The sequence below is a fragment of the Osmerus eperlanus genome, chromosome 18 (assembly GCF_963692335.1).
Source record: "Osmerus eperlanus chromosome 18, fOsmEpe2.1, whole genome shotgun sequence".
Taxonomy (NCBI): Eukaryota; Metazoa; Chordata; class Actinopteri; order Osmeriformes; family Osmeridae; genus Osmerus; species Osmerus eperlanus.
Genome location: NC_085035.1, coordinates 10735859 through 11012772, shown reverse-complemented (window position 1 = coordinate 11012772; position 276914 = coordinate 10735859). Strand labels below are relative to the sequence as shown.

The 276914-nt window shown below is 41.4% G+C and overlaps 5 protein-coding genes and 1 long non-coding RNA gene across 9 annotated transcripts; 2 read left to right on the top strand and 4 right to left on the bottom strand.

The window, feature by feature from the left end:
* Positions 1-37367: 37367 nt before the first annotated feature.
* ak1 (adenylate kinase 1) lies at positions 37368-49629 on the bottom strand. 2 transcript variants are annotated; one of them, XM_062484735.1, is made up of 8 exons: positions 49593-49629; positions 45738-45880; positions 42826-42852; positions 41350-41385; positions 39185-39348; positions 38196-38312; positions 37921-38112; positions 37368-37832 (listed from the first exon to the last, which is right to left on the bottom strand). In XM_062484735.1, exons 2-8 carry the CDS (start codon positions 45877-45879, stop codon positions 37764-37766), a joined length of 747 nt encoding a protein of 248 aa, XP_062340719.1. In that variant the 5' UTR covers position 45880; positions 49593-49629; the 3' UTR covers positions 37368-37763. The 2 variants fall into 2 exon arrangements, with proteins under 2 accessions (XP_062340719.1, XP_062340721.1); XM_062484737.1 differs by lacking the exon at positions 49593-49629 and adding an exon at positions 44647-44687 and having other exon boundaries at positions 45738-45802.
* An 863-nt stretch (positions 49630-50492) lies between these two features.
* Positions 50493-203140, bottom strand: gpsm1b (G protein signaling modulator 1b). Of its 2 annotated transcripts, none has more exons than XM_062484704.1 (13): positions 202868-203140; positions 141293-141514; positions 138390-138525; positions 138139-138281; positions 137367-137490; positions 136958-137073; positions 136585-136740; positions 136328-136436; positions 134495-134609; positions 124467-124537; positions 78731-78899; positions 78266-78471; positions 50493-51832 (listed from the first exon to the last, which is right to left on the bottom strand). In XM_062484704.1, exons 1-13 carry the CDS (start codon positions 202924-202926, stop codon positions 51632-51634), a joined length of 1827 nt encoding a protein of 608 aa, XP_062340688.1. In that variant the 5' UTR covers positions 202927-203140; the 3' UTR covers positions 50493-51631. The 2 variants fall into 2 exon arrangements, with proteins under 2 accessions (XP_062340688.1, XP_062340687.1); XM_062484703.1 differs by lacking the exon at positions 202868-203140 and adding an exon at positions 156066-156635.
* LOC134039011 (uncharacterized) lies at positions 69326-70885 on the bottom strand. 2 transcript variants are annotated; one of them, XR_009932733.1, is made up of 2 exons: positions 69853-70885; positions 69326-69491 (listed from the first exon to the last, which is right to left on the bottom strand). It is a non-coding gene; the product is annotated as an uncharacterized LOC134039011 (long non-coding RNA). The 2 variants fall into 2 exon arrangements; XR_009932734.1 differs by lacking the exon at positions 69853-70885 and adding an exon at positions 69656-69832.
* A 17609-nt stretch (positions 203141-220749) lies between the features above and the next one.
* On the top strand, positions 220750-251980 carry ppp2cb (protein phosphatase 2, catalytic subunit, beta isozyme). Its single transcript, XM_062484732.1, has 7 exons — positions 220750-221245; positions 222152-222361; positions 248550-248723; positions 249159-249248; positions 249652-249813; positions 250416-250534; positions 251651-251980. The coding sequence occupies exons 1-7, from the start codon at positions 221144-221146 to the stop codon at positions 251721-251723; spliced, it is 930 nt and encodes a 309-aa protein (XP_062340716.1). The 5' UTR covers positions 220750-221143; the 3' UTR covers positions 251724-251980.
* LOC134039033 (uncharacterized) lies at positions 233466-234778 on the top strand. The gene is made up of 2 exons (XM_062484781.1): positions 233466-233505; positions 233589-234778. The coding sequence occupies exons 1-2, from the start codon at positions 233466-233468 to the stop codon at positions 234776-234778; spliced, it is 1230 nt and encodes a 409-aa protein (XP_062340765.1).
* Positions 251981-252292: 312 nt separating the features above from the next.
* Positions 252293-256037, bottom strand: ubxn8 (UBX domain protein 8). Its single transcript, XM_062484734.1, has 8 exons — positions 255876-256037; positions 255547-255672; positions 255288-255361; positions 255037-255159; positions 253268-253402; positions 253023-253064; positions 252782-252856; positions 252293-252644 (listed from the first exon to the last, which is right to left on the bottom strand). The coding sequence occupies exons 1-8, from the start codon at positions 255958-255960 to the stop codon at positions 252474-252476; spliced, it is 831 nt and encodes a 276-aa protein (XP_062340718.1). The 5' UTR covers positions 255961-256037; the 3' UTR covers positions 252293-252473.
* Positions 256038-276914: the final 20877 nt, after the last annotated feature.

The window sequence follows — 276914 nt, the reverse complement described above, 5'->3', positions numbered from 1 at the left end:
GCTAACGGAAAATATGCCCCCCAAAACGTAAATAAGCTTGACATTTATTTAGTGGAAAATCGCTCATTCATAAAAAGCTCACTGGTAGCGATCATTGTCAGTAACAACGCAAAATGCGATATAGCCCTGTGTGGAGAAGCTGCCCCGGTAAATTGTACTACTACGGCACAGTACTAGACTACTGCTGTGTTCGTCTTGGTAGCGATTGCGTTGGTTGAATTGGATTTAACGCTCCGTTGTACGGTTTAAGCTGAAATTAATTATTTTCATGAACAGATTGACAACGTTTAGGCTGTGGCAATGAAGTTCAGGTTAGTAGTTAGATAGACTTTTGATTTAAGTAAGGGGAGTGCCGAACATGTTCTGTCGCCGTTTGACTTCCTAAACAGCTGTGTAGTGTAGATGTTTTTGTAGTGTGTCTCACGTAAGCTACAGCGTTGCAGTGAGCTACACTGGTTTGAAACCACAGGTAATGGTAATTTCACCAACAAATCGTTTACTAATGTCAGAATAAATCCTACAACGAAAATGTATATGTGAGGAATGTTTATTTTAACGATTGAAAACAGATAACGCTACATCATAGACCACTGTAGTATGTGTTGCCCGGGCAACACAGGCTAATGTCATGATGCTAATACTTCAGTGAAATAGACTACTGTTTCCGAAAGTATTTGTACTTCCTTAATAATATCAGCTTATACTGTACATTACACATGACAATTGTGTGTCATATCACAAAGTAAAATGAGTAAATAGTTATCACCCTGGCCTCTTTGCTTGTGGCGTTTCTGCAGCTGCCTTGCAGTAAAGCTATAGTTAGCCTAGCTATCCCCCAAGTTAACAGATGCGAAACGAATGTTCTGCCAAAGGTAGTCACGCGTGTTTTCGTGACGTTAGTGACGTTAGTAACGTCAGTGACTGTGGCTAGCAAATTAGCCACCGTTAGCTTCACTTTTCGCCACAAAAACTTAACTTCAGCCTAAACCATGCAACGGAACGTAAATTCCAATAGAAGCAACTCAATCGCTACCAAGACGAAACTTTTGACACCTACGTTGTCTATGTAGGCCAAATATTGACTGAGTTTTAGGGGGGCAAAAAGAATAATAATAATATATGTGAGAGAACAAAGGTTGGCTGAACCAGGAAAGGATATCCCTAGTCTGCCAACGCTATCAGGCTCAGAAAGAGGGAGGGGATAGATAAAAACGCAGAGTTTGGCATGGAAAACCTTCTAACGAGCAGGTTAGTTTCACGGAGTAAGTTACCATGGAAACTTAGCAAAAGGTTTCGTTACCTCTCTTTCTGGAACGGAAACCTCGGAGTAAGCCTCTTTTCAGGGTTAAACAACTCAAAGTATTCACTAAACCTGCTACCTGGAATACCCCCCAGGTCCAAGCTCCTTGATTTTGAGCTTCTCTTGAAAATGTCTTTTTTCAAAGGACGTATTGTTTAGCGACTTGACTGAACTGCAAGTTTCCATCATGACGTTAGTTAGCTAGCTAGCTTTATAACGTTAGAGCTAGATCGGTAGCTACAAGTTCAGTTCTGAGAGAACACCATGACAACGTAAATAAACAACTTCTTAAATGTGTTGAGTGATGTGATTGGATGTGACAGACATAACAGGCCCTATCATAATGTATTTGACAGGCCCTCTAGTAAATCAGCAGTTTGGGGCGCAGGTGTTTTCCCCCCCGGCGAGGTCCTAGAGAAAAGAACTGCAAGGACAACGATTATAAAGACAACGTATGGAGAGGAATAGCACAGGAGATTCAGTGTGACGATGGTGTGTGTATATCAAGCTTCAAATGTAAAACGTATTTGTTTAAACTTCCAACTACTGTACGCTATAGCTAGCTCGAGCTAACTATAACCATCTTTTTTAATCCCCAAAAAGTGTCAGTTGGAAAATTATTTTCAGATTCGGACAAGAAATTAGATCTTGCTTGATAACGTTTCCAAACAAACTAGCTATTATACAATGAGCTGTATTGTGCTCATTTAATCCCTGTAGTCAGTGTAGTCAGGTTGGTGTTGTTTACTGTGTTTAACCATTACAGAATAACTTTACTACTTTATAGTTGAAGAACTAAAGAAGTTGTGGAAAAATTTGAGGGACAGAAAGAAGAGGGAGATGTGAAGAGTGGCCAGGCAGGTAACAGGCAGAAGAAGAGATGGAAGTATATGGAGGCAATGTCTTTCCTAGACAAGTCCACTTCATTTAGAAGGAAGGCTCAATTCGAAAACATGGTATCTACACAGGGCCTGAATATTATATTTAAGTATGACTCCTATACAGTACACTTGTCATTATCTGAATAGTACACAGAGAAATCTAGATGCTGAGGAAGAACAGGAAGAGAATGCAGGGCCAGCAGAGCAGGTGTGTGACCAAGAGGAAAGTGAGCGAGAGGGTAGTGCTGTAGCTCCCAGGCCAGCCAAGGCAAAGAGGAAGAGTAGTGACAGCATGCTGGAGGATTACCTGAAGAAGAAAGAAGCCAGAGAAGCAGAGAGAGAAATAGAGAGCACTAGAGAGAGATGGGGTCACTCAGTTTCTTTTAACCCTCGTGCTGCCTTCGGGTCACATGACCCAAAGGTTCATAACGAACCATTGTTGTGTTTACCCAATTTTACCCAATACAAAAACAAATAAAAATAATTTTCTTTTAACCTTTGCAATGTGGGGGGTCTGAGACAGCCCAACGGTTAAAAGAAAATGCTTCACTTTGTTTTTGTATGAGGTAAATTTGTCGCAATGCGACGGTGGGTCACAATGACTGATGGGTCAGAATGACCCGAAGATAACACAAGGGTTAAGCTTAGCCCCTGCAATGAGGCGTCTGTCCCCAGAAAGGCAATCCTGGGTTAGGTTCAAGATGCAGGAGGTGTGTCATGAGGCAGAGTTTGGAGCTGTTTATTCTCGTCCATACAAAAATGTTACTTCCTTGTAACGGTGCTGCTATATTTTTCATATTTAAGTTATATTCATGTTATTGTTGAATTTGTTCAATAAAATCTTATTGTAACAAGAAATTGTTTTGCATAGTCTAAAAAACATGTGGTAAAGCAAGTTCAAGAAACATGGCTTGTACAAAAAGCAGTTAACATTTAAAAGTCTACATAGGCTATTTATCAGAGAAATCTTTAGCATAAGGTTTTGATTTGTATGCTCTACTGCAGCGATTGCCAACCTGGGGGTCGCGACCCCCACTAGGGGTCACTTAAGATTTCGCCAAGCTCACTAGTTCGAGAGTGTAAAGAGGAAGAAATAATACACAAATAAAAACTGTTAAACATCACAAATAAAATAAAAAAATATTGCAAGTATAATAATAGTGTGTAAGCTATATGAAAAGAAACGTTTTTATTAACATCAAGATTTTTTGGTTATTGCTGTGCATAGAGAGTGGAAATCAGAGAAGCGGCTAAAAAAGACGCGGCAAAATTCAAACGGTTATCTAGCAAAGATAGAAGCACTGAAGCAACTACAAGTGCTATACTCTTTGGTTCTAATGCAACGCTCAAGACAACATAGCGACTATAGTAAAACAAATTATTATGGCAAAGCGCCAGGGAGAAGAGAAAGATGTAGGCCTATGCGCAAAAAAAAACTAGGATTTATTTGGAGAGTGATCTTGAATTTGGTTTTATTGAAGCCTTGGATAAAGTGAAAATCGAGTGTGTAATATGTGGTGAGAAGCTAGCGAATTAAAGCATGAAGCCCTCGAACTGAAGAGGCACCAAACACCCACAGACAATCGGTAAACCCAGGGAATTTTTCCTTAGGAAAAAAGAACTGGTTACATCAAACAGGCCCAGAACATCAGATGCTTTTACTAAAGCTGGAAATGAAAACAGACAGGCAACTGTTGCGTCTTTTGAGTGCGCTCTCCTATTTGCCAAAATCAAAAAGCCACACACCATCGGGGAAACTCTGACTAAACCCGCTTGTATAAAGATGGTAGAAATAATGTGCGGCTTCCAAACTTAAAACTGTACCTTTATCAAATAATACAGTAAAAGACAGAATCAACAGAATGGCAGATGATGTTGAGAAGACGTTAGTTGAAAAGTTAAAGATGTACCCATTTTCTATCCAACTTGATGAAACTTCTACTGTGGCAGATGAAGCAGTACTCATTGCATATGTACAGTACATTGAAGACGCAGAAATAAAGCAGGACATTCTTCTGTCTACTAATTTGTCAACAACGACGCGGGGAGCAGATATTTTCAATGCGATTGATACGTACTTTACCAAGCAAAACTGTCATGCCCCTGGCTGTTTTCTGTTTTCTGTTTCTCTTTTCCTTTGTGTTCTCCTCCCTCCCTTTCCCTGTGTGTGCATGGGCGGAGTCTCCCGGGACAGACAACCATCCTCACCTGTGGCAGATCAGCAATCAACAATCTATGTGGACCCTGCTCACCATCCAGACTCTGCCAGATTGTTAACTCCGCTAGAAAATAGAACATTAAAGACTACCTTTTGAAACTTTTTGCCTCACAAGTCCGTTTTTAAGGTCCGACCATTGCTGTACCGTAACAGAACAATCTGGCCAAATGGACCAAACGGAAGAACACGCACTTCGGACGGCCCTGGCCACACAAAGAACCCGAGTGGGCCAGCATGAACAGGTTTTACGGGAGTTGTTGGAGAAGCTCAACGGGCTCACCACTGACGTTACTCAGCTTGGCAGCCAGATGATCTACCTCACCGCTCAGGTGTCCACGCTGGCTGCACCACCATCGCCTTCCAGGGATCAACCTGAGGTCCCTGCACGGTCTTCGGACCAGCCCCTCACCGCAGGCGCTCGAGAGCCTCACATCCCGACTCCAGAGCGCTATGCGGGTGATCCCGGAGCCTGTGGCCGGTTTCTCCTCCAGTGCTCCCTCGTGTTTGACCAACAACCCAACACCTATCATGCAGATAAGTCCCGTATTGCCTTTTTGTTAAGCTTACTCGCTGGCAGAGCAGCGCAATGGGCTACAGCAGTTTGGGAGAGTAACTCTCCTGTGTGTGACTCCTATGCTGTTTTCACTTTGGAAATGAGGAAGATATTTGACCACCCTCTTAAGGGCAAGGAAGCAGCTAAGAGGCTACTGTCACTCACTCAAGGCTCGTCTCCCGTTGCACAATATGCCATAGACTTTCGTATCTTAGCTGCTGAGAGTGGTTGGGATGACACCGCTTTGCAAGACGTTTTCATGAGAGGGCTATCTGACAATGTGAAGGACGAGCTAGCTGCCAGAGATGAGACAGACTCACTTGAGGATCTTATCTCCCTAGCCACCCGCCTTGACAACAGGCTTAGAGAAAGGAGAAGGGAGAGAGCTATGCGACAGCCTACGTCTCGTGTTCTCGACTCCCCACCGTTCCTTCCCTCTCTTTCAGCTGCACCTTCTCCTGTGCCTTCCAGTTCTCCTGGACCATCTGCCGGAGAGGAACCTATGCAGCTTGGTTGGGCTTACACCTGCCGAACGCCAACGTTGGCAAAGGTCCGGGCTGTGTCTTTACTGTGGACAAGCCGGACATTACACCAACACGTGCCCCCTGCTGCCAAAAGAGAGGGTTCACCAGTAAGCGGAGAGGTTCTGGTGAGCCACACTTTCTCTCTCCAGTCTTCACCCCCCCAAAGGCTCCAACTCCAGTGCACCCTACTATGGTCACGTGAGTCCATTCCTCTTCTCGCATTAGTCGATTCAGGAGCAGATGACAACTTTATTGACTCCAGCATCGCCTCTCGGGCTAACATCCCTATGGAGCCCTTGGATCGCCCTCAGGATGTCAATGCTCTGAATGGAGAGAGATTAGCCAGAATCACTCACCTCACTGTTCCGCTGACTCTGGTGGTGTCTGGAAACCACAGGGAGGTCACCAAGTTCTTGGTCATTTCTTCACCACATGCCCCAGTGGTTTTGGGGCTTCCCTGGTTAGAGACACAACCCACACATTGACTGGACAGCCAACAAGATTGTCAGCTGGAGCGAGTTCTGCCACTCCAGCTGTCTTCGGTCGGCCGTGATCTCCAGCAAACAAGCAGACACCCCGCCACCTAGACCTCCTGATCTATCTGCTGTGCCCCCTGAATACCATGGTCTCGGTGAGGTGTTCAACAAGCAGAGGGCGCTGTCCCTGCCTCCTCACCGCCCTTATGATTGCGCCATAGAACTGTTTCCTGGTGCCCCGTTGCCTACTAGCCGACTGTACAAGATTTCCCGTCCTGAGAGAGAGGCAATGGAAGGTTACATTAAGGACTCCTTAGCAGCGGGGTTGATTCGTCCTTCCTCCTCACCTGTAGGGGCAGGATTCTTTTTTGTGGAGAAGAAAGACAGGACACTGCGGCCCTGCATAGACTATCGAGGGTTAAACGAGATCACTGTGAAGAACAAGTACCCTCTTCCCCTCATTGATTCCGCTTTTGAACCTCTCCCTCAAGCCCCCATATTCACAAAACTGGATTTGAGGAATGCGTACCACCTGGTGCGCATCAGACAGGGCGATGAATGGAAGACTGCATTCAATACTCCACTAGGACATTTTGAGTACTTGGTGATGCCTTTTGGCCTTACAAATGCGCCTGCTGTGTTCCAAGCCCTCGTAATTGAAGTTCTCCGGGACATGCTGAACAAGTTTGTTTTCGTTTACTTGGATGACATACTTATTTTTTCCAGGACTCTTCAAGATCACATACGGCATGTGACGTTAGTACTGCAGCGCCTCCTAGAGAACAAGCTTTTTGTCAAAGCCGAGAAGTGTGTTTTTCATACCGTTTGTGTTCACTTTCTGGGTTTTGTAATCGAACAGGGGCAAGTGAAGGCAGATCCCGACAAGGTAAAAGCTGTGGCAGAATGGCCAAGGCCCGAAACCCGAAGACAGCTTCAGAGTTTCCTTGGGTTCGCCAACTTTTACAGGAGGTTTATCAAAGACTACAGCCGAAGGGCTGCCCCACTGACTCGCCTCACCTCCACCCTCCTTCCCTTTAAGTGGTCCAGAGAGGCCGAAGAGGCTTTTTCCATCCTAAAGGGACTGTTTACTTCTGCACCTGTGCTCTCTCACCCTAACCTTTCCAGGCAGTTTGTCGTCGAGGCCGATGCTTCAGACTCCGGTGTGGGAGCAGTCCTGTCCCAGTGTTCACCTGAGGATCAGAAGCTACATCCGTGCGCCTTTTTCTCACGGCGGCTCTCTCCCGCTGAGGTAAACTATGATATAGGCAATCGTGAACTTCTAGCGGTGGTACTGGCCTTGCAGGAATGGAGACACTGGCTTGAAGGAGCAGAGCATCAGTTCATCGTCTGGACAGACCATAAGAACCTCTCCTACCTCAAATCAGCAAAGAGGTTGAACTCTCGACAGGCTAGATGGGCGCTGTTTCTGGGAAGGTTCAACTTCACCCTAACCTATCGCCCTGGATCCCGGAACGTTAAGCCGGACGCCTTGTTACGCCAATCCAAGCCTGATGACCCAGAGTCCCAGCCTGGTTCCATTCTGTACGCCACTTGTGTGGTTGACGACCCGGACGAGTCAAACGCCCTGTCCAAGAATGCCCCATCACCTTACCTGGTCGGTGCAGTACACTGGGAGATCGAGAGAGAGGTCCGCGAGGCTCAACTCAACCAACCCGACCCAGGTAGTGGTCCGCCTAATCGTTTGTCCCAGACTCAGTTCGAGCTCAGGTCCTACAGTGGGGGCATAGTTCCAAACTTACCTGCCATCCTGGGTCCCACCGGACCCTTGTTTTCCTCAAGCAGAGATTCTGGTGGCCCTCTATGAGCCAAGATACTCGTTCTTTTGTTGCTGCCTGTTCTATCTGTGCCCGTAGCAAGTCCAGCCATCAAGCTCCAGCGGGCCTCCTCAACCCTTTGCCTATCCCCAGCAGACCGTGGTCCCATGTTGCTGTGGATTTTGTGACCGGGCTCCCGGTATCAGAGGGTAATACAACCATACTAACTGTTGTGGATCGTTTTTCAAAAGCTGTTTATTTCATTCCCCTTCCCAAATTACCTACATCCAGCGAAACCGCCAAACTCTTGGTCCTTCATGTGTACAGGCTCCATGGCATTCCCACAGACATTGTGTCAGACAGAATACCTCAGTTCACCTCACAAGTTTGGAAAGCTTTTTGTCAAGCCCTGGGAACCTCGGTCAGCCTCATCTGGTTACCACCCTCAATCCAATGGTCAAACAGAGGACCTGGGATCTGCTCTACGTTGCATCACGGCCCGCAACCCCTCTACGTGGAGCTCCTGTTTACCCTGGATTGAGTACGCCCACAACTCTCTGGTTTCCTCTGCCACAGGTATGTCACCATTCATGGTGTCTTTGGGTTTTCAACCTCCCCTTTTCCCTGAACAAGAAGGAGACGTGGCTGTCCCATCAGTCCAGGCGCACTTGAGACGCTGTCGACGAGTGTGGAGAGCTGCTCGTGCCGCCCTCAAGCGCACAGCAGCCCGTAACCAGCAAATGGCAGACAGACATCGCAGGCCGTCCCTAGCTTACCAGCCTGGACAAAGGGTTTGGCTGTCGTCACGTGACCTTCCCCTTCAAGTGGACTCGAAGAAGCTGGCACCTAAGTTTGTTGGCCCTTTTGTTGTTGATAGGGTCATAAACCCCTCTGTTGTTCACCTCAAGTTACCTGCCTCCCTGAAGGTCCACCCGTCTTTTCACGTTTCCCTCCTCAAGCCGGTTTCATCCAGTCCTCTCAGCCCTCCGGCCGATCCCCCTCCTCTCGCCCGTGTCATTGATGACCACCCGGCATTCACAGTGAACCGCATTCTGGATGTTCGCCGCCGTGGCAGGGGCTACCAATATCTGGTCGACTGGGAGGGATACGGCCCGGAGGAGCGCTCCTGGGTTCCTCGTTCTTCTGTCCTGGATGCATCCCTCCTCCGGGATTTCTATAGGTCCTTCCCTGATAAGCCTGGTAGGACGTCCGGAGACGTCCACTAGGGGGAGGGTGCTGTCATGCCCCTGGCTGTGACGCTGTTTTCTGTTTCTCTTTTCCTTTGTGTTCTCCTCCCTCCCTTTCCCTGTGTGTGCATGGGCGGAGTCTCCCGGGACAGACAACCATCCTCACCTGTGGCAGATCAGCAATCAACAATCTATGTGGACCCTGCTCACCATCCAGACTCTGCCAGATTGTTAACTCCGCTAGAACATAGAACATTAAAGACTACCTTTTGAAACTTTTTGCCTCACAAGTCAGTTTTTAAGGTCCGACCATTGCTGTACCGTAACACAAAACATTCCCTATAATAATTTAGTTGCGTGCTGCACAGATGGAGCTGCTTCAATGATGGGGAAAAATAAGGGCTTTAATGCACGAGTAAAGGAAAAGGCTCCTCAATGTCTTGTGTTTCACTGTATGATACACCGTCAAGCCCTGGCCAGCAAACACCTCTCTGATGAGCTGAATGAAACGCTCAATACCGTTGTTAAAATAGTCAACTTTATTTAACTTTTATCTATCAAGGGGCCAAGTATTGGTTCGTTTTATTGAACTGAAAGAAAAAATAAAGGAATTCCTGAAACTGAACAACCAGAAACTGCATGACCTGTGAATTTCTTACTAGAACGTCATACCTGGCTGACATATTCAGCCTATACAATAAAACAAACAAGCGCATGCAGGGCGCAGATGCAAACATCCTGGAATGCAAGGAAATCCTTGATGCGTTCATGCAGAAAGTGGAATTCAGAAAGAATAAACTGCTGAAACATGACCTACAACACTTTCCATCACTTCTCAAACATACTGATGGAAAGTTGCCGGAATCCTGTAGCAAAGAGTTCACACGTCACATGGAACTGCTACAAGAGGAGACGAAGTCACGATTCTCGGATATCAATGAACATGTGGCCAAATGCACATGGGTAATGGATCCATTCACTGCAAAAGAGGAGGACGTGGAGTATCTAGAAGCGGAGGATGAAACGGAGGATGAAACGAGACAAATTCTCTTATGAAGAGATTCTTTACCGAATACGGGTACAAACGGTTCTGGCTCGTGAAAGGACCCGACTTTGCGCCGAAGCTTGCACACCATGCCACCACCAGACTCCTCCTGCCATTTGCCACAACGTATCTGTCGGAGACTGCTTTCAGCTCTTTGGTAACCATCAAAACGAAGGCTGAGTTAGAAGTGCACAATGACTTTCGTTTGGCTGTAACGAAAATCGCACCTGACATCCAATCTCTAGCTCAAGAAATGCAGGCCCAGAGCTCACATTAAATAGCCTTATTACACTTTTAAACCTAATTAAAGGAAATGATAGGCTACAAGGAATTAACCCTCGTGCTGCCTTCGGGTCACATGACCCAAAGGTTCATAACGAACCATCGTTGTGTTTACCCAATTTTACCCAATACAAAAACAAATTAAAATAATTTTCTTTTAACCTTTGCAATGTGGGGGGTCTGAGACAGCCCAACGGTTAAAAGAAAATGCTTCACTTTGTCTTTGTATGCGGTAAATCTGTCGCAATACGACGGTGGGTCACAATGACTGATGGGTCAGAATGACCCGAAGATAACACAAGGGTTAAAGGAAAACAATACAAGACATGACAAAATATCAAAATACGTTTTTTTTGTATATAGGCCTATGGATGAAAATTCAATTGCTACATTTGTTTCGTAAGTGATTTCTCTGATTAACTGAACATGAGTAGATTCTTATTTTCTCCTATTATTATTTTATTATTATAATTATTATGAGTGGAGTGGAGCCTGATGCTGCAAGAAAAAAAGTATCCTTCTGAATCGTTGCGTTTTGTGTTTATTATTCTGCTGTTGTTGCATTTATTAAAAACTTGAGAACAGATTATGTTATTCCTGTCTGATTAACTAATAGTAAAGGTAGGAGGGGGGGGGGGTCGTTAAGGATTTTGAATGTTAAATTAGGGGTCTCCCGGGAAAAAGGTTGGGCACACTTGCAGTCTTCGACAGTAGACCCTCCAGCGTTGCATGAGGATGCCGAAACAGTTTTCCACTATACAGCGTGCTCTTGAGAGCCGGTAATTGAAGACTCTCATGTCCTCTTGAAGGTGTCGCCCTGGATAAGGCCGGAGGAGGTAGGGCTTCATTGGGAATGCCTCGTCAGTGATGATGAAAGTGTTTTGTCCGTCTCTTCATAAACGGAGTGACTAAGTTCAATTGAGTTCTGGATTTTAATACGTATTTATCAATCTGCAGATTGGGAGAGAAAACCAGACCTCTGACAATAAATGACAACACAACACCAGGCTTAGGTCTCAATCATGTCTCCGTTGGGAAAGCCGGAGGACCATCTTTTATAGGGCACAAGAATGTAAACATAGTGACAGTCAGGCAGTAATGACGTTACAACAGTCTCAGAGAAAGAGATTCACTGCTCCCAACTCATGACAACTCTCAGACTAGAGAGTTCATAGTTGGAGCTCTCCTTGTAGTCATGACAAGGGACGTTTAGCCAGTACTTTCTCCTGACCCCGAACATCTATTAACCTGACACATAGACACAATATACTCTTATTAATAGCAAGCTTACATGAGAACGTACTAACTAGTATCCAATGACTAGTTCTATTGATTAGTGAATAATGTCAGCACACAGGAAATCCCAATTTCTTCCACATCAGCCACCACCACATATGGCACATGTCCCAACTCTGGTGCAGAAGGTAAGAGAGCTGGTGGGGGGACATCAAGGTCACCTGCCTGGAGGGCTTTGCCAAGTTGAGAGTTGGCAAAGGTGCCTCCGTCGCTGTTGCTGCCAAAACCTCCAACATCAACAGACAGAAATCGGTAATCTGCATCTACCAGGGAAAGCAAGACCACTGAGAAGGTGCCCTTATAATTATGGAATTGTGATCCTGAGTTGGGAGGTGCCTGGATTACAATGTGCTTCCCATCCAGTGCACCTATGCAATGTGGGAAGTTCCATCGCTCTTCAAATCTCCTCGCAGTATTCATCCACAGATCCTTATTTGGACATGGCATGTAGTCTTCTTTCAGGACTTCCCAGATGGCATTGCAGGTTCCCCTCACTATTTATGCCACTGTTGAGCTACCTAAGCAAAAACTTGCTGCAATTGTGGTGTACCTATCACCAGTGCTTAGAAATCTGCAAAGAAATGGAAAAAAAGTATTTCATTTTCTGAATTGCTAAATACTTGACTTCAAACAAAACGAAAACCATCATGTTGCAGTTTGCTGCATTCTTCAGAGCGCACAAAATGACTATACAACAGAAATGGGTGTTTATTGACCAAGCAAAGTGTCTAATGGGTGCATATGTTAACTCAAGACGAGAGATCAGATGTTTTTAATTATTTTTTACTGCGCTACAGGCTACCCAAGAATGGGATGGACCAAATGCGCATTACGCACAGCACAACTGTTTAGCCTACTCACAAACGGGACTTTCCTACAATTAAATAGAAAAAAAGATCATCTTACCTCAGACATACGGCTAGCCGCTGCTCTGGGTCAATTGGCTTTCTGAAATTAGTCGTCTGCTTCTTCAAGCTTGCTGCCAGCTGTTGCAGCAGTGTTTCAAATTTTCCTGAAGTACGCTTTGAAGCGGCTGTGGTACAGTTTAACCCTTGTGTTATCTTCGTGTCATTCTGACCTATCAGTCATTGTGACCCACCGTCGTATTGCGACAACTTTACCGCATACAAAAACAAAGTGAAGCATTTTCTTTTAACCGTTGGGCTGTCTCAGACCCCCCACATTGCGAAGGTTAAAAGAAAATTATTTGTATTTGTTTTTGTATTGGGTAAAATTGGGTAAACACAACGATGGTTCGTTATGAACCTTTGGGTCATGTGACCCGAAGGCAGCACAAGGGTTAAAGGATCTTTTGGGTCATCCACGTGAATGTTAAAGTCACCCATAATTAAGATGTTATCAGTGTACATCACAAGATCAGCACTAAAATCAGCAAATTCCTCTAGGAAGAGGGAATACGGGCCAGAGGGCCGGTATAGATACAATGTGAGGGGGGCGGCGGGGGGGGACAGGAGTAGTAACACACACACTTTAGCAGTCGTAGACTGACTAAACAAAAACGTTTTTAACCTAATTTTGAATGTTGAAACGGTATCAGCCTCCGTAATTGAGACAGGTAATTTGTTCCAGAGAAGAGGTGCTCTTTATGAGAACGCCCTGCCTCCAGCCGTTTTTTAACCCTCGTGCTGCCTTCGGGTCACATGACCCAAAGGTTCATAATGAACCATCGTTGTGTTTACCCAATTTTACCCAATACAAAAACAAATACAAATAATTTTATTTTAACCTTTGCAATGTGGGGGGTCTGAGACAGCCCAACGGTTAAAAGAAAATGCTTCACTTTGTTTTTGTATGCGGTAAAGTTGTCGCAATACGACGGTGGGTCACAATGACTGATGGGTCAGAATGACCCGAAGAGAACACAAGGGTTAAATTAATTTCGGAAACCACCAGATAGCCGGCATCTTAGGATCTTAGTGACCTTACGGGGTGATAGGGTGCAAGAAGACCAGAGAGGTATAGTGGTGCCAATCCATGCAGAGTCTGAACAATAGGTTCCCTCCTATCAGAGGAACCCTAAATATAGCTGCAAGCAGCAATAGCGGATTCCTCCAAAACATGGCAAACCATATAAAAATGTATATTCTTCACAAATTGTCACTGTATACAAAAATCCATGCTGCAGACATCATGAGTTCCATAGACTTTTTTGTTCCCCATGAGTAATAAGGCGTGCAGACAACGTGCAGACATTTTGGTCTTATGGGATGAAAATCACTTTTAAAATGTAAAATTTTTGCGTGGCCTGTAAGGCTATGTATGGGCCATGGTCTGCCATTTGTGGTGTTACGTGTGGCCTATAGTTTCACTGTGCTAAAATAAATGTGGACAACTTTTTACCAATGGGATAAAGTTGAGTGAGGGCCCACCCTTTCCAGAAAGCCTTGGATGTGTGCATCTTTGTATGTTTGTGCTTCAGGGCGTGGCCTGTAGCGCCACCTATGGGCAATGGTGGGCCATTTGTGGTGTGGTCGTTACTCATGACCTATACTTTTAATGTTTCAGAATGTGGAGAACTTTTTACCATTGTATACAAAATCGGAAATGCAATACCACCAAGGTCCACCAGGGTTTTTGCTTCAAGAGTGAGGGGTGTGGGCTTGGTCAGCCCAGAGCCATATAAAAAGAGAGTTGCGACACTTCCATAGACTCCCATTGTAATCGAAGAATGAGGAAGTAAAGCGTGTCTTGTGCGACCTATAGTTCCAAACGTTGTATATTCAACGTTCAACCCCATTCATTTTCAGTGTTTACGAAGCAAGTTAGCTGGTAAATGGATCAAATTACTGCATTTTTTCATATTTCAACACATAAGTGGACCTCTTACCAGATATCAGTTGGTTTATAGTCTGTCAAATTAGTTCTAGTTATTGGTGTTTGTTGGCATACAAAGTTAGTCTTCTCTTATTAGCCTAGTTAGTACATCTGATTATAGCTAGCAACAATAAATTGCAGATTAAGGGTCCAAGCTAGCTCTCGACGCTCGTCAGGAATTTCAGGTCCACTCACTAAAAACAAACTTGACCCTCTCACTGAACATATTGTATTATAAAATGTTTTATTGAATGCAATTGGTTGCCTTGTATATTGTGTTTTATTTACCAAACTCCTTTCTTGTCTTAAATTGAGCAGTTGCTGGTGTGATTGCTATATAGATTAGATTCAACTTGCATCAAGTACTACAACCAAAGTGTTGTTAATGCGGTAAATTTGTAAGTGGGCTGATGAATAAAAAAACTTGTTTAACAAGTCCCAATTACAACAGTTGAAGGTTAAATGTTAAGTATAACAATAGTCCTCATTAGGCTACAGTATGGTAGCTAGCATAGCCATTTCTAACTCTGCTTCACAATATCGCTGCCAAGTGTTATAAGTTAATGTAATACATCAATGTTAATAAAGTATCAGACATATACATGATACAACACATCAGTAACCAATTGATATTACATGTTAATATACCGAAAATGTCAGTAAATCGAGATGGTGTTGCTGTCTGTCCCGGCGAAAACCATTCAAACAGGTTGACAGCAGTGGGTTTTTGGAACTACAGCGAGCTACTTGAACCACGTGATCACGTGTCGGCGAGATCAAAGAGTGTCGTAACTCTCTTTTTATATGGCTCTGGGTCAGCCCACCCTTTCCAGTAAACCTTGGATGTGTGTGCGTCAGGGTGTGGCCTGTAGCGCCACCTATGGGCAATGGTGGACCATTTGTGGTAATTACTCATGGCCTATACCAAGGGTGTCCAAACTACGGCCCACGGACCAACTGCGGCCCGAGGTCCATTTTTTATTGGCCCGCAGTAAATTATAAAAATATAATGGAATATGGCCCGCGCATGAAACTTGCACTTGACTGAGTTGTAATTTCACCACTAGTGGAGCCATCCGTATTCGTTGAAAGACTCACCAATGTTGCAAGAGATGACCAAAAATGGCGGAATCAAAGAAATGCAAGATAGAAAGTGACTGCAGAAAACATCAGACATGGTGGGAAAATGAATAGTTCTTTGTCAAAGTCAAGTTTTGTAATGATACTGTTGCAGTGATTAAAGAGTAAAATGTACGTTGGCACTATGAAACAAAACTTCAGACCTACAGTTCCTACACCGGTGCAGAGTGGGACCCACTTTGTAGGGCTACGTATTTGTTTGGCTGCTATCCTTGAACCTAATAGCAGCAGCTTCATTGGCCCTTTTTGAATGAACTTTGACCTTGTTACCCTTTGTTTGTCATAACGGCAAGCTTTTTGATTCCCCTCTGACTTTAAGTTAACACCTTTTTGTAAGAAGCAGTCCCTATTTTTGTTTCAGAGTACAATGATTAAACATTGGTCAGTGAACTTGTTAGTATTATCGTATGTGACTCACTGTTTATTCATTCTTTTAAGGGTGGGGGTGTTACGGCTACATGTGTTGTGTTCTTTGTTTGTCACCTCCCTTCCCTTTTCTGTAGTTCTGCCCAGGTTGTGTTACCCATGATTGCCAGATGAGATGCACCTGGCCAGGTGATCAAGCAGCAGATAAAGACTCCAGTTTCCTGCTGCAGGAGAGGCTTCTAGCTTGGGGACTGCTGGTCTTGCTGCCTCTTAGCCTGGGAGTTTGTTGCTCTGCTATGTTTGTCTAATAGTTGTGAAATGATGTTGTATTAATAAATCCCATGGATTTGGTACTTTTAAAGGTGTTCTTAGTAGTTGTTTTGGGTCAGTGGCGGAATTTTTGTTCGCCCCATAGGGCCACTAAAGTTGGGGCGTAACACGGACATAGCAACATCATCTCATCACTTCCTGTAAACATATCAACATCAAAAACATATTCTAGTTAGTTCATCAATGCATGCAGGCAATCTAGAAACTGCTCCAGCTAGTATCAGCACTAGCATTTTCCCTGTGGAATAATCATCATTGTTAGAGTGAGCCCCACTTTTGCATAGAGCAAGTTGTGTCCCAGATGAAACTAAGAAACTTCCTGTTTCCATACCTTTCCCAAAATCATATGTAACACCAATGATGTATTTTACTATCAGTAAATATCTTAACTCTTTTCCCTTTTATGAATTAACAAGCTTACACTGAAGCAACCAACTTTTGAACCAATTTGTATAAAATAAAACTATTTTAGAAAACAACCAAATTACGAATAACCTTTAGGAACAGTTCAAATGAATACCTTTATATTTCAGATTCCCTATTATTTTTTGGTATTTAAATTCACCAAATCAAATCTCTCTTTTTTTCCAAGACATGAGGAAAACTAACATCACTACCCTAAACCAGAATTTAATCTGTATGATTTCAAAATGAAACATAGACCATAAAATATTCTTAATGTAACCATTAGCCAAACTTATACCCCATCTATATTTCTATATAGGTTAGATAGGTAGAACTTCATAACTTGCTTTGGCTGCAGTCCAGAACAAGCTACTTAGTTCCAACCATCACAACCACAATTTATCAGACTTAATGAGTCTTCCCAAATTATTTCAAAACCAAGTTATAATAACCCTCTTTATGAACCAATACCATAATGAAACAACCTCATCACAGCCTAACTGTTTATCCCAAAACATTGTACCATGCCCTGATAAAACTCTCAAAGAAAACTTAAAATCAAATTACAGTCAAACTCCAAACAAAAGTACATTGTAATCATTTTCTCTTATTTCACATTTCATAACCACATTGCATCTAATACCTTTATCAAAACTCTTAAAAACCTCTAGATTTTACTATTTTGATTTAAAACGTTTGAATTTTGCTAAAGTATAAATATTCCAATCCAATTAGAACTAATTTATGAACCAGGGGTCTAATTTCTGCATTTTTATGGATACCATCACACATCACAGATTTTCCGCTCGTAAATACAAGTTCTGGTCTGAAAGGCTTCTACCTCCCTGTTTGGCTAGGAATTAGAACAAATGTTAATCAAACATTTGTTAACCACCAAACTTCGAATTCATCTAAACGGACACATCTTTCACCATTAATACTCACATAATTATGCAGAATTACACCCTCTGGGATCACCTTTGTAAAACTTAACGTAACGGGACTCTTTTTTAGCCCCCACCTTTCCTCTGAATTTCTGAAACTCATTTAAAATGTCCTCAAACAAACAAAAACCTTGTTAGCAAATGTCTCAAAATACTCATCACCCAACATATTTCAAAAATAACCAAATTCATATGTAAAATTCTCTCCAAATTGATTTATTTCTCTAAATTTGCGTCTTAGTCAATTTCTCAATTTCCATCTGCGCATGCGTCATGCGGTTACTCATCCTGGATCTCAAATATCAAGCTGCAATTCCTTTACTAGCCTGTACCCCGCCGCCATCGCTGTTGAGTCTGTTAGTTTGTTAGCTAATGTCATTGCCATAGTTGCAAATTAAACTTCCTGGACTCTCCTTTGTCTCAGGACAGAGCAGAATGCACTTCCTCCACGTTTTCACCATTAGCCATTAGCCAACAAAGTCACAGCCTGGATTTTTTCCTCAGATCCCAGCAATCCTAGCAATTTGTAAAAGACTTGGTTCACAGACTGGCAAATTCGCTAGAATCATGTCAGCCTTCGGATTTCTTTCTAGGGACAATTCTACCCTCTTACAACATAACCAATTACCCATAGTTATATTTACAACAGAACCTTTACAATTTTCTCTACCATTAGTACTATTTTAATTTCAACATAAAAATTAGGCTCCGAAATCTACATATGCACCTAATATCACTCGTCAGAGAATGACAGTTTACCCATGTATTAGCATTCTGGTTGGACAATGCTTCAACTTCAAGTCCATTTAAATAGGTAAATATGAATACCACCAAACCCAACACATTTCAACAAATCATCTCAGCAGCAATGAACACACATATGTAGCACCTTTGCCCTTAACAACAATCGCAATTCAGTCTCTCGAACTAGTTCCCCTTGTATTCACTTCAGTCCGGACTGGCTCAATATTTCTAATCACTTCTTCATAACCCTTTACATATTTCTTTAAACAACAGTAACATCTGTGAACTCCCACAAAATAAAAAATAAAAACCATCGAACATTTCCAGACATAAACAAAAATATTCCTTAAACAACATAACATTTCCGTTTGAACACATAACTTTCTATAAAAGTTTCAATAACCCCGGGATTGTAATTCTTCAAATGAATACCGCTTTTGTTGCCAAAACTGGCCTTTTACCAATTATCCTACCCAAAAAACGAAATTTCCAGCGCATTATTCAATATCGAATCAAGCTCATAATATAGAAAATCGGTCTGTACTTAATTTTCAAATCAAGAGTATGGCAACTCACAATATTTTCTTAAGTTTGACAAAGAAACAGAAACAACCAATACATTTCTCAATTCAACATCAAATTCTCTCTGAAATGAGTGTTTTGTTTTTTTTGCACTCATGACGGGTGTGGGCCACTGCACGCAGAATGAGCTTCAATGAAAGAATCAACTTCCGCTAGGCTCAAGCGCATGCGCCTCTTTTCAAGTGGAGAATTCAGTCAAAGAATTAACATTAGCATTTTCAAAACAGAATGTCTCCGTCTTCAAAAACAAATGCCTTCTGGCGGTAATCAGACCGATGTAAAGTCTAACATCAAATATATAACGGTTAACACAAAGTTGTAAAACAATATAACAAGTCAATCGTCTCTCCTCTACCAACAGTGTCATAACCGATAAACATTGTACGTCACCAGTTCGGAACTCAACTTCCGGTCACAAACCCCTCTGATTTGCGAGAGTTCGCCCCCAATTTCCAGAAAACTTTCAACAGTGATGACACATCTCCGGACATTCACGTACATTCTGCTCAAATTCCCACAATTAAAGCACGCATTTTGGATTGACCATACCTAGCAATTCGTGCTGGCCTACATGTTTTTCAACAGCATGTCAACACGCTCTGCATTAGCTTTGACCAACATAGCCCACAACATTTTTTTATTCCAAACACAACAGGGACTCAAACCCTTTGTACCGGAGAGCCACAGATCGTTCGCAAGAGTGATGAAGAACAACCCTAAAACCCTGCCTTATATAAACTTTAGTTCAAATGGTTCTTCTGATGGTCAATCCATCAATGTAGCAAACTCTGTGATTGGTCAGCACTGCTCAGTGACAGTTTGACTCCATACCAAGTGTCCCACAGTTCTTTGATGTGGCATCTCTCCCCAAACCAGTAGATAGTAAAGCCACAGGAGTTCACCAGTCAAATGGTCAACTGTCCTTTGTGTGGACATCTTCAAAAAGTATTTAATTAACACCACCCATGCAACAGGAAGGGTCAGAGCAGCTTGATCAGTTCATCTATCTTAAACTGCTCCCTCAGATCACAATAACAATACAATTCATAATTCTGCTCTGGTTCAGTCAGTGCTCTTGATGCATAGGCTATTGGGTGTCCATCTTGAAGCAGACACGCTCCCAGCCCATCCTTAGATTCATCATCTTGTTCCTTCTGCTTTCTCTGAGAAATTTGTCACTAGATTAGCATTGGTCTCTATGGAGTGAGAGTTGGACTTTGTCTCACTTTCGTGGGGCTCTGAACAAATGTGTAAGTCTGTTGGATTCCACAGACAACTGTCTACGACCAGCACAAAATTAGCTATCTATTGATCCAAAAATGAAGCATGAAGAGTGAAAATTGTGGCAATGCTGGCAAACTAGAAATACTTTTTTAAACTGATTTCGAAGCTCCCCTCCACTCTAAGAGTTTCAGTCAGCACTCTAGGCTCTCCCATACACACCCATGTAAATCTCAGAAACGGTTTGAAAAACTCATGAAACATAATCAGTGATATTAAAAAAAGTTGAATAGATATCAAAAAGCTGAATTTAAAAAAAAATGGACTCAACATCAAGCGATGATGAGTTGGTGCTTCTTTTAATTAATAATAGAACAAAATACCTGGGTACAGACGTTATTAACACGGAGAGGAGCACTTGGGGAGTTCCACTGCCTGGTTCAGGAGCTTAACCCTTGTGCTGCCTTAGGGTCACATGACCCAAAGGTTCATAACGAACCATCGTTGTGTTTACCCAATTTTACCCAATACAAAAACAAATAAAAATATAGCTGCAAGCAACGATGCGGGTTCCTCCACAAAATGGCAAAATATTATAAACATGTACACTGTTGAAGATGGAGAGTTGGACAACAAGAGAGCAAAACTACTTCATGTTTGGCCAACAACAATAGGCTTCATGTGGATTTGAACTCATGAGCATAAGGTCACAAGTCAGTCTCTCTATCCTCTCTGCTACACACCAACTGATGAGGTTGTTTGAGTAGAAAGGGCAGAGTATGAGCTTTGGTCAGCTTTGGGGCAAAGGTTAAGAAACGGTTGACATTTCAAGGTAAAATTGCATAAAATTGCGCATGGTACTAAAGAATATATTGTGCTTATTAAAGTTATGAACTTAGAAGTGTGCTCAGGCTTAAACATTGGGTCTCACACTGGGTGTGGGAAGCGGGCTGTTCTTGGGTCTCTATCTCTTCATTTTCAGAAACAACCTTGAAACCGGGTGGAGACGGCACCCGAGCAGGTGGGACGCGTAGGCAAGAACAACTCCCTGACGCACGAGAGAACAAGCTCAACCCTTTTTTGATACTTGTGTTTTCAATTGCATTGTATATGATATGCTGGGGCAGGGAAAGATAGCCAGTTGGACTTCGTGAACCAGCCCAAACTCTGTTGCGGGTAGGGAAACGTAGACAACCCCAGAGCTCTGTACTTGTTGATTTCCAACTGCAGCATTAAAGCTGATATTATCGGACCTCTGCGACTCCAGACCACTCTTTCTAGAACACAGATTTGTGTCATTGAATACCATCATTACATATTGGAATAGACACACAGACTTTAAATCCTTCAGTACATCAGAATGATGTCACCTTGAAGCCAATAAGGTTTGAAAAACCATCAGTCAAAATTATATTTGATTTATTGACACAAAGATACTGAGGCAATGTGGACACTTACATAAATACACCCCTTTCAGACATTTTGTTTGCATTTCTCATTCCATTTCACCCTATATAAAGACACATTTGCCCGCACACTATCCCCATTCATGATGTTTCCCTCTCTCCCAGCGCAGGTCATGCCAAAGCAGAAATGCTGCAGCAGCCACATGAGGTTTAGATGTAGTCCAAACCTTTCCTCCAAACCTTTCCTCCCACAATCAATACATTCAAGCTTTCTCAAAGATGGCTTGAAAACCACAGACATTCACTTTCTTCTTGAGTAGATCTCAAGTATAGCCTCATAGGCAACTGGCTAGGGTACAGCCCACATCCAGTTATTTGCGAGTGTAGCCTCTGATAGTAAAAGAGCCGACTCTCTTTTCCCATTAAACTACACGACATGCACACTCAGGGTGACCAACAAGATTATATTAATTTACAAACAATAACATTACAAACATCTAACTGAACGAACACAACAACTGAAATCCCTCGCATGGCCGTTGTAACCAAACTATTTTGCGTTTTTTTGACATGCCGCACTGCATGCTGGGTACTCAAGAGCGCTGACAGCTGATTATCTAGCTGTGCGCCGACTGCGTGATATGACGAGATGCTAGTGAGGTGCTAAGGTCTATGAGTCTCCTGCATTAACAAGTTCTGCTCGATTATCAAGCTATTTTTACTAATGTTTTGTTAGCTATTGAATGGTAATGCAAGGTTCTCCAATTGGGCCTCGATACAATGTCATTCTGCTCATTCTGCACAGTTTTTGGGGACTTTCCACACCAGCACCCTTTGCCCAGTCCCTCTATTCTGCCCTACTACATGTGTTTTCCAACACCAGTTACAATCAACACTGGGCAGGGACGGCGCCAGAGAATTTTTAATACAGGTGCTGAGGAGGTGCTAGATCATTGACAGGGGGAGCTGCGCAATTATATATACATAAATACTATTAATAAAGAAGCAGTACTTCTCTTGAGTGGTTTTTATTCAGATGAATAATCATTGGATTCAGGTCAAAAGTCTATCACTTGAACTGGTTTCATCACTTTAACCCTTGTGTTATCTTCGGGTCATTCTGACCCATCAGTCATTGTGACCCACCGTCGTATTGCGACAGATTTACCGCATACAAAGACAAAGTGAAGCATTTTCTTTTAACAGCTAGGCTGTCTCAGACCCCCCACATTGCAAAGGTTAAAAGAAAATTATTTTAATTTGTTTTTGTATTGGGTAAAATTGGGTAAACACAACGATGGTTCGTTATGAACCTTTGGGTCATGTGACCCGAAGGCAGCACGAGGGTTAAGACACTCAAAGTCAGCAGCTTGGCATACTGGGACATGGGAAGGATTAAACATTTAGACTTTCATCAAAGTAAAAAATGCTGGTTTGTCCTTTTTCATCAATGTCCTCAAAAAAGCAGGCTGCAGAGCTACTGTGTCTGTGGGGTGACTGTCTCTGGAAGGCTGGCAGGCAGGGGCAAGTAGGGCCTGCAGGCAGACAGGCAGGGCAGGCCAGCTGAATGAAGCTGTCCAGCTAGAGAGGGATAGTCCAGCAAGGGGTCTGTAATGCTCTCAGCAGTCTCTGTTGTTAATCTCAGCATCCTCTATTGAACTCTGTTGAGCAGGCCTCTGCATGACCCTCCAGACCTGTAAAAGTGAAGAAAGGATCCATGTCAGTTCAGTTGTGAAAAACGAAGCTTTTTCCATCTACACTTGACATAAACTACAGTTTTGACTGTGAAATGCAGTGGCATTACTTGAGCTTGAATCCAAATGTGTTGACCCGATGGAGACCCATGCAAAGTCACTCAAAACACGGGTTCGATTCCAGGCTCTGGCAAGAGTATTTAGCTGTAAACTGGTCAATATATACACATCTGACAAAAGACCAGCTCGACCTTTGCCTGTAAACAGTGATTCTGACTGTCAGAGACCTTTAAATAGCCTGACTTACTGAAATTGGCAAAACTAGCCTGGCTAACGTAGGTCGCTTTCTCAGGGCATATGACGAATGAAACAGGCTCGCCTTGAAAAATCTGATATACTGGCTATCTTTAGCAGGCGCTTGTCTACAAAAAGCAGTCCTCCCTGACGTTTTTGGAGTAGAATTGAGTGAAATACAAAATTGTTTACACACTGCAAGTGGGCGAGCCGAGTCTGACTCTGAGGCTAACGTCAAAACAATGTACCCACAGGACGCAGTATCACTCCAATTTCAAGTCCACAAATCACAAAAATAATCGGAGCATCTGGCTAAAAGCACAATTCCCACATCTCCTAAAGGCTGCCCTCCTCGACCTTTTTCGTGTAGACCTAACTGTAAAATGGTGAACTTATGAAAATGACGTGACCAAAACATGGCTGCCGCCTAAGCCTATGCGGTCTCCATGGCGCATAGGCTTATTACAAAGACTTTCACGCCCCAAATCAAAATCCTGAGCCGACAGGTCTGTGGAGAATTGCTTTTCTCCTAAAAGCTGCCCTCCTCGACCTTTTTGATGAACAATTCGCCGAGATGCAAAATGACTCACTAATTAAAAACACAGAGGAAAAAAGCTAGAGCTACAGTAGCTACTTTTCGAGTTCGGTTTTCCGTCACTTCAGACTCACGATCTAAAGGTCTAAAAGTGCTAAAACCTTCACCATAATTCAAGAGTAGTGTACTTTCACGAACCCAATCATTGATTCTAGCTTAAAATGTGTAAAAATAGGTGATATTACTTACCGAACGTGGCTGCCTCCAACACTATCAGGTGATTCCAGTTGAAAACAACAATGGCCGCCGAAAAATAATTTATATTCGTAACTGCAAGCTGCGATTGGAAGCGAAATGAAACAGGAGCTAAAAACAGAGGGTGGGGGCTTGGTCAGCACACAATTTCCAGAAAGGATGTGTGTGTGTCTCGCCAAGCTTGCGCGTCTGTCAAGTAGGGTGACCACCTGTCTCGCTTCGCGCTGTATCGCACAGCATTTTCAATATGGGACGTGCGGGACAAGGGGTGAAAATGCTGTGCGACTCAACGCAAAGCGAGACAGGTGGTCACCCTAGTGTCAAGGGGCAGGAGGAGTCTGAGAATTTGGAGCACGCGCGCTGTGGAGCAATTCAATTGAATTCAATCATATATTGACATATCAAGGTGAAATTGCGTATGGTACTTCAGAATGATGTCATCTTGAAGGCACAAAGGTTTGAAAAACCATCAGTCAAAATTATATTTGATTAACACAATGATATTGTGGCAATGTGTACATTTACATAAATACACTTCTTTCAGCCATTTTGTATTGCATTCCTTATTCAATTTCACCCTATAGAAAGACATGTATTCTACAAATCTGTAACAATTTTCAAGTTGATTGGATCTATGGTTCATGAGGAGAAGGGTTTTGAAGGTTGTACCAAATTTGGACAGTACAGCAAAATCTATCATGGCGAACCTTATGGGTTCTTGAGGCTTTTTTGTTCCCCATGAGAAATAAGGCATGTATACCAATTTTCAGGCATTTTGGAATAATGGGGCGCTGGGAATATCACGTAGACTCTGGCCGTGGCTTATAGCGCCACCTATGGGTGTACATGGGCCATTAGCGGTCTGGGAGTAGTGAGTGACCTGGTGTATCATTGGGCCAAATTTGAAAAAATCGGGTCAAGGACTTTTTGAGCTATTGAGCCATTTAGCGGAGAAGAGGAAAAATAATAAGAATACTAACAAAAACAATAGGTTTCCTCCTACCGGAGGAACCCTAAATAATTTCCTTTTAACCGTCGCAATGTGGGGGGTCTGAGACAGCCCAACGGTTAAAAGAAAATGCTTCACTTTGTTTTTGTATGCGGTATAGTTGTCGCAATACGAAGGTGGGTCACAATGACTGATGGGTCAGAATGACCCGAAGATAACACAAGGGTTAATTAAGGCCTTCACTGCTCTGATTCCACAGGTCTCACACAGGTGGTTTACAAACCTACCCATCTTCATTCGCATACATTAGATTTAGTTCTTAAATGGGGAACCCCACAATCCTATATTATCAGATCATTGCCTGGTTACCTTCAAAATGGACCTATGCCAGAGCCTTAAAGGCAGTCAGAAAATGTCTACTAGCCGTTACATATCCCCAATACCACCCAATACCACCCATGCTTAGTATTATTAATGAAATCTGTCGTAACTACATTTACATTTAGTCATTTAGCAGACGCTCTTATCCAGAGCGACTTACAGTAAGTACAGGGACCTTCCCCCCCGAAGCAAGTAGGGTGAAGTGCCTTGCCCAAGGACACAACGTCTTTTTGGCACGGCTGGGAATCAAACTGGCAACCTTCAGATTACTAGCCCGACTCCCTCACCGCTCAGCCACCTGACTCCCTAACTAGCCAAGTCCCTTAAAATTTTAAACAAGCAATTATTAAGCCCCTACTTAAAAAAACAAACCTGGATCCCGGTTGTCTTTAGCCTGGTCCTAACCAGACTCTCGTACATTTCATTTGTACAGAGTATGGGCTCGCTGAATTGACAAGCGTTAACTTCCTTGAAGACGGGTACTCTGTTGAAGTTTAAAACTATTGGATCTGCCCAGAGCCACTCTGGATCTGCCATAACCAATCGCTAGCGTTCGCCTTAGCCAACTCCTTCACGACTAACGGAGCTAGCTGGAAAATCAAACGAACCCCGTGGGGATTAAAGATTGTTCTTGCTCCGGCTTCAACTTCTGGATATTCGGCAGCGTTGCCACAACGGACCGAATGGCTTCGCTCGCATCTTTCTCCGCCGCCATTACGGAACTACAACTCAAACTAGCACACAACATCATTGTCATTGTTCTCAGCCACTCCCTCTGTTAGCTGATTGGACAGGTAGAAAATTAACCGGAGACATCTGACTTACGTACCTCATGCCCAGACCTAGTACAGAAGCAAAATCAAAATTGAGCGGAAGTACGTAGGAGGGCAGACCCAGGCTAGGTTGTCTTAGCATCTACAGGCCAATTTCAAATTTGCCATTTCTCTCAAAAACTCATAAAAATGTGTAGTACAACGGCTCACTGAGCACCTTTCCTCAAATCAGCTTTATGAACCTCTCCAGTCTGGATTTCATCTTCACCACAGCACTGAAACTGCATTAGCCAAGGTAGTCAATGATCTACTATTAGCCTCTGACGCAGGCTCTATCTCTGTCCTGGTTCTCCTAGACCTAAGTGCAGCTTTTGACACTGTGGATCATGAAATTCACATTGCTACTTGCAGCTATATTGGTGGTATTATTATTATGTTGGTGCTATTATGTTTTATTATTATGTTGGCATGTTGAAACTGCAGAGCATTAGTAACTACCATACCAAACATGGCCCACATGAGACAATAGGTGGCGCTACAGGCCATGCCCCAATACAGTTAGGTCCATAAATATTTGGACATTGACACAATTTTCATCATTTTGGCTCTGTATACCACCACAATGGATTTGAAATGAAACAATCAAGACGTGCTTTAAGTGCAGACTTTCAGCTTTAATTTCAGGGTATTTACATCCAAATCAGGTGAACGGTGTAGGAATTACAACACATTTTATATGTGGCCCCCCCCCTTTTTAAGGGACCAAAAATAATTGGACAAACTAACATAATCATAAATCTAATTGTCACTTTTAATACTTGGTTGCAAATCCTTTGCAGTCAATGACAGCCTGAAGTCTGGAACCCATAGACATCACCAGACGCTGGGTTTCGTCCCTGGTGATGCTCTGCCAGGCCTCTACTGCAACTGTCTTCAGTTCCTGCTTGTTCTTGGGGCATTTTCCCTTCAGTTTTGTCTTTAGCAAGTGAAATGCATGCTCAATTGGATTTAGGTCAGGTGATTGACTTGGCCATTGCAGAACATTCCACTTCTTTGCCTTAAAAAACTCTTTGGTTGCTTTCGCAGTATGCTTCGGGTCATTGTCCATCTGCACTGTGAAGCGCCGTCCTATGAGTTCTGAAGCATTTGGCTGAATCTGAGCAGATAATATTGCCAGAAACACTTCAGAATTCATCCTACTGCTTTTGTCAGCAGTCACATCATCGATAAATACAAGGGAACCAGTTCCATTGGCAGCCATACATGCCCACGCCATAACACTACCTCCACCATGCTTCACTGATGAGGTGGTATGCTTTGGATCATGAGCAGTTCCTTCCCTTCTCCATACTCTTCTCTTCCCATCATTCTGGTACAAGTTGATCTTGGTCTCATCTGTCCATAGGATGTTGTTCCAGAACTGTACAGGGTCTTTTAGATGTTTTTTGGCAAACTCTAATCTGGTCTTCCTGTTTTTGAGACTCAACAATGGTTTACATCTTGTGGTGAACCCTCTGTATTTACTCTGGTGAAGTCTTCTCTTAATTTTTGACTTTGACACAGATACGCCTACCTCCTGGAGAGTGTTCTTGATCTGGCCAACTGTTGTGAAGGGGTTTTTCTTCACCAGGGAAAGAATTCTTCTGTCATCCACCACAGTTGTTTTCCGTGGTCTTCCGGGTCTTTTGGTGTTGCTGAGCTCACCAGTGCGTTCTTTCTTTTTAAGAATGTACCAAACAGTTGATTGAGCCACACCTAATGTTTTTGCTATCTCTCTGATAGGTTTGTTTTGATTTTTCAGCCTAACGATGGCTTGCTTCACTGATGGTGACAGCTCTTTGGACTTCATATTGAGAGTTGACAGCAACAGATTCCAAACACAAGTACCATACTTGAAATGAACTCTAGACCTTTTATCTGCTCCTTGTCAATGAAATAACGAACTCCCATGAGGGAATAACATACACCTGGCCATGGAACAGCTGAGCAGCCAATTGTCCAATTACTTTTGGTCCCTTAAAAAGGGGGGGGGCACATATAAAATGTATTGTAATTCCTACACCGTTCATCTGATTTGGATGTAAATACCCTGAAATTAAAGCTGAAAGTCTGCACTTAAAGCACATCTTGATTGTTTCATTTCAAATCCATTGTGGTGGTATACAGAGCCAAAATGATGAAAATTGTGTCAATGTCCAAATATTTATGGACCTAACTGTATGTCAATTTTCAAAGTGATGCCCTTTGCAGGCCATAAGTCCCCAAATTCTGAAATTGAGTACATATGCCTTACTCCTCATGAGGAACAAAAAAGCCTCAAGAACCTATAACGGCCACCATATTGGATTTTTCTGTACAATAAAAATGTGTCCAAAACGACACAAATCTTCTCCACATGAACCGTAGGTCCGATTGACTTGAAATACGAAACTGATTTGTAAGACAAATTATTTACATAAGGGTAAAGTTTCACCTGTGGCACATATTTAATGTGTCCATAACATAAATAAGTGCCACATCGACCTAGATACTAGATCTCTTCCACACACGAGGACGACACTACAAAATGTTACCATGTGCGAAGGCAACTTCATATCTCCAAAAATGATTGAATTAAAGGAAATCAAATGTATCGCTAACGCTAAAATAATGCTTTACACATCCACCGGTCAAAAACTGATACCCTGATTCAATCACAAGTTCATATGAAGACTCTTGACAATGTTTAGTACACAGATCTGAGAAATAGTTGAAAATAAGATGAAAAGTAGATTTATTGTGAATATTTGAAATATGCATGCTTGGCTAATTGCTAGGGCTTCTTCCTATGAACTGTCTAACTTGCTCCACAGAGCGCGCTCCAAATTCTCAAAGACACATCCTGGCCCCTGACACACACACAAGCTTAGTGAGACGCACACACATCCAAGGTTTTTTGAAAAGGGTGGGCTGACCAAGCCCCCACCCTCACTCCTTGTTTTTTCCCAAAGGCCCTTGTGGATCTTGATGTTATTGCATTTCCGATTTTGTATGGAATGGTAAAAAGTTCTCCAAATCCTGAAACATTTATAGTATAGGCCATGAGTAACGACCACACCACAAATGGCCCACCATTGCCCATAGGTGGCGCTACAGCCCACGCCCCAATTGTCCATTTTCAAAATGTGTCATTTCTACCCCATGAGTCTAAAATGTCTGAAACTTGCTATACATGTCTTATTTATCATGTGAAACATACAGTGGTGACCCATACAGTCCGCCATGTACGGTGAACATTTAGAAAAACGTACAAATATCTTCTCATGACTCAAATGGACTTTTTTGTTTTTCAATGATACCTAAACATATAGTGATAATACTAAGCTTCTTAAATGTTTTATGACAGAAACACTTCTGTCTCCAAACTGTGATTTCTTAAATGTCAGTCCTGGATAACAGACATTGATGACCATTTGGACCATAATGCAATCTGAAATGTCATGTGAAATCATATTGAATCTAAAAGAAGACCCGGAGGAGCCCCAAAACGTGCCAAAGTAACAAAGTGTCTCTTCACATGTTGATTTTTTTTAACCTTTTCAGTCACTGGTGCACTTTGTAGCATAGCAAGTGTCCTTTTGGATAACACTTACAAAACATAATGTTTTGTAAGTGTTACATGTTTTTGTATTAAAAAATTAGATCTATTTGATCTAAAAGATTACCTCAAAGTGATGATAGCTAAATAGTGATTTTCCATAGGTGGTTAAGTTAGTGCCTGATTATAAAGAAAAAATTGTAATTCCTGGATAACAGCTTGTCATTCCTGGATAACCAAAAAACTCTGTTAGCCAGGACATGGCATTCGTTATCTAGAATGACATATGTATAACAATCTAGTTTTTATTAGTATTTGTACACTTTTATGCATAGTTATATTAACATATTAAAATTATTTACATATTTGTATGTTTTCATCCCATATTATTTCCATAATTAATCTTGATTTCATATGATTCCATTGGACACTTGGGTCATCATCATTTATTTGAATGTTGTAATGTTATCAGTGAAACATGAATAATTTAATCATTTATTAATGTAGCAACATTTGATTAAAGCCTTAGTATAGATTCTGATATTTTAAGGTCAATTCTGTCCTTCCGGATACGTCTGTCTAATAAAGAGAGGCAAAGACAGTTCAGAGCCAGGAAAAATGCCGATGCAGAAGCTAGGGCTGAGTATCTTGAGAAAAAGAGAGCAAGGTGATGAACAAGTGAAGTGATTGTAACAAGAATGTATGTAACAAGCAAACTTGAAATATTCTTAAAACTAGGTTCACATTAATTTGCAATAAGCCTTTGTTTTAGTTTAATGTGTCAGACTAAACCCGTGGCCATTGTTTATGAAGCAATATTGTTTTACAGATTTACTGTCATATTTTGAAAATAAGATTGTAGTGAAATTGGTGTGATTACAATCTAATACTTTTATTATTATTACTGTGTGTAGCTACTACAAATCAAGACCAGTCGCCAAAACGCTTGTATGGCTGATGAGCCCTTCAGCTGCAAAGAAGAAAAGGGAGCAGTGGAGGGTCAACCAGAGGAATCGGAGGGAAAGATTAAAGCAAGTCAACTGAACTAATGAACAACACTCCAGTCTCAATGAATGGGTATACTCTTGGAGAACCCCAACCCAGACCACCAGATGTACCTCAGCTACACCCACCCAGAGAGCCACAAGAGGATGTCCAGCCACTTGCTTCGTCTACCCCAGAAAGAAAGGATGGCAACATGCCAATAAAAAGCCCAAACAACAAACTAAAGAATGAAATAGTCAAACTTAAAAGGCAAATTGCTCTGTCCCAAAATAAATCGGAGAAACTAAGAAAACATCTGCAAAGGGTTAACAAAACAAGTGCTGCACGCGTCAGTGAGAAACACAAGCCACGTGGAGCCAAGAAACTCTCTGCAGTAAAGAAAGCAGAGGTTACTCGCTGCCTGTGTAGGGATGAAAATAGTAGACTTTTACCTGAAAAAGAAAAACAGTGAAAAAAACAAGAGAAAGTTCAAAGAAGAGTCCTACAAGAAACCATGAATGAACCGAGTCAAATTAATCAATTAACATTTTAACCCTTGTGTTATCTTCGGGTCATTCTGACCCATCAGTCATTGTGACCCACTGTCGTATTGCGACAACTTTACCGCATACAAAAACAAAGTGAAGCATTTTCTTTTAACCGTTGGGCTGTCTCAGACCCCCCACATTGCAAAGGTTAAAAGAAAATTATTTTTATTTGTTTTTGTATTGGGTAAAATTGGGTAAACACAATGATGGTTCGTTATGAACCTTTGGGTCATGTGACCTGAAGGCAGCACATATTAAAATCATTACAAACTTTAATATTTGTCTTATTTTCTTTCAAGTTTGTGTGTTGGTAAGAAAAATGATACAAAAGATGGTTTTTATGGTAATCCTTAAAAGTGTTGCAGAATGTCCTTCTGTCTAACACAGTGTTTCTCAAACTTTTTCAGACCAAGGACCACTTAGCCGATAAATAAAAACTCGCAAACTACCATCTAACTAAATAGTATATCCCCGGAACAACAGGCCTCCTACCCAGACCTGGCGCCATACAATTGTTAGCGGAACATGATTTTCTAAGGGATATTGTATTTTGCTAATTATGATTTCCGCTAAGAAAAAAATTAAGGTTTTGAGACTGCTTAACGATCCGAGTGTTAATCAGGCACGGAGCCAGACGTTGTAAACATTCGAGCACAAACCTAGGACGTATGGGTTTGATGTGATGCAAGATAGGGATTTCCACACTTAATGCGAACATTTTTGGCCATTATTTGAGCGCAGAATAGTTTTTTGAGCTTTAAGTAAAATAAACAGCAGTTTTTCAATTGGTAAAACCTTGGTAAAAAAATCTAGTGATGCCATCACTCCGGCCCTGCTCCCATCCATCCTCCCTGACGCGTATCGTTACGGTAGGGCCGCCTGGCCCAGCTATCGGTAGCCTATCTGAGAAAAGGTTTTGGAAAAGACGGGTTATGGACCCAACCAACTCTATTTGGGAGGGGAGAACTCCCTCACATGGTACAACCCGTGCAGAGGCTGCGGTGTCAGAATGCGGAACATGTGTAGCCTTTCGACTCAGCTCCTTCTTCACCACGACGGACCGATGCAGAGCCCGCATCACTGCGGACGCCGCACCGATCCGCCTGTCGATCTCACGCTCTATCCTTCCCTCTCTCGTGAACAAGACCCCGAGATACTTGAACTCCTCCGCTTGGGACAAGATCTCCTCCCCGACCCAGAGATTGCACACCACCCTTTTACGGTCGATAACCATGGCCTCAGATTTGGAGGTGCTGATTCCCATCCCAGCCGCTTCGCATTTGGTTGCGAACCGCTCCAGTGAGAGCTGAAGGTCACGGCCCGATGAAGTCAACAGGACCACATCATCTGCAAAAAGCAGCGACCCGATCCTGCCGTCCTGTAATTTTTAAGAAATTATCATTCTGGATAAAATAGCAGGTGGTGTACATGCAGCGGTTGCCATGGTTACACCAACAGAGAAATAGAAAGGCCACAATATGACATCAAGGACAACACCAAATTAATTTTTTTAGAGGGTAGTGTTTCTTTCATGGACGTGCTGAAGTCCCTGAAGTGCATTCTTTACCTAACTTTGTCCTTTGCATTAACAGACATCCCAAGTCTCCCGGAAGTTCCGGGAGTGTCCTGCATTTCAATAGTGGCTCCCTGACGCCCGCAAATGCTAGAAAATCTCCCGGAAATCAGGGATTTTGTATTTAGAGCAAGCGAGAGACTGTCCAATGGTCATTTCTCATAGAGAAAGGTGCAAATCGCGCGTTCTGATTGCGTCTTGGGGGGGGGGGGGGGTTGTACGTGTTGGTTGAGGGGGTACATCATGCGTCTAGATTGCGTCACGGGGGGGGGGAGGGGGGGGGAGAAGCCACCTCCCTGAATTGACATAAAATCCAAATGGCGGGTTGAGGCAGATCCCCCTTTAATGCTTTTTGACATAAAAATATCTCATGTTAGTTTCACAAAACAACTCTATGTTTCATAAATCAAATATAGTCAAATAAATACACTTTAGCTGCCTCTCCTGGTGGTAACAGTAACTTGCTGAGTTAAGCTAGTCAAACGTTTGGCTGCTAGTATTAGCAGTGATTTTATTAAACATTGAGTCGCGCTACTACAGATTCGGCTCAACACTTTACACAATAACATTGCAAACAGGTGAACTAAAAATACTCGTGGCACAAACGAACATATTTACAACTTAATGAATGTTTTAGTGTTACGGTGCTCTGGGACTCAGCCTACCAGCCAGAGGGTCAAAAAGGCGGCTTACTACGGCAAGCCCAAAAGGCCAAGGAGAAAAGGGCACCATCTGCTGGCCAATATATAACACTCCCTTATAATCACATAAATAAACATGAATAATATCACATCCTTTGCTGTTAAAATGCACACAGTACTCACTTGTTGTCACCACTTTACTGTATGTGTAATCAGAGATTATGTTAGCAACAAAAATCTGGCCCTATGGCAGGGGCGTCGCTAGACCCTTTTTACTTGGGCACATGCCCCAGTATAAATCTGCTGTGCCCCAGTAAAAAAACTAGTTTGCGTTTACTTTATTAGTTAGTGCACTTGTTTAGATGGATAAACCTGGGAAAAGAAATGCATTAACTCAGTCAACGCTTGTAAAATCAACGCAGTTTAACCAAAAACCCAAACTGATGCGTGCCCGCAGAATTCCATGTCCGCGCGCTCCTCTGGTGCTTGCTATAATAGCCACTGCAGCACACACACATAAGTCCAAGTCAGAATTGAGGTAGGCTATGAAAAATTATGTTAATTAAGTTTCTAAATAATAGGCCTAATGATCATCTTATTTTGACTCAAACTTAATAACAACATGAGTCCAATGTATTATATTACAAAACTGTGTTCAAGCTCAAGTTATTGCGGAAAAATTTGGTGCACACTCACATTAACCATAGATGTCCCTACCAAAGCTGATCAAACTAACGCCCCTGAACTGTAGGTATAATGAGTAGGGGCCAGTGTCCCAGTAGAGTTTGATGTCTAGCAACGCGCCTGCCCTACAGCATGTAGGCCTACACCTCTACTTTCAAAGTGTGTCTCGTTCTCAAAGAAAGCTTCCCCTCAGCAGGCCTCTCTGTGTGTGAATATAGTAGGAGAAGGACAAGTAGACAAGACTCTGGGGACTTTGGGATAATGTGTGATAAACACATTTATACATACCAACAGATATAGAAAGTACATTCATATGCCAACACACATCCCCACACACAAAGTCAGACACAGGCCATCACCCCTTTCCTTTCTCTCACTTCTTGACATTTCTCTTTACCTCTACATTAGGTAAAACAACATTCCACAGATGCAAGTAAATTCCCTGCTTTTTCAAAAGTGCTTACTTTTTAAAGTGACTCCTTTCTTGGCAGCCTGATTGACTTTCCAAAAGACATCCTCTCCCCATCTACTCACTTTTCCTCTTCCTCATCTCTGAACTGAGTCATCAGCAGAGAAGTCCATAGAGGATATTCCGGATACCTGTTGGAAAGTGTTTGTGAGGCCATGTAGGGCCTGTGTGTGAGGTGCAGGAAACAACTTGGTTGATCAGTGACGGTAAAATCAGACGGAAGGTTCCAAAAACTAGTTAGATAGCTGTTTAATGTGTCTTTACTTCCTATTGTGTCTATAGATAGGCTTTCAAGCACTCTGATCCTGTTTTTATATTTGATAAAGATTGTCTTTCACCCCCTTTAAAGTAAAAAGCACATGACAGCCCGTCTGGAGTTTGCCAAAAGGCACCTGAAGGACTCTCAGACCCTGACAAAATGATCTGTTCTGATTAAACAAAGATCAAAGTATTTGGCCTGAATGCCAAGCGTCATGTCTGGAGGAAACCGCTAATCACCTGGCCAATATCATCCCTACAGTGAAGCATGGTGGTAGCAGCATCATGCTGTCAGGGAGTCAGGTGGCTCAGTGGTTAGGGAATCAGGCTAGTAATCAGAAGGTTGCCAGTTCGATTCCCGGCCGTGCTAAATGACGTTGTGTCCTTGGCCAAGGCACTTCACCCTACTTGCCTCGGGGGAATGTCCCTGTACTTACTGTAAGTCGCTCTGGATAAGAGCGTCTACTAAATGTAATGCTGTGGGAATGTTTATCAACGACAAGAACTGGGAGACTAGTCAGGGTCGATGGAAAGATGAATGCAGCAATGTACAGAGACATCCTTGATGAAAACCTGCTCCAGAGCGATCTGGACCTCAGACTGGAGTGAAGGTTCATCTTCAGGACATCTACCCTAAGCACACAGCCAACATATCAAAGGAGTGGCTTCGGGACAACTCTGTGAATGTCTTTGAGTGGCCCAGCCAGAGCCCAGACTGGAACCCGATTGAACATCTCTGGAGACATCTGAAAATGGCTGTGTACCGACGCTCCCCATCCATTCTGATCGAGCTTGAGAGGTCCTGCAAAAAAGAATGGGAGAAACTGCCCAAAAATAGGTGTGCCAAGCCATTGTGTGTAGATTTTTGGAGAAAAAAATTGAAGCAATTTAGGACTAAGGCTGTAACTTAACAAAAGTGAAGCACTGTGAATACCTTCCGGATGCACTGTACATATAATACAAATATCTGTAAGGAAATTAAATTATAAAAAGTGTTGAAGACAGTGCAGTGATTACAATACAACCTGTCACAGTACATTTTTTGTTTTGGAGGAACCAGAGATTATTTTGGATGATAATGGTGTGTTTCTATTTCTAATGTATGGCGTTAAAGGAGTCAACATATTTTTTGCATATCCCAGGGTCTACAGAGAGAGTGGTGATGTAGAGCAGTGGTTCTCAAAGTGGGGGTCGCGACAACGAGGGGGGGTCGCGAGATGATTTCCAGAAATCAAGGAACATTGTAAAACAATTAGAAATAGCATATTTTAGCCAAAATTTTAACAAGTTAAAAATAGTAGTTAAATTTATGCATGCAAAAAAAAGCCATCTGCCTTTTGATTTTCCATTCACTGTAAGTACGGCAAACCATCTGACATCCAAGCAGGAGGACGCATTAGTTGAATTGTCAAGCGACCGAACGTTAAAGACAGCGTTCTCAGCCAAGACACTGACAGGCTGAGTTTTGGATTTCAGTGGAGAGGGAATACCCATGGCCGTGGGAACTAGGGGCGATGAGGGTACTGCAGCACCCCTTGATAGCACGAGAATTTAAAATAATATGACTTGAAAATTCACCACCGCGGCACAGCCCAGCCCCGCAGTAGCGGACTGGCCATCGGGAGCACCGGGAGAAGAATAACGATGGAAAACCAGGCTAAGAAACGTAAGGGTGGGGCTGAAAAATTAAGAGACAAAAATACATCACCATCACTAGATAAGGTTTTACCAATTGAAAAACAGCTGTTTATTTTACACTAAAGCTCAAAAAATATTTTGCGCTCAAATAAAGGCCAAAAAATTTGGCCCATTTACTAGCGAACTCCCGAACTAGCATCACATCAAGTATTGCATGCATTAACAGGTTAGCTGTGGTGGCGTATACGGGGCCCGCTTCTGGTGGTCCGGTCTGGATCAGATCCAGGGCCTATTTTTACTCCCACGTATACGTAAACCACCTCCGTGGATGCGGGGGTCGCGAGTCACTGGCACCATTATTTTAGGGGTCGTGGGCTGAAAAGTTTGAGAACCCCTGATGTAGAGGGTGCTTTATTAAGTGCAGCCCGCTCTAGACGGGCATTGTACATTTTAAGATCGGGAGAGGTGTTGACAGCTCCTGCAGTTACACACACCCAAGAATGAGTACATGTGTGTACTCTGATTGAATTAATTTGTGTGCTCCAAACACAAGGCAACATCTTCATCTAAGGTATTTATAAAAAATAGCCTGGTTAAACAAATGTTAGGTCAGAGTCTAAATGGTAACGGTTTAATTAAAGGAAAGAAAAAAAAGGAACAGTAGGTGAGAACTTGCATATTTCTATACATACACACACTCAACTCACTCTCTCTCTTACACACACACAAGACAATTAACAAAAAATTGTGCACAAACAGCACACAGCAGACCAAACAGCAACAAACAATCTTGTGAGTGCTGGTTTTGTTACTGTAAGTGGCCTCATACAGTAAGTTATTGTCAAAGGTGTTAAGTTGGAGTTAAGGCATAGCTGTTCCTGTATGACCTTTCTTTCAAACCAAGAAGACACAGCAGTTTGTTGATTTCTATGTCATGAGATGTACACATAGATATAAAAACACCAAAAAGTTCACCCAGTCATGGTTTTTAGTTTTTTTTTTACTTAAGGGCATCAATAGCTTTGGCAACATGACCAAAAACTTCATCCACTGGCAACTCAGAGTCAATCTGGAGAGAGAGGAACAAGAAATATGAAAACATTTTAGAAATACTTTGTCCTAATGTTTGTCCTAATGATCTTTTGCTTTGGTCCCACCTTCCTGACAATGCCACGGCTCTCGTAGAAGGCAATGACTGGCTCAGTGGCTTTGTAGTACAGGTCCAGGCGCTTCTTGATGGTCTCCTCGTTGTCATCAGCACGGCCGCTGGTCTCGCCACGCTTCATCAACCTCTTTACCATGGTCTCAGCCTTGGCATCAATGTACAGCAGCAGACAGGGAGCGCCGATCTGGGAAAAATACAGAAGAACAAAGGTAGTACAAGTGCAAGGTACAAGACTTTTATTCAGCACAAATCCTCCTTTCCGCCTACCTTTTTCTCAAACTCTTCTCCCTGTTTGACCTCACGGGGATAGCCGTCAATAAGGAAGCCCTTAGACACATCAGCCTTGGCTATCATGGCATCCTTGATCATGTCTAAGACTGTGTCCTACAAGGAGATGAAACTATTTAAAACCAACTTATTTTTTTAACAAATCACAACTGAAAATATATATATATTTTTTTTTTTTACAAATCACAACTGAATATATATATATATTTTTTTTTACAAATCACAACTGAAAATATATATATTTTTTAAATGAAATACCAGTATGAAAAAAGGTTCATATGATAACGAATTACTTATTAAAGTACAGGAATAAGTACAGGAATGTTTTCAATTACCGTATTTCTTCGAATAAACGCAGCACCAAAAATGAACGTTGTGTAATAAACGCCGCCCTCGAATAAACGCCGCACCAAAAAAATTAAACTTGGGTTAAATTCAACCCAAGTATTTATTACACATGTACATAACTTCATGTTTGAAAGCTAACATGTATGAACATTTAGGCATGCTGCTTCAGATTTCTACACAATGTAGAACACCTGTATTGGAGACAGTTGTACTACCAACGCACACCTAATTGATAGCCAATGAGAAAGGGAGTTGCCGCACTCATAGACAAACAAAGAATAGACAAGGATGTCAGCGGTAGTAAATGAAACCTGCGTTTTTAGCAGCATTATTCATTTGTCACAATGCCAGCAACCAAGTTGTCTATGACTGCACTGCAGCTACAATTCACGAGATCACCCTTACTAATTAAACGCCGCCCTCGAATAAACGCCGCACCAAAAATGAATGTTATTTAATAAACGCTGCAGTGTTTATTTGAAGAAATACGGTACATACATTGATGATTTAACAAGTTTCTGATAAATCATACATTTAACAAGTGGAACAGTAACAGCATGGATGTTTGCCATAGAATCCGAGAGCATATGGAGCTATCCCCATCTCCTGGCAGAACTCACTAGGGGTACAAGCTCTCCTTTCTGCATAATGGCCTGTAGCTGCAGGCCCCTCTCGGAGCCAGAAGACACCTCAGCGCGCAACAGGTCCCCAGAAGACAGGTGGGTGTAGCCGTACTTTGCCACCACCTTCTCACACTGGGTGCCCTTACCAGAGCCAGGCCCACCTGTGAAGAACACACACGTGTTTGTGTCAGTTTTGTGGAAACTGCATGCTTGTGTCCTATTTTAACCCTTGTGCTACCTTTCGGGTCATTGTGACCCACCGTCGTGTTTCGACAATTTTACCTAATACAAAAATAAAGTGAAAGTTTCTTTTAACAAAAAATTATATCCTGAGAAAAGTGGATTTTGAGGGGTATAGCTCCATAGACCTCCATTCATTTTGCACTTGCCCGTGAGCGCCCTCATATGGAACCAGAGTGGAACTGCAACCAGTTCCGAAGCTGGAAGTTTTCCCGAGTGGAAAACGTATTACGCCTGGGACACACTGGCTGCGAAGCGCCTGGATGCGCCGCGATCGGCTACAATCGGCTACGACTGAGCAAAAGCTGTTCACACCAGACGCGCATTTCTCCGTGCCGGTCACCAAGCCTTTCAGCTACTCTGAGCTTTCCTTTACGATGACATGGTACATAAACATGGCATTGGCTATATCCCATCATTGATCCTTATCTACGTTGTCCTTGTAAAATTGTTGCTGACATACAACAACTCCCTGTGCTTTTCAACTTTGAGAATTCATTTGATGCTGATTTTAGAAATCGACTTAAGGGTTCTCTCTCGGTAGGCTATGTCTGCGTGTGTGTTGTGTGCAACGCGTGACAACTCGTTTCTCTCAAACAAACAAAACAACTACGGGCATGCTAGCTCAACGGATCAATCCGTTTATTTTCATTTGTTTTCATCAGGGTAACCACATGTAAAGGACGTTCGTTACCAACATTGTGTAATTATAAAGTCTACAACTTTACAAATGCGAAAAAAGACGATTTCGTAAGCATCTCGCGAAAAAAATCGCGAGATGCGATCGCAGGCGATCGTTTCGGCAGCTGGTCGAATGCTTACGAAATCGGCTGCAGGATGATGAAATACACCATATTAGTTGATATATTTGAATAAAAAAACATGTTATTAAGATTTTACTCCATTAATTGTAGACTACGGTGAACATTTGTAAAGTTGTAGACTTCATAATTACACAATGTTGGTAACGAACGTCCTTTACATGTGGTTACCCTGATGAAAACGAATGGAAATCAACGGATTGATCCGTTGAGCTAGCATGCCCGTAGTTGTTTTGTTTGTTTGAGAGAAACGAGTTGTCACGCGTTGCACACAACACACACGCGTGAAGATATAGCCTACCGAGAGAGAACCCCCAAGTCGATTTCTAATATCAGCATCAAATGAATTCTCGAAGTTGAAAAGCACAGGGAGTTGTCGTATGACCCCCAGCAACAATTTTACAAGGACAACGTAGATAAAAATTAATGCTGGGATATAGCCAATGCCATGTTTATGTACCATGTCAGCGTAAAGGAAAGCTCAGAGTAGCTGAAAGGCTTGGTGACCGGCGCAGAGAAATGCGCGTCTGGCGTGAACAGCTTTTGCTCAGTCGTAGCCGATCGTGGCGCTGCGCGGCGCGTCCAGGCGCTTCGCAGCCAGTGTGTCCCAGGCGTCTCTGCCTACATCTGCAGTAGCTAGCAAGTCCGACTCTGGCAAGTTAGCCACAACGGATGTAGCCTAAAGCAAATACGTAGACAAAGTCGGCGATCAAGCAAAAGCCCCACTCAAAAAAAATTATATGTATAATATTTCAGTACTTTATTACATGTACCGTAATTTAAACCGGAAGCTTTTAACAATATTACATTTGGCTATGTAGTAGTAGCTACTAAGCCTGCTTCCAAACACGGGTGTTTCATTTTTCTCCCCATTTCTCTTCAATTCACATTTCTAGCACCCCACCCCGAGTTGAGAGCTGTCTCGAGTTATGCAGAGTTTAATGCCACCTACCAGCCTATCTGAACCCTATCTATTTTAACATGTCTACCCCCCCGGTCTCCAGGACACAAACGTTGACAGGTATGGTAATCTCATGCCAAACTTTTGATAACATTTAGGAGCCCTGATTCTATAAATGCATGACAAAATATTTCACTCACCCACCACAAAGATAATCTTGGCATCCTTTATTTTGTCTGGAAGGAACATGGGGATGAAACATAACAAAGTCTGTAAATCTTTAGAAACAATATTATTAATCTACACACTTTTTGTAAAATAAAATTCACAAACCAACAGAACGGTAAGTTTTTGTGAGAAAGGTCCATGTCTCGGTAGAATAACTGCAACCCATTGTTGACAGATTGGGGAACAGATTGACTGCCCTGCACTTGAAGTTCAGTGAAGTAGCCTATCCCTCAGCACACTTATGTATTAGCTGTTATCATGGTAACTATCGTCAAGCACATCACGATGTGACCTCATGACCTACTCTAAGTAAGGGATAATGCCCGACTAGGGGTAGAATATCATACATTATTACACGGCTGTTCTTAATGCTGTAGAATGCACTATTCACTTGAATGGGGCTTCCCAACGTTCTGCAGTCAATTCTTTTTCGATAACTGACCGTTGCTATGTATAATTGACCCCTGTCAAGGGAAGTGGCCTTTTTGCCTCGGATTCACGTCTTTCGTAGCACTCCGCAAGTAGTCCGGTAACTTTTCAACCCCAGCGTACTCCGTTGCTTAGCGACGTCAGCTGTTTTGAAGCCTAAAGAATGTTCAACGTCTATGAAGTTCAACGTCTTTGGCGAACTATTTCTCTGCTGATCAACACTACGAATGGTAACAAATAAATTGAAAAAAAAAGACACACACTGAGTGTTATTGTTTCGTTTTGGCAAGCAGCCGTGTAATAAGCGGGATAATGTATAGAACGCCGGTCATAGTTTATAGAACGCCGCATAGTGTATAGAACGACGGTCATTATCGGGAAAATAAACCCCGACAGTGCAAACAGCACCCCGACGCGAATACATTATCCCTTACATATTGTACACCTCGTCGGGCAATACCTTGCCTATTCACCCAGACCATGGTATAACACTTACTAACTTTAGCTCACAGTGGATGACTTTTGACAAATTATGCTTAAGGTAGGTTCTGTAGCAATTATGGGGTGATTTTGTAAAAAAATATTTTACAAAGGGATACGATGTGAATCACTGGGGAATACTGCAGTAAGCTACATTATATTAGAATATTCTAAATTGTTTCCTCTGAATATGTAAGGTCAAATTGAATCTCTTCAACAAAAATAAATGAAAGGGTAAACAATTCAGATCATTTAGACATCCAAAGCTCTGACTCTAGAGTGTGACTAGAATCTAAAATTGAGAAAAAAAGTTACATTTTCAGACATTTCTGTATTTATTTTTTGTTGCAGTGTAGTCATTTGTTGAGTATGTTGGTATTCTTAGCCAGATTGCTACAGTGTAACCTATCATCCACAAGAGTGTGCAATTGCCCTAGCTAAACACATGCAAAGCTTTCTAGCAATGCGAACACAGATGTACACTTGACAAAATCCAGGAAATCAACTATAATTGTGAATATTTTAAATTTCATTGTTACCCGCCATGTTGAAGAGTTTTCCTTTAACTGTAAAAGAGAAAGAAAGAAAAAATTAGCCCTGCAGATGGCTACTTCGTTCTTACTTATTCCCTTGCAAGAGGTTGTTAGTGTATGCATATTGTCTGACCACAAGAGTGCTTTGCTACAGCATGCTGAACATTCACCAATAACTCACTCTTTGGAGAGATAGTTGCAAATAGTATATAAAGTATTATAGCATATAGAGTATAAATAAAAAAAATAAGTAAGCATGCCTTTCTTTTGTCTCTGTGTTAGGAAGCTCTCTCTTCAGGCTTTCTTAAGAGTCAGAGCTAGGGGAGAATAAGGAGGGAGGGCCATTCCTGGGTGTGTCATGATGTCATGTGTAAACAGATCTTTCAGGTCAAGTGCATGTGTCATGTGACCAGGGGGGTATTCCAGAAAGCAGGTTATGTGACATACCCGGGTAAGTTAACTCCTCAGCTGACACCCAGCGTTGTAGCAACATTGCCAGTAGGTTGCTGCAACATTGTGAATCAGCTGGTGGGTTAACTTACCCGGTTATGTTGCATAACCTGCTTTCTGGAATACCCCCAGGGTAGCCTAGACTGCATATGGTTGTTCAGAATGTGTCTATGTACTGTAACAGCCGGTGTGACAGGTGGAAAGAGACAAAAACTGTTCTTGGACTGGATTCGCTTATAGTAGTAAAATGTGTTGTTAATAGTGGTACTACTAAAGCTGAGATACTTCTATCTAATTAATTCCTATCCATTAACTTCAGATATCTACAAGTTATAATTATTGTAATAAAAGAAGTTGATTTTGAACCACAGCATGTCTAGGGTCAGAAAAGTTGACCGTACATCTGTTATTCAAGGCTTTTCGTAAAAGGATTCCTTTGCTACTGGGCTGGTACACAATGTCCTAGACTTGAACACAAACAGAGACACACACATAAACCCACACATATTCAGTCTGATAGATCAATGCCATGGATGTTTGGTAAAATAAAATGTAACATGCTCTCCTCTCCTTTTTTTTAAACCGTTGCCTGGTTTTATCCTTACAGGGTAACATGTACGGTTGGGAGGCTGTATAACCTTTGCAAATGTCATCCTGAGTCAGCACTGTTCCCCTTTGGGACTTCCAATGCCAAGTATGGTCCCCACATCAGACAGAACCACAGCTCTCCTCCTACCATAACTCCTCCTGCCTCCTGTATGCCATATATGATTTGGGTGTAATAGGTAGGGTGACAACCTGGCTACGACCTTTTCCAGTTGAAGTTTCAGTGTGTGTGTGACAGATTTAACCCGTGAAGTTATGTGTGGATAGAAATATATTGTATGTTAAAAGCCATTACTGTAGGTGGCATGGCATAATCTTAATATACAGAAAAAACATTAATAAATGCTTGCTTGATCATGTACTGTATGAATAATAATAATGTGGTTAACTGGTATTATAGCCATTTAATAAATACAAATTACACGATTTTTGACATTTGTTTAACCAGGTATGTCACATTGAGATTAAAAATCTATTTTTCAAAAGACCTAATTGTAATGCCGAATGGGTTCTTTATCATTGCTACACCACCTATCTGCATAAAACTGTAGAGATTGGCTTCAATACAGTAGACTGTTGTGGGATGTCATTTATCATGTTCTATAATAACGCATGGATCACCTTCACACTAGAAGGTATAAATATTGCTACAATTGCAATCCTTTGTGCACTCTCATATTTATTAAATCAATGTGACACAAACTTTTCACACACTCTCACCATCCAATCCAACTTCTATTAAGCGCATGCCTAACATATAAGTTCTCTAACCTTAAATCCTGACCTAAGAAGTTACTCCAAACCCTCTGCACCTGTTTAAATTCAAGTTTTATTATTGATGTCTGTGGCCATACAGTCCTGATATATAAAGCCCCTGTTTCTCTGTGCAGCTGTCAAAAGCACATGTGGTGTCTAGCCTGAACTTGGTTTAGACCCTGGAAATTCCATGAAAGTGACAACACTTAATGCCATTCACAAGAATGGTGCTAAGCCATAAGCATTTAATCCATCATTGCAACTGAACTCTCCCTATTCTCTCCCTGTGAAGCGAAGCAGGTTACTGAGTTTGTTGTTTGTCTGTAGTGTAATGCACCTTTAATTTGAGTGCATACCCCTTTTAGGAAAGGCAGGACACCTCTCTGACGTCAGTGCTGTTTAGTTTAGATATGTCATGGTGTGTGTCTAAATATGCATGGTGTGTATCTGTATGTGTGTCGGTTAGAGGGATAATGGTGGCTGTTGTTGTTGTGGCTTTGGTGATTTTGGTGTGCGCCACTGTCTGTCGCAGATGTGTGAATGCACAGTGCTAAGAAAATGCTAAGAAAAATACATGACAGTCGACATGATGAAGCAATGAAACTCTGGCTCTGGATAGGTTATGTTTGTCTGATTTGGATGTTAGCACAGTTTGCATAGAACCCCACTAAAACATGTAATTATTCCAGAGTATATCTCTGGAAAGCAATATTAGCAGGAGAAAATAAAATGCATAACATAATAATTATTTGAGAGACTGGTTGCTTAATAATGTTTGTCTGGCAAAACGGTGTCATTAAGATATTTAACATAAGATTTGCTCCTCATGTCTAGGTTGTGCAAGCCTTTGACTCGCCTGACTAATGTCCTCACTGACCACTCCAACCACTAAATGTTTTGCAGCACAGAAACACTTACTGGGATACAATGAGGCTCTCTCTTTCTCTCAATGTGTAAGCAGTCCTTTCCACTCACACACATAACCATCTTTCTCTCTTTATCTCCTGCATCCCCTCTGGAACAATAAGCCCCAGTCGTTTCCGCCACTGCTTCCTGACTTCTTCATGTATGGTGCTATTGTATGCATGTGTGTCTTCTGTACCAACCTCTTGACGCGTTGCGTGGCTCTAGTTCAGTGCTTGGGGTTCTGCTGCTCTGTCTGTGTCCTCTGTCCCTGCAACGCGGCGGCCCTCCCTTCCCCTCCTGCTTTTTATAGCTCAGTTGAATCCTGCTCAGACCGCACAGCATTCTGGGTAGGAGGGAGAGAGACAGAGGAGGAGGGAGAGAGGGGATTAGATAGAGAGGGAGGGAGAGAGATAGGGAGTGTGAGGGAATGTGTGCGTTTTTGTGAATGAAAATGTGTGTGTTAAAATTTTTACTTGCCAAACTAGGCTCAAGTAGGCTGTCAAAGATAAAATACAGAAAAAAATACAAATAAAATGAATTATGATGTTAATAATTAAATCACAATAAACTCCTCAAAAAAGGTTCTGAAACGTTATTTTGGTTGTTTATTCCTCCCCTTCAATAATACCAATTGGTATTGTATTTTATATAGTTGGAAAGCCTGATTAGTCACCTTTACAACAAGGTACAACTTGTAAGGATCGTGCATTCGTGGAATGAGCAACACAGCTAACTGTGTGGGTAGCGGCCCAAAAAAAACAGCCTGGTCACACACTGCTGTGGGATGGCATCCCATTCCTCAACCAGGATTTGTCGCAAGTCAGCCAACATGTTTGCGTTGGTCACTCTACCACATACAGCACGCCCAAGCTGATCCCATGAGGAGTAGGTGCCAAGCTGTTGTGGCTGCGTATGGATCTTCCACACGCAACTGAGGTCTCTGACAGTGTAAAATGAATAAAGGGTAAAAATGGCCAATATGTGTTGTTTTTTCCTTATTACTGTGGGAGGGTGCAATCATCCAATCCACCAAGAAACTCAAAACGAGAGTGAATACCAACAGAAGAATATTGCAGGGGATTTTGGCAAACATTTTTGGGCCGCTACCCACACGGTTAGCTGTGTTGCTCATTCCACAAATGCACGATCCTTACAAGTTGTACCTCGTTGTAAAGGTCACTAATCAGGCTTTCCAACGGTATAAAATACAATACCAATTGGTAATACTAAAGGGGAGAAATAATCGACCGAAATAACATTTCCAAACTTTTTTTGAAGAGTTTATAATAAATACAGTTAGGTCCATAAATATTTGGACATTGACACAATTTTCATCATTTTGGCTCTGTATACCACCACAATGGATTTGAAATGAAACAATCAAGATGTGCTTTAAGTGCAGACTTTCAGCTTTAATTTCAGGGTATTTACATCCAAATCAGGTGAACGGTGTAGGAATTACAATACATTTTATATGTGCCCCCCCCCTTTTTAAGGGACCAAAAGTAATTGGACAATTGGCTGCTCAGCTGTTCCATGGCCAGGTGTATGTTATTCCCTCATGGGAGTTCGTTATTTCATTGACAAGGAGCAGATAAAAGGTCTAGAGTTCATTTCAAGTATGGTATTTGTGTTTGGAATCTGTTGCTGTCAACTCTCAATATGAAGTCCAAAGAGCTGTCACCATCAGTGAAGCAAGCCATCGTTAGGCTGAAAAATCAAAACAAACCTATCAGAGAGATAGCAAAAACATTAGGTGTGGCCAAATCAACTGTTTGGTACATTCTTAAAAAGAAAGAACGCACTGGTGAGCTCAGCAACACCAAAAGACCCGGAAGACCACGGAAAACAACTGTGGTGGATGACAGAAGAATTCTTTCCCTGGTGAAGAAAAACCCCTTCACAACAGTTGGCCAGATCAAGAACACTCTCCAGGAGGTAGGCGTATCTGTGTCAAAGTCAAAAATTAAGAGAAGACTTCACCAGAGTAAATACAGAGGGTTCACCACAAGATGTAAACCATTGGTGAGTCTCAAAAACAGGAAGACCAGATTACAGTTTGCCAAAAAACATCTAAAAGACCCTGTACAGTTCTGGAACAACATCCTATGGACAGATGAGACCAAGATCAACTTGTACCTGAATGATGGGAAGAGAAGAGTATGGAGAAGGGAAGGAACTGCTCATGATCCAAAGCATACCACCTCATCAGTGAAGCATGGTGGAGGTAGTGTTATGGCGTGGGCATGTATGGCTGCCAATGGAACTGGTTCCCTTGTATTTATCGATGATGTGACTGCTGACAAAAGCAGTAGGATGAATTCTGAAGTGTTTCTGGCAATATTATCTGCTCAGATTCAGCCAAATGCTTCAGAACTCATAGGACGGCGCTTCACAGTGCAGATGGACAATGACCCGAAGCATACTGCGAAAGCAACCAAAGAGTTTTTTAAGGCAAAGAAGTGGAATGTTCTGCAATGGCCAAGTCAATCACCTGACCTAAATCCAATTGAGCATGCATTTCACTTGCTAAAGACAAAACTGAAGGGAAAATGCCCCAAGAACAAGCAGGAACTGAAGACAGTTGCAGTAGAGGCCTGGCAGAGCATCACCAGGGACGAAACCCAGCGTCTGGTGATGTCTATGGGTTCCAGACTTCAGGCTGTCATTGACTGCAAAGGATTTGCAACCAAGTATTAAAAGTGACAATTAGATTTATGATTATGTTAGTTTGTCCAATTATTTTTGGTCCCTTAAAAAGGGGGGGGCCACATATAAAATGTGTTGTAATTCCTACACCGTTCACCTGATTTGGATGTAAATACCCTGAAATTAAAGCTGAAAGTCTGCACTTAAAGCACATCTTGATTGTTTCATTTCAAATCCATTGTGGTGGTATACAGAGCCAAAATGATGAAAATTGTGTCAATGTCCAAATATTTATGGACCTAACTGTATAGCTGCAAGCGGAAATGGTGGATTCCTCTTCAGAATTATATATATTTTTTAGCAAATTATAAAAACATTGACACGAGAGAGCGTTAGGGTTAAACCCTCCTGGGGAGTATTCCACAAAGCTGGTTTAACATCCTGTGAACCTAACCCTGAACTCTGAGTTGATTTACCCTAAAATGGGAAACTTCAACTTTTCGGTTCCAGAACAGCTGATTTGAATTAGTTAAATCAAGTCTGTCCACTCGGAGAATGACCACTCATCTACGCGTGCATGAGTACTATTAAAAACCAACATCAATGGAACTCCAATACTAAGGCCACGTTTACACATAGCCGGGTATTTACAGAAACTAATATTTCTGCCCCTCGTTAACGTTAAATAACGTTGTACACACAAGATCGTTTTCTTATTCTGTTTACATTAACCCGCATAAATACGCCCCCGAGCGCTATCATAACTATGCCAAACCTGTAGGCGGCAGTGTAACGAGAAGGATAAAGCCATGCAAACCAGAATTCTCAAAATCAACAACAACTACGAATAACACGATCAACTTCCTTTTCCTTTCAATTGTAAATATGGTGCGAGGTTCATTTGTTTGGATGATTCACAAATAAATGTAACGTGATTCACAAATAAATGACCCCATTACATATTTTACTGTTGATTATTTTTTCTACAGGTACACTCTTGCACTCTTGTGGGGAGTTTCATGTTGTTCAATTGTAACTTGTTTAACTGCATGCTCTTATGGTTCTTCCCTTTGGCATTTATTTGGTTTTCCACAATGTATGCTTCATGTTTTGGCTGCTCGCAATGTTTGGGGCCATCTCATTGTTATGATCAGTCAACTATGCACTTTTGTAAAGCTCTCTCTTGGAAGTCGCTTTGGATAAAAGCGTCTGCTAAATGAATACATTTAACTTTCATAGACTTTTAGCTACGGTACTGATGCTGAGGGCTCGCTGATATCGCTGTCCGTCTTACTAGCACGTCGTACACCAGAAACGTGAAGGCTACAAGAAGATCAGCAAAGCTGTACTTATTAGTCAGAATACTGTAGCAAAAGTGGTTTTAAAAAGATAGAACTGCAACTTACTCACAGAGACGTCCAGGTCGTCCACGGAAGTTAACACCTCGACAGGATCTTCTGATGAGAAGGTTTGAAGAAAATCGGCACGCAAGTTCAATTCAGTTATCTAAAAAAGTAGAAAGCCAAACTGGGGTGACTTTTTCCTGTGACACAATACGGCGTACACTGCAGAGGAATGGCATGCATGGGTGCCGTCCACGAAAGAAGCCTCTCCTAAAGGCCAGGCACAAAAACGCCCGCCTAGAGTTTGCCAGGGCCCATGCTGACAAAGATGAAGACTACTGGGGCTCTATACTCTGGAGTGATGAGACCAAGATAAATGTTTTTGTAACTGATGGCTTCAAAACTGTATGGCGTTGCAAAGGTGAGGAATACAAAGAAAAATTCATGGTGTCTACAGTGAAACATGGTGGTGGCAGTATCCTTATGTGGGGCTGCATGATATCCAATCTCTAAAAGAGGTAATTCTTGAAGAATGGAAAAAGATGGATGTTGCAAAATGTCGCCAGCTTGTTCATTCCAAGCCCAGAAGCCTTGGTGCTGTCATTAACAATCATGGAGACAATTTGGACAATTGTTTTCGTGTTCATTGAGATATTGTTTAAAATGCTACTTTTCAAAGGGGGTGTACTCATTTATGCTGAGCACTGTATCAAGATAAAGTACTAAAGGAGCCCATAAGCTAAAACCATGATGTATTATCAATTAGACAAACTGTCTTAAAGTTACAATCGCTCTTTCAACAACTTTTGTTTATGTTCAACAATACCTCTCTTTGGTCCTCTGGTTATGTTACAGGCGACTGTCTAATAACCACATAAATACACAACAAGCACTAAAAAACAGACACTCTAGATTTGACAAAATAATCATTAAAATATGCAAAGTAATTACTGTACACTTAAATACAGCTTGTAACTTGTTTAACAAAAAAATGCTTAAATCCTTTTACTCTGAGCACATTAGTTCTACTTCAAAAAGTAATGAATACAATTTTTCACATCCAAAAATTAGATGGGTTATACATAGGACAGCTGTAATACACAGCTGTAATCATAGAGGCAGTGTGTCAGTGGAAAATGTAGCATTTTCTAGTAGAAATTAAACTTCAAAGCTTACAGTCTTACTCAAATATTGTAGCAGGCCACATACAATTCAGAAACAACCTTAAACATTGAAATGGCAATATCATATACAATGGCTGAATACAGTATATTCTTGGCTGATTTGTATGTGGTTGGCACTACAGTAACATGGCCTAGCTGATGTGATGATGCACTCATATTTGAGTTTGATAAGCTTCACTATCAAAAAGTATTTATGGTGTATATGTAGTTATTTTAGGTTGTTTGAAATTCTCAGATCAAGATCTAATTGCAGTTTAATATGTATGCTACATATTGTGCATAATGTACTTTACCAATAATCACTGTATTTGTCTGGATACATTCTGATGAATAGCTTTATTGGTTTAAATGTAAAATCTAGCCTAGTGTTTGAGAAAAAAGATGATCCACTGCAGTTTCTAGATTCATTAAAGTAATGGAAACAGATGGTTTAACATTGAGTTACAGTTTGTCACCAATAACCATACTGAACCTAACACTGTTATAACATACAATACAACGATTTCAACAATAATCATTCATTTACACAAACACGCAAACCTTCAAACACTCATTTACAAATATTAAAATACTTATCATGCTACTTAAGACCACAGAATGTCTGACACTTGGGAATATAATGTGAGCCTCAGACAAATTGATTAAGGCAGTTGACAGGGTAAATATCTGTGTCTTATGTGTTAATACATGTCTCATCCCTGTCAAAATGTTTCCCTCAAGTCAAACTTCCAATTGGATTTATACACATCTAAATCTAAGCTAAAACATTTATTGACAACTGGAAAAGCATCACCTATTGCACATTCAACCTAATTCACTTCTCTTCACACCCCTCCTTGAATGGTCATCAATGTTCTTGATAGAATTGTGTACATTTCTTTTTTAAATAGAGTTCCCAATGGGTGTGTTCTTCGACTCCTAGTTGTTGTCACTGGAGGACGGTTGGACCTCATGGGAGCAGGGCCCATCTTGTTCATCTGAGGGGAGCTGGACACGTTGCTCATCCATGCGCTTGGCCTGCACCCTCTGGATGAGGCTGAAGAAGTCCTCATCAGGCACTGTGGGGGCCCTAGAGCCTGCATCTGGAGGGGAGCACCGTTGGTCATTTATCCTGGAGGACTGCAGGACAGGACATGGAAATAGAGGAGAAATATAGAGTGAGATTGAGAGAAAAGTCTCTTCATTGAGATACTAATTTCTGTCTATTGCATTATCAATACATTTTCTCCATAAAGTAGCAAAAAATTTACTAGAATGTTACAAGTGGGCTAAAGGACAAGTTGTTGTCTAATAACTAAAGCCTAATTGTATTAGTTATGGAAAAGATAGAAAGCTGAAGATAAAGCTGGATGTCCAGGGTCCAAGAAAAGTGAAGAAAATGAATGTTTGTGATCATAAAATACCAAATGCCTAAAATACAAACAAAAAAATAGTTGACTTTGTAAGTTAAAAGTAAAATACAAACTAAAATGATTTTTTCTCAAATGACTAAAACGGAATCTAAATGAGCTACCAAAATTAGCACTGCATAGCACAAACTACCTCATTCATAACACGAGTGCACAATGCTCGTAATGCAGTCGCTAAGTAAGATGTCGGTGAGACACACACACTTAGGCTACATATTCCTGTAACTATAGATAGATAGTGCACAGTGCCCGTGATGAAGTCGGCAACACACACAGATTCCTGGAATTATAGATTAATCTCTCGATACAGTCGCCATACCATGAACTGACCAGCAGATGTCCCTATGGAGAGGATGTATCAAATGCTTCGAAAAAGCGAGACTTTTTTGACACAATTACTTCAAATAGCTTGTTGCTTCGGAAAGCTTTGTTTCCCCCATCACTAGCATTAAGCACTTAGTTTCATTTCATTACGAATGGCTGATAATCGCATTAGTTCATTCACTAAACAAAATTCACTGAAGTAATCATACAGCCTCCAACCTCTAGTGCACATTAGTCCAAGTGCTAGTGAAGTGTTTAGTGCAAGTTCAACATGACTGAAAAGATCCATTGCGAAACTGGTGGTCTGTTTGATGGTCCCCTAGCCAACTGGGTTTGGTGGTCAGGATTCTTTTCTTTCTTTAACCCTCGTGCTGCCTTCGGGTCACATGACCCAAAGGTTCATAACGAACCATCGTTGTGTTTACCCAATTTTACCCAATACAAAAACAAATACAAATAATTTTCTTTTAACCATTCCAATGTGGGGGGTCTGAGACAGCCCGACAGTTAAAAGAAAATGCTTCACTTTGTTTTTGTATGAGGTAAATTTGTCGCAATACGACGGTGGGTCACAATGACTGATGGGTCAGAATGACCCGAAGATAACACAAGGGTTAATAAATTAATACGGCAAACAAAAGTGAAGGAGAGGTGTCGTGTTTGTGCATTAGATGACGAGCGACCCGCCCGCCTCTGCCTTCCAGTCTTCTGGCTAATTTTCAATAACTGAACAACAAAAAGGACGAGCAGAAGTACCGGGGGGTATTCCAGGTTAGCGGGTTAAGGCTGTCCTCAAGAGAGAAAGCGATTCCCCATTGATCTGTCACATCAGAATTTTGATTTGGGTTCCGAAAGTCTCGAAATTTGAGTGAGAATGTCGCCCGGTAGACCGCATAGTCTTATGCGGCAGCTATGTCTTCATGTCATGTCACAAAGTTCACAATTTTACAGTTTTACAGTCAATTATACACCTAAAAAGTCAAGCAGGGCAGCTTTAAAGAGATATGGGAATTCTGCTTTTAGCCAGCTGGTCCGATTATTTTTGTGATTTGTGTAAAACTGGCAATCTGAGTGAGACTGCGTCCCTGTTACACTGATTTGACATCGTTAGCCTCAGTCAGACTCGGGTCGCTCACTGGCAGTGTGCACAATGTTGTATTTCACTCCATTCCCCACTATAAACGTCAGGGAGGACTGCCTTTTGTAGATACAAGCCTGCTGAAGATAGCCAGCATCTCGTATTTCTTTAACCAAGCCTGTTTCATTCATCATTTGCCTGAGAAAGCGACCTTTGTTAGCCAGGCTAGTTTTGCCCGAGCCAGCCTAGTTTTGCTCGTTCACTCCATTCTACAGTAAAAACGTCAGGGAGGACTGCCTTTTGTAGATACGAGCCTGCTGAAGATAGCCAGCATCTCGGATTTCTTTAACCGAGCCTGTTTCATTCGTCATTTGCCTGAGAAAGTGACCTCCTTAGCCAGGCTAGTTTTGCCCTATCACTTGGTCAGGCTATTTAAAGGTATCGGGGGTCAAGTGACTTTTGTGCATGGACAAATGAAACGTAAATGTACTTGCCCAAAGGACAAGTGCCTCAAAAAGTTAATGTCAAGCTCTGAAATCCAGTGGCCAGAGATATATGATGACCTGATCGACACTCTAAGTGTATTATACCCGGGAGAAGTTCGTCTTTTGCAGCCGACATGCGCAGTTGAGCATGCTTGACAGTGGTGTGAAGTAGGGTGATAATTGTTCTATACTATTAGTACTGTAGTATTATACGTGTTGCTCTTTTTGCTTCGTGTTTTTAGTTTGACTGCTTAAATTTTGTGTCGGATTAAAGAAACTGTAAACTTGAATATCTGGCTCCGTCGTTGTTCTAGCTCGGCAAAGCAATCTAAATTAAGCATATGTTACTATCATAATGATGATGAGTGTTGCTTACTATTAATAGCTTATTGTTAATGCCATCGTTGTGATGTTAACTGACATAAAGTTCTAAGAATATAACGACCATAACAATATTGTGGTTATCAGACATGATTTATACATCTTCGTCTTTGCTCCAGAATAACATGTCAACAATCTATAATGACGCCGTAACATACCACGATATTATAACTAATTATATCAGGCTATAATTACGTTCGTCATGCCATGAGCATAATAGTGTTCATTACAAAATGGTTAAATCTGCTTTAAAATAATGGAAATAAACTCTACAAACAACCGTCATGTATGTGTGCAACCATTTGTAAAACTTGCTATAAAGGTAGGCAACTGTAGATTATCAAGCCCTTTCTCCTTGTTCTCATTCAGCTCAGGTAAATCAGCGATTTGCTGATGTTCCCTTTTGTACTCGTCCCCTGTTCGTATCCGCGAGCACGTTTACAGGCAACTTTTCTTGACGTAAGCAAATAAATGGGGTGCTAGTTTACTCATTTCGGCATTTCGGATTGGTTTCGAACTTTGCAAAAATCAGGAAAAAAGTATTCTATTAAAAAGCTAGTTGTGATGTCTTGACTTTCCGTTTTGTACTTCACATTAACCAGGTACTCTAAAGTGGAAACCACGAATACATAACATAAATTGGCGACGAGGATGCTCTTTAGTTTACCTGTATTGTTTCTGCCGCAGTATTGACTGTGAGTGGAAAGTGAGAAGTGAAGTTTTGCCGTGAATGAAGAGTTGCTAGCAAACGCTATTGAGCGCGCCAACTAGCAAGAGAGGACGATTGCTAACATGGCTTCATACGGATTCATCGGTCATATCGCCGCATTCGACGAATCGGTGGAACAATGGGCTACCTACGTGGAAAGGTTTGACATTTTTTAACGGCAAATTACATTGAGGAAAACAAAAAGGTTGTTGTTCTTCTTAGTGTAGTTGGTGCTAAAACCTATGGACTTTTACGTAGCTTAATGGCTCCGGAAAAGCCTGGAGAAAAGACCTATAAGGATATTGTGGATGCTTTGCAAGGACATTTTTCTCCGAAGCCGCTAGTAATTGCCGAAAGATTTCGTTTTCATACACGGAACCAACAATCTGTGACGCAGTACATAGCAGTCATTAAAAAGTTGTCAGAACACTGCGAGTTAGGAGCACACTTGCATGACGCGATCAGAGACAGGCTCGTATGTGGATTGAACACAGAGGCAATACAGAAGAGATTGCTGACCGAGGCCGCGCTCACTTTCAACAGGGCAATGGAGATAGCCGTGTCTATGGAGACAGTGGCAAGAGAAACGCATCAGCTAAGTAGTGCAATGAAAGTGCATGCTATTTCAATGAATAGTCAGCATCGCAACAAGTGCGTGCGCTGTGGAAAAACGAATCATAAGGAAGTGGACTGTTACTACAAGGATCAAAAATGCCACAATTGTGGAAGGACAGGTCACATATCCAAAGTGTGTAGAAACAAAGAGACTGTAAAGAAGGAAAAAACTGTGAAACCGAAATTTAAAAAGAACAGGGTGCACCACATGGATGCAAAAGATATATCAAACAGTGATGGTAGCACAACGGATTCTGAGTTAACAGTGTATATGATGGCACAGACTGGAAATCTGTCACATATGTGCGTTAAACCAAAAATCGAAGGGAAGATAATTGAAATGGAGTTAGACACAGGTGCTGCAGTTTCTCTTATTTAAAAAGAACTGTATGACATGCAATTGTGCCACTTACCATTGCACCATACTAATGTCGTGTTGAAGACATACACAGGCGAGATGATTTCTCCAGAAGGCGTCATCACAGTCGCGGGAAAAATGAATAGGCAGAGGGCTAAGCTACTGCTGTATGTGGTTAAAGGGGCCTTGCCTCCACTTTTCGGTAGGGAATGGCTGCAAAAATACGGATTGACTGGCGGGAAATAAAGATGATTCGCGAGGAGACACTAGACGGGGTGCTACTGAAGCACAAGGAAGTGTTCAAGACAGAGCTGGGCACACTGAAAGGCATTGAAGCTGCTATAGCTCTGAAAGCAGAACATCAGCTAAAGTTTTGTCAGGCAAGAGTCGTTCCTTATGCTCTCAGGCCTAAGGTAGAGGCTGAAATTGACAGACTGTGTGAAGAGGGCATCATATCACCTATAAAGTTCAGTGACTGGGCAACGCCCATCGTGCCAGTTGTCAAAAAGAATGGCGATGTAAGGATTGGTGGCGATTTTAAGGTGACAATCAACCCCGTTCTGTGTGTAGAAAAATACCCGATCCCAAGAATTGAGGACTTATTCGCATCACTTGCAGGCAGCCAGCATTTCAGTAAGCTGGATTTGTCTCATGCATACTTGCAAATGCCTGTTGAAGAGAAATCTTGCAAATACCTTACCATTACAACATCCAAGGGACTGTTCTGCTACAACAGACTTGCTTTTGGGATCACGTCATCACCAGCGATTTTCCAGAGGGCCATGGACCAGGTCCTCCAGGGTCTTTCGAATGTTCACTGCTACCTGGATGACATTCTTATCACGGGCCAGGACCGTATGCATCATTTAAAGAATTTGGACGCAGTCCTGGGACGTTTGGAAGACTTCGGTCTACGACTTAAAAAAGGAAAAATGTGAATTTTTCAAGGATTCACTTGAATACTTGGGCCATGTCATCAATGCCCAAGGTCTGCACAAGACACCAGAGAAAGTCCGGGCAATCGTGGACGCTCCGGCACCTACTGATGTGAGTCAGCTTCGTTCATTTTTAGGGATGGTTAATTATTATAGCAGATTCATTCCAAACCTGTCGTCCATCCTCAACCCGCTGAATTCACTCCTGTGCAAAGGAAAGCAATGGCAATGGACGTCAGAATGTGAAACAGCTTTTAGAGAAGCCAAGCAGCAGCTGTTATCACAAAGTGTCTTGACTCATTACAATCCAGAGCTCCCCATTAGACTTGCCTGCGACGCTTCACCCTATGGGGTAGGCAGTGTCTTTTCACACATCCTGCTGAATGGACAAGAGAGGCCTATAGCCTTTGCATCAAGGACGCTGATCAAGGCGGAGCAGAATTATGCTCAGATAGAGCGTGAAGCTCTTTCCATCGTTTTCGGGGTTCGTAAATTCCACCACTACTTGTATGGCAGGAAGTTCACGCTCCTCACAGATCATCGACCGCTGACCACAATTCTGAGCCCGAGCAAAGCTATACCATCTATGGCTGCTGCGAGAATGCAGCGATGGGCTCTACTGTTGGCTGCTCACGATTACAACATACAGTACAGAGAGGCAGCACGCCACTGTAACGCTGACGGGTTGTCACGCCTGCCACTGCCTACACCTACAATAGAAAGGACTAATGCTGTGGACAGTTTTCACATCAACCACATGGAAGCCTTACCTGTGAGCAGCAAGGAGATCTGCAGAGAAAGTAGGACAGATCCTATCATTGCCCGGGTACTGGAGATGGTATCCACAGGTCGTTTCCCAAGGGTCCAGGATGTGGACAGCGCCCTGATGCCATTCATCAGTAGGAAGGATGAACTGACTCTCCAGCAAGGGTGCCTCATGTGTGGTATCCGCGTCGTCATCCCTCCAAAACTGAGACACAGAGTGTTGTCTGAGCTACACACCGGACACCCTGGTGTGGTGAAGATGAAGGCTGTCGCTCGTAGTTATATGTGGTGGCCAGGAATCGACGCACAAATTGAACAAGTGTCAAAGACCTGCCAATCCTGTCAACTTACCCAGAAAGCACCAGGTCCATCACCTCTCCATCCCTGGACATGGCCTGGAGCTCCATGGCAGAGACTCCATGTCGATTTTGCTGGCCCTTTCCAAGGCCATATGTTCATGGTGGTCGTGGACGCTCATTCCAAATGGCCGGAAGTGCACCTCATGAGCTCCACTACAACTGTCAAGACCATACAGGTGTTGAGAGGGCTATTCAGTCGTTATGGACTTCCAGAAGTTTTGGTAAGCGACAATGGCCCCCAGTTCACATCGAGTGAGTTTGACACGTTCATGAAGGGAAACGGAGTGAAACACATACGCTCTGCACCATTCCACCCAGCCACAAATGGGCTAGCAGAACGTTTTGTGCAAACCTTCAAGCACTCAATGAAACGCTCGGTAGGGACAATGTCAATTCAACACAGACTGGATGCGTTCCTGTTGATGTATCGCAACACTCCGCACTCAACAACCAAGGAATCACCAGCCATGCTTTTCATGCGTCGCAAACTGCGATCACGACTTGACTTGTTAAAACCAGACGTAGCATCACGAGTAGAGAAAGCGCAAGGGGCGCAGAGTGCTCATCGTGAAATACATGCAAAAGCCAGGTCATTCCGGGTGTGTGACAAAGTGCTAGTTCGTGATTATGGGAGAGGAGGTGAGAAGTGGACGCCTGGCATAGTATCCGCAGAAACCGGTCCTGTGTCATACACAGTCGATGTCGGATCATCGGAACACTGGAGACGCCATGCTGACCAAATGCTGGCCCGTCACGCTGAGTTGGAGGCTCCACTGCTGGAAGAAACAGAGTCGTTCCCCAGTCCAGTAAAACTGCCTGCGTTCAAGGACACTGTTCCAGAACCTGCTACTCATCCCACGGTTCCAGAACCTGCTACTCCTGATTCCGTGTGCGTGGCATCACCACAGATAACACCAGAAGCCACCAGCACACCACTTCGAGAGACTGATAAGAGATACCCATCTTGTGTTGCTAAACCACCAGTTAGGTACAGCCCTTAAGGCATACCGTATATGGAAATTGTGTTGTTGGGACATGCTGAATAGACTGACATGTTTTTGTTACAATAGTTTAAGGAGTCACGTCTCAAGAACAAGGGCAGAATAAACCCTTGACGGACTCTGGGGTTTGGGACAGTCTACTCCCTACCTCAAGGTTAGGATATGAGTTTGATATATATATATATATATAAACGATTACAGTTCAAGCTATAAAGACGTGTCCGTTTTGTACTTCACATTAACCAGGTACTCTAAAGTGGAAACCACGAATACATAACACTAGTAGTATGAGCCAGGTTCAAGATTCAAACAAAAATTATTGGGGGATATAGTTTTAGATATGTTGACTGGAGTTAATAGAATAAAAACGACCGGACGAGTCAGGTAGCAAATAGGAAATACAATACCACCTACATCCACTGGGGCCGTTGCCTCAAGTCGAGGGGCGAGGGTCTGCTCAACACCCAAGTGCATTCATATTATTCTCGGGTGACTTCAACCATGTCAGTGTTTCAACAACACTGACTAATTTCACCCAGTATGTGAATTGTCCTACTAGAGAGGAGAGGAAACTGGACCTGCTGTATGCCAACGTTAAGGACGCATATGTCCGAAGATGTTTTATGAGTCTGTGGTGGCCAGTGCTATCCTGTATGCTGTTGCATGCTGGGGCAGCAGGTTACGGGTAGCGGACACCAACAGACTCAACAAACTGATCCGTAAGGCCAGTGACATTGTGGGGGTGGAGCTGGACTCTGGCGGTAGTGTCAAAGAGGAGCATGCTGGCCAAGCTACATGCCATCTTGGACTGTGTCTCCCACCCACTCCATGAAGTGCTGGTCAAGCAAAGGAGTACCTTCAGTGGAAGACTCATCCTCCCAAAAAGCACCACAGAGCGCCACAGGAAGTCATTCCTGCCTGTGGCCATCAAACTCTTTAACTCTTCCCTCTAAGGGTTAGTCTGTATGACCCTAGGTCACTAAACTGGACATTGATCATTACATCTTGCCATACTTGAAATAATTGCGCAATATTCTGTGTAATACTCTGTGCAATATTGAGTTTTTCCTATTTATTATTCATACCTCCATTATTGCTGTAGCACTACTACTTATTCCTTATACTATTATATTGCATTATTATACCGTATTATCATCATCAACCGGTAAACCCACTTGGTACTTCACACTTACTTATTTGATTTATTTTATACTTATACCCACCTGGTACTTAATTTATTTTCTGACCTGTTTTATAGTTTTATAGTGTATTGTATTTTATCTTTGATAGTACTTTCTCCTGTGTGCACTGACGTAAAGGCGAGCTGCTGTAACAAAGAGTTTCCCTTCGGGGATCAATAAATTGATTCTGATTATGTACCATCCAGTAACCTTTTTCAAGATTGTAGGGGGTCAATATTGGCCAAACAACCAAAACGAATTCCCCTATGGTTTGAAGGAAGATGGGAAACTGAGCAGTGTATTAACATTAACCCCTTCAGACCCTGTGTCCATTACAATGGACGTCACATGACAGCTTGGGTTTTTTAAACTTTTTGTAACATTTATCACCACCTGATACCTCAAGTTCATTTAATTGGATGTTTAACAACCAATCAAACGGCAGTATAGCTCTGCTTGTTGTCATTTAAAAAAAATCCACCACACTAAATTCTCCAGTATTGATGAATGACCTTATTACTATAAAAACAGTACATCAGAACAAGAGAATGAGTTGATAATAAGTTGAAAATATTCCATACGCTGAATATACAGCCCTTGAAGTCCTTGAACTGATTGACAATGGAAATATCTCTGATGTTGACTTTATGGGAAGCGATGAGGAAGTTGGAGATGCTGATAGATTTTCAAGAGTTGGTGAGTGTAGAAAGTCAGTGAGGAAGAAATGTCATATTGCAAAATAGTCTCAGTATCACATATAAGATTAAAATAATATATATAATAGGAATACAAACAAAATTTAGGGCCCTTACATACTCAGGGTGTGCTATGTCACCATACTGTTCCTATGTCAATCTGCGATGGTTGACATAAGCACTCCATAAATGTTCATATATTGCTTACTAACATGTTATGTATGGTTTTTGAATGTGTTATTAAGTTATGTAAGGGCCCTAAACTAAAGTGTTGCCAAAAAGCCTATATAGACAGATACAGACAGATAATGTTTTGTGGATGATTTTAGGGGAAGACAGGGATGAGGCAGAGGTACCATTGGTAGGGGAAGAAATTGAGATTGAGGCAGTGGAAGGTCAGGATGAGGAAGACAGAGAGGATTATGAGCCAGAGGAGACAGATAGAAACCTGTTACTTGAGGATGACCCTCTTGTAAAGCCCTGGGAGGGTCGGACAAGCTTGATCAACTTATCAGCCTCTACAGGATTGAAATCCGGACCCCCAAATGGCCACTGCGCATGATTACTGATGCCTTTGATGTTGCTGTAGTGAACAGCTGGCTTGAGTATCGCAGAGATAAAGAACGCCAGGGCACTCGGCCACAGCAAATCATGGATCTCCTTGACTTCAAAATGAATGTGGCAGAAGCTCTTGTGCGCATGGGGCAGCCCCACGCATTGAGAAAATGAGGGAGGCCGAGCAGTTCCAACACACCCAGTCCATGTAAAAGTCCAACTCCTCATGATGAGCCAGCAAAAAAGAGAAGAGCCATGGAACAATGGCCCATTCAAGAGGTGCAGACCGACATGCTGGATCACATGCCAAATTATGATGAAAAAAAAGAAGCAACAAGGTGCAAATTGCCAGGCTGTTCCGGAAAACCGCATGTCTACTGTGACAAGTGCAAGGTGCACTTCTGCTTTGTGTCACAGAGAAACTGCTTCAAAGATGCCCACAGAAAATGAGGCTAAAGTGACAGAATTGTGAGATTCTGAGTCAGGTGGCTGAGCGGTTAGGGAGTCAGGCTAGTAATCAGAAGGTTGCCGGTTTGATTGACGATGTGTCCTTGGACAAGGCACTTCACCCTACTTGCCTTGGGGGAATGTCCCTGTACTTACTGTAAGTCGCTCTGGATAAGAGCGTCTGCTAAATGACTAAATGTAAATTCTCAATCGTTTTTTTGTTTGTAAATTGTAAAATAACAACAATCAAAAAAAACTATGATTTTATATTTTACAACTGTTTCCCATCCCATCCCATCATCTTCCGCTTATCCGGGGGTCGGGTCGCGGGGGCAGAAACCTAAGCAGGGAGGCCCAGACTTCCCTCTCCCCGGCCACTTCCACCAGCTCTTCCTGGGGGACCCCGAGGCGTTCCCAGGCCAGCCGAGAGACATAGTCCCTCCAGCGTGTCCTGGGTCTTCCCCGGGGCCTCTTCCCAGTGGGACGTGCCCAGAACACCTCACCAGGGAGGCGTCCAGGAGGCATCCTTATCAGATGCCCGAGCCACCTCAAGTGGCCCCTCTCGACGCGGAGGAGCAGCGGTTCTACTCTGAGCCCCTCCCGGATGACCGAACTTCTCACCCTATCTCTAAGGGAGAGCCAGGAAACCCTGCGGAGAAAACTCATTTCGGCCGCTTGTATTCGCGATCTCGTTCTTTCGGTCACTACCCACAGTTCGTGACCATAGGTGAGTGTAGGAACGTAGATCGACTGGAAAAAAGAGATCTTCGCCTTTCGACTCAGCTCCTTTTTCACCACGACGGACCGATGCAGAGCCCGCATCACTGCGGACGCCGCACCGATCCGCCTGTCGATCTCACGCTCCATCCTTCCCTCACTCGTGAACAAGACCCCGAGATACTTGAACTCCTCCGCTTGGGACAAGATCTCCTCCCTGACCCGGAGATTGCACTCCACCCTTTTCCGGTCGATAACCATGGCCTCAGATTTGGAGGTGCTGATTCCCATCCCAGCCGCTTCGCATTCGGTTGCGAACCGCTCCAGTGAGAGCTGAAGGTCACGGCCCGATGAAGCCAACAGGACCACATCATCTGCAAAAAGCAGCGACCCGATCCTGAGGTCACCGAACCGGACCCCCTCAATGCCCTGGCTGCGCCTAGAAATTCTGTCCATATAAGTTATGAACAGAATCGGTGACAAAGGGCAGCCCTGGCAGAGTCCAACCCTCACCAGGAATAAGTTTGACTTACTACCGGCAATGCGGACCAAACTCTGGCACCGGTCGTACAGGGACCGAACAGCCCCGATCAGGGAGTCCGGTACCCCGTACTCCCGGAGCACCCCCCACATGAGCCCCCGAGGGACACGGTCGAACGCCTTTTCCAAATCCACAAAACATGTGTAGACTGGTTGGGTGAACTCCCATGCACCCTCCAGAACCCTGCCGAGGGTATAGAGCTGGTCCACAGTTTCACGGCCAGGACGAAAACCACATTGCTCCTCCTGAATCCGAGGTTCGACAATCCGACGGACCCTCCTCTCCAGAACCCCTGAATAGACTTTCCCAGGGAGGCTGAGGAGTGTGATCCCCCTAAAGTTGGAGCACACCCTCCGGTCCCCCTTTTTAAAGAGGGGAACCACCACCCCGGTCTGCCAGTCCAGAGGCACTGTCCCCGATGTCCACGCGATGTTGCAGAGTCGTGTCAACCAAGACAGCCCTACAACATTCAGAGCCTTAAGGAACTCCGGGCGGACCTCATCCACCCCAGGGGCCCTGCCACCGCGGCGACCTCAGCCCCAGAGATAGAAGGCCCCCCCCAATGTCCCCAGACTCTTGTTGGTGGGATTAACGAGGTCTTCAAAGTATTCCTTCCACCGATCCAGGACGTCCCCCATCGAGGTCAGCAGCGCACCATCCCCACCATATACAGCGTTGACAGTGCACTGCTTCCCCCTCCTGAGTCGCCGGATGGTGGTCCAAGAACCTTTTCGAAGCCGTTCGGAAGTCATTCTCCATGGCCTCGCCGAACTCCTCCCACGACCGGGTTTTTGCCTCCGCGACCGCCAAAGCTGCATTCCGCTTGGCCTGCCGGTACACATCAGCTGCCTCTGGAGTCCTACCAGCCAACAAAGTCCGATAGGCCTCCTTCTTCAGCTTGACGGCTTCCCTCACCTCCGGCGTCCACCACCGGGTCCGAGGGTTACCGCCGCGACATGCACCGACCGCCTTGCGTCCGCAGCTCCGGTCAGCCGCCTCAACAATGGAGGCCCGGAACATGGCCCATTCGGACTCAATGTCCCCGGCCTCCCCCGAGACATGATCGAAGCTCTCCCGGAGGTGGGAGTTGAAGCTCCTTCTGACAGGTGATTCTGCCAGCCGTTCCCAGCAGACCCTCACATTACGTTTGGGCCTGCCAGGCCTGACCGGCGTCTTCCCCCACCATCGTAGCCAACTCACCACCAGGTGGTGATCAGTTGACAGCTCCGCCCCTCTCCTCACCCGAGTTTCCAAAACATTCGGCCTCAGATCCGACGACACGACTACAAAGTCTATCATCGAACTGAGACCTCGGGTGTCCTGGTGCCAAGTGCACATATGGACACCCTTATGCTTGAACATGGTGTTCGTTATGGACAAGCCGTGTCTAGCACAGAAGTCCAACAACAAAACACCACTTGGGTTCAGATCGGGGCGGCCGTTCCTCCCAATCACGCCCCTCCAGGTCTCCCTGTCATTGCCCACATGAGCATTGAAGTCCCCCAGGAGGACGAGGGCATCTCCGGGAGGAGCGCTTTCCAGCACCCCTCCCAGAGACTCCAAAAAGGGTGGGTACTCTGTGCTGCCGTTTGGTGCATAAGCACAAACAACAGTGAGGACCCGTCCCCCCACCCGAAGGCGGAGGGAGGCTACCCTCTCGTCCACCGGGGTGAACCCCAACGTACAGGCGCCGAACCGAGGGGAAACAAGTATTCCCACCCCAGCTCGACGCCTCTCACCGAGGGCAACTCCAGAGTGGAAGAGAGTCCAGCCCCTCTCAAGGAGACTGGTTCCGGAGCCGATGCTGTGCGTTGAGGCGAGGCCGACTATATCTAGCCGGAACTTCTCTACCTCGCGCACCAGTTCCGGCTCCTTTCCCGCCAGCGAGGTGACGTTCCACGTCCCTAGAGCTAGCTTCTGCAGCCGAGGATCGGACCGCCAAGGCCCCCGCCTTCGGCCGCCGCCCGTACCCCTCCCTGAGTCACCACCTTACCGCGGTGGAGGGGTTTGCGTGTCCTAGTGATCCTGGAAGCTATGTTGTCGGGGGCTTTATGCCCCTGGTAGGGTCACCCAAGGCAAACAGGTTCCAGGCGAAGGACCAGACAAAGCGTGGCTCAAAAACCTACCATGAAGAAAACAAACAATGGTTCTCAGTTGCCCCTGCCCGGAAGCGGGTCATCAGCACAGAGTACAACTGTTTGGACCTTACAAAAACAATCATTTTAACTTTTCATGTTCCATATGATGTCAATGTGACAATTGTAAGACTAAAAACATGTATGATGTTGTCATATGATTGGTCATATGATGGTTGTTATTTTACAACTGTTTTGACCCAATGTCCATTAAAATGGACAAAAAAAATTATAATTCAAGTTAAAGTTCTGATAAAAAAAAAAGTTTTTATATTGAGTCTCATTTCTGGTTGCATTAAGGATGGGAAAAAGTCATTATTATATTTTTCACAACCTTGGAACACAATTCTGGTCTGAATAATGCCAATACCAATGGAATTACAGTTAATTGACTATGGGTTAAATCAGAGCAAGAATGGTCAAGTAAGGTTAAATATTATAATGATTTAATCATATTGCAAATGAATGAAATCAATGAAGGTTAACTCTTACCTACTCTACCATGATTATTGTAAACCAGAGATAGAAAGCAAGAGGTGAGGAAGAAGGTGTAGGACAATCCAGAGCTGAGGAGAAGGTCTCAGGAGATCAAGAATCCACAGATGCTTCACAATTCCTTTTATACCCAAGAACAACTAATCACACCACAATCTTGACCCTTACTTATCAACATGACTAGCAATACTACAGTAAGTTACACAATGATGTGTGAGAGCCATCAAGTTGAGACTCCATCCAGTAACTCCATATTTTATCATATGAGAGGTGGGGGCAGGTTGATAGCCTTACAAGATCAGCCTTTATTCTTCTGCCCTAAGTATACCATCTCTTGGTCAAAATTGAAATTCAGCATATTAAACAATTAATATTCATATAGGCTATTGTTTGTACAATTAACATCACCTGTGACCATGCATCCTCCTGTAACTGGTGTTCCAGTACATCTTTTTCAAGATTGACCTTTATTTTTCTATCCTAAGTAGGCCTACACCATCTCTTGGTCAGTTTTTGGCACTTTCTTCATGAGGTGCAGTTTGTACAACTGATTTACTTGTAACTGGGAATACATGAGATTGCATTACATTTCACCGTTCCACATGCAGAATTCACCTGCCATTAAATGAACATCTCACTGTATACTGCATCCATGCTCTGTTCAACAGGATCAGAATGTGCAAATCGGTTTTTATATTCATTATTCTCATAATGTCATTGTAACTGACAATTCCACACAAGCCTGTAAATAAATGTACATGGGGAGAGAATAGGGCTGAACGATTTCCGAAAATAAGATAATCGCGATTAATTTGCAATTGCGATTTAATATGCGATTATTAATATAGATATATACTGGCCTACAGATCTCCAGTCAGCAACATAACACACAAAGTTCAGAAAAACTATGGAGAACATACCGCCTGTAGCCTACCTCATCGAAAATATTTTGGTAAATCAAAGCTAAACTAGAAAGGTACATTTCCTGAAGAAAATGTGTGTGTTTGCTGAAAGCAGTTGAAACTATTGTTTTGATGGCTTGAATAGTGAAGAAGGTTTTACTGTGATTTAAAAACAAAATGGTGAGAAAAAAAAACAGTGATGAAAAGAGTATCTTATTGACCTTCATAAATTTTTAAGCGTTAAAAGTATGAAAGAATGAAAGACTGAGAAACAGAAAAAAGTTTGAAGTTAGAAAAAATGAGCAAATATAGTGATGAAGAGTATATTGCATAACAGTTATCAATATCATAGCAGACAAAAGTATGTCAGCAGTATGAAGGTGAAAAAAGTGTTGCTTTGAAACCAAAATGGTGAGACAGTGTTAAAAGTATATCTGTCATTGTTATGCATTGCAATATTTTCTCATGGTTGAAAAAGGATAAAAAAGAGTGATGAAAAGGGTATCTTATTTAATTTCATAAATTTTAAAGCGTTATGTTAGAGCTCAATGCTTTTAAGACAGTAACCCCCATCACCCTGTGTGACTCCCCAGTCAACACTGGAGTCCTTCCGCTTTCTGGGCACTATCCTCTCCCAGGACCTCAAGTGGGAACTGAACATCAGCTCCCTCACCAAGAAAGCACAACAGAGGATGTACTTCCTATGGCAGCTGAAGAAATTCAACCTGCCAAAGACATTGATGGTGCACTTCTACACAGCCATCATTGAGTCCATCCTCACCTCTATCACCATCTGGTACAATTTTGCCACTGCCAAGGACAAGAGCAGACTGCAGCGTATCATCCGCGCTGCTGAGAAGGTAATCGGCTGCAATCTGCCTACCCTCGAGGGCCTTCACACCTCGAGGACCCTGAGGCGAGCAAGGAAGATTGTGGCCGACTCCTCCCAGCCTGGACACACTGTTTCAGCCACTCCCCTCCGGCAGAAGGCTGCGGTCCATCAGGACCAAAACCTCACGCCACACCAACAGTTTCTTCCCATCCACTGCTGGCCTCTTCAACAAGGCCAAGGACTCACACTGACTTGACCACGAATCACTTTATCTGCACAAGACACCTTGCCATATTGCACTATGTTGCCCTATTTGTACTATGGCCATTTCATTTCATTCTAAATCTTTTACATTTGTATCCCCTTAGTATGAGTTAGACTTGTACACTTCTTATTTAACCCTTATCTTTTAGTCATTGTGACCCATCAATCATTGTGACCCACCGTCGTATTGCGACAACTTTACCGCATACAGAAACAAAGTGAAGCATTTTCTTTTAACCGTTGGGCTGTCTCAGACCCCCACATTGCGAAGGTTTAACCCTTGTGTTATCTTCGGGTCATTCTGACCCATCAGTCATTGTGACCCACCGTCGTATTGCGACAAATTTACCGCATACAAAGACAAAGTGAAGCATTTTCTTTTAACAGCTAGGCTGTCTCAGACCCCCCACATTGCGATGGTTAAAAGAAAATTATTTTAATTTGTTTTTGTATTGGGTAAAATTGGGTAAACACAACGATGGTTCGTTATGAACCTTTGGGTCATGTGACCCGAAGGCAGCACGAGGGTTAAGAAAATTATTTTTATTTGTTTTTGTATTGGGTAAAATTGGGTAAACACAACGATGGTTCGTTATGAACCTTTGGGTCATGTGACCCGAAGGCAGCACAAGGGTTAAGATTCTTATATGTTTAATGTGTGCACCTTCCTGCCACAGTAAATTCCTTGTCTGTGTGAAGTTTCTTGACGAATAAAACCCATTCTGAAAAGTATTAATAATTGAAAGATGTAGAAACAGAAAAAAGTTGGAACAGTGAAGAGCGTTGGCCAATCGGATAGATTCCTTCTTTTTTGTAACGTAGCAACCGTTAATCATTGTCAACATTTCTAACCTAGAATCTAGGTTTCAGTATCAAGATGGAGGAGAAACTAATCATGTGTGCCTGCACACCCATGACATAAATATAATAATCCATGGTGCAGGTTTGCCGATGTTGTCGTTGTCCCTGGTGAGTTTTTTTTATACTTTTAAATACAATCTTGTCACATTACGTGACTTTGTTGTGCAACTGCAAAAGCTACTGTAACTGATTAAAATGCTGCTGCAAAAAGGCTGAACTATTGTGGGTAGTAGATAAGATCATGTTACATCTAGCCAGCGGATCATGTATGTCAAAGTGGTATTTGTACAAAACACCGTACTGTAGGCGTGAATAATGGATGCATGGTCATCATCGTCGTCAGTGTGCGAAATACCCATCAATATTCGGGGGGGTCCCCATTTCCCGATTGTTGCGCAATACCGATCGAAATTTTCTCAATATGCAGTAGGCCTATAACATTACAATATTTCATGGATGCAAGCCAAGACAATTCTGTCTCATTATTTAACCATCCATCTACACTACAGCAAATACAATCAGACAGATACATCATTGAACACATTGTGGCAAAGAAAGAGATCGGGCAGAGCGTGAATGCTTTTTTAATGCATAAGTACACGGCAGACAGGGTCCGGTAGAGAACCAAACAGTGGGGAAACAAAGTCGGGAAAACAAAACCAAAAGACGGAACACTGTTCTTCAGGCCTCGTTTCAGCGAAGGAGGAGTGCCGGCACACTTTCGTCGGCCGAATCTGGGAAGGAGAGAGAGAGCGAAAATACAGCATGTTAGTCAGTCCGTCGTTCGAAACAGTGTGCTCACAAGACCGGACGCCTGGGATTGGTCTCGCTTCTCACTATATGGCACGGTTGACTAAGGTCTAATCCTGTGCAGATGTGTCTTGTAATTATCCCTCACCAGCCGTGCTTAACGGGAGGTGCAAGCTTGGGAGGAGCTGTCCAGGGTGGTAGCTGGACCCTCGCTGATAACGGCCTTTACGTGGCCGTATGCCGAAGCCGGAAATGACACACGCACAGTCGCACACACTCATCTTATGCACAACAATCAGTTCTATCATCACAATTCAGTCACTGCAAAGATTGAAAATAGCTTACCTTAAGTTAGAATAGACCAAAGATGCCTTGGCTCGACTTCTTGTGGTTGCCGTCCTGGTTTCCAGGAAGAATAGAGCCGATGTCCTGCTTTGATCCAGCTTCTGACAAATGGAACTGGGTCGAATTTGTCCAGAGGAGGTCCGTTGAGGTCCACAAACAGGAGTGAAGACAGGCTGTCTTCGCGCAACCTTTTGTGCGTCTGGTTGTTTGTGTTGTTAACTGCGGAAAAGCCTTGTTCGCACTCAGCTGACGTTGGGAGATAAGTGCTACTTGCCATGCACAGTCTTTCCATTGTTTTCCCCGGTGCAGTGCCCTGTAGTCTCGAAACTGCTCCACGGCCTCCCTGGTTGGTTCTCCAAGCGCTTTCGCAAGGCTGTGTACTTCTGGTTCGCCATGCAAAATCAGGTCCTCCTGCTCTCCTGGCCAAAACCGCTTGTCAAGAGCTTTGAGCATCAGGACCAAATTGGACTCCGGTAATCGCTTAGTTAGAGACGCAATCACTGATTCATGAAACCAAGACCTGTTTATTTTCGCCCTGCCTTCACTCAGCTCTACGCTCTTAACCCTCGTGCTGCCTTCGGGTCACATGACCCAAAGGTTCATAACGAACCATCGTTGTGTTTACCCAATTTTACCCAATACAAAAACAAATTAAAATAATTTTCTTTTAACCTTTGCAATGTGGGGGGTCTGAGACAGCCCAACGGTTAAAAGAAAATGCTTCACTTTGTCTTTGTATGAGGTAAATCTGTCGCAATACGACGGTGGGTCACAATGACTGATGGGTCAGAATGACCCGAAGATAACACAAGGGTTAAAAAGGCCAGATGAGACGGACTGTTCAGCCTTCTTGGTTGATTTCCCCCCACCAGTCATCTTCATGGCCGTCAAAACATTGATGGTTTGTTGGATGGCGATACTTGAATCCACGAGTGACATTTCTCTTTTCTGCAGCTTGAGAGACAGGCTCTGGAGTTCACGCAGGATGTCTTTCATGACAGCCAAATCTTCCACAAATCCTGAGTTAGCAAGGTGCTTCAGAAGTCCCTTGTATTTTTGCCTCTCAAGATCATTGCGTGATGTGTCCTCACTGGCTGTTTTAAAATGGAGTGCTAGAGTGAATACTGTTACAAGCATTTGTTTGTAGGTAACGAACGATAGACGTAGCTAGCTATGTGACCTGGTTTCGCCGTTCTATGGCAGCTATGATGACAGTCGTAGCTAGCGTTGTAAGCACTCGTCACTGGAATGGCCATAACTTTAAAACAAAAGATCATATTTCAAATCTATCTGCTGTTATACATTGCCCACACAATTATGTATATATATCAACTCTAACATGGCCTGTATCTTGTATTGAAAGTGCTCGAAAATTAGCTTGTGTAATGTACGGTGGACTGAGAAAACCTATTTGTCAAAGCGGAGCGTGTCGTGGGAGAATTCCTACTGTTTGATTTACTGCTTCAAATTGAAAACGGAGAAGATAATTAGAGTAAAGACAAGTTTCTTAACATCTGTGTTCAATATTGTCAACTAAAAGTAAAAAAGTTTCAGTTACGAAGCCTTTGTTCGTAGTGACGCCAGCTGCAGTAAACCTTTCGTGACCCCGGTTTGGCTGTTCGTGACGGTCGGCTATGACAGTGTTGAGCCTCGATTTTTGCAGATTTTTGTGAAACTTGCTTAAAGAAAAATGATCTAGCTAGATTATGTACACTTTAAGCTCAATGTACATACCTTGTTTGGCCAATTTGGTCGATTGTGGAAAAAAGTAGAACCGTTTTTAGTTATGGAGAGCCATCGCGCTAGCTTGGAATTGCGTTATCCCACTCATCACTTCAGTGGTTATAACTTTTAAACAAAATAGTCCATCTTAAATCTGTCTCCTGTTCTGAATTCACGACACAATTACGTACATTTCATACACTCTAACCTGTTCTCTAGCTTGAATTTAAAGTGGTTAAAAATTAGGTTTTCTAAAAAAGTATTGATGACGGAGAAGATGTTTGTCAGAATGGCTCCGTGAAATTGTCTTGATAAAGGATGATTTGCCTAACATAATCATACAAATATTTATATAATTAGAAAGCCCCACTTCTTGTCTTCAAAATTGTATAAACAGTCAGGTCTATTATTTGAAAAGCTATGCATATTCAGGCAGGAAAGTGTTAAACAGTGTCATAAATTGACGCGTCAGAAACAGTTCTGTCAGTGCATGACGTCACAATGGAATTTGACTTGAACATTCTGAACCATTGACACCCATTCTTTTTTTTTTAGCACTTTAAACTTTAATATCTTAAACTTTAAAAGTTATCAATAAGAAAAGTAATAGCACACTAGAACAGTTCAGACTTTATCAAATGAAGTTTGAACAGTGTTTCTAGCTTAAACTGTGTGAAAGGAGTAGGCGACGGAAAAAAGTGGGAGAAAAAATAAATAAACTAGAAAATGCATTTCCTGCAGAAAATGCGTTGGAATGCTGAAATCTGAAGAAAAAAAACATTTATTGCAGAAAATACAGAAATGAGAAAATACCCATAAGCTGAAATGAATTTCAAAAATGTGTGAGTCACACAAAAGAGGCAGTGTGGAAACTGAACTGCATCATCTAACAATGCTAAGAGCTGAAATACAATGCGGGAGAAGCTGAAAGCTTAACTGTTAAACAGAAGAAGAAGTAGGCGTAGGCTAGCTAGTCATAAAAAGAATATTATAGTCTTAACAGCTGAAATTTTAGTTGGGATAGTAATAGCAGATGTAGCCTATCATTGAGTGCATTTACTCGGCTTTTTTAATAGGATTCAATGTGTTGATTGAATAAAACATACAGCAGTAGGGCCGATACAGGAAGACACGGCAACACTTTGTTGCAGAAGGATGATGGTGCAAGTTTTGTCCGTGGAGCATACAACGATTAATAAAAAAAATCATGTAGACGCGTTTATTGAGTAATTGCATCACTAACTAGAGAGGGTACAATTTCTGGGGAAATTGTAGGGTGTGCTTGTTTGCGTCGGTTGCACAGGGGTCCGTTTTTGAATGACATTTTTACAACTGATATTTCTGTATATTTTATATAAAAATGCATACTTATTATTTATAAAGATTACATAGATTTAAAAGCATTTTTTTTGCTGCTCATTTACAACTGAAAATACGAGTGAAGTGTAGAATGAAATAGATGTCTTCTCATTTCCCCTGCAAGAGGCAGCCTCAACGCTGAATCAAAACGAATACATTTGGCAGACCGGTGTAAAAATTGACCTAATCTCTATGACTTAAAGGTCATTTTAAGTTTTTCCCTTCTCATGATATTTTCAGGCATTTAGCCTACTCATTGCATTCATTCATTAATAAAGAACCCCCTTTGAAGATTATTCTACGACGTTACCCGGCAGTAGAAGATGGAATCGCGATTCAAACAGTACCATCTTCTAACTGAAAATATGCCCCCCAAAACGTAAATAAGCTTGACATTCATTTAGTGGAAAATCGCTCATTCATAAAAAGCTCACTGGTAGCGATCATTGTCAGTAACAACGCAAAATGCGATATAGCCCTGTGTGGAGAAGCTGCCCCGGTAAATTGTACTACTACGGTACAGTACTAGACTACTGCTGTGTTCGTCTTGGTAGCGATTGCGTTGGTTGAATTGGATTTAACGTTCCGTTGTACGGTTTAAGCTGAAATTAATTATTTTCATGAACAGATTGACAACGTTTAGGCTGTGGCAATGAAGTTCAGGTTAGTAGTTAGATAGACTTTTGATTTAAGTAAGGGGAGTGCCGAACATGTTCTGTCACCGTTTGACTTCCTAAACAGCTGTGTAAGTTAGATGTTTTTGTCGTGTGTCTCGCGTAAGCTACAGCGTTGCAGTGAGCTACACTGGTTTGAAACCACAGGTAATGGTAATTTCACCAACAAATCGTTTACTAATGTCAGAATAAATCCTACAACGAAAATGTGTATGTGAGGAATGTTTATTTTAACGATTGAAAACAGATAACGCTACATCATAGACCACTGTAGTATGTGTTGCCCGGGCAACACAGGCTAATGTCATGATGCTAATGCTTCAGTGAAATAGTAGCCTACTGTTTCCGAAAGTGTACTTCCTTAATAATATCAGCTTATATTGTACATTACACTTCACAATTGTGTTTCATATCACAAAGTAAAATGAGTAAATAGTTATCACCCTGGCCTCTTTGCTTGTGGCGTTTCTGCAGCTGGCTTGCAGTAAAGCCATAGTTAGCCTAGCTATCTCCCAGAAGTTAATGAGCTGCTAAACTAATGTTCTTTTAGAGGTAGTCGCGTGTTTTCGCGACGTTGGCAACGTCAGTGACTGTGGCTAGCAAGTTAGCCACCGTTAGCTTCACCTTTCGACACAAAAACGTAATGTCTACTTAAACCATGCAACGGAACGTAAATAAAAATACAAGCAACTCAATCGCTACCAAGACGATGCTTAGGGGGGTCAAAAATAAATTATAATAATAATATATATGTGAGAGAACAATGGTTGAGCACAACAAACTAGAAACGTAAGCTTTAGTTGCACTTTCTTAACTAAAGCTAGCTAGCTAGCTACTGTTTCGGAAAAATAACTTGCACTGTGGAGACAGTCGGAAATATTTAGAACTCACGCATCTAAAGGTTAAATCTTAAATGAAAAAGAGACACTGTCTGAAAATTTCTGATCCAGTCAGTAGCCTAACAGAAACAGTATGGCACCGTCAGCCATAGTGATCTTACTGTATGTGTATCACCGAGGGGTATCATATATTTCGTGATGAACGCTTACTGCTTGAGTAATTTTGTAGTAGGCTACATTGAGTTAGGCTTTGAAACATTTCGATCAGTGATCCTGTCGGGTGTTATTTGGCTTATTTGACACACTGGTGTTCAGAATTTTAGCTATGCATCGTACATGGCTTGTGGTGTTTTTTTTAGGGCCGAATTAGGTTGGTGGTGTTGCCCCCTAGCAACGTTAGCCAGGCAGGTTTTGCACAATACTTGACACTCCGCAGCATCTTTTTTTTAAGGAAAAATTGACAAAGGGACTGTAGTCTCAGGTTCTGACGAGCCTGAGGCCATGATCGTACAGGTCAAGGTACAGTGTAGCGTGCAAAGCTGAGGTACAGTGTAGCGTGCAAAGCTGATCCTTGGTCTGCAAACTGTGTTCCTCTCGCGTGTCACATGACCAAAGTAAAATCGTAGCCTTTGCGAATACAAAATCGTGTTCTGTCCCATCGCGATATTAATCGCAAATGCAATTAATCGTTCAGCCCTAGGAGAGAACTACCAGTAGCTACCATACATAATTCTCTGCATCCATTTCTGCGGCAGCAGTTAATGTCTCTTCGTCATCTTAATCATCATCATCATCATCATCCTTTGATGAAAAGCATTCTGTTGGGGAAACTGCTACTACAAGTTGAAATAGGCACCAATTGATATTTAGACTTTGTATCATGTCAAATATGATTAAAACCAAGGTGACGTCGAGGCTACAATCACAAGCGTATAGCCGAAGCAAAATATGTCTTACCTCTTCGTAGTATGTTTTTATATTTAATATAACATTGAACATGCTATTTTATTAAGTCCACCACTTTTTCTCCTGTAATATTAACGGACAGTGGGGTTAAATGTTCTATGTATGGACTGGCTATTACATTCAAATGTATGCATTGACTCCCACGCCAATTGTATGCGCTGCTACAGCCGTGTTGCCTTTTTTCCGGAATATGTGCTCAGATTTACCATAAACATGAAATAAAACTTATATCTGAAGTGTGGTGAAGTAGGACAAAGTTTTTTGTTGCCGGTGGATGGTGGATCCTAGTATAGGAGCTCCATTGATGTTGGCTTTTAATAGTTTTCATGCCCGCGCTTAACTCAGAGTTGACGTACTCCTAGTTGAGTTAACAAATGGAGTGCCGTTTTAGTCAAAATCTAATAAATAAATAAATAGGTAAATACATAAATAAATATGGCTATGAAATAAACCCTGAAATAAAAAAAAGATGTCAATAAATATATAAATATAGCATCATATAAATATTTATCTGAATCCATTTACCTAAATAAATTAATAAATACATTTACTTATTTCAAAATTAAGTTTTTGTAAAGACAACATTTAGATAGGCAGATAGGGACACCTGGATTCGAGAGATGATGGAAGACATAACTGGTGTCAAAGATGGCATGCTGGCCTTACTAGATTAAATCAGCATGGCTGGCTTGTCAGGGGACATCATTTTGGCACACATTGAAGATTTTGTACTTGGTAGTTGGACGGATAAGTGCTCTACAGAACATAGACATTGATCACAAAGTCTTAAATAGTTTGAGACTTGTCATAGAGAGAAAGGTGAACAACGCTGGAAAAGAGTATCGGGATAGACCATGGGCGGAACGGGAGGGTGGCTTCTGGGGTTTGACCCCTGAATATTTTCTCAAAAGCACTGAATCTGTTAGATTAAAATAACTTTAGGCGTGTGCAGTCGACGCACCCTCGCAGTCACTGTAATATTTGTATTATAGCTCACAACATCGCAAACTTTTATTTTTGGAAATATAATTCACATCTTATGAAACAGAGCAGACTATCTGTTGATATTATAATAGTTAACATTGACTGCCAAACTGTAGTTAAGTGTAAACTGTTCTTGTGCTTTAATCAGAACTATCTTGCTAACTAACCATTACAAAGTTGGCGTAGGTTTGAGCCATGATGAGGATCACTCCCCAACTGAATTGCATAGTAAACGAACCAGACATGTAACAAATTTACAAATGAATGTCTGACTCCACAGAGTAACGATATGAGTCCAATGTAATGTCTATGTTACATAAAGTGTAACTGACCCAACCTCTGTAAAGGTTCTACAGTTGTCATTGTGTTTGTTTTTGTTATCGGTTGATTTTGCCCCGTATTGTTCTTTGATTTGGTTTGAGAAACTGTTATTGTTTAACTGAGTTCCTTGCTCGCGCAAGATCATAGACGTGTATATATATGGAATGTTTCAAAAACTGTTAGAATGTAACGGAAAAAGGTTATTGTTTTTAGCACTCTCTGATGAGGCACAAGTTTTTACGGTGTTTATGGATGTTTATGTACTAAGAAGGAAGGATTACAAATAAACTGAAAAACATCAGTTCAAGACTGGACCATATATCGGGGGGAAGCTACATAAAGCAAAAAAAAACTGTATTTAGAGCTCAAATTAATGCCAAACAAAATTCTAAAGTAGGCATGGGTCAATGTGTGATTTTGGTGGTACGTTATGTGCTGTTCCACAAAGCCATATGCCAAAACCTGTAATTTAGCGTTTGGTTAAGACGACACATTTGGTCGTCTTAGGATGACATAGGATGAAATTGCCCTCTAAACACGTAAACTAAAGACGTTTGGACCATCTATGCTTCCAATTGGTTGGCATCTTTCCATATTCCACAGATATGTATTTTAGTACACGCATACACACTCACACATGCAGTATAAATATATATGTAATGAATTGTTTGTAAAACTCTGTGTACATTTTTTCACTGCGCTCCTACATTTCTTTGTGTACTCCAATCTTTTTTCATTTAGGAGCACATGTACCGGCCACACTTTATTGTCTCCACTCTAGACCATTGAATGTTTATGATGTACCTGTGGGTTTATACTTTTGACTGGGGAAAACAATGCGATATTGTCAGCTGACTATAAAATGTTGATAATGTCGAGGTACTATAGAACAACTGCAGTCTAACCCGCAACGTGTTTGACCTTTATTCAATAAAATACATTTTGCTGAATGATTGAAGGGCTAGACAAAAGCTCCAGTGAAATAATCACTGACTAATAACACGGAAATAAATGACAGATTGACGAAGGCACGTTCATTTTCCGACCGTGCGTTTGCTCTGTGCACGAAGTGCCATCTACAGACCATTACATGTCAATAACAACGTCCCTGTCTGAACACTATGGGGTCATTTGACCCCTAACCTTAACTTCTAGTGGGGAGGAGGCATGGAGTAAGGACGTACAGACATGATCTACTTCATGTTCACAGAACTTGGAACATTCCATGTGTGGTCTTATTATTTTCTCCTTTCACAGAGGGCCCCCGGGCATATGCCCAGATTGCCCATTTGGTAGATCTGGCATTTCAACCACAGCACCGCACGTCCTTTGATCCAGATGACACCTGCAAAATTACAACTTTGCACAGTGTCGGGTTCTCAAACTAATCATTCCACTAACATCCCAGTCTAACACACACACACAGATTCCTTTTATTATAGTATAGATACAGGCTACATACTGTATAGTAACATTTTATATTGCGGTTTTTAATTACTTGAGGATCTGTTCCATTGATATAATGGTTTGACCATGTCATCCTAGTACCTGGCACTTGATGAGCATGTTGAAGAAGTCATCGCTGGGCTCCTGGGGGTCTGCCTCACCACACAGATGGCTCATGTTGTTGTGGGTAATTCTGAGACCTGGCAAGTTGCTAACGTTGACCCGCTGGTCATCCAGGCGACGACTCTGAGAACTGGCAATCAAGTCAAACAGCTCCTCAGTCTGTGGGGAAGTGAGGATTGCAGTATCTGGGGAACAGAAAGAGTTTACGATATCAAGAATATACATTTTATATTTAAAAGTTAAATTGACTAGTACATAAACCAGAGGGTAAAATATAATGTTGTTTTAGTAAATAAGACAATACCATCCACAAATCTTAATAAGTTAAGTTACTAATGTTTTAAGTTGAATGTTTAAAGTCCATAATTAAAGAAAAACATAAATTTAAACTGACAGGAGCATTGCACAATTACGGAGGACAGTTATTATGCTATCTCCCTGTACCTAGCATTTCATTGAAGGATAGGATGTCTGCTGCACCGCCTCCATTTTTGCCGTTCTCCCCATTCTGTGTCTCATCTAAGTTGCAGCGCTGGTCATCCATGCGGCTGCTCTGAAACTTGCTGAGGAGATCAAAGAAGCAGTCCTCATCAGAAGGGTCACAACCTAGCTTCTGAAATAGAAGAAAAAGGACTGTTAGGTCAGAAAAGCAAACCCCCCTGTGGGCTCCTATCATCAGATATTTACATACTGACCTACTGTTTAAATATGTGCTGTGTTTAGGATGCATAATTAGCACAAATTCATAGTAAATTTATGGTTAATCTCATACAGTAAATACATAGGAAATGTGTTTAATGTAAAGGTTAAAATGAATGTGATGTAAACAGGTGCGTTCGACATGGACTGACTTCATGCAGTGCTGCAGCCGGCTGAAGGCGGCTGACTTGAAACAGTGAATTCTGGTTAGACTTTTTGTCCGACTTGAGGCGGCGCCGAGGCTAGGTCACTGTGACGTAGCCATCAAAGTACCGTGAGATCGATTCGAGAACTTCCGGCTGTGTAGCCGAGCGCATTTTCTCAAGAGCAACTGCACGGGTTCTAATGACGACACAGCTATTTCATGATTGGCCAGACTCACACACGACAACTTAGACGCGTGTTTTGTAATTATTCTGACACCTTCAGTTTTGCCAACGCTCAAATCCGAACCTAACTGTTTCATTGAATAAAAAATGTGTTGAAGAAAGGGTTTTAGTCCGCCTTTTCACTAACGGAAAGACTAAGTTTAACTAGAAAGGCATTTCCTGCAGAAAATGCGTTGGAATGCTGAAAGATGAATTATATTTTTTTTAATTGCTGAAAATACAGAAATGAGAAAATACCCGCAAGCTGAAATGAATTTCAAAAATGTGTGAGTCACACAAAAGAGGCAGTGTGGACACTGAACTGCATCATCTAACAATGCTAAGAGCTGAAATACAATGCGGGAGAAGCTGAAAGCTGAACTGTTAAACTGTAGAAGTAGTAGACGTAGTATATTCGTTTTAGTAGCTGAAATTATAGTGCTCTAAGTCTTTTAATGAGACGAGTTGACTGAATAGCTCTGTCTTGTGACTCCACTAATCAGCTAATACCAATCACCTGTGTAAGGGACTGAGTGGCGTGTCTGTGTGGTTGCCACGGTGATGGTGTAGCTATGATTGCTAACGCGCTGAGGGCGAGAGAATAACAGAAATGTACATAGAATCCACACCTCAAACAAGTTAACCTAGACGCAAAACTATACGTCCAATCCAAAAATTACGGATATTTTCCGAGACCCAAGACTTTGCCTAAACCAGAGATATCCTTTATATGTCTGTGCGGTCAGAAATACGACTCTACCGGCAGTTTCAAAAACGTCTAACTTCTGCTTTCTCTGATAAATGTGTCACCAGATTTGCATTGGTCTCTATGGGGCAAGAGTTGGACTTTGTCTCGCTTTCGTGGGGCTCTGAACAAATGTGTACGTCTGTTAGATTCAACAGACAACTGTCTACAACCAGCACAAAATTTGCTATCTATTGATCAAAAAATGAAGCATGAAGAGTGAAAATTGTGGCAATGCTGGCAAACTAGAAATACTTTTTGAAACTGATTTCGAAGCTCCCCTCCACTCTAAGCGTTTCAGTCAGCACTCTAGGCTCTCACATACACACCCATTTAAATCTCAGAAACGGTTTGAAAAACTCATGAAACATAATCAGTGATATTGAAAAAAAGTTGAATAGATATCAAAAAGCTGATTAAAAAAATATATAGTTTAGGGTTTTGTCAAAATTTGAAAGTTTAAATGGTGGCTGTAGCTGAAGGATTGAGGAAGAAGGATTTGAAAGTTGAAGAAGTTTAAGAGGATTGAGAGGATTTGAAAAAAAACTCCATTGGAAAACCATGTAAAAAATATTATGAATATTGATTTATATTAATTCAAGCATAAGAGGTACAAATCTGAAAAGATATAGCAGTAATAGCCTGAAACCGCTGAATTTTTTGATAGCTGAAGGGTTTTAAAGGTGACATGACATGCTGTTTTTGGATGCTTTTATATAGGCCTTAGTGGTCCCCTAATACTGTATCAGAAGTCTCTTTCCCGAAATTCAGCCTTGGTGCAGAATTACAGCCACTACTAGCAGTCCCACAAGGAGCTTTCCTCAGAACGCGCTGTTTTGGTGTCTGTAGCTTTAAATGCTAATGAGGAGCGGAGGGGCGGCACCATGCGCTAATGTTTACAATGGATGTATCGCAATGGCTGTAGCCCCGTTGCTGTAAGATGCCTCGAATTTGCCCATTCTCATCTGATAACCCTGGTTTGCAGAGGTACACACTCAGTCATTTCAATGAGGGGAAAGGCGGATATCGCGCGCGTCATAACACCAACAGCAGAACGGTTATCCAAATAACAAAGAAGTGTACAACACTCACGTTACAGGATGTGTATTCACACACACACTTGATGCTATCTACCTTTCCATAAGCGACAGTAACTCAGCTGTTAGCTGCAGAGCTAATGTTACAGCCACATTCTAAGGGTAGCAAGCTAGGTAACCATATACAGTAAAACTACAAAATGATATAGCGTTAGTTAACTTACTTGTCCGAGGTTAGTAGCCGGACGAAGGAGAGTTAGTACTGATCCAGAATTTAATTTCAGCAATGCCAGTTTTGTATAAGCTCAAATTGAAGAAACAGTCGTGGCTGAAGGGTTTGGCGCAGACATACAAAACAAATGCGCCTACAACAGAAGTTGTGTAGGCGCATTTCCAGAGAAAATAAAATTAAGACACTGGGTCTTCAGAGGCTCGGATGAAGGAACGGTAAAAATATTTTTGTTTTCCTTTGTACATCCAAACTGAGCAAATGTAATGCTTCGTTCGTTTGCAAGCCATGATGTCTCTCGAGGATAAAAACACTTGCACGGTCGTAGCTCAGTTTCTTATGGGCGGGCAAAGCAGAGAGAGGGGAGGTAACCTTCCTCCTTGTGACGTCACAAGGAGGAGATTTTCAAACAAAGCAATTGAGCCTTCATTTTCTCAAAGGCGGAGAAGAACACCCAGGGCTTGGTTTACACCTATCGAAAATTCTAGCCACTGGGCTAGAACTCATATTACATTTACATTTATTCATTTAGCAGATGCTTTTATCCAAAGTGACTTCCAAGAGAGAGCTTTACAAAGTGCATAGGTCACTGATCATAACAACGAGATAGCCACAAAACATTGCGAGTAGCCAAAACATGAAGCACACATTGTGAACAACCAAAATAAGTGCCAAAGGGAAGAACCATAAGAGCATGTAGTTAAACAAGTTACAATTAAACAACATGAGCTGCTATAAGTGCAAGTGTACCTGTGGAAAAAAAGCAAGCAACAATAATAAAACAATATATCACAGCGAGTACAAAAATTTAAGTCAGTTACCACTAACCACAAGAGCAACAAGTCTCTAAGCAAGAGTCATTGTGATCCTTGAGGAAACTAACATCGGGTCAAGCGAACCATTCCTAAGTACCGTTGTACTCCCGGAACAAGTGCGTCTTGAGCCTTTTCTTGAAGGTGGAGAGACAGTCAGTGTCTCTATATTAATGTTAAATAACCTCCTAAAGTGAAGTTTTCATGTCATGTCACCTTTAATAGCTGAAGATTTGAAGGTGCTGAAAGGTGTCGCGGAAGAAATAGAAGAAGAAGATTAAGAAGTTGAATAAAGATTCAAAGAACAATACTTGGAATGCTGCTTCAGCATTCCAAGTATTCAGTCATGTCATGGCACACTAGCATTTAATTATCACGGCAAACAATTACACTGCACTAAACTGTAAGTGTAAATGTAAAGGGAAAATAACAAAACCAGTCAGTATGATGACTTGAGCGAATATCATTCATGTCTTACTAAAACAGCGGCCACGCTAAAGGGAATGAGGAAACTGTTTCCTCTACTAAAAAATACAATGCGGGTCACGTGAAAAAGGATCCAAAGACTGAGTCGGGAAATGAACGAATCGTTCTTTTCCTCTAGCTACCACTACAGAGCCTATGCAGGTCACGTGAAAAATGATCCAAAGACTCGTAAAAAGACCGAGTCGGGAAATGAACGAATCATTCCCTCTAGCGTTTCCTCTAGCTACCACTACAGAGCCTATGCAAGTCACGTGAAAAATGATCCAAAGACTCGTACCCGAAGACCGAGTCGGGAAATGAACGAATCATTTCTGTTTACTTGGACGAGCCTATGCAACAGTCCTGATGCGTGGCCACGAGAAAATGAACGAATCACTCTTTGAGAGGACTCGTTACTCTCGAGTCCTTGTAAGGATTCGTTCAAAATGAACGAATCGTTCACAAACGACACATCACTAGTATACACTGCTTTCTATAGGCGGGATGTCTCACTTTGCCGTAACATATTCTAAATGCATTGTGAGAGATGTAGTTTATGGTCAATGCAAGCTGTAAAGCAGCGTAGAATTATTTCAATACACCATTTAAGCAGCTGATTTAAGCTTCCGCGGGCCACATAAAATGACGTGGCGGGCCACAATTGAGTTTGACACATGTGACTTATAGGCTTTGCCAGAAAAGAATACTTAAATAACAGAAAATACACTTTGGCCACTACTTGGAATGGGCTGCCAACAGTTTGCACCTTGGCCTAGATTTCCAAGGTGGTTTTGTCTCTCTCATGGATACAAAGAGTAAAAATAAGCTAATAACCCTGAAACGAGGACAGGGGAGATCAAAATCTACCCTAAAGCTCACAAACCTACATAAAGGATGATTTAATATATATATACATACACATTTGTGTTCATATATATATTAGGCGTAGAACAGTTTTTGTTGAAATATTTTCAGAGTTTCACACACAAACAAGTAACCCCGAACTATGGATATGCATCTTACATAGAATCTCAAATCCAAAGGATTGTACATACATCCATAACCCTGGAGTAATCAGCTACACAATATTAAAGTCTCTGTGTGAGCTCTTCATGTCAAGATTTATGGACCAGGGCAGGTTGGCTGGAGACAGGGGGCATCAAAGTACATAAAACACAGGACACATTACCCATCAATAGCATTGGGTAGTGTCCAACAATCCCCTCCTTCCAATGTCAGCCATGTGCTGAAGTGATAATGGACAAATGATAGTGGTGTAATGGACCGTAGTTGATCCATGATCCGTATGGATCAACCTCCACGGTTCGGCCCGCATGTGAATCGTGGATCAGTTGCAAAGTTTCATAGTTTAATAGTGTGAAACTGTTTTACTAAATTATCCGATCTGTGATCCGTAACTCAAAACTGTGGTTCGTATCGACAGTTTAGCAATATTTTGCACCACTAACTAATGAACACCTAGCATTAGTGCTACAGAAAGAGAAACGTGCCCTTATGTAAGATGGTAGACGTATAACCATAAGCCAATAGGTACACATTAAATGTGTATTTTTTTCTACATTCCTTTCATTGATGGGATTTGTCTAGACAAATTAAAAAGCGATTTGGAACGAGTAATAATTATTTGCTGTCTCACTTGCAGGGGAACCTGACATTCCAATTTAGTTTTGAGCACAAACAACTTCACCGTTTTACTGATTGTCCTATAAGCACTTAATTGCTGTTAGATTTGTCTCATCCTAGCAGCAATTTTTTTTTTAAACACAAACAGCAAAAATGCATTGAAGACAAATCATGAAAACTAGGTGAAAGCACGGGCATTCATACGTAAGATGTAAGCTCATTTCAACAGTTTGATATTAATTCTAAGGGAAATGAAGCGTGAAGTGAAGCATTTGTAAGAAGGTGTTGGCTTTGATGAATGTGTTATTATAAATTATTAATATTAACACAGCACAGTATGATATTTAGGGTGTCTGAGTAAAGAAACATTCTCGTGATTTGTCGGTAACTTGGTTCTATCCAGTGGTTTTGCACTGGCACGCAATGTCCCCCTGCACCCCACTTTTCTGATTCCTTTATCCTCCCTCCTCACAAAATATCAAGCATTTTTATTCTTAATTAGTTATATAAATGATAATTATTCTTACCTCTCCCTGTTTTCACCCTTTCTTTCGTTCTCACAGAACCATTCTTTCTCGGTCCAAACATCTGACTTGCACATCCCTTTCTCCCTCTCCACTTACCACTCTCCTCTTTTCCACCTTGCACTTTTAATCCGCTCCTCCTAGTAGCTCCCCCTCCCTCTCTATATCCTCCCATCCACTTCAGCTGCACTATATTCTACCCCTCTGTCTTTCATTATCTTTCCAACACACATACAATCTCTCTCACTATCCCCCTTTGTTTCCCTACAGACTCCCCCCCCCCACCATCTTTTGCCCCAGCTGTAGCCTGTGCTCCCACTGTGGGAAAACAGCAACTCATTATGGGGAGAGGGGTTCCTCTGATCAAGGTCACATTGTTAGCACAGCAAAGGCACTGGATCAGGGGAAAAGAGGAGGGAGGATAAAGGAATCAGAAAAGTGGGGTGCAGGGGGACATTGCATGCCAGTGCAAAACCACAGGATAGAACCAAGTTACCGACAAATCACGAGAATGTTTCTTTACTCAGACACCCTAAATATCATACTGTGCTGTGTTAATATTAATAATTTATAATAACACATTCATCAAAGCCAACACCTTCTTACAAACGCTTCACAAAATGGTTAAAAGTATGTTCTTCTGAAATTTCAATTTCCCTTAGAATTAATATCAAACTGTTGAAATGAGCTTACATCTTACGTATGTCTTAAACACAGTCTAAAATATTTTCCTAAAAGCACAATCAACTGTTATTTCTTGTGTTCTTTGTCTTCTCTTCACAGTCTCTCTGACTGTTTGAAACCTCTCTCTTTGACTATGCATTATTCCATTACTTAATTAGAACAGAGAAAGAGAATGTGAAGAAAAAAAAGAGTGACCCTTGTTTCATTGAGAGAATGCGAGTATTGCCTTGTTCATTATCTAACATCGACATTACACCACAAGTTTTAAAAAACTGCCACTGTTCTTGTTGCAATGACTGCAATGAAAGGTTTCCCAGTGTATGCCTTTGTTGTGTTCCAATACTGCTTTGTGCAACAATAGAAAACATTGGAAAATAAAACAAATTTTATTCATCCCAATAGGGAGTCAGGTGGCTGAGCGGTTAAGAGAATTGTGCTAGTAATCAGAAGGTCGCTGGTTCGATTCCCGGCCGTGTCAAATGACTTTGTGTCCTCGGGCAAGGCACTTCACCCTACTTGCCTCGGGGGAATGTCCCTGTACTTACTGTGAGTCTCTCTGGATAAGAGCGTCTGCTAAATCACTAAATGTTAATGTACTGCCTTGCATTGCTTATGTCAAAGTCAAGGCATCAGATCATCAGTTATAGGGACTTCAGTTTAAGTCTCAAGCAGATTCCATCTCAACCATCATCAAGCTATATATAACAGCCTTAATTTTTGATAAACAGTGGGTTGGTCGTCAAAAAGTCCAGGGCCATTTTCATTGCCTGTCCGTCCCTGCCTACTGCCAACAGCCTTTTTTAAGAGGGTAAATACAAAATACTGCCTTCTTAGTCCAGTAATAATATAATCTGACGTCACACAAATTGCGACAAAAGCTATTTTACTTGTATCATACCCCTAAAGGTATTCTCTTTACATACAAGAAGTGCTAATGAATAATCCGAAGGGAAAATCCTGAAATCCATGAAATTAAGATTTTAGATTGCTCACAGTTTTATCATAAATCAATAGCATTTAACATAGCAGAAATTAGCATTGTGGCTAGCGTTATGTATGCAGAACATTATCACAAAATAGTTTTTTGAAAATTAAAGTAGCTGGCTGGACCCCCATTTATGCCATAATCATAGTTTATGAAAATAAAGAGAGGAGACTTTTATATCAAGTTTTTAGCATAAATCAATAGAGTTTAACAGTGAAAATTATACATAAAATTTTCAGCATACAGCTAATAGTAGGTATGACCTAGTTTCAAAAGATTGTGACCCCGCCTTTTGCCTCACATGACCCCAATGTGTGGGAATCTGACTGTCGCTTGGCTGACCTTCAGTTCAATCAGGAGATGAGTAAAGTGATGTTTATTACAGAATGATAAATGTACTACAGTGTTTGAAGGGCGCCTGGCCGACATCCGAAGAAGAATTCCCCACGGACTCCAGACACTGGTGGCGGTGGCAACAGCCGACGACCCAGCCAAGGAGTCGAAGAACAGAGACAAGGCACCGTTGGTAAGATGTGACTTACCATCGCTACAAATAAAGGCTTCTGGTATTGTTTGTAAAATGTAAAAAAAATAAAAAATAAGACAGTCTTATGTCTTTCCTAAGATAACTTATAAGGCATGTTTGAGGATACACAACACAGATATAGGATCCCTTTATATGCAAATACACACACAGACACAGCTACTTAAGCCAAGTAGCTAGCTACTTGAGACAGACTTTAACTTTCCGAGTCGTTGACTGCCACAGGATAAGGTCTTAGAATTCTCAGCTTCAGGGATGCTCAACAAAAACCTACGTTTGAAGCGTTTCACATTTTGCGACTGCTTATTTTAGCATAAACTTTCAACAAGGAATTAAGTTTGTTGATTTAACAGATTTTTTTAAACTAGGACCCGCGTCAGAGAGGCAAGGATCAAATAAATGTATCAGGATCCTTGGCCTCAAAAAAGTATTGATCTGTCTAGTTTGGAAAAAAGGTAGACGAACTACGTAAAGGAGAAGCCAGAGCAAATTACGTTGTTAGAACGTGTGAGATGATGCAAGTTACGTTGGGAGGCTGGTGGAAATGTGTCTCTGGAAAGAGGACATTGCCGTAGGTGTTAAAGTTTCTCCGTCCTATGAAAAGTGCCGTCTACCAGTCTCTTGACGGAGCTGGGGAGACTGTGTGTGTTGTGGAAGAAATTGGGATTTCCTGTGTGCTTACATTATTCACTAATCGATAGAACTAGTCATTGGATACTAGTTAGTACGTTCTCATGTAAGCTTGCTATTAATAAGAGTAGATTGTGCCTATGTGTTAGGGTTAATAGATGTTCGGGGTCAGGAGAAAGTAATGGCTAAATGTTCCTTGTCATGACTAAAACTGCAGAGGCAGCCTCGTCTGGCAGCCTCGGCGCACGAAGACTCGGTCGAACAAAGACAGGGAGTCTACCTGCGGGAGTCCACCGAGAATGGCCGACGTGGTGGATCACCTCTTCTGACAAGTATCACCCTATTTGTATTCTAATCCACCTAGAACATATTCATAGCTAGCATGTGTTTCTTCAGCATTCTCGTTCACTACACTACCCGTAGACGTAGATATATCACAAAGTATATACGGTCAACTTCTAACCTTCACTACCTATCCAGATCTTCTCCACCTGCCCTCTCTCTTTCTATAGGGCTCTGGAACTGCCAGTCTGCTGTGAACAAGGCAGACTTCATCCCAGCGTTTGCATCTCATGCTTCTCTTCATGCCCTTGCGCTGACAGAGACATGGATCCGCCCTGAGAACACTGCAACTCCAGCTGCTCTCTCCGTCAACCACTCCTTCACTCACTCACCCCGCTCAACCGGGCGGGGTGGTGGGACAGGGTTGCTTCTTTCCCCACATATTAAATACATATCCACACCACTCCCTGTTACTGCCAAATCATTTGAACACCATTGTGCGATGCTAACTGATCCTATCAAAGCATGCTTAATTGTTCTTTATCGCCCACCAGGCCCGCTAGCCGACTTTGTGGAGGAGCTGGACATGCTCCTCAGCGTCCTCCCGGATGATGGAACCCCCCTGATAGTCCTTGGGGACTTCAACATCCACCTCCAAGGAACTCAGGCCGTCGACTTCTTGTCTCTCCTGACCTCCTTCGACCTGACGTTGCTGAGCACACCGGCGACCCACAAAGCAGGCAAACAGCTAGACCTCATCCTGACACGTAACTGTATCACTGACTTAACCTCTGTAACCCCACTGCATATTTCTGATCACTACTTTATCCAATTCTCTATCTCTCTCCCTCCAACTCCTTCTACCTCCCCTCCCCTTGTAACTTTCCGGCGCAACCTCCGCTCCCTATCCCCCTCCCATTTCTCCTCTATTGTAACATCCTCCCTCCCCCCCATTGACGAGTTCTCGTCCCACCCCACTAACACTGCCACTGACACCTTGTTAACCACTTTAACTGCATCACTTGACTCTCTCTGTCCCCTGTCAACCAGGCCTGCACGATCTTCTCCCTCCTGCCCGTGGCTTACGGATGTTATCCGTGAAGAACGGTCCACCCTTCGGGCAGCTGAGAGGAGATGGCGCAAGTCCAAAGGCGGTCTGGACCTTGATAAGTATCACTCCCTCCTCAAATCCTTCTCTTCTCACATAACTGGTGCTAAAACCCTCTACTTTCTGAACAAAATTAACTCTGCTTCAAACCCCCACAAACTTTTTTCTACCTTCTCCACCCTTCTTAACCCCCCTCCCTCCACCCTGACAGCAGACGACTTCTCCTCCTTCTTTGAGAAAAAAGTCGCCAACATTAGCAGTCGGTTCCCTAAACCCACCTTTCCTACCCTCTCACCCTCCATGACTGACCCAACTAAATGTCTAAACTCTTTTTCTCCCCTGTCTGAGGCAGAGATCTCTGACCTCATTCTCTCTCATCGCCCCACCTCCTGTCCCCTTGATCCTATACCCTCCCCTCTCTTTCAAACCATCTCCCCCTCCATCATAACTTTTCTTCTCCATGTCCTAAACTCCTCTCTTACCTCTGGCACCTTCCCCTCTGCCTTCAAACAGGCTAGAGTTACCCCTCTACTCAAAAAACCCTCCCTTAACCCTGCCGTTCTCCAGAACTACAGACCGGTATCACTGTTACCCTTCCTTTCAAAAACAATTGAACGTGCTGTATCTAACCAATTTCTAACTTTCTCTCTCAGAACAACCTGCTTGACCCCAACCAATCGGGCTTCAAGACTGGCCACTCCACAGAGACTGCCCTCCTTTCAGTCACCACTGCCCTCCAGTCTGCCAGAGCGGCTTCCAGGTCATCTGTCATCATTCTGCTGGACCTTTCTGCAGCGTTTGATATGGTTAACCACCAGATCCTGCTCGCCAGACTTTCTGACATGGGCATCACTGGCACTGCACTCCAGTGGATCTCATCCTACCTGTCGGGAAGATCCTACCAGGTTTCCTGGGGAGGCAAACTGTCAGGCCCTCGCCAGCTCTCCACTGGTGTCCCACAGGGCTCCGTCCTTGGACCCCTCCTCTTCTCTCTGTACACCACCTCACTTGGACCAATCATCACCTCCCATGGCTTCTCCTACCACTGCTACGCTGACGACACGCAGCTGTACCTGTCGTTCCCCCCGACAGATCCGGGGATCTCAGCTAGGATTGAGGCCTGCCTCACAGACATCTCCGCCTGGATGAGCGAGCACCACCTCCAGCTGAACGTCGCCAAAACAGAACTTCTCATCATCCCGGCTAAACCCTCCATCTCCCACGATCTCTCAATCACCCTGGGATCTGCAACGGTGACCCCTTCATCCTCTGCCAGGAACCTTGGGGTTACCATGGACGACGAGCTCTCCCTCACGGCCCACATTGCTGCAGTCTCCCGGTCGTGTAGATTCACCCTCTACAACATCCGGAAGATCAGGAGATACCTGTCTGAGCACTCCACCCAGCTGCTAGTCCAAGCACTTGTCCTCTCCAAGTTGGACTATTGCAACTCGCTGCTCGCTGGTCTCCCAGCATGTGCAACCCGCCCTCTTCAGAGGATTCAGAACGCAGCGGCCCGCCTGGTCTACAATCTACCCAGACGCTCCCATGTTACCCCGCTCCTCATCTCTCTCCACTGGCTACCTATCATGGCCCGTATCAGATTCAAGACCCTGGTATTGACCTTCCGAGCAGTGAACGGGACTGCACCCGTCTACATCAAGTCTCTCCTGCAGCCCTACACCCCCACCCGTCACCTACGGTCTTCTTCAGACAACCGCCTGGTGGTCCCACCGCTCAAGACCGCCCGGTCCCAACACAAGCTCTTCTCCTGTCTGGCCCCCCAGTGGTGGAATCAACTCCCCACTTCCATCAGAGACACTGACTGTCTCTCTACCTTCAAGAAAAGGCTCAAGACGCACTTGTTCCGGGAGTACAACGGTACTTAGGAATGGTTCGCTTGACCCGATGTTAGTTTCCTCAAGGATCACAATGACTCTTGCTTAGAGACTTGTTGCTCTTGTGGTTAGTGGTAACTGACTTAAATTGTTGTACTCGCTGTGATATATTGTTTTATTATCGTTGCTTGCTTTTTTTCCACAGGTACACTTGCACTTATAGCAGTTCATGTTGTTTAATTGTAACTTGTTTAACTACATGCTCTTATGGTTCTTCCCTTTGGCACTTATTTTGGTTGTTCACAATGTGTGCTTCATGTTTTGGCTACTCGCAATGTTTTGTGGCTATCTCGTTGTTATGATCAGTGACCTATGCACTTTGTAAAGCTCTCTCTTGGAAGTCGCTTTGGATAAAAGCGTCTGCTAAATGAATAAATGTAAATGTAAAAGGAAAGCTCCAACTATGAACTCTCTAGTCTGAGAGTTGTCATGTGTTGGGAGCAGTGAATCTCTTTCTCTGAGACTGTTGTAACGTCATTACTGCCTGACTGTCACAATCTATGTTTACATTCTTGTGCCCTATAAAAGATGGTCCTCCGGCTTTCAGAGCTGAGAGAGACATGATTGAGACCTAAGCCTGGTATCGTGTTGTCATTTTATTGTCAGGGGTCTGGTTTTCTCTCCCAATCTGCAGATTGATAATACTTATTAAAATCCAGAACTCAACTGAACTTAGTCACTCCGTTTATGAAGAGACGGACAAAACACTTTCTAGGAGGAGGTCTGAACAGACAGGAAGCTAGGACAGCGAGTACAGCGAGTGTGATCCAGCCCCCACCGTTTCTGTTTTCTGTTTACCCCATCCTATCCTAAGTCTAGATGTAGACATACCCCTTTTACCCCGGTGCTCGAAGCTAAGCTGAGCAGCAGTTAGCTTAGAGATAAATGTACTTTTTAAGAACTGTTGGATAAAAGTGTTCTGAAACAATGGCAAGCTGAAGTTTTTCTATTTTACAAACACACATCTCTCTCTCTCATTTCCTTTTCTACATTTCAACAATTCTATTCTTGTTTTCTGGAACGGAGCGAGATTTCAAAAAGGTCCGGGCAACTTGCATCCTGGTTTAAGAGACGTGACACAAGTCAAGGGGGGCTTGACCATTCGGCAACATACCGTTGGCAGGGGCTTACCGGCTGGGTCAGTCTGTATACGAACCTAGGATGCTAACCGACTAGTACCTAGTGGTTGGCCGATTCTGGGGGTGGTTCGGCGAGCCGGTGGGGGCCGACGGGACAATACCGGAGCTTGACCCACCGGTCAGCCATGTATCACTAGGGTGCAGCCACCACCAGCCAGGTTTAACTACCCGAGCAAAAGTAGCCTGGCATGAGAAGGTGCTCACCGGTGTCCGGTGAGCCAGCTCTGAACCTCCTGCGAGGGTTAAGTCAACTAAGGCCTGGAATCGAGTGGAGAGCAGGCCAAGGTGGCTTGACCGGTCCGTTTTATGTGCAAATCTCCCTGGAGAGCTCCGGTGACGGAGCTCCCCTGCTGCTGGTTTGAGGCATGGGCCAGCAGGAGCAGAACGTGTCTGGTTTTCATCTCTCACTCTCTCCAAAGAAACTTTCTTTCTCACATTCTCTCCAGAAAACATTCACTATCTCACGCTCGCTGCCATATTGTTTTGGAACATTCAGACCAAGGAGGAGTTGAGGAAAAAAGAAATGCTGCTAGGTCAGGAAATGAGGGAGCAGAGGCTCCAAGAAGATACAGAGAGTGAGTCTCTTTATGATATAGGTCATGAAGTAGGCCGTCTGTTAGAAGGAAACGTAGGTTAGACGTTTTAGGATGAGTGACTAGGAATTGTGTGGTCTGGGACGGGCCAGAGAGGTTCTGGTCAGATCTCACACACAAGCTCATGTTTTGTTTGAGCATCTTTCTCTTATGCCCTCATCCCTGCAGGGCTGGCTATCGCATGAATTGTCAGTTGGACATTCCTGGGGGAGGAGTCGGGCCTTCTTCGGAAGTTATAACCTCAGAGGGATGAGAGAAGAGAGTCTTTTCATAAAAAAGAATCTCGGGAACTTCCATTTGGTAGCACTGGAAGTATTTTCTATTTGAAGGTGGGGTTTTGTTTTGGGTCCATAAGACTGTGAGACAACCCACAGAGTAAGCTCAATAATGAGCACTGCCTAAATACTGATATCTTCAGTCGGGCAGTCTAACTCAACAGTAGCTCAAATCAACCAGTCACGTGGTCCTTTCCTGGAGTCTGAGAACCAGTGATGTGTTGATTGTTGACAGTAGCCACAGCTTTGAGCTATGGGCTAAATTCTGCCCTGTTTCATCACGTGCGATGGGCAGGTTTTTGGTTTGAGAAAGAGGTAGCTTCAAGTTGCGATCCCAAGGGAACCTGGAGGCCAAGGCCTGTTGAGAAGTTTCCTGGCGGCACACACTCAGAGCTAGTGTGTGTGCCATAGGAGAGGGGGGAGGGTCCCCTCCCTTTTAGTTTAACAGAACGAGATGCCAAGAAGTTCTTAGGTGTTGTGGCAGATACTGGAGACAGTTGGACTGTCCTCAGTAAAAGCACAATGTTTGGGAGAAATTGAGTGGCACTGCCAAGATTGACATTAAGTGTCATAGCTAACATCGGCTATATGAATGAATGAGTAATCGCATGATGAATGACTAATAGACGGTGCTAGATAGGACAGCCAACATAAAGTAACTTGAAGATAGTGTTGATGTTGAAAAAATAGATTAGATAAGGGGTAATTTAAAGACAATTATGTCAGGTGGAACTAATAAATAAAAGTAACATTGTCTTTGCTTTAAGACCTAATGAAGGTGCCCCAGCAAATGAACGTCATTAAATATATTGGTATGAATATGGATTTGAAGATAAATAAACTGCATGTTTGCCTAAGAGCAAAGAATAGTATCCTTTCTGTTTGTTGAAAGGTCCCCAGAGAGCAAAAAAGAAAATGGAGGCAAATCACGAGTGTTTAGGATAAACACCCAGCCTGATTGTTGCATCCTGCATATGCTCCTCTGAAATAAAATTGGTGTAGGGAAAACTCACCGAACAGAGAATCAGGGCATATTCGGTACTGTTGCAGTACCCCAATGTAACAATAGCTGCATGTACCACTATGAACTTGGCCGATAGCACACCTCTTCCGCATGAGGGAGCGCCTCCTGATTGTGAGATGCAGGTGGCGGAGTATGTAAAGTTGAGATCTGTGCTGAGATAAGTGCGGAGCCGCTCACCTGTCTGGAAGTAACCTCGTTTGTGGATGGTTCTTGTAATAGAGAGGTGGACAGGCTAAGAGCTGGGTATGCACTGGTACAGATGCAGGAAGGTATGGAAGCCACCCCGTTGAAGGCGGGCCCCTGTAGCCAACAATGCTCATCTCAATTGGGAGTTGATTGCACTTACGGAGGCCTGTAAGCTAGCGGAGGATACAACTGTTAAATAAAATGAATGATTGAGCATTTAATAATAATACAATTTATGTTTGTCAGGGATGGCCCACCGATCACGAATTAAGGAAATGAGGCATGATTGGGCGCTCCGCAGCAAGAGGAGTGCATCCTGGCTTCTCTCTCTGTTTCTCTCTCTCTCGTTCTTTCCGAGTTGTAGGTGGAGAGTGGGAGAAACGGAGAGTACAGGTGGTTTTAATGAAATCAATATTGTCACTAAAGATGGTTTAGCTTAAATAAAATAAGAAAGAAAGTAATGAAGATTGAAATGTGTTCAAATGATTTTGTTTCCCTGTTATTCTTGATCAGACTGTGCCAACTGAGGGGGACTGATATACACTGCACGCATACTGATAAATTGAGCAATCAGTCCAAGCCCTTAGATAAAGATGAGATCACTCAAACTGAAGTGATCAGATAGGACACCAAGATAGATAAAGAAGTTACCTACATGAGGTGACTAGATAGATCCCCTGAGAAACAGGTATGATGAAAGCATTGTATAAACCTTTAGCATATGAACATAAAGCATTTCCCCCACCACATCACGTGATAAAGTAGGGAGACTGAACAATCACCATGTAAGGTGATACTAGGTGAGAGTTCTAGATAATCATGTTATCTCTGTCTAAACCTGGATCACCACACCCAGGGGAGGTCTGCGGGTGCCCACCTGAACCATGCCATTCCACGCCCGAGCCAAGAAGGGTCTGCCCACAGTGCCAGCCAATGCCAAAGCCACTGCTGACCAGGTGCTCAAGGCCAAAAATCCACTGCTGAAGGAGCGAATCTCCGTCCAGAGCCAGAAATGGAGAAAGAGGACTCGTGACATGGCCCTTTCCTGGCCTGAGGGTGGCACTTTCGACGTGAGTCTCTGCGAGGACCTGAAGGTCCTCATTGAGAACCGCCCTGGGAAAGGAGGAGCGGTGAGACGACGGAGGAAGAAGGAGGAGGAGCTAGGTATTCTCGCCCTTTACCTCAACGAAGGAACGAACTACAGAGCCGCCAAGGCCTGTCCAGAGTCTCCAGGACCCTAAGACATTACCTACTCCCATACCCACAAAGAAGCTGCCACCGTGCGGGCCCCAGATGGTCGTACGGGGGGTAGAGACAAAAGTTGTCAAGTTCAGTGGCAAGGTCAGAGAAATTGCTGTCTCTCTAGAAGAAGCCACCTCCACTGACACAGCCGATGACAGACCAGTGAGGGTTAGTAAGGGAGCTTATGCTCATGTCAGAGCTGAGCTGAAAGAAGCGGAACGCCTCGTACTAAAAAGACTGTCATGCGGAAGGGGGGGCTCAAGGGAAAGACAGGGAATGAGTTAGGAAGTGACCATACAGAAGACCATACAGAGGAAACCAAGCGTCCGGGGCCATGGAGAAATGTCAGACCACCAGCCCAGTATCAAGTGCCAATCCTGGTCAGAGGCACGACCCTGCGCTACATTCCCTGGGATTCCTGACCTCCAGGAGGGAGCAGGGAGGTGGATCCATGCGTTCGAGGAAGAGACTGTGGGCCACCTACTGGCCGTTGGTGACATCAAGGTCATCCTGAGAAAGAGCTTAGGAGTGGGGGAGATGAGGGAGACGCTCGAGGGGAGCCCACTCCACCGGCTGACCCTCACACAGTCACAGGATGGGAATCTGTTTAACGCCTACCGTCCAGGACTGTGGCAGCATCTAAGGAACAAGTTCCCCACTCAGGTGAAACTTGAGCTCCTCACAGGAAAGCTCCTGGGAGACTCTGAAACTCCCTTAGCTCACATTGCTAAAACCCTGAAGATATGGAAGGCTGAGCTGGGAGACAGCCCAGAGAAGGATGCACTCCAGAGAGCTATGTTCAGGCGGAGTGTGATCAACATGCTCCCAGCCCAGGTGAAAGGCCGACTGGATGAGGTAGTGGGTCTGACATCAATGACTTTTGCTGAATTCTCTGATCATGTGGTCCATGCAAAAAAGAAAAGTTCAGAGAGCATGATGCAGAGATGTTGGAAAAGGACAGAAGTGAAGTGAGAAAGCTCACTCAGATGCACTTGAGACAGTAGTATCCAACCCACGCACCTAGGTTGCTAATGTACCGCGATGACCAAAGTACTTTGTCCAACACCATTCTTATGTATATCAACATGCTTCTTTTGGGCTCAGTCATGATAGGACAGGGCCTCGAAGACCCCTTCACCCTGTAAATCTGAATTTATAAATGAACACCTCCCTAAAGAAACTGTAATACTGAAAAAACCAAAGGAGCACCTGGCAAGAAGACTTAGAACTGGCACCAGAGTATGGTAGCACCACTGTGGGACATGATCATGGAAGCAGGCATTACCCTGCTATCAGCCAAATTGACCTGGACTGGCGAGGGCGAGGAGGCATTCGTACACCAGGCACCTGCAGTGACCGTACCCGACTACACCCAACCCTTCCATTTGTATGTATTAAACCACCGTCACTATGCCACTGCTGTGTTCACCCAGGTATCAGGGAAGGGGGGTAGGAAATAACCCGTAGCTCACTAATCTGTAGCTGTTACGGCCACGGCCTGGTCCCTGTCCCTTTTACACCCCCTGCTGGTTCTCCTGTATCATCCTGCCTAGACCCTACACACCTGCCGCCCATTACCTCATCATCCTGCATACTTCAACCCGGCTTTCCAACCACTCCTCGTCAGATCGTTGTCACAGCTACTGTGGTAGTATGCACTTTTGACCCTCAAGCATTGCTTGCTTCACTTGCCTTCTGTAAACCTGTTTTCTTTGAGCCCAGGATCATCATCCGTGAATCCAGTCCCTGCCTGCCGACCTGTGATTCACCAAACAAGACCACAACTCAGGACTCCACCCAATAAATCACCTAATTGTATCTGTGCTGCGTTTGGGTCCACTCTGTACCACACCGTAACAGTAGCATTGTCAGAGTAGAGAGGAGGTTCCCACTATGATATCAGGGGGGGTAACAGGTTAAGGCCTCTCAATTAAATGTCTGAGAAAGCCATTGTCATCATTATGGGGCATGGGATAATGACACATACACATCAATTGGCAGGCCTGATCGAGGGTGAAACTTGTACTAACCGAACTGAGCATTAAAGGTGACGTGGCATGCTGTTTTTGGATGCTTTTATATAGGCCTTAGTGGTCCCCTAATACTGTATCAGAAGTCTCTTTCCCAAAATTCAGCCTTGGTGCAGAATTACAGCCACTACTAGCAGTCCCACAAGGAGCTTTCCTCAGAACGCGCTGTTTTGGTGTCTGTAGCTTTAAATGCTAATGAGGAGCGGAGGGGCGGCACCATGTGCTAATGTTTACAATGGATGTATCACAATGGCTGTAACCCCGTTGCTGTAAGATGCCTCGAATTTGCCCATTCATTTCATCTGATAACCCTGGTTTGCAGAGGTACACACAGTCATTTCAATGAGGGGAAAGGCGGATATCGCGCGCGCCATAAGACCAACAGCAGAACGGTTATCCAAATAACAAAGAAATGTACAACACTCACGTTACAGCATGTGTATTGACACACATACTTGATACTATCTACCTTTCCATTAGCGACAGTAACTCAGCTGTTAGCTGCAGAGCTAATGTTACAGCCACATTCTAAGGGTAGCAAGCTAGGTAACCATATACAGTAAAGCTACAAAATGATATAGCGTTAACTTGTCCGAGGTTAGTAGCTGGACGAAGGAGAGTTAGTACTGATCCAGAATTTAATTTCAGCAAGGCCAGTTTTGTATAAGCTCAAGTTGAGGAAACAGTCGTGGCTGAAGTGTTTGGCGCAGACATAGCCTACAAAACAAATGCGCCTACAACAGAAGTTGTGAAGGCGCATTTCCAGAGAAAATAAAATTAAGACACTGGGTCTTCAGAGGCTCGGATGAAGGTTTTTTGTTTTCCTTTGTACATCCAAACTGAGCAAATGTAATGCTTTGTTCGTTTGCAAGCCATGATGTCTCTCGAGGATAAAAACACTTGCACGGTCGTAACTCAGTTTCTTATGGGCGGGCCAGATTCTCTGGGCGGGCAAAGCAGAGAGAGGGGAGGTAACCTTCCTCCTTGTGACGTCACAAGGAGGAGATTTTCAAACAGAGCAATTGAGCCTTCATTTTCTCAAAGGTGGAGAAGAACACCCAGGGCTTGGTTTACACCTATTGAAAATTCTAGCCACTGGGGGACCAAAGGCAGGCTAGGGGAACTCATACTAATGTTAAATAACCTCCTAAAGTGAAGTTTTCATGTCATGTCACCTTTAAGTGTCTAGTACTGGCTACATTTCAGTACTATTTTTCTATATCACAATTTTCTTTTGTACTTTATATACACTTTAGGTTCCGTTTGTTATTTTCCATATTCAACTATATTTTTCTTATCAATTTTTGTATTTGTATTATGTTTATCTTTGCCCATAATCATTCCCTGTGGTTGTGTGTCAATTTCCCACAACAAACCCCCCCAGAGGGGGGTTTGTTGTGTTGATCAACATTGTGTTGATCAACATTTTAAGATCAACATTTTAAGAGCCAGAGGATGTGCACGCAGTTGTGGGGTGGTGAGGACCTGGTCAAGAACCTTCTAGAATGTTCTAGAACGTTATGTCATTATATCAGGCAGGGAGGGGGATTGTGCCTTATATCTGTCTATATAATGAGATGTCTAAGGAAATGTGGTGGTCTTTTCCTGTATGTGTTTGTGAATGCACATCTGCCTTGTCAAAATAAACCATCGAGCTGCCTTGAGCTGTTGAAAGATATTTTGCCTCTGATTCCTTTTTCTACTACCTTCTACGGACGTCTGTTTTCTACAACTAGTTGATGTCTCCCTTGCTACACCGTTCGCGCACTTTACAAACTCTCACAGACACAATTGACACACTCACGTGAGCTTGGGCCATGCAAACACATCCAAAGCTTTCCGACAAGGGTGGGCTGACTGTGGCTGTCTTGCTAACTCGTTTTACGTCATCTTTCATTGCCAAGTACGGTTCCAATCCAAAGAACACAAGTCACCCAGAACGCCAAAAATACCCGGAAGTGTTCTTGATCCTCCCCTTTTATTGAGGATGCATCGGATGGTGACTTGGCCAGTGAGAACGCATCTGATTTCCCAGAAGTCATTGCAAGATGTCAGGAGAGGCAGACAAACTTCATAACTAAGTTTTTACTATTCATATTTCAGCTAAACGGTACGTGTAAATCAGCATCTGAATTAAAATGTGTCGAAAAATGTGCAGTGTAGTCGCTGAAAATGTGCTTATTTTATTGATGAAACAGCTCATTTGTAAATTTGCTCCGACTTTTCGATAACCTAGCTAGCGAGTCCAGGGTAAAACTTCGTCCCGGGGGGGGTAAGGGAAATTTGCCTGGGCCGCCAAATGTGCTGGGACCGCCACTAATTTCACTCCTGTTTACTGTACAATTGCTGCCAGCTGCGTGTTGTGCCATTTTCTTTACTGCATTCCAAGGCTGCGATTCTATATTCTATCAGAAGATGTCGCAAGGGCTCCCTTATACAAGCAAAGGCGAAAATCTAATACAAATTTAAATTTTCTCAAGATCAATTTCTGATGGGCGACACCAAAAGCTGTGCTGTAACACATTGCCTAATGTAGTTAGCAAACGTCAGCTAGCTAGCTAACATAAAGAGTGACCTGTAATTCGCAACAAAAATGAATACTGGTGAGGTTTAGAAATTAAATGTAGTATATAGTGTATAACTATGCCTAATATGTATAGTTTTTATTGTGCAAAATTATAACAAGAATTTAAGTATACTGAGTGCATTTGTTTCACACACAAGGCATTTGTGTGCAGACATCGGGCTTTTAATCAGAAGATTCCTGGCCGTGTCAAATGACGTTGTGTCCTTGGTCAAGGCACTTCACCCTACTTGCCTCCGGGGGAATGTCCCTGTACTTACTGTAAGTCGCTCTGGATAAGAGAGTCTGCTAAATGACTAAATATAAATGTGAAATAAAAATTAATAATTTATTCAAAATCAGCAGTCTTCTCTGCTTGAGACTGGGGGGCGTGTCGCCTGAAGGTGCTAAAGCTTTGCCCCCTCGAATTTATTGAATTTAGCAACAACAGCAACACTAGCTAAATCAATTGCAGATATCAGAACAGACCTACCTGCAGTCTGAGTGTTTTATGTGTTAACCTTTTAAGGAGTGAGTTCTAAATATTACCGACGCTTCTACCAGAGTGAGTTATTTTTCCAAAACGGAAGCTAGCTAGTTTTAGTTAGCTCCCGTTACCTAGCAACCTAGCATAATACTCGTAGCAATGCTACTACTGCTAGTGTTACTTGTTAGCCTCCTAATTGTACATTTTGAAGCCATACTATAGCGTTTGTCATATAGTTTTATCGGAAAATAGTCGGTTGGAATGTTCAGAATCACACGTGTGACGGTACTCTGTGGGGCCCGCTTTCGAACGATCACATATGTGTGACGCTACTCCTTAACGGGTTAATTACTTTTTCTTTGCATCGTACCAGCTGAGTAACAGATCTGCCATCTGTGATCTGATGTAGATACGCATTCATACGCCGCCGATCTTGCGTCACTTCATGCGAGCCTGCAAATGTTTTATTTTGTCTCCATTTATTTTGTCGTGAATGGTTGTAATGTGGTGCGCACGTAGCCTATACTTTCATATTCGCCGCAGCAAATATGAGATCCGACTTGAAAATCGCCAGTAATATGTTTGTGAATTTGTGACGAATCTGGTGATGGAGGAAGACTGATAACGTGAACGCACAGCGTGGAAACAGTTGAGCGACAACACCGGTCCCTGAATGTTTGCTCTCTTTGAAGAGCCCTGTGTAGGATGAAGCTCCCTCATTTACCACCTTGTCAATGAAAGGACACGCCATGATTGACAATGAACGGCAGGTTATGAGGTCCTCATCCTATTTAGGCTAATTTATCAACAAAAATAATATGAAAAAGTCTTGCCAACGTGTTTTATAGACTATTATTGTAGTCTATATTATAAAATGTTAAATTTTCATTTTTTGACTGATTTAAAATAAGCTTTTGTGTCACGTCAGAAAATCTGTAGTAAATCTTCATTTTCCCATAGGGTCAGCGTTACAGGAAGGTCTGGTTAACTGAGTTTGAACAAAATTGAACTGGCTCTATGGAACCGAATCGACAGGAAATGAGTCAGACTAACTGACATAAGCCTGGCATATACGGTAATCTGACTTTATGGAACAGGCCTCTGGGGGGTATTCCAGAAAGCGGGTTCAATAAACTGTGAACCTAACCCTGAACTCTGAGTTGTTTACTCAGAAATGGGAAACCCTTACTTTTCGGTTCCAGAAAAGCTGATTTTAATTAGTTAAATCAACTCGGAGTACATCCACTCTGAGTTAAGCGCGGGCATGAGAACTATTAAAAGCCAACATCAATGGAACTCCGATACTAGGATCCACCATGGCACCCAGCGTCAAAAAACGTTGTCCTACTTCACTAGCCTTCAGATAGAAGTGTTAATATGTGTTTATGGTGAATCTGAGCACATATTCCGCAAAAAAGCAACACGGCTGTAACAGCGTAGAGACAATTGGCGTGGGAGACAATTGCTGGCCGAGTCAATGCATACATTTGAATGCAGTAGCCAGTCCATACATTGAACATTTAAACACACTGTCCGCTAATATTACAGGTGAAATGGAGGGTACAATTTCTGGGGAAATTGTAGGGTGTGCTTGCTTGCGTCGGTTGCAGAGGGGTCAATTTTTTTATGACATTTTTACAACTGATATTTCTGTATATTTTATATCAAAAATGCATAGCCTACTTATCATTTATAAAGATTACATAGATTTAAAAGCATAATTTTTTCTGCTCATTCACAACTCAAAATACTAAGAGTGAAGAGTAGAATGAAATAGTTGTCTTCTCATTTCCCCTGCAAGAGGGAATGGTGATCAGCAGCCTCATAGTTGAATCAAAACAAATACATTTGGCAGACCGGTGTAAAAATGGACCTAATCTCTATGACTTAAACGTCATTTTAAGTTTTTCCCTTCTCGTGATATTTTCAGGTATTTAACCTCTTCTCTGGAACAAATTACCTGTCTCAATTAAGGAGTCTGATACTGTTTCGACATTTAAAATTAGGTTAAAAACGTTATTGTTTAGTCAATTCTACGACTGTTAAAGGTAAGTATGTTACTAGTTGGAGGCAACGGGGGACGGGTTGTTTCCATCCTTATTCTATAAGTATAACTTATTTTAGAGTTCTCTTCCCCTGGGGGCTGTCGCTGTCTTGGTGTGTGGGGCTGCATCAAATACCCCTTTTTTGCTCTGTTAAATTGCTGCACCAGTCCACACTTGACCAGTCGGGATCTCATTCTATTATGACTGTAACTGTTAGCTGCTCCTGGCATTCTCTAATCCCTGCTCTCCTCTCTCTGTCCCCCCCCACACACATCCCTTGTGGTGTGGGGGGTTTGAGTTGTCAGCACCTGCCTGGTCGTCGGTCGGCCAACGCTGGACCTGGTCGCGAGTCTCCCGGTCCTGTCCTACATCTATAAAGTTGAACAATGGATTTTGGTGTTTCAAAACCCATCGACACTGTATGACTATGTTTAGCCTGTGTTCTGCTCCTCTCTCTCACCAACCGTCTCTGGAGGAGGGGATCCCTCTCTGAATTGCTCCTCCCAAGTTTTCTTCCATTTTTTCTCCTGTTGAGAGTTTTTCTGTTTTCCTTGTCTTCCTTGAGGGTTTAGGTTGGTTGAGGGGCAGTTCTATGGGCGTATGTGAAGCCCTCTGTGACATGCTTGCGTGTAAAAAGGGCTATACAAATACATTTGATTTGATTTGAATGCATTCATTCATTAATAAAGAACCCCCTTTGAAGATTATTCTAACAACAACGTTACCGGCAGTAGCTAGCTAGTGCTATCTCAGATTGAATCGCGTTTCAAATAGTACCATCTGCTAACTGAAAATATGCCCCCAAAAAACGTAAATAAGCTTGACATTTATTAAGGGGAAAATCCCTCATTCATAAAAATCTCAGTGGTAGCGATCATTGCCAGTAACAACGCAAAATGCAATATAGCCCTGTGTGGAGAAGCTGCCCCGGTAAATTGTACTACTACAGTACAGTACTAGACTGTGTTCGTCTTGGTAGCGATTGCGTTGGTTGAATTCGATTTAACGTTCCGTTGTAAGGTTTAGGCTGAAATTAATTATTTTCATGAACAGATTGACAAAGTTTAGGCTGTGGCAATGGAGTTCAGGTTAGTAGTCACTAGTCAGATAGTTTCACCAATTGAAAGACTTTTGATTTAAGTAAGGGTAGTGCCGAACAAGTTCTGTCGACGTTTGACTTCCTAAACAGCTGTGGAGATGTTTTTGTTAGCTAGCTACTAGTGTCTCGCATAGGCTACAGGCTGTAGCCTACAGCGTTGCAGTGAGCTACACTGGTTTGAAACCACAGGTAATGATCATTTCGCCCACAAATCGTTTACTTGTAATCTAATGTCATAATAAATCCTACAACGAAAATGTATTTGTGAGGAATGTTTATTGAAAACAGATGCATCATAGACCGCTGTAGTATGTGTTGCCCGGGCAACAGAGGCTAATGTCATGATGCTAATGCTTCAGTGAAATAGTAGACTACTGTTTCCGAAAGTAGATGTACTTCCTTAATAATATCAGCTTATATTGTACATTACACATCACCAGTGTGTGTCATATCACTAAGTAAAATGAGCAAATAGTTATCACCCAGGCCTCTTTGCTTGTGGCGTTTCTGCAGCTGCCTTGCAGTAAAGCAGTTAGCCTAGCTATCTTCCAAAAGTTAACGAGCTGCTAAACTAATGTTCTGCTAGAGATCGTCACACGAGTTTGCATGACGTTATTGACGTTAGTAGCATCAGTGACTGTGGCTATTAAGTTAGCCACCATTAGCTTCAGTTTTCGCCACAAAAACGTAATTTCTACTTAAACCGTGCAACGGAACGTAAATAAAAATACAAGCAACTCAATCGTTACCAAGACGAAACTTTTGACACCTAGGTTGTCTATGTAGTCCAAATATTGACTGAGGCTTAGGGGGGCAAAAATGAACAATAACTAGAAACGGCTGTTCCTGCAAAACAGCAGTGAGAATGCTGAAAACCTGAATGGGGATAGCTGACCATGCTAAAAAAGCGGAAAATTGTGAACATTTTGTAGAAAGTCATAAGCTGAAGCGCCTGAAATGTATGTTAGAAAGGACCTGCAGCAAGATGAAGGCAGAAAAGTACAGAAAAGAGAAGAAAAATTACTTAAAAAGTACTGGCAGTTGGAAGGTACTGCTGTGAAATGTATTTTTGAAAGGACCGATGAAAGATGAAGGCAGAAAACAGAAGAAAAGAGAAGAAAAGAAGAAGAAAAATGCAAAACAATAAGGGCAAAAATTCAGAAAGATGAGCTGCAGGAAAATGTGAAAATTTAGCAGAAAACCAGTTGCTGAAGTCTGGGTTGAACGAATTTGAAGGTAAAAGGACAACACTGGTGTAGTGGCACTCTGTTCTGAGTCTTCTGTACCACAATTTTGAGTTCAGTCTTAGAAACTATTAATTGACACACGAGTGAGACAAGTAAATCTTCAATAAAAAATGTTTACTAGAAAACGTACAGTTACAAGTTCACACGGTCAAAAAAAACTGTCGTTTCCAACCTCTCTGAGCTCAAATCTAAACTAAAAGTCCAACACGCAGGTATTATACTGACGTAACGTCATCTGATGGAAGCTTACATTCTGACAAGTTATTCAGCTTCAGAAAATCCAATATTAAATGATATAGTTTAACCTAAACATTCTGTCAAATCATAATGAAATTATTTATCTTCAGTTACCTTTTTAAATCTTTTTAAACTAATTTATTATAACACATGAAATAATGAATTTGGCTCTTACATTACCCGGCCCCTAATTGTTTAGACAGGAGGACTAAGCAATTATAACTTAAACATTATAACAACAAACAAGAGCCACAATACTTCAAATGTCCATAAACTATTAAACTAGTATCTTCTCTCTTCACTCTTCTGATATTGCATTTTCCAATAGGCACAGCTTGTTTACAAGCCTTTCCAGCGTGCTGGTTTTAGTCTTTATCTTTACTCTTCTCACTGTTCCATTTGAGTCTGGCAATGTTTCCAAAACTTTCCCCATGAGCCAGGAATTGCGTGGAGAGGAACTGTCCACTAGTAGCACGACATCTCCGGTCATGAAGTTTCTTCTAGGCTTCAGCCATTTCTGGCGCTCCTGTAAAAGTGGAAGATACTCACGTGTCCATCTCGTCCAGAATAAATCCATGAGATATTGGACTTGTTTCCATCTCCTTCTTGTGTATGTGTCGTCTTTGCTGAATATGCCTGGAGGCATGCTGGGTTGACATTTCAGCAACAACAAGTGGTTCGGTGTCAGAGGCTCAACGTCGTTCACATCATCCGAGACGCTTGTGAGCGGCCTGCCATTTATGATGCTTTCCACTTCACACATTATTGTGTGTAGGCAATTGTCATTCACTGTCTGCTCTTTCAATAAGGAATTAAGGATCCTTCGCACTGTCCGGATTTGTCTTTCCCAAACCCGGAGGGGAGTCAGGTGGCTGAGCGGTTAGGGAAGCGGGCTAGTAATCAGAAGGTTGCCAGTTTGATTCCTGGCCGTGCCAAAATGACGTTGTGTCCTTGGGCAAGGCACTTCACCCTACTTGCCTCGGGGAGAATGTCCCTGTACTTACTGTAAGTCGCTCTGGATAAGAGCGTCTGCTAAATGACTAAATGTAAATGTAACCCCACCTTGGTGAGAGGCTGCTGGGCTGTTGAATATCCACTTTATCCCTTTTGGTTGCAGGGCTCTTTCAATCTTGACGTTATCCAGCTGTTGGATGGCTTCTCTCAGTTCTCTTTCAGCAGACACAAAATTAGTGCCATTATCCGACCTCATGATGGTAACTTGGCCTCTTCTGCTTATGAAACGTCGAATTGCATTAACGCAAGAGTCAGTGTCAAGGCTATCTGCAACTTCGATGTGCACCGCTCTGAGAGTGAGACAAGTGAACATCACGCCGTATCTCTTGACCGTACCCCGGCCCCGTCTGACATCAAACGGTCCGAAGAAATCAACACCAGTGTTTGTGAAAGGAGGTTTGTCTGGCAAGAGACGATCTTCAGGCAAGCTTGCCATCTTCTGTTCTCCAACCTTTCCGTTGATCCTGCGGCATGTTGTACATTTTCTGATTATCTTTCGGATTGCAGAATTGGCCTGTGGGATCCAGTACTTGCATCTAAGTTGTGCCAAGACATAACTGCGTCCACAGTGTCCTGTTCTTTGGTGTATGTCTCTTAAAATCAGTGTGGCGACTCTGCTATGCTTAGACAGAATCACAGGATGTTTAGCATTTTCTGGCATGGCAGACTTGTTGAGTCTTCCACCACCATCTTTTCAATTTATGCCAATCTGAGTGATAGTTTATCTGTTCGTTCAATGGTTCCATATCTTCTTTGACCTTGATTGCGTTGACTATGACTTTGTTCTTGACTTCCGGATCGTTTGTAAGGCTTTCTTCTTTTCTGTCTGGCTGCTCTGGCCAGTCATTTACACTGTTCAACAAAAGGTTTGGCCCGTTGATCCAGGTTCCCCCTTGGACCAAGTTCTTTGCCTTCAGGCCTCTGCTGGCTTGACCTGCAGGATTCTCTGTCGTCCTAACATACTTCCATTGTGACGGCTTGGTTGCTTCTCTGATGAGTACAATTCTGTTAGCGACGAAGGTCTTGAAACAGGCTGTCAATGTATCTGAGCACCGTAGTGCTATCTGTCCAGAAGATGGATTGTTGCAGTGGGATCTTAAGTTATTGCTGTAGCATCTTGTCTACCTTCACTGCCACAACCGCTGCGGTCAGCTCAAGTCTTGGGATAGTGATCAACTTGAGTGGGGTTACTCTTGATTTCCCCATAAGGAACGCACAATGTTTCTTGCCTTCTGTATTCTCCAATAACAGATAAGACGCAGTGCCATATGCGTACTCTGAGGCATCAGAAAAATGGTGCAACTGCGCTGCAGCAGTGCATCCTAAATCCAAAGGCTTCAAACACCTGTTCACTCGAAAGTTGGAGAGGTGAGTAACATCTTCAATCCACTTTCTCCAATGTTCAGCATGCTTCTCACCGACATCTTCATCCCACCCATGTTGTTCTTTACAGAGTTCTTTCAACAGGAGTTTAGCTGGCAAGATGACCGGGGCCAGAAAGCCGAGGGGGTCGTAGATGGAATTGACAACTGATAAGATGCCTCTTCTGGTCATCGGTTTGTCTTGCAGCTTCATTTGGTATGTGAAATGATCTGATTCCGTGTCCCACTGGACACCGAGGGTCCTTTCAACTGGCAAAGCGTTGTGTCTCAGATCCAGGTCTTTCAATTCACTAGCTCTGTGAACCTCTGGGATTGACAGCAACACCTTCCTGCTGTTACTCATCCACTTTGCCAATGTAAAGCCCCCATTGGCACACAAAGTCCGTAGATCTTGAGCTAAAGCCACTGCATCATCTTCTGTTGCTAGGCTCTTCAAGCAGTCATCCACATAGAAGTTACGGAGGACTGTCTGAACGGCTTCTGGGGATGCAACGTCTCTGATCTTCAGCTGTTCTTCTTAGCGCATATGAGGCAACACTCGGCGAAGAGGTGGCTCCGAAGAGGTGCACTGTCATCCGGAATTCTTCCACAGGTTCAGTCAACTTGCCGTTTGGCCACCAAAGAAAACGTAAAAGGTCTGCGTCATGTTCTGGCACTTTAACCAGATAAAACATCGACTCGATGCCTGCCATTAACGCCACAGGTTCCTCACGAAATCTTAAAGGGGCGATTGACTGTTTTTTGGGGGTATTTCACACTGTTCCTTAAGGTCTCCGAATAGGGTATGTAACATTGGTTGGGTTGAAAATGGCCCGGGTGCTGTTCTATGCCCCCTGATAGATCCTCTGAAATTTTCCCGGGAAAAAACACTAGCTTTTCTCCTTTTATGGTATGCTCATTAATATTTAGATGAGCTGCGCGCTGATTGGTTGGTTTTCAACGAGTGAAGCAGGGGAGCAAAAACGCAACACGGCCAACAGCACTCACTGAAACACCGAAGGTGGAGACTTGAAATAAAAACGCGCAAATAAATCTATTGTGTCTACACAACACTGTTTTCAACAGATTGACTGGATATCATTTGAAATTATAACGTTAGTTGTTTCCACTTCTGTTGTCGAAGCAAACTGGATTGACTTAGGTGGGTAGAACGTTACAGCTTAGCAACCAAACTATATCGTTATTCAACTCAGCTTCAGTTAGCTTGCTCTAGACACCTTGCTGTAAAATAACCTGACAAAGATTTGGACAAACATGCATCGTGAATTGTAGATTTACATAACAACACGGGTTATTTATAACAGTCAGGAACATGAAACAACGTTAGCCCCATTGCCAATAAATTGGGCTAAATCATTCTACCTATGCTCTTGCGTTAGCAAGCTAAACTAGTTTACATGCCTACAGTCTAGGTGTTTTCGGTATCTAGCAGTTCTTGCATTCCTTGCAAATCAGCATTAATAAAAAAACAGATGAGCTAGAGTCTAGCTAACATTGACTAGACGGGTATGGCTGATGTTTGTCTATACCGAAGCGTAGAAGATCCCTGTGCAGTTCGACCCTGGACACATTTGCGCGAACCATTTCACCAAGGACGGTTTTGAAAACCTGGGACAATGTAGCTAAAGCAGGATTTGCTATGAAGCTGTTGCTGAAAAGAGGTGCATTCCGACCGTACGTTCATCTCAACCGCAAGCTGTAGTATGCTTTTGTCGGTAACAGTTATTAGCAATGCTAACGTATCCTGTATCTAGCACCTGCCTTTCTCCAGTTCTTTCAAATAGATAATCTAGACAGGCGTTAGCAATAGGCCAGACTGCTATTTGTTTTCTGGCTATTTTTTCGGAAGCTTCCCTTCTAATGCTGACTACAGCTAGTCTAGCTAGTCATTTGCTAAGTAAAGTATGTTGATGTGTTTATAAACGTATTTAGCATTCTACCTATGCTAGATACAGGAGACGTTAGCATTGCTAATAACTGTTACAGTAGCAACAAAATCATACTGTAGCCTACTTACAGCTTGCGGTTGCGATGAGCGTACGGTCGGAACAGCACATCTTTTCAGGTTCAGCTTCTTAGCAAATCCTGCTTGAAATTGTCCAAGGTTGTCAAAACTGTCTTGGGTGAAATGTTCAGAGCAAATTAATAATTGAGGGTCGAACTAAGCCGGGATCTTCTCATAGACAAACAGCAGCCATGCCTGTCGAATGTTTGGCTCCTTGGGAAGACTATGAGTATTAGCCTTCTCTTTACAGCCTGGAACACAGCATTTACGACCGTGGTCCATTTTCAATATCCTTGTTATACTTCAAAACGTTATTCTTTGTAATTGCTTAGAAGTAGCCTACACAGAGCAGCGCGCAGCTAAACTAGCATCGGAGATGTACGCCACCTCGGACTGGGCAGGAACACCAGTGAGTGGGCTGGTCTGGATGTAAATCTTGGGGCAGACAAAGATACAGACCAGAGCCAAAAAGGGCGGTCCCCCGTCTTACGTCACTCCGGTGGCAAAGCTAGCGTTTTACAGCCAAATTTTTGCATTTTGAGATTTGCATAGGAAAGAGGTGTCAATGGACTTTGATATTCACTGTATGTTCATTTTACCCACCGAACTGTCGTTATTCAACTATGACAAGGTAAAATCGGTTTTGCAATCAATCGCCCCTTTAAGAGGACACCAACCAATGTGTTGGTCATGTCGGGCCCTTGAAGCAACTCACTGTTCAAAGATCGATCCTGGAAGGATCGATCTGCGACTGCGGTGCAGTCAAAAAACACCCGGAGCTTTTTCTTCTTCGGGTGATAAACACTGTAGTGTGGTATGTAGAACACCCTGTTGTCGTCACGGTTCAGCTGGTGTGGTGGAACTTGAATGGCATAGCCCTTTTCAATGATCGTGTGCATGAATCTCTTGTAGTCTTCAAAGAACTCAGGATTCTTCTGTAGCTTTCTTTGCAGACAGGTTATGCGCTGTTCAGCAACGCACCGGTTGTTGGGCATTTTGACCTTCTCGTTCCTGAGTGGCAATCCAACACAGTAATGCCCCCTCTCGAACGTTGTAGTCTTCTGCACAGACTGCAAAAACTGCTTGTCTTCCTGGGACATCTCTTCTTTGTCGTCGTACTTTCGCTCTGGAAAATCAGTGTTGTACTGTTCGACTAGAAGTTTCTCAATTTCCATCACGGAGATCCTATTCACTGAAAGATGAAGTGACTCACTATCTTCGTCTTTCAGTTCTTTTCTTATGGGTCCGTTCACCACCCAGCCAATGGCGGTCTTGACAGCATATGGCCCTCCATCTTGACTGTTGATAATGTGCCATGGCTCCATTGCTCTCTCACAGTTGGCTCCAATAAGTAGGCCTATGTCAGCTTTTATTTCTGGCAAGCTCACTTCTTTGAGGTAAGGCCACTTCTGGATGTCTGACTGCTTACGTATGTTTCCAGTGTACACAGGTATGTTTCTGTGTGTGAACACCTTCGGCAGGTCAATGAAGCTGGTGTCTTCCCATCCGCACACTTCAAGGTCTGAGATAGCTAAACTGTTCATGAGCTTTGGTTCTTCAGGTTTGTCTTGTCCCATGGTGCTGAGAAGTATTTGTGTCGGTTTTCCTTTAACACTCAGTTTTCTTTGCAGGTCTTTCGTACAGAAGGTTGCTGTGCTTCCCGGGTCTAAAAAGGCGTATGTTTCTACACACTTGTTACTCTTCTTTGATTTAATTTTCACCGGTACTATTGACAGCACACATTCAGCGTCTCCGGCCCCTGTGAGGCTACAAGACTCTTGGTGGACAGAAACCTGAGCACATGATACTTGGCTTCCATGAGCATGTTCTTTCTTTTCAGACACAGCAGATCCTTCTTTGATTAAGTGCAGAATGTCCGGATGTTTCAACTTACATTCTTTACATTCAATTCTTCCTTTGCAGAATTTGCTGAGATGGCCAGGCATTAAGCATCTGAAACACAATCCCTTTGACTTCAATAAGTCCACTCGTTCTTTGTGTGGTTGAGCTTTGATTTTACTGCATGCAGCAAGAGTGTGAGGCTGCTGGCAGTACAGACACGGCTTATCGAAGGCGCTTGTGGTTTTGCGTGAGATCGCTGGCTTACCATGCGTTTCTTGAGGCCCTCTTTCTGCTGAAACATTGGTGGCGAAGCTGCTTCCACGTATTTCTTTCTTTGGGGGATACCTCTCTTTCTGTTATGTTTTTCCACTTGTAGATGGGCGGCTGTCTGGTATATTACCAAAGAGGGGATCTGATGCTATTTTAGCTTGACGGTCAATGTATTTCACCAAGTCAGCAAACTTTGCTCTTCTGCCACTTCGCTCTTTGATATCGAAAGCTCCAGCCCGCCAACGTTCTCTCATTTTGTACGGCAGTTTGGACACCATTGTCCGTAGATTGGTAGGGTTGTATATCTCGTCTAAGTATTCAATGTCCATCATGGTGTTGTGACATCCAATTAAGAACATTGCATAAGCACTCAATGCCTTTCCATCTTCAGACTTCACTTGCGGCCATTTTAGTGCTTTATCAATATACGCGCTGGCAATCCGTAGTTCGTAGTGCTTATGAAGTAACCGCTTTGCTTCAAGATAGCCTTTGCTTTGTGTCATATGAATGCAGCTGCGGACAAGCTTTTGGGGTTCCCCGGCTGTATACTGTTCCAAGAAGTACAATTTATCCTGTTCATTGTCAGTCTTCTGGTCTATTGCATGTTCGAATGCTCTGATGAAATATTTGAACTGTAGCGCATCGCCCTTGAACACAGGAATGTCCTTTGTTGGTAGCTGAGACAGCTGCTGTTGTTTTACAAGTAGCTCTGTGATTACATTCTGCCTTTGCATGACCTTTAGTATGTCATCATCTCTGTCCACTCGAGTGTTAGGCCGATGACTTGTGGCTGACTGAGACGGTGGTGGTTGAGAGTGCAGCATTGATTGTTGAATGCGAACGTTTGCGTTAGCTTGTTGCGGTATCCTTGTGCTAACCCTTTCCTTCTTCACATTCCCAAAATGCATATGGTAACTAACTATCTTCAGATCTTTCATATTCTTTAAGCACCTTTAATTTTGCTTGACTTTCAGCTAACGCCGTTTTCATCTCAAATTCTTTTTCAGCTTGAATTCTAGCGGTTTCAAATTCCTTTTCAGCTTGGATTCTAGCGGATTCAAATTCAAGCTCTTGCTTTCTCTTCAGTGCTGCAGCACGCTCTAGCAGAGCTGCATGTTGTGCTTCCTGCCTAACCAGTGTTGACGAAACACGTGATGCGGCTGTTGCATGACTTACTTGTGTTCCACATAGGCTACCACTTTCTGCATTTCTATCTCCTGCCTGGGAAATACTGTCATTTGGTCTAACAGCTTCTTGCAGGCTATCCATCCGATCAAATTATTTTTGCTGTACGTTTTCCATTGGCAGCACTGTGGCTGATTCATGCACAGCTGCTATCCATCTTTGTTTCTTTCATAAATTCTCTGATTGGTGCCATTTTAATTTCAAACCAATTATCCTGGTCAAACGTTCGTTCATCCTCAATAAAAAGATTTGCAACTTCACTGTTGAGACTTCTGAACTCTCCTACCAACTCTGCAAAATCTTTTTCCATTGCATCTTGCACATTTTGGACGTTTCTAGCATCACGCATTAATATCTCAAACTCCCTTATTGTGTTTGTCAGAGTTCCTAATTTTCGTCTCCTCAATGCAATGTATTTCTGCAACTTGTCTTCTAATGCCTTCTCAGTTAGCTTACGTGATCTTCCCTGCGCCATCATATCCTCCTCGCCTCTCTGTTCTTCCCCATCAGCCATCGTACACATTGCCGAGTTAATGCTCAACGATGACCAACAGTTGCTTCCGCGGACGATGCGTCGGACGGTTCACGCCTCCGCATCGTCCATTATCAGGTGATATTGGACAATGACTCATGATTGGACACTGAATGACTCATTCATAAAAATCAAGAAGGAGCAAACATTTTAATGTATTTCAAACTGTCATAATTCAAAATTGGCTGAATATTTGAAAAAGCTGAATCATTTGGGAATAGCTGAATGTCTTGTGAACATTTTAAAGGTTGAATGGTGTCTCTAGCTGAAAGTATGCTGAAGTAGTTACGTTTGAAAGAGGAAGCTTTTTAATGATTTGAAAGGATTTACCATTACTTTTAATGGGAGAATAATTTGCACAAAAACCTTAATATCTTAAAGTATAAAAGTGAGAAATACCAAAAGACATAGCACACATATCCTGAAGGAGCTGAACGTTTTGATACAAAAATTGTAGGAATCGGTGAAAGCATGCAGGACTAGTTAAACGACAAAAAACGGCGGAAGAACTAAGAAGTTGGAAAAACACTAGAGAGAATGCTGAACAGCATTCTCACAATAATAATATTTATGTGAGAGAACAAAGGTTGTGCCCTTGCCGAAGGCAAAGCACAACATCAATCAACAAAAATAATATGAAAAATAGTCTTGCCAACGTGTTTTTATAGACTATTATTGTAGTCTATATTATAAAATGTTACATTTTCTACAAATTGACATTTTTTGACTGATTTAAAATAAGCTTTTGTGTCACGTCAGAAAATCTGTAGTAAATCTTAAACCAACGCAATCGCTACCAAGACGAACACAGTCTAGTACTGTAGTAGTACAATTTACTGGGGAAGCTTCTCCACACAGGGCTATATTGCATTTTGCGTTGTTACTGACACATCCTTAGCTTCACTTTTCGCCACAAAAACGTAATTTGAATTTAAACCATCCAACGGAACGTAAATAAAAATACAACCAACGCAATCGCTACCAAGACGAACCTTTTGACACCGACGTTGTCTATGTAGTCCAAATATTGAGGGATACTTAGGGGTGTGAAAATAAACAATAATAATAAATACATATATATGTGAGAGAACGAAGGTTGTTCCCTTGCCGAAGGGAAGCACACCCAACCAGAGAGGGTACAATTTCTGGAGAAATTGTAGGGTGTGCATGCTTGCTGATGGGTCAATTTATTAACTGCTATTTTTGCAACTGATATTTCTGTATATTTGATATAAAAATGCCTACTTATTATTTATGAAGATCGCATAGATTTAAAAGAATAGCCCACATTTGTTGCTGCTCATGTACAATTCAAAATACAAAAAGTGAAGTGTAGCATGTCCCTGTACTTACTGTAAGTCGCTCTGGATACGGGCGTCTGCTAAAATGACTAAATGTACTGTAAATGTAGAATGACCTTAACCTATATGACTAAAACGTCACCTTAAGTTTTTCCCTTCTACTATAGTGATATTTTCATGCATTTAGCCCACTCATATTGCATTCATTCATTAAGAACCACCTTTGAAACAAGCTGAACCCCCTTGAAACAAGCTATTCTAAGTAGCTAACAACGTTCTCACCGGCAGTATTACTATTAGCTAGATGCAATCGCAATTGAAACAGTACCATCTGCTAACTGAAAATATGCCCCCAAAAAACGTAAATAAGCTTGACATTTATTTAGGGGGAAATTGCTAATTCAAAAGAAGTTTTCTGGAAGCGATCATTGTCAGTAACAATACCAAATACGACCATTTGATCATAGACTAGAGCCCTGCACGGTGGAGAAGCTGACCTCAGTAAATTGTGCTACGAGGAAGCTAGCCTAGCTGCTGTTGCTAGCCAAACTTAAGGGGATTGTTTGACTGCGCCGGAAATGAAAAACGTTTCTTTTGACATCAAGTTTAGGCTGTGGCATTGAAGACGCACCACACAAGCTTGAGTTTAAATACATTATTTAATGTGACGTTGCTTACTGTACATGCAAGTCTTGATTTGCTTAAATGTAACCTACATGTGCTGCTAGTACACCATGGCACGGCACGATACTCGCTGTACAACAGCACATCTATGCGCGTTGTATCCATGCGTCGTTGCTAACATGTGCTGACGTTATGACGTAGGCTAGTACTGAGTACCCTTTGTTGACACAAGGCACTTTTTGCCACAAAAACGTAATTTCAGCCTAAACCGTGCAACGGAACGTAAATTAAAATACAAGCAACTCAATCGTTACCAAAACGAAACTTTTGACACCTACGTTGTCTATGTAGTCCAAATATTGACGGATGCTTAGGGGGGCAAAAATAAAAAATAATAATATATATGTGAGAGAACAATGGTTGTGCCCTTACCGAAGGCAAAGCACACCGAATAAGAAAAGGTAGAAACACTTAAGTGGCTTCGCGGTTTGGCCACCAAATATAGCTGCAAGCAGCAATGGCGGATTCCTCCTAACATTTCAAACCATTGAAAAATTGGTCAGCCCACACTCTCCTGAAATGTTGTGTGTGTCAAGGGAAAGGCTGAGTGTGTGAGAATGTGGAGCAAGCGCGCGCTGAGGAGCAGGGGAAACATTTCATTGGAAATTTCCCTAGCAATTAGCCAAGCATTCATGTTTCAAATATTCGCCAAAAATCTACTTTTCATCTTACAGTCAACTTTTTCTCAGATTTGTGTACTAAACATTCTCAAGAGTCTTCATAAGAACTTTCGATATAATCAGAGTGTCAGTTTTTGACCGGCGGATGTGTAAAGCATTATATTAGCGTTAGCAATAAATTCAATTTGCTTTATATCAACAATTTCTGGAGCCTTTGCACATGGTAACATGTTGTAGTGTCTTCCTTGTGACATACCAAGTTACGTGTTGATATCTCAAAGATTTGCTGAGATTTGACCCAACTTCCTGTTTGGTTGCTTTTTTGCAGATTTTGATTGGCTGTGCCGGACAAACGGTTTTGAAAATCAAAAACGCCATGGGATAACTTTTGTGAGGCTTGGTCTGAAGATCATCTCTGGTAATTTTGAAGAAGATATGACAAAAATTGTAGGAGGAGTAGGCTTTCAAAGGTTTTTGATAAAACCGGAAATGGCGGAAAATCTGTAATACCATAAATTGACGTCATAGGGTGCGTTGAACTCGTCTTGATGCAGGGAATCCAATGGTACCTCATTTTTGAAAATCAGTCATACGGTTCAAAAGTTGCGTGTGTAAACACAAGTCAAACTTTGACCCATTGGTGGCGCTAGAGTGGTCTAATGGGATACATGAAACTTGGTGTAGGTATAGAAGGAACTGTCCTTAAAGAGTGTGCCAAATTTCACAAAAAGTTATCTAAGGGTTCTAGGGGCTGCCATTGACTCCCATGGAACTAGAATAATAATAATAAAACTAACAATAACAATAGGTTTCCTCCTTACGGAGGAATCCTACTTATGTAACATTGCAGATGCAGTAACTTCTGCACTATCTTTCTGCTGTAAATTAACCGGATGATGATGCATTTGACTAGCCTGGTCCTAACCAGACCCTCGTACATTTCATTTGTACAGAGGGTCTGGGATTGCTCCATTGACAAGCGTTAACTTCCTTGAAGGCGGGTACTCTGATGAAGTTTTAAACTATTGGATCTGCCCAGAGACACTCTGATCTGCCATAACCAATCGCTAGCGTTCGCCTTAGCCAACTCCTTCACCACTACTGTAACGGAGCTAGCTGCCGTAGCTGGAAAATCAAACTTTTCCCGAATCCGATGGGGAGGAGGGCACAATCATGGCCACCAACAAAACTTAGCAAAGATTGTTCTTGCTCCGGCTTTAACTTTTGGATATTCGGCAGCGACTCCGCCGCCATTACTGAACTACAACTACAACTCAAACTAGCGAACGACATCAACGTCATCATTCTCAGCCACTCCCTCTGTTCGCTGATTGGACCTACAGAAATGTTGTTTCCAAAAACCGACTAATACACTGAAATCCCGGACCTAGTACAGAAGCAAAATCAAAATTGAGCGGAAGTACGGAGGGCAGAGCCAGGCTAGCATTTGACATCCTGACTCTGCAACTACACTATTTACTCATCAATTAAGGTTGTTTACTAGTGATGTCTTCCAGCTCGTTAGTTCTGCCGCTATTAACTGCAACAATTTATATGGCCCTAAAGGATCGAAGTTTTCACTGTTTCACCAAGTCTTTTATGATATTATCTTGTCCCACCCTAACTTGTCCCTCAATTTTTGTACTACATGCACAATGTTGGTGTCAAAATATTCGTCTTGGTCCCGATTGCATTGTTTGTATTAGATTTTACGTTCTGTTGCACGGTTTAAGTTTAATTTAAGTTTTTGTGGCGGAAAGTGAAGCTAATGGTGGCTAACTAGCTAGCCACAGTCACTAACATCAATATGTCACAAACCTGTGTGCTCATTAACTTCTGGGAGATGGCTAGCAACTTAAAACTGCAAGACAGCTGCAGAAATGCCACAGGCAAAGGCCAGGGTGATAACTATTTGCTCCTTTAACATTGTGATAAAAAAAACTATTGTGAAATGTTATGTACATGTTATCCTAAGACGTTTGTTGGGTAATGTATTGTCTGTGTTTTGAACACCTCTCCTTGTGCTGAACTGTGTAGTGTACTCAGTGTTTGCTACTGTATCCCACAGTTTGTTTAATCACACAGTTTGTTTAACCCTGGGGGAAGGGGAATGCACATGAGGTGTGCATATCAGAATCAGAATGGGATTTATTCGCCATGAAAGTTTGCACAGACAGGGAATTTGCTTTGGCAGGAAGGTGCATACAATAAACATATAGGGACCTAAAATTTAAATATGTGGACTATCTATACTAAGGGTACATAAACTAGCAGTACTAAGTGGAATTAGAATTAAATGAAATATACAGTAAAATAAAATATAAGTTGCCGTAATTTACAATATAAAAATACAAAAATACAAATATTACAAAAAATACATATATTTTATATATATTCAAAATATAGATATTTTGTAATGCAGTGCAAAAAGCAGTGTGTTTTAAGCAGGAAGTCATTAGAGTCAGTGTGGTCCCTTGGCCTTGTTGAAGAGGCCAACAGCGGAAGGGAAGAAACTGTTTTTGTGGTGTGAGGTATTGGTCCTGATGGACCGCAGCCTTCTGCCGGAGGGGAGTGACTGAAACAGGGAGTGTCCAGGGTGGGAGGAGTCGGCCACAATCTTCCTCGCTCGCCTCAGGGTCCTCGAGGTGTGCAGGTCCTCGAGGGTAGGCAGATTGCAGCCGATCACCTTCTCAGCAGTGCGGATGATACGCTGCAGCCTGCTCTTGTCCTTGGCAGTGGCAGCAGCGTACCAGACGGTGATAGAGGAGGTGAGGATGGACTCAATGATATAGGTAAGATGCCCATGGGCTTACATTCCACCCTAACAGTGCGTTCACACTGCAGCGTTTTTTAACGCTCTGCATCGCTTGCCTTCCCACAGTACACCACGCTCGGGGGCGTGTTAGACAAATTAATACAGAGTTGTAGTTATCTAAGGTCACTGTTGTAGTCATGGCCAAGCGTGCAGATTTGGGTTCATGTACTCACAATATCGATCAAAATACCACTTTTACACAACATTTATGTAAGTGCAAGATTTTACTAGTGCAAGATTACAGTAGAATACATGTTACGCCACCGGTCACTCAACCAGTCGTTTGTAGGCTGGGCTAGCAGTGGCACAGAACAGTCACGTAATGTGACGAGACTGAATTTAAAAGTAGGCTATAAAAACACACTAGGAACAATGACGACATCGGCAACCATGCACCATGCATTATTAGTGTAATCTTTAAATTCAGGCTCGTCACATTAGTAACTTTGTTCTGAACAGAACTGGGTGTGCAGACACATACGAAAAGTTTCTCCTCCATCTTGAAATTGTGAAACCTAGAAATGTTTATCATGACCAAAGGTTGCTACGTTACAAGAAACAAGAAAACAATCCGATTGGCCAACGCTAGCGTTTTCACGCTCCTCATTTACATAAAGTTGAGAAAATCCAACTTGCAACGCTCCGCTCGCCTTCCCACAATGCCCTACGCGAGCGTCAACGCCTGGTTTCATTGAAAATGAATTGGAAGCCGACGCCACGCGCCGCCCGCTCCGCTGCAGTGTGAACGCACTGTAAGGAATACTTTTGTCTATACAACCTAGGTAAGACACTGGGCGGACCACCCCCTGTATTTTTGTTTAGGGAACCTTGATTGTGTGCCAGATTAGTTAAAGAGTGTTGTGCTATGGAGTTAGGACAGCTTATGGGTGGGGATGTTAAATATTAGATTTTTATGTTTTTTCCGTTTCTATATAATTGAAACGTAAGCCTATATCTACGAATGTGTGGTCTCAAGTATACATAAAGAAACATTTTTCAATGTGGGCGCATTCAAACAATCCCCTCAGTGAAGGTTGGTTAGCAACAGCAGCAGTGACAGGTGGGGGAGGTGCAGGACACACTTATGAGAGAGGCTGGTATAGAGAGAGTATTAGAGAAGCTGACAAAGTTGAATGCGCTTTTCCCTACTTACAATGCGGATAGCCGCTCACATGAGCCCAGTATTTTCAGACAGAGATGTTGTTACTGACAATCGCTTCACTTAAATTAGCCAGTTTTCCCAAAATTTATTTCAAGCTTATTTAAGTTTTTTTGGCATATTTTCAGTTTGCAGAAGGAAATGTTGTAATAAGGATTCCAGCTGAGATACTGACAGTGACAACGTTGTTATAATCAGCTTGTTTCAAAGTGGGTTCTTTATTAATGAATTAATGCAATATTTATGCTTAAAAATATCACTCGAAGGGAAAAACTTTAGGGGAAGTTTAAGCTATATATAGGTTAGGACCATTTTTACACAGGATTGCCCAATTTCTTCCGTTTTCATGCAACTGTTTCAACTATGTGAGGCTGCCACATAGTCTATCACCATATCACCTCTTATTATTTTGAAGTGTAAATGAGCAGCAACAAAAGTAAGCTTTTTAATTAGTGCTGTCAAATGATTACAATATTTAATCGCGATTAATCGCATTAATGTCATAGTTAACTCGCGATTAATCACAATTTTTATCTATTGTAAATGTCCCTTGATTTCTTTTTGTCCCATTATTTTTTCTAATTGTAATGCTCTTATCAACATGGAAACGTGGATTGGATTGGTTAGTTAGTTCAAATGTTTTTTTTAAATTGAAAACAACATTGCAACATTGCCTGACTGACGAGGGGGCGGAGAATTCGCATCAGCTGTGTGCTTGGCCATCAAGTGGTATTTCAGACTGGACGTGCTGCGATGAGAGCTCAGTTCACAACGACAAAACACACAATTTGGTCTTGTCAATGGAACCATTTGGCAACTTTTTTAAAGTAACCTTTCCATTCAGAATCTTATTGGCATCCATTTCGGCGTCTTGCGCTCGCTATCCACTCACAACGTAACGTTAGCCTACTACTCTTCGCAAGCCCAAACAAGTGTGTTGCAAACCCGTCTGCAACGGACGCACGCACACCTCACAATTTCCCCTGAAATTTTACCCTCTCTAGTTATACTTATTCCACTTCAAGATAGATGGTGTGGTAAGACTTTTTATGCCCAGCCAGAACAACGACGGAGCCAGGTATTCAAGTTTACTGTTACCTTAATCCAACACATTAAATACAATCATACTTAAAAAAAAAGAAATGTACAGTGAGGGAAAAATGTTTTTGATCCCCTGCTGATTTTGTATGTTTACCCACTGACAAAGAAATGATCTGTCTATAATTTTTATTTGAACAGTGAGAGACAAAATAGCAACAACAAAATCCAGAAAAAGCACGGCAAAATTGTTATAAATTGATTTGCATTTTAATGAGTGAAATAAGTATTTGACCCCTTTGCAAAACATGACTTAGTACTTGGTGGCAAAACCCTTGTTGGCAATCACAGAGGTCAGATGTTTCTTGTATTTGGCCCCATCAGTTGCACAAATCTCAGGAGGGATTTTGTCCCACTCCTTTTTGCAGATCTTCAATTCATTAAGGTTTCGAGGCTGACGTTTGGCAACTCGAATCTTCAACTCCCTTCACATATTTTCTGGGATTAAGGTCTGGAGACTGGCTAGGCCACTCCAGGACCTTAATGTGCTTCTTCTTGAGCCACGCCATTGTTGCCTTGGCAGTGTGTTTCGGGTCATTAGCACGCTGGAATACCCATCCACGACCCATTTTCAATGCCCTGGCTGAGGGAAGGAGGTTCTCACCCAAAATTTGACGGTACATGGCCCTGTCCATCGTCTCTTTGATGCGGTGAAATTGTCCTGTCCCCTTAGCAGAAAAACACCCCCAAAGCATAATGTTTCCACTAGGGTTGCAAAGGGGCGGAAAGGAATTTTGGCTCGGGAATTTTGAAAAAAAAATGTGCCAAGGTTTTTTTGCAAAAGCATATAACAGGGAACCTCAATGTAGTTGAGAACAAGACTATGCACGCCTAGCTGTGGTGGAAATTTTGAATACAGTTATAATGTATGTGTTTTATATATAAGGAATGTGTTTTAAGAGAAGTTTAAAGTTGGTGAAGAAGCTTGAAACAATGAATGTTGATGAATGGAGTCAAACTGTCACTGAGCAGTGCTGACCAATCACAGAGACCGCTATATTGATGGATTGACCATCAGAAGAACCATTTGATCTAAAGTTTATATAAGGTAGCGTTTATGAATGTTCGCGATCACTCTTGCGAACGATCTGTGGCTAGCACGTCCTTCGTTATGACTGATCACAAAGTACTTTGTTAAATCTTATGCTAATGTACAAGCTAAATAAATTGTAATGAAACCGCCATCTCTTGACTATTCAAATCTATACAGTGCCACTAAGATTCTTCCATTGCACTAGCTCAGCTGGACCCTGAATGCAGCTGGTTGGGAACATTGGCTGTTTATCAATCCGAAGAACGCTGAGAACAAGTACATTCTTTTGAAGAACGTTCTTGCAAGCGTCCTTGCGAGAATGGTCTTGCAGGTCCGCAAGGACTTCTGGGAAATCAGAAGCGTTCTCGCTGGTTAAGTCACCATCCGATGCATCCTCGATAAAAGGGGCAGATCAGGAACATTTCCGGGTATTTTTGGAGTTCTTGGTGACTTGTGTTCTTTGGATTGGAACTGTACTTGGGCAATGAAAGATGACGTGAAACGAGTTCGCAAGAACACAAGAACGGAAAAAAACGTGGATTGATAAACAGCCATTGTCTGCCAGAAACATAAACCTAAACGTAAAACGTTCTGTTGTTTTTGAACGTCTTTGTCATCAGTGTTGCGTCTGAACGTTTCAGCCCTATGCCTGGCAAGTGTGAGAGCTCCGAATTGCGTAGAGGCCAAGAGCGGTATTGCAGACAGAGATTTCAATTATAGCTTGCAACATATTGAAATATAACATTTTTGGAGCTGTGAACTTAGTTAAAGATTTTGAATTATGAACTATGAACTGAACTAGTTCATGTAGAAAGTGAACTTTCCCAACACTGCTTGTCATTACCTAGCATATTGATTACTTGGTAAACTGAAGCCATGTTCATTTTAATACCAAGTTTATTTGTATACAGTAGACTAACTTTTAACAGCAGTGAGAGTAGGATGTATGTATGTCCACACAAAAGTTGTATTATAAATGTTTGCATGCATGTCTGCTTATGGCAAGGTAAATACAGTTAAATTACGCCCAAATTTCCAGTTTATTCCTGTTAATTCCCGTATATTCCCGTTAATTCCTGTGGAAAGTTTCCAACTTTGAATATTCCCATGAATTTTGCAACCCTAGTTTCCATCTCAGTGTTTGACGGTGGGGATGGTGTTTTTGGGGTCATAGGTAGCATTCCTCCTCTTCCAAACATGGCGAGTTGAGTTGATGCCAAAGAGCTTTGGGTCTCATCTGACCACAACACTTTCGCCCAGTTCTCCTCTGAATAATTCGGATGTTCATTGACAAACGGGCCTGTACATGTGCTTTCTTGAGCAGGGGGACCTTGCGGGTGCTGTAGGATTTCAGTCCTTCACGGCGTAGTGTGTTACCAATTGTTTTCTTGGTGACCACGGTCCCAGCTGCCTTGAGATCATTGACAAGATCTTCCTGTGTAGGTGATTCCTCACCGTTGTCATCATCATTACAACTCCACGAGGTGAGATATTGCATGGAGCCCCAGACCGAGGGAGATTGACAGTTCTTTTGTGTTTCTTCCATTTGCAAGCTATCACACCAACTGTTGTCACCTTCTCACCAAGCTGCTTGGTGATGGTCTTGTAGCCCATTCCTGCCTTGTCTAGGTATACAATCTTGTCCCTGACATCCTTGGACAGCTCTTTGGTCTTGGCCATGGTGGAGAGTTTGGAATCTGATTGATTGATTGCTTCTGTGGACAGGTGTCTTTTATACAGGTAACAAACTGAGATTAGGAGCGCTCCCTTTAAGAGTGTGCTCCTAATCTCAGCTCGTTACCTGTATAAAAGACACCTGGGAGCCAGAAATCTTTCTAATTGAGAGGGGGTCAAATATTTATTTCACTCATTAAAATGCAAATCAATTTATAACAATTTTGATCTTTTTGTTTGTTATTCTGTCTCTCACTGTTCAAATAAACCATAAAAATTATAGACTGATAATTTCTTTGTCAGTGGGCAAATGGACAAAATCAGCACAGAATAAAAATAAATAAAAAATATCCTCACTGTATATCACTAGCACTTGGAAATCAACAGGGCACCATCTTTAAAGAGCTTTGATGCTTAGTCAACTTAATATTAGGTCTATGGTCTGATAGCAAACAAAGCAATACAAATCCTAATCTGTAGTGGCTTTGTTAATTAACTAATGACATTTGTAGAATTGTTGTACAGATAATTGATAATACAAAGCAGCATCCAGACACTACATGTGAAATATGGTGTGGCATTATATATTCTTAGTGAAAAAATAAATGTATGGGAGGATTAAAAAGTACAACAAAAGAAAGCCCATTATGAATATAAAAAAGTCTATGAAACAGTAGAATACTATTTGTAGGGTAAATATATATAAAAAATATTACAATTGGTATGTTGTGTTTTGTATGATTACCTTATCTGAGGAATACTTCCACAGCTCTACACTGTCCATGCTGTTTCTCTTGGAAAACTTAGGTCTTGCTCCTACGGTGGAAAAGACACAGAAAAAAAACTTGTTGAGAAGTTCTCCACTCCCCATGGGTGTGCTGCAGTCATGCCAAGTGCCATTGACCAGCACAACAGGTTATTGGTCAATACACCCCCCCCCACGCCTCCGCATCATCCATTATTGTGTGATATTGTACACCTCGTCGTCCACTATCCCTTCCGTAACAACTTCCTTGTCTGAAGACTAGGGGGGTCATGTGACCGACTGTCCGCGCTGTAACTAGGGAAAACCGCCTTGCGGTTATCCATTCCAATCGGATTTTGAATGGCATCAATTGCTCTACAGGACTTATGATCATCGTTTGATACCCATGTTGTGCTTAATTGCTTTAATAATCTATCAGTCCCACCACAATACTAGCTCAACAGCGCAAATACAGGGAAACAAAGCTAAGTGCTTGGAAGTGTGTTTGGAAGCTAGTACTGTAGCTGGCTAACACAGCAGCATCCTATGCTTTAGAGAACTGGATTATATGCTACAGAAGAGCACAACATAGCAGGTATAATGTACGATTTTCCTCAACTGGACGAGGCTGAATGGAATCATAGTGCTCCGCTCCATGTCAGAGGTAGGTAGAGAGTCAGCTAACTACGAGTAGTAATAATAGTATACTAATGACTAGGGGTGGAACGGTACACTGAACGGTTCGGATCATACCGAAGTTGAACTTTATTTTTGTCTTGTTTCAGTGATTGGCACACCTGGGTTATGGCGTCAGATATTTTTAGTCATTTAGCACACGCCAGATGCGTTATATGCTTTAGCATGTTAGATGTATTTCCACTCACACCCCACAACCAGTGGCGTGCGGTGATCAGTAAGAGGCTAGGCACTTGAATGGGAAAATGTGTCCAAACTTTTGACTGGTAGTGTACATGTTGAAGAATACAGGATCAAAGTGCGCAAGTAAGTTTTTTGCTTGTCGTCCGCAGTGAACGGACAGTAAAAGCACTGCTTATTCAAAAAAAATTATTGTATTTGATTATGCGTAACTGCTCCATTCGTCATCGTAACGTCTAAACAATTGGAATAACACACATATTGCATATATAAATCACAAGAATAAACAGAATAAAAATACAAATACAAGTTTATTAAATAAAATGATTTCATAAAAAAGTTTACGTTTGAATTTTGGCAGGGTAGGCAGTGCCTACCCATACCCATGGGGTATAGGAGAAGACAAGGTGCTGCTCATTGTGACAGATAACGGCTCCAACATTGTCAAGGCTGTGTGGCTGCTCAGGGATAAAAAGCGAGAGCAGAGCCCTGACTCAGATGGTGCTCCCTCTCAGGCGCAGCCAACAGGTGTTGGAGATGAAGAGGATGAACTGTGGATGGAGTCGGAGGGGTCAGACGAGGAGGATGAGACTGAGACTGGAGGCGTTGAACTTGACCTGCCAGAAGATGGGGAGAACAACAAGTTCCAGAGAATGCCATGTCTGGCCCACACCCTTCAACTCACACTTAAAGATGTCATGAAGCACCCAAGTGTTCATTCAGTCATAACGAAAGCAAGAGCACTAGTACACACTGTGAGGAAATCGTCAGCGGCTAATGAAGAATTGATCAAAAGATGTGTCAAAACTCTGGTCCGGGTTTGTAGCACACGCTGGAACAGCACTTTTGATGTGCTGAGAAGACTGTTGGAGACCAAAGCAGAACTAAATCAACTACTTGAGAATGTTGGCATGGACACTCCTCACAAGCGATTGGGCTAAGTTGGAGAACCTTGTCAAGCTGTTTGAGCCCTTTGCTGTTTACACAGACCAGCTTCAAAGTGACAGTCAGTCACTCTCACAAGTAGTGCCATGCCAGCTCAACCTTGAGGCACACTTGCTGACGACTGCTGTTGGAAAGCAATTAGCTGAAGTACTGCTGAAGTCCTTGCGATAACTTTTCGCTTGCATTCTTGCCCTGCCCTGCCTTGCCCTGATTCCACACAGTTTGATGCTACACCAGCTGAAGCCTGCCAAATGGATCCAAGTGTTTCACTGGTTCTTCTTCAATCACCAGACACAGTGCCACCGAAGAGGGCAGCACAGTCCTTTGTGCAGAACCTGGCAGCACAGTATACCCCAGCTAATGTTGTGTGAGGGGTCAAGGGGAATACAGGGTCTGGGGGCACCCTCTCCTGGGAGGTAGGCCTAAGGACGCTTAATTGATGGGATCAAGTAAACAGGTGCGACTCATATTCCTGATTGTGCTTGCTTTAAAGGTCCCGATTAGATGAAGAAAAGAAAAGAGTGGAGCTGGAGATATACTCGGCAGACGTCGGTTGAGGGACCGCCTGTTATTTCGCCGATTGTTGGTGTTAACTTTGTTTGACGTAAAGTGTTTAATTTACCGTTTTTTTGGAAATCCTAGTACGGCAGTGTGCCTGCTAGTGTTCTGGATCCTCTGAACAAAACAAATATAACCGAAGTATTGCTGCAATTGTCCGTCTCATCGTCTCGTTCTTTGCTGTCCTGCACCCGGGGGAAAGTATTCGGTGACGGAGATATCGAATCGTCACAGTTGCTACTGACAAACTCCAATAGAAGCCCCTCTTGCTGTCCTTCAGAAATACTGTTTCCTTGCATCCCGTATGGAGGTCAACGTGTCCTCCACAAACTGCCTAATCTGACCGATAGAAACAGTTGATCGAAATGGAGAAGTATGTCTGCGAAGTCAAACAGGGAGTGTTTACTGAGACACCATTGCAGTTCTGGAGATCAAGAGAAGCTGTGTATCCAAAACTTGCCCCTGTGGCATTGTATCTCTTTAGTACCCTGCCTCACAAGCCTTTGTGGAGTGCATCTTCTCTTTGTGTGGACTGCTATCATCTGGTCGGAGAGACAGAACCACCACATCTCTGGAGCAACGAGTTTTCCTCAAGATCGATAAGAACTTATTGCTTGACTGAAGTACAGCCATCTCTCTCTTTCTCACCTCTTCTTTAGTCTATTGGCTATTTAGTTTTTTTCCTGGCACACATCCCTTACACATTTTGCACTTAAGGCTTGTGTAGGCTGTTTACATATTTGTGCCCATGTACATGTTATGTACTAGTGTTATTGTTGAATACATTTTTCTAAAATGGTATGATGTTTTTGTTGAGTTTTTATTACACAACACTTTTTCTGAACTTGACAAATAACCCATATTACAAAAGACAAAAACTAACACTAAAACTAATAGAAACTAAACTCAAACTAAGCGTTAAAAAAAATTAAACTAGCAAACCCGCTTTAAAAACGAATTAAAACTAAACTGAATTTGAAAACAAAAAGTCAAAACGAAATAAAACTAAAAACTAATGAAAAATGCAAAACTATAATAACCTTGCACACACATTGCAGGTTAGACTGTAGTTGGTCTATAAATGCGTAGCCCGACATGATCAACATTCTATTGTCGGCTGACAATGATCACGTTGTTGTCGCCAGGCAGAACACACAGGAACATCATAAATATTCAATGGTCTGATAGATCCAGTTATCCTGGCAAAACATTTAATGTTTATTGTCAGGGCACGGTCCAATTATTGCAAATATGAGAGGCAAGTGTAAGTTGTTTGAAGATCTCGGGTTATGCATGAGCAGTAGCGCAATTTACAAACTGCAAATAATGTCATAATATAGCAAGGGCTGTTTATCAATCCACGTTTTTCTTCGTTCTTGTGTTTGTGCAAACTTGTTTACGTCATCTTTCATTGCCAAGTATGGTTCCAATCCAAAGAACACAAGCAGAGTCCGTCTACGGAGAGCCTGTCCACTCCCTACTAAGCCCCATTGTACCGAATTTGGTTGCAGTTCTACCAGAGTTCCACTGGGGGGATCGCCGGTATGAGGCAATGAGTGCAAAATGAATGGGAGTCTATGGAGGTAGACTGCTAAATTTGTCTCTTTTGCCTGATGGTCGTTGATAAATCTCAGATTTGATTGTAGTTTTTGCAAGTTCAACATGGATTATAGGTTGAAAGTTGAATGAACGAGTACTTATGTCCTTTTAATTTCTTACAGGGTCAGTCGTTGTTGCCCATAACACACTAGCATTCTGCTAATGAATGCTGATTGTATGACGTCATTGACATTTTAAAAGGCTTTTTTACGGTGGCCGACATGTGCAAACACGCTGCAAATTAAGAAAACATGAAAACACAAGCAAATTAGCAAAAGAATCGCACCCTGGTTTACAGCTAAACTCAGAAGGTTGAGGTCAGCGAAAGAGGCCGCGTTTAGGAGTGGGGACAGAGACAGTTTCAAGGAGTCGAAGAACAGGTTTAGCAAGGCGGTGAGGGAGGCTAAACGACTGTACTCGGAGAGACTAAAACACCAATTCTCTGCAAACGACTCTGCTTCTGTCTAGAGAGGGCTCAGGCAGATGACCAACTGCAAGCCCAAAGCCCCCCACTCCACTAACAACTCCCGCCTGGCCAACGACCTGAATGAGTTCTACTGCAGATTTGAAAGACAATTGGACAGTCCTGAACTACCCCTTCCCACCAAGGAGGCCTCCCACCTCCCCCCCCTCTACAGTGACGACTCTCTCCATTCAGGAGGGTGAAGTTAACAGAATTTTCAAGAGACAGAATCCCCGCAAAGCAGCTGGGCCGGACTCTGTCTCTCCAGCCACCCTCAAGCACTGCGCTGACCAGCTGTCTCCGGTGTTTACCTACATCTTTAACACCTCCCTCGAGACATGCCATGTGCCAGCCTGTCTCAAGTCCTCCACCATCATCCCTGTGCCCAAAAAGCCAAGGACAACATGACATAATGACTACAGACCCGTCGCCCTGACCTCTGTGGTAGTGAAGTCTTTCGAGCGCCTGGTGCTGGCACACCTTAAATCCATCACAGACCCTCTACTGGACCCCCTGCAGTTTGCCTACAGAGCCAACAGGTCTGTGGTAGTGATGTGTCGTTTGTGAACGATTCCTTACAAGGACTCGGGAGTAACGAGTCCTCTCAAAGAGTGATTCGTTCGTTTTCTCGTAGCCGCGCATCGGGACTGTTGCATAGGCTCGTCCAAGTAAACAGAAATGATTCGTTCATTTCCCGACTCGGTCTTCGGGTACGAGTCTTTGGATCATTTTTCACGTGACCTGTATAGGCTCTGTAGTGGTAGCTAGAGGAAACACTAGAGGAAACGATTCGTTCATTTCCCGATCGTTCATTTTCTCGGGTCTTTCTACGAGTCTTTGGATAATTTTTCACGTGACCTGCATAGGCTCTTTACTGGAGGAAACAAACGATTCGTTCATTTCCCGATTTGGTATTTCTACGAGTCTTTGGATCCTTTTTTCACGTGACCCGCATTGTATTTTTTAGTAGAGGAAACAGTTTCCTCATTCCCTTTCGCGTGGCCGCTGTTTTAGTAAGACGTGAATGATATTCGCTCAAGTCATCATACTGACTGGTTTTGTTATTTTCACTTTACATTTACACTTACAGTTTAGTGCAGTGTAATTGTTTGCCGTCATAATTAAATGCTAGTGTGATAGTAAATGACCAAATCATACAAACTGTCATGATACATTATTTTAATGCAGGAATTTCTTTTAAAATAGTATCTGCTGGTGCACATGTCATGCACTAACCTACATGAGAATATGATACGTGTTTGAACGAATGACTCGAAAAAAGATTTGTTCATTTACGGGAGTCAGGTGGCTGAGCGGTGAGGTGAGGGAGTCGGGCTAGTAATCTGAAGGTTGCCGGTTCGATTCCCCAGCTGTGAAAAATTACGTTGTGTCCTTGGGCAAGGCACTTCACCCTACTTGCTTCGGGGGGGATGTCCTTGTACTTACTGTAAGTCGCTCTTGATAAGAGCGTCTGCTAAATGACTAAAATGTAAATGTACTGAACGAGATTCAAAGAACCGAATCAGTGATCCGAACTTCCCATCACTACTGTCTACGACCAGCACAAAATTAGGTATCTATTGATCAAAAAAGCATGAAGAGCGAAAATTGTGGCAATGCTGGCAAACTAGAAATATTTTTTCAACGACATCCGAAGCTCCCCTCCACTATAAAAGCGTTTCAGTCTGCACTCTAGGCTTTCACGCACACACCCATGTAAATCTCAGAAACGGCTTGAAAAAGTCATGAAAAAGTTGAATAGATATCAAAAAGCTGATTTATTTTTAAAAATAGTTTAGGGTTTTGTCAACATTTTAAAGTTTAAATGGTGGCTCTAGCTGAAAGATTGAGAAAGAAGAAGGATTTGGAAGTTGAAGAAGTTTAAAGAAGTTTGAGAGGATTTGAAAGAAAACTCCATTGGAAACCCATGTTAAAAATATTATGAATATTGATTTATATTAATTCAAGCATAAGAGGTACAAAGCTGAAAAGTCACAGCACCCATGGCCTGAAACTGCTGAATATTTTGATAGCTGAACGGTTTTAATAGCTGAAGATTTGAAGGCGCTGAAAGGTGCCACGGAAGAAATAGAAGATAAATAATAATAAGTTGAATAAAGATTCAAAGAACAATACTTGGAATGCTGAAGCAGCATTCCAATAATAACTAGAAAGGCATTTCCTGCTGAAAATGCGTTGGAATGCTGAAAGATGAAATTATTTTTCTTAAATTGCAGAAAATACAGAAATGAGAAAATACCCGCAAGCTGAAATGAATGTCAAAAATGTGTGAGTCACACAAAAGAGGCAGTGTGGAAACTGAACTGCATTATCTAACAACGCTAAGAGCTGAAATACAATGCGGGAGAAGCTGAAAGCTGAACTGTTAAACAGAAGAAGAAGTAGGCCTAGGCTAGCTAGTCATAAAAAGAATATTATAGTCTTAACAGCTGCAATTATAGTTGGGTATTAATAGTAATACCCAACTATAATTGGGTATAGCAGTAATAGCAGTAGGTAGTAATAGCAGTAGCAGATGTGTGCATTGAGTGCGTTTACTCGTCTTTCTTAGTAGGATTCAATGTGTTCATTGAATGAAACATACAGCAGTAGGGCCGATACAGGAAGACACGGCGACACTTTGTTGCTGAAGGATGATGGTGCAAGTTTTGTCCGTGGAGCATACAACGATTAATAAAAAGAATCATGTAGACTAAACTAATTACACATGTAAACGGAGTAATCGTATGGCATAAACCGACAATTGCTAGTAATCGGGTTTCTCATGGTCAAGTAAACGCACTCAGTGGCGTAGTAGAATAAAACAGTTCCATTAGCAATAGTAGTAAAAGAGATATTCGCAGCACCTGCAGAGTCACCTCTTGTAAATTGTATTAGGTTGAAATACTATCAAACTCTGTCTTGTGACTCCACTAATCAGCTAATACCAATCACCTGCGTGAGACTGAGTGGTGCGTGTCTGTCGTTGCCACGGTGATGGTGCAGCTATGATTGCTAACGCGCTGAGGGCAGAGAATAACAGAAATGTAGCTAGAATCCACACCTCAAACAAGTTAACCTAGACGCAAAACTATACGTCCAATCAAAAAAATAAGGATATTTTCCGAGACCCAAGACTCTGCCGAAACCAGAGATGTCCTTTATATTTCTTTGCGGTCATAAATACGACTCTACCGGCAGTTTCAAAATCTTGTTCTTTTTGCTTTCTCTGACGATTTTGTCACCAGATTTGCATTTGTCTCTATGGGGCGAGAGTTGGACTTTGTCTCGCTTTCGTGGGGCTCTGAACAAATGTGTACGTCTGTTGGATTCAACAGACAACTGTCTACGACCAGCACAAAATTAGCTATCTATTGATCCAAAAATGAAGCATGAAGAGCGAAAATTGTGGCAATGCTGGCAAACTAGAAATATTTTTTCAACGACATCCGAAGCTGCCCTCCACTCTAAGCGTTTCAGTCTGCACTCTAGGGTTTCACGTACACACCCATGTAAATCTCAGAAACGGCTTGAAAAAGTCAGGAAACATAATCAGTGATATTGAAAAAAGTTGAATAGATATCAAAAAGCTGAATTATTTTAAAATAGTTTAGGGTTTTGTCAACATTTTAAAGTTTAAATGGTGGCTCTAGCTGAAAGATTGAGGAAGAAGAAGGATTTGGAAGTTGAAGTTTTAAGAAGTTTGAGAGGATTTGAAAGTAAACTCCATTGGAAAACCATGTTAAAAATATTATGAATATTGATTTATATTAATTCAAGCATAAGAGGTACAAAGCTGAAAAGTCATAGCAAGAGTGGCCTGAAACTGCTGAATTTTTTGATAGCTGAACGGTTTTAATAGCTGAAGATTTGAAGGCGCTGAAAGGTGCCACATAAAAATAAGTTGAACTTCCGTGCCACGGAAGAAATAGAATAAGAAGAATAAGAAGTTGAATAAAGATTCAAAAGAACAATACTTGGAATGCTGAAGCAGCATTCCAACAATAAAAATAAGTTGAATAAAGATTCAAAGAACAATACTTGGAATGCTGAAGCAGCATTCCAACAATAATAAAGAGAAACAGGAAAACAATAGTGAGAATACTTAACAGCATTCTCACAATAATAAATATATATGTGAGAGAACAAAGGTTGTGCTCTCGCCGAAGGCTTGAGCACACCCAATAAAGTGAGTGTTGGCAAAACCAGTTGTCATTTTTATGTTGAGGCGGCAGGGGTGTTGTCGGCAGCTGCTGAATGTAACTAATAAAGTAACTTGTAATCTAAAGTTACTTTTAAAATCACGTAATCTGTGAAGTAACTAAGTTACTTTTTAAAGGAGTAATCAGTAATCAGATTACTATTTCAAAGTAACTGTGGCAACACTGGTAGTCAATCTGTTGAAAACAGTGTTGTGTAGACACAATAGATGTATTTGTAAAAAAAAATTCAAGTCTCCACCTTCGATGTTTCAGTGAGTGCTGTTGGCCGTGTTGCGTCTTTGCTCCGCAGCACTCATTATAAACCAACCAATCAGCGCGCAGCTCATCTATATATTCAGGAGCATACCATAAAAGGAGAAAACCAGCGTTTCATTCTGTGGCTATTTCACAGGATGCATCAGGGCTCATAGAACAGCACCCGGGCCATTTTCAGCCCAACCAATGTTACATACCCTATTCGGAGACCTTAAGGAACAGTGTGAAATACCCCCAAAAAACAGTCAATCACCCCTTTAAGCGCTATGCCAGCAGTCAGCACTAACCTGGCCATACCGGTTGTAAAAGCAAATTTGCTTCTAATTAACGAAACAGAATGTTACTATTTTTCTTTCTACGAACTCCGGTCCATTAACCGCTTTCATTTAATTGAGAATGTCTTTGTTAATCGTATTGGTTCATTAACAAAACTAAATTAACTGAAGTTATCATACAGCCTCCTAGTTCACCTGCTAGAGAAGTGTATGGTGCGAGGGATGACCATAAGATCAATCAGAGTGAAGGTGCTGGCAGTATCGGTTCTAGGCACGGGTGAACCGGGGCGGCATTTTCCGGAATTTTGGTGTTTGGCGCCCTCTGCTGGCAGGGGAAAACCTTGCCCTGGGGGCCAAATGTGCTCGGACCGCCACTGGGTGCTGGCACTGCACTCTGTTGAATTATAAAGAAGACACCTGCAACATTTCAAACTTTTGAAGAGTGCTCGGTTCTCCAGATAATCGTGGGAAACTAAAGTGGGACACACAAACACACACAAACAAAAATAGATTCCTAGTATTATTAGATACAGTGATTCTTGGCAAGTTACAAATGTGTCAAGTTTATAAAAAATGATGATTGAAGTATTTTTGCTCCCATAGACATAACTGGTAGTTGTTTCATTAGATACCATTACATGCTCAGTCTGGCTGGCTCACTGTGAAGGAGAGGGTGTGGTGTTTTCCTTCTTTGTATGTGTTTTCTAAGGAGTGTGAAGGCGGGATGGGGAGAGCAATAGAGTACTGGGCAGTGCAAGCAACTGTAAAAGACCAAGAGTGTTGGAGAGACACAAACTAAATGACCCCCCCCACACACACTGCTTCCCCTTTCACCTTGCTTCTCAAACTCTGAACCGCAGGATGTAAGGTCACTCTCGCTGACCCCCAGAGCCTCCATCAACTGCTCCACATTCATCCTGGCAGTCAGCTCCCCATTCCTGTCTCCAATCTGAGAGATAAAGTGAATGGGAGGTGATAGAAAAAAGAAAGACAGACCTTGAGAGTGATGTACTGTACCCTTTCAAAATATTTGTCAACAAGGGATTCACATTATCCCTAATATAGTTGATATGTATTACTCTATTCTAAACTATGACCAGCTGCAGTTGATGTGAGTTAGAGTACTACATGTACAGTGTAGTGCAGTACCAGCTGCAGTGTTGCACACGCATAGAAAGGCAGATAACTTTGATGTCTGTCCAGGTCACCCCCTCATTTGCTACTTTGAACAGATGACCTCTAAGCACCATTTCTGAACACCAAAGCTCAAAAGTAAGAGAGATGGAAAGTAATTTATCCCCCTCTGCAATTAGATTGCTGAATAGAAAAGAGTCTGGACTTATAACCAGTCATGAAAACGGGTCAGGGGTGAAAAAGGTGAGAAGGATATTACCCCTCTAAGGGGGTCCGGGTGCATGCTCCCCCATAAGAAAAAATTAAATATTCCATATTTTAAAGCATCAATCTGATGCATTTTGAGATACTTATTTTCCCAACCTGGGGAGAGCTGGAGAAACGTAACTTCAGCCATGAGTCAAAAATTATTATGGCCTCCTTACTAAGTATTATGCAAGCCATTTCATGCCAGCCTGTCACTGGGTCTAATATTTACAGTATATGAGGCACAATGTAGTAAGGGCACCACAAATGGCTTAATGCATAACCCCCACAAGAGATGGTGGACATGCTGTAACTTAACTTGTCTACTCTTCCATCATGATTGACAGCCAATACAAGTACCAGCGTACTTTGAAGTCAAAATGCGTATCCGCTACACAAATTGCGTACAGGTTGGCAGGTCTGCTTGTTGATAGAACGGCAGGGACGGACTGGGAGTAAAAATAGGCCCTGGACTTTGATCCAGACCGGCCCACAGCGAGCGCCCTGCTAATGCATGCAAATTCTGCCTGATGTGATGCTAGTTAGGGACTTCCATGCTTAATGCGAGCGCGCATAGCGCTGGTCAGATTTGAGCACAAAATAGTTTTTGGAGCTTGAAACAAACAAACGGTAAAACGTTGTCTAGTGAAAGTAATTACGTTTACGTTTCTTAGCCTGGTTTTCCATCTTTATATTGTCTCAAATTAGCTTTCGATCTGTCAGTGTCACTGTTGTGTGTAAGCGGCACTAAGGGCTGCATGTTCATTTGGAATTTTCCACCGGAGCTTTAGCTAGCTGGCTAACGTTGCGTTCTCTCCTGCTGTGTTCAATGAGTCAATTCATCAAGCTGTAGCTAACATTAGCTAAGTCTATGTCAACAGAGCTCCTGGGTAACTTAACTTAGATATACCAGAAAATATAAAAATGATTGAAACCATCATTCACCAAATTCAGTCAGGTAAATCGCCGAGGCCAGTGCTTTCAGCTTCTGATGGTGGTCTGCACTGGTGATGCAAGGCCCTTCGCGATAATATTTCCATGCACTCGCGCTCCCTTCTGACACGCGCACCTGTTCGCAGTTCACTGAATGAATATACCCCCCCCCCCCCCAACCCGCCTTCAAAACGGCGAATTTCGCCGAAAGGAGAGGGATTTTCATGTCTGTATAACAAGACATTCTTTGTGTAGAGTGAACGCTGGACCATAATACTTTTCTTGATTTGATTTTTATGGGTTTTAATCTTTATTTACCTTATGGTAAAAAAAAAAACACCTTAACTTGTTTACCTCGCTGGAGATGTCCAGGTGTTTATGGGCATAATGCAGTGCCTGACGATGGTTCCCTAAAGACACATAGGCATTCCCCAGGCTCCAGCAGGCACGGCCCTCACCCACTCTATTACACATAGACAGGAACATGTATTTCACTTAAGTGCATATTATGTGTCTGTTTATGCATGGGTGTACAGTATGATGAGTGTATGTAAATTAACTTGTGAATATGCGAGTGTGTGTGTTTCACAAGTGTGTATGTGTGCCTGCACCTGTCTGTGAGCTCCTGGGCTATAAGAAGGTGTTTTATGTGGTAGTCAATGGCTCTTTCATACTGCTGTAGAAGAGTGTAGGTGTTTCCCAGACTGTAGCAAGCCTGGGCCTCCATCACCTGGTCCTTCAGTTGATGAGACAGCTGCAAAGTCTTTCTGATGGTGGTGGCACGGACAGAAATAGAGTCAAGAAAGTGAAAGCGGGAGAGATGAAGACAAAAGTAGTGGGTTAGATAAGCGGACAGATAAATGTAAAAAACAACAACAGAGGAACCTGACTAAAATGTACAATGGATAAAAACGTTGTCATACTGAAACACATAGGTCAATGCCTATCTTGACTACTAGATAGCAGTATATGATCTCTTCCCACCTGTAGTAATCTGTAGCAGTGTTGAATTGGCCCAAGAAAATTAAAGCATTGCCAAGGTTACTATAAGCTCTTCTCTCAGCCGCTTTGTCACCAAACTCTTTGGCGATGGACAGACGCTGTGAATGAAACACAAAAAGCGTTGGCACTCTGAACATTTGTTTACCACTGATGTGTGTTTGTTTCTGTTCCTGTTTCCTCTTTCTGCATGAGAATATTACAGGTACTACTTTCAGTCTTTGTTCATCGTTTTGAAGCTAAATTACTTTACATAAGAACTGACAAATGTATCATGGCTGTTTCTCTTATCATACAGAAACGGGAGAAACAATTTACTAGGTCCAGAATCCTATGTCTCCTATGATGTCCTTTTGAAGCTAAACTCTGTCTCTTGACTGACTGGATTATTTACCTGTCTGTGGAACTTGATGGCCTCCACAAAGTTTCCCAGCAGATAGTGGGTGTTGCCTAGGTTACCAAAGGCCCTTCCCTGGGCAGCTCGATCACCCAGTTCTTTGACCAGACACAAGTTCATCCTTGAAAGAAAGAAAGCAAGAAAGAACACCCTCACCACCATGCTTACTCGAAAACACAATACCCTATATTTCAGTTTAAATAGATTTTGAAATCACACAGGACCCAAAACGTATATTAAAACTGTTTAGTGAGTATTGTGAATGGAGGGAGTGTTATTCACAAATTTTGATTAAATTCAAATTCTTTCCCACCTCCAGTTAAAATGTCCTAAAATGGTAGGAAAGCTTCAAAGTTTGTTTAAGTCATGCAACTGTGGTATCTCTTATTTCGTTTTTTATTCTTCTCTGCCCATACAGTTGAACACCACAGGTTATTTGAGCTGTATTTTGTATTTACACAACTCCTTTATTTATGAAACTGATTTTGTGAATGGCCTGTCACAATGTTGTCATTTCAAACAGAGGCTCTTAGTGTCCCCTGGGTATGTATATTGCAGTAATTGCTTTAACTATAAAGGCAATCACTCTTTCATATGACATCTGTTCCGAACCCTCTGTCATACTATCCCTCTTCACAAAGGAGGAGACAAAATGTGGAAATCATTCAGTGTGTGCATGGTGTCTAAGTGTACAGTGTGTTTGTGTGTGGTAGTCTACTCTATGTGTACATGGGCATGTGTGCTTAACAGTGTAAGCCATGACACCTACTCATAGAACCCAGTAGCCTTCTGTAGTGTGTCTCTGACATCTGGAAGCAGATCCCCAGGCTCCTGGATGCAGCCCCAGAGCTGCTGCTTCCCCTTCGCATGAAACACATTACCTATGTTATACAGGGCCCTCGTCTCCCCAACCTGTTAAAAAAGAAAGAGAACAAGAGAAGGGAGAGAGAAACCACATAATGACAAATGCAACAAAATGTCAGAGAAGAAGTGGAAAATGAAAGTGGATGTGTGTGTTACCTTATCCCCTTGCTCTTGAGAGATGTCCAGGTGTCTTTTACAGCACACTGCTGCTTCATCGAAACGGCCTAACACCTTTAGGGTGTTTCCAAGGTTACCGCTGGCTTTTCCCTCTCCTATTCTGTCTCCTATTGTCCTGAAAATTTAAATAACAAATCATTGAGCTCACTTTATCTTAAGTTATCTTTAATTATATAAATAAGTAGCAATAATGCAGCCATGCTATTTGTTGTGTTATCTTACCTAGAAAAACTCAAGGCCAAACTGATGCCAAAAATGTCTACTTTATGGAAAATTACTAAAACCTTGTGGACCTCAACCAGTGACTATTACACCTTCCTGGGCTTGAACTGGGTGAGCAAAATAACAAACACCTACGGCCATGCCCATGAAATCCACTTCAGCAACCTACACCACCAAAACGTGCATTGGCGCGGGTGGCCTGTATTTATCCCAGTTTGATAATATGCCACTGATGGTTAAACTGACTAACTTATGGTCAAGGACACATATTGAGTCATGCATTCTGTAAGGTACAGTAAGAAAAGCATATACTAATTAATTTATATACCAGCCAATGTATAGTGAGGGAAAACATTTTTTATCCCCTGCTATTTTTGTACGTTTGCCCTGACAAAGAAATGATCAGTCTATAATTTTAATGGTAGGTTTATTTGAACAGTGAGAGACAGAATAACGAACAAAAAGATCAAAATTGTTATAAATTGTTTAGCATTTTAATGAGTGAAAAGTATTTGACCCTTTCTCAATCAGAAAGATTTCTGGCTCCCAGGTGTCTTTTATACAGGTACAGTCTTAGAGGGAGTGCTCCTAATCTCAGTTTGTCACCTGTACAAAAGACACCTGTCCACAGAAGCAATCAATCAATCAGATTCCAAACTCTCCACCATGGCCAAGACCAAGGAGCTGTCCAAGGATGTCAGGGACAAGATTGTAGACCTACACAATGGGATACAAGACCATCGCCAAGCAGCTTGGTGAGAAGTTGACAACAGTGGGTGCGATAATTCGCAAATGGAAGAAACACAAAAGAACTGTCAATCTCCCTCGGTCTGGGGCTCCATGCAATATCTCACCTCGTGGAGTTGTAATGCTGATGACAACGGTGAGGAATCACCTACACAGGAAGATCTTGTCAATGATCTCAAGGCAGCTGGGACCATGGTCACCAAGAAAACAATTGGTAACAAACTATGTCGTGAAGGACTAAAATCCTGCAGTGCCCGCAAGGTCCCCCTGCCCAAAAAATGTACAGGCCAGTCTTAAGTTTGTCAATGATCATCTGAGAACTGGGTGAAAGTGTTGTGGTCAGATGCGACCAAAATCGAGCTCTTTGGCATCAACTCAACTCGCCGTGTTTGGAGAGGAGGAATGCTGCCTATGACCCCAAGAACACCATCCCCACCGACAAACACAGAGGTGGAAACATTATGTTTTGGGGGTGTTTTTCTGCTAAGGGGACAGGAAAATTTCACCACATCAGAGGGACGATGGACGGGGCCCTGTACCGTCAAATCTTGGGTGAGAACCTCCTTCCCTCACCAGGGCATTGAACATGGGTCGTGGATGGGTATTGCAGCATGACAATGACCCGAAACACACGGCCAAGGCAACAAAGGAGTTGAAGAAGCACATTAAGGTCCTGGAGTGGCCTAGCCAATCTCCAGACCTTAATCCCATAGAAAATCTGTGGATAGAGCTGAAGGTTCGAGTTGCCAAACATCAGCCTCGAAACCTCAATGAATTGAAGATCTGCAAAGAGGAGTGGGACAAAATCCCTCCTGAGATGTGTGGAAACCTGGTGGCCAACTACAAGAAACGTCTGACATCTGTGATTGCCAACAAGGGTTTTGCTAGCATGTTTTGCAGAGAGGTCAAATAGTAGTTTCACACATTAAATGCAAATCAGTTTATAAAAATGTTGACATGCGTTTTTCTGGATTTTTTTGTTCTGTCAAATTTCTGTCAAATAAACCCTCCATTAAAATTATAGACTGATCATTTCTTTTTCAGTGGGCAAATGTACAAAATCAGCAGGGGATCAAATCATTTTTTGTAGCTGCATATCTGGCTCCACCTGGATCTAGTCGCCAACCGGAAACCAGTCTCCATGACGGACGACAGCGAGTTCCCAGTCCCTTTCCTCAGCCCCCGGCCTGTGATGCTGCACCGATCACAGTCCCCAGCCCGGTGGCTACCTCTGCTTATACTGACATTTACCAACTGACCCAAGTTGAACACTGGATTTTGGTGTTTCAACACCCATTGACACTTCCCTGCTGTATGATTATGTTAAGCCTGTGTTCTGCACCTCTCTTTCACCAACCGTCTCTGGAGGGGGATCTCTCACTGAATTGCTCCTTCCAAGGTTTCTTAAATTTTTTCTCCTCTAGTGAGTCTTCCTTGAGGGTGCAGGTTGGTTGAGGGGCAGTTCTATGGGCGTATGGGAAGCCCTCTGTGACATTGCTTGTAAAAAGGGCTATACAAATACATTTTTATGTGATTTGACCTGTCCCCACGCCAAAACACAGGTCTGACCAGAGTTCCTGCTGGTTCTGTAATGTAACAGTGCCCCTCCATATCCTTGCCAGAGATTTAAATGCTCCCTTGCCAGCTTGACAACTGCACACCTCACAGTAGGAGACTAGATTAGCCAGGCTAGTTATTGGTTCATCAAAGTAAACTAAGAAAATCTAACTTTTTTAATGTTTTTAACCCAAAACAGTTGATGGTACATTTAAGGTGAGTTTTATTCAATGAATAACATGTATGCATCATATTAAATTTAATATACAATGAAATGCTTTCATGTAAAATTAGGAAAATTTCCTTTTATCCAACTGTATAAACTAGCATAGTTAATGGTATTCCCATGTCCTCACATTGCCAGTGTCAGGTCGTGCTTATGATACTCTAAGGCTTTGCCATACTCCTTGAGGTAGAAATAGGCATTGCCCAGCTGGCTGTAGATGGCACTGAGTGTCTTCAGGTCCTCCGTGCCAACCTGCACGGCCGCCTCGAAGAACGCTGTCCCACCTTTAAAGTCCCCGGTCTTACACAGCCTTTCGCCTTCCAAAGCCAACTCCAGACATGAGGCTTCCATCCTAAACACACGCATACACACAAATATACAAACACACACACAAATATACAAACACACACACAAGGGAGAGAACCAATGGATACACATTACACCAACATGCAAAGCATAATGTCAACAACATCCCTGTGACATATCAGTAGTATCAGTATCAGAAATAATGTCACTAAGACAATGCACTTTTACTTTGGCAACAGAGTAAGGAAAACCATCACAATAACACTGGTAACATCTCCAGGATGTGACCGTGTGTTCCTACTTATTCTAGCACAGAATGTTCAGTTTGATCATCTCCATATTCAGCTTTGGGGTTTTCAAATAGGTTTTTCTGTCATATCTGTCTTCACTCTCACACTATAATAGAAAAACTGAATACTTATCCGTTGAATTATAATGGCTATAATAGATATTATAGTAATAATATCTTTCTTCTAGAAGATGAAAGAAAGAAAGTGCATAACGATTCTGTTAACGATTCTCTGTGCCGTTAAACAATTAAAATGCTAAGTTTAATAATGGATTAAAAATCGATATGCTCAGTTTAATAATGGGACACGCGAACGTCTGTCTGAATAAACTATAAAAGTTTGCGCACGCATGCGCGAAGACAGACTGCAGCAAACATGGCAATTAGGAAGAAGCGTTCTAAAGTTTGGTTGTATTTCACACGACAAAATGACAACAACGCCACTTGTAACGCGTGTAAAAAGTCTATTTCGTCGAAGGGAGGAAATACTACAAATATGAAGAAGCATTTGAACACACAGCATGGAATGAAGTTACGTGTTCGATGCATGCAGCAGCGCAGCTAACGTTCGCGCTTCATCTCTAACTATCTAAGGTAGAGCTAAACTGCTCAAAAGTGATCACAACCACGTGTTACTGTGTGAAGCAATTTGCCTTTATTCTGTGTAGTCGATCTAGTTATCTTCTGTCCCGTCGTTTGAAGCATACATTTTAGCTCCGGCATTCGTCTCCCATTAGTATTGATTTTATTGATCATTTCACGTTATCGGGGCGGCGTGTGTTATCAGCAAACGTTCGTGTGTGCCATTATAAAACTGAGCATATCGATTTTTAATCCATTATTAAACTTGGCATTTTAATTGTTTAACCTTTTAATAGTCCTGTTAAATGTGCCTGAAAACGCCTAAACAACATACCCAAAGTACATTGAAAGCTGTTGTTGAACCATTTGGAGTACATGCATGTAAATGGTCTCTTTTGAAAGGTGACACTGAAGTTATTTCCCGTTGTTAGGACCCCTGTAAGTCCTACTGGTGTTGAGTAATAGAAGCTTGAACACAAGGAAACTGAAAGTTTCTATCTCCGACTAGATTTTGTTTTGAAAACAGAGGCCTGAAGAGGCCTAGACGTGGTAGGTATTAGCACATTTCAGAGCCAGTCAATGCCAGTTTGAGAAATTCATTTAGAACGAGTGTGTGCGTGGGGGGGTGCAGGACAGGAGGGGAACATCGATAAGAGAATCGATAAGGAATCGAATCGATAAGCAGGAATTGATAAGGAGTCGGAATCGTTAAAATCTTATCAATACGCATCCCTAGTTGTGTCTGCGTCAGTTTCAGCCGGGGCCGTCTTATATATATATATATATTTTTTTTTTACTATATCACCTACATATCACCGACATCTTACTAGAAAAATTGAAACATTATGGCATAAGAGGGGTAGCTTACTCTTGGATAAGTAATTACTTAGAGAAAAGGCAACAATATGTCCAAATAGATAATAGCAAGTCACAATTGGTGCAGGTAACATGTGGGGTTCCCCAAGGTTCGGTGCTGGGCCCATTGCTTTTTCTGTTGTATATTAATGATATATGTGAGGTTTCCAAAACATTAAAATGTATATTATTTGCAGATGATACAAACTTATTTTGTTCTGGTGACAATCTGAAACAACTTTTGGATACAATGGAAAAAGAGATGGTAATACAAAAAAAAAAAAATATTCGAATAAACTAACATTAAATATAAGTAAAACTAAATTCATTGTATTTGGTCATTGTGCATCGAATACAATAGGTAAATTCATGGTTAATGAAGTTGAAGTAGAGAGGGTGTCAGCTATTACATTTCTTGGAGTAATTATAGATAATAACTTAAATTGGAAGCCCCATATATCTTATACTAAGAACAAGATTTCCAAATCAATTGCAATATTATACAAGGTTAAAGATTTCTTAAATGAAAAGTCATTATACACTCTGTATTGTTCCCTTGCTATTGCTACCATACATTACTTATTGTGTGGAAGAATGGGGAAACACATATAAAACAAACACCAATCCCATTTTTATGCTTCAAGAGAGCCATATGAATAGTAAAGAAAACCACCTATAGGGAGCCAACAAACTCCCTTTTTATTGAATTAAAGGCTCTAAAATTTAAAGAATTAGTAGAACTAAAAACATTACAAATCATGTACAAAGCAAAAAAACATCAGTTGCCAAGGGTTGTTCACAGAAAGAGAATGCCAACATGACATAAGGGGATCTTGTATATTCAAAAAGAACAAAGTTAGGACTAATGCTAAATACCATTGTATTTCCGTTAAAGGTGTACATTTATGGAACAGCTGTCATGCGGAACTAAAAATATGTGGGACCTTTAGTAAATTAAAGAAACTATTTAAAAATAATGCAATGAAATTATATGAAACCATTTTTAGAGTGATAGATGAACAAGCTGCTTTTGTTGTATTTGGACTGTGCAACTCTATTGCATAAGAAATAATGTTTTTTTGTATTCTGTTCAGATCTGATTGTCAACATAATGATGTAAGACAATAATTATTTCTATTGATTGTTAAGATATGAGATGTTTTCATAAAGGGTAGGCATTATAAGCATGAGCTTCAGCCTACACCTGTTTCAGACTGATGTAAATATGCTTTTGTTTGTTAGCTCAACTGTATGAAACTAAGTTGTTTGTCTGAAATAAACCAAACTATTAAGAAATTTCATGGTTGTACTTGAATTTTACAATTGATGTTTCTTGATGATTGTATTTTTATTTTAAATAAGTAGGCCTATGCTACTTATTATTTATGAAGTTTGCATAGATTAAAAAGCAAACAACATACATTTGTGACCCGCTCTGGTGAAAAGCAGCGGTTGTCGGCTAACTATTTTCTCCCTTTTTCACAGATTGTGAAAGTGCAGATTGTAAGCTTTGAAATTATGTGTCATACATTGAAATCTTAAAATAGTAGAAGAAGATTCACGTATCTGAATGTTGATAAACCAGGAAATTTCTAGCCCAGATATATGGCTTCAAAGATTTTAGACCTTATCACGCCTTAACGCTGCGTTCACACTGCAGCGTTTTTTAACGCTCTGCATCGCTCATCCCACAGTACACCACGCTCAGGGGCGTGTTAGACAAGTTAATACAGAGTTGTAGTTCTCTAAGGTCACTGTTGTAGTCATGGCCAAGCGTGCAGATTTGGGTTCATGTACTCACAATATCCATCAAAATACCACTTTTACACAACATTTATGTAAGTGCAAGATTTTACTAGTGCAAGATTACAGTAAGCCTACAAACAGTCGTTTGTAGGCTGGGCTAGCGAGCTAGCAGTGGCACAGAACAGTCACGTAATGTGACGAGACTGAATTTAAAAGTAGGCTATAAAAACACACTAGGAACAATGACGACATCGGCAACCATGCACCATGCATTATTAGTTTAATGTAATCTTTAAATTCAGGCTCGTCACATTAGTAACTTTGTTCTGAACAGAACTGGGTGTGCAGACACTAGTGATGGGTTGTTCGCGAACGATCCGGCTCTAAGAGCCGGCTCTTGAAGGTAAACGTCGGGAGCTGGCTCGCATATCTGAAGAGCCGACTCTATTTTTAATAGATTAATACAGCCTATAAAAACTAAATGATTATGAAATAATGAATTTTAATTGTATTTAAAATAATTGACTAATTCAAAGAACAACAAAAAAATACTTGTAGGCTTAAAGGCGCACACGATCATCCTCACATTCTGTTCCTGTCAATCCTGCATGAGGGAGGGCCGAGCCAACTCACACACAGTCAGAGAGTAGTCAAAACTTGTAGAGCCATGACAAATCAATGCATTTTTAAAGATATGTGGTTACGGTCGAGTATGATTTCATTTCATAATTTAATTCAAATTGTTTTCACACCTATCATAGTCAAATTCATAGTTAAAACATGTATTTTTTAAAGAGCCGTTAGGGAGCCAAAAGAGCCGGCTCTTTTTAGTGAGCTGAGCCATACGAGCCGGCTCACGAAAAAGAGCCGGAATGCCCATCACTAGCAGACACATACGAAAAGTTTCTCCTCCATCTTGAAATTGTGAAACCTAGAAATGTTTATCATGACCAACGGTTGCTACGTTACAAGAAACAAGAAACCAATCCGATTGGCCAACGCTAGCGTTTTCACGCTCCTCATTTACATAAAGTTGAGAAAATCCAACTTGCAACGCTCCGCTCCGCTCGCCTTCCCACAATGCCCTACGCGAGCGTCAACGCCTGGTTTCATTGAAAATGAATTGGAAGCCGACGCCGTGCGCCGCCCGCTCCGCTGCAGTGTGAACGCACTGTTAGAGAGGTGTGATTGTTTTGTGTTAAAACCTCCCCCCCCCACACACACAAAATAATTGTAGACTGCTACACATGCCATATATCATTGGAAAAACTACGAGTCTTGTAATTCTATTGATGTAAGCCATTTCAAGATTGATTCGCAACTGCAAGTACAACTAGAGAGGGTACAATTTCTGTGGAAATTGTAGGGTGTGCTTGCTTGCGTCGGTTGCACAGGGGTCCGTTTTTTTATGACATTTTTACAACTGATATTTCTGTATATTTTATATAAAAATGCACAGGGCCTACTTATTATTTATAAAGATGACATAGATTTAAAAGCATCTTTTTTTTTGCTGCTCATTTAGCCTACAACTCAAAATACGAGTGAAGTGTAGAATGAAATATGATATCTTCTCATTTCCCCTGCAAGAGGCAGCCTCATAGCTGAATCAAAACGAATAGGCTACATTTGGCAGACCGGTGTAAAAATTGACCTAATCTCTATGACTTAAACGTCCTTTTAAGTTTTCCCTTCTCGTGATATTTTCAGGCATTTAGCCTAGCTACTCATATTGCATTCATTCATTAACCCCTTTGAAGATTATTCTACGACGTTACCGTCAGTAGAAGATGGAATCGCGATTCAAACAGTACCATCTGCTAACTGAAAATATGCCCCCCAAAACGTAAATAACCTTGACATTTATTTTGTGGAAAATCACTCATTCATAAAAAGCTCACTGGTAGCGATCATTGTCAGTAACAACGCAAAATGCGATATAGCCCTGTGTGTAGAAACTGCCCCGGTATATTGTACTACTACAGTACAGTACTAGACTAACGTCACTGTGTCCAATCCCGACCGCTGTAAACTACTATTGTCCAAACCCGAACGGGGTTTGGACACTCAGTTTCCGGTCTTTTTGCCAGCATTTTCTTTTGCTATCGCCAGCAAAGTGTAAGTAGTATTATTTTAGGCATACCAAACAATCTACGTGTAAAATTTCATGAACATATATGGACGTTTACATGTCTAAATAATATAGGACAGTTACTTTGGCCGAAAGACCACTCGGCGACACTCGGGCGACGCTTGGGCGACGATCTTTACTCTGACAAGTGTGTCTTTGTTGTCATCGTACTGCTACTATGGGTTAGCACATGAGTGTATTTCAATGCTAGCTTAACACTACTTTGTCTTGCCAATGAAAATACACGATCATGTGTGACGTGATCTGTAGTCGAGGGGAGGAAGGGATGGGGGCTAGCAAACTTTGAGAAGAGTTCAACAAAACATCCAGCAGGTGGTGGTATACAGTCAAATTTAGATTTTATCGCATAGTTTGGAGATGTTGAAGCGTGATATCTTATTGTGGAGGACATAACTACGTCCCCGGATATGTTGACAGCATTGATGGTCAGTTTGGTGACCCTGGATCAAGTTAATATCCCCAGAAAAACAGCAGCGGCCAGTGTTTAGAAGTGCGGTCGGGTTTGGACAAGGGTAGCGCACGGCTAATTTACCGGCGCCAGCGTCTTTTGACCGGCTCTAGTAAAGGCTAAGCTAACTCTAAATTTTTAAACAATATTTAGCTCGAAAGGTAAGAAGTTAAAGCTTAACGTGAAATCAGTAAATCAGCTGAAAACGTGATACGATTATTTTTATCAATATTTGAAGTGGCATTTTCTCAGAATGTTAGCTAAAAAACGGTCGGGATTGGACACAGTGACGCTACTGCTGTGTTCGTCTTGGCGATTGCGTTGGTTGAATTCGATTTAACGTTCCGTTGTACGGTTTAGGCTGAAATTAATTATTATCATGAACAGATTGACAAAGTTTAGGCTGTGGCAATGAAGTTCAGGTTAGTAGTCAGATAGTTTCACCTATTGAAAGACTTTTGATTTAACCCTTGTGTTATCTTCGGGTCGTTCTGACCCATCAGCCGTGTGACCCACCGTCGTATTGCGACAACTTTACCGCATACAAAAACAAAGTGAAGCATTTTCTTTTAACCGTTGGGCTGTCTCAGACCCCCCACATTGCGAAGGTTAAAAGAAAATTATTTTTATTTGTTTTTGTATTGGGTAAAATTGGGTAAACACAACGATGGTTCGTTATGAACCTTTGGGTCATGTGACCCGAAGGCAGCACGAGGGTTAAGTAAAGGGAGTGCCGAACATGTTCTGTCACCGTTTGACTTCCTAAACAGCTGTGTAGATGTTTTTGTAGTGTGTCTCGCGTAGGCTACAGCGTTGCAGTGAGCAACACTGGTTTGAAACCACAGGTAATGATAATTTCACCAACAAATCGTTTACTTGTAATGTAATGTCATAATAAATCCTACAACGAAAATGTATTTGTGAGGAATGTTTATTTTAACGATTGAAAACAGATGCATCATAGACCACTGTAGTATGTGTTGCCCGGGCAACAGAGGCTAATGTCATGCTAATGCTTCAGTGAAATAGTAGACTACCGTTTCCGAAAGTAGATGTGGGCCTACTTCCTTAATAATATCAGCTAATATTGTACATTACATTTCACAATTGTGTTTCACATCACAAAGTAAAATGAGTAAATAGTTATCACCCTGGCCTCTTTGCTTGTGGCGTTTCTGCAGCTGCCTTGCTGTAAAGCTATAGTTAGCCTAGCTATCCCCCAAGTTAACAGATGCGAAACCAATGTTCTGCTACAGGTAGTCACGCGCGTTTTCGTGACGTTAGTAACGTCAGTGACTGTGGCTAGCAAATTAGCCACCGTTAGCTTCACTTTTCGCCACAAAAACTTAACTTGAGCCTAAACCATGCAACGGAACGTAAATCCCAATAGAAGCAACTCAATCGCTACCAAGACAAAACTTTTGACACCTAGGTTGTCTATGTAGGCCAAATATTGACTGAGTTTTAGGGGGGCAAAAAGAATAATAATAATAATATATATGTGAGAGAACAAAGGTTGTGCCCTTGCCGAAGGCAAAGCACACCCAATTAACGTCTTTGTCCGACCACGAACTTGTCAACAACATGACAGTAAACAGCGACTATTCACTTAACAAGGCTCAGAGTTGTCCAGTTATGCTAAACATCCCAACATAAATGGTCTGGTTACATTCCCAAAGGTCCAAACTATCTAACCAAGTAAAGTATTTTGTCAAAAACCGTGTATTACATCCATAAATAGCCATGAACTCTTGTTGCTTCCTTCAAACTTTGCCGCCTGAAGAAACAATTGGTTCACGTAAAATTGGTCATAACTCGGGTTCGCTTCTGAATATTTACAATATCTTGATGTCAAAATGGCCTCTGCACTCTTACCCATTAACAGCTTCCATGCCATGTCCAAAGCCTTCTAAAGCCAACCAGGTGGCTCCCAAAATCTTCCCCCCACTCATTGTGTTCAAGTTTCTATTACTCAAAACCAGTAGGATTTACAGGGATCCTGACACATGGATCCTGACTTCAGGGGAAGGAACGTCAGAGTGTCACCTTTCAAAAGAGACCTCAACCATGCATGTACTCCAAATAGTTCAAGAACAGCTTTCAATTTAATTTGGGTATGCCTTGTTTAGGCGTTTTAGCCAAATTTGACAGTTAATCATTAGAAGCGTTGAGCGCCGGTTATTTCACCGCAATATTCGCACTTGATCAAATTCCAGGATCCTGCTTTCTAGACTTATCCTACATGTGTGTTTTAACACACAGTATTTTTGTACTGACTACATTGCACTGTAGCTACCTGGCCTGATTATGGTTTAAGTTGTGTTAACTTGTTGGTGCAAATTTCATCTTCCGAAAACAGCATGAAAGATTTATTCACGGTTTACCAGGTCAAACAAAGAGAAATTCATCCTGTGCACAATGCAATGCCCGAGATTAGCCTATTCATTCTTTTTAGCCCGATGTAGGCTAAAACGAACGTATGACAAATGTACACCAAACACACAGAAGGCATGCTTGAAAGTTGACACAACTACTTGTGAAATATTATATTTAAGGGTAGGCTACTTGACTCAAGACCAAATCTGCCGATTCACTACTGGATGAGGAGGGGGGATAGGATCTTTGTACAGACAAACACGAAGCCTGTTATGAACCTACATATGAAACATTACAGCTAGTACCACCGTGCTAGCATAAGTAGCCTAGGGGAAAACCGGCAGCACTGTGATGCAAATTAAATCACATCACGCATGACGTGCTCATAACTCAACTGGAAGCTCAGGTAAACAAGAACAAATTGAGTATTTAGTGATCCTAAACGTGTTGTTTATTATTGTAGTAAACCGCATGGTGTATAAACCACACACACTCAGAATGAGGACTAGTTTGAAAATCGAAGTATAAACCGTACTGGAATATAAGCCGCACTTGAAAGCATACAACTTTACCATTGCGCCGGCTAACGTTGACCAGACCAATGCTCACGATTGATTACTTTCCCGTACACACTGTCACAGCGGACAGCTTGGATAGCCACCTAACTAGACAACACTCTCAATCAGGGTGAACACTCAAATTATCTAAACTATAGACCATAGCATTACACATATCAAAACAGAACGAACACAACAATAGAACTCCAAACAATGCTTATCTAACTAAGCTAAAGCCCTTAATATACTATTTGCCTTAACTTTTCAGCTTGCCACAGGGCATTCTGGGTACCAAGAGCATTGTCGCTTCTATACCAAGCAATGCACGAGTATACAATCTTACAGCATTGTGTAACACACTTCGGTTGTGGATAGTATTTCCAGAAATAAAGCCAAGTCACTCATTTAGTGGCAAAATCCATTGTTATGTCTACAAAATTATTTTAGATATAGTGTAAGTTTAGCTAGCTTGCAAATCCTGAGGATAGCCTACTGTAACAAACCTTACTGTGACAACGGCGTTTTGTCCCTCGGGAGTTGCCGTAGGCTTGATGCTGAAAGCATTACGTGAAAGATTTGGCGTTTGCGAGGTAACTTCAGGTTCAACCCAGGGTTTTCTGTACTACGACGGTGGATCACTTGTTACCGGGGTAGATCGCCATGGTAACACATGCTGAACGGCTAACCTGGTCGGGAGCAGGTTAAATTGGAGATCAGAGATCAACCGGTATAAAAGCCCCGCCCACTAACTCATTCTTGAGGATAATGCAGTCACCGTTCATAGAAGATCCTGTGGAGCTTGGTGCGCGGATAGTGAGAGGTGCGCTAAGAAGAGCCAGAACATTTAGAGACCGACAAAACCCTTTCGCATTCCCTCATGAGTATCTTTATGAAAGATATAGATTCTCAGCTGAGGGAATTACGTATCTTTGCCAGCTTCTTGAGCCGTATGTTGCCAATGCGACACATCGAAGCCGTGCGCTCACAGTCCCACTATATATAGCGTTTCGTTATTTTGTTACCTACTTTTATAGTGTGGGTGATGCGGAGAACCTGAGCAAGAACACTGTCTGCCGCGCAATTTGCAAAGGATTTTCTTCAATGGCTGTTGCCACCATATTCTGATTAATGGAGTGATGAAAAAGAGATATCAAAAGTGCCCTTTGTAAAAACTTTGGACTCTAATATATTGACAAAATGAAAGAAGGATTTTCATTCTGTCTTCATGCAATGTTCTGATTTCCGTTCTGGAAATGTATGCAAATTATATCATATTTTACATCTTAATGCATCATTTGCTCATTTAAACATACATTTTACAGGAAACTAGTAATGAAAACAATATTTGACCTAATATTAGTTATCAACTGGGGAGGTTTCATGTTGATATGTTATCCCTGGGGTGTCTCCCCTTAACCCATTCTGTTGTCCTTGGGTTGCTTTGAGCCTTTTTCTAATAATTTCCATATCAGAAATGTGTGTTTCTTTCAACCAAAACATTTCAAACCAAAAAGAACAATGTGTATGGTACCATACAATGCTCTTCACAAGTTAAATAAATGATCATTTCACTACTTTCATTGAATTTGGATGTTCATTTCTTTTGAAAGAAAGAAATGGTGAAAACCCCCACAAAAGACTCAAAATGCACATCAAAAAAGCCACAAAAAGGTATAAAAAGACCAAAACGTAGAACAAAGTTTAACAAATACATCCTTACGTGTTCTCCCTTCCCTAGGAACACAGAAAAGCCAGCCTTGTTTTTTTAAATTAAAAGCCTCTTATATTCTATATCAAGCCTCTTATACTCTATATCGAGCTCCAGGGTTCTTTTTTACAGGGCCCTCACATTGTCTGCTCCAACCTGAAACAAAGAACATTGTCCCTTTGCAAGGCACACTTGGAGAAAGTTAAAGGTGTCCATTTGACAACTGTGTTTCAAGGTTCATTGCTTATAATTTGTGTCTTTGTCTTGGCCTTAAAGTGGAGGCCCTAGGCTCAGGGGGAGAAAGACGTTCCTCTTCCTGCTGAGTTTAACCCCATAGCAATTTAATCAATTGAGTCATATTTGAAATGAGCACTGTAAGGACTCATGTGTCTCATGTTCAGACCACCACCATTAGCAAGTCATTACAGACACTTCAATCACAGCCACACGTTCACACACTCTCACCATCTGTGTTGCAAGTGGTAAATAAAACTCAAAAGTGTACCCCCAAAATGCTCTCTGAGCAGACAGAAACAGTTTCCTGATCATCTAGGACCTCCACTTGAGAAAGTAAGTGGTATATTTGATCAATATTCAGCAAACACATATGGCATACATACTGGTGTATGACCATTAGTTTCACTGTTACCTCTGTATGGCACAGTGGGACAACAGTGGGTGGTGGCAGCAACACCACTGTATTTCCTGTCACTGCAGAGAACAGTAATACATTTCACTCCTACAATATTCATAAATAATTGTTGAATGAACATGGTCACATAGATTACTTGAAACATACATATGCTTGGGTTTCCGAGCTGATGCCACCATCAGGGTCTGAAGAAATGCCCCCTTCCACTCCTTCCATCATGGGGCGACCCTGATAGCTGGAGAGGGCCAGCTCCTCAGCAGGAGTGAAGTCCTGTGGAGGAGGGCCCCACCAGTTTTCTTTGCCTTATTTTTCTTCCTGTTGGCTGCAAGCAATTTCATTGTTCTATAGGCCCTTTGTAGCTATACCAATATCCTACAAAAGGGACTGACTCAGGCAATTCAGCTTTGTACTTGTTGGCCTTAAAATATGTGCAAGTATTGCCTACTGCTACTTACCATTCTGAATTATGGTTTTATATTTATTTTTTATTTGCTCCCACGATTGTTTGCCACTGCCAGGGTTGCAACTAAAATAATATAGCAACAAAAGTTTAACGTTATGGAATTCACACGCGTTGTGCCTGGGGCACAAGACATCAATAAGTCATGTAGCGTATGCATTTACAGCATCTGCTATTTTCTGCCAGCTTGGCAGCAGCGACTTTGTTGATTTTTGTCTGTATTATATGTCTGTATTCCTGATATGTTTGTATTACAATATTTCACGCAGGAGGAGTAGACAAAGTTTGGAAGATTATTTTCGGCTCCTCCTGCGTGAAATATGCGGCTCTTGTTTTGTCCATGTTTGCGATTGGACATTGTTATGGCAGTTTTTGACATAGTTACAATATCTATGTTTCTTTAAGCGGTAAAAAGTAAGTTCCTTTGTTATAGACAGACGAATGTAAGAAACTGAGGCTCTGTGGTGTGGTTTACTATGTAGAATGGACACTCAGATTGTCTTAAGGTATTTATGATACCTAACTAAGACTGGCTCTTAGTTAGGTCTGGGGGTTGGGGGAGATTGTTATCTCAGTTGAGCGAGCTGACCTAACCTTTTGGCCAAGGAGATTGTGTCCTGTGTCCTGTTTGTGTATCATTAACCATCTCCTCATTTAGAGAGGGAGCTGGGACATCAAAGAACTGTGGGACACTTGATGTGGAGTCAAACTGTCACTGAGCAGTGCTGACCAATCACAGAGACCGCTATATTGATGGATTGACCATCAGAAGAACCATTTGTTCTAAGTTTATATAAGGCAGGGTTTTAGGGTTGTTCTTCACCACTCTCTCGGACGACCTGTAGGTTACATCTGCATGTCTTTCGCTATGACCGGTCCAGAGTACTCTGTTAATTCTTAAATTGTACAAACTAAATAAATTATATTGAAACCGCCATCTTGACTATTCAGATCTACACAGTGTCACTTGAATTTCCACCACGTCAACATACGGTGCAAACACCGCCCCTTTATGTGAACGCGCATGTCTCTAGATTGGAAAGATCTGGGTTGAGTTAGAGAGTTGATAACCGCCGTCGTAATACCACTTATCGTGAAAGCGATTGTTACGCTCCGCGTAGCCGGGTAACTGAAAGTGATCCAGAGCATGTTGATCTTGATTCGTAGTACAGGCCCCTGGTGGCCGAGGCCCTGGGCAACTGCCCGACTTGCCCAATGAGACGCACCGCCCCTGGCACTAAGGGACGAAATAAAAAAAACGCCCCTGGCACTAAGGGAAGAAAGAAAAAAACTAGCGCAGACATAATAAGAACTTGACTGATTCAGTGGGCGCAGGACGCTGATGATTTGCTAGTTAAGATGCAGACCCTGATCATCACCTGTCAGCTGCTGTCCTTTGCATATCCACCTCAGACATTCAGCCAGATTTCGATGCACTTGTTCAAGCCCACTGGATTTCTCTCACAGAACAAAATGAACTGAAAAAAGGTATTGCTTTTTGTATAAAGTTGATCAATTGCAGATCTTTAACATACTGCAAAACAACTTTTCAGTGTTTGTTAAGATTAACTAGTTAGTTTTTTCCAGAATGCCTTGCATGGCAACTGCCTTGTCACTAGATAAGTTTTATGTCCTCAAATGACTTCCATCTGTCTATCTGGAAAGCGACAGATCAACCTTTTGTGAGTACTGTATGTAGGAGCTTCTTCAAAATAGAAGCTCAAAATAGGATAGCTTGGATCACGATGATAGCATACAGCATTTGAAACAATGCACATGATCTTTACACAAAACATTTTTCATATAAAACACCTTTACACTCATTTGATAAAAGGGCTCAATAGTACTCGCTGTGATATATTGTTTTTATTATTGTTGCTTGTTTTTTCCACAGGTACACTTGCACTTATAGCAGTTTATGTTGTTTAATTGTAACTTGTTTAACTACATGCTCTTATGGTTCTTCCCTTTGGCACTTACTTTGGTTGTTCACAATGTGTGCTTCATGTTTTGGCTACTCGCAATGTTTTGTGGCTATCTTGTTGTTATGATCAGTGACCTATGCACTTTGTAAAGCTCTCTCTTGGAAGTCGCTTTGGATAAAAGCGTCTGCTAAATGAATACATGTACATTTAAATGTAATACATTTATAGCACTTCACAGCTGTGTTATTTACTTGACCAATTTTCTTTTTTTTTAAGAACATGTTAACAAAACCTCACCTCAGAATATATTCAGAATATATCCCTCCCACAACTTCAGACAAAGTCTTAACTTGCATATTTCAGTGCCTTTCTTTTCAGAAAAACAACGTGTGCTAGGCTCACAGTATGTTTTGTTGTATTTTTTCTACCAGATTCTTGCTTTACCTATACCAGCTTCCGGTATAATCACACATTCAGTGACCACTATACTTAAGTGGTTTCCAAGACCTAAGACAATCAGACATTCGTGGAATGAAAAATAAACTGGATTTTTTTAACCGGCCAATTTGGATCAAACTACTGACTCTCCTGTATAAATTATATAATGCGTGAGGATGACGTTAAAACTAGCAGCAGTCTTCATCTAATCTTAAAATGACAAAATATGACTGATAAACAGCATACTTCTGTTTCATTACTTGAAAGAATTGCAGTATTGTGTAAATAGTCCAATTTTCATAGTACTGACAATTTGCACGTTACATTTTTGTAAGAAAAACTCTGCCAAATGAAAGAACAAGTTGATAAAGAATATTAGACACTGCACTTGTCAAACCCCTACCAGTACCTTTGTTTCTGCTTGGTGAGAGTTTTCTCCACGTAGTCCCCAAGCTCCAACTTTAGGGGCTTTAGTGCAGCCTGGGGTCGAGGTCCGTGGTGGACCAGCCGGCACACAGCTCGCTCAGCCCCCGTCAGAGGATATGACTTAGATGCCATCTGAGCGAAGCTCAACAAAGGACAAACCCCTTGATTTTGACAATGTCAACTCCAGACAATGGTGGTAGGAATAGTATTTTGAAGTCCCATAAGCTCTTTGCTTATGTTAAACATTATTACGAACATCTGTAGAAGATGTAGAACATTGGTCAGTGTCCAAGTCAATGCATCTACAGCAGTCTCAATTGTCAGATGCATCTGATTGCGAAACAGTTTGAAACAATCTGTTCAATCCAAGAGTAGCTCCCTAGATTTAAATGATAAAATCCTTGAGGATCTGAAACAATGACTGGAATTATCAAGAATCTGATAGATAGTAAGGCCTCTGGTCCTGGCCTTTTTTTCAAGTCTCCTAACAACTTGGAGGACAGGTACATGGAGTGCTGTGATTAAGCAGGTACAAATCTTCTTTTCGCCATCTATCTAGTGGGTAGAAGCATCACACCCAGGATGTGATGCTGGGTGAAGTAGCGGGTATGCGGATGATGACAGATTGGCATCATCATCTCACAGCAGGATCAGCGTCCTGGTGAGCGTGTACAGTCAGAGAAAGGGAGGATCCCAAGATAATGCTTAATCCAATGACCTGAAGGGCACATCCTGGCCTAATTCATCTATCTGCTAACACCAGCAGAACCTAAATTAGCTCTTTCATCATGCATGAGTGCATCGGAGGTAGGTAGGTGAACCAAACAAACCAGCATTGCAGTAAAAAAAGTGAAACATAAGATAAATGGAGAAACAGATTTCCCCGTTTCTGTTGACGGTTTCAGTTAAGAACTGCATCAATAGTATTGTGAATAATCCAAGTGGGATTACAAAGAACATCCAATCAAAGATAAAATAAGATTTAGCATATTTTTTGTAATGAGATCTCCCATGTTCATACACTACCTAATGATAATAGTTTTTTAATTAAAACATTTGTAATCAATCTTTTATTGGAATTTAGAGTTATGATATAGTTTTGTGGATATAAACTCAGTTTTCACAGGAGAGAATTTAAGGGGAACATTTTCATATTGCATTACAGTAGTCCAAAGCGATATAACAGACCAACAAACAAAGACTACCTCTGGGTCAGTACAAACAGTGTAAAGTAAATAAATGAGAAAAAATAAACATGATAGTAGAAAGTCTAGATCATAGAAAGTCTCTATGCTTATCCTGTTAGATCTCAGTGCAGCATTTGATACCATTGATCACGACATCCTAATCAATAGACTGGAAAAGCTTATTGGGTTCACGGATAGTGTATTGAACTGGATGAAATCATATATCACAGGAAGGAAGTTTTATGTTAGTTTAGGTGACCATAGGTCCAAGAAACATGAGAACTGCTACAGGGTTGCTCAAGGAAGCTGCTTAGGTCCATTACTTTTTTCTCTTTATATGTTACCACTCGACGTCATAATCAGAGAACATAACATAGATTTCCATAGCTATGCGGATGACACACAACTATATATATCCACTGAACCCAACGATGCAACGGCCATCAATTCCATTACCAACTGCCTGTTGGCAATAAACAAATGGATGAATGATAACTTTCTTAAATTAAATGAAGACAAAATCGAAGTCCTACTATGTGGCCCCAAATCCAAAAGAGAGATGCTTATTAAGAATCTTGGAGGCTTAACCCCCTGTCTTAAACCAGAGGTGACGAGTCTCGGTGTAATCCTGGACTCAGATTTGAATTTCAACTCTCACATTAATAAAGTGACCAAAACAGCTTTCTTTCACCTGAGGAATATAGCAAAGGTACGACCATTCATAAACCAAAATGATGCAGAGAAGTTAACCCATGCTTTTATATCCAGCCGGCTGGACTACTGTAACGCACTTTTCACTGGTCTTCCCAAGAAAACCACTGAAAGACTACAGCTCATTCAAAATTCTGCAGCTAGATTATTAACCAAAACTAAGAGAGAACACATTAGTCCTGTCCTAGCTACTTTACACTGGCTCCCTGTTACCTTCAGAATTGACTTTAAGGTCCTTTTCCTCACATACAAAGCTCTACACGGACAAGGACCTAGCTACATTGCTAACTCCTTTATAAACTACACACCAGCTAGAACACTGCGAACATCAAATGCAGGCCTATTAGAGGTCACCAGAAGCAGTCATAAGAAGATTGGTGATTCGGCCTTTGTCAATTACGCCCCAAAACTATGGACCAAATTACCCATAAATATTAGGGAAGCAAACACTCTAGACATTTTTAAAAGACAGCTTAAAACCTACCTTTTTACCGAAGCATTTAAGTAATTTTTATCTCAAAAGGGTTTTCCTACTTTTATTAGTTATATTATTGTAGAATCTTGGTTTAGTAAATTTGGGTCATTATTTGACTTGCTATTTTTACTTTGTCTAGGTCAGAGTTGGCGAACTCTGATAGCGTACAAGAACTCTGGTCGCGTGAAGTATTTAAACAAATATGTAAAACAATCTGTATTCTTGATCTGAGGCAAAGGATCTGTTAACAGAGAATACGGCCCATACTCTTGACCTGGGGAAAGGATCTGTTAACAGTGTATGGTTTTATATATACAGACCAGGGGTGAATCAAATGTATATGTTACTTTTAAGACGCATGTTTAAAGTGGTTTTCTCTCTTGAACAGAGATCTTATTGGGATTTTTATTTTTGTTTGAATTGTTTATCACTTGTATTATTGTTTTTATTGATTTTATGTAAAGCACCTTGAGCTACAATTCTTGTATGAAATGTGCTATATAAATAAAGTCTTACTTACTTACTTACTATGATGGGGGGGAGGGGGGGGGTTCAACAGAGATAGGAAAACAAAATTACTAACCATAACACAGACCTATCTTGCTCCCCCCTCCCTAAATCCAACCGTCCATCTGTCCCTCCCCTTTCCCTTCTTACCTAACCCCAGTCCCCCCACCCTACATTGTCGGATTTAGCATGGTGCATATCAGCCCATCGTGTGCAGACAGAGAGTGGGGAGGCTTCCATTGCAGGCCATGAGTCTTTTTGCAGCTCTGAGGCCGGCCAACCAGTAGCGTGTCTGACTGATAAAAAGATCTAGGTTAGAGCTGATCTAGGTTAGAGCTGTCATTAAGTAAGAGGACAGAAGGTGAGTATGGTATTGTTTTGACAATATGGTGGACAACATGCCACAAATGTTCTTCCAGAAGTCTGCAACCCCTGGCATTCCCATACCATGTGAAGAAAGGTGCCCAAGATATTATGAGTGCATAAACAGCAGATAGGTGAAGGTAAGGCTTTCATTTTATGTAATGTGCGAGGAGTATAGTATGTTCAATGGATACAATTAAAGTGAATAACTTGGTGGTTGGGGTTTCTAGAGGATAGCAGCGTATTGTTAGCCTGGATCTGCCCTCCTACGTACTTCCGCTAAATTTTGATTTTGCTTCTGTACTAGGTCTGGCCATGAGGTAAGTAAGTCAGATGTCTCCGGTTAATTTTCTACCGGCCAATCAGCGAACAGAGGGAGTGGCTGTAGTTCCGTAATGACGGCGGAGAAAGATGCGAGCGAAGCCATTCAGTCCGTTGTGGCAACGCTGCCGAATATCCATAAGCTAAAGCCAGAGCAAGAACAAGTTTTGCTGAGTTTTGTTGGTGGCCATGATGTTGTGGCCCTCCTCCCCACGGGGTTCGGGAACAGTTTGATTTTCCAGCTACGGCAGCTAGCTCTGTTACAGTAGTGGTGAAGTAATTGGCTAAGTTGAACGCTAGCGATTGGTTATGGCAGATCAGAGTGGCTCTGGGCAGATCCAATAGTTTTAAACTTCAACAGAGTACCTGCCTACAAGGAAGTCAACGCTTGTCAATGGAGCGAGGCCAGACTCTCTGTACAAATGAAATGTACGAGAGTCTGGTTAGCACCAGGCTAGCGTATTGTGCCAAATAAGTTCCAATTCAGGTTGCTGCCATTACATGACAGGTCCCCCTCTCACACGCTGATAACGGATCGAGGTTTAGAAGAAACCTTCATCGGGATAGCATAAGTGGAAGACACTAAACCACTAGGTTTGGTCAATGCCGTGTGAAATGGGTGAGTAACCAATGGGCCATCCCAAGGTACCTCAAAGTGCTTTTGAATGTCCTGGAATGAGCGGAGACCCACCGCCCCCCAAAAAATCTGAAAAAGTGTATACCCCATTGTTACTCCAATGGGGGAATGATATTAGACTTCCTCCCAACTGGAGACCATAGTTATGGAATATCGGGGAATGAAGGTACCAATTGGGTGTAATTTTGTAAAATGTATTTGTAAGTTGCCAAACTGAAATCTATTCAGTAACGAGCCAAATTTGGCTTTAGAATGTTTAAGAGAAATGATGGAATAGATTAGATCTTGTAATCTATGAGGGAGAACAATGTTTTGCTCTATAGGGTGCCAACATGCAGAGGCAGTGGGATCCAACCATTTGGATAGAGGACGTAGCACGAATGACCAATAGTACCATTGGAAGTTAGGGAGTCCCAGTCCACCATCAGATTTTGATCTCTGGATGGTTGAAAGTTTGTGTTTCTTTTCCCCCCACATGAAATTGGAGATTGCAAAATGTAATTCATAAAGCTGAAAAAGTTGATTTGTGGGAGAACATTCATTTTAATAACTGAAATACGAGAATGGAATGAGAGGGGAGACGTGCTCTACCTTAATAGATCAGTTTTGACCTCCGCAAGCACTTTCTTATAATTAATTGATACAGTGCTTGTAACTGAGGGATGGATAAATACCCCCAAATATTTAAGGTTCTGAACCATTGGTATATTTAATGGGAAAGCCATCTGTCTGGAAGAGTTGTATAGGGGCAATAGTGCAGACTTTTCCAAGTTAATTTTGTAACCAGAGATCTGACTGAAATTGTTGAAGATGTGTAGGAGGTGGGGAAGAGACTGAGGGACATTCTGAATAAAAAGCAGTATATCATCTGCATAGAGAGATATGTAGTGTTTGGTGTTGTGAACAGTAATAGGGTCATGATTAGTCGATTGCCAGACAGCCTGGGCCACAGGTTCGAGTGATAGAGCAAATAACAGAGGTGAGAGAGGGCAGCCTTGGCGAGAGCTACGTGACACTGGAAATAGTTTAGAGCAAGTGTTACCTGTCATCACCATAGCTTTTGTGTTGGTATACAGTAATAAAGGCAAAGGTATTACTTTTAGCCATGATTGTGTTTAAAAATTCTTCATGTTTAATATTATAGTTTGCTAATCTTGTATAAAATGTGCGGCTCTGGAAGACTTGTCAATGTTTGCGATTGGCCATATGAAGCAAACACTAACCATTTTATGTGAACACGTTGATAGCCTGATTAGGAAAACCTGGGGTGACATATTGAGAACCACCGTTGTGACACCGCCTACACAGGATTGCACTAGTTAATAGGTGTGTTCAACTTCATGCAGCGCTTGAAGCAGTGAATTCTGGTTAGACTTTTTGTCCGACTTGAGACGGTGCCGAGGCTAGGTCACTTTGAACTATCCATCAAAGTACCGTGAGATCGATTCGAGAACTGCCGGCTGTGTAGCCGAGCACATTTTCTCAAGAGCAACTGCACGGGTTCTAATGACGACACAGCTATTTCATGATTGGCCAGACTCAAACACGACAATGTTGACGCGTGTTTTGTATTTATTCTTTCAGTTTCGCCAATGCTCAAATCCAGACCAAACGGTACAATTAAATTAAATATTTGCCTTTATTGACAGACTGCGATAGCCTACTATTGTTGAAGAAAGGGTTTTAGTCAGCCTCTTAACTAACGGAAGTTTAATTGAGTTCTGGTTTTATTATCAATCTGCAGATTGGAGAAAGAGTTTAACATAGCCCAATACATAAAATGACAAATTTTAGTGCACTGTTCATGCAAGTTCTAATGCGAAAACAATTAAATTCGCGACCATGCAGTTAATCAACGATAAAGTAAGCAAACAGCGCTTGATCGGCCATGACTGATGTCAACGTAGAAAACCATGAGAAGCTGGAATGTCCGACTTTACGGAGCTGTTTTTAACTCCCCCCCCCGACTGCAAGCGGCAACTCTCGCGGGTCGTTTCATGCAGCCGCAGTCGATGTCGAACACCCCTTTTGTTAGTATTATTAGGATTCCTCCGTAAGGAGTTACCGTTGGATTCCCTGGATCAAGATGAGTTCAACGCTTTCTATGGTGTCAATTTTCGGTTGTATAGATTTTCCTCCATTTTGAACTTTGAGGAAAAACCTTTTCAATACTCCTCCTACAATTTTTGTCCAATCTTCCCCAAAATCGGCACAGATCATCTTCAGAACAAATCATCAAAGGATTTTTTATTTTCAAAACCGTTACAATCAATCAAAATCAGCAACTAAACTGGAAGTTGGCTAATATCTCAGCAACAGTTTGAGAAATCAACACCAAACTCGTAACCTCGACTCGGAACCCTCTTCTAGGAATGTCCCAAAAATGTGGTATCATGTGACCACTGGGAGGGGCCACACTAAGAAAAAATGCCTTTTGGCCAATAACTGTTATATATAAATATAACAAGTTATTGTTATATATATAAAATATTTGTTTGCCTTAATTAAGTGATTCCTTTGTCTCTTGATATCTTGGGAGATCCCATGTTTGACACGTTAACTTGTGATATCAGCCAAATTGATGCGGCCGCCATTTTTAATTAATTAAAAAAAACGTCCAGCCAATCGAAATTGGCAGCAAGAGCCACCAAAAAAAAAGTTGGGTCATATCTCAGCAATCTTGGATGGATTCACACAAAACTTGCTATATGTACTCAAAACTAAAGTTTTGTAGTATTTTGATTTTATATATTTAGGGTTCCTCCGGTAGGAGGAAACCTATTGTTTTTGTTAGTATTCTTATTATTTTTCCTCTATTCCACTAAATGGCTCAATAGCTCAAAAAGTCCTCAACCCGATTTTTTCAAATTTGGCCCAATGATACAACAGGTCACTCACTACTCCCAGACGGCTAGTGGCCCACGTACGCCCATAGGTGGCGCTATAAGCCACGCCCAAAGTCTATGTGATTTCCCCAGCGCCCCATTACTCCAAAATGCCTGTAAATTGGTAGACATGCCTTATTTCTCATGGGGAACAAAAAAGCCTCAAGGACCCATATTGTCCACTGTGATAGATTTTGCTGTACTGTCCTAATTTGGATCCAATCGACTTGAAATTTGTAACAGATGTGTAGAATACATGTCTTTATATAGGGTGACATGGAATAAAAAATGCAATACGAAATGGCTGAAAGGGGTGTATTTATGTTAATGTCCACATTGCCTCAATATCTTTGTGTCAATAAATCAAATATAATTTTGACTGATGGTTTTTCAAACCTAATAGGGTTCAAGATGACATCACTCTGAAGAATAATAAACAATTTCACCTTGGTATGTCAATATATGATTGAATTCAATTGAATTGCTCCACAGCGCGCTCTCCAAATTCTCAGACTCATCCTGCCCCTTGACAGTAGGGTGACCACCTGTCCCGCTTTGCGTTGTGTCACACATCATTTTCACTCTTTGTCCCGCACGTCTCATATTGAAAATGCTGTGCGATACAACGCAAAGCGGGACAGGTGGTCACCCTACTTGACACACGTGCAAGCTTGGCAAGAAGCACACACATCCTTTCTGTAAATTGTGTGCTGACCAAGCCCCCACCCTTGGTTTTTATCTCCTGTTTCATTTCGCTTCCAATCGCAGCTCGCCGTTACGAATATAAATTATTTTTCGGCGGCCATTATTGTTTTCAACTGGAATCGCCTGATAGCCGTGTTGGAGGCAGCCACGTTCGGTAAGTCATGTCACCTATTTTTACACATTTTAAGCTAAAATCAATGATTGGGTTCGTGAAAGTACACTACTCTTGAATTATGGTGAAGGTTTGAGCACTTTTAGACTTTTAAATCTTGAGTGACGGAAGTGACAGAATCCGAACTCGAAAAGTAGAGCTTTTTTCCTCTGTGTTTATAATTTGTGAATCATTTTGCATGTGGGAATTGTGCTTTTAGCCAGATAGTCCGATTATTTGTGTGATTTGTAAAAAACTTGCAAGTGGAGTGAGACTGGGGTACTGTCCCGGGGGTACATTGTTTTGACGTTAGCCTCAGAGTCAGACTTGGCTCGCTCACTGGCAGTGTGTAAACAATTTTGTATTTCACTCAATTCTACTCCAAAAACGTCAGGGAGGACTGATTTCTGTAGACAAGAGCCTGTTGAAGATAGCCAGTATTTAGGCAAGTCTGTTTCATTCGTCATTTGCCTGAGAAAGCGACCTACGTTAGCCAGGCTAGTTTCACTCGGTCAGCCTATTTAAAGGTCTCTGACAGTCAGAATCACTGTTTACAGGCAAAGGCCAGAGCCTGGAATCGAACCAGTGTTTTGAGTGACGCATCGCATCTCCATCAGGTCAACACATTTTGATTCAAGTTCAAGTATTGCCACTGCAGTTCACAGTCAAAACTGAAGTCTGTATCAAGTGTAGATGGAAAAAGCTTCATTATCCACAACTGACATGGAACCTTTCTTCACAGGGTTTACGAATGTCCTCTTTTAGATGATTATTTAAATCATGAAGTCAGATTTACATAGGTTGTAAAGCAAGGCTGTTGAGCGGGATTTAAAAGCCAACAGTATAGAGTAGGGCATTGGCAGACTGTTGAGCGGGATTTAAAAGCCAACAGTATAGAGTAGGGCATTGGCAGACTGTTGAGCGGGATTTAAAAGCCAACAGTATTCGCCTGTTTCTCCAGCAACCTATGGGTGCTGACCTACTTCCGCTCTCCGGTTTTGTGTTTCCTGTTCAGCAGCTAACCTCTACTAGCGTATATCGACAGAGAACATTACATTGATTACATTGATTACAATAAGTTGTGTTTAATTGTTAACATGAGCTCAGGTTCAACTTGTGCCGTTGTTGGTTGCCATAACAATTCCAGAAAATTGAACATTTTGTCAGAAACATCTTGCTTCGAACATAAACAACTTAGAAAAAATTGTCCGTGTCCATCGCCGTATGCTTTGCACTGCATGCCAAGGACTGAGGAACGCAAAACAGCGTGGCTTGCAGCCTTGAAACTTAAACACCCTCCAAAGAAAGTATATGTTTGCTCTTTCCATTTCTTTAAAAAAAAATCCAACCGAACGGTATCCTGATCCGGAGCTTTATCTGGGCTACGACCGACCACCTCCGAAGACGAGGAGAAAGCTAGTCCGGCTAACTGTGTCGGAAACGGCTAGCAGCAGCAATGAAGACATCGAAGGCAGACCTCGTAAGTTAAACTGTAACTTTACGGTTATTCCATGTTTTATGCAGCAATATATATATTTATTTTAAGAAATGGAAAGAGCAAACATACATCAATTATTTGGAGGGTGTTTTAGTTTCAAAGCTGCAAGCCATATATAAAGAAAACGTTACAGACGTTAGGGTTCTGCTTAAGTACTTCATACTGTACATGCTGATGTACTGTCAGTTTGACATATCAGTGTTGTATGAACTCAGAGAAATTTTCATTCGTCACGTGTTTCACTCATTATCAGTTCATCCCTATACTTTCTTCTACTCCAATACATTTCAAAAGGCGAATATTATAGCCTACTTATACACCACTACAGTGGTGTATAAGTATATACACCACAGTTTCACCTTTCCTAACTGACTGTCTAGCTACCTGGTAGATCGAAGCCTATTCTAGAAGAATGGTAATAAATGATAAAAGCCCATCTCCTACTGTAAATAACCTGTACATTGTGTGTGCGGCCAGCATGGTAGACAAATTGCAGAAAAAAGAAAGACGGACATCGGAGCATTTCAGGACACCAAAACGCAAAGAAAGAACCCTAGTGGCCTAATTTCAAAGACTAGTTGATAAAATGTTCATAAAAATGATGTGAAATGTGCTAAAATAAGTTTGTTGAGTCTCTTGTTTGGCAACATGACGGGTTCTCTTCTTTAGACTTGTAAAATAGGGACATCATTGGACAATGCCATGGATACCCCCACTCTCTACTTAAACTGGTGACTGAACCAAGATTAATTTGAGGCAATGGTATTGTTGTTGTGATTAATTGTGTAGTATTGGGTACTGGTAGTTAGGAGGATGGCAAACATCTTATTTATTTTCTAGGAGACAGACTGTGAGTCAGTTAGGGTGGTGAAAGGGAAAGAGCCAGGGAGAGACTTCAGATGATAGTGTCACAGCCATGGCAGGACCGGGGGTCAACCTTTTTGCCAGCAGCACCAGTATAGGAGACAGTGGCACAGCACTGTCTAGTCACCTCAGTGGTGGCACAGAACCATATCAGCCACACCCACAATTTATAGAACCGCAGACTCTTGCCAACAAAGTGTTGACATTTCAAGAGAAATGGTTTTGCGATTTCCCCCGACTTTATGATGGTTCAATTGAGATTATTTTAGATGAGACTGCACCATGCCCATTGTAATTACATAAACTGCACCCATACAGTGTACAGTACATACTGGCCTTTCTTGGTATTGCTGGTTGTAAATACTGTACACCTGCATTCATACTTGAGTGATAAGAAACACTACTATAACTACATTTGAACAAGTTGAGACAACCCTTCAGTTACTAACTATAAATGATCCAGGAGTATTAATTATGGTTCCTCAATATACATTTAACATATTACAATGTAGGCTGTGTTACAGCAGTCATTTTGGTGTCCCCCTCAGAAATTGCTCTTGAGAAAATGTCATATAATTGTCCCCCCAAAGTTGATAGCAGATTTTCGCCACTGCCTATTTTGTTACTATGCAAGTAAGTATAAGCTTCTGTGCTTTTGTAATTACGCAATTCTTCGCCATCAACACCTTCAGAAAATAAAATGTAATTAACAACGTCGATGTAGCTAACATCGGGCCATTGCTTCATGTCATCTAGCCACTCCGTCAGATGGGATGGATGAGGGACTGTTACGGTACTGTCGTCACGACTTGTTAAAACATCCATGGTGTGTATCCACCTCAGTTTTTTGTCCATTTGTGCTTCATCCATTGAGAAACACCGGCTTTTACAGCAAACAAGATAAAAAACTACAAGCTATCAAACGTACACAAGCTTCGAACCGGAAAAGGACAACCGGCTTCCGGTTGAAACCCGCTATGAATCATGGGTAAATTCGCTAACCAGGAAAAAGGTGGATAGAGTAGGGCATTGGCAGTTAGACTGTTGAGCGGGCTTTAAAAGCCAACAGTATAGAGTAGGGCATTGGCAGTTAGACTGTTGAGCGGGCTTTAAAAGCCTACAGTATAGAGTAGGGCATTGGCTATAATTTGTAGTTATTGTGTATCTTCTAATATTAATCTTTTCTTTTAGGTTGAAGATAGCTGTATAATTATTCGTAACTATTGTGTATCTAATATAATCTTTTTCTTTCATGTAAGATTTCTGATGTAAATAGTTCCCTCTGCATATATTCTTATCTCTTATAGGATGTTTATATAGCTAAATATTGGCAGTTTGACTCTAGTAAGGCTGTTGATCAGGTTTGATATTAATATTTAATAATTTATGTATTTCTAATTTCAGGTATGAAGAGAAAATGAAAGAGCAGCAGCACATTCCGTTTGCAGTGAGGTTGTATAGTAAAATGACGTTTTCATAAATATGTTTATAAGTAACTTATTGTCAATAAGTATTTGTTACAAATGTGCACTTTTTTCTCTCTCTTTTTCAGATGAACGTGCCTTCAATTAGCTACACATTTTCCAGGAGCTTGCTCGATCGCCTTTTTGCTAGGGGTCGGGGAATAATTTTCCAGTATCCCATATTGGCTAAAATGGGTTACTGGTTTTTTGATTCCCTCTGGAAAATGAGTTAGGTTTCCTATTAAATATGCATATTAAACATTGTTGTTCTTGAACAAATTTAAGTTGTGTCATTATTATATTACATGTATTATGTTTCAATGGAATAACTTAATTAAAATTACATTCATTTAAATAAAGACAACGAAAAGTAATTTAGAGGTCCACTTTTGATAACATGTTATTATAAATCGACTGGACAATATAAGAGTACAGACAAGAGAAGAAACGCTTCTCCACCCCATTCACTGCAATGAAAAGCTTCATGGAACTCTGACTCGGAATTTGAGCTTCAGGGACGCTTGACAAAAAAATGACAACATTTGGCGTGTCTGACGTTTTAGAGTTGTTTATGTGATGTGTTCCCATCGTATTTAAGACTACATATTTTACAAACAAGAGGTTTGTTAACGTAGCTGTTTACATATCTCACTCGTACTGGCTAATCAGCTAGCATGTTAAAGTAGGCTACATCCAAAGTCACTGTCGTAAAACTAGCCTCTTTTTCACAAACAGCTGATTAACAGAAGTAGCTTCGAGGTAAAATTAAAAACCTTTAAAAACGTCTAAATTGAGCAAATATTGTTTATATTATTGTGCACACGTATTTCAGTATAGTTAATATGTAATTTAATTCCATAATTTCCCCAGGAATAACTATTAAAACGTATTTCAGGAAAAACGCTCAAACGGGTTTGTCCTCCCTACTGTAACGTTCTACCCACCTAAGTCGACCCAGTTTGCTTCGACAACAGAAGTGGAAACAACTAACGTAATCATTTCAAATGATATCTAGTCAACCTGTTGAAAACAGTGTTGTGTAGACGCCATAGATTTATTTGTACCTTTTTATTTCAAGTCTCCACCTTCGTTGTTTCAGTGAGTGTTGGCCGTGTTGCATCTTTGCTCCACAGCTTCACTCGTTGTAAACCAAACAATCAGCGCGCAGCTCATCTATATATTCATGAGCATACCATAAAAGGAGAAAACCTAGCGTTTTTTCCCGGGAAAATTTCAGAGGATGTATCAGGGGGCATAGAACAGCACCCGGGCCATTTTCAGCCCAACCAATGTTACATACCCTATTCGGAGACCTTAAGGAACAGTGTGAAATACCCAAAACCACAGTCAATCACCCCTTTAAGAACAAATTTAAGAAATAACTTAGGAAGATATTGGTAAATGAGGCCCATTGTTCTCAGAGATATTCCAGACCTGCCCACTGCATTTGCCTACCTGTTCAGCCTGCTCTATGCCCTTAACATCAAGTACCCAAAAGAACTAAAGTACACTTTCGAAGTGATCGAGAAAGTCTTCATGGAACTTTCTATCTATTGCTCACAGCGTGTCTGGAGTCTCAAAACTAAGCTCTTACTGTAAATCTTCTTCAATATTCTTGTCTTAATCTGCGTAGTGTTTACCTATATTTGAACAGTTATGCACCTTTTCTGTCTATCGATTGCTCACAACGTCTCAGGAGTCTCAAAACTTAGCTCTTACTGTAAATGTTCTTCTTCAATATTCTTGCCTTAATCTGCCTAGTGTTTAAATAGATTTGAACAGTGATACACATTTTCCGAACAATACCCCTCAGAGCTAAAAGTAATGATGTTGTTTTAACCCTTGTGTTATCTTCGGGTCATTCTGACCCATCAGTCATTGTGACCCACCTTCGTATTGCGACAGATTTACCGCATACAAAGACAAAGTGAAGCATTTTCTTTTAACAGCTAGGCTGTCTCAGACCCCCCACATTGCAAAGGTTAAAAGAAAATTATTTTAATTTGTTTTTGTATTGGGTAAAATTGGGTAAACACAACAATGGTTCGTTATGAACCTTTGGGTCATGTGACCCGAAGGCAGCACGAGGGTTAAGAGGCCAGGGTCCTAAAAAAATCAACCAGACCTGCCCTAAGTGTGATCTGCTCTGTGTATTCAAAATACTTTGCTTTTATACTATACAAAGTGTACCTCAAAGTGTATGTTGGTTATGTTTTCATAACGTTAAAGCCTGGTTTTGGAAAGACCACTCACCATCTATGGTATGTTTTGTGTATTGTTCTGTACACGTTATCTTAACCCTTGTGCTGCCTTCGGGTGGGTCACAATGACTGATGGGTCAGAATGACCCGAAGATAACACAAGGGTTAAGGCCCCGTCAAACCATAACGTTCTGGTCAACGTTCTATGACGTTAGAGGAAACGTTGGTAATCGTCCATGGTCGCTGGTGTAGCGCTGGTATAGCGCCAGAAGAGCGTTGTGTGGACGCTGGTGACGCTGGTAATCGTTGGTGATCGTCGGAGAACGCTGGTCCAAAAAGAAAGTTTTGAACATGCACAAAAGTTCTCATGGAGACCAGCGTTCTTCAACGTTTAATTTTAAACGCTGAAGAACGTTTGTGGACGTTTGACTAACGTTGCATGCGTTTGGCTATCGTTAGTCATTCGTTACCCTAGCGTTACTTGGTTGTTATTCATCGTTTGCGAAAGCACACGTCGTTTTCATTGTTTGCTTTCGTGCTTTTCTCAACCCAGTGACACGTCGTCACACGCTAATAGTTTTCAGGGGTGTCCTACTTGGTCGCTGTTACAGTCACACGTTAGTCACATGCCAGATGTGTCCACCTCACCCTAGAACGCTCGAAATTGAACGATTTCGAACTTTCAGAGAACGTTAACCAGAACGTTATGGTGTGACGGAGCCTTAAGTCAGGTTTTGGATAGACCTTGCTTTTAAAGCACAGCTGGGGTCATGCTTTTCACCATTTGATGTGTGTTCCAAGTAGCCCTACTTGGCTGTACCCTCTGATTAAGTCAACTAAGACATTTTAATGTAGTTCATTGGGAGGTTTTCAAAATCTTATAATTGAATAAGTTGATCTGAAAAAATATTCAGATATCTGGCATTCCGTTTTTCACTATGCCATCATTGTATCTTGCGTAAGGTCAATGTCAGCGTTACATTCAAATAGCCTTGTTTTTGGCTTATTAGTCAAGAGTTAAAAGGAATTTAATGCTGTTTCACGGTAAACAATAAACATTTCAAGTGAGCTGTGGACCCGATTGTCATCATTTGGTGCTTGAATTTTTTTGGTTGCAACTGAAAATATTTAATAATAGAGTTTTCTCAACCATTTTTTAAATACATAATTTTAAATACAAAACTTTTTAGTTTAATTTCAAAACTCAAGAGTTTACGTTTGACTCCAAACTCAAAAATGTAGTGAAGACAGTTGCCTTGAAATTTTGAGTTATGTCAACTTTAAAAACATTTTTTTTTACAGTGTATAGTTGCAGCTTTCAACTATACTTTCAAAATGAATCAAATTGTTTTATCTTCTGATGGATGCATCTGTAGATCACAATCACCAGTTTGATCCCTGTGTCTGCTAAAAGTATTTAGCTTTAAATGGTTGAATTTACACATCTAACAAACAAATATCATTACCATTGACAGTAAATAATGAATCAGACTGCCAGTGAAAGAGACTGACTGAGGCAAAACAGTACTGTCCAACTGAGCTCACATTATCAATCAAAATACAATTTAAAACACACCCCATGCAAGAAATCCGAGATGCTTTCTTGATGCAGCATGCTCATATCTACAATACGCAACAATCCTGGAAATGTTTTGTGTTGTATAGAGTGGAATATTACATTGTAAAGCGACTGCTAGTAGGGGGTCATGTGACCGGGTATCTGCTTACGGAAAACGCCTTGCGTATATCCACTCCAGGGCTCTACAGTGCGAGTATTTCACTCGCATTTGCGCCTAAAAATGTGAAAAATAATTTATGAGCACAGTGCGCGAGTGTCGGGCTTCTTGTCAATACACGGAACAACAGCGCGATGAAGTGAAGCACACCATTGATTTCACATGGAAAGCAAGTGACGGGGTCGCGACTGCACGATGTGAACGCAACATGATGACGCGCTTAACTTTATGCAAATGACGATTCGCAACCGATGGGCCAGAGCCATATAAAAAGAGAGTTACGACACTTTGATCTCGCCGACACGTGATCACTTGGTTCAAGTATCTCGCAAAAAAAACACTGATGGCCACCTGTTTGAATGGTTTTCGACGGGACAGACAGCATCACCATCTCGATTTACCAATATTTTTGGTATATTAACACATAATATCAATTGGCTACTGGTGTGTTGTATCATGTATATGTCTGATACTTGATTAACATTTTTGCATTACATTAACTTATAACACTAGGCAGCAATATTGTGAAGCAGAGCTGAAATGGCTATGCTAGCTACCATACTGTAGCTCACACCAGCAACTGCTCAATTTAAGACAAGAAAGGAGTTTTGTAAATAGAACAGAATATACAAAGCAACCAATTGCATTCAATAAAACATTTTATGATACAATATGTCCAGTGAGAGGGTCAAGTTTGTTTTTAGTGAGTGGACCTAAAATTCCTGCCGAGGATCGAGAGCTAGCTCAACGATAGGGGACCCCTTAATCTGCAATTCATTGTTGCTAGCTCTAATTAGATGTACTAACTAGGCTAATAAGAGAAGACTAACTTTGTATGCCAACGATCGAACACCAATAACTAGAACTAATTTGACAGACTATAAATCAACGGACTTCTGGTTATGATACACATGCTCTCTAGCTAGCTACAGTAAAAGTGTTGCTTACGTTAGATACTAGACCTACAGTCATGCATTTAGAATCTAACAAGCTATATCTTACGATAAACTTTAAGTAAAGATGGCTATATAAAATACTACTAATAACAATTGAGTGGTGCAATTTGGCTGCAATCCAGGATGAGTGTCAGGGCCTGAAAACCCTGGTCAGCCACATTTGAAAGACAAGAGCTACAGTGGCCTGTGGGAGACCATGTTGACAAAGGACCACTACAGGCTTGATTACAAGGTAGGCCAACAGTACTGAGTGGTTGCTTATGGTATCCTTAAAGGTTGGTTTTGATAAGTTAATGGTAAGAGTTTAAATGAAATTGAAAAGTATCATCTTTTCTCTAGAACATACTGGAGTTGGTGCAGATTATGCTGGTGCTGCCAATTTCAGCCGCCCAGTGAGCGAGGCTTCTCTGCGCAGAATCGCATTAAGACTTCGACAAGAAGCTGCCTTGGGCTTTCCACCACCGAAGACCTGATGAGGATCAGCCTGGAGGGGCCTTCTGTCGAGGAGTTTGATCCGACTCCTGCTGTGAACCACTGGCTGACCTCCTAAGCGTTCCAGACAGCAGTATATGCACGAAATGTGTTCATTTGTTTAATAAACAAATACAATAAAAAAAAACACTGTGGTCCCAAATTTCTTTGTGTGCTCCTACATTTTTTCATTTAGGAGGACATGTACTCCTTGGGGAAAACATTAGTGTCGAGCCCTGCACTCCAATCGTTCGGATATTGAATGGCATCGATTGCACTACGGGACTTATGATCATCATTTGATACCCATCGCGGTTAATTGCTTTAGTAATTTCAGTCCCACCACAATACTAGCTAAACAGCGCAAATACAAGGAAATCAAAGCTGACATGTGTATGTGTTTACATACTTCGTGGGTCCTGATTGGTGTCGCATCCGCAACGCATTGATTGGAGGGTCACAGACCATATACAGCGCAGATGAAATGATTCAGACTACGGTGTTTATATGTTCAACAATATGAAATGTTGTTTATTTTATTTTATTATTACACCAAATATATTTCGGATTATTCCAATGGAAGAATACGAGGCGCATGGAACTTGTTTGTTCGTAAACGCTATTTAGAGGTGGATAAACGCAATTTCCGCAATTTAGAGGTGGATAAACGCTATTTCCCAATTTCTGGAGGTGCGTAAACAGCGTTTACGTGCGTTTAGCCCCCCCCCCCTGACTTGACCACCTTAACTAAGTAATTTTCTGTGGGAAACCCTGTACACCCATTAAATTCTGCAAATGTTTCGATGTTTATGTTTTATGTATTAGTTTAAAGAATAGGTTTGGAGGTGACATTTTTTTTTTGAAGAAAACTGCCCCAACTGCAACCAACGCAACCACACCTCACGATTTCCCCAGAAATTGTACCCTCTCTAATTCTAATAATACGAGGACTAAAAGGAGTCAGACTTAATGTATACTTTATTTAATCATATCTTAAAAAGCTGAGAATAAGGTCCCAGTTACTGACCATACTAGGATGGAAACAAATTCTAAAGTGAAGAAAGAGTATTCAGGCTAACAAGAAGATGCTAACTTAATATGGGAAAGAGTCTGCTCAATATTTACTGAAAGTATTCAATCTCAAAATGATCATTTGTGACACGGTCCAGTGACAAGGGGCTCTTGTCGGAATTCAGGAACTATTGTCCACTAGAAGTGAAAAGTTTTTTTTTCTTCATTTTTTACAGACTTTTTCATTTTCTTTCATTTTACAAAAATGTAAATGTTGAAGAAGCCACTCGATATAATAAACAACATGTTTAGGATCACTAAATACTCATTTGTTCTTGTTTACCTAAGCTTCCAGTTAAGTTGTTGGCGCGTAATGTGTGATATGATTGCATCACGGTGCAGCTGGTTTTTCCCTAGGCTACTTATGCTAGCGCCGTGGTACAAGCTGTATTGTTTCGTATGTAGGCTGTGTTTGTCTGTACAAAGTACGATCCCATCCCCTTTCCTGATCAAGTAGTGAAGGCAGATTTGGTCTCAAGTCAAGTACCCTTAAATATAAAGTTTCACAAGTAGTTCATTTTAGTCTACATCCACGGAATAAATAGAATGAATGAATAGGCTAATCTTGGGCATTGCATTGAGCACAGGATGATTTTTTCTTTGTTTGACCTGGTAAACCGTGCAAACATCTTTCAGGCTGTGTTCGGAAGATGCGATTTGCACCAACAACTAAACACAGCCTAACTTGAACCATAATCGGGCCAGGTACAGTGCAATGTAGTCAGTACAAAAATACTGGATGTTAAAACACATATTTGCCCTTACGAAAAAGAAGTATAGTTCAATTTTAATTTGTAAGTATACTTAAGTATAAAAGGTATAATATTATCATGGTACTTGAGGTATACTAGCAGTGTACATATTTATATCCTATTTTTGTACTAAGTAAACTGAATTGGCCCACTTTTTAGGTCGTTTAGTACACTTTAAAGTACACTTATAGTGTATTTGAAGTTTACTTTTGAATACTGTAAAGTAGCCTGTGTAGTGCACTTTTAGTTTATGAAGTATACTTCGTAAAGTACCTCAAAGTATACTTTGGAATATTTCAAGTGCACTTTAAATTAATGTAAGTACTTCAAGAAGTAAACTTAAAATGTCCATTTACTATGACTTACTAATATATTTAAATGTTTAGGGGCCCCTCAAACGCCACCGATCTTGCGTCACTTGACAAGAACGGGGCCCTCGCCAAGTGACACTGCTGATTATTAGCTGAAAGAAGATAATTACTGCGTATGCATTCACGTTGTAAAAATCCAGCTATTCTTATCAAACGTAACAGTCATTTAACTCATGTTTACAATGGTAAACCAGCACAACAATGACAATTACCACGCAACAAAACACTACATTCTAGGCAGACACATTAAAAAATTAAATTCATGAAGTTACATTTGCATTTCAAACAAACGGCAAACTTATCAGCAAATTTTAACACCATTTACCGCCTTGCATCATGGGAATTGACCAACCAACGAGCCACGCTATCTTCATCTTTTCACGTCGTTATTGCGTTCTTCAGTCAGTTTGACAGAACGATTCTGTCTGCTTCTTTCTCACGTAGCTTTTTTGTTTTTCCAATTGATAATTGGATAATTGGGTGTGCTTTGCCTTTGGCAAGGGCACAACCTTTGTTCTCTCACATATATATTATTATTATTCTTTTTGCCCCCCTAAAACTCAGTCAATATTTGGCCTACATAGACAACCTAGGTGTCAAAAGTTTAGTCTTGGTAGCGATTGAGTTGCTTCTATTGGGATTTACGTTCCGTTGCATGGTTTAGGCTCAAGTTAAGTTTTTGTGGCGAAAAGTGAAGCTAACGGTGGCTAATTTGCTAGCCACAGTCACTGACGTTACTAACGTCACAAACACACGCGTGACTACCTGTAGCAGAACATTCGTTTCGCATCTGTTAACTTGGGGGATAGCTAGGCTAACTATAGCTTTACTGCAAGGCAGCTGCAGAAACGCCACAAGCAAAGAGGCCAGGGTGATAACAATTTACTCATTTTACTTCTCCACACAGGGCTATATCGCATTTTGCGTTGTTACTGACAATGATCGCTACCAGTGAGCTTTATATGAATGAGCGATTTTCCACTAAATAAATGTCAAGCTTATTTACGTTTTTGGGGGCATATTTTCAGTTAGCAGATGGTAATGTTTGAATCGCAATTCCATCTTCTACTGCCGGTAACGTCATAGAATAATCTTCAAAGGGGGTTCTTTATTAATGAATGAATGCAATATGAGTAGGCTAAATGCCTGAAAATATCACGAGAAGGGAAAAACTTAAAAGGACGTTTAAGTCATAGAGATTAGGTCCATTTTTACACCGGTCTGCCAAATGTATTCGTTTTGATTCAGCTATGAGGCTGCCTCTTGCAGGGGAAATGATAAGACATCATATTTCATTCTACACTTCACTTGTATTTTGAGTTGTAAATGAGCAGCAAAAAAAAGATGCTTTTAAATCTATGTAATTTTATAAATAATAAGTAGGCCCTATGCATTTTTATATAAAATATACAGAAATATCAGTTGTAAAAATGTCATTAAAAAACGGACCCTTATGCAACCGACGCAAGCAAGCACACCCTACAATTTCCCCAGAAATTGTACCCTCTCTAGTTATTAGTATAGTATAAGAGTATAGGGCATCAAAATGTTTTGGCAGTAGTTAACGTTACAGCTTCAGTAAAAAAAAAAGATTCAATGTGCAATGCATAATAGACATGAATAATTAGAATATACAAGATGGATCTAAAAATGTTTTACTTTAAAAGACCTGCGTGAAGTTGGCCTAAAACTTAAACATTTACAGTCCCTGACAAAAGTCTTGTCGCTTGGGTACAAGTTTACCTCAAGTGCCCTCAAATATATTTGTAATAAAAAAAAATGGCTCATTTCAATCCCAAAAGCTTTTGAAATAATGTTTTGGTTCCAAACAAAACTGCTGAAAAGCATTCTAACGTTCACAGCTTGGTAAAGCCCACTGAGTCAGTTTTAGCAAAGACAAAAGTCTTGTTGCCTTGTCATATAATGCACCCAATCCTAGATTACAGCCTCACCTGTGATCAATAATTGATCAATCAATTAGTGGGTGTGTATAAAAAGAACCCCAGCACACCAGACCTTCACATCAACTGCAACTTGACCTGTCACAACATGCTTAAGATTCACCCTGAGACCAAAGCATTGATTATCAAGAGGCTGAAGACCAGATCCACTACTGAGGTGGCTGACACCTTTAATTTGTCTCAACGTCAAGTACAAAGAATAAGAAAAAGATTTGAAGAGACTTGAGATGTTTTTGACAAGCCCAGGTCCGGCAGACCGTTTGTTGGCTCGAAAATCCAAGGCCAGACCCTTTTTCACTGCAGCAGAGCTCCACCAGGCCTGGTCACCTCAAGTCCCCGTGTCAACCAGGACAGTTTGTAGAATTCTGTCTCGAAATGGCCTCCATGGTCGAATCAGTGCCCAGAAACCAGCACTAAACAAAAGGCAATTAAAACATTTTTGGGAATTTGCCAAGGCCCACAGCCTGCTAAAAGGATGGACGCTGGAAAAGTGTCAGAAAGTGGATTTCTCATATGAATCTTAGGTTGAATTACATTACAGACGCCGCAAATATTGCAGGAGACCTACTGGAGCCCGCATGGATCCGAGATTCACCCAGAAAACAGTTTAAGTTTGGTGGCGGAAAAATCATGGTCTGGGGTTACATCCAGTATGGGGGTGTGCGAGAGATTTGCAGGGTGGAAACCAATATCAATAGCCTAAAATATCAATAGCCTAAAATATCATGAAGTATTGGCTACCTCTTACATTTCCAACCACCAACCATAAAAGGGGTCACATTTTGCAGCAGGATGGTTCTCCATCGCATACTTCCATCTCTACATCAAAGATCCTCAAGGCGAAGAAGATCAAGGTACTCCAGGACTGGCCAGCCCAGTCACCAGACATGAACATCATTGAGCATGTCTGGGGTAGAATGAAAGAGGAAGCATAGAAGACGCAACCAAAGAATCTTGATGAACTCTGGGAGGCATGTAAGACTGCTTTCTTTGCTATTCCTGATGACTTCATCAATAAATTGTATGAATCATTGTCGAACCGCATGGATGCAGTCCTTCAAGCTCATGGAAGTCAGACAAGATATTAAAGGGGTCATTGATTGCAGAACCGAATTTACCTTGTCACAGTTGAATAACGACAGTTCAGTGGGTAAAATGGACATACAGTGAACCCCAAAGTACATTGACACCTCTTTCCTATGCAAATCTCACAATAAAAAAATTTAGCTGTAAAACGGTAGGTTTTGGTCTGTACCTTTGTCACGCCCCAAAATTTGCTGCGCGCTGTTCTGTGTATTTCCACATAATTACAAAGAAGAAAGTTTTTCTAGCATATTGAAAATGGATGCAGTGTTCCAGGCTGTACAGGGAATGCTGACACTTTCCAGAGTCTTCCTAAGGAACCAAACACTCGACGGGCTGTGATGTTTCTCTATGAGAAGATGCCTGTGCAGTTCGACCCTCAATTACACATTTACTCTAACTATTTCACCGAGGACAGTTTTGAAAACCTGGGACATTGTAAAGCATGATTTGCTATAAAGCTGTTGCTGAAAAGAGGTGCTGTTCCAACCTTATGTTCATCACAACCGCAAGCTGTAGTATTATGTTGTCGCTAACAGTTATTAGCAATGCTAACGTATCCTGCCTGTATCTAGCATCGGTAGAATGTGTGATGATTTAGTTTATTGGCAATGGGGCTAACGTTATTTCATGTTCCTGACTGTGTTTCATTCAAATAAATAACCCGTGTTGTCATGTAAATCTACAATTCAAGATGCATGTTTGTCCAGATCTATTTTACAGCAAGATAGCTAACTAGAGCTAACTGAAGCTGAGTTGAATCACGATAGTTTGTTTGCTAAGCTGTAGTGCCAACGTTACCCACCTAAGTCAATCCTGTTTGCTTCGACAACAGAAGTGGAAACAACTAACGTAATCATTTCAAATGATATCTAGTCAATCTGTTGAAAACATTGTTGTGTAGACACAATAGATTTATTTGTACGTTTTTATTTAAAGTCTCCACCTTCTTGTTTCAGTGCTGTCGGCCGTGTTACGTCTTTGCTCTGAAGCTTCACTCGTTGTAAACCAACCAATTAGCGTGCAGCTCATCTATATATTCATGAGCATACCTTAAAAGGAGAAAAACTAGCGTTTTTTCCCAGGACAAATTCAATAGAAGCATCAGGGGGCATAGAACAGCACCCGGGCCATTTTCAGGCCAACCAATGTTACATACCCTATTCGGAGACCTTAAGGAACAGTGTGAAATACCCCAAAAACCCAGTCAATCACCCCTTTAACCCTTGTGTTATCTTCGGGTCGTTCTGACCCATCAGTCATTGTGACCCACCGTCGTATTGCGACAACTTTACCGCATACAAAAACAAAGTGAAGCATTTTCTTTTAACCGTTGGGCTGTCTCAGACCCCCCACATTGCGAAGGTTAAAAGAAAATTATTTTTATTTGTTCTTGTATTGGGTAAAATTGGGTAAACACAACGATGGTTCGTTATGAACCTTTGGGTCATGTGACCCGAAGGCAGCACGAGGGTTAAATATGGATCTCACAGCACCACTACTTAATTGGGTGTGCTCAAGCCTTCGGCGAGAGCACAACCTTTGTTCTCTCACATATATATTTATTTATTTATTATTGTTTATTTTTGCCCCCCTAAGGATCAGTCAATATTTGGACTACATACACAACGGCGGTGTCAAAAGGTTCGTCTTGGTAGCGATTGCGTTGGTTGTATTTTTATTTACGTTCCGTTGCATGGTTTAACCCTTGTGTTATCTTCGGGTCATTCTGACCCATCAGTCATTGTGACCCACCGTCGTATTGCGACAAATTTACCTCATACAAAAACAAAGTGAAGCATTTTCTTTTAACTGTCGGGCTGTCTCAGACCCCCCACATTGGAATGGTTAAAAGAAAATTATTTTAATTTGTTTTTGTATTGGGTAAAATTGGGTAAACACAACAATGGTTCGTTATGAACCTTTGGGTCATGTGACCCGAAGGCAGCACGAGGGTTAACCCTTGTGTTATCTTCGGGTCATTCTGACCCATCAGTCATTGTGACCCACTGTCGTATTGCGACAAATTTACCTCATACAAAAACAAAGTGAAGCATTTTCTTTTAACTGTCGGGCTGTCTCAGACCCCCCACATTGCAATGGTTAACCCTTGTGTTCTCCTCGGGTCGTTCTGACCCATCAGTCATTGTGACCCACCGTCGTATTGCGACAACTTTACCGCATACAAAAACAAAGTGAAGCATTTTCTTTTAACCGTCGGGCTGTCTCAGACCCCCCACATTGCGAAGGTTAAAAGAAAAGTATTTTTATTTGGTTTTGTATTGGGTAAAATTGGGTAAACACAATGATGGTTCGTTATGAACCTTTGGGTCATGTGACCCGAAGGCAGCACGATGGTTAAAAGAAAATTATTTTTATTTGTTTTTGTATTGGGTGAAATTGGGTAAACACATCGATGGTTCGTTGTGAACCTTTGGGTCATGTGACCCGAAGGCAGCACGAGGGTTAAGTAGAAATTGCGTTTTGTGGTGAAAAGTGAAGCTAACGGTGGCTAATTTGCTAGCCACAGTCACTGACGTTACTAACGTCACTACGTCACTAACGTCACGAAAACACGCGTGACTACCTGTAGCAGAACATTCGTTTCACATCTGTTAACTTGGGGGATAGCTAGGCTAACTATAGCTTTACTGCAAGGCAGCTGCAGGAACGCCACAAGCAAAGAGGCCAGGGTGATAACTATTTACTCATTTTTCTTTGTGATGTGAAACACAATTATGAAATGTAATGTACAATATTAACTGATATTATTAACCCTCGTGCTGCCTTCGGGTCACATGACCCAAAGGTTCATAACGAACCATCGTTGTGTTTACCCAATTTTACCCAATACAAAAACAAATTAAAATAATTTTCTTTTAAACTTTGCAATGTGGGGGGTCTGAGACAGCCCAACGGTTAAAAGAAAATGCTTCACTTTGTCTTTGTATGCGGTAAATCTGTCGCAATACGACGGTGGGTCACAATGACTGATGGGTCAGAATGACCCGAAGATAACACAAGGGTTAAGGAAGTAGGCCCACATCTACTTTTGGAAACGGTAGTCTACTATTTCACTGAAGCATTAGCATCATGACATTATAGCCTCTGTTGCCCGGGCAACACATACTACAGTGGTCTATGATGCATCTGTTTTCAATCTTTAAAATAAACATTCCTCACAAATACATTTTCGTTGTAGGATTTATTATGACATTACATTACAAGTAAACGATTTGTGGGTGAAATGATCATTACCTGTGGTTTCAAACCAGTAAATCCAATTCAACCAACGCAATCGCTACCAAGACGAACACAGCAGCAGTCTACTAGTACTGTACCGTAGTAGTACAATTTACCGGGGCAGCTTCTCCACACAGGGCTATATCGCATTTTGCGTTGTTACTGACAATGATCGCTACCAGTGAGCTTTTTATGAATGAGCGATTTTCCACTAAATAAATGTCAAGCTTATTTACGTTTTGGGGGCATATTTTCCGTTAGCAGATGGTACTGTTTGAATCGCGATTCCATATTCTACTGCCGGGCAACGTCGTAGAATAATCTTCAAAGGGGGTTCTTTATTAATGAATGAATGCAATGAGTAGGCTAAATGCCTGAAAATATCATGAGAAGGGAAAAACTTAAAATGACGTTTAAGTCATAGAGATTAGGTCAATTTTTACACCGGTCTGCCCAATTTAATCGTTTTGTTTCAACGATGAGGCTGCCTCTTGCAGGGGAAATGAGAAGACATCTATTTCATTCTACACTTCACTCGTATTTTCAGTTGTAAATGAGCAACAAAAAAAAATGCTTTTAAATCTATGTCATCTTTATAAATAATAAGTATGCATTTTTATATAAAATATACAGAAATATCAGTTGTAAAAATGTCATTCAAAAACGGACCCCTGTGCAACCGACGCAAGCAAGCACACCCTACAATTTCCCCAGAAATTGTACCCTCTCTAGTTCACTGATGTTATGCAACATATTTTTGTATTTGAAGTAAATTATTTCTTCAGTTTTCACATTACTCTCTGTAGGCGACAAAACTTTTGTCATGCCAAAATCTGACCTTTCTGTGTTCATTAAATCTTTCTTCAGTGAAGCAAATTTGTTTTAGTATTTAATTTGGGAGGGTTTTAGCTTTCATATGAGCCATTTCTAAAACCAATGGATTAAATATAGCTGCAAGCAGCAATGAGGTGGCCAAACCGGTAAAGCAGGTAAAATGATCAAAAAACATTTTAGACATCCTCAGAACAGGGTTCTGAGTAAATGCAGCTTTGAATCCATCAAAGATTTGGTGAGATACGACCCAACTTCCTGTTTGCCGGCCTTGCCGCAGATTTTTATTGGCTGTACCGATCAAACCATTTCGAAAATCTAAAATAATTTTGATTGTTTGTGTGCTAGACAGAAAACCAGTGACATGGCAGGCTCATTGGCTTTGGCTACGTTGCCCTTGCTAGGACACCAATTTATCCTAGTGAATTATTCTCAGTGCTGGAAATTACTGTGTTCAGTTACTGTGTAAAAAATATAAGCAGTTTTTCAACTGGCAAGCGGTTTGGCCCAAGTTTAAACATCTGTAATTCAGTCCTATTTTGAGATGTCAAGGTGATTGTGGTCTGAAGATAATCTGTGCCAAATTTGGTGAATATTGGATACATTTTGTTGGAGGAATAGGGAAAAAATGTTTTATAAAACGTAAAATTGTCGGCTGCATCAATTCAGCTGGTATCACAAGTTAACATGTGTCAGACACGGGGATCGCCCCCTAGCGGTTAGATGACACAGCCTTTTGTGGACCTCTTTGGAACAGGGTCCCGAGCACCTGTACCAAGTTTGATGTCAATTCAGCAAATATTTCCTGAGATATTATCTCACTTCCTGTTTTGGCGGCTTCATCGCCGACTTTGATCAGCTTTACCGGAAAAACAGTTTTGAAAATCAAAAACCATGTGAAAACGTGTGTGAAGCTTGATCTGAAGATAATTGGTGCCAAATTTTTTGCTTATTGCAGCGCCACCTAGAGGTGAAATGGCATGACTTATTGGTCCTCTTTAGAACAGGGTCCCTAGTCCTTATACCAAGTTTGGTGTCAATGCAGTAAAGAGGTGCTGATATGACCTCACTTCTTTTATGGTGGCTTGGTTGACGACTTTGATTGATTGACTTTGATTTGACTGTTCCAGTCAAAAGGTTTAGAAAATCAAAAAAACATGTGATTTCTTTTGTGAGGCTTGGTCTGAAGATGATCTGTGCCACATTTGGTGAAGATTGGACAAACTTTATAGGAGAGTTAGCGAAAAAACGTTATATTCAAAATGGCGGCCACATCAATTTGATTGGCTGTAACTAACAAACGATTTCGAAAATCAAAAATCCATATGATAACTTTTGTGAGGCTTGGTCTGAAGATCATCTGGCAATTTTGAAGAAGATTCGACCAAAATTGTAGGAGGAGTTATGAAAAAACACTTTTCCTTAACATTCAAAATGGCGGAGAATCTATATAACTGGGTATGACGTCATAGAGTGCATTGGACTCATTTAGTCATTTAGCAGATGCTCTTATCCAGGACTCGTCTTGATCCAGGGAATACAACGATACCTCATTTTCGAAAATGAGACGTGGTTCAAAAGTAAAGTGTGTAAACACACCTTCAACTTTGACCCATTGGTGGTGCTAGAGGGTTTGAAATGGAGACATGAAACTTGGTGAAATTGATGAGGGGACTGGCCCCAAAGAGTGTGCCAAATTTTACAACTTCTGACAATACGGTTCTAGGGGCTGCCATAGACTCCCATGGCAGAAGAAGATGTATAACTAGAGAGGATACAATTTCTGGGGAAATTGTAGGGTGTGCTTGCTTGCGTCGGTTGCACAGGGGTCCGTTTTTTAATGCCATTTTTACAACTGATATTTCTGTATATATTATATAAAAATGCATAGGACCTACTTATTATTTATAAAGATTACATAGATTTAAAAGCATCTTTTTTTTGCTGCTCATTTACAACTCAAAATACGAGTGAAGTGTAGAATGAAATATGATGTCTTCTCATTTCCCCTGCAAGAGGCAGCCTCATAGCTGAATCAAAACGAACTAGACAGGGTACAATTTCTGGGGAAATTGTAGGGTGTGCTTGCTTGCGTCGGTTGTGCCCTTGCCGAAGGCAAAGCACACCCAATAATAAATATATACGTGAGAGAACAAAGGTTGTGCCCTTGCCGAAGGCAAAGCACACCCAACTAGAGAGGATACAATTTCTGGAGAAATTGTAGGGTGTGCTTGGTTGGGTCGGTTGCACAGGGGTCCGTTTTTTAATGACATTTTTACAACTGATATTTCTGTATATTTTATATAAAAATGCATACTTATTATTTATAAAGATTACATAGATTTAAAAGCATCTTTTTTTTTGCTGCTCATTTACAACTCAAAATACGAGTGAAGTATAGAATGAAATATGATGTCTTCTCATTTCCCCTGCAAGAGGCAGCCTCATAGCTGAATCAAAACCGGTGTAAAAATTGACCTAATCTCTATGATTTAACCCTTGTGTTCTCCTCGGGTCGTTCTGACCCATCAGTCATTGTGACCCACCGTCGTATTGCGACAACTTTACCGCATACAAAAACAAAGTGAAGCATTTTCTTTTAACCGTCGGGCTGTCTCAGACCCCCCACATTGCGAAGGTTAGAAGAAAAGTATTTTTATTTGTTTTTGTATTGGGTAAAATTGGGTAAACACAATGATGGTTCGTTATGAACCTTTGGGTCATGTGACCCGAAGGCAGCACGAGGGTTAAACGTCCTTTTAAGTTTTCCCTTCTTGTGATGTTTGAAGGCATTTAGCCTACTCATATTGCATTCATTCATGAATAAAGAACCCCCTTTGAAGATTATACTACAACGTTATCGGCAGTAGAAGATGGAATCGCAATTCAAACAGTACCATCTGCTAACTGAAAATATGCCCCCAAAACGTAAATAAGCTTGACATTTATTTAGTGGAAAATCGCTCATTCATAAAAAGCTCACTGGTAGCGATCATTGTTTGCTGCTTGGCCCCTAATAACAATAATAATACTACTAACAATAACAATAGGAGCTTCGCTGCTTGGCCCCTAATAATACTAACAAATACAATAGGTGCCTCGCAGCTTGGCTTCGCGGCTTGGCCACCAATTAAAAGTCAGGTTATAAGCTGTTGTTTCTACAAAATGGATAAGTGACAAGACTTTTGTCAGGGACTGTAAATTAACCCTTGTGTTATCTTCGGGTCATTCTGACCCATCAGTCATTGTGACCCACCGTCGTATTGCGACAGATTTACCGCATACAAAGACAAAGTGAAGCCTTTTCTTTTAACCGTTGGGCTGTCTCAGACCCCCCACATTGCGAAGGTTAAAAGAAAATTATTTTAATTTGTTTTTGTATTGGGTAAAATTGGGTAAACACAACGATGGTTCGTTATGAACCTTTGGGTCATGTGACCCGAAGGCAGCACGAGGGTTAAGTTACAACTTCACCACCTAAATGAGATAAAGCAACGCTGCACAGCTCAGTACAACAAAAAAAAGTGTAGATCTGTGCAGTGCCAATGAGTTCAATGTGGTTCTTGCTGAGTTATTTTTTGGCCTACTGTTCTACTGACTGAGAGCTTTCTTGCCTTCGACAGCTCTGTGCCCAGGGTACTTATCTAGCCATAATTAAAGGGAGGAAAGGCCTGTTGTCAGGACAAATAAAGACAGACTCTCCAGGAATGTTTTTCTCTTCTTTTGTTGCTTTCACTTTGGCCTGAACCCTCCCGCCCTTTTCTTCTCCTTCTATTTTTGTTTTTCTGTCTGCTTCTTGATCTTCACTCTATATTATCTCTTAGTGATTTTATATATATCTCTATCAGATTACTTGCAGCACATTATATAGCTTATGTTTTAAGGAGAAAAAGGAGAAGATAAGACATGTTACATGTCGATATTACATTTTCAATGCCTTTTAAAAATTGTTTCTTGAATTGGTGGTCAGGTGGCTAAGCGGTTAGGGAATCGGGCTAGTAATCTGAAGGTTGCCAGTTCGATTCCCGGCCTTGCAAAAATGGCGTTGTGTCCTTGGGCAAGGACTTCATCCTACTTGCCTCGGGGGAATGTCTCTGTACTTACTGTAAGTCACTCTGGATAAGAGCGTCTGCTAAATGACTAAATGTAATCGTTACTGTGCTAGAGAGGATGTTTATTTTACTTGCACAGGGTGATAATTGTACACTTTATTTCCGTATTTGTTGTTAATAACCTATTGATTAATGTCAGATCATAGTAGATATAACAGCTGTAATATTATTGTTCCTTTTTTGGGTTTATTTTCAGAAACTTAATTCTTTCATTCATTCATTGATCCAATGTACAGTTTGTGACTGCCTGTAGTGCACCATCTTACTACCAAGTAAAACCTTAAACTCCACCTGGTGACTCGTGCTCTCTGACAGGAACCCTGAAGCGGCTAATGCACAACATCCAGCATTCACAGGGTTAAAATCCCAACAAGTTGCATCAGTATCCAAATGGAATAACTAACTGTAGATGGATATATTTTGTTATTCTCCATCACAAATACATCCAGACTACTTAGGTTAATAAATAGTGATCTGCAGTATTGTTTTAATGACAGAAAATGGTTGAAGCAGCTCTTTAGAGTTGTATCTCTGTCCTCTGTTATTGTTGTGTCTAATTTACATTTATTCATTTAGCAGACGCTTTTATCCAAAGTGACTTCCAAGAGAGAGCTTTACAAAGTGCATAGGTCACTGATCATAACAACGAGATAGCCACAAAACATTGCGAGTAGCCAAAACATGAAGCACACATTGTGAACAACCAAAGTAAGTGCCAAAGGGAAGAACCATAAGAGCATGTAGTTAAACAAGTTACAATTAAACAACATGAACTGCTATAAGTGCAAGTGTACCTGTGGAAAAAAAAAGACAAGCAACAATAATAAAAAACAATATATCACAGCGAGTACAAACAATTTTAACCCTTGTGCTGCCTTCGGGTCACATGACCCAAAGGTTCATAACGAACCATCGTTGTGTTTACCCAATTTTACCCAATACAAAAACAAATAAAAATTATTTTCTTTTAACCATCGCAATGTGGGGGGTCTGAGACAGCCCAACGGTTAAAAGAAAATGATTCACTTTGTTTTGGTATGCGGTAAAGTTGTCGCAATACGACGGTGGGTCACAATGACTGATGGGTCAGAATGACCCGAAGATAACACAAGGGTTAAATCAGTTACCACTAACCACAAGAGCAACAAGTCTCTGAGCAAGAGTCATTGTGATTCTTGAGGGAACTAACATCGGGTCAAGCGAACCATTCCTAAGTACCGTTGTACTCCCGGAACAAGTGCGTCTTGAGCCTTTTCTTGAAGGTGGAGAGACAGTCAGTGTCTCTGATGGAGGTGGGGAGTTGATTCCACCACTGGGGGGCCAGACAGGAGAAGAGCTTGTGTTGGGACCGGGCGGTCTTGAGCGGTGGGACCACCAGGCGGTTGTCTGAAGAAGACCGTAGGTGACGGGTGGGGGTAAAGCTGCAGGAGAGACTTGATGTAGACGGGTGCAGTCCCGTTCACTGCTCGGAAGGTCAATACCAGGGTCTTGAATCTGATACGGGCCATGATAGGTAGCCAGTGGAGAGAGATGAGGAGCGGGGTAACATGGGAGCGTCTGGGTAGATTGTAGACCAGGCGGGCCGCTGCGTTCTGAATCCTCTGAAGAGGGCGGGTTGCACATGCTGGGAGACCAGCGAGCAGCGAGTTGCAATAGTCCAACTTGGAGAGGACAAGTGCTTGGACTAGCAGCTGGGTGGAGTGCTCAGACAGGTATCTCCTGATCTTCCGGATGTTGTAGAGGGTGAATCTACACGACCGGGAGACCGCAGCAATGTGGGCCGTGAGGGAGAGCTTGTCGTCCATGGTAACCCCAAGGTTCCTGGCAGAGGATGAAGGGGTCACCGTCGCAGATCCCAGGGTGATTGAGAGATTGTGGGAGATGGAGGGTTTAGCCGGGATGATGAGAAGTTCTGTTTTGGCGAGGTTCAGCTGGAGGTGGTGCTCGGTCATCCAGGCGGAGATGTCTGTGAGGCAGGCCTCAATCCTAGCTGAGATCCCCGGATCGGTCGGGGGGAACGACAGGTACAGCTGCGTGTCGTCAGCGTAGCAGTGGTAGGAGAAGCCATGGGGTCCAAGGAGGGAGCCCTGTGGGACACCAGTGGAGAGCTGGCGAGGGCCTGACAGTTTGCCTCTCCAGGAAACCTGGTAGGAACTTCCCGACAGGTAGGATGAGATCCACTGGAGTGCAGTGCCAGTGATGCCCATCTCAGAAAGTCTGGCGAGCAGGATCTGGTGGTTAACCGTATCAAACGCTGCAGAAAGGTCCAGCAGAATGATGACGGATGACCTGGAAGCCGCTCTGGCAGACTGGAGGGCAGTGGTGACAGAAAGGAGGGCAGTCTCTGTGGAGTGGCCAGTCTTGAAGCCCGATTGGTTGGGCTTCTGCTGACAACAAAGCAAGATAGATGTGTAACAGTCTGTCAGCCTCACAGAAACGGCACATACATGAAAGAAATGCAGTATTTATTGAATATTGAGAGGAAAAAGTTGCTACAGACAATACCCTGATGTTTACTCATCTTTGATGTTGTGAGGGACTGACCTGTGCTTGCACACAAACACACAGAAAGTAAGGATCTTACAAAAGGCCATGTGATTGAAACAAACTTCAGTTAGTTTGCTTCAAGGTGAGTGAGTCCCAAAGGTGTGATGACCTTGCAGGCCCTGTGAATGTTAATTTACAACTCAGCAGCCATTAACATTCCCAGCGAGCCCCTTCTATGTCATCATTTTACAGGCTCAAGGAATTGGGTGTTAAGGCCGATTTATACTACTTCGACTCCGTTACAGACAGACGGACGGAGTTGGACGGATTAGTTGAATTTACACTACTCCGAAAGCTGTGGGTGCTGAAAACAATTCACCGCCAGAAGAGTAGGTGGCGCTGCACTGCGATGCTAGCTAGGTTATCGAAAAGTCGGAGCAAATTTACAAATTAGCCGTTTCATCAATAAAATAAGCACATTTTCAGCAACTACACTGCCCATTTCTCGTCACATTTTAATTTAGATGCTAATTTGATGTACTTTTTATCTGAAATATGAATTGTAAAAACTTACAGCAATGGCGGTCAAAGGATTTTTTTTGTCTTGTTGGTCACGGCAACCCCGCCCCTGACGCAAGCGGTTCTTAATACGGACCAATCACAGCCAAGGGGTATCCGTAAAATGACGGACGGACGGATAGTCAGGAAAATCAGGAGGTGCACGTAGAGCTCTCTGAGGAGCTCTCAGAGAGCGTTCCACATTGGAGAGGGCGTTCCCTGTGTCCGTCTCCCTGAAAACTGAGTAGTATAATTCGGCCTTTATCCCTGAGGCCTGTTCCATAAAGGCCGGTCAAAAAAAGCTGAACAAAGTCCCAAAGCTGACTTGAATTAACCTAATAAGTCAGTCGGGGCTAAAGCGGTTCCATAAAGGCAAATTCTAGTTCACGAAATCCAACTAATCAGTGGCGGCTATTCAATAGAGGGCACTATTGTCCTCACGCTCTCAACGAAGGCAGTCGCATTTTTTTTCCCTCTCCTCCCCCTGACTTTCCCTGCTTGCTTCCCTGCTTGGCTTCTATCGTATTGTCTAGTTATTCACAGAGAAATGCTCTGAAAGTTTCAATCATTTGGATAGTTTTTGAAGATACTCAAAATCAAATACTTCGGACAGGGGCAAAGTGGATTGACTACAACCACAAAAAGGAACAACCTGAGAGGACTGAAGCCCAAGGAGAACAGAAGTATTTTGGGCTGCCCTCCAAGACTGACCACAGGCAAGCAAGCTAAAGCTTGTTCCCTGTAGAACTATGGCTTGTAATGACTGCAAACAACTTACTCGGAGGATAGTCGAACTGGAGCTAAGAGTCAGAACCCTCTTAGATATCAGAGAGACCGAAGACTTTATAGATTCCATGCTACCTAGCCCGGAGGCTAAGCTACCTGCCAATGAGCCACCCTTGGAACCAGCTTTCTCTCCACCGGCCGTTGGACCGGATGAGTCATGGCCTGCTCTCGGCGCTAAACCAAAGAGGCCTAGCGCCGCTTCTACCTTCATCGGAGATAGGACTGTCACCAAGGATAAACAGCAAAAAAAGCGAGGCAGAAACTCTTCCCGCATCACCTCTCCTCCTGTCACACTCAGAAACAGTTTCGAACCACTGGGAACTTTCTCTCCCTTGTGTGTGGAATCCAAGGCGAAGAGGCACAGGAGTGCTAGCCACACAGCTAACAAACATGAAGGGCCCAGATCGCTGACACACCATGATGGTAGCTACTACACACATGCAAATCCAACACATCATCGTCTGCTGCGACCGGGAGTCACCCATTTCACTCCAAGCCCCTCTCGGACCACTCGGGGCGCTGTTCGACCCCCTATCAAGCCTAATCAGACAACAATATCACAGGATTATCAAGATCCAAGGTATGCTAAGACTACCCACAGCCCATCAACACTTAGAGAAGCTAACACTGCTAGCACTATAGAATCTACTGCTAGCACTAACGCAGTGGCTAACCTAGGTCCTATCATTGCTAACCCAAATAAGATAAGAACTGGCCCCGCAGCTACCGATAAGGCAAACGCTAGAAATGCAAACACAACACCACATATGGCCACTATCTTGATTGGAGATGCCATGACAGCACATGTTAAACTGGCAAAGACAGAAACTATTTGTCTTAGCAACACATCTGTCGAGGAACTGTTGTCAGAGGTACAAACAATCCTCAACAATAAACCAAACAACCCTAAGATTATCATCCACACTGGCTCGTTTGATATCCTACACAAGAAAACTGGCACTGAGATACTTAAAAAACATTTCACCCAGCTACTGAAAACACTCAACAGATATCAAGATGTATTCATCAGTGGACCGATTGCATGCTTTCGCAGAGGAAAAGAAGCCTTCAGTCGACTACTATCTTTCAACACATGGTTGGCATCTGTCTGTCTGACACACAAACTGAGATTTATCGACAACTTCAATGTGTTCTGGAACTGTGCAGACCGTTTTCAAGCTGACGGACTCCACCCAAACCGTAGAGGATCTCGACTACTAACAGCAAACATCAATCACGTGCTCCTGACCACAAATCAAGCTTCTCTCCCTATCCCTGTTGTGTCTAAGCTGACTGACGCATCCCAAACAACCTCCCATGGAACAGAACAGAACATTCAAACAGCCTCCTGCAAGGACATGGGCCCTGCACAGATCTGCACCCCCCGGATGAATTCCCTTGTGATGGAACAGCTCAGTGACAGAGACTTTCCCAAAGAAAAGCTACACTAGGACAGCCACCATGCTATTTCATTAGACATACCGGTCATCATCACAAACAGAAAATTGCATGGTAAAATGCAAGGTTACAAACCTGAAACTAGTGTTAGAAGTCACAGAACTATCCATATTCTTCCAACAGATTTATCTACCCCTGTTTTATCTGTTAATACCCCACAGATGAAACTGGCCATTCTAAATGTTAGATCACTAAATAACAAAACATTTCTAGTTAATGATCTGGTCAAAGAAAACAACTTAGACTGCATCTGTCTAACAGAAACCTGGCTAAACAATGACACGGCAACAGCAACTTTGATAGAAGCGTGTCCGCCCGATTACAGCTTTCACCAAGTTTCTAGGAAATCAAAAAAAGGTGGAGGAGTCAAAATGTTGTTCAAAATCACTGAGCTAGGTGAATTCACATCATATGAATAACTTGCTATAGAGCTCAAAACCGAATCAATACTTTTTGTTATTATATATCGGCCACCCAAGCACTCGCCAATATTCATACAAGAATTCTCTGAACTATTATCACTATGTGTCACTAGATATGACAAAGTAGTTTTAAACAGAGACTTAAATATCCAAGTAAATAAAAAAGCAGACCCAATAACTATTGAGCTCTTAAATCTCCTCGACAGTTTCAATCTAACTCAACACATAACAGACCCAACACACCGGCACGGAAACACACTAGATCTAGTGATAACAACTGGACTAAATATCAATAATATTTCAATAACTGATCTACCCCTCTCAGACCATCATTATATACTTTTTAATGTGGAAATTATCCTAACAAAAAACAAAAAATAATTCTTAATCCATAGAAGATATTTAGACGATACAGCTGTGATGACATTTTCTGAACAATTTGCTCTATATGAGCCGACTAATCATGATTGCTCTCTGAATGAAATGGTAGAGAACCTCAATGATGCACTATTATCTGTGTTAGACTCTGTTGAGCCACTGAAAACCAAAAAGAAGTACACAAGCAGAACCTCCCCATGGCTGAGAAATAAAAATGTTAGTGAAACGAAAAGAAAATGCCGTGCAACAGAGAGAAAATGGAGGAAAACAAAGATCACTATCCACTACAATATCTACAAAGATACACTAACCACCTATAACAAAACCATCCGTCTAGCAAGGAGAGAATATTTCTCCAACATTATTACAGAAAATGCCAGAAATTCCAGAGTTCTTTTCTCCACCATTGACCAGCTGCTAAACACTGTCCCTGCCCCACCTCCATCCTCAGCAGTTAAATGTGAAGAGCTTGCTTTGTTCTTCAAGAACAAAATAACTTTGATCAGAGCTAGTATTATTAATAGTGGGGTCGAAACTGACATTAGTAGATTCTGCAACGTAACCATGAGCACATTTACCTGTATCACACTTAGTGAACTTTCCAAAATTGTCAACGAATCTAACTCCACAACCTCAGATATTGATCCTATACCCACAACATTCTTTAAGCGAGTGTTTGATAGTGTCTCAGGTCCGGTGCTAGAGATTATAAACACATCCCTTAGAACTGGTGTCTTCCCAGATGCCTTCAAAACAGCTGTTGTAAAGCCCCTATTAAAGAAACACAAATTGGATAACAGTCTACTTGCAAATTACAGACCAATATCAAACCTTCCATTTATTAGTAAAGTACTGGAAAAGATAGTTTTAGTCCAATTAAATTATTTTCTTGAAGAAAATAACATCCTGGAAGTCTCGCAGTCAGGAAATATCACAGTACTGAAACTGGTCTCACCAAAATAATTTGCGACCTCAGACTAAACTCTGATGCAAATAAAGTCTCTATCCTTATCCTGTTAGATCTCAGTGCAGCATTTGATACCATTGATCACAACATCCTAATCAATAGACTGGAAAAGTTTCTTGGGTTCACGGATAGTGTATTGAACTGGGTGAAATCATATATCACAGGAAGGAAGTTTTATGTTAGTTTAGGTGACCATAGGTCCAAGAAACATGAGAACTGCTACGGGGTTGCTCAAGGAAGCTGCTTAGGTCCATTACTTTTTTCTCTTTATATGTTACCACTCGACGTCATAATCAGAGAACATAACATAGATTTCCATAGCTATGCGGATGACACACAACTATATATATCCACTGAACCCAACGATGCAACGGCCATCAATTCCATTACCAACTGCCTGTTGGCAATAAACAAATGGATGAATGATAACTTTCTTAAATTAAATGAAGACAAAACCGAAGTCCTACTATGTGGCCCCAAATCCAAAAGAGAGATGCTTATTAAGAATCTTGGAGGCTTAACCCCCTGTCTTAAACCAGAGGTGACGAGTCTCGGTGTAATCCTGGACTCAGATTTGAATTTCAACTCTCACATTAATAAAGTGACCAAAACAGCTTTCTTTCACCTGAGGAATATAGCAAAGGTACGACCATTCATAAACCAAAATGATGCAGAGAAGTTAACCCATGCTTTTATATCCAGCCGGCTGGACTACTGTAACGCACTTTTCACTGGTCTTCCCAAGAAAACCACTGAAAGACTACAGCTCATTCAAAATTCTGCAGCTAGATTATTAACCAAAACTAAGAGGAGAGAACACATTAGTCCTGTCCTAGCTACTTTACACTGGCTCCCTGTTACCTTCAGAATTGACTTTAAGGTCCTTTTCCTCACATACAAAGCTCTACACGGACAAGGACCTAGCTACATTGCTAACTCCTTTATAAACTACACACCAGCTAGAACACTGCGAACATCAAATGCAGGCCTATTAGAGGTCACCAGAAGCAGTCATAAGAAGATTGGTGATTCGGCCTTTGTCAATTACGCCCCAAAACTATGGACCAAATTACCCATAAATATTAGGGAAGCAAACACTCTAGACATTTTTAAAAGACAGCTTAAAACCTACCTTTTTACCGAAGCATTTAAGTAATTTTTATCTCAAAAGGGTTTTCCTACTTTTATTAGTTATATTATTGTAGAATCTTGGTTTAGTAAATTTGGGTCATTATTTGACTTGCTATTTTTACTTTGTCTAGGTCAGAGTTGGCGAACTCTGATAGCGTACAAGAACTCTGGTCGCGTATTTAAGTATTTAAACAAAGTATTTAAACAAATATGTAAAACAATCTGTATTCTTGATCTGAGGCAAAGGATCTGTTAACAGAGAATACGGCCCATACTCTTGACCTGGGGAAAGGATCTGTTAACAGAGTGTATGGTTTTATATATACAGACCAGGGGTGAACCAAATGTATATGTTACTTTTAAGACGCATGTTTAAAGTGGTTTTCTCTCTTGAACAGAGATCTTATTGGGATTTTTATTTTTGTTTGAATTGTTTATCACTTGTATTATTGTTTTTATTGATTTTATGTAAAGCACCTTGAGCTACAATTCTTGTATGAAATGTGCTATATAAATAAAGTCTTACTTACTTACTTACTAGGGCGCCGCCCTCCCTGGTGAAAAGTGTTTTACATTTTAGTTTTTCATGTAATATTTTTCTAAACAATAACTACTCATTTTAAAGGTCCTGTAAAGCAAATTCCATGAGTTGCTTCTCATACACATGTGAAATTAGTTCCTGAAAGAATGTGCAAAAGCGTGAAAACTTTGTCGCACTGAAATGTGGAGTTAGACCATTGAACAGCTTCTCTTCCGTTTTCAGCTCAGGTTTCCAATCTACATCACAGCGACCTATCTACATCAGATCACAGACGGTTGCATTCTGTTACTCAGCTGGTACGATGCAAAGACAAAGTAATTAACACAAAACACTCAGAGACTGTAGGTAGGTCTGTTCTGATATCTGCAATTGATTTAGCTTAGCTAGCCCCCCCAGTCTCAAGCAGAGAAGACTGCTGATTTTCTCAGTATTTCGTGCCTGATTTAATATACTTGTCTGTGTTTTTTTCCCCATTCGAAATTGGATGGGTGTTAACAAAACATTCTTTTGTGGTGTGATGAACTTAAAGGGGTCATTGATTGCAGAACCAAATTTACCTTGTCACAGTTGAATAATGACAGTTCAGTGAAATGGACATACAGTGAATCCCAAAGTCCATGGACACCTCTTTCCTATGCAAATCTCACAATTAAAAAATTTAGCTGTAAAACGGTAGGTTTTGAAAAAGGCCACCTTTTTTGGCTCTGGTCTGTACCTTTGTCACGCCCCAAAATTTGCTGCGCGCTGTTCTGTGTATTTCCACATAATTACAAAGAAGAAAGTTTTTCTAGCATATTGAAAATGGATGCAGTGTTCCAGGCTGTACAGGGAATGCTGACACTTTCCAGAGTCTTCCTAAGGAACCAAACACTCGACGGGCTGTGATGTTTGTCTATGAGAAGATCCCTGTGCAGTTAGACCCTCAATTACACATTTACTCTAACTATTTCACCGAGGACAGTTTTGAAAACCTGGGACAATGAAAGCATGATTTGCTATGAAGCTGTTGCTGAAAAGAGTTGCTGTTCCAACCTTATGTTCATCACAACCGCAAGCTGTAGTATTATGTTGTTGCTAACAGTTATTAGCAATGCTAACGTATCCTGCCTGTATCTAGAATCAGTAGAATGTGTTATGATTTGTTTATTGGCAATGGGGCTAACGTTATTTCATGCTCCTGACTGTGTTTCATTCAAATAAATAACCTGTGTTGTCATGTAAATCTACAATTCAAGATGCATGTTTGTCCAGATCTATTTTACAGCAAGATAGCTAACTAGAGCTAACTGAAGCTGAGTTGAATCACGATAGTTTGTTTGCTAAGCTGTAGTGCTAACATTACCCACCTAAGTCGATCCTGTTTGCTTCGACAACAGAAGTGGAAACAACTAACGTAATCATTTCAAATGATATCTAGTCAATCTGTTGAAGTGTTGTGTAGACACAATATATTTATTTGTACATTTTTATTTCAAGTCTCTGTCTTCTTGTTTCAGTGAGTGCTGTTGGCCGTGTTGCATCTTTGCTCCACAGCTTCACTCGTTGTAACCAACCAATTAGTGCGCAGCTCATCTATATATTCATGAGCATACCATAAAAGGAGAAAACCTAGCGTTTTTTCTCGGGACAAATTCAATGGAAGCATCAGGGGGCATAGAACAGCACCCGGGCCATTTTCAGGCCAACCAATGTTACATACCCTATTCGGAGACCTTAAGGAACAGTGTGAAATACCCCCAAAACCCAGTCAATCACCCCTTTAAAACTCATTTTCAAATCCACTTTACAGGATCTTTAAGCATGACTGTTTTAAAAAATACACAATAACGTGGTGTATATATATGTATACACATTCTGTTTTGGGATAAATTTGCTTCATGCTCAACATCTTGGCCGATAGAAAAATCGCTCATCGAGCGCCAACCAACCTGCTGGCGGTAGGTTAATTGCTGACCGTTGCTGACACGATATTCCATTGCAACACATATTTAGCCAATCAGCGTCCTCAAAAATGATGCCTAAAGGGCGCTGAAATAATCGCCCCAAGTAGAGTCTACAGTGATTGTGCAAGGGCCTACGTTACGTTATTGAAAATGATGACTCAAGACACCGGACTTCAGTCGTTCTCAAATATCTTCTCCAAAATCCTTTTGAGAGGAGAACTTAAGTGGAGAAAATAGAAATAAAAGATCTTGGCCCAGATCAACCTGACATCAAAATTACTCAACAGGCGAGCGAATATTCTCTTGAAATCTTGTCTCTTGAAATAATAGTTTTGTTGTGTTTACTAATATTACAACATTAATCATTATTAACATTAATATTTCTCTAAATATTTTTACACAATGCTCACCAGTGGCCAGTTCACACACACTGTCACCAATAAGCAACAACCGTGTCCCATAGCAAAAGGTTGCGTGAGTTTTGTAGCTTATATTAGAGTCAGTAGCCTATTATTGGCCTGCGGGGCTGTGATTGGAATACGGAACTGGAGCTGTCCCTGACAGGACATATCAAAATCACCCATAATTCGGGATGTCCGGGACAATTCGGGACGGTTGGCAACCCTAGCCCAGATGTCTGTGGTTTTCAATATTTCTGAACTGAATGTAATGATAATATTTATGGTCCACAAATGTGGACATTTGCCTGTAGCTGTGTGCATTAATTAAATAATTACAATTTCACAGAGCACTTGTATCCTGCAGTTTGTGTTCAATTGTATTAAGATGCTTACTGAATTGACTGAATATTTCACAGCCCCACCTCAAATAATTTTCACCAGCCGCCACTGCAACTAATTCAAGTCACATTCAAGAAGTCAAGATACTTGCGGGTGCACCCTATTCTTAAGCAACCCGAAAGGGTAGTACATGGATCATATTGATCCATCACGGCAAAACACAATGTTCACGGCCACATTCCCGAAAGAATGTTCTCTTTAAGCCGCATAGTATGACAGCTCCACCACTTCATCAAAATAAAATGACACACTATGATTGGCATTAACGATAGGCTATGTAGGTCAAAGTCCTTTTTTACAGACCATGGATTCATTCATTGATTTAAAAACATACACCTTCTAAACACATATAAATTGACTTTTTTGACATTGTTTGAAATAATTAGCCTACTATTAACCAATACATTATCCAGTAGCCTAACTTTTTAACATGGTTTTTGTGTCGGGAAAATGGAGGATAGATGTATGGATTTAGGTTTGTTTTGCAATTGTAGGCTACTGTTAACTATTATGTAGTTATGATAATTATACTGGGATAATTTAGATTGAGATATATGTAGCATCTGCCTAAACATTTTATATCACAAACCAGCGTTGTACTACTTGAGACCGGTCTTGGTCTCGAGACCACATTTTGAAGGTCCCGGTCATGTCTCGGAATCGACCACATTTTTACTCGGTCTTACCTTACAAAAAGAAGTATACATCAAGTTTAATTAAGTATAAAAAGTATACTATTATCGTGGTACTTAAAGTATACTAGCAGTGTACTTATTTATATACTATTTTTGTTCTAAGTAAACTGAATTGGCCCACTTTTTAGGTCACTTAGTACACTTTAAAGTACACTTATAGTGTATTTGAAGTTTACTTGTGAATACTGTAAAGTAGCCTGTGTAGTGCACTTTTAGTTTATAAAGTATACTTCGTAAAGTACCTCAAAATATACCTTTGAATACTCTAAAGTAACCTGTGTAGTGCACTTTCAGTTCATGAAGTATACTTCCTAAAGTACCTCAAAGTAAACTTTGGAATACTTTCAAGTGCACTTTCAATTAATGTAAGTATTTCAAGAAGTAAACTTAATAAATGTCCATTTACTATGATTTACTAATATATTTAAATGTTTAGGGGCCCCTAAAAGTCTCAGATCTTGCGTCACTTGACAAGAACTGGAGCCCTCGCCAAGTGACACTGCAGATTATTAGCTGAAAGAAGCTATTTACTGTGTATGCACTCACGTTATAATAATCCAGGTCTTCTTATCAAACCTAGCAGTCAGTTAATTCATGGTTACGATGGTACATTTTACATTTGTAAAGTTACATTTGTATTTCGAACAAACGGCAAATTTATCAGCAAATTTTAACACTATTTACCGCCTTGCATCATGGGAATTGACCAGCCAATGAGCCACGCTATCTTCATTTTTTGACGTCGTTATTTCGTTCTTCAGTCAGTTTGAAAGTATAACCTTCAAATGCATAATGCAACCCTTCTGTCTGCTTCTTTCTCAAGTAGCATTTTTGTTTTTTACATTAATACTCCAATTGATAATTATTAGTATAGTATAACAGTATAGGGCTTCAAAATGCATAGGCGGAAATCCCGGGGGGGACACGACACCCCCATCCTGGGAAAAATAGGATTTGTCACCCCAGAATAAATCACTGTAAACATTAGGACATTTAAATAATATTAATAATATACATTTAACTTATTACAATTTAGGTACAGCATGTGTTACAGCAGTAATTTTGGTGCCTCCTCAGGAACTGCTCTTGAGAAAATGTCATATAATTGTCCCCCCAAAAATTGATAACAGATTTCGCCAGTGTCAAAATGTTTTGGCAGTAATTAAGGTTACATCTTCAGTAACCAAAAAGATTCAATGTGCAATGCATAATAGATTTTCCTAGACATGAATAATTAGAATATACAAGATGGATCAAAAATGTTTTACTTGTAATGTACTTTAAAAGTATTTTGACAGTTTTTGCTGTATAATAAAAGAAAACATACATCTTACTCCAGAAGACATTTTGTTTCTAAGCATGGCCTACTTCTTGTAAGTATATCAAAAGTCAACTATTTTCTAAGTATACTTCTTAAAAGTATATCAAAAGTGAACTATTTTCAAAGCATACTTAATAGTATATCAAAAGTGAACTATTTTCTAAGCATACTTCTTAAAAGTATATCAAAAGTTGACTAAAAGTGTACTATCCATTTTCAGTACACTTACAGTATACTTTAATATACTTTTTTTTGTAAGGGTTGTCTCGGACAAAGATGACTCGGGATTTTATTTCAAGACCGGTCAAGACCACAACTGCAGGGATATCACTAAATTGCCTGTGCATTGTTTAATTTATTTGTTAATATTATTACAGTTATTGGATGTAAAACGTCACGCTTCAAATGCAACCAATAACTTTCATTTCTAATTTGAAATTACCCATCACCCCTCCTCGCACCCCAAAAGTGAATGAGGAAGATTGGCACTGGCACTAGGCCTACATCAAACTTTTACCGGCATTTAGAAAGAAAACATTAAAAAAGGTCATCTAGGCATAAGTGACGCTAGCAAAGCTAGCTACCTAACGTTTGCAATGTGCCTCTGTACAAAAACTCTTCAGAAAAATCTTACCCCATTACACAAAGAGATTTAGCTAGTATTATATATGTAATATGTAACAACCTACTGTAGGCTATGTTTCAGGGCAACGGGCGTTAGTTTCATTTGCTTGCCAGATTTTGTTTGTGATAACGAGCCAGGCCACATAAAGCAATGTAGCTATTGATGAATATAAAGTTATCAACGTTTACTCATGTCAGCTGCACCTCTCCCGATTTCATGATGTTAAGTTAAATGCCGCGGTACCGCGCTCCTTCACCTGGGTGAAAGAGAGATGTGAAAGCAGAGACCGAGTACTAATGCGCCTCTAAGAAAAAAGAAAAAAAACCTGACTTTTGCCTTGCCATAAGCACACGGCACTACTTTAAGAGTGCTAAATCCATCCATCATCTGCTGCTTTTCCGGGGGTCGGGTCGCGGCACTCTAGTGCTAGAGTGCTAAATGTTATTTCAGATACAGTTACAGATCAAATCTAACTTATTACGTAGTCAAACCCTACTGCTTGTGTATTTTGAGTGGTCTGGTCTTGACCCGTTCCTTGGTCTTGGTCTAGACTCGGTATCGCCCTGGCTTGGTCTTGGTCTTGACTCGTTTTCGATCCCTTAAAGTCTTGGTCTTGTCTCGGTCTCGATACAATCTTTTCTTGGTCATGACTTGGTTTCGGTTTAGGTGGTCTTGACTACAACACTGTCACAAACTACCAGCCATAAGTTTAACGTAGGCTATGTAGGTTTGTATAATTTTGAAATTATTGTTTATTATTGTTTAATGTATTAAATGTTTTATTTATTGAAGTAGATTTTCTATATTAAACTGATAGCGGTAAAAAACAAAGTCTGTGGTGAATCATCGTTTTCCCGTTTCGTCAGTGTTACAGGAAGGTCTGGTTAAGCACCAACACGGGCTAAGCCTGACAGTTAGCCCCGGACCAGGCATAAGTTTCCATGGTAACTAAATAGAACTGCCTTTATGGAACAGAATCAACTGGAAATGAGTCAGACTGACTGACAAAAGCTTGTATTTTTCGGTAAACTTGCTTTATGGAACAGGCCCTTAGTGTCATCCCAAAAAGAGATATAGCTGAAGATGTAATCATTGTCAGTCTGTAAACTATGTCTTATACCATTTATGTTGACAATCTTGAAATATACTGTAAAATGTTCAGTAGTTGTCATTAACAGTCTTGCTGCTGCTATTAAATTATGAGAATGGTTATTTTGGTATGAGTGATTTGTCAAATAACGATTGTTTTTAAGTCATTACTGGTATTCAAATGGAACCCAATGATAAACATCACTGACTTTGTCTGATTATGTCAATAAAATTGTAATTCATTAGGACCTGGACATTGTTTTGTCAAATGTCAATTTAGACAATATGATATAAACCTAACTACAGCAGTATAATAAAAACTTTTAGCGTATTCTGGGTTTGTGTTAACTTTAGCAATGTCCACAATAAGAAGTTTGAGATAAGTCTGAAGACAGATTGAATAGCAGGACACAGAGTGTAACATATACATCCTCCAATCTACACACTGTTGCTGTGGTCCTCTCACTCTGTGAACTTTGTGTCTGTGTGGATAATGCGTGTGGGGGTGGGGGGATGGGAGGTTATGCGTCTGTGTCCACACAATGTGTGAAGAAACCATGAGTGTGTGTATCTATGTAATCTTTGTACATCTGTTAATATGTGAATGTCTGTATCAAATCTTGAACGCCTTCTCATGAAACTGCAGCCAGCTGAGAGGCTCTGTTCAGAATTCCAGCCATGTCAACCTTCTACGTTGCTTCCACCAGTCTGCACATTCACTTAGGAAGCCCAGCCACAGACAAAAAGGCAGAAATCCATGGGACCAAGGCCAGAAAGGAGCCTTTAAACCAGGGATATGGCTGGAGCAATACCTGGGTCTTAATCTGTGGCTGTTATATTGTATGTCCCTATGTGTGTTCTGACTTTGCTAGCTACCTCAGTCAACTGACTACTAAGGCAGGTAGCCAGCAGCCACGTTATCCCTTAGCCACTCCCTGTCTCCCTCTCCTCTGCTAACCCTATGCCTATCCCCACTTCCATTTGGGCTAAGCCTCTGCCTCCCACTCTACCATCCCCCTCAGGTCCTACCTTGAGTGAAGCCTCTTGCTGGCCGGATCCTGGTCCACGCTGTTAGCTGACTGAGCCATATGGCTAGGATTGGGACTGCCTTCTCTAGTTGAAGTCCCAGTAACAGATATCTTCACTTCACTCCTAGCTGCTCAAAATGTTTGCTTATTTCCCTGCCTCCTTCCCAGCTTTCTCACACACACAGTCTTTACAGACACAATCTCTCTCACCCTTTTATTTTCTCTGTATTTCCCTCTCTCGCAGCAATGGCAGCTATTAAGGAAGTGAGGTATTGTGAAAACAAATCACATAAAGCAAGCCCCTCCCCCGCAGCTGACATCACCGGTCAGAGTAGTGTGTGTGTGAACAAAATGTTGACTGGGAGAGGAACAATTATCTTGAGGCACATCCACACACACACATCCACACCTTTTGTCACACTACCTTTCGTATCTTCTTTCCACCGTCCCAAAATAGGCAAAATTACAAATGTTTGAGTTGATGATTTAGTATGATAATGGTTCCTGTTTAAGAACCGGTGGAAGAACCGTCGAAGAAGCACTTTTTTTTCTTTAATCACTGCTGAGATAATCCTTCTTGCTAAGCTAGCACTCACATGTTCTCATTGACTGTATGTATTGAGATGCCGTCGTGGTCGTGCTAGCTAATCATTCGGGTATTTTGCACATTTTAAGTTTATTGTGCAAGGATGTATGTTATAAAATTATTTGACTGTTAAGTAGAAAATAAATGGTGATACGTCATCAAAATAAGTGCAATATGGATATATTACACTGTAAAAAAAACTAATCAAACTCGCTAAATGTGACTGGGTCAAAGTAATAAGCATTTGAAAGAAAGATAGTAATTTTAAGTTATTTAAATTGGGTAAAACCAGCAAAGCTGTGAATTTTGTTAATTAAAACAATGTATTTTATTTGCTATCTAAAATCCTATGTTAAAAAGGGTTACAAAGTGAGACAATGCAGATAAGGAAATATGGGTTATGCATTATACTGTACAAGTTAGTGTTTTTCATAAATACGTGAATGCATTGGTAAAATGTGTTTACATAATTACATTTCATTGAAATCACTGGGCTAAAATGATATATTTAGCAAAATTAGACATTTATTTTGGAAGTAACTGTAGTTATCTGTTGTTAACTATGTTTAGTTATTTTTCAATTTGAGAAGATACATTTATGTTGTACAACACCTTTATATGAATCTTCAATGATTCTAGTGAGCCTAATTGCAATTGCATATAAGAATCTGGACTATAACACCTGTTTTGCAAATACAGGTCAGGTCTTTTTTTGAGAATGAGGAAAAACTATGATGAGATGATCCATTGATGGCGAACCTCCCAGTCGAATTCTGAGCCTCTCATTCAACGGATCCTGTGGTAGGATTGTGTCAGTCCCACTGACCGACACCAACGAGAGCCTACTTTGGATACAATTCCTGACTTTTGACTATTTTCCCTGACCTACTGACTTGAACATCGATCGACGTTGCAAAGCAACACTTTCCGGAAAGAACATTTTCTAAAAGGACAGTTTATTTTATTTTATTACTTATTTGGGCCCATAGGTATTGTGCACTCTTGTAATATTGCTCCAACTAAAGTTTACATTCAATTACAATTTTCTGTGTCATCTGGTTATTGCTATACTCTCAGCTCCTACAAACCTAGAGGTCCAGACGTGTACATACCTTGAAGTGGGTTACAAATATATGAGAGAAAACAATGGTTGTGCTTGCCAAAGGCTTGAGAACACCCAATTATATATACTGTATTAGGCTACAGTGTCATTTTGTAAAGTTTTGGATCGGTGGTGTGCCGCAAGATTTTTCCAATGTAAGAAATGTGCCATGGCTCAAAAAAGGTTGAAAGACACTGTCATAGACTACCTAAAGAAAACAGATGTCAGAAATAGTTAGCCGCAATTAAAGGGGTCATTGACACATTTTATAGGGTATTTCACACTGTTCCTTAAAGGGGCGATTGATTGCAAAACGGATTTTACCTTGTCATAGTTGAACAATGACAGTTTGGTGTGTAAAATAGACATACAGTGAACCTAAAAGTCCATTGAAACCTCTTTTCTATCAAAATCTCACTTCTCACTACTATTTTGAAACTGCAACTTGCAAACGCTAGCTTTTTAACAGTGCAACTTTTGACGTCACAAGTTGCAGCATCAACTCTGTCACGCCCCAAAATTTACATTTACCCGCCCTCTGGTTTTCTGGTCCAGGAACATAAACGGAGGTCGCTTTTTTAGCTAGCTGTGCGCTGCTCTGTACTTCCACAGGAATTACAAATAAGAAAGTGAATACGTTTTCAAGATATTGAAAATGGAGCGCCGTAAATGCAGTGTTCCAGGCTGTACCGGGAATCCTGACACTTTTCACCATCTTTCCAAAGAACAAGACACTAGACAGGCATGGCTGTTTTTTTATCTATGGGAATATCCCTATTTATTAACGCTGATTTGCAAGGAATGCAAGAACAACTAGATAGCGAAAACACCTAGACTGTAGGCATGTAAACTGGTTTAGCTTGCTAACGCAAGAGCATAGGTAGAATGTGTGATGATTTATCCTAGTTTATTGGCAATGGGGCTAACATTATTTCATGTTCTTGACTGTGTTTCATCCAAGAAATAACCCCTGTTGTCATGTAAGTCTACAATTCAAGATAAATGTTTGTCCAGATATATTTTTCAGCAAGATAGCTAGAGCTTACTGAGTTGAATCACAATAATTTGTTTGCTAAGCTGTAGTGCTAACGTTACCCACCAAAGGCGATCCTGTTTGCTTCGACAACAGAGGTGGAAACAACTAACGTAATCATTTCAAATGATATCTAGTCAATCTGTTGAAAACAGTGTTGTGTAGACACAATAGATTTGTTTGTTAGTTTTTATTTCAAGTCTCCACCTTCGTTGTTTCAGTGAGTGCTGTTGGCCGTGTTGCCTCTTTGCTCCGCAGCTTCACTCGTTGTAAACCAACCAATCAGCACGCAGCTCATCTATATATTCATGAGCATACCATAAAAGGAGAAAACCTAGCATTTTTCCCGGGAAAATTTCACTGGATGTATCAGGGGGCATAGAACAGCACCCGGTCAATTTTCAGCCCAACCAATGTTACATACCCTATTCGGAAACCTTAAGGAACAGTGTGAAATACCCCCAAAAAAGTCAATCACCCCTTTAAGGTCTCCGAATAGAGTATTGTTACGACCCCTGTCATTGTGTGCCGCTGTGTGTGTTCTGTTGTACTCTCCCCGTGTTTTTGTCCCCTCCCCTTTATTTGGCATCGCTCTCCGTTCCCTTGCACCCTTGTCGGGGTTTGTTAGCCACAAAAATCCTGTATTATATTTATTTCCTTGTGTCCCGTGTTCCCTTTATATCGTGTCTCTTTCCTTGCTCATCTGGAGGCTAGCAGTGTTGCATGTCCCTTCCCCGCCCTAGGCGTCTACATCTAGGGAGGGTATGTAACAAATGGGGGCTCGTCCGGGATCATTGATTATACTATTACCCTACTTGTGTTAGGAAAGGATTTCGTAGTATCAGGGCCACTCCTGTTGTGTGTTGGGCCATGGCAGCCCGAGCCCAAGTTGTACAGGATTTCCTGGGCGTGCCATCCCTGGCATTGTTAGAGCAGTGCCGCATTCTTGACTTGTGCACCATAGCAGCGCACTTTGATATTTCAGCACCGAAACAAGCGATCAAATCGGAGTTGCAACGTTTGGTTTGGGAGGGGTTGGTGGAGAAGGAAGTGCTGCCGGTATGGCCAGGCGTAGGTATCGAGCTAGCTCCGCCAGATGAGGAAGTTAAGCTAAAAAACCCTCGTACTCTGCCACGGTTTTTTCCCTTGTCCCCTACTACAGGCGGCTCAAGCACGAGTGAGGCCGTCCTGAGGGTTCGTATAGCCCGTCTTGAGTTGGAGCAAAGGGATAAGGAACACGCAAGACAGGTTGAAAGCACTTTCCGATTAGAGGTGCGCAAGCTAGAGTTGGACGCGGAAGTAAAGTTCCGACAGTTTACTGTCGGAACTTTAAAACCTTTTTTTACTTCCGCGTCCACAGTAAGTACAGGAACAGGGACAGGGACATTCTCCCCGAGGCAAGTAGGGTGAAGTGCCTCGCCCAAGGACACAACGTCATTTGGCACGGCCGGGAATCGAACTGGCAACCTTCAGATTACTAGCCCGCTTCCCTCACCGCTCAGCCACCTGACTCCCCAATTTAACCCTTGTGCTGCCTTCGGGTCACATGACCCAAAGGTTCATAACGAACCATCGTTGTGTTTACCCAATTTTACCCAATACAAAAACAAATAAAAATAATTTTCTTTTAACCTTCGCAATATGGGGGGTCTGAGACAGCCCAACGGTTAAAAGAAAATGCTTCACTTTGTTTTTGTATGCGGTAAAGTTGTCGCAATACGATGGTGGGTCACAATGACTGATGGGTCAGAATGACCCGAAGATAACACAAGGGTTAAAAGTTGACAGGTTGGTGCAGTCTCTGATGGGTTTGGGGAGTGAGTTCCAGAGGGAGGGAGCGGCGATGGAGAAAGCTCTGTCACCCCAGAAATTATAATTGGGATAGTAATAGCAGTAGCAGATGTAGCCTACCATTGAGTGTGTTTACTCGGCTTTCTTAGGATTCAATGTGTTGATTGAATGAAACATACAGCAGTAGGGCCGATACAGGAAGAGACGCCGACACTTTGTTGCAGAAGGATGATGGTGCAAGTTTTGTCCGTGGAGCATACAACGATTAATAAAAAGAATCATGTAGACGCGTTTATTGAGTAATCAAATAAGTAATATAGTAATCGTATTATTTGGCATAAATCGACAATTGCTAGTAATCGGGTTTCTCATGGTCAAGTAAACGCACTCAGTGGCGTAGTAGAATAAAACAGTTCCATTAGCAATAGTAGTAAAAGATATATTAGCAGCACCTGCAGAGTCACCTCTTGTAAATTGTATCAGGTTGAAATACTATCAAACTCTGTCTTGTGACTCCACAAATCAAGTGATGGTGCAGCTATGATTGCTAACGCGCTGAGGGCAGAGAATAACAGAAATGTAGCTAGAATCCACACCTCAAACAAGTTAACCTAGACGCAAAACTGTACGTCCAATCCAAAAAATACGGATATTTTCCGAGACCCAAGACCCTGCCGAAACCAGAGATGTGCTTTATATGTCTGTGCGGTCAGAAATACGACTCTACCGGCAGTTTCAAAATCTTGTTCTTTTTGCTTTCTCTGATGAATTTGTCACCAGATTTGCATTGGTCTCTATGGGGCGAGAGTTGGACTTTGTCTCGCTCACTTTTGCCTCACTTTCGTGGGGCTCTGAACAAATGTGTACGTCTGTTGGCTTCCACAGACAACTGTCTACGACCAGCACAAAATTAGCTATCTATTGATCCAAAAATGAAGCATGAAGAGTGAAAATTGTGGCAATGCTGGCAAAGTAGAAACATTTTTTGAAGATTTCGAAGCTCCCCTCCACTCTAAGCGTTTCAGTCAGCACTCTAGGCTCTCACATACACACCCATGTAAATCTCAGAAACGGTTTGAAAAACTTAACAATCAGTGATATTGAAAAAAGTTGAATAGATATCAAAAAGCTGAATTTGTAAAAACAATAGTTTAGGGTTTTGTCAACATTTTAAAGTTTAAATGGTGACTCTAGCTGAAAGATTGAGGAAGAAGAAGGATTTGGAAGTTGAAGAAGTTTTAAGAAGTTTGAGAGGATTTGGAAAAAAAACTCAATTGGAAAACCATGTTAAAAATATTATGAATATTGATTTATATTAATTCAAACATAAGAGGTAGAAAGCTGAAAAGTCATAGCAGTCATAGCCTGAAACTGCTGAATATTTTGATAGCTGAACGGTTTTAATAGCTGAAGATTTGAACGCGCTGAAAGGTGTCAAGGAAGAAATAGAAGAAGACGAGAAAGTGCATTTCCTGCAGAAAATGTGTTTGAAAGCTGAAAGCTTTTTTTATTTTTTATTGCTGAAAATACAGAAATGAGAAAATACCCACAAGCTGAAATTAATTTAAAAAATGTGTGAGTCACACAAAAGAGGCAGTGTGGAAACTGAACTGCATCATCTATCAATGCTAAGAGCTGAAATACAATGCGTGAGAAGCTGAAATATGAACTGTTAAACTGTAGAAGTATTAGAAGTAGAATATTCGTTTTAGTAGCTGAAATTATAGTGATCTTAGTCTTATAATGAGACGAGTTGACTGAATAGCTCTGTCTTGTGACTCCACTAATCAGCTAATACCAATCACCTGTGTAAGAGACTGAGTGGCGTGTCTGTGTGGTTGCCACGGTGAAGGTGCAGCTATGATTGCTAACGCGCTGAGGGCAGGGCTGGACTGGGACAAAAAATCGGCCCTGGCAGTTTTGGCCCAGGCGGCCCACGCCCACCGTGACTGGTCAGACACATTCCCTGCAGACAGTCCTTAAAATATGCGTGCATTCTATAATATGAGTTGCCTAGTGTTCTGCATTCATGTGATAGTTTTGGATCCTTCCAGAAGGGTCTCAAGACTCATCTGTTGATCTTACACTTACATAATTAATTAATTCTTAGAGTTATGATTTGTATATTTATGGTATAAAAAAAAATATAGGCTACATATTGATATTGTATTGTTATTATTACTATTTTGCTTAATATTGGCTTAGCAACTTTTAAAACAGTTTAATGTTAATTTTAATTATTGTAAGATTCATTTTTTGTTGCTTTTGACAAAAGTGTCTGCTAAATACAATAAAGAAACACACAGCCTCCCTCCCTTCCTGAGTCCCTGTTAATTTGCCCACTCCCTTACCACGTCGTCAACTACTCTTTCTTCCATCTTTTCCTCACTCACTCCCATGGCCCTGTCATGGTCACTCTCCTCCTCCTCGGCTTCTTCCCTGACCCTGTCAGTATATTTTTTCTGCCTCTGAGCCAGCTAACAGATGGCCAGTCCAGCCCTGGTGTCATTTGATCTCGGATGTAATAAGCGACGTACGGAGAACGGGCCCCTGGTTTCGCCGTTCTATGGCAGCTATGATGACAGTCGTAGCGTCACTAGAATGGCCATAACTTTAAAACAAAAAATCATATTTAGAATCTGTCTGCCTCTACATTGCCCACATAATTACGTATATGTCATCAACTCTAACATGGCCTGTATCTTGTATTGAAAGTGCTCGAAAATGAGCTTGCCTAATGAAGTGAGGTGGACTGAGAAAACATATTTATTAGTCAAAGCGTAGCCAGTGGATGTCGTGGGAGAATTCCTACTGTGTTAGATTTACTGCTTCAAATTGAAAACGGAGAAGATATTTAAAGTAAAGAAAAGTTTCTTAACATCTGTGTTTAATATCGCCAACTCAAAGTAAAACCTTTTCAGTTACGAAGCATTTGTTCGTAGGGGTAACGCCAGCCGCAGTTAAACACTTTCGGGACCCCAGTTTGGCTGTTCGTGACGGTCGGCTATGACAATGTTGAGCCTCGATTTTTGTGAAACTTGCTTAAAGAAGGAGGAAAAAAAGACAGGCATTGGAGGAAGATGCTACCAAATGTGCCAAGCTTACCAATTCATTTTCAAGAGGACAAACACAAGTGGCAACTGGTATTGAGAGATATAGTCCTAATGATTAGCATTAGCAACGTAATTATTTGGCTTATATCGTTGTAGCGTTGTCAACCTATTCGCAAGCAAAATATTTAATTTAATAAAAATATTAGCTAACCTTTTGGTATACAAAAAAAAGTGGGCCGGTCTTGGGCCTGAAACCAAAATATAAAATGTAATTAAACTAGAAAGTGCATTTCCTGCAGAAGCGTTGGAATGCTGAAAGCTGAAATTATTTTTTTTAAATTGTTGAAAATACAGAAATGAGAAAATACCCGCAAGCTGAAATGAGTCGATTTGAAAGAATAGCGAAGGCAGCTCCTCGTACTACGGTGGCCCTGAAGTGCAAATCACAACCACTAAGATGAGTGCATCCCATAGAGTTAATATTACTAGAGGAAGCAACTTTTGTCTTCCAAGATGGCGTCCCCATTCATTTCTATGAAAAGTGCTCAGTGGCGCAGTGAGGCAAGCGAGAGCGCGAAACTGGACCGCGCCATCTTTCCACTTCCGACTCTTCCGGTCTAGCTTTAAACAGTGGCTCTTTTTTTTCCCTAGCTCCGAGACCTCGTGCACACTTTCAACTAGCTGTACACGTCATACTTTGCGACAACCAGTCGCGAGCATAGATTTATATGGTTGCGAACGTGTGAGCTAAGGTATTGCAGTGGCAGAATGGGGTACAAGTCCGATAAGAATCAGAGACATGATGCAAACTTTACGGAAATGTATGCTGTCACTGTATAGTATTCCTTTCACTTGGTTTTTAGAAATAGGCTATAGGGCTAAATATAGGGCTATTCTAGATGGAACTCATCACATATGTTGCTTTTTTTCTTTGTGATACGAGTATGATTTCCAACGCATTGTATCGGATTAAATAAACTGTTAACATGAACAACTAGCTCCGTCGTTGTTCTCGTCAGGCAAAGAAAGCTTAATAGTTATTTTTGTAACAGAAATCTTCCAAAATGCAGACTTACCATAGCTTACTGTCAACTTTTATAACCAAACGAAATGACACGAAATTCACACTGCCTTCAATTTAACATCAGTGTAGAAATGTGGTCTGTGTTTTATATGTTCAACCTACAAAACCAAACGCCTATTAATGGATATAACGTGATCCAACAAGACTTGGTAATAATGTAATAAATTGAGAAGTGTGTCTAAAATATAGTCTACTTTATTGAACGTGCCTTTGAAAGGGGCATATTAACAGAACTATATACAAGACGTTTCCATCAGATATAAGTGGGGGTGAAACATAGAGTCACTGAAGACCTTCATTGTCCCACAAAAGCAGTCTGGCTTGATGACATGATCAAAAAAAGAATAATGAGTGTGTTTAACAAAAGCCTCTGAAGGCAAGACTAATATTATTTAAATATATATCATTTCCTATTGTGGTTATCAGTTAAAGTATTAATCTTCGTCTTTGCTCCAGATAGACATGTCAACAATCTATGCTCACGCTTAACATAATATATTACTTGCCATCATGTCATGAACCTTTTTTACGAAAAATCAAATCTGTTTTAAAATAACAGGAATAAACTATATTAACAACATTTCATGTATGTGTGCTCGTGCCCTGTTATTTTCCGCGAGCACATTTGCAGGCAACTTTTATTGATGTAAGCAAATAAATGGGGTGCTAGTTTACCCATTTCGGATTGGTTTCAAACTTAGCAAAAATCAGGAAAAATTATTCTATGAAAAAGCTAGTAGTATGATTCAGGTTCGAGAATCAAACACAAATTATTGGGGGAGATAGTTTTGTAAATGTTGACTGGAGTTAATAGAATAAAAACGACCGGAAGAGTCGATAGTCTAACAACAAATGCAATACCACCTACATCCACCGGGGCCGTTGTTTCAAGCCGAGGGTCGAGGGCTGGGGGCTTGGTTCATCCCCCAAATGAAAACACTCCCCCCAAATACGAGTCAACTCCCCCCAAGTAGTATGACTTGCTCACCTCCCCCCAATACAAAGACACGCTCCCCCAAATGGGAAAAGACATTACATTAACTCAAAAACACATTACATTAACTCAAAACGGAAAGGGTTGGCACTACACTTCGTTGCTGAATGGATGCAGTAACTAACAAGAAATAAGAAATTGATCGACAGAAGTACAAAATGCAATAGCCTGACAGATACGTGCACCAGGACATTTGTTTGGCTATCGAAGCATGCAGCAGTAGTAGGCTACTTATGCAATTGCGTGTTAAACGTAAAAATCGATAGCAAAACAACCATCCTGGTCCACGTAACTTTGTCATTATCATGAAGTTGATAGTTTTGGTTGGAAGAAAATAATAAACATTTGTGTTAACAATTCAGAGTCATGACTTGCACTACTCTTTATTTTAATCAGGGACATTCCTATGAAACAATCTTAGATATGCTGTTAACTTTCACAACATTAAAATAAGTAGCCTATGCGCACACTAAAAACGCAGTTGAAGGAAGCAGGACTTTTCAGAAGAAAAAACTATTAGTCCACAACAGAAGAACAAAATTCCACAATGACAGAGTTACGTGGACCAGGATAGTTGTTTGGCTATCGATTTTTACGTTTAACACGTAATTTATACTTTTGCATAAGTAGGGTCTGTGTACCTTGTGACAAGCGCAAAATAGGGCCGTAATATCGTTTTTGTCACTTTAGTAAGTCGAACACACATTTAAGTATAACGGCTTGTTTTTGGTTGTTTCTTTTTTATTTTTTATAATGAAATAACCATATAACACAAATGGTATAACGAGCCGGTCCGTGTATTTTGCGGCCAATGGATTTTCGTTTTGAAATTAGAAAACCAAAATCGTGAAACGAGATGTTTCCCGACTACCATTTAGAAATAGGAAAACAAAAAATAGAAAACTACCCATTTTCCGTTTTTTGTTTCGATAATAGAAAACGGAAAACGAAAAAAAGACCGGTAATCTGATTTTCTTTGATGTGCTTAAACATGGAAATTGGAAAGTAAAATAGTGTGTGGAAATCTTTTTTCTAAATTTTGCATAAATGTTTGTGTTGTGACCCGGAAGTTGCTCCCACGAGCTTGACAGTCATTCTGGTCCACATATTCAGGATGTCAGCAGAGGGCGCGCTGCCATTTGTATGGAAGCAAATCAGTGACATGTTTTGAATTTTAAAAGGCATTAAATACTTACTATTGAAATTTAAACAACACCAAATTCACATATGAATATATATTTCAATGAAAAAAAAAAATCTGACACAAAAATTCAAGACTCGGAAATTCAGGTTGCACAAATTCGAGCCCCCCAAAAATTTCGAGCTTAAAAATTTCGAGCCTATCAACTTCGAGCCCAAAAAATTCTATCTTAAAGAATTTGAGCCTTATGGAACAATAGGGTCATTGTAACCAATAGGAAATAATTCTTTAAATATGATTGGTATGAAAAGGGCATTGTGTTTGTGAATGATGTTATAGATGTCTGGTAACCTTTTGGAATATAAAGCTTTCTTCGACAAATATAATTTAAACTGTACTTATAGAGAATACAACAAGATCTTTAAAGCAATACCGATACCATTATTACAGTTAGTTCAAAGCACATTGTTATATGTAAGAATAAGACCCTTACCAACTTTACCAAATGTTTTTATTAATGATCGTACTTTATTTGACAGTAAATGTAATAGGCTAATACATATATTAGTGATGCTTTGAAATCTAAATATGTTTTTGATAACAGAGGATTGTGTGTACAGGTTCCGAATATGGTTGCATTGTCCATAAAAAAAAAAACATTTTAAATTCATTAAATGGCCCATATTCCCCAAAAGTCAAAGAGACTCACTTTAAAATAATTTATAAAATAGGCCTATATCCGGTCGCTGACTTTCTTAGAAGAATATTCAAATTTGGTGTAGAACCTTCTTTGATGATGAGACTGGAACCATGCTTCAGTCCGATGTAGGCCTAATCCAATTTTGCATTGAGGCTCGATTGCTCTGCGAGCGATTTTATCGTTCATCTGCTCTGCTATGCGCCCTCTGCTGACATCATGAATATGTGACTGTCAAGCTCGTGGGAGCAACTTCCGGGTCACAACACAAAAATCTAGGCAAAATTGAGAAAGAAGATTTCCACACACTATTTTAATTCCCGATTTCCATGTTTAAGCACATCAAAGAAAACCAGATAACGGGTCGTTTTTTCGTTTTCCGTTTTCTATTATCAAAACAGAAAACGGAAAATGTGTCGTTTTCCGGTTTTTGTTTTCCTATTTCTAAATGATTTTGGTTATTATTTCAAAACGAAAATCCATTGGCCGCAAAGTACACGGACCCGAGCCATTAATCGTTGTTTTGATTATTCCATATCCTTTATGCTGATATCTGCAAAAGATGAAAAATAGGCTCGTAATATCGATTTGTCCATTTCGGATGTCAGAACTAGATGATGGGGAAATGCGTGGTTTCCGTTGTTTTGTTTCATTTTGGAATTACGGAATATCCATATAACACAAACGGTATAACGAGCCATTTACTCATTTGTATGATCGGCCGTATTATGCATACTGGCACAAGTGAAAAAGAGAGGGGGAGAGATGTGAAACTATTGGGGGTGTTATTACTTGCGAACACCAGAGGGCAGCAACGACTAGCTTTTAAAAAAATGTTCCTGTGATCGGCAGGCCTACAATCTTGACGACATGGCAGCAGGTTCTTTAGTAGAAGACACACACACCAAACTGAAAGCACATGTTGACTGCGTTTGCTAGTTGCTACTTAGTTAATAAATCTTTGATGAACCCAAGCTTCTTTAATATATATTAAGTTTATTTAAAGATCCTGTAAAGTGGACCTGGAAACGAGTTTTAAGTTCGCCACACCACATAATAATGTGTTATTAACTACCCATCCAAATTCGAATGAAAAAATAACACCGACAAGTATGTTAAATTAGGCTTTGAAATCGTGAAAAAATCAGCAGTCTTCTCTGCTTGAGACTGGGGGGGCGTGTCGCCTGAAGGAGCTGAAGCTCCGCCCCTCGCTGCCTAGTGCCTACCTCCGACCCAGATAATGGACGCTATGTCAAGCCGAACAAAACCGTATAGAATTAGAATTTATTTGTTCAATGAGTGAAACATACAGATGCATATAAATGAAATGTTCCCCTGAGCTGTAACAGTAAAAATGGACACCAGAGACAGCAGACAGTGAGCTCCTCAACTAGGCTACTTCTAACACATTAGCTACCATATCACCAAAATACCATCATTCTACACTGAGTAGCCTAATATCAATTTAGCGGTTTGCACTAACTCATAGCAGAGATACCTCTGGAAAAGTTATCTAGTATAATCATAACAAGCACACAGAACTGAGTGATGAACTGCTGGCGGCGGTGGATGGTCCAGGTGCGACCGGAGGATGAACGGCCGGAGGGGCGATGCTCGGTACGGCTCCGCGCTGCAAGAGAAGCCGTGTGTTGGTGAACCCCGTCTGTCTCTGGTCCATGTTAAAACTGTCCGCCGTGAAATGGTCAGTGCAGAGGCGGCTGTTGGAGTTTATCCGAAGCTTTCCATGAGCGTGGCTCTTCACAAAATCTATCCACCTATTTTTCCTTTCATTATCAATAGGGAACTTAAATGGCGTTGCAGCGCAGCTGGATTTCTTGCATCCAGGGAAGATGCAGTTGTGGGTGGTGGGAGACATCCTGAAGCTAGCTAGCTAGCTTATGTAGGCTACAATAACAGTACAGCAGGAGGAGCCATTCAGTGATCTGGCGTAGATAGGGCGAAATTACGTAGATAGGGCATTTTTTGGCTCCGCCCATTAAAACCTGATCTGAAAACGGAAGAGAAACTGTTCTTCGGTTGAACTCCACATTTCAGTGTGACAAAGTCTTAGCGCTTTGCACATGCTTTCAGGAACTCATTTCACACGTATATAATGTACTTAGAAGCAAAACATGGAATTTACTTTACAGGATCTTTAATATATATTAGAAACATTACAAGACAGGGCTCCAGTGTGTGTTCAAACAAGGCCAAAAGTGCCAGACGGTATCAGTTGAAAAAGACAATCACACCCGTGCAAGAAACCCTCCCCAACCCTCCCTCCCCCCACCTAAATTACGGCTTTCAGCTCTGTTGTACGTTTTAATGAAGTGCATTGAGGCAATCATAGTGAGCAAGTTGAGGTCATGTGGGCTACCTTTGCAGTTTACATAGACACACAACTGACAGAGGCACTGTTGTGGATACTTTTCTGTTCTGATCATATTCTATGTCCAAATTCAATTTCTTCAAAATCCATAAACAGCACGGAGCAGCAACGAGAGGGTTCCCCGGAAAATCTGATTTCCTTTGTCTGTGTTGCACCTTTTATATCCAACAAATTACACCCCTGAACTTTAATGAAGTGCATTGAGGCAATCATTGAGAAAATCTTCCCTTTTTATTTATTAAAAAAACTAATATTATTTTCTCATGTAACTTTTATTCAGTTTGGATTAAATGTAGAGTTAACTTGACCCAAAACATTACATTTAAATGTATTCAATTTTGCAAAAGGCCATTGTAGGGACAATACAATTGTTGTCCTTACATCCATCAATGTACAACACGTTTTAGCCTAAATCAATGCATTCATACCCTGTTACACACAATTTAAAAATGTCCTTTGAAATAAAATTGCTGTTCTGCTTGTGACTATTCGTATATCAACCTACACTTCTGTGCTTAAAGTTAGTATACTAGCTTGAGACCACCATAGCTATGGGAAGGAGAGTGAATACAATTAGAGGGGTGGCTGTGTCTACATACAATTTTTCTTGTTGTTTGTTTATAATTAGCATATAAATGTGTACACAACAGTTAGTTCCAACCAAGTAGGTCTACTTTAATTGGACAGGAGGCATTCCATGAGTGCTGACATTTGACGACCTCAGACGGGAGGGGGGGGGGGCGGCAGTTACATTGGGGCCAGAGGTTCCGTTAGAGGGGCCAGTTACATTAAACATTATTGTTGTCATATAGTTTTCTTCACTGCAGTGCAGGCATTAACAGGCAAAAGCAGTGGCACCCCCAGAAATGTTTTATAGGAGTGGCCAGATGGGGCCACTGAAATCCTGGGGTGGCTTTCCAAAATCAAAAGCCATAACTGAATTTCAGTAATTGTATTATGCTGTTGTAGTATATAGGTTAGTTGAAAACAGCAGCGGACTGGGGAAGGGTGACAGGATCTGAGTGTGGAGATACGTGGATTTATATGCCGGAATGTTTTATATACAGTACACAGTCATCTTTTGTGAATAATACAGAGAGAATAGAGTATAAAGACATGTTTAAACAATTGGAAAGCGTGAGAAGGTAAAGAAGTGAGTGGAGAAAAGAGAAGCAGAAAAGTGCAACACCCTCCCATTACCATTATCTCTAATTCACTCTCCTGAGTCTCATCTGTGTTGTATGTCTGCAAACTGCTATAGTATGGGCCTACACAAAAGTTATTAAGTTATTGGACTTGTGTGGGGAGGGTTTGACAAGTGTGATGACTGTATTCCTCCACAGATACCATGGGCTTGGACATGGAGTTGGACCAGTTACTATTCACTTTGACTTGATGGGTGTGACCTGTGAAGAATTAATGGCACCATGCAATGGTGAAGGGCTATAACCCAGGGTTGATTGCAACTGGTGTTGGAAAACACATGTAGTAGGGCAGAATAGAGGAACTGGGCACAAGGTACTGGTTTGGTCCCTGGTTAGTCCCCAAAAATGTGTCAGAAACAGCAGAAAATATTAGATGGCATTGCATCAAGGCCCAATTGGGGCAGAAGTCATAGGATATTTACAATTGTAGTAGGCCAATAGATCTGTTTTAAAAGTTCAGGGGTGTAATTTGTTGGATATAAAAGGTGAAGCACAGACAAAGGAAATCAGATTTTCCTGGGAACCCTCTCGTTGCTGCTCCGTGCTGTTTTTGGACTTTGAAGAAGTTGAATTTGGACATAGAATAGGGGGGGTCCGATGGCTGAGCGGTTAGGGGGTCGGGCTATTAATCAGAAGGTTGTTGGTTCGATTCCTGGCCGTGCAAAATGACGTTGTGTCCTTGGGCAAGGCACTTCACCCTACTTGCCTCGGGGAGAATGTCCCTGTACTTACTGTAAGTCGCTCTGGATAAGAGCGTCTGCTAAATGACTAAATGTAAATTTAGAATATGATCAGAACTTTGAAAAAAGTATCCACAACAGTGCCTCTGTCAGTTGTGTGTCTATGTAAACTGCAAAGGTAGCCCACATGACCTCAACTTTCTTACTATGATTGCCTCAATGCACTTCATTAAAACGTACAACAGAAAACGGTAATTTAGGTGGGGGGAGGGAGGGTTGAGGCGTGGAGTGTTTCTTGCACGGGTGTGATTGTCTTTTTCAACTGATACGTCTGGCACTTTTGGCCTTGTTTGAACACACACTGGAGCCCCGTCTTGTAATGTTTCTAATATATTAAAGAAACTTAATATATATGAAAGAAACTTGGGTTCATCAAAGATTTATTAACTAAGTAGCAACTAGCAAACGCGGTCAACATGTGCCTTCAGTTTGGTGTGTGTGTCTTCTACTAAAGAACCTGCTGCCATGTCGTCAAGATTGTAGGCCTGCAGATCACAGGAACATTTTTTTTAAAGCTAGTCGTTGCTGCCCTCTGGTGTTCGCAAGTAATAACACCCCCAATAGTTTCACATTTCTCCCCCTCTCTCTCTTTTTCACTTGTGCCAGTATGCATAATACGGCCGATCAAACAAATGAGTAAATGGCTCGTTATACCGTTTGTGTTATATGGATATTCCGTAATTCCAAAATGAAACAAAACAACGGAAACCAAGCCTTTCCCCATAATCTGGTTCTGACATCCAAAATGGACAAAACGATATTACGAGGCTATTTTTCATTTTTTGCAGATACCAGCATAAAGGATATGGAATAATCAAACAAACGAGTAAATGGCTCGTAATACCATTTGTGTTATATGGTTATTCCGTTATTCCAAAATAAAACAAAACAACGGAAACCACGCATTTCCCCATCATCTGGTTCTGACTTCCGAAATGGACAAATCGATATTACGAGCCTATTTTTCATCTTTTGCAGATATCAGCATAAAGGATATGGAATAATCAAAACAACGATTAATGGCTCGTTATACCATTTGTGTTATATGGTTATTTCATTATTCCCAAAAAAACGAAACAACCAAAAACAAGCCGTTATACTTAAATGTGTGTTCGACTTACTAAAGTGACAAAACGATATTACGGCCCTATTTTGCGTTTGTCAACACGGGTTGCAAAATAGAAAAACCAATGGCCACAAGGTACACGGACCGTGCACGTATCTGTCAGGCTATTGCATTTTGTACTTCTGTCGATCAATTTCTTGTTAGTTAGCCTGCATCCATTCAGCGACAAAGTGTACTATCAACCCTTTCCGTTTTGAGTTAATGTAATGTGTTTTTGAGTTAATAGGTGAGTTCGACTTCATGCAGCGCCGGCGTCGCCTGCAGCCGCTGCAGCCCGTGAGCAAGTCATCCTATTTGGGGGGAGTTGACTCGTATTTGGGGGGAGTGTTTTCATTTGGGGGATGCACTCATGTTAGTGGTTGTGATTTGCACAAAGGAAGTAGGCTTGACATGCTTCAATACTGCACACTACTACTTCTGGTCCACTGATGTTAAAAGCCTTTTTTTGTGGTCTCACTGTCAAACTTTGTTGGCGTATGGTTATTATCGCCATAGCTGTTTATTCAGCTATGACGATTTGACCACTTGAGTTGTGATAGAGAGACGCATCTGTTCACACTGATTTCAATAGAAGATATATTTTTATAATGTCCATGTATAAATCTTAGTATTTTTATGAAAACATGTTTTAAGTTGTGATTTAACACCACTGCCCCCCCGCCCGCCCGCCCGCGGCAGGCGTCCCTTATTTTTCTGTATTGAAGGTGGCAACCCTACCCGCAACGTAATAGGAGGGTTAAGAAATAGAGTAGGCTACATTTCCCCCATGTTTAGAATACATAATTTCTCAAATTTATAACAAACCAAATTTGATCAAAATCGGTTTATAATTTAGATTTTGTAGAGAAAGGCAATCTTCTCCAGCTGTGTGTAAAAAATCAGTAAGGCCACTGCCATTACGCAGCGAGTTTCCTGTCGAAGGTCGGGCTGGGGTAGAGGCAAATACGCTTGCAGTAACAATGAAACAGAGGCTTCCCTACACCAGCCGTACAGTATTGTGTTAGTTTGTTTACATTAGTTCACACTAATGTACAAATGCTCAGTGGATATTATATATTATATGTTTAATTCAGTTTGGTTTGCTTGTTAGATAACAAGTTAGTTTTCTAGTTAGAGAGCGATAGTTATAGCTACGTAGGTTAGGCTAACGTTAGTCTAGTTCGCTTTTAGCTAGCTACTAATGATCGAGTCACTAATACAGTGCTACCTCCTTTAACTTAACGCTAGCTACGTCGAGCGTTGTGGAGAACATCGTCAATGCTAGCTAGCCTTTTCCTCCGCACCGGGGGGGTAAAATTAGTTTTTATCAAAACCAACATTGCCAAACAGTTTTAAGATGGATGACAAAGTATTTACCAAGGAATTAGATCAGTGGGTCGAACAACTTAACGAATGCAAGCAGCTATCAGAGAATCAAGTGAGAACGCTTTGTGAAAAGGTGAGAACGAATAGTAGAATAGTACAGTAGCTAGCACTTGCTGGTTGCTCGGAGTCTCGTAGTGCAGGTTACTTCACGTTAATTCACGAGCCTAAGAATGTTAGCCTAAGAGCTAGATCTAACTGTTTAGCGCACTCATATTCCATTATTATTAGCTAGTAGAAAGCCAAAGATGGCTAGCCAGTTAGTTGTGAATACCATCTTTCAAAATACATTTTTAAATGTGTCAGTCCTAATTTAAGATAGCCTGCTGTTGACGTGGTGGGCGACCCATATGTAGATAGCTAGTCAATACAATAACTGCCTTAGCAATGAATGTATCCCAGACTAGCTAGCTGCAATGCAGATATACAACATTATACATGCATAAAATGGAGGAGCAGCCTTGTCTAGTATGTGCAGGGAATATGCACAGATTTTGAATGAGGCGTGTCAATTAATTTCAATCAACAATCATATCATTGGGAGTCAGTTGGCTGAGCGGTGAGGGAGTCGGGCTAGTAATCCGAAGGTTGCCAGTTCGATTCCCGATCATGCCAACTGACGTTGTGTCCTTGGGCAAGGCACTTCACCCTACTTGCCTCGGGGGAATGTCCCTGTACTTACTGTAAGTCGCTCTGGATAAGAGCGTCTGCTAAATGTAAATATCCATGTCATCCAAGCAGTGGGAGCATTGCTTCGTTCAGCATCCTAAAACAGCAACTGCCAGCTTACATGTAATTGGCTCATGCAGAAGTGTAGTCTAAAATTAATAAGCAGTATGTACAAAATGCCTGTGAATTACATTCCCTTACATTATTGAATGAAGAGGACAGGAAACATTTATTTTACAATGCTTATTTGGTATATTTTATACTTTACACCTTTTACTATAACTTGTTCACTCTTGTTTCTTTTCTGGTGTAGGCCAAGGAGATCCTGACCAAGGAATCAAATGTCCAGGAAGTGCGCTGTCCGGTCACGGTGTGCGGAGATGTGCACGGCCAGTTCCATGACCTAATGGAGCTTTTCAGAATCGGGGGGAAGTCACCCGACACCAACTACTTGTTCATGGGAGACTATGTGGACAGAGGCTACTACTCGGTGGAAACAGTCACACTGCTTGTAGCATTAAAGGTTAGTGGCTTTTTAAATCAACATCCCAGAGGTCAATGGCTGGTTGAATTCCTAATCAGAGATCTCAGTGTAGTTTTTGTTTTAGGGCAAAGTCCTGCATTACTGTTTGGTTTTCTACAATAACAAAACATTTCTTTCATTTTTTTGCAAGGTTTTGCAGTTGGTTTTGGAAGTTGGCCTTAAAGAGTAAAGCCGGCTTAAGTGGTGAATTTAGACTGAATAAATACCCCGGTGGAGCAAGTATTGCTGACAAGGGATTTCCTGCAGACTGTTAATTGGACCCGTCAATGGAGTCATACCATTGTCTACACACTTCTGCTTTAAAATTATTGTATACAATTTGATTCATTGGGCTAGGTTTAGAACGAGATTGGGTGGAAATGGGAATTAGGGTCAGCCCTTTTAAGTCACCTGAGAACCAGGGGCCTCAAAACAGAAAAATATCATAACTGCTTGTCCTAAAGTTTCAAAGATAGGATCCTATCTTCCTATTACAGAAGCAGTTCATGAACTCATAGCTGAGTACTATCCTATCTCAGACCTCCTAGCTTATCTTAACGTAAACAATCCTAACTATAACTGTAAATTAGATTTTTCAATTGGCAGTTGTACAGGAAAATTGTATCTTTGCACTCGATCAAATAAAAGCAAATTTAAGGCTATTTTACTCCTGTTTACTGTTAAATTGCTGCCAGGTATGTGTTCTGCCATTTTTTTCCTGCATTCCAAGTCTGCGATTCTCATCAACAGATGTCGCAATGGCTCCCGTTTATGAGTCTTCTGTTATTCAGACAAAGTTAATCTATGAAGATATCTAATATGTGTGTGGTGGCCTGGGGGGTCCGTGTACCTTGTTGCCATTGGTTTTTCTATTTTGCAACCGTGTTGACAAACGCAAAATAGGGCCGTAATATCTTTTGTCACTTTAGTAAGTCGAACACACATTTAAGTATAACGGCTTGTTTTTGGTTGTTTCGTTTTTTGGGGAATAATGAAGTAACCATATAACACAAATGGTATAACGAGCCTTTAATCGTTGTTTTGATTATTCCATATCCCTTATGCTGATATCTGCAAAAAATGAAAAATAGGCACGTAATATCGTTTTGTCCATTTCGGATGTCAGAACCGGATTATGGGGAAATGCTTGATACCGTTGTTTTGTTTTATTTTGGAATTACGGAATAACCATATAACACAAACGGTTTAACGAGCCATTTACTCATTTCTTTGATTGGCTGTATTATGCATACTGGCACAAGTGAAAAAGAGAGAGGGGGAGCGATGTGAAACGATTGGGGGTGTTATTACTTCCGAACACCAGAGGGCAGCAACGACTAGCTTTTTTTTCTTCTGCGATCTGTAGGCCTACAATCTTGACGACATAGCAGCAGGTTCTTTAGTAGAAGACACACACCAAACTCGAGGCACATGTTGACCGAGTTTGCTAGTTGCTACTTAGTTAATAAATCTTCAATGAACCCAAGTTTCTTTAATATATATTAGAAACATTACAAGATAGGACTCCAGTCTGTGTTCAAACAAGGCCAAAAGTGCCATACGGTATCAGTTGAAAAAGACAATCACACCCATGCAAGAAACCCAACCCTCCCTCCCCCCACCTAAATTACCGCTTTCAGCACTGTTGTACGTTTTAAAAAGTGCATTGAGGCAATCATAGTGAGCAAGTTGAGGGCATGTGCGCTACCTTTGCAGTTTACATAGACACACAACTGACAGAGGCACTGTTGTGGATACTTTTTTCAAAGTTCTGATCATATTCTATGTCCAAATTCAACTTCTTCAAAGTCCAAAAACAGCACGGAGCAGCAACGAAAGGGTTCCCAGGAAAATCTGATTTCCTTTGTCAGTGAGCAAATCTTCCCTTTTTATTTATAAAATAACATTATTTTCTCATGTAACCTTTATTCAGTTTGGATTAAATGTAGAGTTAACTTGACCCAAAACATTCAATTTATCTATTCCATTTTGCAAAAGGCCATTGACAATACAATTGTTGTCCTAACATCCATCAATGTACAAAACGTTTTAGTCTACATCAATGCATTCATACCCTGTAACACACAATTAAAAAATGTCCTTTGAAAGAAAATTACTGTTCTGCTTGTGACGATTCATATATTAGCCTACACTTCTGTGCTTAAAGATAGTATACTAGCTTGAGACCACCATAGCTATGGGAATGAGAGTGAATGCAATTAGAGGGGTGGCTGTGTCTACATACAATTTTTCTTGTTGTTTGTTTATAATTTGCATATAAATGTGTACACAACAGTTAGTTCCAACCAAGTAGGTCTACTTTATTTGGACAAAAGGCATTCCATGAGTGCTGACATTTGACAGCTTCAGACAGCATGAGGGGAGGGAGGGGGGGGGGCAGCAGTTACATACAGTTTTTTTCACTGCAGTGCATTAACAGGCAAAAGCAGTGGCACCCCCAGAAATGTTTTATAGGAGTTGCCAGATGGGGCCACTGAAATCCTGGGATGGCACTCCAAAATCAAAAGCCATAACTGAATTTCAGGAATTGTATTATGCTGTTGTAGTATATAGGTTAGTTGAAAACAGCAGCGGACTGGGGAAGGGTGACAGGATCTGAGTGTGGAGATACGTGGATTTATATGCCGGAATGTTTTATATACAGTACACAGTCATCTTTTGTGAATAATACGTAATATGTAGAAAGAGAAGCAGAAAAAATGCAACTCCCTCCCATTACCATTATCTCTAATTCACTGTCCTGAGTCTCATCTGTGTTGTATGTCTGGGAGTCAGATGGCTGAGTGGTTAGGGAATCGGGCTAGTAATCAGAAGGTTGCCAGTTCGATTCCCGGCCGTGCCAAAAAAATGACGACGTGTCCTTGGGCAAGCCTGTCCTTGTGCTGCCTTCGGGTCACATGACCCAAAGATTCATAACGAACCATTGTTGTGTTTACCAAATTTAACCCAATACAAAAACAAATAAAAAATATAGCTGCAAGCAGCAATGAAGGGGCCAAGCAGCATTCGATATGGAAATTCAGTAGCTAAAGAAGCAAAGCAAAACTTTTAATAAAAAACATTCGCTTTTTTAAAATCGCATTATACTTTTCGGCAACGTGGTGGCGCTACCCCGAAACCTTCGATTACCTTCACGGTGTTGCGCAAAAGACGTACACCGAGTTTTGTAATGATAAGCGTTTGGTAAATATGTCATTTTGAGACAAAATGCACTGGCTAGATGTAGCAGCGTTATATCTACAAAGCACAATGAATCCGCTTCTTCTTGACTATAAATCCCCTGACAATAAAACGTTATCGTTACCATTGTGATTATACTGCTAGACAGCTACTGTGGTGTACCTGGCTTCGCTAAACAGATGATCCAGTATCAAGACTTGCTTGACGACTGTGGTTGGATTCGATCCTACGACCTTGCATTTCAAAGGAGCCCGTCTTATCACAGTGAGCTATTCTCGCTGCTGGGAAATGCTGTGTTCGGTTACTTTATTAAAAAAAGGAAGCCGTTTCTCCCGTGGCAAGCTTTGTCAGATTTGACCCAAGTATAAACAGCTGTAATTCAGTCATATTTTGACATATCAAGGTGATTGTGGTAGGAAGATGATTAAACTTTATCATTACCATTATGATTATACTGCCAGACAGCTACTGTGGCGTACCTGGCTTCGCTAAACAGATGATCCGGTATCACGACATACTTGATGACTGTGGCTGGATTCGATCCTACGACCTTGCATTTCAAAGGAGCCCGTCTTATCCCAGTGAGCTATTCTCGCTGCTGGGAAAGGCTGTGTTCGGTTACTTAAAAAAAAAAAATGAAGCCGTTTCTCCCGTGGCGAGCTGTGTCAGATTTGACCCAAGTATAAACAGCTGTAATTCAGTCATATTTTGACATACCAAGGTGATTGTGGTAGGAAGATGATTAGATGACATGCTCGCGATGACATTTCCAAAGTTTCGTCTCCATACGGTAAACCGTCGCAGAGACAAGGCCTCACGTCCGCTATGGCGTGCTCTTTGTCAAAATCGTTTGCGCGTAACTCGTGAATGGTTTCACTTATTGATGCCATTTTGATAACTTTTTGCCTGCGTGGTCTGAAGATGATCTCTTACAATTTTCATGAAAATCGGAGCAACGGCCTAAGAGGAGTTTGAAAAAGTTGGCATTTCTTAAAATGCAAATCACAGAAAAACCTTCGGGACGACAATGACGCCATAGGGTTCAGTTGAATCGTCTGCGTCTAAGGAATCCGATGAAACCTCACTTAAGAAAAACGGTCTCATGGTTCAAAAGTTATGGCCGTAAACGCACCTCCAACTTTGACACCTTGGTGGCGCTATAGTGCTTCATGGATCGACATGAAACTTGGTGATAAATAGTCAGGAGACCGTTCCAAATCAGTGTGCCAAATTTCAAAACTTTTCACCAATCGCTATGCATAATAATAATAATAATAATAATAAAACTAACAAAAACAATAGGTGGCCCCTAATAATTTTCTTTTAACCTTTGCAATGTGGGGGGTCTGAGACAGCCCAACGGTTAAAAGAAAATGCTTCACTTTGTTTTTGTATGCGGTAAAGTTGTTGCAATACGACGGTGGGTCACAATGACTGATGGGTCAGAATGACCCGAAGATAACACAAGGGTTAAATGGTCTCTCAGTTTGGTTCAGTAGGCTACACAGTCATGGGGAAGACTGCTGACTTGACAGTTGTCCAGAAGACGATCATTGACACCCTGCACAAGGAGGGTAAGACACAAAAGGTCATTGCTAAAGAAGCTGGCTGTTCTTAGAGTGCTGTATCCAAGCACATTAATGGAAAGTTGAATGGAATAAAAAAATGTGGTAGAAAAAGGTGCACAAGCAACAGTGATAACCGCAACCTTGAGAGGATTGTGAAACGAAGGCCATTCAAGAATTTGGGGGAGATTCACAAGGAGTGGACTGCAGCTGGAGTCCGTGCTTTAAGAGCCACAGACGTATCCAGGACATGGGCTTCAACTGTCGCATTCCTTGTATCAAGCCACTCTTGAACTACAGACAACGTCAAAGGCGTCCTACCTGGGCTAAGGACAAAAAGGACTGGACTGTTGCTCAGTGGTCCAAAATTCTCTTCTCAGATGAGAGTACATTTTGCATTTCATTTGGAAATCAAGGTCCCAGAGTCTGGAGGAAGAGAGGAGAGGGACAGAATCCAAGTTGCTTGAGGTCGAGTGTAAAGTTTCCACAGTCAGTGATGGTTTGGGGTGCCTTGTCATCTGCTGGTGTTGGTCCACTGTGTTTTCTCAGGTCCAAGGTCAGCGCAGCCGTCTACCAGGAAGTTTTAGAGCACTTCATGCTTCCCTCTGCTGACCAGCTTTATGGAGATGGGGATTTCGTTTTCCAGCAGGACTTGGCACCTGCACACACTGCCAAAGGTACCAGTACCTGGTTTAAGGACCATGGTATCCCTGTGCTTGATTGGCCAGCAAACTTGCCTGACCTGAAGAGGAAGATGTGAGACACCAGACCCAACAACGCAGAAGAGTTGAAGGCCGCTATCAGAGCAACTTGGGCTTCCATAACACCTCAGCAGTGACACAGCCCCGACCAAGTATTGAGTGTTGTACATGTTCATACTTTTCAGTAGTCCAACATTTCTTTTTTTTTTAATTCGTCTTAAGTAATATTCTAATTTTCTGAGATACTGAATTTTGGGTTTTCATTAGCTGTCCGTTATAATCATCAAAATTAAAAGAAATAAGCACTTGAAATATATCAGACTGTGTGTAATGAATCTATATAATATAGGAGTTTCACTTTTTGAATCGAATTACTGAAATAAATCAACTTTTTGATGATATTCTAATTTATTGAGATGCACCTGTATATATATATTAGGGATGTCAAAGTTAACACAATAACGCGTTAATGTAATCTCACTTTAATGCGATTTAAAAAAAAAGTGTCGTTAACGCAGGTTTCTTTTTGACCCTGGGAATCACCTGTTGTTACATGACTTCGACTGCCGACTGTAGCTGAATTATGGATAGATATTGTCAGGCTGAGTTTAGTTATCAACGAAGTACTTCCAGTCTAAAATATCCAAGCAAAGCACACAGCTTGCAGCAGCAGCGTTAGCAGCAACAGCGTTCGATCCGGTAATATACGGCAGACAACACTCAACAATGTTCGACAAAAATCAATGCCTGTCAACAGCAAATTAACTATAGCGTTAGCTCGATGGATCGCCACAGCATCAGGCCGATTTACATAGCGGAGGACAAAGGTCTGCGTGACATAATTCAGATTGTGTCCAATGTGTTGTATGTTAAATATTGTACAGTGTGTGGGTGAATAAATCTCCCTCACAATTTCCTCTTGTTATCCAGTTATTTGATCTTTTATTGTGGTAAAATCTGAACAGCTAAAATAAATTAAATACATTTGTGATTAACCATATGCGATTAATCACGATTAAATATTTTCATCGCTTGACAGCCCTAATACACGCGTTCCAAATTATTATGCTAATTGGATTTAAGTGTCATAAACATTTATTTTGTTTTTCAATTAAACTCATGGATGGTATTGTGTCTCAGGGCTCTTTGGATCACTGAAATCAATCTCAGACACCTGTGATAATTAGTTTGCCAGGTGAGCCCACTTAAAGGAAAACTACTTAAGCAATATGGGAAAGAAAAAAGATCTCTCTGTTGCCAAAAAAGTGCAATGCCTTGGACAAGGTATGAAAACATTAGATATTTCACAAAAACTTAAGCGTGATCATCGTACTGTGAAGAGATTTGTGGCTGATTCAGAGCACAGATGGGTTTGGGCAGATAAAGGCATAAGGAGGAAGGTTTCTGATAGACAAATTCATCGGATTAAGAGAGCAGCCATTACAAAGCAGCAAACAGGTATTTGAAGCTGCTGATACTTCTGGAGTCCCGCAAACTTCAAGGTGTAGGATCCTCCAAAGGCTTGCAGTTGTGCATAAGCCTACTATTCGGCCACCCCTAACCAATGCTCACAAGCAGAAATACATGAAGACTACACAAAGAATACATGAAGACTATTAGCAGTCAGCATAATAGCAGTCTTGTTTACTGATGAGTGCCGTGCAACCCTGGATGGTCCAGATGGATGGAGTAGTGGATGGTTGGTGGATGGACACCATGTCCCAACAAGGATGTGGCGGAGTTATGTTTTGGGCCGGAATCATGGGGAGAGAGCTGGTAGGCCCCTTCAGGGTCTCTGAAGGTGTGAAAATGACATCGGCAAAGTATATAGAGTTTCTGACTGACCACTTTTCCATGGTACAAAAAGAAGAACCGTGCTTTCCTTTGCTCGAAGATATCATTTGCATAATAATTTGGAACAATTTGTTCATAATTTGTAATTATGAGCAAAATGAGAAATTTAATTATACCAAGTGCTTTTGTGTCACATACATTTGTGTGTAGACAATGGTATAAGCGCAATTCTTATGTCCCATTATTTTAGAGCTGCAACAATAATTTACAATGGTAGATTGCAAATAAGTTATGTTTTGTAAAGCAGATAAACGTAACTAATAACCATATTTTTGGATGTATTCAAACATGGGTCAAACGAATCATTAGCCGATAAATTACCAATGAAAATCTGTGTGTAAGGCGAATTAGTGGATACTCAAACTATTGTTACTCAGACTATAGTTTGCGATCAGTAGGTCGATTGAAGGAGCTATTGAAATTGTCTCATACACATTCAAGGGTCTGATAGATCCAGTTATCCTGGCAAAACGGTTATTGTTCTTTATTTATTGACGGCACGGTCCAAGTATTGCAAAAATGAGAGGTGTAATAGTTTGGAACTTCTAAGCTAGGCGCTACGATCTCTGCTTGCTCTCCCATTTATCCAGCTCTCAAATGTTTGCTCCCTGAACAATAAATTGTACTGCGGCGTGTTTCAACACAAAATGGTGCTAAACTCTATGCTAGTTTCTAATTAGGCTACTGCTCATCGCTGGTGGAGCTTATGACTGTCGTGCTAACACTTGTAGTTTAGCTCTCTTGGATCTCTTGTTCTGGACGAAAAAAATAAATTATAGCCTACATTTAGTCCTGGTACGCTAACAGAGCAATCACATAAAAGTTTGTTTACTAACTTTACTAACGGTCCCAACACAAGCTCTTCTCCTGTCTGCCCCCCCAATGATGGAATCAATTCCCCACCTCCATCAGGGACATTGATGGCGGGTCTCCCCACCTTCAAGAAAAGGCTCAAGACGCACTTGTTCCGGGAGTACAACGGCTCTTAGGAATGCTTGGCTGGACCTGATGTTAGTTTCCTCCAGGATCATAATGACTCGTATTGAGAGACTTGTTGCTCTTGTTGGTTAGTTGTAACGGTTTCAAATGATTGTACTCGCTGTGAAATATTTTACTGTTGATTGTTTTTTCTACAGGTACACTCTTGCACTCTTGTGGGGAGTTTCATGTTGTTCAATTGTAACTTGTTTAACAGCATGCTCTTATGGTTCTTCCCTTTGGCACTTATTTGGTTTTTCACAATGTATGTACATGTTTTGGCTGCTCGCAATGTTTGGGGCTATCTCGTTGTTATGATCAGTGACCTATGCTCTATTGAAAAGCTCTCTCTTGGAAGTCGCTTTGGATAAAAGCGTCTGCTAAATGCATAAATGTAAATGTAACTACAAGTGTGAACACAGCAGTCATAAGCTCCTTCAGCGATGAGCAGTAGCCTAATTAGAAACTAGCATAGGGTTTTAGCATTTCGTGTTGATGTAAACATACAAGCCACAGTACAATTTTTTGTTCAGGGAGCAAACATTTGAGAGCTGGATAAATGGGAGAGTAAGCAGAGATCGTAGCTTCTAGCTTAGAAGTTCTAAACTAATACACTTCTCTCATTTTTGCAATACATGGACTGTGCCCTGTCAATAAAAGGAACTGACTACTTGCATCAAGAAAAACAAAAAATGTATTGCAAGTTTTTTGAAATTGTTTGTTAACATAGTCAAACGGTGCAAAATCTAATTAGGTATGCGCTAATCTGCATAAATACCACAACATATCTAAACATTGGATATAGCCAGGTGAAAATGTCTTGTTGAATCTTGTTGACATATAACAGTAAAAGACTATAGAGGCAAACAAATGTCACCATAAGGGGCAGAGATGTCATTTATAACTTTAACAAGAGCTGTTTCAGTGCTGTGATTAGCACGAAAACCTGACTGAAAGTAATCAAGGCAGTTATTCAGTGTAAAAAATGTGGTTAGCTGATTAAAGATAATTTTTTCAATAATTTTGCCTACGAATCAGACCCTCCAGGAATTTGCGATGTTGCGATCGCACCAATTCACGCAAATTCAACGATTCCCCGCGAATTCAGCGCAACGTTGCAATTTTAACCAATCACCGCAATTTTCCCGCAACTTTTACCAGTCATCGTCGTCTCCCACAACTCTCTCCAGTAGGGGTTAAATCCAGTGTTGCGCCTGAACGCGTTCATTGAACGAAAGTTCATGAACTCGTTGATAATTTTGGTGAACGTGAACTGAACGTACTGTATTACTGCCTGATGAACAATACTGTGAATGCGTTCATTCTGGTGTCTGTGAACTCTTTCACTCTTTTTAATTTCGTTCAATAAGGTGCCAGATTTCTAGAGACTTCCAGGCGAAAAACACATCCGTAACAGTCCTGTATCCAGGGTTGCCCAACCAGTCAATTGCTGCGTGTGCTTTCTTCTACTGTCTATGCCTGGCAAGCGTGAGAGCGCCGAGTTGCCTAGAGGCCGAGAGCAGTATTGCAGACAGATAGAGATTTCAATCTTTTTTGTAAAAAAAAGGGAGATTCCTCCCTTCAATGCATGCAAATGTAAATCCTGGTTAGATAAGGATAAATAATGTGATATGATGAAAATTGGCATGGTCGTAAAGTTATTTAGGGGACCATTTCTCAATGGTTTTATTCTTTGATGAATGTTAGTTAATTACTTAATTTTCAACCAATAACTCAATTAAAATTACAAAGAGGGAAATTCGCAAATTTTTATCGCGACTTTCACTTGCTCCCGCAATTTCATCGCAACAAACACCTAAAAAACACCGCAACTTTCATCGCAACTTTTTGGAAAAGCAACTATCACAAAAAAGGCCCGCGAAATCCTGGGGGGACTGGTAAATTGGATATGGGCCTGTAGTTGTTTAATGTGGAGGCATCCAGGTTATTCTTTTTCAGTAGGGGTTTTACAACAGCTGTTTTCAGGGAGTTAGGGAATGTGCCAGTCTGTAATGATGTATTTATGATTTCAAGCAGATTTGTCGTTATGAGGTAAATGACAGATTAAAAAAAAAAACTGGTAGGTAGAATATCCAATTCACATGTGGAAGAGTTGAGGTTTTGTATGTTTTTTTCAAGAATTTCAATGTTATGTTACATGCATTAATTCTGTTTGAGTGTTCTCGTAGGGCAATAGGGCAAGTAGTATTCAGCCCATTCACCTTTTCTTGTGTATTTGAATGTTTGTTCTCCCATTGGCTGCTTAAAGTCTTATTGTTGTTGGTAACCATTAGTAACCATCTCTCGGTAAAGCAAGCTAGGTAATGTTCTTTTCTTTTTATCTGGCTCGATATTCCTGTGTAAGCCTAGTGGCACTACGTACCCACCAGCCAGAATCCAGCAGACGTAGCAACAAGATCAGTACCTGCAGCGCTACTCTCGAACACCAGTTGGCTAACCGGACCAAAGTTCCTGCTGCTACCTACAAAAGAAGACACTCCTGCAGAAACATCCTATGACCTCGTAGACCCTGATTTGGATGCAGAAGTTCGAACCCACCTCACAACGTGTACTAACACGAACCTGGGCTCTCAGCGATTAGAAAGGTTCTCTACTTGGCAGTCTCTCATCAGAGCCACAGCCACTCTGATCCACATCATCGAGACTACCAGAGCCAAGACTGCAAAACAGGAGATAAAATGTGAAGGCTGGCATCATTGTCCGAAAGTCCACACATCTGAGAATCTGTCGAAAGCGAAAAAGGTCATCATTGGATGTGTCCAAAGCAAAACATATCAAACTGAGATGTCTCGTCTGAAGCAAGGGAGGGACATTCAGAATGACAGTCCATTGAGGAAGTTGGATCCTTTCCTCGATGACAAGGGATTTCTGAGAATCGGGGCAGACTTCATCATTCAACTCTCACAGCAGAAGAGAAACACCCACTCATCGTCTATGGTCGCAGCCACGTTGGTACTCTACTCATCAACTACTACCACGAGAGGGTCAAGCACCAAGGCCGGGTTTTCACGGAGGGAGCTATACGTTCTGATGGCATCTGGATCGTTGGAGCCAAGAGATGTATCGCGAGACATTTGTACAGGTGTGTGACGTGTAACAAGCTCCGAGGTAAGAAAACCGAGCAAAAACTGGCTGACCTCCCTTCAGATCGGCTAAGCACAGAGCCGCCCTTCACCAATGTAGGTATCGACTTGTTTGGCCCTTGGAGTATATCGACTAGACGCACCCGTGGAGGTGCTGCCAACAGCAAGAGGTGGGCAGTAATCTTCACCTGCCTCAGCGTGCGTGCTGTTCATATAGAGCTAATTGAGGCCATGGACACATCGAGCTTCATAAATGCTCTTCGTCGTTTCCTTGCCATCCGGGGTCCAGTGAAGCTGAGCCGCTCCGACTGTGGCACGAATTTCAAGGGAGCCTGCACAGAACTTAAAGTACTCCTGCAAGATGACAAGGAGCCCAATGTCTCCAGGTTCCTCAACGAAGAAGGCTGTACATGGATCTTTAATCCGGCCCATTCTTCTCACATAAGTGGTCCGTGGGAGAGGATGATTGGGGTCTCCAGGAGGATTCTGGATTCCATGCTGTCCCAAATCCAACCTTTTCATCTTACCCACGAAGTTCTATCTACAATCATGGCAGAGGTGTCCGCCGTAATCAACGCCAGACCTCTGACCACCATCTCAACAGATGTAAATGCTCCATCTCTTCTTACACCTACCATGATCCTTACCCAGAAAATCTGCAGTCCTCCACAACCTCCGGGGTGCTTTGTTGATGCCGATCTACACCGCCAGCAATGGAGAAGAGTCCAGCACTTGGCCAACACCTTTTGGGAGAGGTGGAGGCGCGAGTATCTCTCTACACTCCAGAGTCGCTCCAAGTGGCAAAAGAGCCATCCCAACATCAAGGAAGGAGACCTAGTGCTTCTTCGTGATACTCAGGTGAAGAGGATCCAGTGGCCCATGGCGTTGGTCACGAAGACCTTCGCTGCAAGCAACGGCAAGGTCAGGAAGTTGGAGCTCAGGGTTTCCAGAGGAAGGACTTCCAAGACTTTCCTCCGGCCCATCACTGAAGTGGTGGTCCTCATATCCCATTAGGGTGACATAGACTCTCTCAACTCTCGGGTGTTTAGTCTTTCTTAGTGTTATTGTGTTCAATACCAGGCAGGGAGTGTAATTTTACATGCATTCATTCTGTTTGAGTGTTCTCGTAGGGCAATAAGTAGTATTCAGCCCATTCGCCTTTTCTTGTGTATTTGAATGTTTGTTCTCCCATTGGCTGCTTAAAGTCTCATTGTTGTTGGTAACCATTGGTAACCATCTCTCGGTAAAGCAAGCTAGGTAATGTTATTTTCTTTTTATCTGGCTCGATCTGCCTGTGTAAGCCTTGGTAAAGCTTTGTTTTTTCACACTCTTGGAAATGATTTATGGAAACGCTGTACTTCAATAAACGAACGTACAAGTTAACGTTCATAACGGACTACGCTTCTTCGTAATTGGAGCTACCTAGCGCTACTCCGGTTAACTCAATAGTGTTTAGCTATCTGGTGATGAATGCCTCGCTACGCGCTCAGGGGTCTCATTTATAAAGCTTGCGTACACACAAAACGGGGCTGAAAATGTGCGTACGCCACTTTCCACGCAAAGGTTGTGATTTATAAAAAACAAACTTGACGGGAGAATGTGCGGTCCTCCACGCAAATTCTGACCCTCCCGTAGGCCTACGCACATTTTGGAAAAAGTTGGAATTGGCGACACAGATGACCGTACTGTAGTCAGACTGCAGAAAGAACGATTACTCATAATATTTATATATTGTTTTCCTCACACACTTTTTTCACTCGATTTCATCATTATCATGAAGATTTAATCCAGCAGTATTATTTTAGCTTGTACTGAGTGATAATTGTTCCATAACAATCAACTCAAATTTTAAATCAAAATTCAGCGCTGTCTCACCATCATATTGTCAACTACCGGAGTGCAGGAGGGGGAAATGCCCGACTGCATGGAATGCAGATAACATCACATATCCTACCTTTAAATAACTGCAGAATACAGTGTATAACTAAATATATTTATTTAATGCATATATAATCATATGTCAAAAACTGGAAATACAGTCGTTAAGCTCCCGTGCAATCGCTACACTCCACGTCATCAGTCCAGACTTTAATAGATTACTGTTCATAACAAAACGCTTTTGTTTTCAAATTGTATCTCGACTCGCGGTATCACTGGCACAGTTGACGCCACTCGCACAGTTTTTGTAATTGGTGATCTACCGGCCACCACATTTTCGGAGTTTTCGGGCTCCACCAATAGGCTAACAGTGTCTGAGAAGTTGTCATGCGCTATGATTCACCGTAAAGAACAATCGCATGCCAGGGTCATGATGAGATACTAGATTAGCATTCATGAGGTGCTTTGCATTGACTATTTATGGTAAAAAAATGGGCGTGTTCAGGGCGGGGTACAATGCTGATTCACGTACGCACACTTGTGGGTAATCTGTGATTTATAAAGGGAACATTGCGTACAGGTGTGCGTACGCACTGTTTTATAAATCAGAATTTTTGTGTGCGTACGCCATTTTAGGCTTTTGGGCGTGCGTACACTTTTAGTAAAAATCCTATGTACAGTTTTATAAATGAAACCCCAGGTGTTGAGATATTCAATGTCAATCAAGCTAAATTCAGACATCAAGTTAAGTGCTCCTCTTTTTGTCGCTGGTGGTTCGAGGTTTTGAGTGATTTGCATTTGAGATATGTTCACTCTGATTTTATTAATTTTACCTTTGAAAAAAGATGCAAACTCATTGCATTGGAGACAAGCTCGGTTCCTAATTGTGAAGGGGGATTAGTTAACTTTTCAACTGTTGAAAAAAGAACTTGAGCATTGTTCATATTCTTGCTGATGATGTTGTTTCGGGGACCTGTAAAATGTGGTATGTGTGTGTAGGATACATGTCTTTTAATTTGATATTTAGCAAAAGGAATGTAAAACAATATGGCAGATGTATTGGCATATTGGTGAATTTACACAAGTTGCACATATGTGACACCCTCTGGTGAAAAGGGGCCATTGTCGTCAAAGGTCATTTCTCTGAAATGTGAAAATAGTTGAAGATACGCGTATCTGAATGTTGGTAAACCTGGAATTCTCTAGCAGAGAAATCTTCCTTGATAGATTCAAGACCTTGTCACGCCTTCAGACATGGTGTGATTGTTTTTGTGTTAATCATTAGAAGTGCAAAACAAACTTGATCAAATTCTAGGATCCTGCTTTCTTGACGTATCTTAGATATGGGTGTTTTATCTCCATCCAGCGCATTTGGCCATTTGTTCCCTGCCTTACAAGGCTGTGATTTGCTTTTCTATCAGAAAGGGTTTCCTTGCACAAATATGTAATTGAGAAAGTTATAACCGAAATAAGATTTAAATGAATACCAAAATATGTAGGGTAAATTATGACAGCAATTGTATTTAATTCTATGAAATGCATTTGCTTCACTAAATAGACGTTTGTGTGTAGACAGGTAAGCGCAATTCTAATGTTATGATTAGCGGCAACAGTAATTGTAATGGTAAAATGAATTAACCTATGTTTTGTAAAGCATAACAAATAAATGCATTTCTGAAATATCAAGTGGTATAAATATGTCAAGTTAGTTACAATAAATGAGTATTTTACAACATAGAAAGCTAAATGAAATGTCGGCCTATTCTTGGTGTGGTGAAAGAGATGTGTAAGCATTGGAATGTTGACGATAGACTTGAGTAGACTACGTTGAAGGGAACTTGAGGGACCAAATTCATTGATTCACTTTGCGATTGATCATTAGAAGGGGGGGTGGGAAATCGCAACTTCCAAACTGCCTGAAAGATGAAGGCTATTCACGGTTTACCAGATCAAACAAAGAAAAATGAATCCTGTGCGCAATGCCTGAGATTAGCCTATTCATTCTATTTAGTCCGTGGATGTAGGCTAAGACGAATATATGACAAAAATGTAAGCAGAAGGCATTCTTGAAAGTTGACAAAATTACTTGTGAAACAACATATACTTTATTCAGGCAGGAGGACTCAGTAGTGGTATTTACTTGATACTTTACTACACATGATACAATACATCATTGTAATACTTGATTTGGCATAATGGTTCTGCTTGCATCGGCTCCCTGCCGCACCCAATGGAGCCACCTTCTCGACATCCGAGCAGAGAGCAGCGACGCATTCCCTCTATGAAAGGAAACAGAAAACCAAGGGTGGAGGCCGGGGAGGCGGAGGCAGCAGGATGACTGACGTCTGTGTCGCACTAGCAATGCATATGCCGGCATACCCTGCTATATACCCCGCCCTATTAGGAAAGTGTGCCCCGACTGCGTGATATGACGAGTTGCTAGTGACGCGCTATGTCTCGTGGCCCCTGCATAAACCAGCTCCGTTTGATTTGAGACCATATCTGCCAATTCACTACTTGGTGATTAGGAGGGGGAACTCCTTGCACATTTTACTGACAAACACAGCCTACATACGAAACATTACATCAGGGTTTCCCGCAGCACGTTTCAGTTCAGGCGTCCGCCTAAGCAACACACGCCTGCCGCTTTAAGTACGTCGCTTTTTTTTAATAGCGATATCCGCCAATGTCCTGTTTTCTCCCTTCCTTTCCAAACCGTGACCAATGTGAATCTCCCTTCTCTGCAGAACGCATTGGAGGAAAAACTTTTTGCGCTCTCCCCGCTCTGCCGGCAAACCCCACCCTACCACCTAAACAAAAAAAGTCCTAAAGGCTATTATAGGCTTATCCGCCATCAATGGAAACTGCATTAGAAAGATAGCCTACTGAATGGAGTTGGGAAATAGGGGTAGAGTTTGCTTGCTTGTTATGCTCAGTGGCGGAACTAGAGTTTTATACATGGGGTGGCCAAGGCTACTTCAGGGGTCCAGAGTCTTGGGTCACTGTTTTCATTAATATATACAGTATAATCTGGGTCTATAAGTGCTGGAACATCCAAAATATTTTTAGGAAAAAAAGCTCAAGCACCAGGGACTTATAATAGAATTTCTGTGTTACAGAAATAACACAGTGCATAGTTTATTTACAAAACTAAGTAAATTTACACACCCCAAAAAACACTGCAATTTGACTTGACAGGTAGCAGAAATCAAGCAGAAAAGGACTTGAAAAATATAAATAACTTGGTGCCCAACCACATTACAAATTTACAGTATAATATTAATGTTCATATATATTATGTTAACTAATAGCAAAGAAAAGTTTTGGAATTGGCCTAAACAAGACCAAATCTGTGTGATAAGAAACCCTTTGGATGTATAATTTTAGAATGTCAGTGTACAAGCTAGTACACAGTGCAGGTATTATTTATTATACCTACTAGCTAACACAGATGTAAACACAATGTTAGGCTAAATTGGGAACCGATCTCTCGTCTATCTGATTACCCTATTTTTCGGAAAATAATTTGCATCGTATATAAGGCGCACCAGAATGAGCACTTTGTGGAATATAAGACGCACTTTGAAAGGAAACAACGTTACCGTTGCGCCGGTTAACGTTGAGTGGACCACTGCTCACGATTGATTACTTGCCATCTAACTAGACAACATTCCCAATCAGGGTGAACACTCAAATGATCTAAAGGCCATAGCATTACACATTTCAAAACAGAACGAACACTATACTATAGAACTCCAAACAATGCTTATTTAACTAAGCTAATGCCCTTAACAGAGAATGTCTAATATAGAGAGAACTGCCACTCTCGGGAAACTTCCGGGTTCTGAACTGGTTGCAGTTCCACTCTAGTTCCATATGAGGGCGCTAACGGTCGAGTGCAGAATGAATGGAGGTCTATGGAGCTATACCCCTCAAAATCCACTTTCCTCAGGATATAATTTTTTGTCTAGTAATTTGAATTCTGAATTCGAAAGGGTAGGCAAAAAAAAATACACACCGCTGGGTGATAGATTCTTTTAAAGTCGCCTTTCTGTTCTAAAAAGCCTTTTAAAATGTAATTGACGTCATACACATTGTACGGCCTGAGATACTGCTTGACAGCAAGCTCTGGTTACTTCCACTTTTCTCTCGAGGCATCGACAACACAGCTGACAGGTTAGGCTCTCCCTGTCAATACACATGCTAGAAAGAGTTTTGGTTTGCCAGTGAGTCAGGTGGCTGAGCGGTTAGGGAGTCGGCCTAGTAATCTGAAGGTTACCGGGTCGATTCCCGGCTGTGCAAAATGACGTTGTGTCCTTGGGCAAGGCACTTCACCCTACTTGCCTTGGGGGGAATGTCCCTGTACTTACTGTTAGTCGCTCTGGATAAGAGCGTCTGCTAAATGATTAAATGTAAATGTAATGCTAATGTTGTTGCTAATGCTCTGACATTCTGGTTCTGCTTCGGATGCCATCAAGCGGGATCTCTTGTCGTAGTCAGTCCTTCACTAACAGTGCGTGTCCACTGCAGCGATGCGAGCGACAACATGTTTTCCATTAATTTTCAATGGAGCCAGGCGAATCGCTTGCGTGGTGTATTGTGGGTAGCGACGCGACCAAGTTGAGATTTTCTCAACTTTATGCAAATGAGGAGCGATTTTCGCTAGCGATGGCCTATCGGAGTGTTTTCTTGTTTCTCGTAACGTAGCAACCATGGAGAACATTTCTAGCTTTCAAGGTGGAGGAGAAACTAATTGTTTGTGTGGCTGCTTACCCAGTCCTGTACGATACATAGCTGTATTCGTACAGAGATGTTAATAAAAAACGATGCATGGCGCAAGGTTGCCGAAGTTGTTGGTGCTTGTACTTTCAAATTCAGTCTAGTCACATTACGTAACTTCGTTCTGTGGTAACTAGCTAGCTAGCCCGGCTGGAACTCCCTATCGTATCGACAGATTAGCAGACTTTGAGTAATATAATAAAACGTTTTTTACACATGTCAACATTTATGTCTATTAAACAGTTTTATATTTTGTATACAAGTTTTGTAGTATACAAGTATTTTGATCGATGTTGCGAGTACGTAAACCCAAGTCTGCACACTTGGCCATGACAACTACAACAGTGACTTTAGAGAACTACATTTTACGTTAATCTGTTTGAAACGCCCCCGAGCGTGGTGAACTGTGGGAAGGCGAGCGATGGCAAGCGATTCGCGTCGCTGCAGTGGACACGCACTGTAACCAATCAACATTCATTAGCAGAATGCTAGCGTGTTATGGGCAACAACGACTTGCCCTGTAAGAAATCGAAAGGACATAACTACTCGTTCATTCAACTTTCGACCTGTAATCCATGTTGAACATGCAAAAAGTAAAATCAAATCTGAGATTTCTCAACGCCAATCAGGTGAAAGAGACAAATTTAGCCGTTTAGCTCCATAGACTCCCATTCATTCTGCACTCGACCGCGATCACTCCCAGGGGAACTCTGGTGGAACTGCAACAAAATTCGGTACAATGGGGCTTAATAGGGAGTGGCCAGGCTCTCCTTAAACAGGCTCTGCCCTTAACTTAGTAGCTTTTCTGCTTGCCGCAGGGCATTCTGGGTACCAAGAGCAATGCACGAGTATAGGCGATCTACAGCATTGTGTAACACACTTCGGTTGTGGATAGTATGTCCAGAAATAAAGCGAAGTCACTCATTTAGTGGCAGAATCCATTGTTATGTCTACAAAATTATTTTAGATATAGTATAAGTTTAGCTAACTTGCAAATCCTGAGGATAGCCTACTGTAGCAGACCTTTCTATGTGACAACGGACAAGGGTGTTTTGTCCCTCGGGAGTTGCCGTAGGCTTGATGCTGAATGCATTTGTAAAATCAGTGAGGGCTGTTCGAATAGCGATGCCAAGAAGAGCAGTGGTAAAATACAGGTTATGAAAAGAGACCGCGTCCGTGTCTTATTGTCCACACGATCATATACAATTAGATCTAAAACAAACTTACAAAGAGCTTGGTTACACTACAAAAGTTGAATTAGTAATGTTGTTAGCGATGCTAGCGTTATTTTTGCTAGAGCTAGCTAGCCTATAACATTTCACTGGGTCTTGCAGCTGTTGATTAACTGAAATTATTATGAAATATTATGTTCTACTAGCCATTTGCCTACTTTAGCAAGTCACTGTATTACCAAGCCCTGTAACTGAGACTACTGTGTTGCCTAAATAATTCCTCTGTCAAGTAATAAGCCCCTGTTCAAGTGTTGAGCATTAAATTAGCTGCACGGTCTGTAGAGATCTTGAGACGAAGCCACTTTTTTGTTCTAAAACCGGATTATAAACTGCTTCGAAATATAAGCCGCACAAGCACAAGAAAACAACTGTAAAATCGGAGTACAAGCCTACTGACTGTCTCAGTTTGTCTGTTATTGGAGTCAAAGTTCTAACATTAACTTACACAGCTACTGTAGGCTAATCAACATTCGTAAAAAAATTCAGGAAACCTAAACCCAATGCAAACCTTAAAACTCACTTCAAATATTATGCCTTTTTCAATCACGAAAAGAGCTTGTGGAGCTGTGGAAATATTCTCTATTCTGCTGTCTGTTCTTATTCTTCTGTATCTCACAACAAACGTCTCTCTTCGATTTGAATAATGCAACGCAGCAAAATAAATTCTTCTTTCAACAAGAGGTCAAATAAGATGTCAATCAGCATCAAATTTCCAGTAGCGAATTAAATTTTGGGGTGGCACCCGGGGTGGCCAATCAGATGTCAGGGGTGTCCAGTGCCACCCCGGACACCCCTCTGTCTCCGCTACTGGTTATGATCACTGTCGATTAGGCCGTCCTTCAAGTTGTTGAAGATAGGCCGCCAACTTAATTTATCAAACGCAAATTTCGTTTGCACACAGTGCGCTACTACTTAAGCGTAACCCGAGATCCACACTGGGACCAAGTCCCAATGTTACAGTAATAAATAAAACAAATAATTTCAGAAGAAATTTGACAATTTCCAAACAAGTTACACTTACCTCTCATATTTGCAATAGGCCTACTTGAACTGTGCCCTGACAATAAATGAAAAACAATTCATGTTTAGCCAGGATAACTGAATCTATCAGACCATTGAATGTTTATGTTTAAGTCCCTGTGTGTTTATACTTTTGACTCGGGACGACATGAACCTTGGCAGCTGACAATAGAATGTTGATAATGTAGGGCTATGACATGCCCACAACTCAACAATAATCTTTTTAGTTTAGTGATCCTAAAAATGTTATTATATTGAGTGACACCAGAGGCCTGTTCCATAAAGCGAGTTTACCGAATAAGCCAGACTTATGTCAGTTAGTCGGACTAATTTGTAGTTCATTCGGTTCCATAAAGCTAGCTCAACGTAGTTCGAACTCGGTTACTATGGCAACTTAGGCTGCGAAACTAGTTTGGTCCGGGGCAGGCTGTCAGGCTTAGCGTGACTTGGTGCATAACCAGACCTTCCTGTAACACTGACCCAACGGGAAAACGATGATTTAACGCGGATATTCTCATTTTCTTATTCTCATCAGTTCAATATGTTCAACATTGATAGAAAATCAACTTAAATAGCCTACATAGGCTACAACATTTAGCCTAATGCATTAAACGATGATGAACAATGATTTGATACACACCACGTTAAACGTAGCCTATGGCTAGCCTACAGTAGTTTGTGATTTCAAATGTTTAGGCATCAGGCATAGGCCTATCTCAATCTAAATTATCCGAGTATAATTATCATAGCTATATAGTTGTTAACAGTTTACAATTGCAAAACAAACCTAAATCCATAGGCTACATCTATATCCTCCATTTTCCCGACACAACCATGTTAAAAAGTTAGGCTACTGGGTAATGTATTGATTAATAGTAGGCTATTTATTTAAAACAATGTAAGAAAAAAAAAGTAAATTTACATGTGTTTAGAGGGTGTCTGTTTCTTAATCAACTACGTAACTAAAGGTCTAAAAAAGGACCTCGACCTACGTAGCCTATCGTTCACGTCAATCATGGCGTGTCATTTCATTTTGATGAAGCGGTGGATGAGGGAGCTGTCATACTACACGGCTTAAAGGGAACGTTCTTTCTGGAAAAAGTCACGTGGCCGTGTGCATTGCTTTTGCCGTGGTGGATTGTATGATCCATGTTTTACCTCTCAGGCTGCTTAAGAGTAGGGTGCACGTGCAATTAGCTTGACTACTTAAATCTGACTTGAATTAGTAGGACTGCGTGAGCTGAAATTGGCCTTTATGGAACCGCTTTAGCCCCGCTTGACTTGTTAAGCTAATTCAAGTCTGGTTTGGGACTTTAAGTCCAACTTATTTGAGCGGCCTTTATGGAACAGGCCCCTGAACATTTACATGTAGGCCTGGGTGATGTTGATAAATTAGGGCCTCGTCTAACAATCCAACAATTTTTTACTCTGAAATTCACTCTATATATATTTTTTTGTCATACCTTAGTTATGTTACTGTATGTTTCTTGCACTACGTTAGACAACTTAAAAATAGTGTTGTCATTGATGTTATTGGTTGTATTGTTCTAATGTGTATATAAGATGCCTCTTAAATGTTTGGTAATTTTTCCCCTGTGGTATCGAAAATGGTATTGAGTATTTTCCTGGGTATCAGTATCGAGTTTGAAATTCTAATATTGTGACAACCCTAATTTGCAATGTTTAGGAGGAATCCGCCATTGTATGGAGGGTTATAAGGGCCAAATCTAAATATATAAATACATAAATAATGATAAATAGATATAAATATAAAATAAATATAATATAAATAATAATTGAATGCTTAAATACATGAATATATAATTGTATGATACAATGCTTAAATAAATGACAAATTATATAATTGAATGCCTAATTCACTTTAAAAAGTATAAATTGTAAATTAAATGAGACTTTAAATATATAGATGTTACATGTATTTGTGTGTGTATATATATATTCATTTGTTTACATTTATTTATATATACTTTAATATATCCACGGCGTAACTTTCTGCAGCAAAATAAATCTGTTATCATCCATCAAAAGTCAGGGGGTGGGTTAAAGCCTCTGATTGGTGGCTTCAATCTACTGCTTTTGCCTCTGGCTCTTCAGTGTTGTCAATTTAGCATCTTTCTCGCTTGATCTGGCGACTTTCCAAACCTCCTGGCAACTTTTATTGTCAAAAGCGACTAGCGACAAATCTAGTGACTTTTTTGAGTGTTGTTGGAGACTCGCTGTTGTTTTGGAGACTCTGACGTGAAAGCACTGATCGTTTTGCAGTACTGTCCTCAACGAGCACCGGGTGCTGCCGTGAGCTTCTCCGCGTCCCAAAGCACTCACAGACGGTCAGTCTCACAATTATGGAGGATTATAGGGGCCAAAACTAAATAAACAATTTAATGGTTAAATACTTGGATAAATAAATAATTATATAAGATTAAATAAATGACTAATTATATAATGTAATGCTTAATTGACATACAAAATATATATATTACAAATTAAATGAGACACAAAATATATAAATGTTACATGTATTTGTGTGTATATATATATATATTTACGTTTTCACGTGTTCACATTTATTTATACTTACATTTATTTATACTTACATTTATCCACGGTGAAACTTGCTGCAGCAAAATAAAGCTGTTGTCCCCCGTCACCAAGTCAGGGGGCGGGTTAAATCCTCTGATTGGTGGTTCAACTTGAATCGACTGCTTTTGACTAATTCAAGATGGCAGCACCTAGTGTGGATTCATGAATGAAATATTGCATGCTACAGTCAGAGCCTGTTTAACCCTTGTGCTGCCTTCGGGTCACATGACCCAAAGGTTCATAACGAACCACTGTTGTGTTTACCCAATTTTACCCAATACAAAAACAAATAACAATTATTTTCTTTTAACCATTGCAATGTGGGGGGTCTGAGACAGCCCGACAGTTAAAAGAAAATGCTTCACTTTGTTTTTGTAGGAGGTAAATTTGTCGCAATACGACGGTGGGTCACAATGACTGATGGGTCAGAATGACCCGAAGATAACACAAGGGTTAAGGAGAGCCTGGCCACTCCCTATTAAGCCCCATTGTACCGAATTTTGTTGCAGTTCCACCAGAGTTCCCCTGGGAGTGATCACGGGCGAGTGCAGAATGAATGGGAGTCTATGGAGCTAAACGTCTAAATTTGTCTCTTTCACCTGATTGTCGTTGAGAAATCTCAGATTTGATTGTAGTTTTTGCATGTTCAACATGGATTACAGGTCGAAAGTTGAATGAACGAGTACTTATGTCCTTTCGATTTCTTACAGGGCAAGTCGTTGTTGCCCATAACACGCTAGCATTCTGCTAACAAATGCTGATTGGTTAGTGAAGGACTGACTACGACCAGAGATCCCGCTTGATGGCATCCGAAGCAGAACCAGAATGTCAGAGCATTAGCAACATTAGCAACAACATTAGCAAACGAAAACTCTTTCTAGCATGTGTATTGACAGGGAGAGCCTAACCTGTCAGCTGTGTTGTCGATGCCTCGAGAGAAAAGTGGAAGTAACCAGAGCTTGCCGTCAAGCAGTATCTCAGGTCGTACAATGTGTATGACGTCAATGACATTTAAAAGGCTTTTTAGAACAGAAAGGCGACTTTAAAAATCACCCAGCGGTGTGTATTTTTTTTGCCTCCCCTTTCGAATTCAGAATTCAAATTACTAGACAAAAAATTATATCCTGAGAAAAGTGGATTTTGAGGGGTATAGCTCCATAGACCTCCATTCATTCTGCACTCGACCGTTAGTGCCCTCATATGGAACTAGAGTGGAACTGCAACCAGTTTAGAACCCGGAAGTTTCCCGAGAGTGGCAGTTCTCGCTATATTAGACATTCTCTGCTACAGTGGTCGAAATTTTGGCGGAAGCTGAAGAGATGGAGGCAACTGCCAATTCCCTTTTTTTTACATCATATTGAGAGCTTCGCTGAAATTATAGCAATGATATCGGCCCTGACTGACACAGACATCAATGAAAATGTGTTCACGATCCTCGGTGAGATGGTACAGCATAGGGGTGGGATACTATCAGTCTCAAGACCGATAGTATCGATACCAACGTTGGTATCAGTAGCGTATTGATTGATACTGGCGTGATAAGATCGATACTTAAGTTTCAAGTTCTGTTCTCTACATTCAGTACACAACTCCCTTTACATCATAGTGGTTGTGCAAACACTGTCTAACTTCGCTCAACCTCACTTTGCCCCTCCCCTGCTAGGCTGTGACACAGTGAGAGTTGTTGCCGGCGTGTACGTGCAGTAACACGACTCAGCGGCACACACTAACAGTTTTTTTGACAACTCATTGTCCTGTGTTTTATCATGATCATAATTATGAACAATTAATTAAAGGAAAAATCATTTAATGATAATGAAAATTCGAATTTTCATTAAAATGTTCATATTGATGATGCGTTCACTTCATAAATTATGAGGCATTGCTTACCACGACACGAAAGTAGATAAAGCCTGTGGTTGAGCCTGCCTGGTGTGTAATACTGTTCATTCACCAATCAGAGGCTTTAACCCGCCCCCTGACTTGGTGACGGGGATGACAGATTTATTTTGCTGCAGCAAGTTACACCGTGGATAAATGTAAGTAAATAAATGTAAGTATAAATAAATAAATGTGAACACATGAAAACGTAAATATATATATATACACACAAATACATGTGACATTTACATATTTAGTGTCTCATTTAATTTGTAATTTATATATTTTGTATGTCAATTAGGCATTAAATTATATAATTACTCATTTATTTAAGCTTTGTGTTGTATAATTATTTATTTATCCAAGTATTTAACCATTCATTTAATTATTTATGTATTTGTTTATTTAGTTTTGGCCCCTATAATCCTCCATACACAATAGCCTCGAGCAGCAGTCCCAGCTGCAGTCACGGCAGACAGCAGCAGACCCACACACTTCGCATCCAGACTGCAAATGAATCACGCATGCGCTAAGCCACCGTTGTTCCCACCCTGGCTTACAGAGCAAAATAAATACTGTACATTAATATATATAAATGTAAATGTTTCTTCACTGTCACACAAATAAATAATTGATGTAGCCTAATGTGTGTATAGACAGGCATTAAAGTCATTCAGTTATTTAAAGATTTTATGGCCTTTGTCAATGCCAAAACACCCAACAGAAGAAAATTAATTTGTAGTTCTAAACATATAGGAATGATATCAACCCTAATTGCCAAAGACATTTATGAGACTTCACTATCCTCACAGAGATGGTATAGCAACTACTATTGACCAATCAGAGGCTTTGACCCACCCCCTGACTTTTGATGGATGATGACTGATTAATTTTGCTGCTGCAAGTTACACCGTGGATAAATGAAAGCATAAATAGATTTGAACAAATTAATCCGTAAATATATGTAACATTTATGTCTCATTTAGTTGGTAATTATTACATTGTGTATGTCAATTAGGCATTAAATGATAACATTTGTCATTTATTGAAGCATTTATTGAAGCATTGTATTATATAATTATATATATATTATATTTATTCATGTATTTAAGCATTTAATTATTTATGTATTTACATATTTATTTTTGGCCCCTCTAATCCTCCATACCATTGCTGCTTCAAGCTATATTTATAATTTTTTTGTAAAGTGACCAAAAGCCAAACTATATTTCAAACATGCTTACCCTAGCCATTCTTAATTCAGAACTTGCCTGTCCTTTTGTGTTTGTTTTCTCTTCATCAAAATGTCTTCCAATGGCAGCATGGCTTTTTTTGACATGGCTTGTCAAGAACAAGGTTTTACGCCCATTTAAGTATTTTCTTATGCTCCACAGGTGCGGTACCAAAAACGCATCACAATACTGCGGGGGAACCACGAGAGCAGACAGATCACTCAGGTGTACGGCTTCTATGACGAGTGCCTGAGGAAGTATGGCAATGCCAACGTGTGGAAATACTTTACAGACCTGTTTGATTACCTCCCCCTGACGGCGCTGGTTGACGAACAGGTTAACCACACACCACTTTGCCCTTGATCTGTTGTGTTTACATTTAGTCATTTAGCAGACGCTCTAATCCAGAGCGATTTACAGTAAGTACAGGGACATTCCCCCGAGGCAAGTAGGGTGAAGTGCCTTGCCCAAGGACACAACGTCATTTTGCACGGCCGGGAATCGAACCGGCAACATTCTGATTACTAGCCCGATTCCCTAACCGCTCAGCCACCTGACTCCCTATGTGTTCTGTGGTGTCACATGATTCATTGTAATGTAGAAAGCAGTCTAGCATTGACCACTTACTGTGAGGCAGTCAGTCACTTTCCTTTTGTAATTTTTACCCTCACCAGACTTTGTCACTGTGTACCATCATCAGACATTGCATGCCAAATCAGTGGTGGGTACCATATTGTAAGCAGTCCTGTCTTCCGTCTTCCCTTCCTGTAGATATTCTGCCTGCATGGTGGCTTGTCTCCATCAATTGACACACTGGATCATATAAGAGCTCTGGACCGCCTGCAGGAGGTGCCACATGAGGTCAGATTGCCAGCCCTACCAGGAGTCATTATCAGGCAAACGTTCTCTCAGACACATAAGACAGATGAGCTAGAATGGTACATGCTATGCTGGAGTGACTGCTGTAGGCTATAATCTAACCTAACTATATCATGTTAAGATTAATTTCAACATTCACAAGAACAAATCACATTCATCGTATTATATTTCTCATCGTTTATTCAACCAATAAGTAGTTACATTCACTTAACTTCTGAGAGTGCAAGAAGAGTGCTGCTATTAGCTGCTTTAGAAACGTTGACCACCACTAAACTTAAAAAAATGTCATTGTTAGCTGATGTAGATGTTCGGGTTGGAGTAGAGGGGACACACGCTGTCCTTCGCCTTGAGGTTCACCACACCTATTTGCGTGTGTTCATTGCAGGGTCCCATGTGTGATCTACTATGGTCAGACCCAGACGACCGTGGAGGCTGGGGCATCTCCCCCCGAGGTGCTGGCTACACTTTCGGCCAGGACATCTCTGAAACCTTCAACCATGCCAATGGTCTTACCCTTGTTTCCCGTGCTCACCAACTTGTCATGGAGGTAAGTAATATCCATAATCAGGGACACATACACAGATCATACCCAGTCCTTTAAAAGGAGGCTTTAGGTGTAATTCTCATTGTGTTACAAGCTTTTTTTGCTGTATGGAATGGAGTCAAAAGTGATTTAAGATTTAATTTGATCTAATTATATGGGGCTATAATTTATGTTTTAATCTTGTCTGATACACGATTCCTGAAGGCTGTTTTTGAGTTTAGCGATTTAACATTGCTCAACTATTCAGTAGCATTGCCACTCTTATTTTTATTCAATATGACCAATGTTTTGTATGAGGGAGGAACCTGGTGCCTTTGAAATTAGAAAGGGGGTTGACTCAGTGATAGAAAAAAGGGACTGCCAGAGTTGGTATTCACATGTAAAAATTAGAGTTTAAATTAACTTAAGTGATCCCCTGTGTTAAAATTAACATGCTCTAGCGGAGAAGCTGAAAATGCCTGGAGACAAATAGGGCTTCTTGTAAAATATGGTAATATCACCAATCCTTAAACATGGAAATTGTTTCCAGCAACATATTCTGCTGTGTAAGCAACACATGACTCTCCCCCCCATAATGTAATGTAATAAAATATACTGTCTTGCAGGGATACAACTGGTGTCATGATCGCAATGTTGTCACCATCTTCAGTGCGCCAAACTACTGTTATCGCTGTGGAAACCAAGCTGCCATAATGGAACTGGATGATACTCTTAAATACTCTTTGTAAGTCAGCTGCTCATAATACCGAGCAGAGAATATTTATTGAATAGCCTTTGTCTTACCTTTAAGATGCTGATGACTAACAGTGCGTTTACACTGCAGCGACGCCAATCGCTTGCCATCGCTCGCCTTCCCACAGTTCACCACGCGCGGGGGCGTATCAAACAGATTAATGTAGAATTGTAGTTCTCTAAAGTCACTGTTGTAGTTTTCATGGCCAAGTGTGCAGACTTGGGTTTACGTACTCGCAACATCGATCAAAATACAACTTGTATACAAAATACAAAACTGTTTAATAGACATGCACGTTGACATGTGTTAAAACTTTTTATTATATTACTGAAAGTCTCTGCTAATCTGTCGATACGACCAGGGAGTTCCAGCCGGGCTACTACTGTAACTAGCTAGTTACCAGAACAAAGTTACGTAACTAATGTGACGAGAGACTGAATTTGAAAGTACAAAAAACCCACCAGGAGCACCGACAATGTCGGCAAACCTGCGCCTGGCCTCATTCTTTTAATTAATGTCTTTGTACAAATACAGAGACGTATCGTACAGGACTGGATATGCAGCCACACAGGCGATTAGTTTCTCCTCCATCTTAAAAACTGAAAGCTAGAAATGTTTACCATGGTTGCTACGTTACGAGAAACAAGAAAACACTGCGATTGGCCATCGCTAGCGAAAATCGCTCCTCATTTGCATAAAGTTGAGAAAATCTCAACTCGGTCGCGTCGCTACCCACAATGCACCACGCAAGCGATTCGCCTGGCTCCATTGAAAATTAATGGAAAACATGTTGTCGCTCGCATCGCGTCGCAGCAGTGTGAACGCACTGTAATTACTCATATTCTATACTGTCACAAAAATAACCTAAGCATGTTGGCCTACTATTTATATCAAGGCAAGAAGTATCAGAATTGTGGTTATATTTAGTCCCCTTAGCTTCTTCACATTCCCTGCTTTACATCTGTATATTCTGGACCTGGTTTTACAATCTAGATTAGATTGTGATACGTTCTGAACCCGGCCTTTGAATATAATTTCCTTATTTTTAAGTTTAATAGGATTCATCTGGATCAGCCTAATGTGTCTGTTTTGTATGTGCCCCTTTAGCCTTCAGTTTGACCCTGCACCACGACGTGGAGAGCCTCATGTCACCCGCCGCACCCCTGATTACTTCTTATAAAACTTCCACTGGCCCGGTGGACCACCTCTGCAGCAAGCATCAACCAGCCCCAATATACCAGTGTGCATATGACCTGTTACAACATCAGAGCACTAACATGGACCAAAATGTGCCATATAAGCATTTACTACACACAAACAAATAGCCGTGTATCAACTCTAACACAGTGTCCTGTTCTCTAGACCGTGCAATTGCCTGCTGTACACTATTGATGGTAAAAAAAAGGATCTATTTATTGACTGTACATGATGCAAAAATGTGACAAGTCGCTTTCCCCTGTCTGGATAAATGATATATACTTTGGCAATGCCGGCCATGTGAATTACGGTAATATTTTATACAATTGCATATGCTTTTCTCACCAAATGCTATCTGGGAATAGATGCTTAAGCTTCCATTTTGGGAGTGTATAATTTCAGGTCTAGAGACCTCATCCTTTACTGTTTGATCCTCCCCTTTTCTTTTTGTTTTTACTGTTGCCTGTCATTCTCTGTATATTTGTTATGGAGTGATTTCCTATTTGTTGTATTTGAACTAATAAAGTACTTTTAATCGTAAACTACACTAAATCAGTGACACATGGTAATGTATTTATTGTTAGACTTCTAAAGTACATTTTGTCAGAAATTACATAAAATAGCTTTTATATCTGGACGAAGTAGGTGTCAATATTTTTGCAACAGGTTGCTTTGGGTTGTCTTAGTAATAGTTTGGCACATACAGTATGAAGACAATCACAAACTTAGTTCTTCAGGTTGTGGAAGGATACTTTTCTTCAACATTAAGTACTGTGTGAGTCAATATGCCTGCATCTTCCATGCTAACATTCTTTCCTGTGATCAGTGGTTGTCTTGGATAGCAAGTGCATAATGTGTAGATTGTTGGGTGATATCCAATCTTCTGCAACCAGACCAAAAGAATCTACAATACAAAGAAATTATAATAACACAATTTTAATGATTGATAAATTCCCTTACGATGGTAGTTAGGTCTGTATTTTAGGATTTTATAAATATTATATGCTCAGCAAAATTGAATTGTCTTCAACGTATTCTCACCGAGGAACTGTGTGATTTCAGGAATCTCCTGTGAACAGTTCTTCCACTTGGACATCTCAAAGCCACCCTCACAACCTATAGAGTACAGGAAAGGAAAATGTCAATCTGTCCATATGGCTTATTTAAATAGTTTTTCTATTGACAGGAAAACTATTGATAGATCGCTGGGAAATGCTTGTTTTGATAACACAAAGGCCATTATAAAAGCAGTTAATAGGAGAATAGTATTCATACAGCTCACCTCTTCAGCATCATCTGCTGGTTCCTCTGGCAACACGACCACCTTGCCAATACAGAACCAACGGGTAATTAATTATTTATGCCTTTGGTGATGGTAAATTCAAATAATCTCATCTCTATTTTGTACATAATATCCCTAAAAACTTAAGTCATTTACACCATTTAAATCTATGGCTGATGATACATTATCCTGCCAGACCACCAATAAAAATAGTCTGAACCAAAAATAATAATCATAATTCTTACCTTCTTCTCAGGGGGAGGTCCACGTTTGGAATGGACTGTGGTGGCGCTTTCTGGCAGTTTCCTCTTCTTAACTGCTTCTTCATTGGGTGTCGCATTAATATCCACCTGGGCACTAAGTTCAGGTGATTCTCCTTCCTTAATCACGCAAACAACACATTGAGTGAAAAACCTTGTTATTTCTGTCTGTCAACATGTCTGAAATGGTTTAAGTTGTAAAACCACAGCATAATACATTTACTCTAGACACTAGTGATGTGTCGTTCGTGAACGAATCCTTACAAGGACTCGGGAGTAACGAGTCCTCTCAAAGAGTGATTCGTTCATTTTCTCGTGGCCGCGCATCGGGACTGTTGCATAGGCTCGTCCAAGTAAACATAAATGATTCGTTCATTTCCCGACTCGGTCTTCGGGTACGAGTATTTGGATCATTTTTCACGTGACCTGCATAGGCTCTGTAGTGGTAGCTAGAGGAAACGCTAGAGGGAACAATTCGTTCATTTCCCGACTCGGTCTTTCTACGAGTCTTTGGATCCTTTTTTCACGTGACCCGCATTGTATTTTTTAGTAGAGGAAACAGTTTCCTCATTCCCTTTCGCGTGGCCGCTGTTTTAGTAAGACGTGAATGATATTCGCTCCAGTCATCATACTGACTGGTTTTGTTATTTTCAGTTTACATTTACACTTACAGTTTAGTGCAGTGTAATTGTTTGCCGTGATAATTTAATTAAATGCTAGTGTGATAATAAATGACCAAATCATACAAACTGTCATGATACATTATTTTAATGCAGGAATTTCTTTTAAAATAGTATCTGCTGGTGCACATGTCATGCACTAACCTACGTGAGAATATGATACGTGTTTGCAGTGGACGGATAGCCCCCCCTCCCCGTTGAAATGAACGAATGACTCGAAAAAAGATTTGTTCATTTTACTGAACGAGATTCAAAGAACCGAATCAGTAAAATGATCCGAACTTCCCATCACTACTAGACACTGCAATGGGCATGTTTTCTCTTATGAATAATGATTCATTATCTGGCAGTCTGATGGATGAATCTGTGTGGCGGATGCCAGGAGAACACTATCTACCAGAATGCATGGTGCCTACTGTAGCACTGTTTGGTGGAGAATAAATATTTTGGTCTGCGACTGTTTCTCAGGGTTTGGGCTGGGCCTGTTCTGGTGAAGGTAACCTTAATGCTACAGGACACATACATTTTAGACAATAGGGTACTTCCAACTTGTGGCAACAGTTAAGAGAAGGTGACTATGCCCCTGTGCACAAAGAGGGGTTCATAAAGACATGGTTTGACAAGGAGAGGCCTGCACAGAGCTCTGACCTCAACCCTATTGAATTGAAGCGGCAATTGCAAGCCAGGTTGGTCAGGTTTTGCCCATATAGTATTGTCTTCATAGTTGAATGACAAGGACAAAACATTAGATAAAGGTTATATTAACTACCCTGCAAGAAGTCATTACACACGTGTAACTTGATGTGGGGGAGTTTGGACTTTGTAAGTGGATTTTGCTTTGGTAACACAAAATATTGAACTGCCTCTTTACAAAATCCACTTACTCCTTTCACCCCTCCCCCATGCTGTGCCTTCTTACACTAACGATTACATAGCCATTCATATGTACCTACAAAGTTTCAATAGATACTATGTAGTTAATGTAACCTTAATATAAAGCCTTGCCAACACTACCACCATAATTCTGATGCCACCTTGGAATGACAAACCGATAGTATGACTGTATAGTCTCACCCCAAGGCGTTCTCCTTCTGTCCGTTTCCAGGTCTCTCCTGTCATGCGGTAAAAGCGGTCCTCTCGCTTCCTGGATGAAGATTCCATACGAGGCCTCATTACTGTCTCTTGATAAGAATGGGCCTAGACGACAAGAAAGTAACACACACACACCCGGAGAGGGAGCAATAAAAAGAGTGAGTGGAATCAAATCTGTATACGATTGTAGGCCTACATGGATTTGTCATAGCTTCAGTTGACGGAAGAATTACCTTATCCCTCAGGTTATTCTGCTGCTCCTCCCTAACCAGTTTTTGCCTCCGTTTGGCTTCATCATCTTCATGATCTGGTTGAGACATAATTTATCTTTACTGTAAGGAGCTAAATATTGTTCCTGTCCTGTGTCATACTTTAGTACCAGTAAGAGGCAGATAGAGCAAATAAATATGTGTACGGTGTGGCCTTTTGAAATCGTTTTTTAAGCTAAACATGAAACCTATAAATGCATGCATTTTACACATAGCTGCTTACATTGAGATAACGGGGTTTCAGACGATATTGCGGATCTCAGGCGTGGATATAAATAAGAGACCACCAAGCAGGACAGTCCTAACAGCAAAAAACATCGCCCAACTAGTATCAGAGTACCTCGCACACCTGAAAGAAGAAAACACAAATAGTGACTCAACAAACAACACTGTGCACTGCTTGCATTATCGCTGCATTTAACAAACTCAAAATAAATCCGTCACCACATTCCACATTTAAAAATAACTAGGCTAATAGCATTCAAGGAAGGAAGCAGGACGCCCATTGCGGGGCAGAGCCCTCTCAAACAGGATAATTTAATTCTGCTTTACCGATTATGGAGTGTTTCCATGAAACACAACAAAATAATGATAATGACACGGCTCCGACAAGCCAAAATGATTCCGACAAATACATTTTTAGTAGGCTACTATCCGGTAGTAATGCATTCAGATCCCCACACCTCGCCCCTCGGATTGAGGCAACGGACCCGGTGGATGTAGGTGGTATTGCATTTCCGATTTGCTACCTGACTCGTCCGGTCGTTTTTATTCTATTAACTCCAGTCAACATAGCAACTATCTCCCCCAATAATTTTTGTTCGATTCTCGAACCTGGCTCATACTACTAGCTTTTTCATTGAATAATTTTTCCTGATTTTTGCTAAGTTTGAAACCAATCCGAAATGGGTAAACTAGCACCCCACTTATTTGCTTACGTCAAGAAAAGTTGCCTGGAAACGTGCTCGCGGATACGAACAGGGGACGAGCAAAAAATGGAACATCAGCCAATCGCTGATTTACCTGAGCTGAACGAGAACAAGGAGAAAGGATTTGATAATCTACAGTTGCCTGCCTTTATTGTAGCAAGTTTTACAAATGGTTGCACACATACATGACGTTTGTTTGTAGAGTTTATTTCTGTTATTTTAAAGCAGATTTAACCATTTTGTAATGAACGCTATTATGCTCAATGCATGACAAACGTAACTAGAGAGGGTACAATTTCTGGGGAAATTGTAGGGTGTGCTTGCTTGCGTCGGTTGCACAGGGGTCCGTTTTTGAATGACATTTTTACAACTGATATTTCTGTATACTTTATATAACAATGCATACTTATTATTTATAAAGATTACATAGATTAAAAGCATTTTTTTTTTGCTGCTCATTTACAACTGAAAATACGAGTGAAGTGTAGAATGAAATAGATGTCTTATTTCACCTGCAAGAGGCAGCCTCATCGTTGAATCAAAACAAATACATTTGGCAGACCGGTGTAAAAATTGACCTAATCTCTATGACTTAAACGTCATTTTAAGTTTTTCCCTTCTCATGATATTTTCAGGCATTTAGCCTACTCATTGCATTCATTCATGAATAAAGAACCCCCTTTGAAGATTATTCTACGACGTTACCTGGCAGTAGAAGATGGAATCGCGATTCAAACAGTACCATCTGCTAACTGAAAATATGCCCCCCAAAACGTAAATAAGCTTGACATTTATTTAGTGGAAAATCGCTCATTCATAAAAATCTCACTGGTAGCGATCATTGTCAGTAACAACGCAAAATGCGATATAGCCCTGTGTGGAGAAGCTGCCCCGGTAAATTGTACTACTACGGTACAGTACTAGACCACTGCTGTGTGTAAAATGAGTAAATAGTTATCACCCTGGCCTCTGTGCTTGTGGCGTTTCTGCAGCTGCCTTGCAGTAAAGATATAGTTAGCCTAGCTATCCCCCAAGTTAACAGATGCGAAACGAATGTTCTGCCAATGGTAGTCACGCGTGTTTTCGTGACGTTAGTGACGTTAGTAACGTCAGTGACTGTGGCTAGCAAATTAGCCACCGTTAGCTTCACTTTTCGCCACAAAAACTTAACTTGAGCCTAAACCATGCAACGGAACGTAAATTCCAATAGAAGCAACTCAATCGCTACCAAGACGAAACTTTTGACACCTAAGTTGTCTATGTAGGCCAAATATTGACTGAGTTTTAGGGGGGCAAAAAAATAAATAAAATAAAATAATAATATATATGTGAGAGAACAAAGGTTGTGCTCTCGCCGAAGGCTTGAGCACACCCAACTAGAGAGGGTACAATTTCTGGGGAAATTGTAGGGTGTGCTTGCTTGCGTCGGTTGCACAGGGATCCGTTTTTGAATGACATTTTTACAACTGATTTCTTATATTTTATATGAAAATGCATACTTATTATTTATAAAGATTAAATAGATTTAAAAGCATTTTTTTTTTGCTGCTCATTTACAACTCAAAACACGAGTAAAGTGTAGAATGAAATATGATGTCTTGTCATTTCCCCTGCAAGAGGCAGCCTCATAGCTGAATCAAAACGAATAAATTTAGCAGACCGGTCTAAAAATTGACCTAATCTCTATGACTTAAAACGTCCTTTTAAGTTTTCCCTTCTCGTGATATTTTCAGGCATTTAGCCTACCACATTCATTCATAATAAAGAACCCCCTTTGAAGATTATTCTACGACGTTACCGGCAGTAGAAGATGGAATCGCGATTCAAACAGTACCATCTTCTAACTGAAAATATGCCCCCAAAAACGTAAATAAGCTTGACATTTATTTAGTGGAAAATCGCTCATTCATAAAAAGCTCACTGGTAGCGATCATTGTCAGTAACAACGCAAAATGCGATATAGCCCTGTGTGGAGAAGCTGCCCCGGTAAATTCTACTACAGTACACTAGACTACTGCTGTGTTCGTCTTGGTAGCGATTGCGCTGGTTGAATTCGATTGAACGTTCCGTTGTACGGTTTAGGCTGAAATTAATTATTTTCATGAACAGATTGACAAAGTTTAGGCTGTGGCAATGAAGTTCAGGTTAGTATTCAGATAGTTTCACCTATTGAAAGACTTTTGATTTAAGTAAGGGGAGTGCCGAACATGTTCTGTCGCCGTTTGACTTCCTAAACAGCTGTGTACTGTAGATGTTTTTGTAGTGTCTCGCGTAAGCTACAGCGTTGCAGTGAGCAACACTGGTTTGAAACCACAGGTAATGATAATTTCACCAACAAATCGTGTACTTGTAATGTAATGTCATAATAAATCCTACAACGAAAATGTATTTGTGAGGAATGTTTATTTTAACGATTGAAAACAGATGCATCATAGACCACTGTAGTATGTGTTGCCCGGGCAACAGAGGCTAATGTCATGCTAATACTTCAGTGAAATAGTAGACTACCGTTTCCGAAAGTAGATGTGGGCCTACTTCCTTAATAATATCAGCTAATATTGTACATTACATTTCACAATTGTGTTTCCCATCACAAAGTAAAATGAGTAAATAGTTATCACCCTGGCCTCTTTGCTTGTGGCGTTTCTGCAGCTGCCTTGCAGTAAAGCTATAGTTAGCCTAGCTATACCCCAAGTTAACAGATGCGAAACGAATGTTCTGCTACAGGTAGTCACGCGTGTTTTCGTGACGTTAGTGACGTAGTGACGTTAGTGACGTAGTGACGTTAGTAACGTCAGTGACTGTGGCTAGCAAATTAGCCACCGTTAGCTTCACTTTTCGCCACAAAAACTTAACTTCAGCCTAAACCATGCAACGGAACGTAAATAAAAATACAAGCAACTCAATCGCTACCAAGACGAAACTTTTGACACCTAGGTTGTCTATGTAGGCCAAATATTGACAAAGATTTAGGGGGGCAAAAAGAATAATAATAATAATAATATATATGTGAGAGAACAAAGGTTGTGCCCTTGCCGAAGGCAAAGCACACCCAATAATATATATGTGAGAGAACAAAGGTTGTGCCCTTGCCGAAGCACACCCAATTATAGCCTAATATAATTAGTTATAATATTGTGTCATGTTACGGCGTCATTATAGATTGTTGACATGTTATTCTGGAGCAAAGACGAAGATGTATGGGGGTCAGATGGCTGAGCGGTTAGGGAATCGGGCTACCAATCAGAAGGTTGCCGGTTCAATTCCTGGCCGAGTATAATTACGTTGTGTCCCTGGACAAGGCACTTCACCCTACTTGCCTCAGGGGAATGTCCCTGTACTTACTGTAAGTCGCTCTGGATAAGAGCGTCTGCTAAATGACTAAATGTAAATGTATAAATCATGTCTGATAACCACAATATTGTTATGGTCGTTATAAGCCGCGGCTTGTACTCCGATTTTACAGTTTTCTTGTGCGGCTTATATTTCGAAGCAGTTTATAATCCGGTTTTAGGACAAAAAAGTAAAATAACAATAGCATCGCTAACAACATTACTAATTCAACTTTGGTAGTGTAACTCTGGAACTCTGGTGGAACTGCAACAAAATTCGGTACAATGGGGCTTAATAGGGAGTGGCCAGGCTCTCCTTTTCCAGACACTCAGTTTCCGGTCTTTTTGCCAGCATTTTCTTTTGCGATCGGCAGCAAAGTGTAAGTAGTAAATATTTTAGGCATACCAAACAATCTACGTGTCAAATTTCATGAACATATATGGACGTTTACATGTCTAAATAATATAGGAAAGTTATTTTGGCCGAAAGACCACTCGGCGACACTCAGGCGACGCTTGGGCGACGATCTTTGCTCTGACAAGTGTGTCTGTGTTGTCATCGTACTGCTAGAAGAATCAGAATCAGAATGGGATTTATTCGCCATGAAAGTTTGCACAGACAAGGAATTTGCTTTGGCTGGAAAGGTGCATACAATAAACATATAGGGACCTAAAATTTAAATATGTGGACTATCTATACTAAGGGTACATAAACTAGCAGTACTAAGTGGAATTAGAATAAAATAAAATATACAATAAAATAAAATATACAATAAAATAAAATATACTATATAATAAAATATACAATAAAATATAAGTTGCCGTAATTTACAATATAAAAATACAAATATTACAAAAAATACAAATGTACAAGATACAATTTTGTAATGCAGTGCACAAAGCAGCTACTGCTACTATATTGGTTAGCATATTTACATTACATTTACATTTATTCATTCAGCAGACGCTTTTATCCAAAGCGACTTCCAAGAGAGAGCTTTACAAAGTGCATAGGTCACTGATCATAACAACAAGATAGCCACAAAAACATTGCGAGTAGCCAAAACATGAACCACACATTGTGAACAACCAAAGTAAGTGCCAAAGGGAAGAACCATAAGAGCATGTAGTTAAACAAGTTACAATTAAACAACATGAACCGCTATAAGTGCAAGTGTACCTGTGGAAAAAGCAAGCAACAATAATAGAAACAATATATCACAGCAAGTACAAACATTTTAAATCAGTTACCACTAACCACAAGAGCAACAAGGGTCCGACTGCGTGATATGACGAAATGCTAGTGACGCGCTAAGGTCTCTGAGTCTCCTGCATTAACAAGTTCTGCTCGATTAGCAAGCTATTTTTACTAATGTTTTGTTAGCTATTGAATGGTAATGCAAGCTAGCTAAAAACTATGTTAGTTAGCTTGGCTAAACTGGTTCTCATAGCAACAGAAATCAACAAATCAGATCAGTCGAACTTTATTCAGAAAGGGGGGGATCTGTATTTTTTACTCTACTCTAAACGCATGACTATGTTTAACTTAATGTCTGCACCTCTCTGTCACCAACTGTCTCTGGAGTGGAGGCTTCATATCCAACAAATTGCACCCCTGAACTTTTAAAACAGATCTAATGGCCTCCTACAATTGTAAATATCCTATGGCTTCTTCTACAATTGGGCCTCGATACAATGTCATCTAATATTTTCTTCCCATTCTGCACAGTTTTTGGGGACTTTCCACACCAGCACCCTTTGCCCAGTCCCTCTATTCTGCCCTACTACATGTGTTTTCCAACACCAGTTACAATCAACCCTGGGCAGGGACGGCGCCAGAGAATTTTTAATACAGGTGCTGAGGAGGTGCTAGATCATTGACAGGGGGAGCTGCGCAATTATATATACATAAATACTATTAATAAAGAAGCAGTACTTCTCTTGAGTGGTTTTTATTCAGATGAATAATCATTGGATTCAGGTCAAAAGTCTATCACTTGAACTGGTTTCATCACTTTAAGACACTCAAAGTCATCAGCTTGGCATACTGGGACATGGAAAGAATTAAACATTTAAACTTTCATCAAAGTAAAAAATGCTGGTTTGTCCTTTTTCATCAATGTAAAAAAAAAAAAAGCAGGCTGCAGAGCTACTGTGTCTGTGGGGTGACTGTCTGTCTCTGGAGGGCTGGCAGGCAGGGGCAAGCAGGGCCTGCAGGCAGGCAGGGCAGGCCAGCTGGATGAAGCTGTCCAGGGGTCAGGGCTGAAGAGAAGCTATCCAGCTAGAGAGGGGTAGTCCAGCAAGGGGTCTGTGTTGATCTCAGCATCCTCTGTTGAACTCTGTTGAACAGGCCTCTGCATGACCCTCCAGACCTGTAAAAGTGAAGAAAGGATCCATGTCAGTTCAGTTGTGAAAAACAAAGCTTTTTCCATCTACACTTGACGTAAACTACAGTTTTGACTGTGAAATGCAGTGGCATTACTTGAGCTTGAATCCAAATGTGTTGACCCGATGGAGACCCATGCAAAGTCACTCAAAACACGGGTTCGATTCCAGGCTCTGGCAAGAGTATTTAGCTGTAAACTGGTCAATATATACACATCTGACAAAAGACCAGCTCGACCTTTGCCTGTAAACAGTGATTCTGACTGTCAGAGACCTTTAAAATAGCCTGACTTACTGAAATTGTCAAAACTAGCCTGGCTAACGTAGGTCGCTTTCTCAGGGCATATGACGAATGAAACAGGCTCGCCTTGAAAAATCAGATATACTGGCTAACTTTAGCAGGCGCTTGTCTACAAAAAGCAGTCCTCCCTGACGTTTTTGGAGTAGAATTGAGTGAAATACAAAATTGTTTACACACTGCAAGTGGGCGAGCCGAGTCTGACTCTGAGGCTAACGTCAAAACAATGTACCCCCGGGATGCAGTATCACTCCAATTTCAAGTCCACAAATCACAAAAATAATCGGAGCATCTGGCTAAAAGCACAATTCCCACATCTCCTAAAGGCTGCCCTCCTCGACCTTTTTCGTGTAGACCTAACTGTAAAATGGTGAACTTATGAAAATGACGTGACCAAAACATGGCTGCCGCCTAAGCCTATGCGGTCTCCATGGCGCATAGGCTTATTACAAAGACTTTCACGCCCCAAATCAAAATCCTGAGCCGACAGGTCTGTGGAGAATTGCTTTTTCTCCTAAAGACTGCCCTCCTCGACCTTTTTGATGAACAATTCGCCGAGATGCAAAATGACTCACTAATTAAAAACACAGAGGAAAAAAGCTAGAGCTACAGTAGCTACTTTTCGAGTTCGGTTTTCCGTCACTTCAGACTCACGATCTAAAGGTCTAAAAGTGCTAAAACCTTCACCATAATTCAAGAGTAGTGTACTTTCACGAACCCAATCATTGATTCTAGCTTAAAATGTGTAAAAATAGGTGATATTACTTACCGAACGTGGCTGCCTCCAACACTATAAGGTGATTCCAGTTGAAAACAACAATGGCCGCCGAAAAATAATTTATATTCGTAACTGCGAGCTGCGATTGGAAGCGAAATGAAACAGGAGCTAAAAACAGAGGGTGGGGGCTTGGTCAGCACACAATTTCCAGAAAGGATGTGTGTGTGTCTCGCCAAGCTTGCGCGTCTGTCAAGTAGGGTGACCACCTGTCTCGCTTCGCGCTGTATCGCACAGCATTTTCAATATGGGACGTGCGGGACAAGGGGTGAAAATGCTGTGCGACTCAACGCAAAGCGAGACAGGTGGTCACCCTAGTGTCAAGGGGCAGGATGAGTCTGAGAATTTGGAGCACGCGCGCTGTGGAGCAATTCAATTGAATTCAATCATATATTGACATATCAAGGTGAAATTGCGTATGGTACTTCAGAATGATGTCATCTTGAAGGCACAAAGGTTTGAAAAACCATCAGTCAAAATTATACTTGATTAACACAATGATATTGTGGCAATGTGTACATTTACATAAATACACTTCTTTCAGCCATTTTGTATTGCATTCCTTATTCAATTTCACCCTATAGAAAGACATGTATTCTACAAATCTGTAACAATTTTCATGGGCCATTAGCGGTCTGGGAGTAGTGAGTGACCTGGGGCCTCATGTATAAAGGATTGCGCAGCTTTCATACCAGAAGATGGCGTACGGCCAAAACTCAAAGTACCTACGCACAGAAATATTCACATGTATAAAACCGGTCGTACGCCAGGTCCTGCGCACCTTTCCTTTATAAATCACAATCAACGTGAGATTGACCGCACGTGAACGAGCCACTGACCCCGCCTTGCCTCCTCCCATAAATGAATATGCAGATGAACTATAAATGCGCTCCTGATGTAATTTGTTTGTCTGAATTACCGTATTTCTTCGAATAAACGCCGCCCTTGAATAAACGCCGCACCCAAAATGAACGTTAAACGCTGTGGCGTTTATTCTAAGAAATACGGTGACTGTGAGATCGAGGTTCTGACAACAGAGGTGGAGGCGAGAAAATGTGTCCTGTTTGACGGCCTGTCATCAGGTATTAGCGACAAAAGAAAGTCGGCGGAGTGGAAAACTGTAACTATTTGCGCCCTTTCTTGTTTTGAACCTGTAGCATTTTGAGATTTAGCTAAATGTAAAGTGCATTACAAATAAAATCATTATTATTATTATAGGGCCATAAATGCTGTGGGTTCAGAGAACCGGACCATGGCAGAAATTAAGAACAAATGGTCCGATGTAAAACTTCAAATGAAAAAACGAGTGGTGGCGCATAGTAACAGCATGGCAGCTATAGGGTTAGCGTGACATGCATTTCCAGAGTGATTTTGTCGTTCGTTTGACACCCTAAAGTTTAACAGAAGTTATTAAGTGGTGGCGGATTAAACAGAAGGCTATACAGCATTTCCCGTTTTGGGTTTTGGCATTTTGATGTGATCATCCACATATTAATGATCAAACTTTTATTACCGTAGGTAGCCCAAATATGTTTTTTGAATAACTAACGTTATGCCTACGTATTACAGAAACTGTAGTGGAAACTTTATTTTGTAATGTTTGGTGAGTTTCCGCACTTTTAAGTTAGAATTCGCCATGTTACAGAGCCAGACAAGACTTTGCGGACGGTCCGCACAATCTCACGTCTGCTCAAAAGTTTCCGTGACGGCCCGCACATTCTCACGTCAAGTAAATCTTTATACATCACACCGTGTGCGTGAAAACCAGCGTACGCAAGATTTTTGTGCGTACGCAACGTTTATACATGAGGCCCCTGGTGTATCATTGGGCCAAATTTGAAAAAATCGTGTCAAGGACTTTTTGAGCTATTCAGCCATTTAGCGGAGAAGAGGAAAAATAATAATAATAATAGTAATACTAACAAAAACAATAGGTTTCCTCCTACCGGAGGAACCCTAACGAGAGAGGGTACAATTTCTGTGGAAATTGTAGGTGTGCTCGCTTGCGTCGGTTGCAGGTGGGTCCGTCCCCTTAAGTTTTTCCCCATCTAGTGATATTTTCAAGCATTTAGCCTACTCAAGAACCCCCTTCGAAACAAGCGAACCCCCTTTGAAACAAGCTACTGTAACAACGTTGTCACCGGCAGTATTTCAGATGGAATCGCGATTCAAACAGTACCATCTGCAAACTGAAAATATGCGTAAACGTAAATAAGCTTTACATCTATTTAGGGATATATGGCTAATTCAAAAGAAGTTTGCTACGAGCAAGCTAGTTGCGGTGGCTAGCCAAACTTCACTGAGTGAGGGGATTGTTTGAAAGCGCCGGAAATGAGAATGTTTGTTTTGACATAAAGTTTAGGCTGTGGCACTGAAGCCAGCGACGCACCACACAAGCTTGAGTTTAAACTTTACATACATTCTTTAATGTGACATTACTTACTGTACATGCAAGTCTTGCTTAAATGTACATGTATGATGCTGCTAGTAGTAGCAAAGAGTCAATATAAGTTCTTTGGTAGTAGTACACCACGGCACGATACGATACTCGCTGTGCAACAGCACATCAATCCATACGTCGTTGCTAACGTGTGCTGACGTGGTGACATAGATAGCACTGAGTACCCTTCGTCGACTAAAGGCACTTTTTTGCCACAAAAACGTTGTAACCTCCTAAACCGTGCAACGGAACGTAAATAAAAATACAAGCAACGCAATCGAGACCAAGACAAACATTTTGACACAGGCGTTGTCTATGTAGTCCAAATATTGACTGATCCTTAGGGGGGCGAAAATAAACAATAATTAGAAACGGCTGTTCCTGCAAAACAGCAGTGAGAATGCTGAAAACCTGAATGGGGATAGCTGACCATGCTAAAAAAGCGTAAAATTGTGAAAATTTAGCAGAAAGTTATAAGCTGAAGCGCCTGAAAGGTATTTTTGAAAGGGGCTGGAGCTGGACGAAGTTATAAAACTACAGAAAAGAGAAGAAAAATGCAAAAAGAGAAATAATTCTGAAGAATTTGAAAATTCAGCAGAAAATTATTTGCTGGAGTTTCAAAAGGCCTGAAATGTATGTTAGAAAGGACCTGCAGCAAGATGAAGGCAGAAAAGTACAGAAAAGAGAAGAAAAATGCAAAAGTACTGGCAGTTGGAAGGTACTGCTGTGAAAGGTATTTTTAAAGGACCTGGAGCAAGATGAAGGCAGAAAACAGAAGAAAAGAAGAAGAAAAATGCAAAACAATAAGGGCAAAAATTCAGAAAGATGAGCTGCAGGAAAATGTGAAAATTTAGCAGAAAACCAGTTGCTGAAGTCTGGGTTGAACGAATTTGAAGGTAAAAGGACAACACTGGAATGACTTAAACTTGCTGGAAAAACGTAGCAACCGTTGGTCATTGGCAACAGATTGGCAACATTTCTAACCTAGAATCTAGGTTTCAGGTTCAAGACGGAGGAGAAACTAATCATGTGTGCCTGCACACCCAGTCCTGTTCAGACACTTAATTTAAGATGACATCAAAATAATAATTCATAGTGCAGGGTTGCCAATGTTGTTGTTGTCCCTGGTGAGTTTGTTATACTTAAATATAAGATTATGCTACATCTAACCAGCGGATCATTTCTTGCCAGTGTGTCAAAGTGGTATTTTTACAGACTGTATTAACACCGAAGGCGTGAAGCTAGAGAGAGGATGCAATGGAAAATTTCCTACATAAGCTAGATCTACTGCTTCAAATTGAAAACGGAGACAATCTTTTGATTAAAGACAAGTTCCTTAACCTCTGTTGTCAATATCGCCAATAAAAAGTAAATACTCTTCAGTTACGAAGCATTTGTTTGTAGCTAGGTAATGAATGATAGTTATTAGACCGTATGTGACCTGGTTTCGCCGTTCTATTAGCAGCCATGATGACAGTAGCGTCACTAGAATGGCCATAACTAACAAAAGATCAGATATCGAATCTGTCCGCTGTTTTACATTGCCCACATAATTACGTATATTTCATTCCAAGACTCTGCCGAAACCATAGATATCCTTTATGTGTCTGTGCGGTCAGAAATACAACTCCTTTGGAAGTTTCAAAAACGTTCATAGTGCGTGTCTGTTTGGTTGCCACGGTGATGGCGCAGCTGTGATAGCTAACGAGCTAGGCAGAGAGAAAAACGAACATTTACCTAGCATCCACAACTCAAACAAGTTGACCTAGACGCAAAACTACACGTACAATCAATAAAATGAGGATATTTTCCGAGACCCAAGACTGCCGAAACTAGAGATGTCCTTTATATGTCTGTGCGGTCAGAAATATGTCTCTACCGGCAGTTTCGAAATCGTCTTCCTTCTTGCTTTCTCTGACGAATTTTACCCACCTCTCCATTGAAGTTAGTGAGAGAATTTGAAAGGCTGCTCTCGCTTCAAGGCTCATAGCTGAAAATCTGTAAATGTGAGCTCTTTAGTAGTTACATTGGCTGAAAGAGGACAATTCGTCCTACATTTTAAGGTATAACTTGTTTCTGTAAGTTAAACTATATGAACGTTAGAGGAATTTGTTTGACAATTTAGTTGAATATCAGAAAAAGAACAACCAGCAGAGTGTGCCACTCTACTTGTTGCTCATTCATAAAAATCAAGAAGGAGCAAACATTTTAATGTATTTCAAACAGTCATAATTCAAAATTGGCTGAATATTTGAAAAAGCTGAATCATTTGGGAATAGCTGAATGTCTTGTGAACATTTTAAAGGTTGAATGGTGTCTCTAGCTGAAAGTATGCTGAAGTAGTTACGTTTGAAAGAGGAGGAAGCTTTTTAATGATTTGAAAGGATTTACCATTACTTTTAATGGGAGAATAATTTGCACAAAAACCTTAATGTCTTAAAAAGTATAAAAGTGAGAAATACCAAAAGTCATAGCCAACATCTACTGAAGGAGCTGAACGTTTTGATACAAACATTGTAGGAATCGGTGAAAGTATGCAGGACTAGTTAAAAGCCAAAAAACCTACGGAAGAACTAAGAAGTTGGAACTAGAAAAGGCATTTCCTGCTGAAAATGCGTTGGAATGCTGAAATCTGTAATTATTGTTTTTAAATGGCTGAAAATACAGAAATTAGAAAATACCCGCAAGCTGAAAGCTGAAATTAATTTTAAAAATGTGTGATTCACACAAAAGAGGGAGTGTGGAAGCTGAACTGCATCATCTAACAAAGCTAAGAGCTTAAATAGCCTACAATGCAGGAGCAGCTGAAAGCTGAACTGTTAAACAGAAGAAGTAGGCTAGCTAGTCATAACAAGAATATTATAGTTTTAACAGCTGAAATTATAGTTGGGGTAGTAATAGCTGTAGCCTATCATTGAGTGCGTTTACTCGGCTTTCTTAGTAGGATTCAATGTGTTGATTGAATGAAACATACAGTAGTAGGGCCGATACAGGAAGACATGGCGACACTTTGTTGCAGAAGGATGATGGTGCAAGTTTTGTCCGTGGAGCATACAACGATTAACAAAAAGAATCATGTAGACGCGTTTATTGAGTAATCGCATAACTAATTACACATGTAAACGGAGTAATCGTATTATTGGCATTAACCGACAATTGCTAGTAATCGGGTTTCTCATGGTCAAGTAAACGCACCAATCACCTGTGTGAGAGACTGAGTGGTGCGTGTCTGTCGTTGCCACGGTGATGGTGTAGCTATGATTGCTAACGCGCTGAGGGCAGAGAATAACAGAAATGTAGCTAGAATCCACACCTCAAACAAGTTAACCTACACGCAAAACTGTACGTCCAATCCCAAAAATAAGGATATTTTCCGAGACCCAAAACTCTGCCGAAACCAGAGATATTCTTTATATGTCTGTGCAGTCAGAAATACGACTCTACCTGCAGTTTCAAAAACGTGTTCCTTCTGCTTTCCTGGTGCGTGTTTGTTTGGTTGCCAGGGCGATGGAGCAGCTGTGATCGCTAACGAGCTGGGCAGAGAGAATAACTAATGTAGCTAGAATCCACACCTCAAACAAGTTAACCTAGACGCAAAACTATACGTCCAATCCAAAAAATAAGGATATTTTCCGAGACCCAAGACTCTGCCTAAACCAGAGATATTCTTTATGTCTGTGCAGTCAGAAATACGACTCAACCTGCAGTTTCGAAAACGTGTTCCTTTTGCTTTCCTGGTGCGTGTTTGTTTGGTTGCCACGGTGATGGCGCAGCTGTGATGGCTAACGAGCTAGGCAGAGAGAAAAACGAACATTTACCTAGCATCCACACCTCAAACAAGTTGACCTAGACGCAAAACTATACGTCCAATCCAAAAAATAAGGATATTTTCCGAGACCCAACACTCTGCCGAAACCAGAGATGTCCTTTATATTTCTGTGCGGTCAGAAATACGACTCTACCGGCAGTTTCAAAATCTTGTTATTTTTGCTTTCTCTGACGATTTTGTCACCAGATTTGCATTGGTCTCTATGGGGCGAGAGTTGGACTTTGTCTCGCTTTCGTGGGCTCTGAACAAATGTGTACGTCTGTTGGATTCAACAGACAACTGTCTACGACCAGTACAAAATTAGCTATCTATTGATCCAAATGAAGCATGAAGAGCGAAAATTGTGGCAATGCTGGCAAACTATAAATATTTTTTCAACGACATCCAAAGCTGCCCTCCACTCTAACAGTGCGTTCACACTGCAGCGGAGCGGGCGGCGCGTGGCGTCGGCTTCCAATTCATTTTCAATGAAACCAGGCGTTGACGCTCGCGTAGGGCATTGTGGGAAGGCGAGCGGAGCGGAGCGGAGCGTTGCAAGTTGGATTTTCTCAACTTTATGTAAATGAGGAGCGTGAAAACGCTAGCGTTGGCCAATCGGATTGGTTTCTTGTTTCTTGTAACGTAGCAACTGTTCGTCATGGTAAACATTTCTAGGTTTGACAATTTCAAGATGGAGGAGAAACTTTTCGTATGTGTCTGCACACCCAGTTCTGTTCAGAACAAAGTTACTAATGTGACGAGCCTGAATTTAAAGATTACATTAAACTAATAATGCATGGTGCATGGTTGCCGATGTCGTCATTGTTCCTAGTGTGTTTTTATAGCCTACTTTTAAATGTAGTCGTCACATTACGTGACTGTTCTGTGCCACTGCTAGCTCGCTAGCCCAGCCTACAAACGACTGGTTGAGTGACCGGTGGCGTAACATGTATTCTACTGTAATCTTGCACTAGTAAAATCTTGCACTTACATAAATGTTGTGTAAAAGTGGTATTTTGATCGATATTGTGAGTACATTAACCCAAATCTGCACGCTTGGCCATGACTACAACAGTGACCTTAGAGAACTACAACTCTGTATTAACTTGTCTAACACGCCCCCGAGCGTGGTGTACTGTGGGAAGGCAAGCGATGCAGAGCGTTAAAAAACGCTGCAGTGTGAACGCACAGTGCGTTCACACTGCAGCGTTTTTTAACGCTGCAGTGTGGGTTCATGTACTCACAATATCGATCAAAATACCACTTTTACACAACATTTATGTAAGTGCAAGATTTTACTAGTGCAAGATTACAGTAGAATACATGTTACGCCACCGGTCACTCAACCAGTCGTTTGTAGGCTGGGCTAGCGAGCTAGCAGTGGCACAGAACAGTCACGTAATGTGACGACTACATTTAAAAGTAGGCTATAAAAACACACTAGGAACAATGACGACATCGGCAACCATGCACCATGCATTATTAGTTTAATGTAATCTTTAAATTCAGGCTCGTCACATTAGTAACTTTGTTCTGAACAGAACTGGGTGTGCAGACACATACGAAAAGTTTCTCCTCCATCTTGAAATTGTCAAACCTAGAAATGTTTACCATGACGAACAGTTGCTACGTTACAAGAAACAAGAAACCAATCCGATTGGCCAACGCTAGCGTTTTCACGCTCCTCATTTACATAAAGTTGAGAAAATCCAACTTGCAACGCTCCGCTCCGCTCCGCTCCGCTCGCCTTCCCACAATGCCCTACGCGAGCGTCAACGCCTGGTTTCATTGAAAATGAATTGGAAGCCGACGCCACGCGCCGCCCGCTCCGCTGCAGTGTGAACGCACTGTAACAGTGCGTTCACACTGCAGCGTTTTTTAACGCTCTGCATCGCTTGCCTTCCCACAGTACACCACGCTCGGGGGCGTGTTAGACAAGTTAATACAGAGTTGTAGTTCTCTAAGGTCACTGTTTTAGTCATGGCCAAGCGTGCAGATTTGGGTTCATGTACTCACAATATCGATCAAAATACCACTTTTACACAACATTTATGTAAGTGCAAGATTTTACTAGTGCAAGATTACAGTAGAATACATGTTACGCCACCGGTCACTCAACCAGTCGTTTGTAGGCTGGGCTAGCAGTGGCACAGAACAGTCACGTAATGTGACGACTAAATTTAAAAGTAGGCTATAAAAACACACTAGGAACAATGACGACATCGGCAACCATGCACCATGCATTATTAGTTTAATGTAATCTTTAAATTCAGGCTCGTCACATTAGTAACTTTGTTCTGAACAGAACTGGGTGTGCAGACACATACGAAAAGTTTCTCCTCCATCTTGAAATTGTGAAACCTAGAAATGTTTATCATGACCAAAGGTTGCTACGTTACAAGAAACAAGAAAACAATCCGATTGGCCAACGCTAGCGTTTTCACGCTCCTCATTTACATAAAGTTGAGAAAATCCAACTTGCAACGCTCCGCTCCGCTCGCCTTCCCGCTGCAGTGTGAACGCACTGTAACAGTGCGTTCACACTGCAGCGGAGCGGGCAGCGCGTGGCGTCGGCTTCCAATTCATTTTCAATGAAACCAGGCGTTGACGCTCGCGTAGGGCATTGTGGGAAGGCGAGCGGAGCGGAGCGTTGCAAGTTGGATTTTCTCAACTTTATGTAAATGAGGAGCGTGAAAACGCTAGCGTTGGCCAATCGGATTGGTTTCTTGTTTCTTGTAACGTAGCAACTGTTCGTCATGGTAAACATTTCTAGGTTTGACAATTTCAAGATGGAGGAGAAACTTTTCGTATGTGTCTGCACACCCAGTTCTGTTCAGAACAAAGTTACTAATGTGACGAGCCTGAATTTAAAGAATACATTAAACTAATAATGCATGGTGCATGGTTGCCGATGTCGTCATTGTTCCTAGTGTGTTTTTATAGCCTACTTTTAAATTCAGTCTCGTCACATTACGTGACTGTTCTGTGCCACTGCTAGCCCAGCCTACAAACGACTGGTTGAGTGACCGGTGGCGTAACACGTATCCTACTGTAATCTTGCACTAGTAAAATCTTGCACTTACATAAATGTTGTGTAAAAGTGGTATTTTGATCGATATTGTGAGTACATGAACCCAAATCTGCACGCTTGGCCATGACTACAACAGTGACCTTAGAGAACTACAACTCTGTATTAACTTGTCTAACACGCCCCCGAGCGTGGTGTACTGTGGGAAGGCAAGCGATGCAGAGCGTTAAAAAACGCTGCAGTGTGAACGCACTGTAACAGTGCGTTTACACTGCAGCGACGCGAATCGCTTGCCATCGCTCGCCTTCCCACAGTTCACCACGCGCGGGGGCGTATCAAACAGATTAATGTAGAATTGTAGTTCTCTAAAGTCACTGTTGTAGTTGTCATGGCCAAGTGTGCAGACTTGGGTTTACGTACTCGCAACATCGATCAAAATACAACTTGTATACAAAATACAAAACTGTTTAATAGACATACATGTTGACATGTGTAAAAACGTTTTATTATAGTACTCAAAGTCTCTGCTAATCTGTCGATACGACCAGGGAGTTCCAGCCGGGTTTATAGTAGTAGCCCGGAACTCCCTGGAACGTAACTTTGTTCGAGAGTACAAAGTACAAAAAAAACACCAGGAGCACCGACAACGTCGGCAAACCTGCGCCTGGCCTCATTCTTTTTATTAATGTCTTTGTACAAATACAGAGACGTATCGACTGGATATGCAGCCACACAGGCGATTAGTTTCTCCTCCATCTTAAAAACTGAAAGCTAGAAATGTTTACCATGGTTGCTACGTTACGAGAAACAAGAAAACACTGCCATTGGCCATCGCTAGCGAAAATCGCTCCTCATTTGCATAAAGTTGAGAAAATCTCAACTCGATCGCGTCGCGTCGCTACCCACAATGCACCACGCAAGCGATTCGCCTGGCTCCATTGAAAATGAATGGAAAACATGTTGTCGCTCGCATCGCGTCGCTGCAGTGTAAACGCACCGTAAGCGTTTCAGTCTGCACTCTAGGGTTTCACGTACACACCCATGTAAATCTCAGAAACGGCTTGAAAAAGTCATGAAACATAATCAGTGATATTGAAAAAAGTTGAATAGATATCAAAAAGCTGAATTATTTAAAAATAGTTTAGGGTTTTGTCAACATTTTAAAGTTTAAATGGTGGCTCTAGCTGAAAGATTGAGGAAGAAGAAGGATTTGGAAGTTAAAGAAGTTTGAGAGGATTTGAAAGAAAACTCCATTGGAAACCCATGTTAAAAATATTATGAATATTGATTTATATTAATTCAAGCATAAGAGGTACAAAGCTGAAAAGTCATAGCACCCATGGCCTGAAACTGCTGAATTTCTTGATAGCTGAACGGTTTTAATAGCTGAAGATTTGAAGGCGCTGAAAGGTGTCTTGGAAGAAATAGAAGAAGAATATGAAGAAGTTGAATAAAGATTCAAAGAACAATACTTGGAATGCTGAAGCAGCATTCCAACAATAAAGAGAAACAGGAAAACAATAGTAAGAATGCTTAAAGATCCTGTAAAGTAAATTCCATGTTTTTTTTCTAAGTACATTATATACGTGTGAAATGAGTTCCTGAAAGCATGTGCAAAGCGCTAAAACTTTGTCACACTGAAATGTGGAGTTAAACCGAAGAACAGTTTCTCTTCCGTTTTCAGATCAGGTTTTAATGGGCGTAGCCAAAAAATGCCCTATCTACGTCATTTCGCCCTATCTACGTCAGATCATTGAATGGCTCCTCCTGCTGTACTGTTATTGTAGCCTACATCAGCTAGCTAGCTAGCTTCTGGATGTCTCCCACCACCGGCAACTGCATCTTCCCTGGATGCAAGAACTCCAGCTGCGCTGCAACGCCATTTAAGTTCCCTATTGATAATGAAAGGAAAAATAGGTGGATAGATTTTGTGAAGAGCCACGCTCATGGAAAGATTCGGATAAACTCCAACAGCCGCCTCTGCACTGACCATTTCACAGCGGACAGTTTTAAAATGGACCAGAGACAGACGGGGTTCACCAACACACGGCTTCTCTTGCAGCGCGGAGCCGTACCGAGCATCGCCCCTCCGGCCGTTTATCCTCCGGTCGCACCTGGACCATCCACCGCCGCCTGTTATAATTATACTAGATAACTTTTCCAGAGGTATCTCTGCTATGAGTTAGTGCAAACCGCTAAATTGATATTAGGCTACTTGGTGTAGAATGATGGTATTTTGGAGAAATGGTAGCTAATGTGTTAGACGTAGCCTAGTTGGAGAGCTCACTGTCTGCTGTCTCTGGTGTCCATTTTTACTGTCACAGCTCACGGGAACATTTCATTTATATGCATCTGTATGTTTCACTCATTGAACAAATAAATTCTAATTCTATACGGTTTTGTTCGGCTTGACATAGCGTCCATTATCTGGGTCGGAGGTAGGCACTAGGCAGCGAGGGGCGGAGCTTCAGCTCCTTCAGGCGACACGCCCCCCCAGTCTCAAGCAGAGAAGACTGCTGATTTTTTCACGATTTCAAAGCCTAATTTAACATACTTGTCTGTGTTATTTTTTCATTCGAATTTGGATGGGTAGTTAATAACACATTATTCTGTGGTGTGGCGAACTTAAAACTTGTTTCCAGGTCCACTTTACAGGATCTTTAACAGCATTCTCACAATAAATATATATGTGAGAGAACAAAATTTGTGCCCTTGCCGAAGGCAAAGCACACCCAACTAGCTAGGTTATGTTCACTTTAAGATAAATGTACATGCCCTGTTTGGTCAATTTGATCGAATGTGGAAGAAAGTCTAGTGTTTTTTAGTTATGGAGAGGAGCATCCAGCCATAGCGCTAGCTACTTGGAAGAAGAAATTCGTTTTTTTCTAAATGTTCCACTAATCACTAGAATGGTCAAAACTTTCAATCAAAATATGATATTTCTAATCTGTCTTCTGTTCTACATTGCCCACAGATTTGTGGATATTCCATCTACTCAGAGGTGTCCTCCATCTGGTAATTAAAGTGGTTAAAACATAGAGTTAATATAACTAGAGGAAGCAACTTTTGTCTTCCAAGATGGCGTCCCCATTCATTTCTATGAAAAGTGCTCAGTGAGGCAAGCGAGAGCGCGAAACTGGACCGCGCCATCTTTCAACTTCCGACTCTTCCGGTCTAGCTTTAAACAGTGGTTCTTTTTTTCCCTAGCTCCGAGACCTCGTGCACGCTTGCAACTAGGTGTACACGTCATACTTTGCGACAGCCAGTCGCGAGCATAGATTTATATGGTTGCGAGCGTGTGAGCCCTAAGGCATTGCAGTGGCAGAATGGGGTACAAGTCCGATAAGAATCAGAGACATGATGCAAACTTTACGTAAATGTATGCTGTCATTGTATAGTATTCCTTTCACTTGGTTGTTAGAAATAGGCAATAGGGCTAAATATAGGGCTATTCTAGATGGAACTCATCACATATGTTGCTTTTTTTCTTGTGATATGAGTATGATTTCCAACGCATTGTATCGGATTAAATAAACTGTTAACATGAACAACTAGCTCCGTCGTTGTTCTCGCCAGGCAAAGAAAGCTGAATAGTTATTTTGGTAACAGAAATCTTCCATAATGCAGACTTACCATAGCTTACTGTCAACTGTATTTTCAAACGAAATGCCACGAAATTCACACTGCCTTCAATTTACATATCAGTGTAGAAATGTGGCCTGTGTTTTATATGTTCTACAAAACCAAACGCCTATTAATGGATATACGTGATCTAACAAGTCTTGGAAATAATGTAATAAATAAAAGCTTGAGAAGTGTGTCTAAAATATACTTTATTTAACATTTGCCTTTGAAAGGGGCATATTAACAGAACTAGGCCTATATACAAGACGTTTCCATCAGATATAAGTGGGGGTGAAACAGTCACTGAGGACCTTCATTGTCCCACAAAAGCAGTCTGGCTTGATGACACGATTAAAAAAAAGAATAATGGGTGTGTTTAACAAAAGCTTCTGAAGGCAAGACTAATCATATTTATATCATTTCTTATTGTGGTTATCAGTTAAAGTATTAATCTTCGTCTTTGCTTCAGATAGACATGTCAACAATCTATGCTCACGCTTAACATAATGTAATATTTGCCATCATGTCATGAACGTAAAAACATTCTTGACAGAAAAATCAAATCTGTTTTAAAATAACGGGAATAAATTATATTAACAACATTTCATGTATGTGTGACAACCATTTGCTAAACTTGCTACAACACAGCAGGCAACTCAAGCCATTTCTCCCTGTGCTCATTCAATATGGCTCATTCAGCTCCAGGTAAATCGTTTATCGGCCAATGTGAACTTTTGTGCTCGTGCCCTGTTAGTATCCGCGAGCAAATTTGCAGGCAACTTTTATTGACGTAAGCAAATAAATGGGGTGCTAGTTTATCCATTTCGGATTGGTTTCAAATTTAGCAAAAATCTGGAAGAAAAAAAATTGGGAAAAAGCTAGTAGTATGAGCCAGGTTCGAGAATCGAACAAAAATTATTGGGGGAGATAGTTTTGTAAATGTTGACTGGAGTTAATAGAATAAAAACGACC

Bases quoted from the DNA above. Each gene is read 5' to 3' on its own strand.
- ak1 (XM_062484735.1), bottom strand. From the start codon at position 45,879: ATGCTGTGCGGTCTGAGCAGGATTCAACTGAGCTATAAAAAGCAGGAG. The intron at 39,349-41,349 runs GTGAGTGAAATA...TGTTCTTCACAG, and splicing joins CAAGATTATCTTTGTGGTGG to GTGGGCCTGGCTCTGGTAAG. The intron at 38,113-38,195 runs GTAGGCGGAAAG...TATTTTTCCCAG, and splicing joins GAGAAGAGTTTGAGAAAAAG to ATCGGCGCTCCCTGTCTGCT.
- gpsm1b (XM_062484703.1), bottom strand. From the start codon at position 156,214: ATGGCATCTAAGTCATATCCTCTGACGGGGGCTGAGCGAGCTGTGTGC. The intron at 138,282-138,389 runs GTAACACACACA...CTTTTTTAACAG, and splicing joins CTCAAGAGCAAGGGGATAAG to GTTGGGGAGACGAGGGCCCT. The intron at 137,491-138,138 runs GTAGGTGTCATG...CTTTCTTTCAAG, and splicing joins AAGGCTACTGGGTTCTATGA to GATGAACTTGTGTCTGGTCA.
- ppp2cb (XM_062484732.1), top strand. From the start codon at position 221,144: ATGGATGACAAAGTATTTACCAAGGAATTAGATCAGTGGGTCGAACAA. The intron at 249,249-249,651 runs GTCAGATTGCCA...TGTTCATTGCAG, and splicing joins TGCAGGAGGTGCCACATGAG to GGTCCCATGTGTGATCTACT. The intron at 249,814-250,415 runs GTAAGTAATATC...ACTGTCTTGCAG, and splicing joins CTCACCAACTTGTCATGGAG to GGATACAACTGGTGTCATGA.
- LOC134039033 (XM_062484781.1), top strand. From the start codon at position 233,466: ATGTCTCGTCTGAAGCAAGGGAGGGACATTCAGAATGACA. The intron at 233,506-233,588 runs GTCCATTGAGGA...CAACTCTCACAG, and splicing joins GAGGGACATTCAGAATGACA to CAGAAGAGAAACACCCACTC.
- ubxn8 (XM_062484734.1), bottom strand. From the start codon at position 255,960: ATGTATTTGTCGGAATCATTTTGGCTTGTCGGAGCCGTGTCATTATCA. The intron at 255,160-255,287 runs GTAATTCTTCCG...CTTGTCGTCTAG, and splicing joins AGAATAACCTGAGGGATAAG to GCCCATTCTTATCAAGAGAC. The intron at 253,403-255,036 runs GTGAGACTATAC...TGCGTGATTAAG, and splicing joins CAGAAGGAGAACGCCTTGGG to GAAGGAGAATCACCTGAACT.